Source organism: Acomys minous, assembly GCF_964271855.1.
Source record: "Acomys minous genome assembly, chromosome: 4".
Classification (NCBI taxonomy): Eukaryota; Metazoa; Chordata; class Mammalia; order Rodentia; family Muridae; genus Acomys; species Acomys minous.
This window is the reverse complement of record NC_140486.1, coordinates 63,136,693-63,425,050: the sequence shown is the minus strand read 5'-3', so window position 1 is coordinate 63,425,050 and position 288,358 is coordinate 63,136,693. Positions and strand designations below refer to the sequence as shown.

At 44.5% G+C, this 288,358-nt stretch overlaps 4 protein-coding genes, 1 long non-coding RNA gene and 2 pseudogenes across 15 annotated transcripts in view; 5 read left to right on the top strand and 2 right to left on the bottom strand.

Annotated features, from left to right (window-relative positions):
- RNF138 (ring finger protein 138) overlaps positions 1–17,936 on the top strand; it is a 32,983-nt gene extending 15,047 nt beyond the window's left edge. For 3 of the 4 annotated variants that reach the window (XM_084779115.1, XM_084779113.1, XM_084779116.1), the window contains 4 exons: positions 8,908–8,964; positions 11,088–11,199; positions 14,006–14,113; positions 15,752–17,936. In XM_084779115.1, coding sequence (XP_084635241.1) covers positions 8,908–8,964; positions 11,088–11,199; positions 14,006–14,113; positions 15,752–15,820 — 346 coding nt within the window. In that variant the 3' untranslated portion in view covers positions 15,821–17,936. The remainder of the gene's footprint in view (positions 1–8,907; positions 8,965–11,087; positions 11,200–14,005; positions 14,114–15,751) is intronic. The other variant, XM_084779114.1, reaches the window with a different exon arrangement.
- A 2,218-nt stretch (positions 17,937–20,154) lies between these two features.
- Positions 20,155–35,946, top strand: LOC311596266 (myosin light polypeptide 6-like; the record flags this gene model as incomplete). Its single annotated transcript, XM_084779532.1, has 3 exons — positions 20,155–20,164; positions 20,854–20,994; positions 35,621–35,946. The coding sequence occupies 3 exons, from the start codon at positions 20,155–20,157 to the stop codon at positions 35,944–35,946; spliced, it is 477 nt and encodes a 158-aa protein (XP_084635658.1).
- Positions 35,947–49,974: 14,028 nt separating this feature from the next.
- On the top strand, positions 49,975–75,279 carry MEP1B (meprin A subunit beta). Its single transcript, XM_084779630.1, has 15 exons — positions 49,975–50,119; positions 52,987–53,005; positions 53,590–53,640; positions 54,647–54,687; positions 57,291–57,369; positions 59,887–60,004; positions 61,411–61,589; positions 62,729–62,947; positions 63,560–63,712; positions 65,255–65,470; positions 67,932–68,375; positions 69,677–69,856; positions 70,907–71,036; positions 72,032–72,236; positions 75,105–75,279. The coding sequence occupies exons 1-15, from the start codon at positions 50,057–50,059 to the stop codon at positions 75,117–75,119; spliced, it is 2,112 nt and encodes a 703-aa protein (XP_084635756.1). The 5' UTR covers positions 49,975–50,056; the 3' UTR covers positions 75,120–75,279.
- Positions 75,280–79,327: 4,048 nt separating this feature from the next.
- On the top strand, positions 79,328–80,270 carry LOC311596265 (required for excision 1-B domain-containing protein-like; annotated as a pseudogene). The gene is made up of 2 exons: positions 79,328–79,359; positions 79,671–80,270. The product of its transcript is annotated as a required for excision 1-B domain-containing protein-like (transcript).
- A 28,367-nt stretch (positions 80,271–108,637) lies between these two features.
- GAREM1 (GRB2 associated regulator of MAPK1 subtype 1) lies at positions 108,638–285,352 on the bottom strand. Of its 6 annotated transcripts, none has more exons than XM_084780630.1 (6): positions 285,032–285,352; positions 223,980–224,120; positions 150,555–150,685; positions 130,577–131,746; positions 111,194–111,360; positions 108,638–109,654 (listed from the first exon to the last, which is right to left on the bottom strand). In XM_084780630.1, exons 3-6 carry the CDS (start codon positions 150,579–150,581, stop codon positions 108,751–108,753), a joined length of 2,268 nt encoding a protein of 755 aa, XP_084636756.1. In that variant the 5' UTR covers positions 150,582–150,685; positions 223,980–224,120; positions 285,032–285,352; the 3' UTR covers positions 108,638–108,750. The 6 variants fall into 6 exon arrangements, with proteins under 6 accessions (XP_084636756.1, XP_084636753.1, XP_084636754.1 ...); XM_084780627.1 differs by lacking the exon at positions 285,032–285,352 and adding an exon at positions 284,458–284,941; XM_084780628.1 differs by lacking the exon at positions 285,032–285,352 and adding an exon at positions 284,458–284,940 and having other exon boundaries at positions 108,638–109,651.
- Positions 185,590–193,178, bottom strand: LOC311595755 (AP-3 complex subunit sigma-1-like; annotated as a pseudogene). The gene is made up of 4 exons: positions 193,171–193,178; positions 193,084–193,115; positions 189,148–189,215; positions 185,590–187,100 (listed from the first exon to the last, which is right to left on the bottom strand). The product of its transcript is annotated as an AP-3 complex subunit sigma-1-like (transcript).
- LOC311596800 lies at positions 284,921–287,089 on the top strand. The gene is made up of 4 exons (XR_014778984.1): positions 284,921–285,058; positions 285,348–285,513; positions 286,450–286,532; positions 287,018–287,089. It is a non-coding gene; the product is annotated as an uncharacterized lncRNA (long non-coding RNA).
- The last annotated feature ends 1,269 nt before the right edge of the window (positions 287,090–288,358 follow it).

Below are 288,358 nucleotides of genomic sequence, written 5' to 3'. Positions count from 1 at the left end.
TCTTGAGTTCTTTATATATTTTGGATATTAGACCTTTGTCAGATGTAGGGTTGGTGAAGATCTTTTCCCAGTCTGTAAGCTGTCACTTTGTTCTGTTGACAGTGTCTCCTGCCTTGTAGAAGCTTCTCAGCCTCATGAGGTCCCATTTATTGATTGTTGACTTTAAGGCCTGGGCTGTTGGTGTTCTGTTCAGGAAGTTGTCTCCTGTGCCAATGTGCCAGGCTTTTCCCCACTTTTTCTTCCAACAGATTTAGTGTCTCTGGTTTTATGTTGTGGTCTTTACTCCATTTAGACTTGAGTTTTGTGCATGGTAATAAATATGGATCTAATTGCATTTTTCTACATGTAGACATCCAGTTAGACCAGCATCATTTGTTGAAGATGCTATCCTTTTTCCATTGACTAGATTTGGCTTCTTCAGCAAAAATCAAGTGACCATATGTGTGTGGATTCATTTCTGGGTCTTCGATTCGATTCCATTGATCAACCAGCCTATTGTTGTGCCAGTATCATGCTGTTTTAATTACTGTTGCTCTATAGTACAGCTTGAGATCAAGTATGGAAATTCCTCCAGAGGATCTTTTATTGTACAGGATTGTTTTAGCTATTCGGGGTTTTTTGTTGTTCCATATGAAGTTCAGAATTGATCTTTCAATGTCTTTAAAAAATTGTGTAGGTATTTTGATAGGGATTGCATTGAATCTGTAAATTGCTTTTGGTAAGATGGCCATTTTTACTATGTTAATTCTCTCAATCCATGAAGAAGAGAGATCTTTCCATCTTCTGATGTCATCTTCAATCTCTTTCTTCAGAGATTTGAAATTTTTTTCAAATTTGTTCAAAAAACAAGTCCTTTACTTGCTTGGTTAGAGTTACCCCTAGATATTTTACATTGCTTGTGGCTATCGTGAAGGGTGTAGTTTCCCTAATTTCTTCCTCTGCACAGTTGTCATTTGTATATAGGAAGGCTGCTGACTTTTTGAGTTAATTTTGTATCCAGCCATTTTGCTGTAGGAGTTCTCTGGTGGAATTTTGGGGGTCACTTATATATACTATCATATCATCTGCAAACAGGGATAATTTGACTTCTTCCTTTCCCATTTGGATCCCCTTGATCTCCTTTTGTTGTCTTACTGCTCTGGCTAGAACTTCCAGTACTTATATTGAAGAGATATGGAAAGAGTGGGCAGCCTTGCCTGGTCCCTGATTTTAGAGGAAGTTCCTTGAGTATCTCTCCATTTAATTTGATTTTGGCTATTGGCTTGCCGTATATAGTCTTTATTATGTTGAGGTATGTGCCTTTTATCCCTGATCTCTCCAAAACTTTAAACATGAATGGGTATTGGATTTTTTCAATTGTTGTTTCTGCATCTAAGGAGATGATCATGTGTTTTTTTTTTTTTTTTCCCCTTTCAGTTTGTTTATATGGTGGATTACATTGATGGATTTCTGTATATTAAACTATCCCTGCATGCCTGGTATGAAGACTGCCTGGTCATGGTGAATGATATCTTTGATATGTTCTTGTATTCGTCTTGTGAGAATTTTATTGATTATTTTTGCATCAATGTTCATAAGAGAAATTGGTCTGAAATTCTCTTTTTTTGTTGGGTCTTTGTGAAGTTTAGGTATCAAAGTGACAGTGGCTTCATAGAATGAATTTGGAATGTTTCATCCATTTCTATCTTTTGGAGTAGCTTGAAGAGTATCGGTGTTAGCTCTTCTTTGAAGGTCTAGTAGAATTCTGCACTGAAACCATCTGGCCCTGGGCTTTTTGTGGTTGGGAGACTATCAATGATTGCTTCTATTTCTGTAGGGGGAATGGGACTATTTAGTTGGTTTATCTGTTCTTGATTCAATTTTGGCAAGTGGAATTGATCAAAAAATTGTTCATTTCCCTTAGATTTTCAAATTTTGTGGCATATATGCCTTTAAAGTAGGATCTTATGATTCTTTGTATTTCTTCAGTGTCTGTTGTTATGTCTCCCTTTTCATTTCTGATTTTGTTGATTTCAATACTGTCTCTCTGCCTTTTAGTTAGTTTGGCTAACGGTTTGTCTATCTTGTTGATTTTCTCAAAGAACCAGCTCCTAGTTTTGTTGATTCTTTGGATTGTTCTCTTTGTTTCTAATTTCTTGATTTCAGCCCTGAGTTTGATTATTTCCAGACATTTACTCCTCTTGGGTGTTTCTGTTTTTTATTCCAGAGCTTCCAGATGTGTCATTAAGTTGCTTATGTGGGATGTTTCCAATTTCTTTATAAAGGCACTTAGTGCTATGAATTTTCTCTTAGCACTGCTTTCAATGTGTCTCACAAATTTGGGTATGTTGTTCCTTCATTTTCATTGATTTTCAGAAAGTCCTCAATTTTTCTTTCTTTATTTCTTCTCTGACCCAAGTGTCATTAAGAAGAGAGTTGTTTAGTTTCCATGTGTGTGTAGGCTTTTTGTTATTTCTGTTGTTGAAGTCCAGCCTTAGGCCATGGTGATCTGATAGGATACAAGGTATTATTTCAATCTTCTTGTATCTGTTGATCTGATAGGATACAAGGTATTATTTCAATCTTCTTGTATCTGTTGATCTGATAGGATACAAGGTATTATTTCAATCTTCTTGTATCTGTTGAGGCTCGCTTTGTGATCTGAGCCTAGGACCCAAAGCCCTGAGGCTCTACTTAACACTACCTCAAATTGATACTGAAGCTGCAGAGCACCAGCACCTACCTACTCTGGCTAACCCAGTGAGGAGCCCAGGCTGTGGAGCAAAGTCTTCAGGAGCCAAAACCAGGACACCTACCTGTCCCAGGGAAAAGTTCCCTGACCACCACAGGCAAAGGCCCATGACCTATAATCACTCACCAACAAACTGCACTCAACGACCAGTGAAGCTCTCCAGAAGCTACCTCCCAACATCAGACACAGCAAGATGACTAAAGGCCAGTGTAGAAACATGAATACCAAACCCCCCAAAATATGACATCTCCACATCCCAGCTATCCCAAGGAAAGCAACCTGGAGAACTCAAGCACAATTGAAATACAAGAAAATGACTTCAAATCCTTAGTAATGAAGATGATAATGGAGGAAACAAATAAAATCCACAAACAAATGCAGGAATACACAGCCAAACAGGTAGAAGACATAAAAGAGGCCTGTAGAGAGGCACTGGAAGGAATTTAGGAAAATACAATCAGATGAAGGAAATCAGTAAAACAGTTCAGGATCTGAATATGAAAATGGAAACAATGATAAAGACACAGACAGAAGAAAAGCGGGAAAGAGAAAGCTTAGAGAAGAAAGCAAGCAACACAGAGGTCAGCTTCCCTAACAGAATCCAAGAGATGGAGGAACAAATCTTGGGAATAGAAGATACAATTGTGTAAGTCTTGAAGCAACCATCAAAGAAAATGCTAAATCTGAAAAATTCCTGACACAAAACATCCAAAAAATTAAGGACACCATGAAAAGATGAAACCTGAGGATAATAGGCATTGAGGAAATAGAAGATGCCCAACTCCAAGGCCCAGAAAACATTTCCAGCAAAATCGTAGAAGAAAATTTCCCCAATTTAAGATGTTTATAAACATCCAAGAGGCCTACAGAACACAAAATAGAGTAGACCAGAAAAGAAAAACTTCCTGTGACATAATAATCAAAACACAAAATATACAGAACAACAACAACAAAATATTAAAAGTAGCAAGAGAAAAGTGCCAAGTAACATATAATAGTAAATCTGTCAGAGTCATACCCGACTTCTCAGCAGAGACCATAAAAGCCAGAAGGGCCTGGACAGAGATCCTGCAAACCCTAAGAGACCACAGATGCCAGGTCAGACTACTATACCCAGCGAAACTATCAATAACCATTGATGGAGAAAACAAGATATTCCATGACAAACTCAAATTCAATCAGTACCTATCAACAAATCTGGCTTTACAGAAATTACTAGAAGGAAAACTCCACCCCAAAGGGACAAGCTACAACCAAAACTACACAGGTAATAGATAACTACACCACGGCAAAAACACAACCACACAAACTGTCTCCTGTATCCAACATCAAAATTAAGGGACTTAACAGTCACTGGTCATTCTTATTTCATCCTTTCGTATGTGTGCATGTGTATGTGTGTTCTGGTGGTGCTGGTGGTAGGAGCAGAGGCCAGTGTCAGAAATCTTCAGTTGCTTTTTTTGTTTTGCCTTTTTTTCTTCTTTTTTTCTTTTTTCTTTTTTGGTTTTTCAAGGCAAGCTTTAGCTATTCTGGACTCTGTAGACCAGGGTGGCCTGAACTGACAGACATCTGCCTGCCTCTACCTCCATGATTGCTGGGATTAAAGGTGTTCACCACCATGCCCGCTTTCCATTGTCATTTTTTAGATAGTTTTTCATTGTACCTGGAGCTCTCTGATACCAAGACAGTCCAGGGATTCGTTTGTGTATGACTTCGCAGCATTAGCTTATAGGAGTGCTTTACTGTGCGTTTGTCTTTACATGAATGTTCAGGATGTAAACTCACAGGCTCATGCTTATACAGTAGGTACTTTGAACACTGGGCCATCGCCCCAGATCTATCCTTACTATTTTAGAAGATATTTAACTTGTTAACAATGAAATCTTAGCTGAGTATAATATCACTCAGCTGTGATTCAGAAGACTAAAGCAAGAGAATTGCCATGAGTTTAAGGTTAGTCAAAGCTATATGATGAGTTCTAGGCCAACTTTATGTATGTCTTGCCTCTAACCAAAAGTAAGTGAATGACTACAATAAAATGAAAACTATAGAGATATGCTAGGTGATCCCTGCTACTCAGGAGACTAAAGGGGGAGAATCACAAATTCATTGCCAGCCTGGACTTTTTTTTTTCTAAGACAAGGTTTCTCTATGTAACCTTGTCTGTCCTGGACTTGATATGTAGACCAGGCTGGCCTCAAACTCACTGTGATCTGCCTGCCTCAGCCTCCTGGGTGCTGGGATTAAAGGCTTGCACCACGCCTGCCCCTGCCTGGACTTTCAAGGCCAGACAAATCAATTTTTGCAAGACCTTGAACCAAGTGCTATGGGATAGGGCTGGGCTATAGTGTGATGCCCTATAGTAGCTTTCCAGTCCCCCAGAGATGAGTGAATTAACAAAAGAACACACACTTGTTTGCATGCACACTAAGTCTGAAGTTAAGATTCCAGCTGTTATTTCATAGTTGTTTGACTTTATCAAGAAACTGTGCCTTAGTTTTCTCATCTCTTTGTTTGTTTGTTTGTTTTTTTTGGTTTTTCGAGACAGGGTTTCTTTGTGTAGGCTTGGCTGTCCTGGACTCACTTTGTAGACCAGGCTGGCCTCGAACTCACAGCGATCCGCCTGCCTCTGCCTCCCGAGTGCTGGGATTAAAGGCGTGCGCCACCACACCCAGCCTTAGTTTTCTCATCTCTTTAAAGGTAGGGTTGAAAGTTAATGTTAGTGTAGGTTAGATTAAGTTGTATAATTTTTACATGGTGTTCACACCTTCGTCACCATCCTTTATAAGTGGTACTGTTTTTCCTTAGCACCCAGCCTACACCTTGCCAGCTCAGCTGGAAGACTTTTCTTTGTTTTTTCTAGACAAGGTTTCTCTGTGTTAGATCTGGCTGTCCTAACTTGCTTTGTATTCAAGCTCAGATCCATCTGCCTCTGCCTCCTAAAAGCTGGGACTAAAGGTGTGTATGACCATGACCAGCAAAATTTTGATTTATTTTTATGTGTGTTGATACGATGTTTTCCTGCATGTATGTCTGTGTGAGTGTGTCAGATAGACCCCCTGGAACTGGAGTTATAGGTAGGTGTGAGCTGCCATGTGGATGCTGGGAATTGAACCTAGGTCCTCTAGAAGAACCATAATATGTCTGTATTTTTAAAGAAATCAAAATTCTTACTGCATCTCTTTCCCCATTCTGACGACAGTTGCCACAGGATATCTTGAGGCCCTTCCTGCTAACTGCCCACTTACTAGTTTTTTCTTTTTAGATGTTTTGTTTGTTTTCAACACAGGGTTTCTCTGTGTAGCCTTGGCTGTCCTAGAACTTAATCTGTAGACCAGACTGACTTTGAACTCATAAAGATCCACCTGCCTCTGCCTCCTGAGTGTTGGGATCAAAGGCATACACCATCACTGCCTGGTACAACTAGTGCTTTTAACCATTTCAGCTGGTAGACTTTTAATTCTTTTACTTTCTATTATTTATTTGTGTGTGTATGTATGTGTGTGTTAGCTAGAATGATTCATCAATCTATCAGATAGATAGATTAAAGATAGATATGATAGTTCTCCAGACTTGGTTCTCTGTTGTCACCTTGTGGGATCTGAGGATCAAAGTCTGGTTTCAGGCCTGTTTGGAAAGCTTTGAATTGATTTTTTCTTTTTTGCTACTCTGAAATATTTCCTGACCTAGAATTTCTTTCTGTCGGTAGAATTGTAGTTTATATTCCAGTTAAACCCTTTAAACTTTATTTATTTACTGCTAAATCTTATTTGGAGTATATATGTGGCTTAATGAATTTTCAGTATGGACATGGGCAGAGTTTTAAATGGTTATTTTGCTTTTTTTGGGGCATGGGGTGGGATGTTATGGTGTTTAGATATTAGGCAGGGACCCAGTGATTTACATATTGTAGATAGGAACTGTGCCAATGAGCAACAGCCTCAGACCTTAGTTTTTTTGAGACAGGATCTTGCCATGTGGCTTAGGTAGTTGTTTTTTTCTTTGTTTTTTGTTTTGATTTTGTTTTCAGATAGGGTTTCTCTGTGTAACAGAATCCTGGCTGCTCTGGACTCACTCTGTAGACCAGGCTGGTGTCAAATTCAGCACTGTGCCTACCGCTGCCTCCTGAATGCTGGGATTAAAGGCGTGCGGCACCATGCCTGGGTCTGCCTTAGGTACTTTTGAGCCAGCTTGGAACTGATGAGTTGGCTTCTGAGTACTGGGATTGTAGGTATCATGATGCCTGGCAAGATAAATTTTGCGGGCTGGGGGTGGTCACTTCTTGTTCTTCAGAGGACCTGTATTTTGATTTGAAACACCTGTGCCATTTATCTGTACACACCACACAACCATCAGTAATTCCAGCTCTGTGGGGAACTGATGTCTCTGGCCTCTGAGGTCACCTGTTCTCTCACACATTTCATATAATGAAATCTAAAAGAAAAAAGGAAAAAGGTGTTCCCCCACACTGGAAGTAGGCTTGTGACTGGAAAAGAAGCCCCAAAGCCTGCAAGTACTTATTTTTGTAACCTTCACAACATTGATGCAATTCTATTGTATGTTAGTTACAGCTCCTAAATGGAACACCCTATCTACTATTGCATATGACACTGACTTTCTGGCATAGAGTACAAGTAGCTATTGTCAGGATAGTCAGTGTATTAGAGAAGTGTGCTAATGAAGCCTAGTTTGTTGTATTCCTAACTTTCTTAAGTAATGAGCATTAACGAAGTTCAAATATTTTGTGAAACCTACTCTACTTTGGAAGCCACGGTCTTCGACAATATCCTAGATAAATGACAATAGTTCACAAATATTTTAGTTTGCCCCAGGGTTCAAAAATTTAACAAGGAGAGCTGGAGAGATGGCTTAGTAGTTAAGAGCATTGGCTGCACTTCTATAGGACCTAGGTTTGAATCTTGGTACCTACATGGGGCTCCCAACCATTTATAACTTCAGATACAGTGGACACCACACCCTTTCTTGGCCTCTGCAGGTACTGCATAGACTTACATGTACAGGCAAAACACCCATACCCGTTAAGAAAGATTAACAGGGGCCAAGTATGTGTCTATAATGCAGGATTTGGGAGGATAAAGCAGGAGAATCAGGAGTTTGAAGCCAGCCTGCTCAACATTTCTAGGCCTTCTCCTAGCCCTCACTTCCCCTTATCACCTCCAAAAGAACATTACTGGTTAAGGAAAAAAATAGTTTTTAAAGATTTATTTATTTACTTACTTATTTATGTGCACCTGCATGACAGAAGAGGGCTGGGCACCAGATCTCATTATACATGGTTGTGAGCCACCATGTTATTGCTGGGAATTGAACTCAGGACCTTTGGAAGGACAGTGCTCTTAACCTTTGAGCCATCTCTCCAGCCTCCAAGGAAAAAGATTTTATGTAACTAAAATTCTGTTTTCAAATTTATGCTTTCATACATGAATATTATAAAAGTTTGCTTTTGAGATAGGGGTCTCATGGGCTGGAAAGATGGCTTAGCCGTTAAAGGCTAGGCTCACAACCAAAAATATAATAGATAGGGTCTCACTATGCAGTAGTGGCTGACTTGGAATTCTTTTTGTAGCCCAGATTGGCCTAAAATGCACACAGATACACCTGTCTCTGTTTCTGCCTCTCAAAGAGTGGGATTAAAGGTGTGAGTCATCAATGCTTGGCTGCTTTTGCTTGTTTTGTTTGTTTTTTGATATACAGTCCAGGCTGGCCTCAAACCTATGATCTTCCTGCCTCAGTCTTCTGAGTGGTGTGATTATAAGTGTGTGCCACTCTGTCCTGCTGTAATCATCTATTTTAAAAGGCGTAAATGAATGAGAACTTAAACAGTCTTACTTGATTTAGAAAGCAGTGCCAAGAATATTTAGTATTTCAGACTTTTTAAAAAATGGGATGTTTTTCCTGCATGTGTACCTGATGTATACCTGGTGCCTACAGAGACCAAAAGGGGTATCAGATCCTCTGAAACTGGAGTTAGATATGGCTGTGTGCTGGGACCAGAACCTGGATCCTCTGCAAGAGCAGAAAGTTTTGTTAACTGTTGCGCCATCTCTCCAGCCCCTGAAGTTCAGGCTGGTAATCTTGATTAAACAGTTCCCATTAATGAAGCCCTGATGTGTTTTATTATGTGAAGTATTAATTCTTTCTCCCTTGTGCTTAAGTAATAGGAGTGAAACATCTACATCTGATAATACAGAAACTTACCAAGAGAATACAAGGTAAATTCTTAAAAATTCTACGTTAGTAAATAATATTGAGTAATATAACAGATGATTATTATTTGTGGTAGTAAGAGTTTAACTTAGGGTTTGAAAATGCATTATGCAGTGAGCAGTCACTATATATCATTGAGCTATAACTCTTATTCATGATAGATTTTTCTTTTCTCTGAGACATTTTTGCTGTATAGATTTGCCTGGCCTTAAATTCATGAGCCTCTTGCCTAAGACTTTAGAGAACTTGGAGTTGAAGGCATGTAGCTTCATTCTTTTTCTTTCTTTCTTTCTTTTTTTAAAGATTTATTTATTTATTAAGTACATCTGCATGCCAGAAGAGGGCACCCGATCTCATAGGTGACTGTGAGCTACCATGTGGTTGCTGGGAATTGAACTCAGGACCTTTGGAAGAACAAGCAGTGCTCTTAACCTTTGAGCCATCTATCTATCCCAGCATGTAGGTTCTAACATAGACTAGTTATTAGATTTTTATTTAAAAATATTTTTTATTCATTTTGATGATTTTTGTATGTGTACATACACACACATACATGCATGCCACATTACACACATATGGATATCTAGAGGATAGCTTGCAGCAGGCGTTGTTTTTCTCCTTCCATCATCCTGGGGACTAAACTCAGGTTGTCAGACTAGGTGGCAGGTGCCCTTTGCTGCTGAGTCATCTCTACAGCCCAGTTACTGTATTTTTAAAACAAACATTTATTCAGTTAAGTCACTAACTGTAGTGCTAGAAGTTAATGCTTCAGAAGTAAACAGGGCTTAAATAGCTGTTGCTCTCAAGAACATGTAAGAGCTTATATATTTTCCTGGTCAGATCTCCATGCATGACTCAGGCCAAGGTGTCAATATTGAACTGTCCCTTGCTTGACATTTGGAGGTATTAAAACCCAGTGATGCTTGACTTGAGATTGTTTTGAAGTACTTCATCTTAGGATTTCTATTGTTATGATAAAACACCATGACAAATGCAACTTACAGAAGATAAAGCTTATTTAGGGCTTATATCTCTAGAGGATTAGAGTCTGTTCTGGTGGAGCGAGGCAGCTGGAGCCTCTCTCATTTTGACACACGAAGAGGAAGCAGAAAATGGTGTGTCCAGCGACATACTTCCAACAGGGCAATGTTTGCTGATCCTTCCAAACAGTTCTAACAAATGAGGACCTAGTATTTAAATATATGCGCCTTTGGGACCATTGTTAGTCAAACCACTACATTTTTACTATTAGTGTCTTTTTGCTTTTTGCATGGATTTTGTGTTAGGTTCTTTTTTTTAGATTTATTTATTATGTATACAATGTTCTGTGCACACACCAGAAGAGGGCACCAGATTTTATTATAGATGGTTATAAGCCACCATGTGGTTGCTGGGAATTAAATCAGGACCTTTGGGAGAGCAGCTAGTGCTTTCAACCTCTGAGCCATCTCTCCAGCCCCTAGTGTTAGGTTCTTAATCTAGGGCTAGATTAAAGTTAGAATTAGGTGGAAATCCTTTTTAAATTACATTATTCATTTTGTGTGTTTTGGGAAGGGAGTGAAGCACATCCCACTGTGCACTTTGTTCAGATCAGATAACTTCTGTCCCTTCACTTGTTACGCTGTCTCACTGGCCCATGGAGTCTGTAAAGTTTTAAGTTTCTACATAGAAGCTTTCCAAAACATAAATTATAGGATTGTTAGAAACTTGAATGGACACATAGTGACTTGGTATCACATGAATGATTGATTACACTTAACTTTGGACCTTGTTTTGTAAATTTCGTTTGGAGATGGGTTTTATTAGATAGGTGATGCTGATTTTGAACTCAGGATGTTTCTGCTTCAGCCTCAGTACTGAGAATTACAGGCATGAACTATTAGATGTAGTTTTTCCTCCCCTTGGGGCTAGGAAAAAATGGACTGAAATGATAAGCACTATGATATAAAATGAGATGATAGGAGATTCTACTCTGAATCACTTGTTGAATAATCTAATAACTACAACTGTTTAAATAATGAGTACACAATAATGAGTATACAGCAATTGGTCAAAAAACAGGAGCACCTTTTTGTTGTTGTTGATGATGGTTTTGAATTTCACATGCTGCATTTGAATTGTTTTGCAGTTCTTCTGGGCATCCCACCTTTAAGTGTCCCTTATGTCAAGAGTCAAATTTCACCAGACAGCGTTTATTGGATCACTGTAATAGTAACCACCTATTTCAGATAGTTCCTGTGGTGAGTACCTATATTCAAAAGAATCTTTTGCTTAAAGCATGTGGTTCTCTATATTCCTCTTTGTGTATGTATTTCTTATTTAAATTTGGATTTAAATAATATGGTGGATTTTTGCTAATAAATGATAGATGATTGTAATGTAAAAATGAGATTTAAAATTTGATTATCTCCTGAAATCAAGATAGTTATTGTGGAGTAGTATAGACTAGTCTAGGAAAGAATGGAGGTGAGTAAGGGGCCATTGCTGCATAGTGGCGGAGCCTAATTCTGTTGGGCTCTTTGTTTAGGTGGATTCAGAGGGCTGGATCTAGTGAATCTCCTGCAGAAGACAATACGTATATATGAGTATAAATTGGGCTAGGCATGGTAGCACATGCATTTAATCCCAGCACTGGGGAGATAGGTAGGTGGATCTCTTGAGTTTGAGACCAGCCTGATCTCCAGACAGTTCACCAGGTCAGCCAGAGCTTTGTCTCAAAACTAAAGAGTAAAACAAGTAGATATTTTTAATTGCATCCTTGAAGAATCTTTTATATGAATGGGTAAAACAAGGAGAAGTGTCATGCTTTATTTTTATTTTGATGTATATTTGTCTTTTTTGGTTTTGTTTTTTGAGATAGGATTTCTCTATGTTATCTTGGCTGTTCTAGACTCACTTTGTAGTCCATGCTGGCCTCAAACTCACAGCGACCCGTCTGCCTCTCCCTCCCGAGTGCTGGGATTAAAGGTGTGCGCCACCACGCCCTGCTATATATTTGTCTTTTTGATGTAACTTTTAAGGTAAATATATGTAGGTTACAGGTTCTAACATTGTGTTAAGTGATTTTTAACTTTAGATAAATGATTCTTTAGACAATGGAGAGGAGATACTAAGCTGGAATGTATTTCTTTCATCTCCTTTTCCTTACTCCTGTGCTGTGTGGGGGCTTGAACCCAAGGCTCAGCACTTGCTCCACAGCATCCTGCCACTAAAATACATCTCCACCCTATTACAATTTTTTCTGATAAATTGTGATGGGGTCTCACTTAACTGCCCAGGCAGAACTTGTATTTGTGTTCTTTCTGCCTCAGCATCAGGAGGAGGTAGTTCTATAAACATATAGACATAATAACAGGGAAAGGTTCATTGATTAACATTTGGATTTAAGTTGTTAATACAGTATATTTTTGCTAGTAATCAATGACTGGTGCAGAATGAGACATTAAAAATTATTATTGCCTCATATAAAGGAAGATGATTATCGTGAGGTAATGTAAACCAGTCTACAATAGGATTTAGGACCTCTGGGTTTGCACTGCCTCAACTAGATTCTTCAAAAAATGAGGAGTAAAATGTGTTAATAACATTTAAGTCATTCCTGATTTTAGCAAATATAGTAGAAAAATGTGTAAAAAAAAAGTGTCTGAGTAACTCTGGAGGATTTCTTTCAATTCCTACAACCATTCATTAGAAGGGCTTAAATAAACAGATAAAGTATCAAAGAGGCTTATGGGAAATCTTCATACTTAAGACACCATGCTTAGTTTTATATTTAATGCCATTCAAGGCATTACTTTTAAAAGTCACTTTTAAAAATGTACTTCATAGCCGGGCATGGTGATGCGCGCTTTTAATCCCAGCAGAGGCAGAGGCAGAGGCAGGTGGATTGCTGTAAGTTTGAGGCCAGCCTGCTCTACAAAGCGAGTCCAGGACAGCCAGGGCTACAGAGAAACCCTGTCTTGAAGAAAAACAAAAAAGAAAAAAAAAATGTATTTCATTATAACTTTGAGGATACACTTTAAACTTTCTAACTTCATTTTCCTTTTACATATAAATGAAATCAAGCTATAATTCTGTAATGGCTATTAATTAGATCAAATGAGATTATGTGTTAACATGTTTTGGTTAGTTACTGAAAACTCATTACGTTGATGTTAGTACAGGCTATATGTGGTGTTTCTGTTTAAATAGTTGTATAAGTAGATATAAGCAATAGAATATTCCATGGCCTCTTTTACTATATTATATTAGTGTCATTTATCTATGGTAATTTTCTTGGGAAATGATCTAGTCATGGGATTTGGCTTTTAGGAATGATTTCAATAGCTGTGCATTCCCAGGACTTGGGAGGCTTAGGCAGAAGGAGCATATAAATTCAAGGCCAGCCTGGGCTACATTGTGAGAACCTGTCTAAATCTCTGTAAAGCAAAGATTGCTTTTTGTTTCAGTCGTACCGTAGAGACACTGTAGGTTTGAGTCCAGATCACAGTATTAAAGCAAATATTGATGTGAGGGCTAGGCATAGTGGTGAACACCTTTAATCTCAACACTTGGGAGGTAGAGGCAGGAGGATCTCAGTGAGTTTGAGGCCAGCTTTGTCTATATAGCAAACTCCAGTATAGCCAGGACTACATTAGAGAGACCCTGTGTCAAAAAGATAAAAAGAAAAAAAAAAAGAGAATTGAACTATACCTTTTCTGATTTTCAGTGCATATAAAAATTTTATTTAGACTACATATACTGTGTCTGTTAAGTATGCAATAGTAGTATGTGTAAAGTGTGTACATTATCTGAGTTAAATGCTTCATTGCTAAAGAGTGTTAATGATCATTTGAACTGTTAGGACAATGATGACAAATAGACTTGTTTGACACTGGGTTGGCACAAATTCAGTTTTTAAAGAAATGTAATATATGCAAAATGCAGCAAAGTGAAGCATAATAAAGTATACCTGATGTTTGCAGTAACATGAGCTAGTATTTTAATGCTCTCAATAATTATATAATGTTCATTATTTTTCTACTTAAAACAATCTGTTTCTCATAGACATGTCCTATTTGTGTGTCTCTTCCTTGGGGAGATCCTAGCCAGATTACTAGAAATTTCGTTAGTCATCTAAATCAAAGACATCAGTTTGATTATGGAGAATTTGTGGTAAGTGAGTTCTTCAAGATTAAGAAAGTTAAATTAACCTTTTCAATCTGGATTTGAGTTTTCAGGCAAGTTGTGGAATCAGACTGCTTGGATAAAGAGCAAGTTCCTGTATTGTTAAGCTTTGTGGAAATTCTGGGAATTGAATTTATTTATATTAGATAATCACTGGAAAAAAATGAAAGTTTAAGTAAAAATTATCTAGAATTGAGAGAAATTATACCAGCTTGAGAAGTAAAACTGGTATAACCTGTGTGAGAGGATATGATATAGAGTAAGTAAGCTGTTAGCACATGAGACAGAATAACAACCAAACCAAAGGAACCCAGCACAACCCAGACTGTCCACTCAGGAAGGGCAGCAAGGGCCTCAGACCCAAATGGATCAATCTCTACTTTTCATAGTCATGATAATTTTCGTGTTATTAATTGTAAAGTTATACTTTATTTAGCTTGTGTATAGTTAAGGTCTTATTTGCTATGTGATTAATTCCAATAAAGAATAGCTGGCGCTTGTTTTCTTGTTCAAGTAAACACCAGGTGTGCATAATTTTCATTTTTATGGAATTTGTAATTTCACAGTACTATTTCAGAATACTTTAAATGTTTGTAAAATTTACATGTGCTGCTTTAGTGATTTTAGGAAGTAGTTGTATATTACTATTAAGCTTCCATTTTAAGGGCAGTTACTGTCTAAGGGCTATTTGGAAGAGCAAAATTTTTTTTGCCATAGAAAACAATTTCATTTGTCAAGTTGAAGTCTTGCTATCTTTTAAAGCTAATCCATTTGACAAAAAATTGAGAGCAAATAGAGTTTTTTTTAAAGATAGAGTCAGTTTTGTTATTGCTGTTGTTTGCTGGTGGGTTTGTTTTGGTGCTGAGGGTTAGTTAGTCTCAGGCACTCTGTATTCTGAACAGCCAGCCTGCACCTAGTTACTAAGCCCAAGTCATAAAGATGAGTGAGTTATGGATACTTAGTTCCATGCTGTGGTTAAGAAGCTGTTATTCAAGCCTGGTGTGGTGGCACATGCCTGTAATCCCAGCATTTGGGAGGCAGAGGCAGGCAGATCTTTGTTCAAGGCCAGCCTGGTGTACATACAAAGCTAGTTCCAGGACAGTCAGGGCTACACACAGAGAAATACTGTCTCAAAAAACAAACAAAAAAGCTGTTATTCAGCTATGAATTTGGTAAATGTTTATCTTTCTTAAATTAGTTTCCCTTGAAAATTTAGAAGTCTTTCTAGAAATGATACAAATTTATCATACCATTAGTTTTATTTATAATTTCGGTTAATGTAAAGTGTCCTCTGCTGAGCAGAGAAGTTATTAGTTATTACTAAATAATTACAGCTGAACTTATTTTGAATGTTTATGTGTTAAAACCTCATGTTTTGTTACATTAATTTTTGAGATGGAGCACTGTTTTAAACTACTGGACTCAAGGTATCCTCTTGCCTCGGGTACCTGAGTGGCTGAGAATATGGCACATACCGTGGTGCTCAGCCTAATCTCGTATTTTAAAGTATATTATACATAAACTCCTTGTATGCAAATGTATATGAAGATGTATAATACATTAGATAATATTGAATAATTGATTATTTTCCTGTTGACATGTTACTTTTTTTTTTTTTTTTTTAAGAATCTTCAGCTGGATGAGGAAACCCAATATCAAACTGCTGTGGAAGAGTCTTTTCAAGTGAACATCTGATGTGCATAGACATCTCTGCATCCTTGTACCTACAAGTGCCATCATTAAGGAGAAGACAACATGAAGTCACCGTTTCAGTAATTTGCTGTGCATATTAATAAAAATAATAATCCAGTCTACTGTATTAGGCTTTTAATTGAAAGTAAAGATGGGCCACCTTAACCCTATTCTCTAGGGAGTTACTTTAGCACGGAAAGGGTTGTTTGCCGCTTTGGTGATGAAAACGGAATCTATGTTGTCTTTTCTTCTTGTATTACATATTCTGAATGTTTCATTGTTTTTAATATTTGATGCAGTTCCTTCTATTTAGTACAGAGATAACAGTAGCAAATTCTGAAAGATGTGATTCCTATAAAACTAATGAACCTGAGCCATTTGTCAGAGCTGCAGAATGGAAACTTGAAGTGCTAAGTGGGATCATCCAAAGGGATTTTGTAAAGTTTAGATTCTCGCTGAGGAATTCAACAATAAGAAAATTGTATTTATATAATGTTTAGTATTTTTGAAGGTTAGTGAGATTTCCTTTATAATTTTGACTTTGAAAGCATACTGTACAAATGTTTGTTCCTTTGCCATTAGAACATATCAAGAGAAGAGAAAAAAAGCTTTCTTTGGTGGTTAGTTTGTTATTCCAATCTAGCTTGAGTAATTTGTAAGCCTAAAATAAGTTGTACGACAGTTCTTTGTAGTCAGTATTTCTCACTAGCTGATGAAACTTTTCAGTCAGTGATGATATATTATACTTAAATTAGTTTTTTAAAAATCCAAAGTTGAAGATGTATGTGGATATGTACATACACTTTTGCATGTATATATACACATATATATCTTTGCCTAGAGTTTGTCAGGTTATGTATAGAATTTCTATTAAGAGTTTTAATAATGGACAAGCAATATAGGATTGAAGTATTTATCTCATTTGTTTAAAATTTTGTATGTTACCAAATTTTTTAAACAGTAATCCAAATACTAAGTGGTACAGCTGGCTGTTTTTATTACACCTAAACAGTTTGCTACATGGTGCTCACTTGCTATTTTTTGAAAATAATGCATAGGTGATGTAGTGAGAGCGATTTCACCAGCTACGTTTCACTACATTTTAGTTAAAGCCAAGTTTGTTTTTAATCTTTGGTGTAAAGTATTGTAGAGGAGGCCAAGTCACAGAGTAAAGGGTGAAGAGTGAATTCCTGACATTCCATGCTAATACACTGTTATGCTTTCTTTAAAAATAACTAAATGCAAAAGAAAATCTCTGAAGTAGTTTGCTGCTAATATATACATATATTGTAAAAAAGGTATATTTTGATTTTCTTAATACCCTTGTTGACTTTTCTACAATGAGCATTTTTTAACTTGATTTAATAAAAATGTTACTTTTGGATGTGCAGTTTTGTAAAAACCTTTTTCAGTTAAACAGTAATGACTTTATTTATGTTCAGTAATACAAACACATAAGCCATACATCTTAATGCCTTTTTTTCTGTCGTTTCTTGAGCGTGATGTTTACTGTGTTCTCTAGCACTTTGAGTTGACATACAGGAGTGTGATTCTAGGAACATTTGTATAATGAACTCTTTAAAAGGAGAGTTCTGTCCATAGTTCTTCCAATTTCAAGCAATAACTTTGATACTTTTAAAGTTTAATTTAGCCAGTGTGTTCATAAACAATCCTGGGATGTGTAAACTTCTTTAAAGGGAAACTTGTGCTGGAGGCAGGCCATTTTGAAATCCTGTTTTGAAGTCTTGTGGATGAGTTAAATATTAATATATTAATAGCTTTTTCATAAGAGTTTTTTGGGGTTGGGTTGTTTGTTTGCTTTTCTCTGGGAACATCTGACTGTGCAAAAAAAAAAAAAAACTTAAGATTCCTCCTTTTATCAGTGTATTAGGAACAGGGATAGACTTTACAATTTAATTCATAGGGGGAAAAAGCCCTAAATAGTGTTGTTTGTAGGTATCAGGATAAAGGAGAGAAGCTGTAGCAATAGGCTGCTGCATCAGTTTCACAGTGCCAGTTAGGAAAGCCATTTCTCCTTAAATTTTAGTTTATGTTGTTAAACACAGTGTTATTTGAGATGTATTGCTTTATTTTTCCAATTAAAAATGGTTTTCTCCTACTTCTGTGTCTTAATTAAAATTTGTCTTAAGATAGACATTTTTAGGTCTCACAAGACCCTGCAAAACATGCAAGAGATTTCTTACGATTTTTCACTTGAAAAAGTTGACAGGCTGTCAGTGCTGACAGTACTGTACATTAGATTGAACTGTATATGATTTTGTTTTTATGTATTTCCAATGCTAAACATCTGCATAAAGTTGTTTCATAAAGTGTCTGTACAACAAGATAATTCGAGTCCTCTTAGCAGTCAAGCAAAAAGCTAACTGGTTGACCTTTAATGTGGAGAAGTCAGCTGTAGACAAGATAGGGCTCTAAGAATATTTTGCATATGTGGTGTCATCTCTGCTGGGTTGCTTGGTAAGTATCAATGTTTTCACTGAACCATTTTTCTATAGGAATTGTAGGTCTTATATTCAAATAGATTCCCATCAAAGGGATACTATTGTAGCTTATTTAGCAAAGATGTGCCCTAGAAAATACCCAAATACATCCACGTGCAGTAGATAGTGGAGGTGTATATATTGCATGATGCCACGTATCTTGTAGTTTCAGTTCTACAGTACAGAGTTGGGGAAAACAAAATGGAGACAAAGCATAAGAGTTTTTAGTTTTTTGAGACAGGGTTTCTCTGTGTAGCCTTGGCTGTCCTGGACTTGCTTTGTAGACCAGGCTGGCCTCGAACTTAGTGATCCGACTGCCTCTGCCTCCCCAGTGCTGGGACTACAGGTGTGCGCCACCAGGCCTGGCCAGAGTTTTTATTGAGAGTTGGGAGGGGGGGGGGCTTAACAATTAAGAGTACTTGCTCTTGTAGGGGACTTGGGTTTGGTTTCTGGTACTCAGGTGGTTCACAACCATTTGTAACTCCAGCTCCAGGGTATCTGTTCATGTTACACATACATGCAGGCAAAACACTCACACTACTTAAAAGACATCATATATTAGAGAATAAAAGGGATAGAGGTCAGGGAGAAGGCCCTGCAGCTGAGTACAACGCACTTGCTGACAAAGCTTGGCAAGTAGAGTTCTATGCCTGGAACCACATGGTAGAAGGAGAGAGCAGACTTCCACAAGGTTGTCCCGTGACCTCCACAGTACTGTGGCATGCAAGCACCCCATACATAGCCAAGTACAAGAGCCTTGTGGAAAGGGAGTTTCCAGCCCTTCACACCAACAGCATGCACTTGTCATAGGCTTGAGAGAGACTAGCCATCACACTGTCCTCACTAGTAAAAGGTAAGTATGCATTCCATTCCTGCTCAGATACCAAACTGCATGCAGTACAAGATTGCAGAATGTTTCTGGAGGCTGAAGCACATAGTCTATTAGGTTATGCTTCCAGCCCCTGTGCAAAGGATCCTTAAGAATATGGTGGTGAGTTCTGAGGCATGGGGTTGCTGTAGGATCAAGAACAGCCTAAACTATGTAATTAGAGCCTATCTTAATCCTTCCTCTCCCTGAATGTATCAGACTTGTTTTCTGGGCATAGTGGTGCATGTCTAATCCAGTGCTAGGGAGATAGGGACTATCCTGTCCTCAAGAGCCTATCTTTAAAAACTTGTCAGCACTTGGAAAGTAGAGGCAGGAAGTTGGAGGCTAGTCTAGTTTTTAAAAACTTTATGCATGCTTGCTTGTGCATCTGGACAGATGGTTCCAGAGGATCAGGGTTTAATTCCTAGCACCCATGTGTCTGCTAAACAACCACCTTTCAGGGGAAAAAAATCAGTAATTTTAAAATGGAAGGACTGTATTAGAGCCAATGTTGGCGTGGGCCTGCAATCCCAGCACTTGGGAGGGAGAGGCAGGCGGATCGCTGTGTGTTGCAGGTCAGCCAAGGTTTTCTCGAAAAACCAAAGAGAAAGAGACAAGAGTGAGAGCGTCAATGCTGGGTAGTGCAGTTCTGCCACTGGTCAAGCTTTAACTCAGAAAACCTTTATGGGTCAATATAAGATTTAAAAAATTCAGTTTTGTAGGCTTTTGTGTATCTGCATGTAGACACGTGACCATGAGTGCAGATGCTTGAGGTGGCCAAGTGGACCTGGAATTACAGTTGGTTGTGAGTTGCCATGTGGGTGCTGGAAATTGAACCTGGAACATCTGCAAGAGCAGCAAGTTCTCGTAACCATTGAGCCATCATTCCAGCCCCAATATTTAAAAATTTTACACTTCTCTTAAAAATATCTTTAAATCATGTATGTGGGGAGGGTAGTAATGTCCACATGAGTGCAGGTACCTGGAGAAGCCAGAAGAAGTCATCAAATGTCACTAGAACTGGAGTTACAAGGTTCTGAGCCATGTGGTGTGGATGCTAAGAATGAAACTTGGACCTCTTGGAAGAACAGCAAGTGCTCTTAGCCACTGAATCATCTCCCTAGCCCCAGGACAAGATTTTTGTTTAGAAAGAAAAAGAAAGAAAGAAAAGAAAGAAAAGGTTGTTGAAATAGTATGGCTATTTGGATTTGTGGAACATGGGACAGACTTCCAGAATTTTTTTTGTGTGTGTGTGTGTGTGTGTGTGTGTGCGCGCGCATGCGCCCGCGCGCTCCTCTCCCTGAAGACCTACCCCATGCCCATTGTTGGCTTGTTGCCCTTCTGGTTTGAGCCTCAGCCTGGATGTTTCTAAAGACATCACTCAACTCACCCTTTCGTAGAGGCATAAGTATTTTCCTCCAGGTCCCCTTTATGATCATAACTGTCACATGGTCTCATATGAGATTGGCTCACAGTAGCTGCTCAGTAAGTGTACATGAAAAGGAGCTGAAATTGCCTATGGAATTATACGTCTTTCAAATATAAATATCAAGGCAATTGGGAAGTTGTAAGTACTGTGCACTCCTTGACATGGTTTTGAAGGTCTTAGGGAACTTGCTTTCTTAAAAGATACGAAGTGCTGTACCCCATTTTCATGACTCTTGCAGGAACACTAGTGGTGCTGCAGAAGGAAGCATCTATTTCAACTGTCCTCCTGTTGGATCCTACATTTCAAGGAGTGAAGGAGCAGCAGCATGTAGAAGTGAAAGGAAACAGCCGACTGAAGCCCAGCTTCCCAGTTCAGCCTGGTTGGAACATACACATGGGAGCCACTAGATGGCAGCGTAGAACTACGACATGGCAGGCCATTCAAAGACCCAGCAGTTTAGAATCTGTCCAGAGTCAGTGGAGAATGGAGCAAAGACTTGGGTACTTGCTGCACCAATCTCTCATCTTGTTTTCACTGTGGAATAGTACAGTACCATACGCACAGTACACCCAAAGCCTCACTCGCTGCACGCTTACCTGGTATGCTTTTACAGGCTAGTTAACCTACTTTTCACCTAGGATAGTTGCTATCAAATTTCAGAGCTGTTTATAATAGTGTGGTTTTGGAGATATAGCTGTAATTCATAACAATATATACCCCATTGATAGGCCAGGGAACCAGTGCTTTCCATCATGACCTCACACAGGAGCTCAATAGATGTTGGCTGCCTGGATTGAAGGGAAATGGAGAGAAGCTGGCTGAAAATGGGAAAGGTGGAACAACACATTGTGGGGAAAGGGAAGGGAAAGGAGCATGCCTGCATCCTGTCCTGTCCTCAGAGCTACACCAAACTCATGGTCTTTTTGCCAGCTTTTTTACAATATCTGTTTATCTGTATGAAAGACACTGGTTTCATTAAGGCTGGCCACAACCTTTCTATGTAGCCAAGAATGGCCTAGTGCTCTTGATCAGATCCTTCTGCCTCTGCTTCCCCAGTGCTGGGACCACAGGTGTGAACTTGCAGGCTTTAGTCAGTAGATAGACAAATCTCCAACTATACATCCCACTTGAATGGCAAATATAAACACTGTGAGGTCTCAGAAGGAGGAAGGGGCCGGCGCTGGCTGAGGCTGTGGTGGGAGAAGCTTAGACAACAGGAAGGAGATGTGTGCCTGGTACCTGCGGCCAGGAGACAGATTAAGGAAGAGAGTGAACACATCAGATGTTCAAGGGGGTGTAGAGGGAGGTTAGGAAATGCTGAAAGTGCAATCAAGACTCCTAGGAGACAGGTCCAAAAAGTGTGTTTCCTTTACCTTAGCAGAAAAGGTCTTTGATTGAGGCAGTGACTTGGGTAGTATAAACTTTGGAAAAGCATCAAAAGTATTTTTACCTTTAAAAAAAAGAGCTAGCATTTCTCTTTTAATTTTTTGCTTTATTTAACCACTTTACAGACTGATCCCAGCCTTCTCCTCTCCTCCCAGTCCCACTCTCATGCTCCCCTCCCCCCAGGCCCCTTCTCCTTTTTCTCAGAGAAGGGTAGACTTCCAAGGGGTACCAATCAACCCTGGCATCTCAAGTAGAGGCAGGACTAAGTGTCCTCTCCCATTGAGGCCTGATCAGGTAGCCCAGCTAGGGGGAAAGGGACTTAAAGGCAGGCAACAGAGTCAGAAACAAGCCCTACTTTCATTGTTAGAGGACCTACATGTGGACCAAGCTACACATCTGCTACATATGTGTAGGGAACCTACGTCCTGTCCATGAATGCTATTTGGTTGGTGGCTCAGTCTCTGTGAGCCCCCATGGGCCTAGCTTAGTTGATTCTGTTGGGTTTTTTGTTTGTTTGTTTGTTTGTTTTCAAGACAGGGTTTCTTTGCGTAGACTTGGCTATCCTAGACACTCTTTGTAGATCAGGCTGGCCTCAAATTCAGTGTGATCTACCTGTCTCTGCCTCCTGAGTGCTGAGATTAAAGGCGTGTACCACCATGCCTGGCTCTGTTGGCCTTCTTGTGGAGTTCATGTCTCCTCCAAGTTCCTCTATCCTTCCCCCAGCTCTTCCACAAGAGTTCCACCTAATGTTTGGCCATGGGTCTCAGCATCTGTTTCAATCTGCTACTGTGTGGAGCCTCTCAGAGGGCAACTCTGCTAGGCTCCTGTCTGCAAACGCAGCAGAGTATCATTAATCGTATCGGGTTGGCTCTCCCCCATGGGGTGGGTCTCAAGTTGGACCAGTCATTGGTTGGCCATTCTGCTCCATCTTTATCTCTGCACATCTTGTAGGTAGGGTAAAATTTGGATTGAAGATTTTGTGGGTGGGTTGATGTCTCCTCCTCTCTACCGGGAGTACCACCTGGCTATGTAAGGTGGCAACTTCAGGCTCCATATCCCCCGCTACTAGGAGTCTCAGTGAGGGTCACTCTTATAGACTCCTGGAAGTTTCCTTTGTACAAGAGATGCCCCCCCACCAATTTCTGTTCTTCTTCCTGGTCCTTCCCACCCTCACCTCTACTCTCCCTAACCTGATCTCCACCCCCATTACTCTCCCCCCATCCCACCCAGTTCTCTGCCTCCATCTACTTCAGATGTCTATTTTATTTCCTCTTCTGAGTGAAATTCAAGCATCCTCCCTTGTTCCCTCCTTGTTACTTGTGGATTATAGCATGGTTATCCTGTACTTTATGGCTAATATCCACATATAAGTAAGTACATACCATGTGTGTCTTTCTGGGTCTGGGTTACCTCACTCAGAATGATCTTTTCTAGTTCCATCCATTTGCTCTACCGTACAACAAGGACACTTATACAACCTTGTTCATAGCAGCTTTATTCATAATAGAAACTGGAAACAACATAGATGTCCCTCAGCCAAAGAATGGATAAAGAAACTGTGGTACATTTGCACAATTGAATGCTATTCAGCTATTAAAAACAAGGAAATAGGGGGCTGGAGAGATGGCTCAGTGGTTAAAGCACTGACTGCTCTTCACGAGGTCCTGAGTTCAATTCCCAGCAACCATATGGTGGCTCACAACCATCTATAATGTGATCTAATGGCCTCTTCTGGCATGCAGGTGTACATGCAGATACAACAAACAAACAAACAAACAAACTCTTTACAAAAAACCAAGGAAATAATGCAATTTGCAGGCAAATGGATGGAACTAGAAAAGATCATCCGGAGCGAGGTAACCCAGATCCAGAAAGACACACATGGTATGTACTTACTTATATGTAGATATTTGCCATAAAATACAGGATAATCATACTATAATCCATAAACCTGAAGCTAAGTAACAAGGAGGGCCCAAGGGAGGGTGCTTAAATCTCACTGAGACGGGGAAATTGAATAGACGTCAGAAGTGGATGAAGAGAGGGAACTGGGTGGGAGAGGGTGTGGAGAGGGGAATGAGGGTGGGGATCAGATGTAGGGTGAGCATGGGTGGGATGTAAGAGGGCTGGGAGAGAGGTGGGAAACCAAGGTGGGAGGGCATCTCTGAGACAAGTTGGAGACCTGGGACAGGGTAAGTTCCTTGGAGGATTTAGGTGTGGCTCTTGCTGTGGGGACATGGAAACTGAAGTGGCCACTTCTTAGCCAGGCAGGACTTCCAGTGGTGGGAGGGGAACATCAGTTCATCCACAAAACCTTTGACCCAAAATTACCCTGCCTACAAGACATGCAGGGATAAAGATGGAACATAGTTTGATGGAATGGCCAACCAATGAGTGGCTCAACCTGAGACCCAACCCATACGAAAGAGCCAACGTCTGACACTATTAACGACACTCTGCTATGATTGCAGACAGGAGCCTAAGCATAGCTGTCCTCTGAGAGGCTCCACCCACCAGCAGATTGAAACAGATGCTGAGTTCCACAGCCAAACATTAGGCAGATCTTGGGGATCTTTGTGAAAAAGTGAGGGAAAGGACAGAAGGTCCCAAAAGGGGCAAGAACTCCTCAAGACGACCAACATAGTCAACTAACCTAGACCCATGGGGGCTCACAGAGACTGAACCACCGACCAAAGAGCATGCATGGACTGGACGTAGGCCCTTGACACATATGTACCTGATGGGCAGCTTGGTCTTCCATGTGGGTTCCTAGAAAATGGAGCAAGGATTGTCTTTGACATGGACTCTGTTGCCTGCTTTTGGATCACTTTCTCTTAACTGGGCTACCTTGTATGGTCTTAGTGGAAGAGGATGTGTGTAGTCCTGATCTGCCCTGATGTCCAGGGGTGGCTTTGTATGGGGGGAGAGGGCACAGGGGGAAGAGAATGGAGGGGGCTGCAATCCGGATGTAAAATGAATAAATAAATACATTTAATAAAAAGTTTTTAAAAAATTCATAAGCCAGGCATGTGGCACATGCCTGTAACCCCAGCACTCAGGAGGCTGAGGTGGGATGATTGTAAGTTCAAGGCAAGTGTGGGCTACACAGACTTTGTCTAATTAAAAAAAAAAAGGACAAAACTCTTAGCCCATTAGTCAATTGCCCATTAACTGAAGAAGTGATGCAGAAAACCTGGCCTGGCTGTATAAAGTAAGGTTTTTGGCAATAAAAAGAAATGAAGTATTAGTATACCCAACAATGTGGATGTGTGCTGAAAACACGATAATGGAAGTAACTCAAATACAAGATAGCACATATTACATGATTCCATTTATACAAAATGCTTACAGTAGGAACCATGGAGCCAGACAGGCTCTCTAGGGCTGGGAACATTGTGAAGAAATGGAATGTTGATAGCTAAATGCTATAGGGTTTTGGGAGGATGGGTTATGAAAATTCTAAAATGTTTTTGGGCTGTGGTCACAAAATTGTGAATAGCTGGGCGTGATGGCACACATCTTTAATCTCAGCTCTTGGGAGGCAGAGGAAGGTGGATCACTGTGACTTTGAGACCATCCTGTCTACAAAGTGAGTCCAGGACAGCTAAGGCTACACAGAGAGACCCTGTCTTGAACCCCCCCCCCCAAAGTGAGTATACTGAGTCATTGTACATTTCACACTTAGAGTAATTATATGGTGTATAAATTATATCATCTAATAATCATGAAAAAAAAAAACCCTCACCTGCCATGGTTATCATGGTACTAAAAAGGACTTCAAGATATCACTAAACGCAGTTTAAGCAGATTCAGTTCATCTGACTAATGACAACTAAATTGTTAAGGACTTTTGTATGTGTTGGCAGCCCCGAGTGAAGGCACTTGGCTCCTGGAAGTCAGGAGTGGTCTTTGGGGGAGGTGATGCTTAAGCCAAGAGGCAACAGCTGTAGAGGTAGCATGGAGGGATTAAAGGATGGAGATTGAGGGATGGTTTTTGCAAGAAGGCCTCAAGTGCCACAATGCATGGACTTGGCTTCCAGGCTGCTTTGTTAGCTGCTTTTCTCATCATTGTGACAAACTGCTGACAAAATCAACTTAGTGAAGGATGGGTTCCTTTTGTCTCATGGTTTCATGGGATACAGTCAGTCATGGCAAAACAAAATATAGCAGTGTAAGTGTATGGCCTGTAAGTGTGTGGTCACATTGTATCTACGATCAAGTAGAGAACTGAATGCTCATCTTGCTTTCTACTTTATTTCCATTTTTATTCAATCTGAGGTACCAGCAAGTGAGATACCGGCCTACATTCAGGGCAAGTCCTCTTGGCTCAGTCCTCAGTGGAAACAATCCCACAGGCATGCCCAAAGGTGTGTCTCCTAGGTGATTCACAGGGAAGATGAACCATCACACCATTTACATGATAACGTAACCTTACTCTGTCTAAATTGAACCCCCATTTCCTTCCACTCCACCCAAACCATGCTTTCTTCAGCTTTTCAAATTCAGCTAATAATAATTCAGTGCTCTAAAATCACTCCTCACCTTTGATTTCTCCTTTTTGCTCACATATCATGCTCTGTCCAAGCCCCATTGACTCCACTTATTCCCAGGATCTTCCTTGCACCAAGGGAGCATGGTTACTCCCTTGGAGGGAACCAGCTCCCCTGCAGATTTTTTTTTTTTTTACACACATTTCCATTTGTGGATCTTTGAGTGAAGTTTCCAATACAGCATCCGGAACAATCCCAATGAAACTTGTCGTTTCTTGTTCAAGATCATCCAGTGGCTCGTTACCGCACTGAGTAGAGCTGAAGTCTTGCCAGTGTCCTCTGCTCACCCTATGTCGGCCCCTTCTGTTATCTTATTTGCCCTCCACAGCCACGTGTCATCTTTACCATTCTTTGAGCAGTGCTCTTGATGGGGCCATCACGTGCTCTTCCTTCTATTCAGAACTCTCTTGCTATAAAGTCCCCAGTGCGTGTACGCCAACTTCCCCTTCAATATTCAAATGCCAGCTTTGTTGTTGATGTTTACAAGGACAGAGTTTAATAAAAATATTTTTTCCCAGGCATGGTGGCACACAATCCCAGGACTTGGGAAGCAAGAGGCAGGGGGATCTCTGTGAGTTCGAAGCCAGCCTGGTCTACACAGAGAAATTCTGTCTTGAAAAACAAAAACAAAAACAAAGTAAGTATAGGGCTATTGACCGGAAGTTATCACAGAGGAAACAACTAAAAGAACCAGTCATCATCCCTGGCCCTGGGGTAGCGAAGAGGAGAGGCTAGGATACTTAAAACCGAAGCAAATTTGAAAGGGCTGTAGTTGGTGCTGGTGTCTCTGAAGGGGCATGGGCAAGCCCCGAGAGAAACTGCAAACTGGATTTAGCCACTACAGAGGACTGAACTGCTACCGCTGAGAGAGATGTCTCAGAGGTTAAGAGCACTGTCTGTTCTTCCAAAGGTCCTGAGTTCAATTCCCAGAAACCACGTGGTGGCTCACAACCATCTATAATGAGATCTGGTGCCGTCTTCTGGCCTGTAGGCACACATATAGGCAGAATACTGTATAAATAATAATAATAAAAATCTTTAAAAAAAAAAAAAAGACAAAGCTACATTTATGCAGTCCAGCATAGCCCAGCTCACTGTGTAGCCAAGGATGACCTTGAACTTTTGATGATCCTGCTGCCACCTCCCCAACTCTCCAGCTCCTGGTGTGGGCTACCATGGCTGGCTAAAATGTTTTCTTTTCTTTTTTTTTTTTTTTCTGTCTTTAATCCTTTGACTTTTTTTTTCTTCTTTTTGTTTTTTGTTTTTTTTGTTTTTTGTTTTTTAATACATTTTTATTAATTTATACATATTACATCTCAGTTGTTAGCCCATCCTATGTATCCTCCCATTCCTCCCTTCCTCCCACTTCCCCCCTACTCCCCTCCCCTCCCCTAAGTCTGTGTCTGAGGGGGACCTCCTCCCCCTGAATATGCTCATACGGTATCAAGTCTCTCCTTGGTGACCTCTTATCTTTCCTCTGAGTGCCACCAGGCATCTCCGTCCAAGGGACTTGTTCAAATATGGGGCACCAGAGTTTGTGTGAAAGTTAGATCTCCTTCTCCACTCAACAGTGGAGAATGTCCATCGGCTAGTCCGGGTAGGGGTTCAAGGTTTTTACTGCCTATTTTTTCCTTGGCTGTTACCACAGTTTGCAGAGGGCCCCAGGGCCCAGACTCGCCTGTAGTTTTCCAGGACCCACTGGATCCTTCCATTTCCTCTTTCTCCCAGGCTTCTCACACCTAATGGTAAATGTTTCCTTGACCATCCTGTTGAAAATTAATTGTAGACTCCAGGTGCTGCTTATTCCCTTGCTTAACCATGGTGGATCTGAGCTCAGCTAGATGTACATTGTCCACACTCTCGAGTGCCAAGGTCACACGGGCACAGAATCTACTGCTGAGCCACAGAAGGCAGAAGTGAGAGGGCATCACTCCTTTTCATACAAAAGGCCCAACCAAACAGGGCGGAACATGGCAGTGTGACTACATATGTCACCTTACCTGTGGGCTCACTTCTCGCTTCTCAGATCACCTGGTTGGTGTTTGGTAGTGGCTGGACCCACAACTACTCCAGCTGTAACTGACCCCTCCCATAGTGTGTTGGCATCCTGGGCCAGGGTGCACTTGGCTCTGTGATGGAGGAGGATGGGGGTGGGGCTGGGGAGGGCTTCACCTTTGAGGTTACTTACCTGTCCTAAATATGGGGGCTTGAAGACTGGGCATCACAGTGTTTCACCCAGTCCTTTCAGTCTTCAGCTTAGCTGAGTTGTTTCTCAGATGGGAGGTTTCCCAGGCCTGGGGGGTGGGGGTGGGCAGACATACCGGTGCAGAGTCTACAGAGCCGAGAAGCTGTTAAGAACTTCCGTGAATGAGGAGCCAGAGCACTGGCTAAATCGTGGGCTATGTTCAGCCCTCAAATAGCCATTTGTCGACTACCTGTGTTTGTGATAACGCCTTCCTGACTTTTAGCTAAATCATTTCAGAATATAAAAAGAACTCCAGCTTCCACCAAACCAAAGGCTAAGATAGTCATCAGATGACATCGAGGCCCAGAGCAGAGACCACCTGCTTTGCTGTAACCCACCTTCCTGGGGTTTCCACATGAAGAGACTTAGGCAGCTCAAACATGGCTGGCAGGCCTTGCCCTTCTCCCTGTTCCCTGTGCCTTGCTGAAAACTGATAGATTACATTCCTAAGGCTAGCCACCAAGGTCTGGTGCCTTATTTGGCCACTTCCTCCTCCCAGGCTGACTGCCAAGGTCCACCTATAGAGTATTGAAGTGCAGCAATCAAAGCCCCCTTTGGCTCACCTAATTAACATGCCCAATTAAAAATTAACCACCTCACCCTAACACGGGGTTTCCTCTTTTGCCTTTATAGACCACCGTTTTCCTGTGTCTCCTCTCTATCCAGAGGCAGTCCTTTGTCCCTTCTGGGACAACATCCCTGTTCTCTCTACGCTGTTCTCTTTTTCTCCCTTGTTTCGGTCTCCTCTTTGTTTCTTATTCCTTGCCCTCTGTTTCTCTGGGGCAAATTAATCTCCTTTGTGCTGAGATCTTGGTCTTGGGGGGCTCTGCACCACCAATGTAATTTTTTTTTTTTTGGTTTTTCGAGACAGAGTCTCTCTGTGTTAGCCTGGGCTGTCCTGGACTCACTTTGTAGACCAGGCTGGCCTCGAACTCACAGCGATCCACCTGCCTCTGCCTCCCGAGTGCTGGGATTAAAGGCGTGTGCCACCACACCCGGCCTACCAATGTATTTTTAAGGTATCTTGATTTATGACTGTCTTTGTTCTGTTACTTTAAGGACTTCCTGACACAGTTACCATGATGGAACCAGTGTTCCTGGGTCATGATCATTCCTATTTGGCTCCAGAATAAGTTCTTTCTTACTCCCCTGAGGTGAGAGCTACATGTTTGCACCAACAGTTCCACTCTACTCCCGTAATCTCTCCTCTGAGGGCACCTTTCTCTCTCTCTCTCTCTCTCTCTCTCTCTCTCTCTCTCTCTCTCTCTCTCTCTCTCACACACACACACACACACACACACACACACACACACACACAATTAGAAAAAGAAATTGATGTTAGAGTGTCATCTGATCTTTCCCTCCCCACTTTTCTATATTCTTCCCAGGCCTTCTCTCTTCCCCTCCTCCCGTCTTACCAGTTCTAGTGTGCCCAGCATTCGTCCAACCAGGCCCGCCTGCGAGTAGCCAGTGGAGCCTTGAATTCACCAGTAGGCCATTCACCCTTGTGCTTAGCACACTTGTGATCCAACTGACTCTCAATAGTGCTAACATCTGGGAACTAAGTCTTTGACACACACCCGGGGCCATATTCTGTCTCATCCACACCAGAGGCAATTCACTAATGCTACATAGAGAGAAATGTGAGAGCAAGGTGGGAGCCAGCTGGGAACAGGCAAGTGGAGGGCATACAGGCACAGCCATTTGTCCCTTCATAGGAACTTGTCACTGTGAGAGGTGACAAGGGTGAATTTGTTTGGAGTTGTTAAGGAATAAACTAACAGTACACACACACACACACACACACACACACACACACACACACAGAGGAGGACACAGAAGAATCCTAACTTGTAGAAGGCAAGGTGTTTTTCACCAAAGGGTCTGTGGTCTGGGCAGTAAAGTTTCAGCCAACCTACTATTGTGGGGTGTCCCAGAGAAGGCTTCTCCGACATGAGTTTAAGCCAGTAGAGAGTCTTGTAGTAGCCAGCTGGCAACTACATTGGGTTTTCAGGATCCCAGTATAGCAGCAAGCCTTTCTCAGGGTGAACTTTTTAGCACTCCCCCCCTCCGCTAAACACACACACACACACACACACACACACACTCCAAAACAAAATAAAAAATGAAACATATCCTGGGTTGATATATGGGTTGGTTGCAGTTAACAAGAACAGTTAGCCAAAAGCAGATCTACAGAAGCCAAAAATCAATGTTTGTTCATCTAGAGATTGTCCCATAACTATGGACTTTGATGGACTTTTTATGGGTCTTTGTTCTTATTATGGAAGGTGGTGTTATCTATAAACAAGCCACTGAGTTTACTTACTGGCTTACATTCATGTTTGAGCAGTCTTCTCTGGTGCACACTCCACAACATTCTGGAGGTCCCGCAGAGATTCCCCAGACTTGAAACACTAGGATCTCAGAGCCCCTTGGAGTGAGGAAGAGTGTGTGCTGTTCAGGGGGCTTCTAGGGCGAGTATGACTTGAGATGTTCCAGGTCCCCAGGACTCCCTTTGATCATCCACTGCCTAGCAATGCTTCAGAGGACTCTGACACCTCCACTCCAAAAGGAAACAGTAAAAAGTTGCCTGGTTTGTCACCTCCGGATACGTCTGGTTAATGTGTCTTCTGTTTGGGCATGTAAGAGAGATGAGACATGGCCTTTCATTAAGTGTCTAGGATCTGTGTGAGATGCCATTGGATTCTACCTGCCTGTTTCAGGTGTATGAATATTTGGTGGCCACTCCTGGTTGTCTTTAGTATGTGTCTTTCTAGGTCTCTCTCCCTCTCTCTCTGTCTCTGTCTGTCTGTCTGTCTGTCTGTCTGTCTGTCTCTGTCTCTCTGTCTCTCTCTCTGTGTTTCTGTCAGTTCTGTTTTCTTGTATTGACCAGTGGCTTTCTCTGGTGTGAGATGCCTTCTTACTTACAAACTGTGCCTCTTGTTGGGGACTTGAATCCTTTCGGCTCTGCCAGGTTGCCCAGAGAAGCCTAAAAAACCTCTGCCTGTCCCACTCCGGAGCACTTGCTTATATTGTTGATAGACTCTTGCTCATGGTCCAGGTAGGTCCAGGTCCCAGTGTGGAGGTGAGGGTGAGGCAACAGAAGAGTTAATTCTAGTCAAGATCTTATACTCACAGACTCCATGCCATTGAGGCCCTCCTCCAAGGAACAGTGACTATCTAATGCCTCTGTGACCTAGTACCAACCCTTATTCCTGGACCACCCTTGAGTCTGGTTTGATAAGCCCACCATCATCAATCCTGTTACCCTCTTGCCTTCTGAGGACCCGCAAGTGCTCATCCATGACTGTCAGGAGACGAAAGAAGAAACCAGATAAGTGGGAGATATAGTAGTTCCTTTAGCCGAAACAATATGGGCCCAAACCAGGTACATCAGCCTAGAGAACAGAATAGACCCATCTGAGACATCTGGCTCTCAGATGGGAGAAAGTAAAGTCCACCGCACACAGACCACCAGTCTGCATGCTTTTACTATTGCACAAGTTCACGGTAGGTATGAGCAATAGAGACAGAGGGCTTCTTCCCACTGGGGAAACAAATATTAAAAACATGGAGAAAATCTTGGCTCCCCTAGAGTCTAGTTGGCTTCCCCTGTGATCTTCTGTCTTCCACTGCTGCTCCACTTTGAGGACATAAAAATGATGAACCCAGTGAAGGAAGAGGTGAGTTGGGTACTGACTTGACTGCCTCTCAGATAGCCCTAAGACCAGAGGAGCCTGTCGATATTCTGAGGACACGCCCTGAGACTCTGTGGTAAAGAAGAAATGGACAGCTCAAATCCACAGGTTGACAGAGGACACCAGAGGGAAAGATCATTCTCCTGGAAACAACTGGCAGGACTTTGGTAACTTGTCACCAGGCTACTAATCTGGGGTCCACAAAACTTTCTGAGTTGCTCACACCAAGGTATGTTCTACCTAGACTGGTCAGCTTAGCATGGGATGTCTCAGCCAGATACCAGGTTTGTGCTCAAGTGAATCCAAAACAGAGACCAACACCCCAGTGAACTGGCTTCACTGGGAAAACTGGCTTCACCAAGATTCAGTCTGTTGGGGGAGGATAAAAATACCTGTTAGTTTTTGATAGATACCCTTTCTGGGAGGACTGACAACTGCTCAAATGGTAGTTAAAAAACTTCTCCAGGAGCAGGCCCCCTGATTTGCTGTGCCCCTCCCTCCAGCAATGGGGTCTGACAATGCCTGGCTTTCATAGCCAAGACCTCTCAATAAATAGCTATGGCTTCAGAGCTTTAGCCATAGATTGAAAACTTCATTGTGCATATAGATCTTAGAGTTCTAGGCAGGTAGGAAGAGTGAACTGGATTTTAAAAAAAGCAACAAATAAGACTCTTATTAGAGTTCAATGAAGGGTGGATAGGCCTCCTTCCTTTTTGGGACGAGTGGATTTACTCCCTATGAGATTATGTTTGAAAGACCTCCCCCCACTGCTTACCTGGCTCAGAGAACTGTAGCTGGCAAAACTCACTAGTCATTTCTTTCTCAAGGCATCACAGATCCTACAGTCCTCCATAAAGACTATTTATTGTACTATTTGTGAGACTTAGCTGACCTCTGAGTCCACCACCAGCTTCCCCTTGTTTGAGTAAGGTGCTACTGTTGGGTCACACCGGTAGCCAAAGGGGCAGAGGAACCAACTTGTAAAATACCCTACATGGTGATTCTCTCCATTTTTATGGCCATGAAGGTAGCTGACATTAAATCATTGGTCCAGCACACCCAGGCCAAGACAGCAGAAGCCACAGACGCTGCTGAATATGGATTACTTCTGGACTATGGACTCGTTGAAATTAATGTTTCATTGGGCTCCAGGCCTTTCCAGTCCCTTCTCCTCTGCCTCTTCCCGAGTTTTGCCCTATGGTTATGAACGTAAAAGGTCAGGGTTCAATCCCCACCACCCTCAGGCCTGGACCCGGGTACTGAGAAAGCAGATACAGGGAAGGGATTAGCTAGTGTGACTCCAGACCAGGAACCCATATTCCATCCCGACCTTCACTCACTCATGTCCACTTTAAGTGTCTCGTTGTATTAGAGAAAGGAAAGATGTGGGAGTTTATCTCTTGAGATAGGGACACCGAGTTTACAACTCTACGCATGTCCTGCAATTGAGTCCTCTAGTTGCCAGGAACAAGGGCATTTCCATTACAAAAATTGGGGTTGTGCAAAACTGAGACTTCCTGGAAAAATTCTTTTGAGAAACATAAGAGAACCTGGGAAATCAGACTTTCTGCCACAGGAAGGCACCCTATGGATAGATTTGAACCATCTCTTGGGGTCCCCAGAACTAACAAAGATCTCCTACCCATGCCAAGGCCCCAACCAACTCTCCCCTCCAGAGCACTAAACACACCTGGGGCCAGAGTCCCACCTTCCGCATCCTGCTCTTGAATCGGCCCACCACTTAGTTAATCAATCCTAGCCAGAGACCAGCCAGGATCACTCTTCATGCTTAGACTTCCAGTCCCCATACTACACAGGGATAGGAAGAGGCCAGACTCAGCCATTGACTGACAGAACTCACCATGACTGGGCGGAGCCTAATGAACGTTAAAGGACTTACAGTGTAACATCCATACCCCTAGCCTAGGCTTTCCCCCTTATTCTGTGGCCTGCTATTTTGCCTTGCAGGTTAATTTGTCTGGACAGTAGCAATATTACTGGCCCTCTGAGACTACCTAATGGGCACGTTATTAGGGGATTAACTAAAAGTGCCTCTTCAAATGCCTTCCAAACTGTGAACCCCCCTTTATGCTCCTTAGTACACACTCTCCCTGGGCATGCTTATATAAATGGACTCCGGACTACTTAAAAAAAAAAAAGAGCTGTTCCTGTCTTCATCTCACTCATGGTTGGACCTGACAACAGCCATAGACACATTAGCCTTTATCATGGGAGATAAAAACTTTAAAAACTAAGTAGGCAGGTTGATCAGGACCTAGAGGTATGAAACGTGTCCATTTCCGAATTGACAGGACAGTTGGATTCCTTCACAGAAACGGTCCTATAGAATCAGAGAGACTTAAACTTACTTCTCATGAGATAAGGGAGGCTATGCATGGCTTTGGAAAGGACCTGTTAATTGATAAGGAATAATTAGAGAAAATCTTTCCACGGTTGGGCAAAACCTCAAAAAGAGAAAGAGACAAAGACATAATCAGATCGTTGGTGCAAGCCTATGCTCTCTTGATCTCCTTGGCCACTCTGCTATTGGCACTAGCTGGGCCTTTAATTTCTCGCCCCAACTAATTAGTGGTGGGGCCCTGCATCTTAAACTATTTAGACAATTATGTAAAGGAGGAGTCACAATTTGACTCATTTACTAAGAGAAGTGGGGATTGTAACAGGGCTATAGTCCTTAGCACAACCGACTCCATAATGGAAGTACCATTCAGGCCATAAAACTCAGCACGTAGACAACACCACCTGCTAAAACAAAAACAAAGACCATATCCATCAAAGTCCATAGTTCTGGGAAAGTCTAGGCATGTAATCACCTTGCCTTTTGGCTTCTGTAGTTCTGCATCTCCTAACTGTTTTCATTAATTGAAGCGTGTCAGCCCAGAACAGAACATGGCTTCTTTGCTCAACAGCTCTCTCTGAGGAAGGCTCAGAGTTAGACTGGGATCAAACACTCAGTGTAGTTGCCTCTTGGCTAATCAATACTTGCTATTGGGCCATGACTGCAGGAAAAGGTCTCACAGAGCTGAGCAGCCAAGATGTGTGATTTTACCAAGGCCCAGACCACAGAATTCAAGGAGGCTTTCCAGCTCTTTGACTGAACAGGTGATGGCAAAGTCCTGTACAGCCAATGTGGGGATGTGATTAGGGCCCTGGGCCAGAACCCTACCATTGTCGAGGTGTTCAAGGTCCTGGGGAACCCTAAGAGTGATGAGACGAATGTGATGGGTCTGGACTTCGAGCACTTCCTGCCGATGCAGCGGACTGTAGCCAAGAGCAAGGACCAGGGAACTCATGAGGATTGTGTTGAAGGCCTTTGTGTGTTTGACAATGAAGGGAATGGAACCGTCATGGGGGCGGAAATCAGTCATGTCACACTGGGTGAGAAGATGACAGAAGAGGAAGTAGAGATGCTGGTGGCTGGGCCGTGAAGAGCTTGCCCGGATGGTGCTGAATGGCATTTCCACATGCCAAGCCTATGCCGGATCCTGTGCCTGTGCCGGAGCCAGAGCCGGAGCCTGAGCCTGAGCTGGAGCCTGAGCCGGAGTCTGTGCCGGAGCTTGAGCCTGAGCCGGAGTCTGTGCCGGAGCTTGAGCCTGAGCCTGAGCTGGAGGCTGAGTCGGAGCCTGAGCCAGAGTCTGAGCTAGAGCGGAGCCGGAGCCGGAGCCGGGGCCGGAGCCGGAGCCGGAGCCGGAGCCGGAGCCGGAGCCGGAGCCGGAGCCGGAGCCGGAGCCTGAGCCTGTGCCTTGCCCAGTGTGAGATTTCTGTGTGGCCCCAGAGGCTCCCTTATCACAGCACCTTGCCCATCTGATCTCTTTTGGATGATGTTTGCCTTCACCAAATGAAACTTGCTCTTTTCCCTGAAAAAAATAAAAAGTCTGAGCAGTCTTCTTTGGTTGACACCCCGCAACAGGTTTTGCTTTTGGTAAGGGTATTTTATCACAACAGCCAAAAGGAAACTATTATCCCAGGATGGCTGTGAACGCAGTCCTGCAGACTCACAGTCACAGTGTTAAAACATCCTGCATTTTTGAAGACCTGATTCACTCCTTAATTTCTATTCCTATCTCACACCTTCTCAGCTATTTTTAAAAAATCATGACATTCCCATATTATGCAAGTATAGCTTTCCCCTCATAAAATATTTGATGTGTTTTCTTAATTCTGATTTTGGGACTATTTGGCGACAATTAAAAAAAATCTGTTCTGTCTCTCTTCATATGTGTGTTTACCTGCAATTGCCTGCAAAGTGAGAAAAAAAACCTCTGATTGTGGAGTTTTTTCAAGTGCAAAAATATTTGTGAATATTAAATTTGGCAACAGATGAGCGTGGCATATAATTTTTAGTACAAATTTAATTAGACATTTATTGACTTCACATCTGTACCTTAAAGCTAGCCAGGCCTAGGTCTATGTTAAGTATGTTTGCAGACACCATGCTCTGGGCTCTTCGGTCGTGGGCCCTCCTTCTATGGTCCCTCATGGATAAGGCAGCTTGTCCACAGTCCTCTGACTTGATGGATTGGCTGCTCTCTGGAGCTGTCAAGCAAATGCTTCCTCTCCCTTTGTGAAAATTCAGGGCAGCGTCCATCCAAGAAAGATAGTATGGTGGGAGGAGGCAGCTTCCTCCCCAGCATTCTCGGGCCATGGACTTCTTCGTGAGTCTACAAAATGCAAGTGGAAAGTAAACTGGGAAGATTGACCAAAGGGCCCAGTGTTTAAAAGTACTTGCTGCTCTTCCAGAAGACACAGAGCGAGCGCCTGGCGCCTACGTGGCGGCTCAAAACTATCTGTAATTCTATTTTAGCGGCCTGACACCTTGTTCTGTCCTCTGTGGGCACTGCATGAATATAGTGCACGCACGTACATATGGGCAGGCAAAACACCCAGACACATAAAATAAGGAACAATATATGTAACTTTCAAAAATTGCATTTATTTATTATTTATTTGTGTGTTGATGGGCTCCCATGTGCAACATATCATGTGTGTGGAGGTCAGAGAACAACTTGTGGCAGTCAGTTCTGTCCTTCCAACATGTGGGCCCCAGGATCGAACGCAGATTGTTAGGCTTGGCAGGAAGTGTCTTTACCTTGCTGAGCCACTTCACCAGCCCCAGACTTCATAATTTTGATTCCTACTCAGAATAATTTTGTCATTGTTGTTGTTGTTTGAGACAGGGTTTCTCTGTGTAACTCTGACTATCCTGGGACTTACTCTGTGGACCAGGCTGGCCTGAAACTCAGAGATCTGCCTTCCTCTGCTTCCTGAGTGCTGGGATTAAAGGTGTGTACAACCACTACCCAGCTTAGAATAATATTTAAAATACACAAAATAAAGAGGAAATGAACTATAATAAAATTTTTTTAAAAGAATAAAGCATTGATAGTAATGGACTGTATGTCTTGGGTTATTTATTTTGAGATACAGTGTTGTTCTATGCACCAGGCTAGTTTAAAGTTCACCATGTAGCCCAGAGCATCCTCAAAGAACTGGCAATTCTTCTGCTGTAACTTCTCAAATGCTGTTATTAAAGATGTGAGCTGCCATTCCCAGTTATTATATTATTATTATTATTATTATTATTATTATTATTATTATTATTATTATTACTATTGTGTGTTGTAGTTATTATTATCATTGGTTTTTCGCGACAGGGTTTCTCTGTGTGTAGCCCTGGCTGTCCTGGACTCACTTTGTAGACCAGGCTGGCCTGAAACTCACAGAGCTCCTCCTGCCTTTGCCTCCCAGTGCTGGGCATAAAGGTGTGTGCCACTGCACCCGGCTTCATTATTAATGTATTTAATTATGGTAGGATCTAGCTATAGGCCTAGTAACTACTGTCATGTCAAAGTAGCAGTGAATGTAAACATTGCCAACAGGCACTGTGACCTGATAGGGTTTTTGTTTTTGTTTGCTTTGTTTTGAGGCAGAATTTCTCTGTGTAGCACAGGCTGGCCTAGAATTAGCAATTTAGGTCCAGCTACCCTGGAACTCATCAGCCTTCTGATCCTGCCTCTCAAGTACTTTCTATAATTACAGGTCTGTAAGCCACCAGGCCTGGTTTGTTATTTCAGCTGATGAGAAAGTAACAAACACACACACACACAGCCTGGTGCTGGTGGTGCACACCTTTAATCCCAGCACTTGGGAGGCAAAGGCAGGCAGATCTCTGTGAGTTCAAGGCCAGCCTGGTCTACAAAGTGTGTTCCAGGACACCCAGGGCTACACACAGAGAAACCCTGTCTCAAAACACACACACACACACACACACACACACAAACACACACACACATACACACAGTGACCACTATATGGCTTTCCCTCTTTTCACAATGAGGGGAAAAAAGAGCTACATTTTACCAATAGGTAAATACAATTAGTGCATAGCTTCTACTTCACAGAATCTAGGAATTCCATGTGTGGATGTAGACAGAATCAAAGGGGGACCAGTGATGGACGCCTGGACATCAGGAATTATTATGACATAGGGTTTCAGATACCACGTGACTCTAGGCTCTGCAGCTGTTGATTGACTCTGAAGCTGATCTGGCCGCCTCAGTCCCAGCGCCATGCCTTTCACTGACAGTGTGTTTGAGAATGTCCTAGTGATTTCCAGTCTCTCACTAATGTTGAGTTGAGGCCTGCTCCTTTTGGATAGCATAACTTTAGATGTTTTCATTTCAGGCCCACCAGCCACATCATCCCAGCTCACTGCTGATGTAAAAGAGTCTCTGTACAAGGTCAGGTTGACCATAAACTATGTTTATGTTCAATGAGAAACTCTGTGGCCTTGTTCCCAGAAATTCCACGCCCCAACCATAGTCCAGCTGCCCGCGATGGGCAGGCACACTTTCAAGATCAGTTAGAACGTCATGTTAGCAAAATAACCTGAGTCAGAGATGACCACCCTGTTCCACCATCGGCCCCCTGTATGAGCCGATTGTGTTTTTCACCCTTAAATATGCAATACAACTCCCCCTTAGGGTTGAAGTTCTGATCCTGAACTGGCCACTTCCCTGAGCTCGGAAAATAAAGCTTCCAATTTTAGCTTGTGTCTGAAGTGAGTTTTCTTGGCTTCTACCCAGAACCCAACAACTAAGAGCCCAAACATGGGGCTGAGAAATAGCTCAGTGGGTAAAGTATTTGCTAAACAAGTTTGAAGATCTGAGATCAGGTCCCCAGAACACACACAGAGCCAGATGCAGTAGTGCACATGCAACCCCAGGGTTCCAAGACAGGAGAATGCCTGGAGCTGGTGAGCCAGCTAGCCTGGCATATGAAGCTTCAACAAAAAGACCTTGCTGTAAACAACATGCAAGGCATGAAAAAATTCTGTGGTCATTTGACCTCCTCATGCACAATGTGACATACATGCTATCCTCACACATATGCATACATACACATGGATGAGCATAGTGCTCTCTCTCTCTCTCTCTCTCTCTCTCTCTCTCTCTCTCTCTCTCACACACACACACACACACACACACACAGATTTTTTTGTTTCTTTGGCTTTTATTTTTCAAGACAGGGATTCTCTGTGTAGCCTTGACTGTCCTGGACTCCCTTTGTAGACCAGACTGGCCTCGAACCCACAGAGATCTACTTGCCTCTGCCTTCCGAGGGCTGGGATTAAAGATGTGCTCCATCACACCTGGCCATACAGAGATCTTTTTTAAAAAGATAAAATAAACAATCACAAATCTAGTGCCTGTCAGGTGCATCCCTGTAAATCCAGCACACAAGAGTCTGAGGTAAGAAAGTTGTTCTGAGTCTGAGCTGGGCCTAGCCTACAAAAGGACTGCCAGGCTATCCCTGGCCTGTTGGTAAGGTTAGTTCATGGAAGGAAGCAGCCATGTTTGAAAGTAATATCTAATTGAGTGACAGACAAAATGACGAATCAGAGAGCGATTTGACAGAAAGAGTCAGAGATACGGTTCCCCCAACTCACCTGAGGAAAACACAGGAAAGAGAGATGACTTGAGAGAGCAGTAGAAAGTGTTGCGGGAGGCAGTTTTACTGGGAGAATTTTACAGAGACAGGTTGCAGAGAGAATAAGCCAGACACAGGTGAAGACAGAATGAGCCAGAGAATGAGAAGGAGCCAGAAGATTAGAACAGACTACCAGACTTAGTTTGAGGCCAAGCAAAGAAATTCGGTCAGAAGCTGAGAGAAGCCAGTTTGAATCAGTCAGCTTGGATAGGAGTTTGGATCAGAACAGCTGAGTTGACCAGCCAGCCAGAGTTCAGAAAGAACTAGAAAGGGTAAGACTCCAAGAGGACAGTTACACCAGGCAAATAAACGTTACTTTTACATGGTGGAGTCTGGATGAGTGCCTCATTAATTAGAACATTCATATTCTCAGTTGGGTTTGGTGGTTCAATCCCCACAGTCCAGCACTTGGGAGGCTGAGGTGGGAGGACCAGAAGTTCCAGGCCTGTGCAGTCTACAGAATAGGTTCGGAGAACTTGCCTAAAGAACTTAAAAGCAACTGACCTAAACAACAACAACAAAACCTCCAGCCACCCACAATATTATAAAACACTTTTTCTTTTCCAAATACAGTTTTCTTTGAGGTCATATTTTCCTCATGCTCTTAATTTGTGACATCTGCCAGCGAGTTGGATGTGCCAGCAGATGTGACAATCCATACTAAACCAGACATGGAATTTGTAAAACAGTAAAACATTCTTGCAATTATTTTTGGTCTTGGACATGTATTTTGTCATCAGAATGTTATTTATATTAACATAGAATGTCATTTGTTATAATTTCTTTTCTTTCTTTCTTTCTTTCTTTCTTTCTTTCTTTCTTTCTTTCTTCTGAGACATGCTCTCACATGGCCTGGGTTGGTCTCCAGTTCATTAAGCATCTGAGGACCCTGAGCTGCCAACCTTCTGACCCACCTATCTCCATCTCCTTGCTGGCAGGGCTGCAGATGTGATCTTTATTTTCTCGTGCTAATTTCTTGTTTTGTTCTAAATGTTTACCTTCAATATATATATATAAAATCTGTTCTTGGATGTTTTTTTTTCTTTCTTTTCAATAATTTCTGTGGTTGAGGCGATCTAGGTGAGTTCCTATGAGTTAAGAGTAAAGACACAGCGTTGCTGCTTCTTCCAAGCGCCTCCTCAGGCTGCCATCCAGCTTCTTTGTGTCAGCAGAGCGGCTGCTGTAAGACAGTGCCCTTGATCTCTCAACTGTACAAACATACTCTAGTTTCCGGCTTCATCTCCCTACATGACATAACACGGTTGCCGAGTGCAGCCCTGTTTTCTCCCTGTGTGGCGCTGTTGTAATGCCACTTACACATACTTGGGAATGTGTTTGTCGCTCCAGCACAGCTTCTTAAACTGTTTATCTAGAGACCTATTTGTGCCTGAGAAAATTTTACATGGTCCTGGCTGGATATGTACATGAAATAAGCATACAAATTAAACATTCACCGATAGTAAGCAATGAATTATTTAAAGCTGTCTCTAGCCACTCAGCCTTGCAATCCTAGATACCTGGGAGGCTGAGGTGGGAAGATCACAGATTCTGGGCCAGTCTGTACTACACTGTAAACTGAGACCAGCTTGGGAAACTTGATGAGATCCTCAGTTCAAAGAAAAAGGTGAAGAGACCAGGGGATGGCCTCAGTAGTAGACTGCTTGCCTAGCATGCATGAGGCCCTGGGTTGAATCTCCATTACCACAAAAAAATATTTTTGGAAAACTGGTACACATAAACTTTTACCATTTATTGGCGACTAAAGCAAATTTGCATGCTAATGAGACGGATGTATTTGTTTGAATAACACAACCCAATCTAAAGGCATAATGGTTTGATACTTATCCACTGAGGATTAACAGTAGGAAAATATTTAAAATATTTTCCATAATCAAACCTTATTGTTTTTACATGGGTTAAAAAAAACTTAATACATACAAGAAAAACATGGAAGTTCATAATGAAGCCAGGATTGGTCGGAGAGCAAAGGTTTTTGCTGTTGAGCTCGATGATCTGAGTTTGCTCTCCGGGCTCTACATGGTAGGAAGAGATAACCAGCTCCTGGAAGTTGTCCATTAACCTCTACATACAGTTAAAAAGTAATGGACACTAGTTGTAAATCTGCACTGAGGCATTCTGGCAGTTCTCTAGGGTGACCTGAGCAGTGCAAAGTGCTTGTACTGTGTGTTCACAGTGCAGCCTGCAGTGAAAACACAATGTGGTACAGATAATTCCAGAGTCGTTACACACCTGACTTTGAAATAATTTTGGTCTTTGCATGCTTAGAAACCTTTTACTGTTGCTAATCTTTTGAGTTCCTAGGTGGATATTGTTACCTCTGGACACCAGAGTTTGTGGAAATAGCAAGGCCTCTATCCACCAGCACAAAGGCAGGGGTGGGGGAAGACTGGGGATGGGGGAGGGGTGGGCACTGAGGCCCTAATCTGGACTGAGACTCAAAAAAAAGCATTTGAGGCTTGAAAAACAGCTCTTACTTCCACCCTAGCCCCAGAACTTCCAGATGTCACAAAACTCATCTGGTTTTCCATGAAACAAAAGACAAAAGGAGTTGTAACCCAAACTGTAGGGCAGTGGAAATGCCCTGATATACCTGTCCAACCAACTGGACCATGTAGCCACAGGATGGCCCACTATCTAAGAGCTGTTGGCAGCTACGATGGTTTAGTAAAAGAAAACAAACAAACTCTGGGTCAAGAACTTACACTCATGGCGCCCCATGGCACGCTTGAGGCCGTCCTCTGAGAAACAGCAGAATGCTGACTAATGACTGTGCAACCCTGGACCACGCCTTATTCCTGGCCCACCCTCGAGTCCGGTTTGCCTGATGACACTGGTGCTTATCCATGACAGTCACGAGATGAAAAATAAAACCTGGGGCTGGGTGGTGGTGGCATACGCCTTTAATCCCAGCACTCGGGAGGCGGAGGCAGGTGGATCGCTGTGAGTTCAAGGCCAGCCTGGTCTACAAAGTGAGTCCAGGACAGCCAAGGTTACACAGAGAAACCCTGTCTCAAAAACAACAACTAAACAAAACAACAACAAAAAATAAAACCTGGTATTTGGGAGCTACAGTAGTTACTGTAACTAAATGATTTGAGCCTAAGCTGGGTACCTCAGCCCAGAAAGCAGAGCTGCTTGATGTGACCCAGTTTCTCAGATGGGAAAAAGGAAAGCCCACCACCATATTCATTGAGCATCAGTTGGCATGCTTTTACTACTGGGTGTGTCCATTGTATGATCTACAGAGAAAGAGAGCTACTTACTGCTGAGGAAAAAAAAAGACATTAAAATATCTTGGCCCTCCCCTACAAACTGCTTCCCCTACAAGCTGCTGTCTTTCACTGCTGAGCTTCTGACTTGATGTTGGACAAAGGGCCCCAAGGCCAGTGGAGCCTATTGAGAGTCTGACGATGTACCACAACCTGGGACTGCTTGAGACTCCATGGTAAAGAAGAAATGGACAGCTCACACCCACAGGTTGATGGAGGACACCGGAGAGAAAGGTCATCCTCTCCAAATCAACTGGTAGGTCTCTGGTAACTAACCTTTACCAAGAGCTCACAAAACTTTGAATTGCTCAGACCAAGGTATGTTCTACCTAGACCAGAGAGCCTAGTGTGGCAAGTCTCAGCCAGATGCCAGGTTTGTGCTCAAGTGAATGCAAAACAGAGAGTCCTTCCTCAGGACTGTGTCCAAGTGAGAGACCAGCACCCAAGTGAACTCGGGAGGCTGGCTTTACGAAGTTCTGGTTGGTGGGGGGGGGGGGGCCGGGATAAAAAGTACCGGTGAGTTTTCAAAGACACCCTTTCTGGGAGGATAGACTGAGGCTGCTCAAATAGTATCTAAAAAGCTTCTCCAGGAACAGACCCCTGATTTGTTTCCTCCTTACCAATGAGGCCAGACAGTGGTCCAGGCTTCACAGCCAAAACCTCTTAACTAATAGCTAAAGTTTTAGACTTTAGATTAAAGATTTTATTGTGCATATAGACCTCAGCGTTATGTCCAGGCTTAAAAAAATAAACAAGACATTATAAAAACTTTAACAAAACTCTCATTAGCATCTATCAAAGGGTGGGTGTGCCCACTTCCTTCACTTTGCCTAGGCCTGCTGCACCCCACAGAGGGAGGAATTTACTCCTATATGTTTCAAAACCGCCCCCACTGCTTCACAGGCTCAGAGACCTGTAGTTGGCAAAAACATCTAACCATTCCTTCAAGTTACTACAGATCTTCCAATTTTCTGTACAGGCTATTCATTAAACTATCTGAGAGGCCAAGCCAACCTCTGAATCCACCACCAGTCTAGTGATACAGTGTGGGTCAAGTGAACAGCCAAAGGGCATTGCAAGTAACCTGCAATGGACACTCCAAGGCAGTTCTCCCCTCCTGCAGCAGCGAAGGTAGCTGGCATCATGCCACGGACCCCCCACACCCAGGTGAGGAATGTGGAGGCCACAGATGCTGCTGCCAAATGGGCTGTTTCTAGACTATAAATCTGTTAAAGTTTCATTGGGCCATGGGCCCTTCCACTTGCTGGCCTTCTACCTCCTCCAGAGTCTTGCGTTTTTCTCTATGGGTATGAATACAGGTTCATGGTCTAAGCCCCAGTGCTCTCGAGCCTGGACTGGAAACTGAGAAAGATGGTATAGGGACAGTGTTAGCTAGTGTGACTACTGACCAGTGATGATTATTCTGTCTTGACATTTGCTCATTGATGCCCACTTTAAGTGTCTGGTTGTATGGGAAAAACAACACATAAAAATTTATGTTTTGAAATAAGATTACAGGATTTACAATTCTATGCCTGCCCTGCACCTGGGCCCCCTGGTTGCCAGAAACAAGAGAGTTTCTATTGCAAAAATTGGGGTTATAAAACTAAGGTTTTCTGAAAAAATCCTTTAAAATATTCTGGCCTTTGAAAAACAGAAAGAAAGAAAGTAAGAAACAAACAAACAAACAAACAAAAACCCAAAACCACAAAACCTAGAGAATCAGACTTTATGCCACAGGAAAGGACCTTGGGGATAGAGTTAATTATTCCTGCCTGAATCAGCCAGTTTTGCTGGTTAAGGTTAGACACCTGCTGGCTCCTATGCTGTCAGGATAGGAAATAACCAGCTGCCAGCCCATTATTACAGCTAGCTAATAAGGACTTGTTATTGATTTACGCCCATGTCCGAACAGTCTTCTCTGGTGAGTATCTCACAATACCTGCCTCAAAGAAATAAACCAGGCTGGGCGTGGTGGCTCACGCCTTTAATCCCAGCACTCGGGAGGCAGAGGCAGGTGGATTGCTGTGAATTCAAGGCCAGCCTGGTCTACAAAGTGAGTCCAGGACAGGACAGCCAGGGCTACACAAAGAAACTCTGTCTCGAAAAAAAAAATTGATAAAGGGGGACACCTGATGGCCTTCCTGGGATCCTGTGAGCAGAGGCACACACACCCTCCCCTTCACATGTGCACACATAGACATACAAACAAACAAACAAACAAACAAGCAAACGTTTTACCAAAAACCAGGAATGGGGCTGCAGAGCTGGCTCAGTGGTTAAGACACCGGTTCAATCTCAGCACCCACATGGTAACTAACAACTGTCTGCAACTCCAGTTTCAGGGACCTGCCACCCTCTTCTTGTCTCTGTGAGGGACACATGTGGTGCAAAGACATCCATGCAAGAAAATACTCATACATATAAAATTAAGAGCATTGCTTCTTCCATACATTTGCAAGCTTGAACTGCAGGGGTGTTCACCTGAATTTGGCTTTAAAGGAATCAACTTCTATTTTTAAAAAAGCATATATTCTATTACTTAAAAGATTATGTGTGTTTGTATGTTTATGTGTGGAATTTGTTCATGTGAGCGAGTGCATGTGCTGGTGGAGTTCAGAATCTGTCATCTGAGCCTCTGGAGCTGAAGTTGCAGGCAGAATTAAGTTGGGATCTGAACTCTGGTCATCTGCAAGAACAGTGAATGATTTTAACCACTGAGCAGCCTTTTCAGCCCCCAAATCTCTCTAGCAGTCCTGTGAAGTACACATACAACCAACGAAGAAGCAGGTTCCACTGCTACGTGTTTCCCGCCCCTCCCCCCCCCCCCCCCAGTGTCACCAATCCCACTCTAGATTGGAGAAGTTCACAGTAACAAGACACCAGCTGAGCTAGACTGTCCCCTGGGAATCCTGTTGTGGTGGTTGGAGGAAGCTGTGACCTGGCCTGATAGAGGCATGGATCATTTGTGTCACACTATCCCTTGTGGGCTGGCTGCCAGCCCTATGTGAGTCCCGCACAGGTCATCTGTGGAGGGATAGAATTTTCCCCTCTCAGCCTCGGGCTGCTGACTTGATGAGCTACTCCTAGTCCTTGGATGTTTTCTGAGCATCAAAGATAGAGGCCCTTAAAGGAAGAAGAATTTCTCCAGTTACCTTGTCTGGAGGCTCTGGCCTGGCAGTCCAGCTTGCTGAGCCCTGCTTTCTATAGATTTTGGATGAGTTCGCCTCTGTAATCACGTGACGCTGACTCCTCAAAATCCATCTCTCTCTGGGTATTTATGCATCCTGGTGCTTTCTCCTTTTTTGGACCACCTTGCGTAGTTAGTAACAAATCACAATTCTGAGAACTGTGGTACAAGATGCCTACCTAAGCATCTTGGGACTTTGGAAAATCTCCATGAATCAACATCAAGCAGTGTGGTTGGTCAGTGGGGGCCTGAGTCTTATGAGCACTTTGATTTTTCTAGTTGGTTTTGCATTTGTGTTCTCAATGTCGGGACTTCTATATTCACCCATAACTGTTCTTTCCTTTTCCCCTACATTCATGTAGTTAAAGTACATGTGTGTGTGTGTGTATGTATCTGTATACACATACACACACAAACACACAAAACACACACACACACACACACACACACACACACATATATATATATATATAGAGAGAGAGAGAGAGAGGGAGGGAGGGAGGGAGGGAGGGAGAGAGAGAGAGAGAGAGAGAGAGAGAGAGAGAGAGAGAGAGAGAGAGAGGGAGAGTCCCAATACGTTCAGGAGTACTTACAAGATTTCATGAAGAGCTGATGTCATGGCTTGCTGTCTTTGTTTTCAGTTGGGGACAGGGTCATGCATCCCAGGTTGACCTTGAGTTCCCTGTGCAGTAGAGTGTGACCTGGAATTTCTGACCCTTCGCTTCTATCTGAGTTCAGGGATTACAGGCGTATACCACGGCTCTCATTTTATGCAGTGCTGGGGCCTGAGCCCAGGGCTTCGCATGTGCTAAGCAAATATTCTGCCAGCTGAGCTAGATACACACCCCCACAATCTGCACATTCTTGAGGGAGAATCGGGTCGAGGAAACTGCATCGTGAGAACCCCGTGGATTTTGGGTCCCCTTGTTGCACCTCTACACTGGTTCCTGCAGAATCCTTTCTGCCCCCATGGCCTTGCAAAAGTGAGGTCTACAAGGATACAGGACACTGTTCCACGGATGCTTCGTGAATCACATTTTTGAGAGAAACAGTTGTCCTGCTGGCTCCAGGGGATCTCCCGGCGATCTGTAAATGTTGTGATGCTAACACTAGGTCTCTAGTTGATGGTGTTGCCTATGGGGAAGCAAAGAGTGTAGTTGGACCAGTAAGCAGAGGCACATAAAGCTTCAAATGCCAGGATGGAGTGTCTAAAGGCTCCCAGGGACAGGATGTACATGGTGGCATTGGGAGGTAAGCTGGACTCCTTCCCACATGTCATACTCCTGCAGTAGAGTCTCACTGAAACCCCAGGAGAGAACACCATCCATTCAGTGGAGGCAGAGTGCGGCGTCTGCGCTTGCGTTCAGCTGTGCCTCACTGACTTTCGATAAGACTCCTACTCAGACTTGGGCTGCACGCTGTAATTAGCGCAGAAAACAGACTCCCCTGTCCCAGGCCGAGGAACGGATGCTTCCTGCTCTTTCTGTTTCTCTTCTACTACCACATGATGGCTGTCTGTCCTGATACATACAGTGCAGTTAGGTGTTTCTGGCCCACGTGGCAGCTGGAAAGCCAGATGTTCACAATTTGGTCTTACTCATTAAAGGGTCTAATTTTTCTTTCCTTTTCTTCTAAAAGAAGCTTAGTTTATTTCTATGTATACGACTGTTTGCCAGCAATATATGACCGCGCATCACATGTGTACTTGGTGCCTGCAGAGGCCAGAAGAGGGCACCCTTACAGACCATTGTGATTTGCCATGCGAGTCGTGAGAACAGCTTCTGGGTCTTTTGAAGAGGAGCCGGTGCTCTTAACTTCTTTCCAGCCCCCTCACTTTACGACTCTTTTCTTTTTCTTTTTTCACTATTTTTATTAATTCATTCATATTACATTTCACTAGTTATCTTGTCTCTTCCCATTCCTCCCTCCCTCCTGTTTTCCCCCTACTCCCCTCCCCTATGACTGTGACTGAGGGGGACCTCCTCCTCCTGTATATGCTCATAGGGTATCAAGTCTCTTCTTGGTAGCCTGCTGTCCTTCCTCTGAGTGCCACCAGGCCCTCCCTCAAAGGGACATGGTCAAATATGGGGCACCAGAGTTCATGTGAAAGTCAGTCCCCACTCTCCACTCAACTGTGGAGAATGTCCTGTCCATTGGCTAGATCTGGGTAGGGGTTCAATGTTTACTGCATGTATAGTCCTTGGCTGATGCCATAGTTTGAACAGGATGACTCTTTTCTTTAAGAGTCATTATTATTTTCATGGAGGTGGTAGAAATTTCACTGTAGCCACTGCAGGGGAAATTGTTTGTGTGTGTGTGTTGTTGGGGCTCATATTTGGGGCCTTGTACATGTTTAGTCCAGGGCTCTGCTGCTGAAGCATACCTCCAATGCCAAATAAATGATTTTGCGTCCAAGCTTAAAGTCCAGATGTGTTTGCAGGGCTACATACGGTCCCTGCTGCCATCTCCTCAGTCATCCTGGGACAATTGTTCCTCCAGGTGTCGTCCTATGTAGTCTTGCTATGGGAACATCCTTATTTCCATGTGTGTGACACTTCAGGGTGGGTACCTTCTCTGACACGTATGTATCACTTTTGGCCTCACAGGAACTATTCTCACCCTTCCGAACACCCGCTTGCTTTTGTATTGTGGCTCCTCGTGGCTCTAACCAGGACACAGACTCTTTGATTTGGGATTTAATGAACTATCACTAGAGTCTCAGGAAGACTGAGAGGCTGAACCGTGTGTATGTGTGTGTGTGTGTGTGTGTGTGCTTCTTTTTGCTCAAGTGATATTTAGAAAACTTGGGAACAGTATGTGTACAATAGGGAATATATCTCAGTGACAAGCTTTAGCAATTCAATGCTGGCACAGGAAAGGTGGGGGGGAGAGGTGTGTGAGTGACACTGGACTTTACCTCCTTGATTGGAAGTTCTCACAGCAGCAAGATGACTTGGGAGATGGATCATTAACATTAAGATCAAAGGCCGGACGTTATGATGTTTAGCTTTTAAAAGTCAGCACGGCCATGACTGCTATAGCTTGCAACTTTCAGCGGGGAGCCACAGTATGGATGCCTGGCACCAGTCCTTGTTCCTGGTTTTTGCCACATTTCTCCTGGTTTCTGGCTTGGTAAGAAAACAATTGGAAAAATTGGGGGCCATTGATATCAATTACCAAGTGATAATTGTTTGCTCATGTTTTGTCTTGCATATTTCAAAACATTGATCTTAAAGGAACATTTCCTTGCCGTGGGCAGGGGCCAGCAGGATATTGGGTTTAAGAGGTCACTCTGCCAGAGAGGTCCAGAGATTGTGACAGAAAATTACATTTTCTCTCTGCTTTACTGTTGTGTGACAGGTTTTCTTTTGATAAGACAGTGAATGTGAGTTTTGAAAGCCATTTTTATTGTCAAGTAACAAACTAGTTGCTACTAGAGTAACTTGACAGGGGGGAAGACTGACAAATGGCAGAGGCCATGTCCATGTTTGCAAAGTCTAACAATACAGAATTTCTCCTCTGCCTCTCTGTCAGTCTAAACTAATCTGCCAGCAGTGCCCGGTAGATTGCATGCCAAGCTAATTCAAGGTCTTACATGAAATTTCTAATGGCAGAGGAAACCCTTTAGTTGGATTATATAAAATATAATATAATATAATATAATATAATATAATATAATAATATAATATACATTATGTTGAGCTGATGGTGTACAGATAAGGACCAGAGAATTACAGGGTTACAGGGTGAAGTGCTGTATCACACATGTGTCACTGTGGTTCAGAGAATCTACCTGTAAATCTCTTTCTGCAGATGCGATGGGGTCATCTATGAATGTGTGCTGTGCATTTTACTGTATGAGAAAACCAGGATGCTTGCTGTCAGAATGGCAGTAGCTATCTGACCAGTTCATCCCCATGTCTTGTTAACCATTTCAGATTCAGTATGCCAGCTCGTGTGAATGCAATTGTACTTTACACATGTGTAATGCAGCATTGCATGTTTATAGCATGTTTTGGCGTGGTATCATATAACTCATGGTACTCGTCCTAATCAGGTGGTGACCACGTCACAGAGATCACTTAAGATCCAGGACGGTTAACTAAATTGCCTTAAGTTGGAAAACTCAGGCATGACTCACAGGGACTGTCTTCCAGTTCCACTGACTTCCTCCTAGATTATGTTAATTAAGAAATCTCTCAGGGGGGCCTGGGGTGGGCCTTCAGTAAGGTGCTTGGCACTGCAGACATGAGGAATTGAGCTTGAGTTCCAGAACACAGGAAAAGACAGGTATGTTGGCATGTGCTTGGGATGCTGGTGCTGCCTTGGGAGTCAGGACACAGGGTCCCTTGAGGCTGGTGGCTCAGCCATCCTAGCTTAGTTGGTGAGCCCTGGATCCCAGTGGGAGATTTGGTGTCAAAATAAAGTAGCTGGCCCTTGATGAATGACACCTGCAGCTGATGTCTGGCCTCCATGATCACCACCTGCCCTGCCCCACCCCCCACCTCCGCTACCCACAAAATACATTTCTGATGTTGATTTTGTTTTTTCCCCTCATTGGGCATGTGAATCAGTAATTTGTGTACTATTTATTTGAAAAATATATGTATTTAAGCCAGGTGGTGATGCCAGTGGATGACTTTAGTCCCAGGACTCAGGAGGCAAAGGCAGAGGCAGGTGGATTTCTGAGTTTGAGGCCAGCCTGGTCTACAGGGGAGCTAGGGCTACACAGAGAGAGCTTGTCTCAAAAACAAACAAACAAAAAACACACACAAAAAAGTGTGTGTGTGTGTGTTTGTGTGTGTGTGTGTGTGTGTGTGTGTGTGTGTGTGTGTGTTTTAAAATCTCAGAATCTACTCATCGGTATTTTGCTTAGATATTTGGTATTGTTTTTGAAAGTAGAGTCCTGGGAGAGACACGGAAGTAAACATGATTATAGTGAGGTGTTAGGTAGTTTCTGTTATTAATTGGGAATAAAGTTTTAGCTTTTTCAAACATTGCCCCATGTATAAAGAGCGCTGCCATGAGGGCTGGAGCATCTTTCAAGCTTTGAAGATGATTTTTTTTTTGGTCTCTACCTTTAAACTCATTGAACAGGAAGTTTCAGTTTCTATATATAATTATATATAGTAATTATAATGCCATATAGGCTCCAGCTTGCTTGTCTAGGACGTGCAGAGAAAGTATTGTGTCTTATTAATAAGAAGGACTGTCTGGCTTACCTTAGAACCAGTGCAGCTCATGGCTGTCATCCCAGCACTTGGGAGGCCGATGTGGGTGCAGTAAGTTCAAGGTTAGCCTAGACTACAGAGTGACTTCCAGCTTCAACTAGAGAGGCTCTGCATTCAAAAATAAGTACAGAGCTGGGCGTGGTGGCACATGCCTTTAATCCCAGTAGTTGGGAGGCAGAGGCAGGCGGATTACTGTGAGTTCAAGGCCAGCCTGATCTGCAGAGCGAGTCCAAGACAGCCAAGGCTACACAGAGAAACCCTGTCTCAAACAAACAAACAAACAAACAAACAAACAAAAAACCAAAAAGAAAAAAGAAAAATAAAGTACAAATTTGGGGCCAGTGAGATGGCTCACCAGGTGACTTGGCACCTGCCACCAGCTTGATGTTCTGAGTCCAAGCCTAGGGACTGACAGGTACAGAGAAAGAACTGACTACCATAAGTTGCCCTCTGTCCAACACACACACACACACACACACACACACACACACACACACACACACACACCACACATTACACATACCATACACATCATACACACAAACATACACCACCACACACACACACCACAATACTACATACACAACACACACACACACACCCCTCACATAACACACACACACACCCTACACACCACATAAATATAATAATTACTTTAAAAATGAATATCAAAGAATTCCAAAATTGGAGCCAAAAATGAGATTTATACCATGAGCATTGCAATAATACCTTTTTTTTTTTTTTTTTTTTTATGTGTTTGCTTCCCAGCCAACTCCAGAAAAGTTTGGTGAGTCTATTTGGAGTTTTGCTCTAGATTGCAGTGCAAGAAAGTTGTGTGGTAAAGCAAAGGAGCAGATGCATGGAGGGTGTACAGTCGCCAAGCGGACGTCATGACTCAGATGGGCAGTCCAAGCAGCGGTGTGATGAACTCTGATCAAACGCTGGCTGTTTTGATTCAGCAGGGAGCCCGCCATTGTCCAGGACCCAGCTGCCCATCAGAAAAATAGACTTACAAGAAAGGCCAGTGCAGTGGCTTTCTGGGTGGAGCAAGTTTAGACATTCATTTCCCATTTAGTCACTAAGTCGCACTTCCCAAGCTTTGTTACTGATACACAGAGTGACCAATGTCTTCTTCCTAAAGTCTATCTGACACTCAAGGAATGTGCGAAGGACAGTGCGCATGTTCAAAAGTCCTCTGTCTAGTCCCCAAGCTGGCTCACAGGAGGGTCTCAATCAACTGGAGTCCCAATCAATTAATCAATATAAGCTAAGTGAGAATCTGAGGCAAAAATTTGTGTCTTCCTGATTTGTGTGATTAATGAGATTTGTTTCCCACTCATGAACATAATGTTCTGTTTTTTGTTATTTCAGTTAAAGATATAGATGGAGGAATTGACCAAGACATATTTGATATCAATGAAGGTTTGTGGATTTTTCTTCATCCTTTTTTATCATCATTTATTGTTGTTGTTGTTGTTGTTATTATTATTATTATTATTATTATTATTATTATTATTATTATTATTATTATTATATGTGTGTGTGTGTGTGTCTGTGTGTGTGAAACAAGTCAGAGGACAACTTCTGGGAGTGTGTTCTCTTTCTCCACCATATGGATTCCCAGAGATCAAACTCAGGTTGCCAAGGCTTGGTGGCAGGCATATTTTCCTGGCTGAACTATAATTCAGGGCCCCTTTAATTGTTATCTTTTTAATCACCATGTTTTACTTATATATGATAATGGCTATCATATGGCATTTTCATGCATGCATGTAGCGTGTTTGATCGTATCCATCCATTATCCCCTCAAACCCCCTCTAGTTTCCCTAAAGTCCCAATCTCCATTTTCTTTCTTTTTTTAAATTTTATTTTAATTTATTCATATTACATCTCAATGGTTATCCCCTCCCTTGTATCCTCCCATTCCTCCCTCCCTCCCATTTTCCCCTTGCTCCCCTTCCCTATGCCTGCAATTGAGAGCGACTTCCTCCCCCTGTATATGCTCAGAGGGTATCAAGTCTCTTCTTGGTAACCTGCTATCCTTCCTCTGAGTGCCACCAGGTCTCCACATTCAGGGGACATGGTCAAATACGAGGCACCAGAGTACGTCCAATCTCCATTTTCTTGTCATCTAGTCACATCTTTACCTTCAGGCTTTGTTTACTTTTTCCTCTTGTGGACTGATGAGCTTCATTAGGGTTCCTTACAAAGCTCGGGTGAGGGCTCATTGGCAAGAGCACAGGCAACTTAATGGCAGCTACATCACTGAAGAAAATGTCTCTCCCACCCCAAGCAAACATTAACCTCCCCATAGATCCCTAGGGGTGTGGTGTGGTCAGCTCCTCTCATTGGAATTTTCAGAACATCCTCTACCATGCGGCACAGAAAGATGATGCAATGACATACATTATCTCACTTTTTCTCTTAGATTTGGGACTGGACCTTTTTGAGGGAGACATCAAACTTGGGGTGAGTTGCACTGATGCTTGCGTGATGAACCATGGAGGTCGACTGTGAGCAGCTGAGGCTCACGGTATTGAGGTACCGTTTAAAGGTGCAGTGGCCCGGCGGCACTCAGTGAGCATGCCGCCCAGGAAGGATTCGTGCATAGCTCTATCTTCATTCTCTGTTGCTTAGGTTTCTGTCTGGACAAATCTACTCTCACTTAACACATGTGTGGTGCTCTGATTGATTTTCATTATTGCTGCAGTAAGGAGAATTTTTGTTTGAAAACAGAACTTCACTGACTTCATCTAGTTGAAGTAAAATAAAACTGAATTTTAAAATATCTCCAGTGACAGACTTTTTGTTATAAGAAATTATTATTATTATTATTATTATTATTATTATTATTATTATTATTATTATTATATTGTTTTATTTTCCCGTGAAATAAGCTCTAAATAGTGATGTTAAGGAAGGGTTCTCCCAAATAATTTTTTAGAGTGTTGATTCTGATCTAGCCACACAGATGAACACATATGTAGGTGTATACGTGCATTAGGAGGGTTTAAAAGTTCAGTATCTTACTGGACATGGCGTTCTGTCACACGTCTTTAATCCCAACATTTGGGAGGCAGAGGCAGGTGGATCTCTGAGTTTGAAGCCAGCTTGGTCTACATGATAAGTCCCAGTGCAGCCAGGGATACACAATGGCAACACCCTGTCTCAAAAATCAGAACAGAACAAAACAAAACAAAAAACCCAACCAAACAAACTAAAGTCAGTGACTTAAGCAGTTTTTAAAAAGCAAATCAAGAGATATGTATTTTTGTGTGAGCCCCAGATTTTTAAGAATTTAAGAACTTACTATCCTTTTCTAGATGATGGAGTCAAACAGAGATGCTTGATAATGTATTTATAATGGTTATGTTTTAGAAGTTTATGTAAACTTAGAAAATAGACTAATGAACAAGGTCATTCGTAACTGTGCCCTTGGACATAGACGTTACTCAGTATTCTTCTCTGCAAACGTCTACTACTTCCCCTAACACACTGTGAGATCCCGCCCTTCCCCCTACACATTGGAGAGGCACCTCTCAAATCCTCCTGGAAGAGACAGAGCTATGGCTGATGCTCAGACCTGTAATCCCACTGAAGCAAGAGAACCACAGGTTCAAAGCCAGCCTGGGCTACACAGCAAGGAGCCATCTCAAGATAAAATGTCAGAGAGAAGCCGAGGATACAGTATACTAGGAGGCCGTTGTGTGGGTTTGATATTGATAGTACAAAAAGAAGGGGAGAGGGGGGAGCATAAAAGGAAGAGGTGAAGGGGGGAAGGGAAAGAAAGCGAAGTGGGGGGAGAGGAAAAAGAAGAAAGGGAAGAGGAAAAGAGAGGAAGAGAAGAGAAACCCAGAGGGATGGAGGAAAGAGAGCAGAGGGTGAAGGGGAGAGAGAAGAGAAAAGGAGGAGTAAAGGGAAAGGGTGAAGGGAAGAGGGGAGGGGTGGAGGGGGAGAGGGTACGAGGGTAGGGAAGGAGAGAAGAAAGGGAAGTAGGGGAGGAAGCGGCCATCTCGAGGCTTCCTCCTGGTCCTGGCCCCTTTTTCCTCTCTGCTTCTCCATCTCACCTGGGCCAGAGCTTCTGCAACGAGGACTGCAAGTGGGCAATGCTCGTCCTGCCTTGCCTCCCCCCCCCACCCCCCCACCCCAAGCCCAGGCTCCATTTGCACACTGCATGTAAATGTCTACAAGACAGTGCAGATCTAAGTGCCTTCCGACGCTCCTGGCTGGAACCCTCCCCTAGAGCCTTCCTCTCCATCTGCCCGTCGTTGCCTAGCTTATTTCATCTCAAAGACAAACACAACTTCAGGAGTCCCCTTTGCTCCTAGTCTAGGCCCATCCTCTCCGAGTCCATCGCTGAACCCTGCCACCCCCTCTCTCTCTGACAGTCCTAGGTCCCTCAGTTTCCCCAGACATCATAATTCAAGCCCTGTCATTGGTTCCTTGTAGGTTTGTAATAGCCTTCCGGGTTGTCCTTCTGTTCCAAATAATGCATTTCCTTCTCCCTAATCTTGTCCGCCCTGAAACCCATTTCCTGTAGCAAAGTCATCCTTTAAATAGGTGCCTGTAGGCTGAGGAGCTGACTGAGAAGATGAGGCAGCTGCTGTAGTAAGTGTGAGGACCTTGCTGCACTTACTACAAGCATTCTGTATGTGTGGGAGGCTGCATGAGTTTACGTGTGCTACATGGATGCGGTAGGCATACAGCAGTTGTAAGCTGCTGATGTGGGTGCTGGGAACTGAACCTAGATCATCTTTAAGAGCTGCAATCTGTCTTAACGGTGAAGGTGTCGACAGCTCCTTCTTATGTGTTCTTAATATCTCAACATCTACCAGTATTTGTAGTATAGTTTCCAACAATCTTCTATTCTGAGTATCATTTTTTTCTTTAACTTTGTGTTAATATAGTAATTAGTTATTTCTGTCTGTAAACTTTATTCAATTATGGTAAACATTCAGACACGTGCCCAGTTGGCTTGAGCTATCAGGAAGAACTGTAAATATACTTATTTCCAGATTGATTATTGATGAGCTTTGTCCAGCTTGCTTGTCTGATCCTTTTATTTTTGACAGGCACAAGGGAAGAATTCCATCATTGGAGACAACTATAGATGGCCACATACCATTCCGTATGTTCTAGAAGACAGCTTGGGTTAGTACACACTTTGGAGTCTCCACAGCTACTGTGTGTTCCTGACATGATAGAATTAACATCTACCAGAATGGCCGCGTGTGGTGTTAAGGCTTTTTGTTGTTCCTCTGTGTGCCTAGGTACATTGACTTTAAAAAATAAGTAACATTTCAGACTGAATATCTGTTGGGTTTTGACCAACATAAGATTAATGCAGTCATCCTCAGTGGGGGACTTACTTTATGAAGAATGCTAAGGATATAAAGATTAGGGAAATACTCTTGGCCTTAATAAGGTTTGTTCTAGGTTTTATTGATATTTTAAATCCATGGTATCTCTCTTTCCCTCCCTCTCCCTCCCCTGCTGCTGTGCCTCCTGTGGGCATGAGCACAGTGTCTGTGGTACTCACGGAGGAGCATTATGCCAGTCACAGTCAGTGTGTGCCACCTGACAGGGCACTGGGATCTTAAGTTGGGTCGTCTGGAAGAGTAGTATGTACTCTCAACCACTAAGCCATCTCTCCATCACCAATACTCTTAATTTTAAAGCTGCATCACCCATGTTTAGGTATTTATTTTTTCTTGAAAAGCTGACAGAAGAATCCAAGGCCTTGGGTATGCTAGGCTGACGAGTACCACCAGTCACTCCCAGACTGTAAAGGACTTCTTCTTCTTCTTCTTCTTCTTCTTCTTCTTCTTCTTCTTCTTCTTCTTCTTCTTCTTCTTCTTCTTCTTCTTCTCTCCTCCTCCTCCTCCTCCTCCTCCTCCTCTTCCTCCTCCTCCTCCTCCTCCTCCTCCTTCTTCTTTTCAAAACAGGGTTTCTCTGTGTTAGCCTTGGCTGTCCTGGACTCCTTTTGTAGACCAGGCTGGCCTCGAACTCACAGTGATCGACCTGCCTCTGCCTCCTGAGTGCTGGGATTAAAAGGTATGTGTCACCATGCCCGGCCTAGGACTTCTTTTTTTTTTTTTAAAGACTCATTTTTATTACTTTTAGTTATGTGTATGTGTGCATGCATGGTGAGTGAATAACACATGTGTATAGTGCCTGCAGAGGCCAGAAGAGACATTGGATCCCCTGGGCTGTTGTGACCACTGCACATAGGTTCTGGGAACTAAATTCCAATCCTCTAGAAGAGCAGTGCAAGAGCTTAGCCACTGAGCCACATCCTCAGCCCTAGCCCCAGTGCAGGATGTAAATATGAGTAAAACCCACAAGACAACCAGTCAAACAAATTTATAGAAGATGGCGTTGCTTGCTAAATTTTTATTTTGCCAATTCCAGACGTTAACAGGAGTCCACTATCTTTTATCTTTTCAGGAAATAAATAATTCTTAGTTTAGTATTAAATTATTAAAAAGTCAGAAGAAGGCTGGGGAGATGGCAAACATGAGGATAAGAATTTAGATCTTCAGAGAGCACGTCCGTGCTGTGGGAAGGAATCTGGCTGTAATTCTCTCCTCCCTGGAGATAACGAGCCCCAGAGCAAGCTGGCCAGAGAGACCAGCCATGTGGGAAAGCTCTGAGTTTGAGTGAGAGACCTTCCCTTAATGACAAAGGTAGAAAAGCAATGGAGGGTGAGTCCTGATATCATCGGCAGACTTCACATGCCGTGCACATATGTGTATGTGCATTCATACAAGTGTGACCAAATGCATGCAAGCACACACATACACACAAACACACATGTGCACACATGTGTACATACACATGCATGCATACACCATATACTTGTGATGCATGCACATGTACACGCGTGCACACGTGTACATCATGTAAAACACATGGGAATGTGTACAGCCCTTGCACATCACACACATCATGGTACTCCATGACACTGGCTCTTAGTGAATGACCAAGAAGAAGGTATCAAGTGAGGGGGTAGCCAAGGTGCAGCTCAGCCTTGGGGAACAGCTGTTATGAAAACATGACAGGTTAAGAATTCAGCATAGAGTCTCCCACTCAAACAAACAGATTTTAAAAAATATTTGTAACTATGGTATTTTAATTTTTCTGTTTCTTTCACTTTATTGCATTTCTCTGTTATATTTTTAAATTTCATTATTCATTTGGATATGTGCGTGTGGGAGTCAACTCATCTCTCTACCACATGGGTCCTCTGTTACTCCACTGTTTGCTGAGATCCTGGGATTTTTCAGGAACTTTCTCCACCATTGAGATGCCAAGGATTGCTCACAGGATCCAGGTCAAGCTTCCTACAAATGACCCGAAGTTAGCCAGGGCCTGTGGTAGCAAAGACACATGGTAAATGGACAGCTTAACTTGGTAGTGGTCTCTACAGTTTGTGACACTTCTACACACGTTCTGTTTGGTTGTCATAACTCATCAATGTGGAGTGGAAATTCTTCTCTCAAAGCTTTACTAAGAGGCCCTATTTATAGCCTGCTCTAAGACAGTCATGTGATGGTCTTGGCATCCTGTCTTATTTTAAGGACATATTAGGCTGTCTCGAGAAAACTCTACATAAATTAGAAAAGAAAAGAAGCAGAGATCTAAATGTACACTTTTGTCTTCTGTCAGACCTGAATGCTAAAGGAGTTATCCTCAATGCATTTGAGCGCTATCGCCTTAAAACGTGCATTGACTTCAAACCTTGGTCTGGAGAAGCCAACTATATATCAGTGTTCAAGGGCAGCGGGTAAGTTCAAGGGTTGTTCTGCTAAGGCACTGAGGAGACTATTGTTCCCCAGAGCGTTACATCACAGCAATCGTCCAAGGTCTTGCTTGACCTGTGGGTGGGGCCACAGCTTTCTTTGTTATTTGTGCAGAGAATGACCTTTAGACCTGGGTTCTCTGGCCCATAAAATGATGTTTTCATGATACTAGAGGGCCTGCCTAGTATATTTAAGCCCCTGGGTTAGGTCCCCAGTACTATAAAAAGGAAAGAGTGTGAGGACCAAGGAGGAGAAGCGGGAAGAGGAAGGGGGAGAAAGAAACAAAGGAAGGAAGGAAGGAAGGAAAGAAGGAGAGAGGGAGAGAGGAGGGAAGGAAAGAGGGAGGGAGAGAGGGGGAAGGAGTGAAGGAAGGAACGAAGGAAGGAGGGAGGGAGGGAAGGAAGGAAGGAGAGAGGGAGGAGGGAAGGAAGGAAGGAAGAGCCAGCCAACCTGGTGTTAAGGAGATGGCTCAGTTGCCCAAATCCTTGCTGCATAAACATGAAGACCACCTGAGTTCACATCCCCAGCACCATGTGGAAAAAAAAAACGTGTGAGACACCATTCCATTCTGGGGAGATAGAGACAAATTCTTGGACTTCACTGGCCAGCCAGCCTAATTGCTGAGCTTCAGGCTGTGAAGACCCTTTCTCAAAAGGTAAGGTGGAGGGCAACTGAGGAAGACACTCTGTTTGGCCTCCACAGGTATGCACACCTACATGAGCATGTATACCCAGATACACATATGCTAAAATAAATAAGTGAATAGAAAATGTTTCCATACACACAACCAGACTACCAGTGTCAACATATTGTAAGCAACCTTATAAGTTTCATCTCATTTACAAATAAACACTCTTTATTCTCTCTTCAGGTAAAATGTACTGTAAGTTGTGTGTGAATTCACTCTGACAGAGTCTTTTTACTTGAGAGGTAGCAGTGTCCTTGACACGAACACAGTGACCCTGAGTGATTACTGGTCCTGTGGAACCTTGTTTTATAATTGAGCTCTCACAGAGGAACCACGCTCTGTTCCCAGCATCCACAGTGGGTGGCTCACAACTACCCACGGTTCCAATTCCAAGGGCTTCCACTCCCTCCTGATCCCCGAGGGTATCCAGACTGACACACACTCATATCCAGACACACATACACAGAGATAAACAGGACAGAACAACCATCTAAAGAAGGTTGCATTCCTGGGGATGAGCATAGATGGCTTGTCCCTATGCAGTGCACGGTGCTGAGGTAAACTCTAAAACAGTCTGCACTCTGTGAGGTCTTCTTGTCCTCCCAAACAGCAAGGGAGGCCATATGCAGGTAAACAAGCAGGCCTCTGTCCTGTGACCTCTGCATTTCTCATGCAAACATCCTTGTCCCTGGTCTGCATCAGGTGCTGGTCCTCAGTGGGAAACATGCGCGCTGGGAAGCAAGAGTTGTCCATCGGGGAAAACTGTGACAGAATTGCGACGGTTCAACACGAGTTCCTCCATGCCCTGGGATTCTGGCATGAGCAGTCACGTGCTGACCGGGATGATTATGTCACTATAGTTTGGAATAGAATTCAGTCAGGTATGTTTCTCTTCCTTCCTTAGTTACAGGTCAAATTTCTAAGCAGGAAAATACCAATACCAGCCTGGCAATGGGTGTCGGTACTGTGGAGAGTGGATACACTTCATCGTATTTACAAATTCATCTCATATCAAGTTGTAACCAGTTGTCCAAGAACAGGAAGCTGAGCGGCCTGGCATCTTCTCTACGTACACTCAATTTAATGTTTTAAGATGATGATCTTTGGAGCTTATTGTGACTCAAACATATCATTTTAAATATGTTTATATTTGCTATATGCACATCGATCACTTCATTTAAAATAAATCCAATTAGCATGCCTGTCACCCCACTCAGCATATTTTATGAGAAGATACTTTGTTAATAAGACACTAACTTATTTACAATTTTTAAATATAAGGCACATTGAGAACTATAGTTATTGTGATTTAAATGCATCTGCAAATATTACAGTAACCTTGGAGTCCTCAGCTATGTTTGTCTTTTCTTCCTTTCTTTTTTCTTTTCTTCTCTTCTCTTCTCTCTCTCTCTCTCTCTCTCTCTCTCTCTCTCTCTCTGTGTTTCCTTTTTTCTTTTTCGGGTTTTCAAGACAGGTTCTTCTGTTTAGCTTTGGTGCCCTGGAACTCCTTGGTAGACCAGACTGGCCTTGAACTCACAGAGATCTGTCTGCCTCTGCCTCCTGAGTGCTGGGATTAAAGGTGTGCGGCACCACGTTCTGCCTATGTCCATCTTTTCTAATGACTCTTGTCCTTGTTATCAGTGTAGGGTCCCATCTTAGCACACTCCCCAAAGTTGTGCTTCTCACCTGATCTGCCGGAGCACTTGCCGCCTTCATCGTTGCTGGGTGGTGACTGAGTGCTTCCACACGGCTTCGCATTACTCCCACACCCCTCCCCATTAGCACTTGGTAGAACCGTAGACGTTTGGCTGTACGGGAAGTGCAGATGTGTTAGTTTGACTGTTGCTATCATAGTTGTGCATGATGTCAGGTTCAAAGACAGTAGATAACATGTACAAAGTCTGCTCTATTACATTTTGTATTTCTATGTTAACAGTGTTTAACAAGCTCAGCTTAGTTTTATGAGCATAAACTAATCAAAGTTTGTTTGTTTGTTTGTTTTATAAAAAAATATGTTCAGGAAGAGAACACAATTTCAACATCTACAATGACAGTGTGTCTGATTCCCTGAATGTCCCCTATGACTACACATCCGTAATGCACTACAGTAAAACTGCTTTTCAGAATGGAACAGAGCCTACCATCGTCACGAGAATTTCAGACTTTGAGGATGTGATTGGCCAACGGATGGACTTCAGTGACTATGACCTGTCAAAGCTGAACCAGCTGTACAACTGCTGTATGTGACGACCCTTGAAATAACCTTATTTCCCTCTGCTTTGCTGGAAAAAGGATGCTCTACATACTTTTGGGTTTTCTGAGATTACAAAAGTTAGATTTAAAAAAAAAAAAAGGCAGAATAGCATTCAGGTCCCAATCTACGAACCACTTTCAGCATCTTTCTTCGTAAAAAGTTTGTCCTTGAGATTTAGTATAACAGTCTGAATCCTTGCAAGCATGCACCCCATGTACATTTTTGAGGTTTTAACTCATATGTAGATTTTTGAGATTCAGTGTCTTCACATCTCTTTTAAGCTAGAATGAAATGTGTAGATGTACTGTAAATGGGACAAGATAACCTTTGCTGTGGCACAGAGGTTTGACTAGCAGGAGAACTATTGACTCAGGTCTCTACAAATAGATGAAAAAAAAGGGTGGGGGTGATGCGGACTTTACATTCATATGCACGAGACTATTGGGCTCTGCAGACACACAAAGTGTCTTCCAGTTGACAGGTCGCACAGCCAGTTCCCTCCGGAGTAATGTTCCTCATGGTTCTGCGATCACTTTCATCAGTCAGGTCACTGTGTGGTGGGAGTATTCACACCTTTTCCCTTCTTTGGTTTTGTAGCTTCTTCCTTGAGTTTTATGGACTCCTGTGATTTTGAGCTGGAAAATATTTGTGGCATGATCCAAAGAGCAGGCGACAGTGCTGACTGGGAGCGGGTTTCCCGGGTTCTCGAGGGTCCTGACAACGATCACTCCAATATGGGCCAGTGCAGAGGTAACAGGCTTTGTTTTAAGTGTAAGCATGAGGTGCTCTTAACCCCTGAGCCGTCTCTCCGTCCCCTCTATCAGGACTATTAGTGATAATTCATTCAGTTTTTCCAAAGGAATGAGCCTTACGCACGGTAAAGGGGTGCCAAGCCTCTGCTTTTGTTCACCCAGAATGCTTTTCTTTCTACAAATTGTAGCTGGGTTCTGAGAGGACTCCATCTGTGTGTGCACAGAGTGGAGCAGGAACCTTCTGGAAGGAGTCTTCTTTGAGGGTAGGAGAACAACAATTCTTTTCTAGCACTTCACAGACTGTAGGAGACTCTCGTAAGCATGGCTGGGGCTCAGTCACTCAGCTCTGGAATCATAGCTGTATGTGATTCTATGTTCTAGGTACCAAAACACCTACAGTGGAGACAGGAAGCTCTGCCCTAGGGGTTTTCCTTTTCTTTCTTGCCATGGACCACCTCAGTCAGGAATAGGTCCTTAGGAGTTCTTGAAGTGTCAGTGGGCAAAGATAGGCAAGTGACACTCAGATTCAAACACTACCTCTGGGTTTGTCTCTGTTTGTCACTTGCCTATATTCGTCCAGCGACACTTCGAGAACTCCCATTCCCAAGAACCTATACCCGACGGAGATGGTCTGTGGCACTTTCTGATTTTGGAAGATAATATAAGAGAAAGGATGCCTACCTATGTTTCATTCCTGAACTACCTGGCTGTAGAATGGGATGGTGATGATGATGATGCCCATCATCATCATCATCATCATCATCATCATCATCATCATCATCATTGATTTTTTCAGACAGGTGAGTCCTGGACTCTCTTTGTAGACCAGGTTGGCCTCAGACTCACAGAGATCTGCCTGTCTCTGCTTCCTGAGTGCTGGGTTGCAGGGGTGTACCACTGCACCTTGCTTGTAGAACTGTATTTTAATGCTCAGTATAATGTCATGCTTGGTTTGTTTTCTGTGGCTATATCTGATTACCTGAGTCTGGATACTTAATTTTTTTTGAGACAGGGTCTCTCTGTGCAGCCTTGGCTGTCCTAGACTCACTTTGTAGACCAGGCTGGCCTTGAACTCACAGCTATCTGCCTGCCTCTGGGATTAAAGGCGTGTGCCACCATGCTCAACTGGATACTTAATTTTTTAAAAATACCGCTTTCTATGGTTCTGACCACTGCCACTTGGAAGTTTAAGAGCATGGTGCCCGGTGTCTGCTTGCCATCTGGTGAGGAACATTCTGCTCTATCATAGGGCAAAGGTCATCACCTGGTCACACAGAGCATTCTGCTGGCGCAAGTCTCTTCTACTCAGGAAGCCATAAACACTTAGGTGACTTCATGTTACCCTAGTCACCTCCAAAGGTCATACTTCCAAATGCTACCAACATAAATAGTTGAAAGTTGTCTCAATTGCATGAACCTTGTGGGGCCATAGCCAGATGATAACATCTGCATATGGTGGGACGTAAGCAAATACTACAGGAAATAGGCATATGCTCAGGGTTAGAAATCCTAAAATTCTTACTTTCTGTTCTCTGAACAGACTCAGGCTTCTTCATGCATTTCAACACAAGTGCTAGGAATGAGGGCGACACGGCGGTGCTGGAGAGTAGGACTCTGTACCCCAAGAGAGGCTTTCAGTGCCTGGAGTTTTATCTGTACAACAGCGGAAGTGCAAATGACCTGCTGAAAGTCTACACCCGGGAGTACGATGCGGGCAACCCGGATGGTGTTTTAACCCTTCAGAGAGAGATTAAAGGTACAGTGTCCACATTTCTTATAGTTTGGACTCAGGGCGAGGCATTTGAGCAGGGGCCGATGACACGTGACTTCCAAGTAGAACTTGATCTGTCTTGCTTGACAAGGAAGTTAAAATGAGGGTTCTTTATGTGATACTTAGAAAACACATCCAGTTCCTGGAACTGTGGCCTTCGGTTCTTCACATGTAATAAGAATATACTGTGAATTACGGGCAACATGGGGAGGGTTGATGGCTAAAAGAAACTGAACTATGGGATGGCTGAAGAAAGGACTGGCTTCAGGGAGGACCTGGCCTGTCCCTGAAGAAATACTGTTGGGGACCTCTCATTTTATCTCACCATGACCCAGCCTTACCAAAGTGCCATTCAAAAATAGAAAAAAAGAACTCTACTTAACTTCCAGCTTAAAAATATAAATCCCTGTGAAGGCCTCTGCTGTGCTATGTAGTACATGTCACTGTGGGAGCTATTTTGATGGGAAGGGGGTGTCCACATTTCACATCAACCACGTGTTGGAGAGATGGGTCAGCTGATCACATGTTAAAGCGGAAGGGACGTGGGATTTTAGTTACTTTCCTCATTATTATGACAAAACATCTGACAAAGGCAGCTAAGGAAGGCAGGCTTTATTGTGGACCACCGTGTGAGTGCACAATCCAACATGGCAGGGAAGGCATGACTGCAAGAGTGTGAGGCAGCTGCTCACTGCATCTCTGGCCAGGAAGCAGTGAGACCAGCACTGGTGGCCATCGTTTTCTCCTTTTACCAAAGTCTGAGAGCCGGGCCTGTGTAATGACGCTGCCCACATGTAGGGCAGGTCATTCCATTTCAGTTGACCTAATGTAGAAAGTCTCTCACAGACGTGCACAGGAGCTGGTCACCATGGTGACTCTAAATCGAGTTGGCACTAATTATTAACCACAATCAGAGCAAACAGACTACATTTTCTGTTGTTTACATTGACCCCTTAGTTTAATGACAAAAACAAATACTACATTGTGAATTCACACTACCTTATATGTCAAGGCACCTCTCAGTCAGGAAAGCATCTGGGATATAGATGCTGCTTGTGTTTGTGAACATCTATGAGGTTTTTAATATCACAAAGAATATGCATGAATTGTGCATATATATTCTCTATGAAATTATATAAGATAGATATTAAAACTATATATCTTACTTTTTTTGAGACAGAGTTTCTCTGTGTAGCCTTAGCTGTCCTGGAACTACTCTGTAGATCATGCTGGCCTTGAACTCACAGAGATCCACTTGTCTCTGCCTCCCAGAGTTCTGGGATTACAGGTGTGTGCCATAGAGCTCAGCTTTATTTATCTTACTTTTGTTAGTATACATATATATATATATATATATATATATATATATGCAGATATTAAGGTATGTACATGTCATTGTCTGGGTTTGGAATGGAGATCTGTCCCATTAGCAGCCTGTGGGTCTATCACTGAAAGTTAGTAACATAAGACTCTTAGGAACCTGCTTATCAGCGCTTCTGGACTTTCATGGGTAGGAACGACAACAATGAAGTCAAGCTTTCAAATGTAGACGGAAGGTTTCTGTTCAGTCCGTAATCTATCCACGGACAGCAGCGTTTTCTGTAATCTGAACATCTGTGACTTATTTCCAGGCAATTTTAATTCTCACTAAATGTTGATATAGTTAAGTGTCCAGCTGGTGTGTGTTAACTGATAGTTTGACCTGATTTCCCCCCTGTTGTCATGGGGGCTCTTGAAGATTTTTCACATACTGTTTCTTACTGGAGTAGGGGTATCTGGCAGTTTGACGGTTTCACTTCTCAGCTTTCCTCTCACCAAAGGCACTATATGACTGAAAAGGAGATTCATCCTCTAATTTCTTGCTTAAACGATCGGAAAAAGTCTCTCATATACAATGATCTAGATATGCAGGACAGGAAAGAAATGGACGGTAGGAAAGAGGGGTCACCATCACCAAGTCAGTGCTTTTCACCCCAAGTCACTAGATGTGAGCAGGATGTGGTGTCCCTGGATTCTAGATTCCTGTTTAATACTGCTGAAATTCGGCTGAAATTTAGGTATTTCAGCTAAGTTAAAAGTACAGTAAAGAAGCCTTTGTCTGAGTATCAGCAACTCACAGGTGTTACTACTGAGCTCAACGGTTAACCGACACGGGGTGCCAGGTAACTCGTAGGCAGACATGTAGCACTCAGGAATTGGGTCCTTTTCCATCTAAGAGGAAAGAGTGAGCCACCCGGGAAGCTGGTGTGTAAACATTAAATATCCCAGGGAACGGTCTAACCTCATCCACATCCTTAAGTCAACGATCTTGGGATAAGGAAGTGAAAAAACCACCCTCCCCATCTCTAGGAATCAGCAGCCTTGAAGGTTAGAACTCTAACAGTGACCAAGTCACCACAGGAGTCACAGTCCTTCCTCTCCTTTGAAACAATGACTCTTTCTGCAGAAATACCCACTGGGAGCTGGCAACTGTACTACGTAACGCTGCAAGTGACTAAGAAATTTCGACTGGTATTTGAAGGACTCAGAGGCCCTGGTGCATCGTCGGGTGGCCTGTCTCTCGATGACATCAACCTCTCAGAAACAAGGTGTCCTCACCATATCTGGCACATACAGAATTTCACACAGCTCCTTGGCAGCCAGAATCCAGACGCACACAGTCCTCCATTTTATTCTCCTAAAGGTTACGCTTATCAGATTTACCTGAATCTAAATTCCTCGACGAATGTAGGAATTTATTTCCACCTGATCTCTGGCGCCAATGACGATCAGTTACAGTGGCCGTGTCCTTGGCAGCAAGTCACAATTACACTCTTGGATCAAAATCCCGACATCCGACAGCGTATGTCCAACCAGAGGAGCATAACCACAGACCCAACAATGAGAGATGGTTTGTGGCTTCTTTTCTTTAAGGCGAAGGGACATGATCGTTGTTGAAGGAGGGATGGTTGGTTTGGGGTGAGAGATTGCGCAGTTGGTTACTTAGGGAATATTCAACCTCAACGTGGAGATTTTCAGCTTCAGGGAAAGGATTCAGTTGTGGAAGACACAGTCCCCACGTGAAGACTGTTAGAAATGTCAGCAAGGACTGGGACTCTGGGGACAAACCGTCCCTGATTCTGAGTATTGCTTAAGGAGTTTTGGGTGTAGAGGCTGGCGTGCTTCTGTACAAAGCCCCAAGATTTGCTTCTCTCAGCTCTGTGATCTTGATAAAAAAACAAAAACAAAAAACAAAACATTCTTGAAGCCCCACTGTCCTTGCATGTTACACCACAGGAGGGACAACAGTCCCACAGATTTATTAGAGAATGAGGCGATGTCGATATAGAAGGCTGTGGGGAGGAAGAGTCCCTCTGATGCTGAGTTTCTTTCACCCGTGCTGACTTGGTCACACTGTTGGTGCACTGGAGAACAATTCAGCTCTTAAGATGAGAACCTTCAGTCAGAATGGAGATGCTGGGGCCTTGGTGGCAACAGCATGGTGTGCACAGTGACATCGCGCCAATGCTTCTTGGGGGGGGGGGCGGTTACTGACAGAGAGACAGCATTCCAAGTCTCAAAAAGAATCGTCACAATTACGCTTGGAATTACAACAATCTTTTGTCCTTGGGAAGGGAATAGATGGAAAAATAGAGTGATGGGAGGTTGAATGTCACCAAATGAATTTTATAAATGACAAGGACGAATCAAAGTGACATAGGGGGAAAAATATCAACTGAGTCTGATAGCGAAGGGTCAGAAACTGAAGGGTTTAAGCTTTTAGAATTTTTCATTCTTTTCCAACACGTTCCTCTGGATGGCATTGAGATGCCGCTTAGTTCAGTTCATGAGATAAATTGCTCTTTGCTAATAGTAAAATCTCTCAGCAGCCCACTGCTTTGACTCAGTTTGAAGGCCCGACTGCAAGTTTAGAAGGCCCTGGAGGCACCATTCTACGAGGGTGTGCACAGCTGTGCTCTCCACTTATTGTCAGGGCTTGGGCCTCACTGGCGAGCGAGCTCATTTCCTGTGGGGCAGTGTGAGGGAGCAAGCTCCAGCGACTTGCCTGGGAGTACATCATAGCTCAACAGCACCAACTAACTCTCTTCAGCTTTATCCTGGTTGTGCCTCACAGACACTGTTCATCCCGGCCACTGAAAGCTACTATGATGCTAAACCCAGCAGTACATTAATGTAAATTGCTTTTTTCAGATAATGGAAACTATTTTTGGGACAGGCCTTCCATTGTGGGAGAGGTGGCTGTTTTCCCTAATGGAACTCAGTTTAACAGAACCAGAGGTTATGGAACCAGTGTCTTCATAACCCACAAGAGGATGAAGAGCAGAGAGTTCATAAGAGGAGATGATGTCTACATCCTACTGACAGTCGAAGGTACCCACACAATCATTTTATATGAGCATGCTCCTTGTGCCGGCCATGGTTGTTTGCTGTGTTCTTCTGCCTTTGGTTTTTAGAGATGTTATAGGATGTGGGAGCAGATGGGCAAGAATGGGATTAAAAAAAAATATATGACTGATTAGAAATGTGAAACTAATTTAATTAGAAACATAAGAAGTTCCAGTATTAAGCATTTATTTACCACATTATGGAATAACAGTGAAAATCTTTGGGCTGGAAATCTTTGCATCTTACTTCCTCACACAGGAAACACAGGGCCCTGGGCAGGAGCTCAGTGGGTAGGTCCCCCGAGCTTCAACTGCCAGACAAGCATAGTGGCTGTCACCCTAGCTCCCTCTCTGTGGGGTGTGTGTGTGTGTGTGTGTGTGTGTGTGTGTGCACGAGCAAACCAGTGGACAACTCTGCCTTAGGCACCATTGTTTTGTTTTTTTAGTAATTTATTTATTTTTACTTTTTAAAATGTACATTGATGTTTTCACTGCATGTCTGTCTGTGTGAGGGTGTTGAATCCCCTGGAACTAGGGTTATAGACAGGTGCGAGCTGCCATGTGGGTGCTGGGAATTGAACCCGGGTTCTCTGGAAGAATAGCCAGGGCTCTTAAACATTGAGCCATCTCTCCAGCCCCCTTTGAGACTCCATCTCTGACTTTTACCTGGTAGGCTAGGCTGGCTGACCTCTGAGCCCGTTATCCGCCATTATTACCACTTCAGTGCGGAGACTATAAGCATGAACCACCTCATATGGCTTTAAAAACAACAACAACAACAACAACAACAACAACAACAACAACAACAACAACCAACCAAACACAAACGCGTGGGTTCTGGAGAGAGAAGCCAAGTCCTCGCCAACAGCCATCTCTCCACCTTTGCCTGAGACTTATTTGATTGCCCACAAGTGCTGCAGGGCCATGCATCAAGACTCCATACCTTTCTCACAGGGCTGAGCTCCGATGTTATCTGTGTCCAACGACAATTAATGCTATAGCTGATTTCCACCATGCGTTCCCCTTCCCTCTGCAGACATATCTCACCTCAATTCTACGTCACCTGTCCCGGACGCCATCCCCACCTCTGTCCATAATGCCTGCTCAGAGGTTGAATGTCAGAACGGCGGTATCTGCATTGTCCATGAAGACAGAGCTGAGTGCAGGTGAGGGTTCACGTGGCAGGTTCCACTGTCTCACTCTCCCGTTAGATTTGTTTTTGTCCTTTTGGAAGTTAGATGCTGATAATTTACATGGATGACATTGATCCGTGTCCTAATTAGGGTTTCTAGTGCTGCAATGAAATACCGTGACCAAAAGCAAGTTGGGGAGCAAAGGGTTTATGTGACTTACATTTCACCCCATAGCCCATCAATGAAAGGAAGTCAGGACAGGAATCAAACAGGGCAGGAACTTGGAGGCAGGAGCTGATGCAGAGGCCACGGAGGGGTGCTGCTTACTTGCTCCCCATGGCTTGCTTGCTCTGCCTGATTTCTTATAGAACTCAGGACCTCCAACCCAAGGATGGCACCGCTCACAATGGACTGGGCCCTCCCACATTAGTAACTAATTAGGAAAATGCCCTACAGACTTGGCCTATGGCTCAATCTTAAGGAGGCTTTTTCTTAATGGAAGTTTCTTCCTCTCTATTGGCTGCAGCTTGTGTCACACTGACATAAAACTATCAGGCAGTTATTCTTTTGAACTTCACCTGGGACTTGGGCTAGCCACCCTTTGTGAAGAAACAGTGCAGTACAGTCTAATTGCCTGAATTACATATCTTATTACATTATGTATCTTTTTGAACCTCAGGGCCATCTTGTCCCTTGACTCTGCCGTTCCTCATTTTCTAGATGAATATGCTGAAATGCTGACTCCTTAGGTAAAGGGGCGGAGCTCACCGTCGTGAACCTGACACCCTCAGTTGCTTTTCTTATGGCTCCCCCAGCTGTTGTTTCAGTATCAGATTAATTGTAATATCTCCCACCCCCTTCCAACTTCCCTGCCTCACCTGATGCTAGTTTCAGATGCTCAGGAAGTCTAGGGTCAAATAGTTATGTATGTCAGTGACTGCCAGTGTTCAAATATACTAGATGTGACCGAGCCCTCTAATGACAAGGCTCACAGTCACCCATAAATGGCACCGTATCTCTTCATGTAGGTGTCCTGCAGGAGAAGACTGGTGGTACGTGGGCACAAGGTGTGAGGAGAGAGGGTCCACCCGAGACACCATTGTCATCGCTGTTTCTTCCACTGTCACGGTGTTTGCCGTGATGTTAATCATCACGCTCGTCAGTGTCTACTGCACCCGGAGGAAATACCGGAAGAAGGCTGGTTCAAATACGGCAGCCATGAGTCTAGAAAATGTAAGTCAAGTGTACAGTTTGGTTATTCAAGCCTTATTATGGAGCCCCATTAAAGAGAGCTGGGCTATTTTTACACACAGCTTCAGTTTTCACTTTTTTTTTTGTTAACTGATTTGATACTATTTGTACTCGTGTTATCACCACCGTTATCTGAACTTGTCGTCTGGAGAGGCTTCTTAGAGGGGCGTTTCTTGGGAGCCGTATCCGGTTGTTCATGCTTTTCTGGGATGAACCTCACGGCTGAACCACGCCTTCTTAGCAAAGGGGGAAGGGCCTATAAATGTCTTTGTTCTGAGGGTTCTGGGGTGTCAGGGCTCAGGAACTGGGTAGAAGTACGTTTGGGAAAGTGTCTCCCTTAAAAAAGGTTCCAGTGGGCTGGGTGCGATGGTGCACACCTTTAATCCCAGCACTTGGGAGGCAGAGGCAGGTGGATCGCTGTGAGTTCGAGGCCAGCCTGGTCTACTGAGTGCAGGAAGTTTCTTGGGGAGTGCTTTGGGGGAGCACCTGTGATAAAGTGAGTTTCCAGTCCAGCTGGAAACAATAAGTCTGGGCTTCGGTGCAGGTGCAGCTGGGCTCCGGCTGTCCTCCAAGAAGCATGAGGGAGGGAAGGGCCACTGTGTATACTCCCCACACGAATGGCCACTGCATGAGGACAGGGCCCAGGGAGTGGCATAAAACTGCCTAGGCAGCAGCTTTTGAGGGAGGATGCTTCTCAAGCTTCTATGTTGAATAGTAGGGTTGAGCAGGCACCCCAGACTCATTAGAGACGCCAGAGTGAGAGTGCAGAGCGGCACAGGCCAGTCTTACAAAAGAGCTCAGAGCAAAGGTGTCACAGGGAAACACTGAAGCGAGAACCTGAGCCATCCAGCTCTGCTTCATTCAGACCAGAGTATCTGGATCTGGCTAGTGAGATGAATGGGGAAAGAGCTCAGTGGAGGCGCACGCCTTTAATCCCAGCAGTCGGGAGGCAGAGGCAGGTGGATCAGTTGCCGAGAGTTCGAGATCAGCCTGGTCTACAAAGCGAGTCCAGGACAGCCAAGATAACATAGAGAAACACTGTCTCGAAAACAAAACAAAATAAAACCAAAAACCAAAAACAAACAAACAAACAAACAAAAAACCCAAAAAACATTTCAACGAGCTAAAACAGGAGTGTATTTTCTTAAGAAGAGCTGTTACTGTGCTTTTAAGGCTCTGTGGACCCCTGCTGTCAAGACACTATGTATACAACTCTCAACTTGCATCACTGTAACAACGATTCCGCCTCTTATTTAAGACTTCTGTTTGTAAGATGAGTTGGAAGATAGACAGTGATGCTGACGCAAAGGGTTCTATTCTTATTTAGTATTATTGCTGGCCAGGGTCTGTGTCTGCCCTTGGGGTGTCCAGGCACTGTTGCTCACCAGGCTGGACTGGAAGGAAGGAAGCTTTGCCAGGCGGGTGGGTTATGCAGGACCTTGGTTGGTGGTGTGTGCTGGAGAGACAGCCTTCTCCAAGAAGGTGTTCAGTGAACTAGCTCTCTTTTCTTAGGGGGAATAAGGGCTACATAAGCCTTGGACAGGGGATCGGGGTTTTCTGGGTGAATGTTCATTATTGGCTGAGGTGCTGGGAATGCTTCATGGGCATGGAGAGGAATTTCGGGTGCCAGCTGGACATGTCTTTATAAGGAAATAGGAAGTTTAAACCTGAAACCTGGCCACCATGACTACCTCAAGGGTGGCAGAAGTGGGAGCTGCAGGGCTGTGTGCACCAGAACATACAGGCCTAGAACATGGAGGGAGCAGTCCTTCCTCCTGCTGGTCTCAAGATGAGATTTTTGGGGTTTGGACACATCTCAACCTCACCGTTGCTTTAGGCTGGTTCCCATGGTTGCACAGGTCACACGCCCCATATACTATTCCATTTCTTCAACTTCAGGAAGATTTGTAATGCCATCATCCAGCATCAGATTCCATCACATATTTAAAAAGTACATAAACTGGGCGTGGTACCCCATACTTTTAATCCCAGCACTTGGAAGGCAGAGGCAGGAGGACATGATTTACATGGCGGTGCCAGGACTTTTTAGAGATCCTGTCTCAAAATGTAAAAAAAAAAAAAAAGGCAAGTGAATGAAATGTATAGAAGTTGCTTTTTTTTTTTTTTAACAGTTTATTTTTTGAGTCAAATAACAGTGATAGAGCAGCTGATGTGCACCCTGATGCACTACTTGTTCAATGCTGTGCCCGTGGGCCTGGTCCCCACAATCAGGAAGGATGCACAGACATGAGTTCAGGGAGGGCAGAGCGTGGTGAGGTGGGAGAACCAGCAATATAGGTGCATGTGACTGTGAGGAGCCCTTCCCTGGATACTGGACCGAGTAAGAGATTGTAAGGGCTTTAAATGAGTCAGTACATATCAGAAGTAATGAAAGAAACATGATACAAAGAGGTAAGGCTAAGTCAATATTGGGGGAACGCTAACCAGCATACCAGGGACACACACCGCCATGATGTCACCGCCGTGATGTCACGGCGCAGCTCGGAGTCATTAAGTACATTGTCAGGTGTGAGGAGCCCACCACATTTTCCTTCATCTTTGCATTTCTTCAGCACGTTCAGAGATAACAAATCTTGCGGATCCAGTGCAGATCTGAAACTGTAGTGCTCACCCTCTGAGCCCTCATGTTGCTTTGCATCTGAGAAGCTCAAGTCACAAAGGCTGGAACATCTCCCTGAGGACAGAGCAGGCGCTGCATGCCAGCTGGGAAGGGTGTCACGCACAGCGATGGGGACTTCGTTCGAAAACCAGACTGTTGCCTTGTGACCTATTGAAGTGGCAGCCTTTACATTTAGGAATTATGTCATCCCTTGTCCTTTCTCCTTTCAGCAACATGCTTTTTGAATATTAACTCCAGCCAGCCAGCCAGCCAGTGAAGTGGAAAGGCTCTTCAGCATGGAAGAATATTTCCCCCAAGCTGCATAACATCCACAACATTCCAAGCCAGATCATCGCTGTAAATAACTGAATGTATAATAAATCATTATTTTGGTAAAAGTCAAAATGGTGCTCTCTCTCTCTCTCTCTCTCTCTCTCTCTCTCTCTCTCTCTCTCTCTCTCTCTCTCTCTCCTCTGCTTCTCTCAGCAGTTCAGGCTCTTCTATTTTATATCCAATACTTTCTATGTCTAATACTTTCAGTAAAAGGGAGCTTTTCAGGTTATTGCTCCTTCCCTTCAGGGACACTGTTAGATCGCAGAGCCATTACCCAGAATTGCCACAGAAAATATACTGTGGGAGGGGCAGAGTCTCCGCTGCTGCAGTATTGTCCCGTCCCAAGGTAGGGAGTGACGGTGGGATGCTTTGGGGGCTTCCCACGTATGGTCTTCCAAACTGGCTCCTTTCTTATTTTCTCCAGTGGTCTCTGGGGTACTTGAACCTGCATTCCTTGGGAAAACTTTTAACCCCAAATTTGGGGGCAGAGGAACCTTAGGAGCTTTGGCATTTTAAACATTACCAAGGACCCCCCAAAAATTTTTGTTTGTAAGTGTTCCACTGATAAACATTGGCAGTTAGAAGAACTCACAGTGAGAGCATTTTAAACTGTTTTTGTTACTTATTAAGAAGGACAGAGGATGGAGGGATGGCTCAGTGGTTGGTTGGTTGGTTGCTGTTCTGCCTGAAGACTTGGGTTGGGTTTTCAGTACCCCATTGGGAGGCATACAACTCTAGGAGATCTGACACCCTCTTCAGGCCTTCATGGGTACCTACGTGCATATGGAACAAACACGCAGATGACAACACACACACACACACACACACACACACACACACACAAGAATTAAAAAAAAAAGAAGAGTAAGTTCTAGGCCTGGGTGTGGTGGCACACAGCTTTAATACCAGCACTTAGGAGGCAAAGGCAGGCAGATCACTGTGAGTTTTGTTGCATATTGCTTTAGAAAGGCATTTCCCTCCAGCTAGGCATGGGATCAGATCTAAGACCTCACACAGGGCAGGCCAGTTCTCTGCTGGACTGCCTCTCCAGCCCTTCATTCCATTTGATTTGTATATTTGTGCTGAGTGTGTGGGGCATGGCTAAGATCCCAGCACTTTGGAGGCAAAGGCATGATGATCTGGTTTAGTAGAGAGGTCTAGCTAGGGCACATGGGGCTACATAGTGAGACCTTGTTTCAACGACCAACCAACCAACCACCATCACCACCGTCATCACCATCACCACCACCACCACCATTATCACCACCAGGGTTTTCAAAACCTTTAGATAAAGTCCTATTCCTACCTCTCCCCCATTAAATAGGTCATGCTTCGGGCTGGAAGTTGTAAGACCTCTGCCTGGGCCTAAGCTGCACATAGTTTTAATGTTGTGTGTGAGCAGTGACTATTATTCATTTTAAGGAGTCAGGTTTAGGTAGCTTTCTCACAGGATGCAGATGAGGTCCAGGTTGTGTCTAAGTTCTTTGTCCCAGCCTCACTTGCACACACTTGAGTGTATTCCTCTGCATTCAAGTTGTCTGTTCTGTTTTGTGGGTATATGTGTTGCCTGGTCCTCTGCAATACAAGATTCCAAGTCTTGATTATTGCATAATAGTGATTGCTATATGCCCTGTCAATATCATATAGTCTTGGATACAGTATTTGTATGGTGGCTATACAGTGGGCTTTAAAACAGAGTAGATGAATTTTTCTCACTTTTATTTATTTATTTATTTTTATTTTTTTGGTTTTTCAAGACAGGGTTTCTCTGTGTAGCCTTGGCTGTCCTGGACTCACTCTGTAGACCAGGCTGGCCTTGAACTCACAGAGATCCGTCTGCCTCTGCTTCCCGAGTGCTGGGATTAAAGGCATGCACCACCACGCCCAGCCTCACTTTTATTTTTTAAAGTGGTTTTGATTACATTCATTCATTTTCTTCTAGATATATTTTAGGTAATGTAGTCTGTAACTGAAAAAAAATCTTCCTGGGATTTTGACAATAATTGTGTGAAATCTTATTATAAATGTTGGGAAAACTGGCTTTTCTTCTTTTTTTGTCTTTTAATCTATGGTCACAGTGTATCTCTCTATCCTGAGAATATTTTTTAATCCCTTTTTCATGCTTACTATGTCCTGGCATAGAGGTTCTGAACATGTTTTATTATATCTACACCTCTGTGCCTCTTTTAGTTGGGGCAATAATAAATTATGTGAGATTTTACCTTTTTATGTGGTCATTACTGGTGTGTACAGAGAGCACTGACTTTTGTATGTTGATCTTGTGTGCAGTGACCTTGCTATACAATCATGCCATCTGCAATGAGGGCACTGCATGACTGAAATCCCCTCTGATGCTTTGAATATAGCAGCAGAAGTGGACACTGCCGCCTTGCTCCAGTCTTAGGAGAAGCTCTCGTCTTCCACCATTTGCCCTGATGCCATCTATTTCTGAAGTTCTCTTCAACAAGCTGAGGATGGTCCCCTCCACATTTTTTATTTTCTTTTTTTAAGATTTCTGTGCAGGTGTATGTGCCTGTGTGAGTTTATGTGCAGTGTGTGTGTGTGTGTGTGTGTGTGTGTGTGTGTGCGCGTGCAGGTGGCTGCAGAGGCCAGAGGAGAGCATAGAACTCTCTGGAACCTGAGTTACAGGTGGCCGTGAGCACCTGATGTGGGTGCTAGGAATTAAACAGTGGTCCTCTGGGAGAGCAATTCCATCTCTCGAGCCCCTGAGTAGTTTTTTTAAAAATCACAAATGGATATGGAGTCTTGTTGATTTCTGTTATTGCATCTGTCTGTATGATCCGAAGACTTTTGTCTTCAGTTTGCCAATACTTTGGACTAAGTTGATGGATTATGAATGTCAATCACCTTTGTATCCCTGGGGGGGGGGGAACTGCATTTAGTTATGGCTTATGATTCTTTTTACATATTGCCGAATTCTATTTGCTTTTGTTTTGTTATAGACTTTTGCACCCATATTCACCAGTGATATTAGACTATAGTTTTCTTTGTCTATGTTTTTGGGCCATCTGTATTTAGCTGTGACATCCAGGGATGTGCTCCCTCCTCTTGATGAGATTATATAGAATACAGAGTTATATAGTTCTACATAGAATTGCTTTCACATTTTAATTTAAAACGTAATTTGTGTAGGTGCAGATTGTATGTTGAGCACACCCCACTTCTCCAGTCCCAGGGCCCATATGCCCTCCCTTCTCTCTCGTAGTTTTAAAATGGCAGGATGAGCACATGGGCCCAGTCTTTCTTTTTTTGGCAAGCTTTAATCTTGTAGGCTTAATTTTCACAAGTTAGAGAGTCAGATGATCTGTTTCACAAGTTTTTCAAAGAATTGGTGAATTTCTCTTAAGTTATCAGTTTTATATGGTTTTCTTTTGTCTGTTTGCCTTTGGTACACACACACACACACACACACACACACACACACACAGGTCTTGAAATTGCTCTGTAGCTGAGGATGGCCTGGAGCTCCCGTTCCTCCTGCCACACTTCTTTTTTTTTTTTTCCAATGGGGCATTAAATTTTTTAAAATTAATTTGTTCATATTACATCTTGATTGTTAGCCCTTCCCCTGTTTCCCTATATATGCTCTAAGAATATCGAGTCTCTTCTTGGTAACTTGCTATCCTTTCTCTGAGTGCAGCCAGGCCTCCCCATCCGGGGGATGTGGTCAGAAAAGGGGCACCAGAGTTCATGTGAGAGTCAGATCTCACTCTCCACTCACCGGTGGAGAATATCATGTGCGTCGACTAGGTCTTGGTAGGGGTTCGAAGTTTACTGCCTATATTCTCCTTGGCTGGTGCCTTAGTTTGAGGAGGACCCCAGGACCCAGATCCGCCTGTCATAAAGTTCTTCTTGTAGGTTTCCCGGCCTTTTGGCTAAGATCAAGTGTAGTATCTGTTCTCTGCCACACTTCTTTAAGTCCTGAGTTACTAATGTGCACTGTGCCCACCTCTCTCCCTCTCCCTCCCCACCCTGTGTGTGTGTGTGTGTGTGTGTGTGTGTGTGTGTGTGTGCGCGCGTGCGTGCGAGTGCCGCACCCAGGACAAAGGAGTGAGTACACACATTCAGAAGATGGCATTCATGCATACCTTACAGCTACATGGGGTCCATGGTTTCATTATCCGTTGGACGGTGAGAATCTTAGCAGTCTTGGATTTGGTTTTGTAGTGGTTTCCAATGGTTTGCGCAGCCGCACTGCATGATCATTGGGAAACAGTTCTAACATATGAGACCACCAGTCTCACATGGTTTTCATTAAAACGAGGGGCAAGTGGAGCCATCTCAGCTTGTTGTGACCCAGTATTGCTTGCCACAGCAGGAGACTTTCATTTGACTCTTCCCACATGTGACTATTCACAGCACAGCCCTAGGTGATGGTTGACTGACTCACTGCCTCCCTAGTAGGTAGAATTTAAGAATTTCAGAGCTCATGCTCACCACAGTGGTGGAGGTGCCGGCTGCTGCACTGCGGAGCCGGCCGGATCCAGCCGGATCCAGCAGCTGCAGAATGAATGCGCGCAGGCCTTCTGCTGCCTGGACCAAGCTCACCGCCACTACCCTGCTCAGTGATGACTTCCCCCGTTACCGGAGTGTGGTGCACGAGGTAACCCAGGCCTTCGCCGCTGCCTCGAGGGAGGTACTGGCGGTGGAAGAGGAACTGGTGGGGCCTCGCGAGCAGCCGGTGCTCACCAGCCATGTCCGCAGCCTGCAGGAGCTGTTTCAGACGTGCTTGGCCACTGTGGCGCTGCTGCAGGTGATGAGGACGCCAGGAACAGGCGTCTGAACAGGAGGACCCTGACAAGTTGCGCCAGCTGAAAATGAAGGTAGTTAAAACCATGGGAGCCATCAGCGAGGTTCTGCAGGAACTCAGGTTTGATGCCGTATCTGCCGAGTGAGGGCGGCTCCCCAGGGACCAGAGGAAGATGGGAAAAGAGGCCCATGGCTTCCAGACCAGCCCTGACCGCCAGCTGGCTGAGGTCGTGCCCCGCTGGGCTGCCCTCCAATGTGCCTCACGCAATAAAGAATTCTCCCTCAAAAAAAAATTTTTTTTTTCAGAACAGAGGCCAGGTCCTTTCAACGGCAGTGGCCTTGGCAATCTAAGAAAGCAGATTATCATAATCTCTGCAAGCACCAGGCAACTCAGAAGAGGGAATGGAAGTGTGTGTTGTTCAAATATCTTAATACAACAGGATTCTGGCAAACTCTGACTGAGATATATGCCTATGCTTTTTGTGGTACCATTCATTTCTATTGGTTTTGACTGATATGAGGCAGAGAGTGTTTCTGTTTGAATATGAAACGTCTTCTGTCTTAGTTACTGTGACTATGGCTGCGACAAAACACCATGGCCAGAAACAAGTTGGGAGGAAAGGGGTTACTTGGCTTCTGCTTCCACATTCATCATTGAAGAAGTCAGGACAGGAACTCAAGCAGGGCAGGAACCTGGAGGCAGGAGCTGACACAGAGGCCATGGAGGGGTGCTGCTTACTAGCTTGCTCCTCATGGCTTGCTTAGCCTGCTTTCTTACAAAACTCTGGACCACTAGCCTAGAGTGGTCCCTCGCACGGTGGCCTGGACCCTCCAACATCAATCACTAATCAAGAAAATGCCCTCCAGCCTTGCCTACAGCCTGATCTTATGGAGACAGTTTCTCAATTGAGGCTCCTTCCTCTCCGATGATTCTGTTGGTGTTAAGTTGACATAAAAGTAGCCAGCACATCCTCCCATAGGCTCATGTATTTAAACACTTGGTTCCCCAGCTGGTGACAGTGTTTTGGAAGGCATGGGAGCTTTAGGAGATGCCTCACTGCTGGTGGGGGTTGGGCTGTGGTTCTACAGCCTTGGTCTACTTCCTGTGTCCTTTGCGTTCCTGACTGCAGATGCATGTGGCCTGACACCTCATGCTTACCTTGCCATGCTTCTTCTGCCACAGTGAACGCCATCTCTTCAAAGTTCACACTGGAAAAATAAATCCTTTTTCCCTTATGTTGCTTCTCACCAGATATTTGATCATAGCAGCAGCAGCAGCAACAACAACAACAACAGTAGCTAATATTCCAGGTAAAGTGACACTGCCCTGTGGGTATGGCATAATCTCAGTTTTCAATTAGGAGTTTTCAGTTAGCTTTAAGATGATAAGATCCCACATTATTTAAAATTAGATACTTCATGAATACGTTCTATAGTACGCTATTTCAAACCACACCACGTTTCCCAGGCCAACTCATTCTGTGGCGGTAAGATGTTCCGTGGGGATCACACACACTGCCACTCCCTCTGCTGTCGCCTCTCACCTGCACAAACCAAGCCAACCTGTTTTTGTAAGTACTAGCAAGAGACAGAGTACTGTTTAACCCAGGCTTGAGGTGAGCCTAAAGTTCTTGTATCTGTTCTAATAATAACACCGCCCCATGGGTCCTGTAAAAAACGGGGTCCATTCAGATGACCTGTTTCCCAAGCCAGGCTTAAATAAGACTGTGGAATGTGGACGGAGGACAGACAGACATTGATATCTTGAATTTTAACATAAAATTAAATTTTATCATCTAAGTCTAGCCAGACTGGCATGCCATTAGGTTAAGCACACACACACACACACACACACACACACACACACACACACACACACCATGAACTCTTGAGGAGACGTATCACACAGGGAACAGGCGGGACTTGCTAGCAGGAGAGCTTTGGATTGCAGGAGGTTGTCCTTAGAACTTTTAGCTGATGGGCAAAACCTGTCTTAGAAAGAGCTAACTAACCACTGGCCACTTAAACAGCCATGAGCTTACTCCACAGCATCTTGGGAGGCGGATAGTGCATTATTTGTGGGGATCTAGCAGAGCATTTCTAGGGAGCTAATGGTTCTGTTGGGGTGGGAGGTGGTGGGGGTGGCGGCACTGTGCCTGCTTAGGCTATTTGAGGAATCCTACCATCTAATCTTTGATCTTTTTTTGTTGTAGGTTGTAGCGTCATGTGTGTATAGTGTCCCAGGCAGGGTAGACCACCCCACTGACAGTCAGCCTTGTCTTAGGGGTGGGCCCTTTTTACCTGTCCTTTCAGTATAACTTACATAAGTATGACTTACATAAAGATCTTCGTGATGGTCAGTTGTGAAGTGGAGCCAAACCAGGAAAATGGGAAGCAATGCCATGATCTGGCACCTAGGAAGAGAAGTGATGCACCTGCCTGGCCATCTGGTGGAGACTGCAGAGGCGACCTCCGATGGGGCATTTGCTTTGATAATGGGCTTATGTGAACTGCTGATTGGAGGACTAGGCCTTGGACCTAGGGCTTTCTTTGTTTCTGCTTCTAACTACTGTTTGTAGAATGTCATCATGTGAGCACAGTAGCTGTCATCTTCATTTTAATAGGAGCTCCTACCTGCAGAGACCTCCAAGGCTGGCCTTCTTGGCTGTAGGCGGTCCCTCAAAGAAGAAGTGGGTGGAGAGGGTCAATGGGCCTGTACTTGTGACTCACAGGCTCCCTCCTGCACCTGCCCACTGTTTGCATATAATCTCGTCCTGTTTCCATTCGGCCTTGAGGCTTCTGGAGGCGATAAAGAACAGCAACTACGGAAGATTAGCTGAAGTAGGGGCTCCAGCTATGGGGAAATTGTCATGAGTGCTAAGATCAGACTTACCAGTGGTGTGGACAGTACAGGGTACCCCCAAAGGCTTATAGATACCCCGCTTCATGCTCTGTAAGTAAGCCTTTCCATGAATGTAAGAAAACACTTATTGGCTTCCCAGGCAGGGCTGTGGTAGACCTGGACTTTGGTTTGTCGTTGGTTCCCTATAAAGAAGTGGTAGACGTTTGCTTTTGTCTCCCCAGAGAGAGTCCTCATAGCAATCTTTGACTTCCTTAAAACCTAAGTTGAACATTAATGCTATAAAATCAGCAAGGCTCTCTTAGCTGGCGTCTGGCTACTTTGTGGATTCTTTTTTTTTTCTTCCATCCTTCTTCACTCCTCTTCTTCAACCCTTTCAACCCCCTAACACTAGGGAGAAGAGAAAAACTGATGGGGAGGGAGAGGCGGTGGCGACATTGTTAGACTACTTCCTGCTGAGTTCCTTGGGGCAAGTTTGATCTTTGCCATCAGGCTATCTAATTTCTTCTTGTTGTTTCTTTGCATACAACTGCTTGACTAATCACAACCGACAGTAACCAGCAACATCCAAACGGCCAACCAGCCCCCCAATCAGGGATCTAGCATGTATATGTTCTGAAAAGTCCCCAGAATTCCAACCATCACATGCTCTCAGAAACTACCTGCAGCTGGCAAAGCCATGTCCCTGCTAAAGCATGAGACTAATCACAGTCAGCTACTGTGGACGATCTAAAGCAGCCCCATATTCCACACCTGGGATTAAAACAAAAACATATTCTCATAACTAAATTTCTCCCAGCTAAACTTCCTGAATGCTGGGTTTATGCACTTGTGTCAACATGGCAACCTTCCAGGCTCGCTTTCTCCCCATGGGGGCCCCATACTTTCTGTGGTTTTTAAAAAAGATTAATTTATTTATTATGTATATGTTTCCCTGCCTGCGTGCACGCCTGCAGGCCAGAAGACAACATCAGATCACATTATAGATGGTTGTGAGCCACCATGTGGTTGCTAAGAATTGAACTCAGGCCCTCTGGAGGAGCAGTCAGTGCTCTTAACCTCTGAGCCATCTCTCCAGCTCCTATTTCTGTGTTTTTAAAGAAACCAAAATTCGCACTACACCCCTGCCCCATTCTGATGACAATTCCCACAGGACATCTTGTGTGCTACCTTCCCACTCACACAGCACTCTGAGGGCTCAGGAACTCCAGAGTCTTACATGGGTAGAAGAGAAAGAGTGAGAAGGGGGCAACATTTCACTTATTAATTTTTCTCTTTTTAGATTTCGTTGGTTTTCAAGACAGGGTTCCCCTCTGTGGCCTTGGCTGTCCTGAACTTTGCAGACCAGGCTGGCCTGGAACTCGCAGAGATCTGCCTGCCTCTGCCTCCCGAATGCTGGCATGTGGCACCATGCCTGGCTCTTTTAGATGTTTTATGTGACTAAATTTGTTACACATTTCCAATAGCTACGCTTTGGGCATCTAATCTGCAAAGATGAGTTATTGTAGAGAAATCTTTTTTTTTTTCATCCTTTACCAAATCTATATTCAAGTGTGTACAGATTAGGTAATGTACTGAGCTAGCTGGCTAGCTACCAGTTTGTTAAAAAAAAAAAACAAAACAACAAAGTCTTGCTACAACCCAGGTTGGCCTCAAACTCCCCATCTTGCTGTCTCTGACTCCCAAGTTCCTCCACTGCGGCTGCCTGCTGTCTGAAAACAAGTGCTTCCTTTTTTCTGGTATTTCAAGTATGGCGTGTTCTTTTGGAGTTTAGTCTATTGATTATGCAAAAGTATTTAACATCTGACCATTTTCTGATGGTTGTAGATCAAACAGATAGCACTCATTTTGGGTGTCCCTCCAGGAGGGACCTTCTCCTTAGGTCCCTGGTGGCCCCTCCCCAAAAGTAACTTAGGGGGCCTTCGCCTGAATGACAGAGTCTTGGTAAACACCGAAGAAGCCAGGATGGGGCAAGAAGCAGGAACACTAGCTAGAATTTGGAGGAGAACTTGTATAGACCACTGTGAACTGTTCCATGAACCGGAAGGGATCCATCCCTGTAGATACTTCAATTTTATCCCCCACAAGATCTAGTTCAGACCACCGATCACCAGAACCTTAAAATAATAACTTCATGCTGCTCCGGAAGCTTTTAATTTTACATAGTCTTAGAAAACTCAAGGGCAACGGACAGGGTCATTACCAGGGACCCCGTAGACCATGCATGAGAAGGTTGTCTCTGCAGCTCACCAGAATATCGTAACTGGTTATCACCTCTGAAAGCTCCCGGGACAGTATTGCAGCAAGCAGGAAACAGATACTTAACACCAGCAAAGAAGAACCACCTCTGCTCAGACACTCCACCAGTCCAAGGCGATCAGCCACTTTCTATGCGTATGAGTTCATGGAGGTCAGAAGAGGGTGTTGGAGTCCCTAGAAGCAGAGCTAGGGATGGTTACAAGCCTCTGTGTGGGTGCTGGGAGTACAACCTAGGTCCTCTGAAGAAGAAGTCGATGCCTTAAACGATGGAGCCGTCACCCCAGTCTCCTAGATCAACTATTTTCTAATTGGTGCTGTTTGGAGACTTACCCAGGCTGGCCTCTAACTAAGGGCAATCCTGCTGCCTCAGCTGCTTGGGTTACAGGAGTGTGCCCCTGGTTCATCTTCCAACTCCCTCCTCTCCTCTCTTCCTAAACAAGGTCTTGCTATGTCCTATGCAAACTTTGCACGTGGAATTTCTCCCAGCTAAACTTCCTGAATGCTGGGTTTATGCACTTGTGTCAACATGGCAACCTTCCAGGCTCGCTTTCTCCCCATGGGGGCCCCACACTTTCTTGGGGGGATTAACTAGAACTTTAAGAAGCTTTCTGGGCAAGTACTCTTACACTGACTTACACTGGCTGTTTTCTCTTCTTTATCTCCCTCTGAATGGCTTCTTTAGGTCAAAGCTGCCTCTGCATAATTCTCTTCTTGGGTTGCGACTTCTTTGGTCATTTTGTGGTAATGGCATAGGCAGGTTTGAGGAAGCCAGGGCATACTGAAGACTGAAGGCCCTGACAGCAGGAATGCTTGAATGAACTAATTCCTTCCAAATCCCGTGACTGGAGACATTTATAAACTATGATATGTCAACCCACAGCATGCAGCCCACAAGAGAAAGGAACATGGCTCTCCAGGATTCTTCTGTGAAGGCCACTCCCCCAGGTGTTATAGGAGGCTTTTATCTCCCAGCTAGTGACAACCGGCCCTGGGATTTGACAGGGGCTTTTAGAATCAGTCTGTTCCTTTAGCCACTGCTACCTGGCAGAGCCATGAGAAATGAGGGGGAAATTGTAGCTGACTTTACGGAACGTGCCATTGCAGCTGGTTAGTCACAGCCATTCTGATGAGACCCAGAGAGGCGAGAAGGGAATGCGGAACAGTGCAATTAAAGTGAACTCTGGATTGTAAAATTTAGAAGCCTTTGGACCATAGATGAAGAATTTACAAGTTTGCATAAGTAGATGTCACTTTATGGACTGCAGATCTGAACTCTGGGAAGGCTGGAGCCACAGGTGATTAAGGAAGCAGAAATAGCCGTGCCATGGGGTCCTGTCCTCTGCTCTCTCTCTTCTTGCCCCTCCCTGTCAAACTGACTCCATCTCTGAGGCAGGGCTGTGGCTGTTGGTGGGACTGGACCAAAGTCCTAACAGCTCTGCCACAAACAGGATCTGGTTCTTTTTCCTGTTTGACACGGTGTAGGGAAAGATTTGCTTGTCCTGGCTTTGGTTATGTGCACGTGTGAAAAGGAGTATCCTGCTGTGATTGGTACAGCTTGGCTCACATACAAACCCTAGCCATCAAGAAGGGGGATGATCACGATGCCTTTGGAAAAATCACTATGGACGTACGTACTGTTCTGTGTGTTCTTGAGATGCTTTTTTAAATGATATTTTAGGAGCTAGCTCAGTCAATAAAATACTTGCTGGACATGTGTAGAGGAACGTTAATCCAGAACGTGGCTGTTCTGGCAAGAGACTACATCCAAAGACCTTCTAGGTCTGTGTGATCCAGCTGGAATGCAAACATGCCTTTAATCCAGGAGACAGAGGCAAACAGATCTGAGTTCGAGGCCAGCCTGGTATAGAGCAGGTATCAGGTAAAGAAAAGGTTAGATTCAGGCGTGGTGGTATATGCCTTTAATCCCGAATGAAGGTAACGTTAGTTTGTAGAAAGAAATGTCCATGTTTGAAAGTGATGTCTAATTGAGTGGCAGAAAAGGTGACGAATCTGAGGAGATCTGACAGAATAGGAGATGCCTAACTCTCACAAAATGAAAGAGGAAAAGGAAGCTACTTAAGAGGCAGTTTTACAGAGAGAGGAAGCAGTTTTTCCAGGACAGTAATAGAGAGATGGGTTGCAGAGAGAGAACGCAGGTAAAGATGGAACAAGCCAGAAAATGAGAAGCAGCCAGATTAGAACAGATTGCTGAGTCAGTCTGAGAACAAGTGGAGCAATTCTGGCCCTGGAGAGAAGCCAGATTAAATAAGGCAGATGGGAGAAGAGTTTAAACCAGAACAGCTGAGTTGAACCAGTCAGCCCAGAGCTCAGAAAGAACAAGGAAGGGCAAGCTCATTAAGCACTAAGCCTCAGAGCTTGAAAACATTCTAAGTCTAGGTTAGACTGTACGGAGGCTAGAAGCTTCCAGGACTAGGCCTAGGTTAGCAGAAGGAGGCAGTGAGCCTCCCAGACGGCAGTTGAGCCAGGAGAATAAAAGGTACGTTTATAGGCATGTGCAAGGACTCCACATACAGTGCATACAGTAAAAAGCAACAGGAGGTTTGGATGGCTCAGTGGTTAAGAACTCTTGCTGCTCTTCCATAGGACCGGAGTTCGGTTCCCAACACCCGAGTCCAGCCACTTACAATTGCCTGTAACTCCAGTGGGCCTGCACCTGACACAGATTCCCACAGTGATAACACAAAGTAGAAGCTGGCAAGTTGACAGTCACCCAGAGGACTCAAGCATCAGCTACGAAATCATAAGTGCGCACATGCTTACATTAAATTTCTCTCTGTTGTGTCTGAACTATTTTAGAGAGTAATGAAACCAAAACATTACTACGCCGAGTTAAAAGAGGGTGGATTGGCTGAGGTGTGTGCTCCTTGTTCACAAGTTATGGGTGAGTAAGAGACAAAAGAGAAGTGTGCTGCCACCTGAGGAGGGAGGCAGTGGGTGCTGGCGACCCTGCTCTGGCAGTGTCTGCCCCTGGGTCTGAACTCCACATGCTTGGGGGCTGTGTTCTCAGCCTCGCAGGAGTCTTTTTCTCTCCGTACACCTGTCTAGGCTCGCAGGTGTCTCTTTCTCTCAGTACACCTGTCTAGGCTCGCAGGTGTCTGTTTCTCTCGGTACACTTGTTAGGCTCGCAGGTGTCTCTTTCTCTCGGTACACCTGTCTAGGCTCGCAGGTGTCTCTTTCTCTCAGTACACCTGTCTAGGCTCGCAGGTGTCTCTTTCTCTCGGTACACCTGTCTAGGCTCGCAGGTGTCGCTTTCTCTCAGTACACCTGTCTAGGCTCGCAGGTGTCTCTTTCTCTCGGTACATACGTCTAAGGTGCAGAACATTGTTTCCTAATACATTGAGCTAAAAGCTGGCATTAGCTCAGCGTTGGACTGTAGGCTTTGGTCACATAGGGGCTGAAGGGACTGTGTGTGCATGTGCCACAGAGTGTGTGGAGAGATGAGAGGGTATCCTCAAGTTTTGGTTCTTGCCTTTCACCTTGGTTGAGACAGGATCTTTTGCTTTCAGCTGTATACACCAGGGTAGCTGTGTGCCTCTCCACCCTCCCCACCCCAGCTCCTGGGCCCCACTGTCTCTGCTTCCCATGCCACTCTAGGAGCTCTGTGATCACAGGAGCACACTGATGTTTTACATGGGTTCTGGGGACCCAAGCTCATGCTCGGATGGCAAGTCCTTTACCTACCGAGCCACCTCCCCAGCCCAAGGGTTAGGCTCAAGTTATATGCTCCAGCCCAATGACCTTGAACTCTTGACCCTCTGCCCCTACCCGCCAAATGCTGAGATTGCAGGTGTGCCCATCGTGCCCCATCTATGTGTGCTGGGCCACAAGTGTGTTACCAAGTGAGACACATCCTTTCCCCTCAAAGCGGTGCTTTCTTATCTTGTGTTTGTTTTTAATTCCCTGTGAGTCTAAGGCAGATGGAATGGAATGTGGCCAAGGGAGCTGTCAAGGTTTTGTGTGTGTGTGTGTGTGTGTGTGTGTGTGTGTGTGTGTGTGTGTGTGTGCAGTATCTGACATTTTCATATATGTATAATTCACTCTGCATTATCCTCTCTTCTTGCCCTTGCTTTTCCTGATCCTCTTCTCCACCAGTCTTCCTGCTACTTCCATGTCTTTTTTGTGTGTTTAGCTGGTTTAATTAGGGTTGCCTGTGTGAGTGTGGGTGCGAGGCTATTTACTGACCTGTGGGCAACTTACAGGTGGTTACGCCACTGGAGAAAGCGAGCCCATCCCACCAGCAGCTATAGCTTCTGAGAGCCTCTTAGGAATGCTGGGACCCCATGAACTGTCTGTCCCTCACCCATGATGGATGGTTGAGAGGGTATCTTGCGCAGGTCACCTTGGTGGTTGGGGAAGTTTCTTACTGGGATCTGGGGCTCACCCAGATTAGGCGAGGCTGCAGATCCCAGGAATCCTGTCTCTGCCTCCCCAGCTCTGGGATTAGGAATACAGGCTCTCATGCCTGGTTTTGTTTATTTTCAGTGTTGGTGAGGTGGACTGAACTTTATGCTTTATGGCTTCTATGCTTGCACGGCAAGCACTTTGCCAACTGGGTAATCTCCCCAACCTTTCCTTAGCCATTTCTTATCTTTATCGTTTTTTGCCAGAAGCCTAATCTCTCTTTTCAGGGCAGTAAACTCAAGGCCAGTGACATGGCTCAGTGGGTAAAAGCTCTTGCCACCAAGACTTACCCAAGACTCTGTGAGGAGAGAACTGACTCATGCAAGTTGTCCTCTGACCTCTAAATCGGTGCTCCGACACATACACACACACACACACACACACACACACACACACACACACACACACACGAGAATAAATGTAAAAAAGAAACAACAGAAAGAAGGCCTTTGATAGTCTTTAGAAAGAGCCTGTAAAAATACAAGCTTCTAGTGTCCTTAGAAATAAACCTTTACCTAAAACTTACATTTCTTCCTTTTGTCCCAACCCACGTGTCAGTCTGCTTGGCCTTCCTGGATTCCCATGGCTCACCTTACTCCCTTCTCAGCTTATTAGTCCTTGTCGCTTATTCATCCATCCTTTCCGTTCAGCTGCATGGAAGTCTGGCTTAGTTGTGAAATGGCTGGCCATTCCTCTGGTTCCCATGCGGCCCAACGTGAGCAGCCTGCAGCCCTCTGGCTAGTTATTTGAATTCCAGCTGGGATTTCTCTCCAGCACTAGCAGTGGGTGCTCCTGTTTGAGGGCTCAGGGCAACAGGTAAACAGGGATCAGCACAGATGGAGCAGCCTTGGGGGTTCCCTAAGGTACCTTGGGCAGCAACAGTGGCCAGTGCTCTTCTTGAACCCAAATGCCATTTTTCTGACCTCAGTTCCACGTCGACTGAAGGAAAACAAGGTGAAGGGGGACATCTGCCTTTTCGTATCCTAAGGCAGAGGGTGTGGCTCAGTGGCAGAGGATGTGGCTCAGTGGCAGAGGATGGATGTGGCTCAGTGGCAGAGGATGGATGTGGCTCAGTGGCAGAGGATGGATGTGGCTCAGTGGCAGAGGACTTGCCCAGCACGTACAAGGCCCTGGCTCCCATCCCCAGCATCTCAATGAGAAAGTAGGAATCCCAGCATGATGGTGCATGTCTGTAATACCAGCACTTGAGAAAGATGAGGCAGGAGGGTTGCTGCGAGTTTGAGGCCTGACTGGGCACTAAAAAGTCTGTTGGTCAGTGTTCCATGGCTGTGAAGAGACACTATGACCCCAGCAACTTTTTAAAAAAAATTTATTTATTAGGTATATGGTACTCTGCTTGCATGTTCATCTGCACAGAAGAGGGCACCAGATCTCATTGTGGATGGTTGTGAGCCACCATGTGGTTGCTGGGAATTGAACTCAGGACCTCTGGAAGAGCAGTCAGTGCTCTTAGCCTCTGAGCCATCTCTCCAGCCCCCCCCCCCCACAACTATTATATATATAAAAAAGCATTTAGCTGGACGGTGGTGGCACACGCCTTTACTCCTAGCACTTAGGAGGCAGAGGCAGGCCAACTTCTGAGTTCAAGGCCAGCCTGGTCTACAGAGCAATCAGAGCTACACAGAGAAACCCTGTCTCAAAAACCAACCAACCAACCAAACAAACAAATAAACCTCAAACAAACAAACAAACAAACAAGAAACGAAATAAAGCATTTAATGGGCTGGCTTAGAGGTTCAGAGGTGCAGTCCATTATCACCATGCCTGGAACATGGCAGTGCGCAGGTAGACATGTTTCTGCAGGAGCTGAGAGTTCTACATCCAGATCTGCAGGCAGCAGGAAGAGAGACGGACACTGGACCTGGGGACACCTAGTGACACACTTCCGCCAACAAGGGCACACTTCCTACTCCTTTCAAATAGTGCCACTTCCTGGTGACCCAGCATCCAAATCTATGAGGCTCTGGTCACCACAAGAGTACCCAGTCAGGGATACACTGCAGGCCCCTGACTCACAAAGGCATGAAGCCAAAAATAAGCAAAAAAATGAAGTTATTTGTAGAAAACCATTCAAGAACACACGGAGAGATGTGAGGTTTTAGTTTTCTTTCTTTCTTTCTTTCTTTCTTTTTTTTTTAAATTCATGTTTGAATTTGTGATGCCCACGACCTCTTCACCCCTCTCCCCACCACTACCAGGCTCTCCAGGGTTGGTTTGCGTTTACAGAACTGAACTGATATCCAACAGAAGGTGTGGTAAACAAAACAACAAAACAAAAATAAAACAAAACATGTTACAAAGAATGACTTTTTAGAAAGAAGACTTAAAGAAAGAAGAAAGAGACAGCATCTCATTTGAATTCTTAATTATGATTATCAGGTTGTTGACCTAAATGATACTCAGGGAATATGGCTTTGTGGACAGAGAACGTCTGAGCCCAAACGTGGTGACCTGAGTTCAGTACTTGGGACCCACGCAATGGAGTGAGTGAGCTAACTCCCACAGGCTGTCCTATCTGTGTGTGCTGTGGAAGCTAGCACTCCATCCAGATCCATACCCACCCCATAACTCCATACACACTATTTTTTTTTCCGAGACAGGGTTTCTTTACGTAGCCTTAGCTGTCCTGGACTCACTTTGTACACCAGGCTGGCCTTGAACTCACAGCGATCTGCCTGCCTCTGCCTCCTGAGTACTGGGATGAAAGGCATGCACTACTACACTCAGCTGTTATAATTTTTTAATGTAAGAAAAACTTAAAAAAAAAAAAAAGCACGGCCTCCTTTCCAGTACTTTCCGTTCCTGCCTTTCGTTAGCATTCTGCTTTTGCTTCCGTCTTGACCCGTGAGCCATTCTGGTGTGTTGAATCCTGTACCTGTCAATCCCCACTTTGCCTCCTGTGAGCCCCTTGAGGACAAGCTGATACCAAAAACCACCCCCCAAAGAGAAGAAGATACAGTTCATTGTGTCCCTTGGCCTTGAACACAAATTCAGGACCCAAATTCCACCCTCCAACCAGGTAACAGATCCATGATGTGTTTATAGTAACAAGAGCCCAGGGAGCCATAGATAGGGACACCTTTCAAGGATGCTGGCAGAAACATCAGGCACTGAGTGGGTCCCAGCAACGCTGGGCAGGCTCTGCCCTGGGTCTCGGATGCCATCAGGAGACATTCTTAGCCTTGGGTTGGTGAAAGCTAGGCATCTTTGTATAGTCCAAGAGGATTCACCTAACAGTCACAAGGATGTTAGGTCACACAGAGGGGGGAATGAATGGCTGTTTAGGAGGCAGCAGAAGGCTAGAAAAATATTGGTTCCCAACCTGTAACAATCCAGTTGTTTACAGTCACAGGTTTTAATCTGTCAATCAGCTTGTAGAAGGCTCAGTGCAGACGTGCCTCTTTGACCCAGGGAAGGTCAGTCCACAGCGCTTCTCACTTCCTGTTCTGTTGGTGATGGGTGGTACTGGCGTGCAGTAAGTATTTCCTTCCTGAGTGTTTGGCGACTGCATTTGATTTGTTTCCACAATTAAGTAGAATTAATCACGTGTGTGTTTGGTTTTTTTTTTTTAATCCTTCCCCCAACCCACCAGAGCACCCACCGTCGAGGGCTAAGTTAATGGTAGGTAGAGATTCAACAGTTACAAGTTCTTGGATGAAAGTGCCCAAGTCTTCGCTGAAGGAACCTATGCTGGAGGGCAAGTATAAAGACTGGACATAACCCCAGTTAGAAAAAGATTCTGACCATAATTCAGGCTGTTGGAATTTTCAGTAGATCAATAGTTGGATTTGGTGTGAGATAATGGTGGGAGCAAAGAACCAACTGTAGGAAGTTGGGGTACCTGGTTGATGTACTGGACATAATATATTTGTGCAAAAGGTCAAGTGATGTCCTTACAGATAAAAGACATCTCCAATAAAAAGCAAGCCTGTCTATATACCAGAAAATGATGACACAGTAATTGTGCTCGTTTGGCCTTTTGTTTTCCTGCTAATATTACATCATGGGACCACACAAGCGTGATGAGGATGGGACAATAAAAATAAGTTATCAATGCACTATTAACTCAGCGTGCTCTTACCTATTAATAAGACATTGATGTTTCCTCTTAAGCGTGTCCCATTGAGAAGCACTTTCTCATTACCTCTGAGCGGCATACACAAAATGGCTTTTTTAATATACTCATGTCTGTGGATGCTTGGTGCTAAAGACTTGCTTAAATGGTCAAAGATATCCTATTTAAGAAACAGGAAACACTTACATTGCACATTATCAACATTAGGATAGAATCTCATTATCCATTAGCTGGTATTTGTGCGATTTACAACTTGCTTTAGATTGAGTTTTGCAGACTCTCATGATCTTTGCCACATCATCAGCTGAACACGTAGGTGTGATGTCTTTGCTCATCAGCTTGATATTACTAGCCAGGATTATAGTGGGGGAAGTCTTTAAGAGATGCTTCTAATTAACTGTTAAATAAACGCGTGGGCGACGTTATCTTCATAACCAGGAAGCTACTTGGAAATTGTCTTGCATAAAACGGAATGAGTTAAATTTTTTCTTTTTGTCTTTGTTAACCTTTGCCAGTCTCCCTTCAGTCTTAGGCAGAACACTCTACGATATGTTGCTTTTAGACTTGAGTTCTCTTAAAAGTTTTCAAAGAAAAAAACTAGAAAGAGGAAGTCTCTGAAATGGCCTTTGGGGATTAGAGATGTGGCAAGCAACTATGGCGTTCTTTCTATTTTGAGGTAGACTAGGAGAATGCAACTTCTTGTTCACATAGACAGAGAAGAAAGCCTGATAGGGGGAACCTTTCAAGCCATAAAAAGTAAATCACATTATAATTTAGAGAGAATTATATATTAAGTTGAAACTTTTTTGGTATGTTTTGAATGAGAAAAGACAAATAAAGACCAAAAAAAAAAAAAAAAAAAAAAAAAAAAGCCAGACTTGGGCGGCTATCTTGTGTCTTTTTGAAAGCTGACATCATTCCATTGAATTGAAAACTAATTTTAAGCTTCAGTTTGGGGTACAAAATAAAATTTTAAAGTAAGTAAGTAAGTACAGGTATTTCAACAGATTTAGTATTTCATAAACATTAATTTTCCTTACCAAAGAACAAACAAACAAACAAACAAAAACAACAAAAAACACTGAGAGAAGGATTAAATTTCAAAAGCAGATTTAAAAAAATTTTTTATTTTATTAATTTATTCATATTACATCTCAATGGTTATCCCATCCCTTGTGTCCTACCATTCCTCCCTCCCTCCCATTTTCAAAAGCAGAATTTAAAATACACTTAAATCCACCAACTTAAGACAAAGATATTTGCTGACTATTGCCTGGGGGGGTGGGGGGGGGGGACGGACAGGCTGGGCCAGTCTTGGGGCTCCAGGGATGATGGCAACATGACTTGCCATCTGTGAGAAGATGGAATGCTTAGCCCTGCTGTTTGTGGAAGGGATGGTCCTGTGGTGCTGATGGGAGGGTGACACTGATGACAGCCTCATAAGGCATTCTGTGATGGGGGCCAGGAGGAAGAGGCTGTTGTAAGGGTGGAAGAAAAAAAGGAGGAACTTGCTACATTAAGATCCAGCAGGGCTGGAGAGCTGGCTCAACAGTTAAGGGCGCCTGCTGCTCTTCCAGAGGACCTGGGTTTGGTCCCCAGAGTCCAGTCCCAGGTCCAGTGCCTCTGTAAGTCCTCACTTGTACATGCCACCCTCATGCACACAAGTAAAAGTAAAAAATGAATATATTTTAAAGCTCCACCAAGGCAATCATTTACCCACTTAGCCACTCACCCACCAAGCAACCAGAGGCTGTTGAATTGTCACCAAGGGCAGAGTGAGGCGTTAGTTGTGGAGGAGGCACAAAGACCAGTTAGATCGATCTTTGGCCTCAGAATCTAAAGGCCAGCTCAATCTTCCCAGGGGAAAGATCAGTGCTGATGTCACATTAACTTTCTGGCAATGACAGTAACAGTGTCCCTTTCCTCACCTTTGTTTTTCCATCCCCCCTTTCAAGGACATGAAATCTTGCTTTTTGTTTCCTGAAGGCTGGTGAAGGCCAGTGTTCTCAGAGATGCTGCTTTCTTATCATTCCTTCACATGGAGAAAGAGGCTAGGTAGCTCTCTGAGGTATCCTTTTTCTTTTAAAGAATTTTATTTTATTTTTTATTTTTTGCAATCGTGTGTGTGGCAGTGTGGAGGTGAGAGGAGTTATGCATGTGAGTGCAGGTGCTAGTGGAGGCCAGAAGAGGGCGTTGCACCTTCTGGAGTTGGAGCCACATGAAGTTGTAAACAGCCTGATGTGGGTTCTAGGAACTGAACTTTGGTCCTCTGGAAGAGCGGTGTGATCTCTTAACGGATGCGCCATCTCTTCAGCCCCAGGATGTCTTTCTATAAATGCTTTAATCCTGTTTATAGGGGTTCCATCCTAAACACTTCCCCAAAGCCGATCTGCTAATACTGTGACATTGGAGGTTCAGTTTGGACACCTGAGCTGGGGTAGTGGTGATGGCAGGAGGGACCAACATAAGTACGCACTGTCATTTGCCACACAACTCATATTCTTTCCCCCTCTAATGCCCAGGAACCACGGGAATGTTGCCATAAAGCTGAAATTTTACTTCTCTCATGTTGAATCAGAAAAAGGGAGGGAAAGCTTGTGAGACTCACAGGCATGTGAGGCCAGGGGAGGATCCGACACATGCTTTCACACATCAGCTGCCACAGAGGGCCAGCGCCATCCAAGCATGGCTTCCCCAACAGTGCTGGAGTTGGTCCATTCCTCTGCATCCCCCAGGAGCACTTCATCCAGTGTCTGTCACATCTCTGCGTGAATTACTCTTAGCCTGCAGCATCCACATGTAGCCTGCTTTCTGTTCGTTTTTCCACTCTCCATTCGTGGTGATCCTCCACGCTCATGTGAGCTAGGCATGACCATGGAAGAGCTCCACTGAATGGACCATTTTTTTCAGTGTTCTTTGTCACTACACTCTACTGCTGGATGGGCTAGGAAGCTACGCTCTGCTCTCTTCCATCTCCAGGACTTTGGGAATCCTGTGCCATTTCCTGAACCTTCTCCTCCTTCCCTGCATCTTCCTAATTCCTACTTACCACAGAGGTTTAGAAGCTGCTTCTTTCAAGACACAGTGAAGCGTTCTTCAAGATACAAGCTACTTCAAGACACAGTGAAGCTTTCTATCTCGGGGTTCTCTGACGGCCTTGCACATACCCACTCATGGAAGCATAGACATGGGATTTGGGGGTCACAGAGACTTGGATTTAGATCCAGGTATGGTGGTTTGAATGAAATGGCCTCCCAGGCTCATAGGGACTGGCACTATTGGGAAGCATGGCCTTGGGGTAGGTGTGGCCTTCTTGGAGGAAGTGTGTCATTGGGGGGTGGGCTTTGTCCTTTTAGATGCTCAAGCCAGGCCCAGTGTCACGTCTCTTCCTGCTGCTTGCTGATAGAAATGTAGAACTCTAAGCTGCCTCTCCACTACCATGTCTGCCTGCATGCTTTGGCATCTGTCTCTGGGCTGGAAACTTGATACATTCTCAGTATTTACTGAAGGATAGATAGAAGGAATATTTAAGTTAGTCCTCTGGCCACCATCTCCCCCATTTCTAAGTTGGTTTAATTCTATTTCAAAACAGAGTAAGGTCTTATTTTTGAACTAAGTGGCATGTTAGGAGTGTCCCCAGTGTCGGCCCATTTAGGTGAACTGGGGCCTAGCTGGGGGGCTCTGTTTTGGAAGGTTGTGGAATCGTTAGAAAGTGGGGGCTCCTGGAGGAAGTGGGTCACTGAGGGCTGAGTGTTGAGGCTTTCTGGTTTTTCTCCACTTCCTGTTGTTCTGTTGTTTGTTTCCTGTTCTGGCAAGATGGAGTCACACCACCAGTACAGTCCTTCTACCATGAAGCTGCCTGTGGCCTCACCTCCCGTCCATGGCCAACTGCACCCCTCAAATGTAACCCCCCTTTAAGCTGCTTCTTGTCAGGTGTTTGGTCACAGCAGGAAGAAAAGTAGCTATTGCAGCTGTTAGAAATAGTTGTTGTCACCCCCATTTTAGGGCCACAAATGTAGCACCAAACCTACACACATTATAAGGTGTAAACTCCTGGTCCAAGTTAAAGACTCAGGATTAAATTATTGTCCCCAAGAAGTAAATCCTCCTGTAGTGCAGGATGGCTTTGTGGAATTGGCTCTGTCCTTCCACTTTTACTTGGGTTCTAGGGACTAAGTCAGTTTTTCAGGCTTGCGTGACAAATGGCTTTACTCACTGAGCCATCTTGCTGGCCCTATGATAAACACCTTAAAATTTCACCTATTTACTTATTTATGATTATGGACTGAACTTAGAGCTCTAGGCATGCTAAGCACACTGTACCATTGATCTATGTTTTCAGCCAGTAAAACGTGTGTTTTAAAGTAATAATTAAACTGTAGTACATACCAAAGCAAACAACAGGCTTTTGATCAAGTCTTATGTAGTCCATGTAATTGTATGTGTGATATTTTTATGTGACTGGCATGCAGCAGGACCTGTGTATAGCAGTGTCATCATGAACACAGGAGTCATGTTTGAGTTACAACAACTCTGACATCACTTGGCCAAAGGAACTTTTGGGTTCCATGATAATGCTGTGAGACCAACTTTATATGCACTCCTTCATTGACCAAAGGACTGCTGCATATCATGTGAGTGTATGTAGGAACAATGCTAGACACTTTCCCCAAACTGCCCCCCTCCCACAAGGTCTGCTCAGTTATTTGTTCCTCTTAAAGACTTATTTTTGCCCAGACTCAGACCTAGAAGTAAAAGCTCTCACCAAGGCCAACCAACGTGTCATGGCGATCCGTTCCTTGGCGTTTCTTTCTTTAGCTTACTTCATTCTCTCAGCCAAAAGTTTAGCACATTCTTCAGCTGCCTCCTTGTTTCTCTTTGTGGCTTCTTTCTTCAGAGCAATAACCACGTCGAGAACCGCTAACACCAGCATCCACAGTGCATCCACCAACAGACATCTGCTTCCTCTCCCCAGTTTGCCTTGGTCTATAACACAGATGCCTTACTCAACAGCAGGTGTACTCTGCCATGGGTCAAGACACCTGACTTTGAAAGACTCAAAGGGTATATACTCACTTATATCTGCATACTAGCCCAAGGGGCACGTCCCATGAAAGTCTTCACTTACCAGGAAACTGGGACAGAGGGGAGGACATCCTATTGGGACTCTAGATGAGAGAAGCATGGGAGAATAGCAAAGTAGAAGGATCCAGAGGGTCCTAGAAACCTACAGGTAGAACATTATGATAGGCAGATTTGGGCCAAGGGGTCCTGCTCAAACTAAGGCACCAGCCAAGGACAATACAGGCGGTAAACTTTAAACCCCTACCCAGATCTAGCCAATGGTCAGGACATTCTCCACAGTAGAGTGGAGAGTGTGGTATGACTTTCACACGTATTCTAGTGCCTCATATTTGACCATGTCCCCTGGAGGGGGAGATCAGAGAAGGACAGCAGGTTACCAAGAAGAGACTTGATACCCTATGAGCATATACAGGGGGAGGTAATCCCCCTCAGGAACAGTCATAGGGGAGGGGAATAGGGGGAAAATGGGAGGGAGGGAAGAATGGGAGGATGCAAGGGATGGGATATCCACTGAGATGTAACAAGAATAAATTAATAAAAAAAAAAAAAAGACACCTGACTTCATGGGAAAACCTTGTCTGTTGTTCCCAGCACTGTTTCAGACCACACAACCCTTCCACTCTTCACCTAGGGCATTGGCAACTACTTCTGTGGCTGTGCACTTCTCACAGAAAGTATGGGTTTACATTCACCATCCACTTCAATGTGTTGCTGACAGCCGGTAGCTGGGAGAGAGGTATTTAGCTTCATCTCAACATGACTTGACTGACTAGGAGGCACCCATAAGGAAGAGCCCAAATTTATCTGTGAATGAACTCACACAATTGCCTACCAGCTGGCAGGACTCTTTCTATCTGCCTCCGAGCACCACGTTTCTCCAGTGCTGTTAGTCTCATAATGCACACGAGTTGCTAAAAATGGGGGTGGAGGATGTTTTAAAGTATCATAACTAGAAAGCTGGAGGTACAAGGAGAGCAAAAAAGGAACTCAAGGAAAGGAGAAATTTGGAGGAAGTGGGAGTAAAAGATGTAAGACATCCCAAAGAAAGAAGAGCCAGAGACGGGAGACGCTCACGAGTGGCAGGGTGATCAGCTAGCATACACAAGGCAGCAGTCCCCGCCTCCATCTCTAGGAGAAGGCAGGCTGCCTAAGATCTGTTTTAGTGACCAGTGAGTGGGCAGAGCAACTGAGCTAGTTTGGGCAATAAGGATGGTCCACAGCCTACTAGACTGAGTCTCTAGCAACAACTGTTCACTTCTCCCTCACCATCCTCCAAACATTAAATCATGCCCTCTACAGTCTTTAAGTGTCACCCCCCCAACCCTCTCAAGAGTCATGCCTTTGCTGGAAGTGGTTGGATCCCGAAGGCACAGACAGGATTTTTGGGTGGTGGACAGTCACTGGGCATGTGACTCAGAGGCAAACATCTTGCGCCTGGCCCTTCCCATCTCTGCTTCCTGGCTGTCCTGAGGTGAGCAGCTGTGCTCATACAGCCTTCCACTGCAATAGGGCAGAAAGCAGTGCAGTCAGCCAAGCATGGACCAAAACTCAGAAATGGAATCAATCCAGTTCTTCTTTTTCCTTTTAAATGTTTTTCTCTCAGGCATTTGTCCCCAAAACAAACAAACAAACAAAAACAAACAACCAACATCAACAACAACAAACCCTGGATCAATTCGATTCCTAACAGCAAGTTACCATCAGGAGGGGTGATGTTGGTGGGTGGAAGATGGGATCTCTAGATGTGCTGGGTATTGGCAACAGCTTAAACAGTAGATAGATTATGGGTAGGTGGATAGACAGACAGACAGACAGGTAGATAGGTAGGTAGGTAGATAGAGCACACACCTGTCAAAGAAGCTGCCAGGGTTGCTCATAGTAATGTCTTTCCCTCAAGCTTTTGCTCTGGCAATATTCCTGAGAGCTCACTCAATAACAAGCCATTCATTTTCCTCCCCCTTATTTCATTAGCAAAAAGGCAACTCGCTGTGCCTGTCTTCCAAACGATGGGTTATCATGACTAACTGAGCTGCAGGTGGATCATGGTTCTTCCCGTGTGGCCCTGGCAGTGGTATGATGCGGAAGACTGCCTTTCTCCATGTAGAACAGATAACACCTACATTTTCCCATCACCCGGGATGTGAATACAAGGGAATCTTACTTCTGAACAACATGCTCCAGGGAGCTGGTGTTTCCAGACCGGATGGTGGGGACAAGAACTGAAGTGCTGTTCTCACCTAAGGAACAGGAGGAATAAAAAATGAAGCCGCTGAGCTGAGGAGGAGTGTGGTATGAAACGACCTGCGTCATAGTTTATCTCCATGCGGGGCCAGATGAACACGTGCGACACTGGGCTGACAACTCACATACTATAAAGCTGTGTGAACAGCTAGAAGCAGGAGGCAAGGCCGAGGGCCGTCTACTGCGGGGATGGGACCTGCTGCTCTGGAGCCAGCTGCAGTAAGAGAGCCCAAGGTGTGAGGTGAAAAGTCCTTCTGGGGTTCAGATTTCAGATAAGGGGTTCCCAAATGGTTCCTTCCTCCAGTTGATCAGTGTCACCACTCAGGAGGAATGTGTGCGCACACACATACTATATACCATATGCAATAATAATAAACGATAAATAAAAAGAATGCAATTGCTTCCTATGTAAATTCACCTACATGGCTGAATATCTACAAATTCCAAAGGAAAACAGGGTACTTCTCCAGGCCTGGTGCAGTCCTGTAGTCCCACGGACCCAGAGTGGAAAGGATCTTAGTGTTCAGAGTCTGTGACAGAGTTAGCTTTTGTCACCCTGACACACCCGAGGAAGACGCAGCTGAGGAACTGCTGACGTGCCCCCAAACTTGCTTGTGGAAGTGCCTTTTAATCGTTAATTGATGAAGGCAGGCCCAGCCCACTGACTGTGGGCAACTGAGCAAGGCAGCAAGCAGTGTTCCTCCCTATCTCTGCCTCAGTTCCTGCTCCAGGACCCGGCCTTGGCTTGCATGGATGATGGACTTGTCACCTGTAAGCCAAATAACTGCTTTTCTCCTGGAGTTGGTCTTGGTCAGCGTTTATCCCAGCGGCAGAATTCTAACTAGGGCAGCAGAGGTGACGTGAAAGAGAAACTCGGCGGCCCACAGGGTGAGCCGCAGTTTTCTCAGAGCAGTTGGGATCCTTCCACGATCTCCGTTCCCGGGCTGTCAAAGTTCGAAACAACTGGGTGAGCAGGACTGTGGGAAGATTCACTTGTTATGCCATCTGAAGAGAGAAATAAAGATAGCAATCTAAACTACGGAAAACCAAACGGCTGGTAGCCTACCAGATTTACAAGAAATCACCTCCGTCCCTCCATAAGAGCTGCTTTAGTTTTTTTTTTTTTTTTTAAATCAAGAAGAGCTTTCTTTATTTATAGTTGTCCCCATTGTGTGGGCATACACATGTGAGTGTAGCTAGTAGAGGCCAAAAGAGGGCGTTAGATCCCCGGGGTAAGAAGTAGCAGGCCCTACGACAAATCAGCTTTGTGCTTTGAGACGACCCCCATGCCCCTTCAAGTGGATGCGTGACTTGAAACACTACACAGTGCCCTGCTTCCTAATTCCTTGTTTTCACTTCCATAACTTCAGGACCCCGGTGCTGTTAGTGGGAGAATGTAAAAAGGTGATCGATGGAGGAGGCCTGAAAACTGTCCTTGGTTTGTCATTAAAATCTATCAGGAACTGGCAGGTGCCATCCTGGGGCAGTCATGGACGGAAGAGCCTGCCATCTAGTGGCAATATTTGGTATTACAGTTTCTCTCTGACCGTTCCCTTCATAAGCTGTTTCTAGCAGATAGCTCGGATTCAGCCGAACGCAGTGTATGTACAGGTTATCTGAAAAGGCTTTACATTTTTATGGGACACCTGTCTTATTTAGTATCTTTACTGAGCCATCGTGTTGGACGAAGGAGCAGACGTGCTCAGAGCCTCTTTAAAGAGAACGATTTTTGACTTAACATGTATTGTTTGACACGTTGTGTGTGCCTGTGGAAGCCAGTAGAGGGCGGCGAGTACCCTGGAGCTAGCTAGTGTTGCATGTGGAGTGAGTTTGTGACGTGGGCACTAGGCACTCAACTCAGGTTGTCTGGAACAGTAGCAAGCACTTTTATTCACCCAGCCACCTCAGCAGTTTCTGTTCTCTCTCTCTCTCTCTCTCTCTCTCTCTCTCTCTCTCTCTCCCCTCCTGTCTGCCCTTCCTTCTTTCCTCTCTCCCTCCCTCCTTTCTCTCTCTCTTTCTCTTCCTCCTTCCTTTCTTTGGACACATGGTTTTGGTGTACATTACAGGCTGGTGTTGAAACCACAAAAATCCTCCTGCCTCAGCTTCTCAAGTGCTGCGACCACAGGTGTGTACCACCAAGCTCAGCTAGTTCCTGTGCTTCTAGCAGGAGGCATCAATCAACTGGGGAGATCAGTGAGGGTGTTGTACACATACATCGCAAAGCCATTCACTCACGTATGGAAGTTAGCAGTTGGGGAAACTAGGAGACCGTTGGGACTACAAGTTTTAATTACATCTTTCATTTTATTATGGCCCCCTCACCCCCTCCCGTGTTCTCTGGAGGGACTGACACAGTGTGAGCCTTATTTCTATGAACTTAAGAGAGTGCATCTCCAAAGTCCCCTTTAAAAGCCCAATGGTGCCATGTCTCCCAAACCACTGCCATTTGCAGGACACAGACCTGTGTTATAGATCCCCACTGCCTCTGGCCTGCGAACACTCATAGCTTAAACATCCTACCATATTGACTGTCTTTCAATTGCCTGCCATCTTTTGAAGCTCGTATTTGTGGCCACCTGTGGAACACATCGCTCCTGCTTCATTTTTACATCCACCACTAAGGCAAAGTCACTGGCATAAATTGTAGGGAAAATGCACTAAGAAAATTCTCATTGCATTTATCAGCAGTTGCGGTAGAAACTCATCCTGGCATCACCAACAAAGTTGTGTCTCTCTCGTACAGTCTGCTCTGTATCTTGCAGTGGGAGTATCACTGATGTCATTCATTTGACCTTGAGTTTGGTTCCCTAAGACTGAGCCAAGGGCCTCAAGCATGCTCAACCCACACTCTCCCACTGAGCTTTATCCCCCGGACCTCATCTGACCTCATCATCCTGTTAGCCTGTGACTGATGTCTCAGTTTTCAGGTCGCGGTGACCGGCCACCACCGGGAATGCAATGGCATGTTTGCTCAAGAATTCTCTGACTTTGAAGACTCGGGCAGCTAAGGAACAGGCAGCTCACAAGGGGTGGATGCACACAGGCTGCTCGCTCACCACAGAGGAGCATAACCAACGCAGCTGGGGATGCGTCATCATCTCCACAGCACAGGGACAAGTTATCCAAGCCAAGAAGGGGCTGAGGTGAGCAGGTGTCATACGGAGCAAAGTTAGAATGGATCCCGTACTTAATGTTTTCAGCAGATAATATGTTTTCTAACCCCAGCTACATTGGAGTCAAAGGATGTGTGATTCTAATAACTTAGTTTTAAATTTCTTAGCGACACCCAGTTTGAGAAGTGTCCCAGGATGCCTATGGTAGGCATTCTTAGGACCCCGGGCATAAGCTCTGGACATTTCAGTCAGGCATATGGTTCTTCTAGCGCCTGGCTCTGCAATCCAGGGGCGCAGACAGTCACCTCTGTGTAACAGGGGAGTGGGACTGAGGGCTTCTGAGATGGTGGGATGGGTGACCCAGGCTTGCTTCTGAGAGAGAGAGATAAGACGCTGGGAAGTGATTTCATTGGGACGTGGAGAACAAGAACAACTGTGCATTTGCCTTCTTTACCTTTAGGCCACACAGGCACTGGGTCCTCTTTGAATGTCATGGGGTTGCCTGGCTACCGGCTTCCATGAACCACAGCTTTTGTCTTGTACCTCTTAATTCAGAATGGGGTTTGCAACAACAGGAATCCCTTTCTAGTTCCCCAAGCCTGAGGGGCTGGAGGATGAGGCCTTTCAAAGGTCGGTACTAGGTCTGACTCATTCAGGAAAAACTGCAGGAACAACCTTGAACACTTTTTTATTTATAGACATCTCAGAACCATTTAAATCAACAGACAATGGATTTTTTTTTCTTTTAGACATAATATACTGCATTTATCTTGAGGTACACATTGGGCCCATTAAATAATGCTCTGGGAAGCAACACAACTAACTGCTGATGTGAGGCTAGCAACCTGCTGCTCTTCCCAGCCAAGAAGCTGTACTTCCAGCTTACTCTAAGAAGACTTCCAAATTCTTAGAAAATACAAATTCCATTTAAGTGAAGCAAAACTCCCCAAGTTCTTGAGTTTCATTTTATTTTTTATTTTTAGTCTAAGCTTAAAGAATATTCCAAATGGAATATAGTAAGAAAACAGGAGGACGGGCTCTAGCTAGGGAACTGTCCACGCCCTAACTTACAGGAGACTGTAAACCGAGGGGGGCTCACCATCATCTGCTAAGCTCTGGTACAAAACGCCTGGCGTTGGAGGTGGACAGAGGTGCATGACTACAGACGACGCTTGCACCTAGCTTGAAACACAGTCACGTTTACTTGTTTCTGGCTATTAAAATGAGGCAAGAGTGTAAAAACAAGACTTCTTGAAAACTCAGAAATGTGACTTGACATGATACGGCCACAAGAACTTGGCATCACCAACCCACAGGATAATGAAGGTCCCATTTCCACCGCATGCTACCTGGGCCGTGGATTCTTCTTGCCTTAGCAGCTTTCAGATTTCTAGCAAAGACGGAAGTTTATATGGTAGACAAGTTTCTCAAAACCTCGTGTGTCCACCAACAGATACACCTATTTTTTTTTTTTTGGTAGACTGCAACTCAAGTTTACTGAGTTCTTTGGAGAACTATTTGTTTCCCAGCTTGTTATTTGGGGGTATGTACTTACAGAGGTTAGGCACGAGGCTTAGTGATTTATTACACAAAGCACTAGGAAAATGAAGGGTTCTCCATCTATCCACCCCCACCCCTTGAGCTCCCCAAGGAAGCATACGGACGATGCGCGGGTGGCTTCGCAACGCGAGCGGAGGTTGTTTGTGTGTGTGTGTCCGATCTGCTGGAATGGACAGTCACAGTTCCCATAAGGCTGTGGCCTTTCTGCAGGACAAGAATAAACACTGCAATTTAGCTGAACGGGCAGCTTGACACAACTTCATACATCTGAGCGGCGAGTGTGGGCTGAGAGAGAGGGTATTTGCGGACATTTCACAGTTCATAAAAAACGTGCGCAGTTCAACTTAAAGACAGAACTTGCAGGCGTTCGGAAGATCCTGTGAAGGGCCTGGCGGGTGAATGTTTGCGTTTTTCTCTCTGAATTGACTTCGGGTTTTACATTTTAGCTGTTCAGCTAGGCTTACTGCTGGCGCGTTCTGTTCTGCTAGGAGAGGGGGCAGGAAGATGATTTTGGCCAGGAGTTGGGGGTTCCTCCCAAAGCTCCTGTTCGGAGAGCACTTCTCCACAGGGACACGCTCACTCAGCCCGCTGGAGGGGATCTGCCACAACAGGAGCGATGGGCTTGAGGTGACTGGTTGGAAGCAGTTCTGCTGTGGGAAGCAGAAGGCAAGGGCGGTTTCTACTTTCTGCTCTTCGTACCCTGTCTCACTTCTCTCTGGCTTATGAATCCCGAGTCTAGTCAGGATCTTCCATACACAGTCAGCTCAGAAGTGGCAACTATACTTATCTGTGGCTTTTAGAAATGCCAGTAGTGATTATCGTTAAAAAAAAAAAAATTCCAAGTGGGTAAAAGAAAATAGGAGGCGGTGACCGACAGATGCATTTTTCCCCTTGTGATGTATTCCAAGTGTTAGTATCTTGCGGTGCTTCTTGGTATGTCTTAGAGGACCTGTCCTTGCTTCCATCTGTGGGCTCCTACAGATGGGACGCATGTCACTCTCCATGCTCCGGGAGGGCAGGGTTAGGTCTTTTCTCAGCCTTGGGTCTGACATACAGCAGGTGCTCCCAAGGCCAATCCTTGCTCTAAGGGAGGCTCTAGGACTCCAATCAAAATACGTACTTGCCATGGCAAGCTATCTTTATTCTCAAGGGAAGGGAATTTTTCTTAGGACAGGTTAGGCTTTTAAGGAGTTAGTTCCCCTCACGGAGGGCCTCTTTCTGAAGCAGACTTCTCGTGAGTCTTGGGTGCGAGAGGGTAGGGCGGAAGCGGCAGCCTCATCAGCGACTCCTGACGCACTCCAGTTTGCCCATTCTGTGGAGGATTCCTTTTGCTTGCAGTGTAGTATTTACATTTGGGATGCATATTAGGGAGGGATAAAAGCTGTTCCGTCCTATTAGTGAGACCAGAGATGAGAGATGAGACTGGGTATCAGTTCACCGTAACTCTAGATCACAAGATGGAATTAACTAGCTCTCCAAAATAATGACACGCTTCATGTGGCTGCAAACCCTGAACTGTGGGGGTCTTGCCTTTAACAGTTATTTCTCATTTTTTTTTTTGGTGGACAGGAAGACATGATAAAATATGGTCATGCCTTCAGGATATACTGAGTCCTGGTGGCCAAACAATCTCACCCGAGGAGCCTGGGTATGTGCATCTTGCTAACAGGATGTCTGCCAACTTAGCGTCTGGGGAGAGACTCGGCGACTGTTTGGAGGGTACATTGCTCAGAAAAGATTGGAACTCTTTAAGGCTATATGCCTTCAAACAGTCAGGAGCAAGGGAGTGATGGGATAGCCTGGGGGTATTTATTCGCATTTAGCAAAATTCTGGACATGTCCTGGAATTCTAAGAATAACAGTATGATGATTACAATAATAGTTACTATTATTATTATTATTATTTTTTTCTTTAAGAGTAGAAAGAAGAGGTCTATGGAATTAGCAAGTGCTCCTCATGGTATTTTAGGAATCGGTGTAGAGATATGGTATACACACTAGAGAGGTGGTCTGCCTGAGCCATGAGGGTTCCTAACACACGCGGCATGCTGACAAGACCTCACCTGTGAGGGAAAATGCCTTTCAGATCTCTCTTTGGGGCACATGGGAGGAAAGGGTGTGGTTCCTAAGCAGCTGCCATTTCCCCAAATGCCAGCTCGGATATGCAAGAACCAGCCCTCCCACAGGCTTAAAAACCACATTAAACTCATCAACAGACTTTTTCCTGATTGCTTCTGAGTTGTCAGGGATGGAGCCTAGGAGGCCGAGCGTCAAAGTTCAGCTTCCAAGACTCCTTGGAAACATTCCGCCGACTGTTCATGAGAGAATCCACTCAGCTAAAGGCCTGGAAACCTCAGTGAATATTAACAAGTGGAAAGATGGGATCTAAAATACCAGATTAAGAATTACATTAAAACATATCTGCGTGTACTGCATACACACATGCACACACACGCTCTTCTTCTTTTCATCCCCCCACCCCTCTGCCCAATACAACTAGCAGCAGTTACAGATCAAATGGATTGGTCATGATTTACGTCATCAGATATCCTCCATTGAAACATGATTTTGATCCATCCAAAATGATTTTTGGAAAAATGCCTTTTGATTAAAAAAAAAAAAAACTCCACCAAGCATAGAACGGTAAGGTGTCATTTCACACCACCAACACAGTCAGGCATAAGAGCAAAACAACCGTCATGAAGCGAAGGGAGCTGCAGGCTACAATCAGCTGGCCACCGCCGACTCCCCGAGGAAGCAAACTGCTCACAAGTGTTAGCGTCCTTCGGCTTTGGCTCTTTTGTAATAAATACCATGCCTTTGAGAAGACCTACTCGGGTAAGAGCGAGTTCTCTGGATATGACTTTAGTTCTTTTTAGCAGCTGTTGAACGTTGAGTGACGTACAAGGCACACCTCTAAGTGTTCTGTATAGCATCTTTATTGATGTACAAAATAGCCTGTTCACCATTCAGAAACGGAATCTGCATAGTAAGACTTTCTCTTATCTCTATTTACAGAGAAGGTTTCTTTTTTTGTCTTTTTTTTTTTTTTAGTGCAAAAAAAAATCTGTGTCCTAGCCCACCCTTTCTAGCACACGTCTTGCCGCTCTGTGTCCTGCCCGCTGGGGCCTTTTTGCCTATATCTTGGGCCTCCAGCCATTAATAAACTGCATTATTTTCTTCACCTGCAGTTTGCTTAGTTTAAAATCCTCTGAGAGGATTTCTTCTGTTAACTGAACAAGCAAATTCCCATCGATCTTTTCAGTGACAAAGAAGGCTATGACGTCTTCAGACAAACCAATGAACCGTAAGGACTTGGACACTTCCTCTATGGAGAGTCCTGATAGGTCGGCGGGAGGCTGCCACGGGGAACCGTCCCCACAGGACCTGGGGGCCAACTGGAGGTGGAGCGGAGATGAGAAAGGGTAAGAGACGGAGAAGATGTCCTGCATGCCCTTTTTGACAAAATACTGGTCCTCGGAGAGGTCCAACGACCCTGCCGTGGGGTCCTCCTCAGCACCGTCAATTTTCAGAGGCAAGGGAGATGCTTCAGGGGTGGCTTTCTGCTCTGCTGGCTTTGGGGCCCTTGGGGGTAAGGCAGGGCAGGAGACGCTCTGCTTGGTCACGCCTGCTGCAAGGGAGTTGTCCTTGGAGTTCTCCAGGGAGTAGCTGGCGGACTTGGGGCAACTGGAGATAGCGCTGCTGCTGAACTCGGCAGAGGCCGTGCTGGGCGGGCTGCTCGGGAGCTCGAAGCAGCCATCGGCATCAAAAGGGTCTGGGCAGTTTCTCTTTGGTGTGCCAGGTGTCTTCTGTCTGGGGTAGCTGTAGCTCCTGCTTGGATCGAGTAGAAAGTCACTCCTTGTCTGCTTCTCCGCTGCTCCCGAGTAATGGTTGGGCCACGAGAGGCGCGAGGCCAGAGCTTCGGCAGAAGGACTTCCAAACGGGGATGTGGGGTCGGCAGAGTCACTGTTCACTCGGTTGCATGGGTAGCAGGAAACAGGGGCGCTGTCAGGAGGACTTGTGTCACTTTGAGGGATGCTGCTTAAAAAGCAAACAAACACAGAAAAGGCCATTAGTCAAAAATAATATAACCCTAGCCCTTGGGAGGTAGACTTCTGTGAGTTTCAGGCCAGCCTGGTCGACATAGTGAGACCCTGTCTACAAAGTCAAACCCCAAGCCTTTCCTTATTATTATCCAGATTCTTTTATTTTCTTTCTTTCTTTCTTTTTTTTTAAAAAGATTTATTTATGTATATGAGTATACTGTCTTCATGCACACCAGTAGAGGGCATCAGATCCTATTACAGATGGTTGTGAGCTACCAAAGTGGTTGTTAGGAATTGAACTCAGGACCTTTGGAAGAGCAGACAGTGCTCTTAACTGCTGAGCCATCTTTCCAGCCCCGCAGAGATAATTTCTAAGGGGAAATATATATATATATACACACACACATACACACACACACACACACACACATACATACATACATACATACATATATACATACATATATGTATCTTAAATTCATATTATTTCTAAGGAGAAATATATATAGATAAAAGTAATATATGTACATACATAAATATGTATATATGTATATTTGAGCTAGTAAGAAACCATGCTTTGGGCTTACACTGAAAAATAACGTCTGCAGTGGACAAGGGTCAGAGACAGAGTGGTGACAGGCAGCTCATATGTGCATGAAGAAACAATGATGTAGCCTTCAACACTGTCTATAACTCTGAGTCGTCCTCAGTGTCTGTCAGGAAGAAATGCTTCCAATGAAACCTTGGCCTCGGTTTGTCAACAGTAGAGTTATATACCTAGCATAAGAACTTTAATGTCCAGAGGACAAAAACAAAACAAAACAAAACAAAACAAAACAAAATGCCTGCAAAGACTTCACACTTCAAGGGCACAGGCTAGGGTGCTTTCATCCTGGGGCTGCCGTATTTTCACATCACAAGACTGACAGTGGAACCAGACTATGCCGAAAGGTGGGAGGACAGGGTGATAGGGCACAGGCAGGCCGTCATCTCAGGAAATGGCAGAAGAAATGGGCCCTTCATTTTGCAGAACTTAAGTGTTTTCTGAGAGACATGGGGCTGTTCTGCTTCTTTAGGCAAAGGACAGTTAGGTTACCTGGAGACAGAGTTCCTTAAAATGATTCACTTTTGTCAACAGTGAAGCAGGCTGTGTCTCAGAAGAGCTCAGCGTTGTGCAGAGACCCAGGCAGGAGGGTCTTTGTAGCCACAGCCAAGAAGGGATCCCTGTGGGGTTCAAGTTCCGAGCAGGGGGGCTGGGGAGAAGCCTCTGAGTTTGAGGTCTTTGGTAGAACATGCTTGTGTCAGAGGCGAAAAGAGCCGGAGCTGGCTTTTGAGAAGCAATTGCAGCCCACACCACTGCTTCTAAGAGGAGGAGCCTTTCTTGGCTCCTTGAGGCATTTTTCTAGCTCTTCTATGCAAGGTCAAAATGAGCACGGGCCCAGTGATGATCTTCCTATACAATTATGTGTAAAAAGGCCCTGCTGCTGGGCGTTGAAGAGGCTGGGTGCCCTGGGTTCCGATGGGAGGAACTTACATGTTATGCAGCCCTGAGGAATAGTAGGACAGGGTGGGGCTGGGGGAGCGAGTCTGCGGCCGGACAGGTTTGACTGTGCGAGGAGGGACGGACGGACTTGTGGACAGAGGCTTTGCGCTCCGGGGTGGAACAGGTGGGGCGTTCAGGAGTCGGCATTCTTCCCTGACCTGGTGCGGAAAAAGAACACTCCAGGTTAGTAACGTACTGACACGACTAAGGCAGGGGGTACCCCCACGTACCCCCACGACTGGGGGATGGGGGTGGGGAGGTGAGGCTGAGATTGGAGAACACAGCTCCAGCTTGCAGGTTGGTATTTGTAGTATTAAATAAAGTACTGAACAGTAAAAATAGTGTGTGAGCAAGACACACACACACACACACACACACACACACACACACACACACCTACCACAAACTGCTGCTGGGAACAGATTGATCTGGAAGGAAGCTGTGTGGTAAAGGTCAGCTTCTGTGGAGCCATAGCAAGGCATGGGAATACAACAAGCTTCAGAGATGCAAGGACGCATGGAGCAGACGTGGGGTGGGGGGGGCAGTGAGGGTGTCAGCTATGACAGGCTCCGCCTGTCCCATTTCCTGAATGCAATCCAATTTGGCCCAAACTTTTGGAAACGTGGTCTTTAGCTGATTTTGTGTGTGCACGCACATGCTCGGATGTGCATGGGCTCCTGTGAGCTGTTCCACGGCGCCTGTTCGGAGGTCAGAGGGCAGTTATGGGAGTCACTTTTCTGCTTTGGCCACGTGGTCCTGGAGGTTAAGAGAGGGCCTTCTGCAGGGTGAGAGCTCTGCTGGCACTTGTCTGGTGTCCCTCAAAGCCAGTGTGTGTGGATTAACAGCGACCTTGTTCAGATACATATTTGAACTTTGGAGATGTGGGCTGGGGCCTGAGAGTTGGCATTTCCTATCTCTTTATTATGACGCTGAATGCAGGGTGCTGTATAAGCCGGGCAGATATTCTGGCTCCTGAGTAGATGGCCAGCCCTTTCAGAAGTTGTTCTTTGAAGCCAGACAAGGTGGTGTGTGTCTGTAACAGCAGCACGCAGAAGGCTAAAGCAGGAGGAAGGTCATGAGTCTCAGGCTAGCCTGGGCTAAATAGTAAGGGCCTATGTCAAGCAGGCTTCCTGCTAATTTTTCTTTTTCTTTTCTTTCTTTCTGGGTAGCTGGGATCACAGACAGGAGTTACGATGTATGGCTGAGTCTGCGTTTCTTACAAGCTCCAAGGTGAATGTTATGCCATGGGTCCAGGGACCACACAGTTGGAGAGGAAGCGCTCCGATTCCAAAGGAGAACTTTTACTGATAAAAAGCTAGCCTGGTCAGATGACCTCCACTCATCTCCACATTGGAGGTGATCTGGGTGACCCAGGATGCCCCGGGGCTTCAGCAGGTGACTGTCCTGACCCAAGCTGGCTATCCAGCCCCAGTAGCTTTCCCCCATACCATCTTTTCCCTGAGGTCACAATTTGGCTTGCCCTTCTCCATGTTAGGCAGCAGGGGGCACTTGATGCCTGGTTGTCTAGTCCACCCCAGCTGTGGTGGCCTATTTGGGACTCTATTAAAAACGCTGAGTTCCCCTTATTGGTAGCCTGCTATCCTTCCTCTGAGTGCCACCAAGTCTCCCCCTCCAGGGGTCATGGTCAAATATGAGGCACTAGAATACGTGTGAAAGTCATACCCCACTCTCCACTCTACTGTGGAGAGTGTCCTGATCATTGGCTAGATCTGGGTAGGGGTTTAAAGTTTACGGCCTGTATTGTCCTTGGCTGGTGCCTTAGTTTAAGCGGGACCCCTTGGCCCAAATCTGCCTATCATAATGTTCTACTTGTAGGTTTCTAGGACCCTCTGTATCCTTCTACTTTGCTATTCTCCAATGCTTCTCTCATCTAGAGTCCCAATAGGATGTCCTCCCCTCTGTCCCAGTTTCCTGGTAAGTGAAGGCTTTTGTGGGAGGGAGGGAAGAATGGGAGGATACAAGGGATGAGATAACCACTGAGATGTAACAAGAATAAATTAATAAAAAAATACAAGCAATTTTAAGATTGTTTTCAAAGAAAATTGCAAAAATGATTGTTAATGGACAACAACTAACCTGAAGAAGAACTAGGTTTAATGAATGCATGAAACAGAACTCAACATATGCATAAAAGATATTCAAAAACAACAACAACAACAAAAACGCTGAGTTCTAGTATCTGTCCCAATTCCCTACTGGGTTGAGTCCCTCAGCTGGACTCAGGGCGAAAAGCTGCGAGTTGTATGGAAGAGTTGGGGGCTATGGGGGGGGGGTTACGACAGGGGAAGGGGAGGTTGTCAGGAGCTCCACAAGGAGACTATGAAGACTGGCGGATCCAGACCCAGGGTGACCTGCACAAACTGATGCACCAACTAAGGACATTCATTGCAGGCAGAGGACCTAGACCCCCTGCTCAGATCTAGTCACATGAGGAAGGGACAAGGGACTGGGCGGGGGGGGGGGGGGGTACTGCCTGTGACATGAACTCTGGTGCCTGGTACCTGGGATTTGATCACTGCCCCTTGGTGGGGAGGCCTTGTGGGAACACAGTGGAAGGGAACGCAGGCTACCCAAGATGAGACCTGATAGGCTTTGGTCAGATGGTGGGGGAGAGGACTCCCTTCCCCCATCAGAGGTCTAGGGGAGGGGAACAGAGCGGAAAAGGGAGGGAGGGTGGGAATGGGAAGATCAGAATGAGGGGATTACAGTGGGGATGTAATGTGAATAAATTATAATAATAAAAACATACAAAATTTAAAAAAAATGCTGAGTTCTGTGCTATCCCCACCCATTTTCAGGCTGTGTTCCCTGCATTTCTCTCACTCTTTTCCTCAACACCTTGTTGTAGAGACAACAGAGGAGCAAGTGCCTACCAGCTTTGGTGATGAGGATGCTGAAGATGAAATGAACAGGCATATTTGATACATGCACAGACTTCCTTCACTGACTACATATTGGGCCTCCAACTGGAATCCCAGGCCTGATTCACTTGCCAAAGAAAATCAGCCAGAAAAGGAAGCCATATGCTCATGACCAGTGCCTTGACCTTGATCTAAGTGAGACGGAAGTAATCTTATTTTTTAAAAAATCTTTTATGTAGCCCACGCTGGCCTTTGAACTTGGTATGCAGTGTGTGTGTGTGTGTGTGTGTGTGTGTGTGTGTGTGTGTGTGTGTGACCTTGAATCCGTCTGCCTTCACCTCCCAAACGCTGGGATTACAGGTATGCCCTACCACACCCATTGGGAGTGACTTAAAGAGCATCATTCCCTGTATTTCGCAGGAGCCCAAGGATCTCCAGCCCTGGCACCGAGTTGGGAAGGAGAGGGCACATCATTCAGGCAGCTCTGCGAGTTACAGCTAAACACTTGGGCAGGAGCCTCCCTCCTGACCGGCTAGAGCGAGCTTTCCGTTTTGGAGCCTTTGAAACAGAGAGGCTCTCTTTGCATCAGATACAGAGCGCTACAGAAAACCACAGCTGGTCACAGTGCAGAGAACGACCGACCACATAGGGGGTGCATCGCAAGGGATACAGCAACACCGCAACTCCTGCACCTAAGGCTCATGCCTCACGACATAGTTGGGAAGAGGCAGTGGGAAGAGTCTGCTGTGAGATTTTCTCCTAGAAATGGCAGGGAAGCTACCCCATGATACCACAACAATATGGCTGCCTATAGAAGACCTGAGCAAGGACACCAGCAACAGACAGGCTAAAGTGAGGGGGCGGATATTATGGGGTCCTGCCTTTATACAAAGGACTCCAGGCACCTGGGGGTGGGAGTATTCTTTCCCCGGGGAGAAGCCCCCTAATTGATTATCTGGTATTGGGTCAGCTCAGAGGTCATGGTCACACGCAAGCAACATGAGAAGTAACCAGCAGGGTGCATTTATATATTTATGCATCTTTATATATTTGTGATAATAATAACTATAGACAAAGAGGCCATGAATTTGAGAGGGAATGGGAGGTTTGGAAGAAGAAAAAGGAATAGAGAGAAACAATTACACTTTTACTTTTTATTACATTTATTTTATTTACTTGTGTTTTGCCTTCGTGTATATGCTTGGTACCTGTAAAAGTAGGAAGAGGGCATCGAATCCCCTGGAACTCGAGTTATGGATGGCTCTGAACCACTATGTGGGTACTGGGAATCGAACCTGGGTCTTCTTCAAGAGCAGTGAGTGCTCTTAACCTCTGATCTTTCTCTTCAGCCCCATACTTATATTTTAATAAAAAATGTAATGTAAAAATTAAAAGGTGGGCCACGTGTGGTGATATACATTTCGATTCCAGTATTTGAAGGTAGAAGCAGGTGGATTGCTGTGAGTTTGGTTACACAGCGATTTCCAGGCTAGCTAGGGCCACATAGTGAGACCACGTGTCAACACTCCCCCTATAAAACAGGAGGCAGTGGTGGGTAACTACAGAAAGACAACCCATAAACAGTTGGAGCCTTCTTTTCTTAAGAGTTGAGTGGTTAACGTTTTAATTTTTAAAATAAATTATTTTTTCTCAATATGAGAATTAAGTGGAGGTGAAGAAAAAAGAGACCAGTGACGAATTCACTTTAGAGTATCCTACATCTTAGAATCATTAGGTATGATGCTTCATTAGGAATGCGTCAATGGCAGTGTGCTGAGATGCCCAGTACAATGCGCATCTCACCTAAAAAAAACCCTTAATATTGGAACTCAAAAGAGCAGCCACATGCAGCTGAATGTGACCTGAGGGTGTCTCCTCTTCCTGTTCTTATGGCCAAAGGCACCTGGGGCTGTCTGGACAGCATCTTCACAGCTAGGAGTCCAGAAGGGCTTCTCACAGATAGGGTGGAGGTGGCCAGTGAAAAGAAGCATTTGTGGATGTCAGGTCCTGGTATGTGTGGGGGACGCTGCAGTTAACAGTATTTACAGCTAAACCTCAAAATGAAATGTGAGACACAGGCGGCGGTGGGGCCCTCCACAGGGCTCCCGAAAGGAGTCTGGGTCTGATTCAGTTTAACATGAAAAGAACAAGCTTCCTTAAAATGTCCTTTGGAAAAATGGTAGTATTAAAAGCTACAACTCATCCTCCACAGGGATTGCAAGCATCTTTCTGCAGAGAGAGGGAGAGCATGAGGGTCTTGTTGTCGCAGGCGGGCGGGAAGGGCAGTCCTTGGTGGCTGGTAAGCCGCAGCCCCACAGCGCTGTGGCTGGGCACTTTCAATTTGGGTTGCAGCTGTGGCTTCTCTGATGGTCTTATTTCACGGCATATTATGGGAAGGATTACACGCTTTGGTGGGATGTGCACATTCTGGCACCTGGAAGTTATAAATAGTGAGGGTTGGTTGTGCCTCTTATTTCTCTTCTCACCTCGTACGGTCTCTCACGCCAGTGGTCATCCTACTCTTCTCGGCTTCTTGATTTGATTCAAGCCAAGATATTTATATGTGAGAAGAAGGTACTTGTGTTGTAAAATGAATTTTATCTGACGATAGAAGGCAACTGACGGGGTAGGATGGGTCAAGCAGCCTATTTCCTGCTTTCTCTCACATTCAATTTCAGTTTTAGGTGCTCCATGTCTAGCCCATTCCTTCTGGAAGTCTCTGCATGTGGCTTTCATTGTGTTCTTGCCCAGTGGATGGAGGACAGCCTTGTCTGGACTTCCACTGCAGCCTTTGCAGACTAGCTTTGACCCATCATCTCCCTTCTGTCCCCTCCACCCTGCTGTTCCTCCTCCTCCACAACAGTGGGTCTGATTGGTAGATCCACTGCAGCTCAAAGCTCCTGCGCTTTCCTACCTCTCCTATGGTTTAGTTCCTTGTGGCTTCATCTGTTACCTGACTGTTCCCACTGCCTAGTCCTAAAGGCCACATGTCCTCCTAAAGGCCACATGTCCTGTCTAGGCACCAGGATGGATCACTGGTTCTGAACTAGCCTACCACGCACTCTGTTATAGCTATTTACCATCCATGCATTGTTAATCAGATCAAGAGTGAAATGGAATGGACCAATGTCACTGCCAGTACTCTCCAGTGCATACAGAGCTTTGGCATCTGTCTCGTCTGTCAGGAAGATGTCACACAGAACTTCAGGTGAGACTTAACTGATCAACAGGTTAGTTTTTTTTTTTTTCAAAGTAAAAACATACGTAACAAAAAACGCACTACTTTAAAATTTAAACCATGCATATCTTTTATATTCTAATGTGGAAATTCGTATCGTTAAGTCATGTGGGCTGGGCATAAGTTTCTGTGGCGCCTGGCATGTAGAGCACCATACCTTCACCACCATACTTGATATAGAGTGAATTGGGGTGAAAAGGCAGTGACTAAATTCTTCTACTCACATAGTTTGAATTGTTAGCATTCGCCCTCCCAGCAATCCCTATTTCCAAGTAAGCATGTAATACACCATTCTGTGCCGGGTAGGAGAGGGTGGCCTGGCTTATTTTCAGTATTTGAAGCTGGACTTCAACTGGCAACAGGGAACAAACACTGCCCTTGGGCTACCTGAGGGACAACACTCTGTTTTAAGGTGAATGTGGCCATCCATCAGGTTGTGGGTGACTTTTGCCCATCTGTAGGCAATGTCTGGATGTTCAGAGAGGCTCCTAGCACCAGCCTCCTACTGTTTAAGAAAAAGCCAGAGGACACAATATGGATCCAGGCGACAGTGTGAGAGCTGGCTCCTGTTTACACCCGGAGCCTTGCCACCTTCATTTCCAGTCTTTCCTCCTCTGACATCTCAGTATCTTACCAAATATATGTCACGAATAGTATTGTGTCACTAGTTCTTGATATTTACCTAGATGACGGCTAGGGCTAAATATAGAGTTAATTTAGAGGAAGGTGGAGATAGTGAGCTGTTCTTTCAGAGCCTATGTGTCACTGGGAGCTATATTCAGTTACCTGCCATCCAACCCAAGGAAAACATCTAATCATGAGAATTCGAAGAAAATTGTAACAGGTGCCTATCCTGGGTGTTAACAGATAGGACACAGGGCCGTCTATCCTCACAGTTTCTGAGTCTAATGACTCTTTCCCCACATATTGCTAACTTCATTTTTCTATTTAGAAGTTCAAATACATGTACAGTATCTATCATTGCCGTTGGGTTGAGTATAAAAAAATATGTAACTCCCAGAGTTAGTTGTGAGGAAGGGAAACAAATACAAGTAAGATAAAAATTGGTAAGTGTATCAACTGAAGTTTGTGCAGAGGTTTGTGGGAACACTATGAATTTATTCAAGATGGCAGGGGAATACATTCATAGGAGGCTTTAGTGAGGAAGTCTTGGAGAGGCAGGATTAATAGTGTGATAAAGGCTTAGAAGGCATGATGCTAGGTACCTGGTGCATGTAACATCCACATCTAACATCTGGCAAGCACAGTGATGCTCTGGTCCAGGAGGGTGGATGATGAGACAGACATCATCAGAATGGCTAAGATCAAAATTCAAGCGACACTACATGCTGGCGAGGATGTGGGGAGAGAGGAACACTCCTTCATTGCTGGTGGGAATGCAAACTAGTACAGCCACTTTGGAAATCTATCTGGTGCTATCTCAGAAAAATGGGAATAGGGCTTCCTCAAGACCCAGCTATTCCACTCCTTGGAATATACCCAGAAGATGCTCCAGCACACAACAAGAAAATTTGCTCAACCATGTTCATAGCAGCCTTATTCATAATAGCCAGATCATGGAAACAGCCTAAGTGTCCCTCAATAGAAGAATGGATAAAGAAGCTGTGGTACATATACACTATGAATATTACTCAGCTATTAAAAACAAGGAATTCGTGAAATTTGTGGATAAATGGATTGAGCTAGAAATGATCATGAGTGAGTTAACCCAGAAGCAAAAAGACTCAAATAGTATATACTCACTTATATCTGCATATTAGCCCAAGGGGCATGTCCCACGAAAGCCTTCACTTACCAGGAAACTGGGACAGAGGGGAGGACATCCTATTAGGACTCTAGATGAGAGAAGCATGGGAGAAAGGCAAAGTAGAAGGATCCAGAGGGTCCTAGAAACCTACAAGTAGAATATTATGATAGGCAGATTTGGGCCCAGGGGTCCCGCTCAAACTAAGGCACCAGCCAAGGACAATACAGGTGGTAAACTTTGAACCCCTACCGAGATCTAGCCAATGGACAGAACATTCTCCACAGTAGAGTGGAGAGTGGGATATGACTTTCTCACATACTCTGGTGCCTCACCTTTGACTATGTCCCCTGGAGGGGGAGACCTGGTGGCACTCAGAGGAAGGACAGCAGGTTACCAAGAAGAGACTTGATACCCTATGAGCATATACAGGGGGAGGTAATCCCCCTCAGGAACAGTCATAGGGGAGGGGAATAAGGGGAAAAGAGGAGGGAGCGAAGAATGGGAGGATACAAGGGATGGGATAACCATTGAGATGTAACAAGAATAAATTAATAAAGGAAAAAAAAGTGGAAAAAAATACCATGAATTAGAGACTGAAACTCAGAAGCAGAGGGCTGGGAGAAACCATGGCATTCAAGGCTGAAAATACTGCTTGGGCTAGACTCTGTACTCACTGATGGATGCTCAAGTTCTGCTGGCACTGAGATACCACATGAGAAGTGAAGAAGGCTCCGCCCTCAAGGGAAGGACAGAAGAGGAGAGAAGCAAGTGACTGCACTGTACCATCCACAGAGAAGAATCATGGAAAGATGGAATGAGGAAAGCCAAGAGAGGAAGACGGCAGATAGAGGATGCAGTGTGAAGACGTAGAAGTACCCCAGTGAGAAGATAAGGCTACCAGGAAGCCATGAGAATGTGGAAGCAAGGCCACCATATGGGCGGTCAGTGGTCATTGGCCAGCTTAGCAAATGAGGCTTGAGTGCTGTGAAACGCACACAAGGTGGATTTCAACGAGTGGAAGCCAGAAGGAGAGGACATAGTGGAGTCAACGAAATACACCACTTGCTTCTGGTGACGGACAGAAAGGAAGATGTGGGCGACACTTATTAGAAAGGGGCTCTGGATGGGAGGAAGGATAGTTTTTCTTTTTGAATGGAAAGAAACTTGAGAAATGTGCCTGGGCATGTCACATGCACCCGTGGGAATGTAGAACTTTTCCTAAGAGGATGCACGGGAGAATGAGCACATATGCTCACTGCTGTCTGCCTCTGCCATGCCACGGTGGCCACATCACACTAGAGAAACAATGCATGCTAACTTACGCCCAATCAGCTAGTGTGCGGATAAAAGGCACCTACAGAGTGGAGGGCTCCAAGTTTTGTGTAAATGCAGTCATGAGGAAGGAAGTCAGACACTACTTCAATCGCTGGGCTGAAATCAAGTGCATTATGGGATGGGCCTATTTCCTTGACTTCTCATGATGGCTTGGAAGGTTAAGCTTGATCTCCTGCCTCTCAGGAATGGGTGTTTAGTCCTCTCTGCCTTTCAAAACTGCCGCTGCTGCAGCTCTGTTTATCTGAGAATATCTACCCAAGAACAGGAGAAAGGACCAAGCATTTGGGAGGAAATGGGGGACATTTTTCTTTCCTTGAAATATTCACGTTAAAAATAACTTGTGAGAATTTAATTGAACAAAGTAGGTTCCTGCATGGTTGGAAAATATAGATGTTTATGCAACAAAAACTGAAGTCTTACATATAATTGCGTTATTTTATACATGGTATGAAAGTTTTTTTTCTCCTACTCCATATTTCTAGGATTAAAAGATTATGAAACAACCTGGTGATAGTGCAGGTCTTTAATCCCAGTACCTGGGAGGCAGAGGCAAGAGGATCTCTGTGAGTTTTAGGCCAGCCTGGTCTACAGAATTAGTTCCAGGACAGCCAAAGCTACACAGAGAAACCCTGTCTCGAAAAAACAAACACAACAGCAACAAAACAAAACAAAAAACCCAAAGATAAAAAGTCACCCCGATTGTCTATGGGTGTGCGTATGTGTGAGACTTTGGTTGGATGACATTTCTTAGGAAGCCTTTGTTTTTTGACACTCTGTAACTCCCTGCTCTTATTCTGGGATAGAAATAATACTCCTTTGCTAACTGACCAATGGGATAGCTTAAGAAAACAAATCATGTCAGCATGTTGCAGTCTTTGCCTACCATCCTTTACATATGCTTTGGGGGGAAAAACTCAATTTCATAGCAGTGGCTGCTCAGCCCTTAAGAGGAGAGAGTGATCTTGAGACAACTGCTGATGGTCGCTCCTCCTCATGGGAGTTGGCTCCTCCCCTTCCCAACCTGGCATCATAAAGATGGCTCCTCTACCGTCAACCTTAGTAAGAACTTACTACTCTGACAATGAACGGGCTTTACTCCTTGTTTGACCTTCTAAGGTCCCCTCCTGCCCTATAGGCCCTGAGTATGCTGATGAAGTATCTTCCAACACCCCTGGCCTGGCCAATGGTACAGGGCCACACAAGCCTTGCCCTAGAGACCCTGGCTGCCTCCCCAGGGGCATAAGTACGCCCTTCCCCCTCAATAAACTGAACCAGTTCTCTGAAACTGTTCCCAGGTGTGTTCATTGCCAGCACAGTCATCGACTGAGACCCTGCACTGCACTCACCCGCACCAGGGTTAAGCTTCCCTCCCTCCTGTCCAGCTTGGTGCACAACTCCCAGGGGGAAGTCACAGGGTGCTATAAATCTACCACACGCAGGTGCCCAGGTGCGGTGGTGATGGGGGTGGGGATGGGGGAGGGGAGGATGGTCACAATCTGTTGCAAAGATAACCTGCCTGGATCTGGGAAGGATCACCAAGGAGACTCTTGATTCCTCTCCTGGGTCTGTGTCTTTTGTTTCCATACTGACAACAATTCAGAAAATAAAAATGTTAGCAGTGAGGGTGATCTAGGATTGGACTCACCTTCATCCTAAGTGTCTTTCTCTAAAAGAGCCAAATTCAGCACAATGCTGGCGATCCAAAGAAAGGAGTTTTGTAACTCTGCTGCCTTGAACTTTGCAACCTTGCCTTCCCTGCGTGCTCGCTGGCCTGTATTTTACATTTCTTCCCACACTCCCTCTACCAGATAACCAAATCATTACGGCCTTAAGACATCTTATTTATAAAGAGGCTTTTATACAGAGAGTTCACAACCCTGTCACGTAGCCATAAGTGGGTATTTTAGACAGACAGAAGTGCAACTTTCATCATATCGAAGTGCAATGAATGAATTTCCACTGGATAACTACTGAAGGCCAGCTCACAGTCTACACCCCAATGGGGTGCCTTATTATTTTCCTTCATCTCATTGTATATTGATAATGAGGACCTAAGACCTACTGGGAGACCTACTGGGAAAAGGTCTGCAATATTCAAGCCCCAGGCAAGAGGGAGCTGCAGTCGCTCAGCTGGAGGTAAGAAGGGCAAATGGCTCTGAAAAGAAGCTTTGTTTAGGATTTAGGGTGCCACTGGGGTCTAGGATAAAGACTTTCCTGAGAAAGGAGTCTTACATATGACATATATCATTGCATTGCACGCAACCTTCTTGTCAGTGTGACTTTCCACAGTGGCACTTGAATGCATGTCTGAAACAAGACTTACCCACTACAGTATTATAATTATCTTTATTAGCAGTCACTGACAGTTGCAGTGGACATAGGAGGAAAAAAAGTGTCTTGGCTTAGAAAATTTCATTTAAAAACAACCTACCTGAAATGGAAGGCAATTAGCTTTAGAATTACCAAAACAACATACTAATTTAGTCGTCATTTCAATTAATGAATGAAAGCCCAGGTATGGCTTGCTTACAAAGTAGTCCTCAAAAGTTGTAATTAAAATGAATTAAGTGCCAAATGTTCTAGGGGACCTCATTAATTAGTGGAATCTTGAATGGAGGCTATTGTAGAACAGTTAGCGTGATGCAAATTATTACTTCCATGCATTGTTTTTTTCCTGGCTGGAGACTGAAAACCAGGGCCTCCTGTACACTAGGCAAGCATTTCAGTACTGAGCTGTAAGATCACCAAGCTCACCATTACGTTTTAATGACATCAACACATCTGGTGTCTTTAAGAAAATCTGCCTTTTAATGCCTTGTCTAATATTAACATACTTTAAAAATTAAAAAACGTAGTATTGTTTGTGTGTGAGTGTGGGTGCACACCCACCACAGAGAGCATGAGGAAGTCGCAGGGACACTTATGAGCGAGTCGGTTCTCTCTTCCTACCATGAGCTCTGGGAACTGACCTCAGGTTGCTGGCTTGCATGGGAAGCACTGCCAGTCCTCTCACTGGCCCCTATAGCTCATAAAGGGGAAAGAAGACAAAGATAAAATGAGAGAATTGAGGTTGAATTATTTTTCATGATCACTTTAGGTTACAAACTAACATGTTTATAGTGCTTTCTTAACCTGGGTAGTTATGAGTACATCCTAATTCTGTTGGAGGCGGGGAGGTTGGTGGTGGCCCGTGTGATAAGGTTGCACCAAGGGAAAGGAGATTACACCTCAGCTTTGGGACAGCTATGCAGGTGGGGCTGGGAGTATGAGTCCTCGAAACTTGTTCACAGGCACACTTCTTACAAGCACCTGCAAGCTCTTCATACCCCTTAATTTCCCCTTGAAATGACATTTGCTCCTGGGATCCTCAGAGTACCAAGCAAAAGTGCGCAACTTACTATCTGGTTTATGATAGCGCATAATTTATGATGACTCTGTTGCCGAGTAATTACGGTAGACACCCTGGGAAGTAGGCATTCTCATAGGCAGGTTAAAATACCGCTCTATTTTTAGATCTAATGTGTTCTTGCGTGAGGGGGAGCACCTCCTGTGGACGCTGACCTGCCTTTCTGGATTTGGCTGTGGAGGTGCACATGTGCACATCCGGCCTCCTGACCCTTCAGAGGGGCTTTACTTCCTCTTTCTGCCCATTGGTCAAGGAAGGATGGGGCAGGGCATAGAACCTCAGCTTTCAACTCAGCTTTAAGTCTCTCACTGCAGTCCTTAGGAGCTTTGTTAGTCCTGCCCTCTAACGATGAGTGACTTCATTCTCATCCTTTAGCTCAGCCCTCATATGCTGCCAACTGCAGCTGCGGGGGCCGCCAGCCCGTCTGAGATGTTAGCATCACTTTCTATCTGGCTGCAAGCAGGAGTCCATCCCACGTACAATTACCGCTACTCTTTACGTTGGATGTTTACTAAGTGCTCAGGAGCCGTGCCAAGCTCTTTGTATAACACAATAACACAGTGAAGAACTTATCACTCCCCTGGGGACGGACTCAGGGAGGCTTGATAGTTCCCCCAAGTGAGAGGATGCTGGTCCATGTGGGGCTCTCAGGCACGACTACTTCTATCTCATGGTGTGGAGATCAGTGGTAGTCTGAGTTCCCCTGGAGGGGAAAGGACTTTGTCAAGTCCCTCCTGCAATGAGGCCCCGTCAAGCCAGCTCTCAATCCATCATCGTTGTGGTGGGCTTATCAGTGATGGGCTGCCCACCTTCATGATGAGAGACCCCACTCTTCATCCTACAGCTCAGTCCTCACACCTTGTCTCTTAGCAGCTGCGAGAGCATCCTGTCTCTCAGAAAGGCTGACAGATTCACAGATGCTGCAGTAAAACTGGGTGAGATCAGTGGCTTCAATCCAGAGCTCATTTTGAGTTTTCCTTTCACCAGTGTTACAGATTGGGCAGTGCCAGCAACCAGCTAAGGGTGACTGTACAGATGGAAGATACTGGTCCAAGACAGGATGCTGCCGCCCAAATGGCTTTAGAAGGGTGAGATCCAGAGATGCCACTGGTTGCTTCCACGCTAGGGACTGAATGAGGCTTCGTGCATGCTAGGTAAGCTCTCTGCCTCCAAGTGTCACACCCCCAGTCTTATCCTATGCTTCACTGGTACTTTTTTCACTTGAAATTTTGCTATCTTCTTCTAAAAATTTTTATGCTATGTATTCACCATGCCTAGCACATGCAATAGCACTACATAAGGTCACTTTCATATAAGTGCATACTGTATTCTGAGCATATACTCTTTATCTCTCTCATTCTTTTTTTTTTCCACTCTTGGTAGTCTTCTTGGTCCCCTTAAATAGTTCCACTTATACTTTCATTACACACACACACACACACACACACACACACTCACACACACACACACACACACATACACTTTTATGATTTATAAAAAAAAACCCTGGGAACCTCAAATATCAGAAAACATGCTGTTTTTTATGAGACCAGGTAATTCCCTTAATATAATGTCCAGTTATAGCAATTTTTCCTGCAAATGACATCTTTGTTCTTCATAGCTGTGCAGATTTCCAGTGCATACAGACAGCACACTTTCCTTCTCTTCCCTTCCACTGTTGGACACCTGGGCTGTTCCTGTGACCTGGCTTCTGTCAACAGTGCTATGGTAAACACTGATGTACAGGGCTCTCTGTGATATATTGACTCAGACTCCTTCGGGTAAACACCAGGCCCTGCGCTTGTGAGAGAAACTAGGTGTGGGAGGGGGCCGGGGAAGGAAGGCACAGGCAGACAGAGACAGAGGAGTTCTTGAAGACTGTCATTTGTCAAGTGTCTGGGTAAATGTTTTAGAAATATTAGGGGATTGGAGCATGGCTCAGCGGTTAAGAGTACTGGCTGCTCTTCCGGAGGACCAAAGTTCAATTCCAAGATAGCACATGGCGGCTCACAGCTGGCTGCAATTCCAGTTCTAGGTGATCTGCTATCCTCACACAGAAATGAATCAAGTCAAAACAGCAATGTACAAAAAATAAAATTAAATAAATTATTAAAAAAATTAGCCAGTAGCCAGAAATAAAAACAAAGAATAGAGGCCCACAATGCTATGAAATGAAGAATGAGTTCATTATAAACATATGGATCTACATAACAGGAACTGCCAGGTTACCATGGTGCAGAAATTCTTGCAAAATTTACAAAAAATTGCATTTATTTATTTAATACATGTGTGTGCACACACGTAAGAACACACATGCCATGATGAGAGTGTGAGGGTCAGATGACTCACAGGTATTGGTTATCCTGCCCTACCATGTGGGACTCAGCTCTGGAGCTCAGTTGTCCAGCTTGGTGGCAACACCTCTTGCCTGCTCTCCTTGAAAACTTTGAAAGTGACAAGGGCTTGCTAGTGAGCTTGGGCTCTGCTGCAATAAGGGACAAAAGTGGCAGAGTCCCTTCTCCCCTAGACACCTCCACTTTGCTTTCCCTCCGAGACACTTCTGTCAGGAGTGCTCTCTTATGCCACTGAGGTGAATTGCAACATGTTAAAAAAAAAAAACAAAAACCCTGAGAACTTGTCAGATCTGATCAGGCAGCAAACTGTCTATGTCATCTTCTCATTTGGGAAGGGAAGCTGATAACCTGCGCTCCTGGTATACTCGGGTAATGAATTTTACTCTTTCTCAAGTCCCTGATGGGGTTGAAGACCAGATAGTTTAGTTTTACAATTAAGCTTAGTTGTTTTGGGGTTAAGATGTTTTTAGGTCTAGATAAAGGTTTTTAGGTTGATAGGGATGAGATATTAATTTATATTCAGAACTTTAGACGCACTAAGATAGGAAAGATGTTTTCTTCAAGGCTGCCAAATACAAATAGCCAAAGCACTATGAATGTAACATTTATATCATTCCTGATTGCTTCATGGTTCTTCTTGCTGTTGGTAGTTTATTGTACATATGTGTAATAATATAAATGTGTATGTAAACAAAGAAAAAAACCCTGAGAAGCCATCTTTACAGAGGCAATATGATTATGGTATAATTCTAGGCAGCCATGCCTGCTTCCTTTCTGGGGCACACACTCTTTTTTTGACCATTCTGTCATCCTAGCAGTTCCCAGTGGGGACAGTCAACTTTCTAGATAAGTGTTCTACTGGCTTTGGCTATGGTTTGAATGAGACGTGTCTCCTGCAGAACATGTGTTTGCACATTTGGTTCCCAGCTGGCAGAGCTGTTGTGGGATGTGATGGAACCCTCAGGAGGCGGGGCTTAGTTGGAAAACGTTGACAATTGGAGGTGGGCCCTTCCTGCCACTCTGCTTCTCTATGTCAGTGATTGGGTGGGAAGGATGCCAGGCACAGGCCATCACTCTTCCAACACTCCTAACTACCCAAGGCAGAACTGTGATTTAGTTCTATGGGAACACTTGAATTTATATCCCATTAAAGCTCCTGTTTGAAAATTATAAGCTGAAGCCACATCTAACCGTCATGACATTCTCTGGTCCCCCCCCCACACACTAAAAATGGAAAATTCATTTCATGGTTACAGAACTAATAAAAAATGGCTTCATTTAAAATATCCAGCTCTTCCTTTGAGAGTAAATGGTTTTCAGGTGTTTATAGCACGTCCTTTGTGTTTATAGTGTCTTATAACTCTGGGCAGGCTGAGAGGAGTCTCTTATGTCATGAGAAACTACTGCGTAGACTGAGGCCGAGGTCTTTCTCTGTGGCATTTGCTTTTAGTTTCAAATTTAAGTCTGATGTTTTTCTTTTAGAACCAAGGTCAAGATGGGATGACAGCAGAGTCATTTTCTTTTTAAAATTATTGTAAATACCATTAAGTTAAAATGTTTTGCCTAAAATATGCTGTTAAGTATTATGCAAATGACTTAACAGATTGATGAAACAAAAACTGCAGTTTAAAAATGGTGTGCATGAACAAAAAATATCTTGTTAGCTACCCTGTTTACAAATTCTGAGTGGCCTCAGATCAGTCACATTACAAGGAACTTTGAGAAAAGTCAGTCACAGCAGCCACTAATATCACAATGCAATCTTGCAAAGACCCACTCAACCTCACAGATGGCATCTCAGGCTCCTCTCCAGGAATATTTGTGAGAAGCATGTGTAGGTCAGGTATGAAGAAATCCTGAGATAACCAAAGTTGATCACAAGAAACACATGATATTTGGGGAAATACGCTGAAACATAAAACAAAACAAAACAATAGTAACATTTCCTTCCCTCCAAAAAGCAAAAACAAACAAACAAACCCGATTCTCAGTCTTCTATAGTAGGACCCAGTCATACTCATGATGGGATGTCCTAATACTGACATTCACGTTCATCTCTTACCAGCCACCAAAGAGCAACAACAATAAAAACCAAGCGATGGTAAGTTTCCACTCCCCTAGATCTGGTTGCGTAAGTGAACCTAGGTATGATCATCTCCACCAGTCAATCAGCAAACACAAGAGCCACTGAAAGCCAGGCGGGTCAAAGTTCAATAGGAAAGACTCAGGGGGTGTCCCTGAGAAAGATCAAGGTCGCGCATGACGTCACATCAAACACACTGCTGAGTTCTGACATCACTAAGGGTACCTAGAGCTTGCCAGGAAGGGTGCCCTGCACTTGTTACTTATTTGCTTTTTGAACACCCTTAGGGAACCTTGGACATGAATATAAATAAGGTCTAGGGACCTCAAGTCATCAAGAATTCTGCAAACTGTCTAGGATCTCTTATTGAGTACAGCTGTTTCTCTGCACCTGTGCCTGAAGGTCCCTGGAAGGTTCTGTAGGAAGCAAAGCACAGTCTAGTTCTATAGGATCTGGGAAGCCAAAGGGGTGGGGTCCTCTCTTGGGAAACCTTTGTAGTAGCAAGGGCCCCCATCCCTCCATTTGTGATAGCCAATCAGACGCCTGGAATGATCTACTGCCAGTACTCGGGCTGTCCAGATCTTGGTTCCAGCCTTTTGGACTGCCCTTTATGCATTCTACGCAGCCTCTCCAGGCAACTCCACAGAACAGTGTGCTTAGGCCATCCCAGGAGCCACATCCTTACTCTTGGGATGCCCCTCCCCCAATCTCTCTCTGCTTTTTAATTCAAGCACATTCTCCGGCCTCATTTAAAATGCCAGTATCTCCATTAAAGCTCCTCTCAGTCACCCTCCACTAGGAGTTTCTCTGTTCTCTGAATTGCCACACATACTGCCTGTCTCTTCTACTGTTCCTCATCTCTTAGCCTGGGCATCTCTTTTCGTTTGTTACCTTCTACACAGAACTGAATGATCCCAGGTCCACAGTCCTGGTCTTCCTGATGTCTGACTTCTAGCGGCTGTCCCATAATGTCATAGGTTTCAAAGTAGACTCTTTACAGCTCTAGGGTCTCAGTGAGGTGCCCAAAAGTCCAGATAGTGGGGATGGGTGTGGGAGGGGTGCAAGTAAAGTCTGCCTCTTCATTGCATTTCTCTTGTTTTTGAAAATATTTAACAAAATATTATTCTATTTTTTATTTTTCTGTGTGAAAGCAATTGTGTGTGTATGTGTGCAATCGTGTGTCTGTGCCCATGTAGGCCCAATGGGTATTGGGTTCCCTGGAGCTGGAGTTACAGACAGTTGTGAGCTGCCTGACACTGGTGCTGGGAACTGAATTCGGGTCCTCTGCAAGAGCCCAAACATTTTTAATCTCTGAGCTTTCTCTCCTGTAAAAATAAATTCTGCTACAGATAGAAACAAACAAACAAACAAACAAACAGTGTAAAGATGGTAACTGGTGCCTCTGTGACTCTCAAGACAGAAATAGACGCAAAAGTCAGAGTGAACACTGAAGGTACAGAATGCCTCTCCACCAAAGATGGCAGTGAGAAGAAAGGTCCTTTCTGTTTGTGCGGACTTTTTATTTTTGCGGGGATGCTGGGCCACATGCATGCCAAGAATGGGCACCGGGGCTAAAGTTACAACCCCAGTCCCTGTACCAATGTGTTTACACTAAAACTTGACAGACACCTCATCAAGCTCCGAGTTACGGTCTGCAGAGAGATAACTACGTGGCACTTGGTTCTGAGGCCACCCCCATGCTCGGGTCTCAGTATAGTTTGAGGGATGCAGGAGAGTTACTGGAGATGCTGAGGCCTCGCTGGCCCTGCTTCCTAACTCAAGCACAGAGGACGCAGTTCCTTCACTAAAGCACTGGTCTCTGCCCTGTTTTGCAGGCCAACAGTGCACTTTCTCTTGCTTCCTCTTCTCCTCTCTCCACCCCTACTTTGTCAGTAAATACTGCTGGTTGAGCTACAAACCATTTTCTGAAGCTCATTCCTTTTGGCCCCCCATCACTGCTGCAGCTTAGACACTGTCATTTCGACCTCTGTCATGACTGCTCCTTCCCTGGCCACCTCCTGACCCCCGCCTCTTCCCTGTAATTTGTTTTCTAGGCAATAGCAAATCAAGCTTAAAGATCACTGCCCGTTAGAAGCTCTCACAGGTTCTCACGCAATGAAGTACAACTCTCACTTGCCAACTGAAATAACTGGGCTAGCATCCACTCTTCACTCCAGATTACGCACCCTTATTCATTCTGATAATCTTTAATTGGGAAGTGTTTTTGCTTTTTAAGAAAATAAACGAGTCTCTGACTGGGCAGAGACAAGAAACACTGGCACACCATTCGCACACAGGAGTGACTTACAGCTTCAGATTTGGGAGGCACTGGAGGTGGAGGTAGGGTGATTTCTGAAGACTTCATTGTGGTTCCCGGGGTTGCAGGAGCAGGAAGAGAAGTTGTACATTTGGATCGCGTGGAGCCTCTCAAGGGGTCACACCTGCTCTTCTCACTGAGCGACCGAGTGAGAGGCTGGCGGCTCGCCTTGCCGTCCTCCAACCACAGCTCTTCATAGGGAACTTCTGACTTCCCAGGGATGCCGGCCGACTCATCATTAGCTTCCGGGAAAAGGTAGTCGCTCCCACTGTCACCAGAGTCTTGATAGGGAAGGATGTCATGAGGAAACGGGGCCCACTCTCCCCCAAGGTCCCTGCAGCCATGGAGGTTCACCTCGCTGTTGCCATGGAGATTGTTGCCATAGACACAGACCGAGAGGCGGTGGAAGGACTGGGTGAGCTCGTCGCGGGCATAGCTGAGGGAATTGGGTAAATGGTTGTGGCCGGAGCAACGGCCCTTTTTGGGGCTCTTGCAGTCTTCATTCCAGTCCGTTTTCACATCGCGGACAGCCCGTGAATACTCATCGATGTCAAACTGCTCTTGGCAGATGCCCAGCCAGTGGTGGACCAGGGCTTCTGGCCACGCCTCTCCCTTCACCAGGTGCTCCGGGAGGCTGAACTTGGGGACAGTCAAGTGCAAAGGGAAATGCATGGGGAGGATCTTGTTGTTGCGCAGCACACAGCAAACCACCACGGTCTTGGTCTGGATGTTCACAAACTTGTAGCGGTGTCCCTCGCGGATGAAGTGCAGGTCATAGGGGTTTCTGGGCGGCGGACTGGGCACGGTCACATTGACGGGGAGCCTAGTCTTCTCCACGATGTTTCGGATGGTGTGTTCCCCTTCCTGCATCTGGAGCTCCAGGGGACTTCGGGTGCTAAACCTGCCCTTGCACTGGAATGGAAGGCTGATACTCTCGTTGGTCCGGTGGTTCATGCAAATGAGGCACGGCATTTTGCCTTTCCCGAGCTTGCTGATGGAATTGAGTTTCCCAATCTTTTTGAAGATGGTGTTGAGCCGAGACTTCTCCTTGAAGGTCTTTGCATAAAGGATCTCCGCCTGGCCCATCAGGGTGAGTTCATCCCCAGTGCACAGGGTGATGTTGTACACTTCTGTGTCTTCGTTACCGTCACCTGACGCAACCTATGACACGATAAACCGAATCACACGTTAGTGAAGACAAACACACGCATGTGCGTGAGCGCTGGGCTTCCCTTTAACTCTGAATGTGAAGGATCCACTTTTATTCATGTGGCTAACAAAAGCCAGCTCTACTTGTCACATATACTTTGCCTTGGAGAGGAGCGCTGGTGAACGGTGCAGAAAGATTTCTCGTTTTAAAATAATGGTTTATTCTTTGACAGTTTCACACATGTCTATAATGTATTTTTATCAGAATCACCTCCGTTTTCCTCTCGCAGTCCCCCTCACTCTCTATAGAACCCTTCTCTCCCAATATGCTCCCTTCTACTTTTTTCATCTTTTTAATTTTTTGAATAACATACTGAGTTAATTGGGCTTGCTTGCGTGTGAATGAGTTGTGGGGTCATTTACTGGGTCATGGATGACTTACCTACCAGTGGTCACCAGACCCCTCCCTTAGCAGCCATGGACTATTGATAGCTCCTTAGCCAAAGGGAAAAAAAACCTTTCATATAAGACAATATTAATTTATACTTTTAGTTTATTTATTTTTTAAATTTTCATCTTTATGAGATACAGCCTCACATAATTGGGGCTGGCCTCAAACTCACCAGGTAGCTGACGCCAGCTGCTACTGTCTCCCAAGTGCCAGGGTTAGGTGTGGGCTTTTACACTGGATTACTAAAACAGGTTTAACCCTATAAACACAGAGACCTACTTGGTGGATAATTAGTTTAGAGTAGTAAGATTATCCTTTTGACATTATAAATAATGTTTTCATAAACACTGAAGAATTTTTCTTTTTGCTATTTAAATTTTTATTCAAGTTTTGCCGTTTTAAATAAATTCCTAATTAATAAATTTTTAAATATTGGAACTGAAATAAAAGATTTAAAATATGTGTGTGGTGCTACATATTGAACCTGATCATTGAGGAAGCCAGTCAAGTCATCTACCACCGAACTATACATCAAGCCTCTAAAATGCTTTATTCCTCTATTTAAAAATGATTATGCAAAGTATTCGTGTTCACTGGTGGAAATATAAAATATAAAAATAACATGAACCTATATTACTTCCCTACTTCCCTACTGCATATCATGTCAAAATCTTATATAAATAAAAAAAACCAAAATGGCTTGTGTCAGTTATTTCAGATATGTAAATCCACACTCTCACTGGAGTTTTCAACTGTAAGCCCTCCCCTGCCCCTGTATAAACTTCCCCAATAATATTATTCTCGTGTACCTATTACACAAAGATGGGCTTTACTTTGTTTTGACCACTTCCTTTTTGTTAAGAAAAACGAGTTTTTCCAACATTTAGCAATTATAAATAGTGCTGCAATGAAAGTTTTGACAGTCCAGTGATTTCCACCGAAGCAGCAGCAGACGCAGAGCAGCGGGCACACAGCTCTGTGCACCTGTGACGCCACTGTTGCTTCTTATCCATCTGTACGCATCCCTCACTAACCCGAAGACAAAGCTGCATCCTTAATTTCTGAGTTCCTGTCCTGTGTTAAAGCTCTGACTATTAGTGAGCAGATGCAGGGGTACTAACTTAGTTCTTTGGGTTCCTCCAAGCTACTCTTTTTACATAAAATGAATGGCTTTTATGCTATATAGCTTTTGACTTGTTCCTTGATTGTAATTTTGTAGCTTCTCTAAATTCTTTCTTTCTTTTTTAAAAAGTAAAAATACAGACAGTATTTCCAGAATTATCTTTTGTGATTTATTCTGGGTTGCTATACTCCTAGCTGAGAAGACAGAGATCAACGGTTTTATTTTATTTTTAAAAGTTTTTATTTATTTATTTTTTATTAACTTATTCAGATTACAACTCAATTGTTCTCCCATCCCTTGTATCCTTCCATTCCTCCTACCCTCCTACCCCCACCCTATTCCCCTCCCTTAGGTCCATGTCCCAGGGGGATCTCCTCCCCCACTTTACGGTTGCAGGCTAACAAGTCTTATCTTGGTAGTCTGCCTATTCTTTCTTTGAGTGCCACCAGGAGACTGACGGTTTTAAACCAGGGTGATTTTACAACCCTCCCAGGAGATATGTGGCACTTTCTGGAGACATTTTGGTTGCCATGACGAGGAGATCTATTTTTTATATCTCTGGGTACAGTCCAGGCTGCTGCTGAGAATGAACAATGCACAGGGCAGCCTGTTGTCCCGCCCCCAGACGAGACTATTCAGTCCAAAATTTCAGTTGCACTCAAGTTGGGAGTTGCTGGTGTAACGACCAACATGGCCGCCCAGCACATGGGTGGCTTTACCTACTACTACATGTATTTAACTGAGTTCTCTTTAGGTAAGAGAAAGATCTACCTCTACATTTAAAATCAATGTAGTGGTTAGTATACTTCCTAAGTACTACCCCATTTGTAGTTGGTCTGAAGTGCCATCTTTCACATGTATTAAAGGTTTATGTATACATTTCTATTTTGAGGACATACATCATAGTACTCTGTCCCATCATAGTTATACTGTTTAACTTTCTGTATCTTTCTAATCACCAACTATATTTAATAACAAATCTCATGTTATTCTGACTAAAAATCCCCACTGAGGCTGTCAATTAACCAACCCATTTTCCTAGATCAAGAGAGTAGTACTTATTTCAGTAGTTATGGTGCTGGTGTGGTGTGGTGTGGTGTGCGTGTGTGTGTGCATGTGTGTGTTTGTGCATGTGAGCACGTGCAACTTTCCTTTAAATGTTTATGTTTATACCCATAGATCAGTGTTGCTGTCAGCCTTGGCCAGGGAAGCTTCTGGTTGTTCTGAGAACAAGTTACCGTTAAGTGCTCAGCCTTAAATGGGGTATCTACATCACTTCATCCAATGCTCCAGAACACTGCAGAAGAATGAGGGGGAAAGACTGTAAGAACCAGAGGGTGGGGAGGCCGTAACCTGGTTCTTATATCCATGAGCAAACAGTAACAGTGACTACCTGCACGAGACCTGTTCAACACGGGGCCCATCGCCTTGCCATCAGGGATGAGGGTGGCCTTATCCTCCTCTGAGAAGCAGTGAGAAGGCTGCAGGGGGACAGGGGGTTAAAGGCCTCAGTGGTGAAGCCAGTGGCGAGCCGCCTTTGCTCAAGTACATAACATCACCTGTGCTCATTAAAATGAAGTAGACCACGCCGAGCAAGGTAGAATGGGGGCGTGTCACAAAGGAAGAGTACAGGGGGAGGGAGACAAGAAAGGAGAGTGGGGAGATATCATCAAAGTATATTATATATGTATGTGTGTGTGTGTGTGTGTGTGTGTGTGTGTGTGTGTGTGTGAGATTACTAGTGCGACAAGAAAATGGACCATGAGTACTCAGGGAGTTCACTCTAGCCAACTGGAAGCCAGTGTAAACCCGCCCCAGCTGCTCTGGCCTGCAGAGGCCACTGTGGCTTTTCTAGGGGACAAGTCAGGCGGCTGTTTCACTTGTCACGCCACACACCAGTGATCCTAGAAGATATGACTTCTACTGTGATAGCGGGTCCAGATGCCCACACCCACGTCTGCCTGCAGAGGGTGCCTAAGCAGACTGGCGTGACCGTGCAAAAATGTTGTGGTTAGCGAAGAGGAGGCTGTGTACACGTGTGACTGGATGTATAAACAGCCCTCCTCTCAGTCTCCGGGGGTCAGCTAAGGAGACCTCTCTTCTACACTGCCTCCCCATCCCCCACAGGCCTTGTGTTTCCCTCTAGATCTCAACAAGTGCTTTGGGAGGTTTCACTGCTTACTGTGGTCCTTTATCGTGGGTGGACAAGACGAAGTTTCTGATAGAATAAACAGAAAACTCTTGGGCCTGTAGTCCCAGACAACAGATAGGAAGAGACTGCAATCACCTGAGAACAGGGCCAAGACGGCAAGAAGCTAAGGAAGGCGAGCGCTAAAAAGGCAGAGGAACTGTACAAAACAACTGGCCCCAGCAGCTGGAAACGCTCTAGCTAGTGGCTGTAAGTTGAGTAGCAGGAGTGGGGGCTGCCAGGGCTCCTAGCATTAGCTGCTGGGTGCGGGTCTGCTGCCGCTCAAAACTCGAAAGTGGCTTACACCAGGAGAGACGCAGGTTGCCTATTTGTGATGTCCACCCAAACAGAGCAGAAGAACCCTCTGCTGATTGATAGGACGAGTCCACTGAGGTTAAGTGAAATAGCTGAGAGGATGCATTTCAGCCAGGGCTTATATAGAACCTTTTGTGCTTAAATATGTTTATCTCTTCTGCTTATTCATTTACTTATTGTTTTTAGAAAAGAAGAAACAAGGGAAAAAACAGTAAAATGAGTTACTTTTTAGGATGTGTGTGGACATACACACACACTTCTTATATTCCAAAGCCAGCGTCCATGAGGAACCAGGACACTCTGAAGAAATAACCCCATCCAGGGCAGAGCAGGAGAGGTACAGCCTTCATGAGCATGGCACATTGTTTTGCCAAGAAAACAGACAGCTCGTATGATGATGATCAGGAGGACACAGGAGATGGCCCAACTTAGTTCCCACTGACAAAATCTGGGACATAAATATAACATGACAAATTACAATCTACTCAATAGAATAGGACCACATTCATACTGACAGCAAAATTCACAAAGAAATGAAGACAAAGGAATGGTGAAAAGCCAACAAATGTGGAGGAACGGTGAAATGGAGAGCTCCTGTTTTGCTCTTGCCACCTCTCAGTCATTTACAGGTGCTGAACGCAGAGAAGTTTAAATAACGAGCAAGTCATCGAAGGGGCTACTGCCAGGTTTCTCCAGTGGTGTAGCTACTGGTGAGCTGCCCAGAAGCCAGGAAATAACCCCTCATGCATGCTTAGGCAAGCAACCGTGATTAAGAGCAGTGGGCCTTTAGCAAAACTACAAGAAACGGAAACAGGAGGACACCTGTTAGGAGGTTGAAGGGGTGCAGAGGGTGTGGGAGGAGGTGAAGGAGAACAAAGGCACCAGGATATGGGAAAAATACCTAAATAAAAATACCTAAAAAATAGGTCATCTGTATGGCCTTAAAGAGTTTCCTCTAGAACCGTAGTTCTCAACCTGTGGGGTCGTGACCAGCTTGACAAACCTCTGTCTCCAAAAAAATATTTACATTACGATTCATAATGGTATCAAAATTACAGTTATGGAGTAGCAACAAAAATAATGCTATGGTTGGGTCAGCACAAAAAACAGGAAAAGCATCACCGCATTAGGATGGTTGAGAACCACTGCTCTAGGATGGCTGTGAGTGCTAGGAGGACAAACTGAATAATACACGGAAGAGGCTGGAGCAATGCTGATGGAATGATCAGACTTAATAACGCCCAAGAGATGAGCACCAATTCTGTACTCCAAGATGCTTCTGGCTTAATATCCCGAGCTATCACTGGACTCTAGTCATGAGCTATCCGACACACCCAAACCGAGAATTAGTCTGCCTCCTCTCCCCACTGTCTCTACGCCAGGGTACCAAACCAGGCAGGTGCTCTCCCACTGATCTATGCCTCAGTCACTCACCTGAAAAACAAAGAAGCCGGAAGGACTGTTGTAATGAACAATAAAGAGAAATTAAAAAGTAATGGCAACAAAGTTTTTAACGTATGCTGCAGGCATGCATTTTGTTGCTACTTTCTGCATCTTACTAAGTAGAAACTTACAGAATTGTTATTTTTTTTAAAACGATTTTTAAAAAATCCATGTGTGTCTATATGTAGATGTGTGCACACATGCATGGATGTGTCTGCAGAGGCCAGAAGAGGGTGTTGCAAGAGTTACATGGAGGAGTTACAGTCCCTGATGTGCTGGGATCCTGGCACACACAGTTGCGCCATCTCTCCAGCCCCTACCTTGAGTTCGCCCTCCAGTGGATGCTCTAGGAGTTAGGAGATTCTATCTTAGACAAATGATGAAAAAAAGGATCTCCAACTTTTCCATTTCCACCTGTTCTTTCTAATGGCATGGTGGGAGGAGCGAGTATTTTCACACTGCTGGGGTTTTACATGGCTCCTGTCAGCCCTCAGTATAAAACTAGGAGAAACACAGTGGCCTGAGGCAGTCTTTACCCACATGTGTAACTAACTTTCCAACTTTGGTTTTCTAAAAATTTCTACAAAGAAATTAATTTTTAAATCAATTGCTATTTCAGTATCCAGTAAAATGGTCAGGGTTTTTATATTTATATTTTATTTTATTTTTATTTCAATACACTTTTATGATTCCAGCAGTAAATTTCTAAATTCTAAAATGACCACATGATTGGAATAATATATATATGTATATATGTTTATGGTGCACCTATTATGATACTGTGTGATTTTCTTCAATAGTATTTGCTTTATGGTTTATAGACCTCAGTCACAGGGAAGAACGGCCTGAAGTTTTATTAATCTGTCTCTATCAGCTCTCAATATCAGGCTTAGTGTTTATCACAACTGAACTTTTTCTTGGCAATAAAAAGTGTCTGCCTGAAGTGATCGATGAGGTTCACACTGCTTCCTGACCAACAAATGCCAGTGTGCATATAGAAAAACTAGGCAGAGACATCTCTGTAAGTAACCTGTTATCATTACAAGTCGTCTCTATGTAATATTAATCTCTGGAATAAGCAATTTGTTGTTCAGCATTAGTGCCATAAAAAACAAACAACTCTTGTGTTTCCATGGCAGAGCGGATTTTTCCAGAGGAGTCATTGTAAACACCTGATGCCAACACAATCTTAGCTTAATGGTGCTTTGTGCGGGGGTTTAAGGTCCATTTTGGGTGACTCACAGAAATAGTGTTAATTTTTTTTTCCTTTTTCTTTTTGGTTTTTCAAGACAGGGTTTCTCTGTGTAGTCTTGACTGTCCTGGACTTGCTTTGTAGACCAGGCTGGTGTGTTAATGTTTTAAAGACTTGTATCTCACTGTTTTCTTTCAGCCAGTGTTTACCTGCTCTAAGTGGCTTCTCAGTTTCTGTGATGGAGTAGGAACATTGGTTTGAAATAATTTCTGACTGTGCCACACCTGTGCTCATGTTGTGACGCCCATGGGTACACATGCATGTGTGGAGACCAGAGGTCAACCTTAGGGGTTGCTTCTTAGGAGACCCTCCCCAACCCCTTTCTGTAGACAGGAACTCTTATTGGTACTTGAGGCTCAGCAAGTAGACTGTAGGGTGGCTGGCCAGCCAGGCCCAGGTGTCCCTGTGGGTCTGTCTCCTCAGAGTTTAGAGTAGAGCATGTGCCATCACTCCCGGCTTCTGACCTGAGTGCTAGGCACTGAGCTCAGTTTCTCATGCTTGCATGGCACGCACGTGACTCGCTGACCCACCTCTCCAGCCCCAGCTTTTTTTTCTACGGGATCGGTAGCGTCAGGGCTTTGGTCATCTTATTTTCTTGACCTTGGTCTCAGGAATCCTCCACTGTTCGCTGGAGCCTTTAAGGTGTATCTGTGGCTTTTAACTTCACCTCGCACCTAGTGAAGCTTATAACCATGTATGCAGATCAAAGGTCAGCAAATTACTGCTCATGGTGGAACTCCAGGCCACCGTCTGATTTTATGAGGACACTGTCTCACCCATCCATTCATGTCTAGTTCAGGCTGCTTTCTCTCGACAAAGGCAGCATCGAGTGTTTGCAAGCAACTATATGACCCATCAACTCTACAATATGTACCATGTGCTTTTCCACAAAAATCCTGCCAGTCATGGAAGGGACCATGGCCTTTGGAATGCGACTGGTACAATGCTATTAGTTAACATAGCCATGAAACCACATGCTGAGTCTCAACATTGCCTGAAACAGTAGGGGGCTGTAGACAAACTGTATAACATTTTAGCACCCCCCTTTCATCCGTATTCACTCTGCTGGATAAATGGACAAACATGGATGACTGCCCACAGGTTTTGGCATGGGGAGGGACTCAGTAAGCAAAGGCAGCGCTCTTCCAAGAACACCTGACTTATTCTCTACCCCATTTGCATTTATATCCCTGCGTGTGTTTTCACACTGGGAAGGCAGGCGGCTTCACCCACTACTGTTTCCAAGCCTGAGCCACTATCTTAGCATTATCCTCCCCCTCCCCCCCCCCCCCACACACTGAAGACAGCTCGCTTTTATCGAATGCGTTAACTTGGAATAAAACTTAGTATCACAATAGAACCTGGTGCATCATTACAGACGTAGCCCAAAGGAAATGAGTCAAAATTTCCTGATTTAGAGGAGAGCGGTCTGTGAGGCTCTCGGCTCAATCACCACACTTCCTTCTGAGTGTAATCTTGTTGGAAACTCGGGGGTTCTGAAGACGTGGCGCTCATGATTTTGCGTCTGTTTCTCTTCCACTTGTGCAACACACCTTCAGTTAGCATTAGGAGACTCAGTCGTGCCCCTCAAACATGAAGAAAAAAAAACAAACCACTGTTCCTCTCTAGTGTCTCCCCCCCCACTGCAATGCTGAGGACTGAACCCAGTACTCTGCCCACACGAGGCAAGTACCCTGCTATGGAACCAAGCCCAATCCTGTAAATATATATGATTCTTCCTATGCAATTAAATTGTTGTTTCTACTTTTCTCTAACATACCTGTATAAACATGCACTTTCCAGAATGAAGAAATTATAGGTCATGTGAAATACCATCCATGAACTGCACTAAAGAGGATGTCAGCCAGCTTCCCAGACATGGAGCAGACAGGATGTGCATGGTTGAACACAGCAAACTTTCCGCAGGAAATGTCACTATCTGGGCACACTCGACATTTCTGCCTACACAGTGTCTGTGTGCTCAGTAAATCAGCCCTTCTTCTACATATAAAACACATAATGTACATGAGCACAGGCTGCAGAGCTGTGCCTCCAATCCTGATGTCGTCATTAATGCTGGCAAACAGCCCTGCATACGTTATGATTCAAACAGCCTGACCAATTCTGTGGTCACCGTCAGGGCAGATGTGGGATCTCACAGAGAAATGCTCGTCCCCTGGCTGCTGAGCCCAGCAGTCCTTGTAGGTTTCCGTGCATGTGATTTATTTGCCTAATTTCTTTCCTTTCAATTTTTTTTTCCTTAACTGCAAGAGAAACAACGTGTTCTGTCTAAGTGCTTCGGTATGTGAGCCTGGTTAGCGTTCCCAGCTTCAATGTTTCCTGAGAGGAAGTAATTCAAAGTGTGTTATCTAAACAACTCTAATAGGTCTAATCCAGGAAACGACCAGGCTTTTACTGCTCATAATGCCACTCAGAATTAATACCCCCAAGACGCTCTAAGCCACTGATGTAAAACTTTGGATGTGTGTGCACCCAGGCACATATGTGTTCATATTCTCTCTCTCTCTCTCTCTCTCTCTCTCTCTCTCTCTCCCTCCCTCCCCCCTCTCCCTCCCTCCTCCATCTCTCTCTGTCCCTCTCTCCCTCCCTCTCTCCCTCCCCACCTCTCCCTCCCTCCCTCCCCACCTCTCTCTCCCTCCCTCTCCCTCTCTCTGGCCCCAGTAAGCAATGTGTCTCTAATAACCAAACAGTGCAACAGAGATGCCAAGACAACAGCACTAGAAGAAAGTCAATTTAACTTGCAGTTTCTTAATGAAGATTTAAGTTCATAGTGACAGTGGAAATGGGGTTCTTTGAAGTTAACTTTATTTCTTCACTTTAATAAAGTTGTTGTTGTAAAAGTTGTTGCTGTAAAAAATATCCAGTTCTCAATAACATAGATATATGTCGATTAAATACACAATGACTGATATCCCAAATATAACTGACTTCTGGGAAAATGGAAAAAACTAGCGCTTTAAGAGTTGAGATAAATGTTGACTGTGTGTGTATGTGTGTGTATATGTGTGTGTATGTGTGTGTTAAAACAGGGAATAGGCAGGGATGGCAAGCACAGTGGCACTGACTTGGTGGTGGTGGCATAGCATGGCATGGCAGACAGCTTGCCAACTGCTGGTTTCTCAGCAGAGCTTACAAAGCCTCAGCAAACAAAAAAGCATTGAGTGGTCTTCAAACACTACGACCACGAAGCCCACATCGTTGCCAGTGTAGCATCCTCCACAGGCCTTGGCATCTGACTCATTCTAAGAAAACCATATGATTTTTAAAAACCAGATTTATTCGTTACCTTACGATTTCCCCTCTCTCCCTGACAAAGCTTACACTGCATGCGTAGCCACTAGCCTTTTCTAACCTTTGTGTCATGGGGCCAAGAACAAGCCTGTGTGCCGGGGAGTCTCTCAGTGACCAGCAGACAGGTGTGTCACTCTGTGAGGTCTGGGAGAAAAGTTGGCTCAGTGGTCTTCTGAGCTAGTCAAAGCCCTATCTGACATGGTTCCCAACTCCAGCCCAGCAGATCAGACATGGCGAGAAAGCCCAGGGGAGGGAGAACTAAGGCAGCTGTTCTAACAGACACAAGGGTGTGCGTGACGAAGACAGGACCATAAGATACTGAGTTATCAGGATAGAGTGGCTCCTGAAGGCAAAAATTATATCTCAACAGAGTGTCAACAGGTTTTAGAACAGGAGATGAAGGTAGGTTTAAATTTTCCTCAAACATTTTATTTAAATAGCAGAAAAGGCTATGTAGTCATTTTGGAAAGCACTTTGCTCAGTTCACAGCTACCCTGAATGTTGGTTGGCTCGGTTTACCCAGGTTCTAAGATTCTGGAGCAAAATGTCGGAGCAAATCGGCCCTAGTCTATTTTGAACAATCCCAGGAATAGTCCTCACATTGACATTATTAGATGCTTAAAACACATGGTGGTCACGTCTCTGAATTATCAAGCCAGAAACCTGGAGTGTCATTTTAAACTAGTAACAGTGGGTAGCACTAAACTATACTCCCCAGACAAAACAAAGTGACAACCAGGCTATCCCTTAAACTCTCTAGGTAGGCAGGGATGACCCGACCTCGGCCTGGGTATCCGTGCTGTCTCTAAACTGGCTGGGATTGCAGGTGTGTACTGCATGTGTAGCCTATTTACATTTAAAAAAGAAAATGGGTCAACTGTACAGGTTATTGGGACAGCGAAAGAATGCTGAGATTACAATCGCGCATCCTACCTCAAGCACACAGGGAACATGGCAGAGCCTAAGGGCAGCTGCGCTGGGCTAGGAGACCTGGAATCCATTCTAGACTTTACTGGGTGAGTCACTGAGGTCAGCTAAGGTGTCTGCTTCTTAGTTTTTCTTTCTAAAGGAAACAAGACTAGGTGATGTCTAAAGGCCCCTCCGGATCTAAAATCAATGGTTACAAAGGCCCAAACTCGTCTTGTTGGATTGTTTACAACATTATAATATTAAATTTTTGAGCATATTTATCAGTATTAAGAAATTATGTTAATTCGTATGAGTCTTACGCCTAGACAATTTATCATTCAGAATTAAGAGAAAAGGAAAGAACTCCATCCATGACAGCATCGATAAGTCTGGACATTATGCTAAGCCAAATAAGCTAGACAAAGAAAGATAAATATTGCATGTTCCCACTTTTATGTGGGAAATAAAATCAAATAGTAGCAGGGGACAAAATGAGTCATTCCCATTGTAATATGAGCAAAAACTATTTACCCATTGTTCCAATAGCCTGCGCAGTTGATCCATTTTCTTTTTTAATGAGGGGATGGGGATTTCCCAGAACGGGTCAGTTTTAGTGAGGGTGGAGGATGCTGAGCTATTGGTCAAAGCTGGATATGAGGAAAGGCTACAAATGTGAGGTGATGGATGCTAGGCGGCTTGGTTTGATCATTATATGCCTATCACTTCACACTTCTTACAATCACATCTAGCACAACTTGTACATTATAAAAAACTATTATTGTTACCATTCCAAAAAATAGAAATCCCGAGGTCCTTATCCTCACACTCTGTTGCTTGGCAATAACACCTGTCCTGGCTAGTTTGTCATCGACACAGGTTATGGAGGGACTCTCAACTGAGAAAATGTCTTCACAAGATATGCCTGTAGGCAAGTCTGTAGTACATTTTCTTTGACTCCTGATTGATATGAGAGGGCCCAGCTTCCCTTACTGTAGGCAGTACCACTCTTGGGCTGGTGGTCCTAGATGGTATAAGAAAGCAGGCTGAGCAAGCCATGTGGAGTAAGCCAGTAGGCAGCACTCCTCCATGGCTCCTGCCTCTAGGTTTCTGCCTTGAATCCCTGGATGTTGGACTACAAGCTGTAAGATGAAATAAACACTCTCCTTCCCCTCCCGTTTTCTTTAATCTATCCCATAGCAGCCATCCTGGTCTTCTATCTCTCACAGCCTTTCTGCCCCTTCTTCCATGATGTTCCTGAGCATTAGGTGTAGGGATCATGTTGTAGATTTACCAACTGGTGCCGGACATCCCTTGCTCACTTATTCTCTGATTTTTGACCTCTATGGATCTCTGTAGTAGCTTCTGTCTGCTCAAAGAAAAAGAAAGGTTTCTTTGATGAGGGAGGAGAGCTATATTTATCTACTGATATAAATTTAAAGAATACAGTTAAAAACCTATTCTGAATTTGGAGTACTGTAGTGTAGGTTTCTCCCTTAGGGTCTATGACCTTTCTAGCCATGGGTACTTAGCGAAGTTTAAAGAATGAAGCACACATTCCCTCCATCCCACTGAGTGAGACTTAAGTTCATTTAGACAACTGTTAGTTATCCCCCAAGATATGCATGCCTTTATCACACCACTGTGACTATCTTGCCTTTGGTCGCTGTTTATGGTTCCCAGGCTTTGCAGCTTGTAGGACTATTGGTTACTTCTTTGCTTGGCAGCTGGCATAGCTCAAGTTGTTTCTGGTCATGGTGTTTTGTCACAGTAATAGAAACCCTAACTAAGACAGCTTTGATGTGGCAAGTCCTAAACATAATAATCAGAGGGTCCTTCTATGAAGTCTGGGCAAGTAGAGGCGGTGACTGTCCACATCTGACCAACACTTCACACGTCTGAGTGAGTTTCCTCTCTTGAGACAATGCACACTTGTTGTTTTGCCTCTGGGGAATTGTCTGTTGAGACAGCTGAAAGCTGATCTCACAGACTGGGCCTGAGAGCAGCATGACAGCACCCGGTCTAGAGCAGTAGTGCCCCCTTTATACCCAATGGCAGTAACTTTACAGCTTTTGGGGGCAGCAGTGAAGACAGGATGATCGCGGAGATCCAATGCCAAGCCAAAGCCGACTTTCTCCCCACCCCTCTCGCTCTAGTTGCTACAATAATGACAGAACGTGAATTAGAACCTAATTGGTTAGTCATTATTTTGATGGCAAGAATGCATGTGTGGGAAAATTTCTCATCAGCACCGGGCTGCGTTTGAAAGGCTGAAGACATTTCAAATAACTCACGAGCTATTAGCGTAATGTCCCCTAAAGATATTGGAATAAAGGGGCAATTTTGAATCAGTGACAAAATCTAGCTTCTCTATATGGAGTGCTTAATGAAGACAATGGTTAGGAAGTATTAAATAAAGTGGAAGTGAAAGACTGTGTGGGGGGAATTCTTTTAAAACGAGAAACAATTTAGTATGATTGAATGTTCTGCACCAGGCACTGGCAGGTTTTTCCTTATGGGATGTGGGAGGCACAGGTCGCTTCTCACTGCTGCTGGGGAGAAGGAAGCCACTGCCAACATGTGAACAGACAGGGCATGCTCCACGCAGCAGTACGGAAGCTAATGGCCTGTCCACAGTCTGTGGGTCACTAACTACCACACCAAATACTTAAAAAGGGCTGGACCGCATGGCTTCCCTTAATTCTCACAATGCATCTGTCTACGGTGGAATCTCACTACCATTGTGCAGGTGCAGATACGGCGCTCTGAGGTTATGGAATGTGCCTATCATTGGCTGTTTAAAAAGAGATTTATTTTTATTTTTAGGTGTGTGTGAGTCTGTGTGTTTGTGTGTCTGTGCGTGCACACACACGCACACAGAAATAAAAGTAAAATTTTTCATTACGGAAAACAAAGACTGAAGAATAAAGGGAAAACTGTGATGAGGGCAGGAGGGGGAGTGCCATTCCTTTTGTTTTGGGGACAGGCGGACCTACTTACTATGTAACTGAGGAGAATCTTGAACTTCTGATTCTCCTGCCTCCACCTCTCATGTGCTGGGATGCACGACCATGTTAGGTTTTGGATGGTACAGGTGCTCATCTGTCCTGCCAGCCTGGCTCTGAGGACACTGGTAAGTTTATTGCTGTGGTGATGTAAGCGAATGCAAGACAAGTTACAGCATATAAATGCAAGTGTATTTGGAGCAGCAGAGGGAGGGACAGAGAGAGAGAGGGAGGGAAAGAAAGACACACACAGAGAGGAGGAAAAGAAGAGGAGAGACGCAGAAAGAGAGAGAGAGGAGATAAAAGAGAAAGGACCCCAAAATGTCCGGAGTACACAGTGTGGGGGGAGACCCTGCTCCTGGGCTGGAAAGTTCAGGGTAGAGGGCAGGGTATGCCAGCCATGCCCTTCAGCAGGTAGGGACCCAGGGACGCTGGGAGAAGCCCAAGACACACCACCTTGTTGCGGGCTCATTTCTGAACGCTGTGGTGCTCCCTGATCTCCAGGCTATATGGCTTCTGCTATTTAGAATGGACACTCTTCATTGTTGTGCACTGTGGACCCTCATGAGCAATCCTAGCCTCTCCACACTGAGTGCCAGGAACCTCTTCCATCCATAATCACAACAAAATTATGCATCGACACTGCCAGTGTGTCCCAGGAACAAAATCACCCACCACTGAGAATGGCTGTTTCAGGTTAATACAACTATACCCAGGGTTTCAAACTATACTCTCCAGAGGTGAGGGGCCAGACATGAATTCCCCAGGTTCAACCTTCCTCCAAGCCGGCTACATACACCACACTTGTACTTGGAGTTGGGATACACATTTGTTTACTTATTATTTTCCTCTCCTACTAGGCTGTCTCCATGAAGACAGACACCTGCACACCCATTGAGGACAGTCCTGGACAGACAGTAGGAGTTGAAAACACATTTGTTAGTTAACCCATTAAATACTGCATAGAAATCCTTTTTTTTTCTTTTTCTTTTCGCAAATCACCAGCGATGAGGCAATCAGGTTAATAATCTTAATAACCTTAAATGTATCAAGGCATCTTTTAAAGACAGGTTTTCTTTATTAATTTTAGGCTAGCAGAAATGCTTGGTGAGTGCATTAGCACACTGATAGCCCTGTACCTAGGCAGCTGAGGTAGGAGGATTGCTGTGAGCTCAAGGCCAGCCTGAACTGTATCATAAGTCCCTGCAGAAAGTCTAAAATGAAACAAAGACACTTCCTTTTTTAAGTAAGTGTTGATAGCTTTGACATTATCCACTGCACTTAATTAAACTTGTACTGTAGTCTTCAATAAAAGGCAGAACAAGTGTTGCTATTACTATGATTCATTATTTTTGCAATGTTGAGGAGTGAACTTAGAGCCTAAATATGCTAAAGTAGGAACTCTACTACTAGCTGGGCAGTGGTGGGGAATGCCTTTAATCACAACTCAGGTGGATTCCTGAGCTTGAGGCAGCCTGGTCTACAAAGGCAGTTCAAGGAACCCTGTATCAAACAAACAAACAAACAAACAAAACCCCTCTACCACTGAGCATTATTTCCAACCCTGAATTGCTATTATGTTAATGTATTTGATATTACTTCAAATTATTACAATTCATTTCAGTTTTGACTCAATAAACATGCATACTTATGCATGCATGTAAATATGTATGTCTTTTGACAATTACAAAGCCAATTCGTCATGACTTTATAACCACAACAATCTCAATAGTGTATCCTACTGGCCTAATTTATGGCATTCTTTTTCTTTTTCTATCTTCATGTGTGTATGCCCAAGCAGAAATACAAGCATGCACAGGTGCATGTGGGGGCCTGAGTTTGATGTCAAGAATCACCCATGACCATCGCTCTACCTGTTCCCTGAGCCAGGAGCTCTCATCAAACCCCGAGCTCACTGATGTGGCTAGTCTTGCTCATCAGCTGCTGGGGATCAACTGTCTCTGCTTTCTAAGGCTGGAATCTCAGGTGGGCTGTCCCAGGGGATGTAATAGGCAAACACGGCTTTCTTTACCTCCTCGGTCTGCACACAGCACCAATATCATGTCTACTTTTAGTTAAAGACCATGATCCCCAGCATGGAACTCCAGTCTGTGTAGCACCCAGTCGACACTCCTCCAACTGGCCTCAGTTCACTCACTTGGGTGTGCATTCACAAAGCGCACAAAGTTCTGTGTGCTTCATTTTACAAATCTCCCAAGGTTTCTCTACCAATGGTTCTTTGAATAGAAGTGAACATTTCATTGAGTGATGCAAACTGGATGCGAGGTCTCCTAAAACCCTGTAAGGATTAAATAACTACGTTATCAAATACTGACGCTTGCTCAAAACTCAATCCAAATCCACTCATCTCTGGCTGCTCTAAGCTCACATTTCATACGCTAGTCTGTGCCCTCAGACGTGTAAGCAGCATCTCTATCACACACATTCTTTTTGGTGTTGTGTATATTTATACATGTTCATGCTTTGTGTGTGTGTGTGTAAGAGGTCAATGCTGACTATCTTGCTCTAATACCCTCAACCTTATTATTATTATTATTTTCACCTGGAAGTCACCCATTGGCTGGGGTGGCTGCCAGTAAGCCCCGAGACTTCCTGTCTGCCTCTCCAGCTCTGGGATTCCAGGCAGGGGCACTGTGCAGCTTTTATACAGGTTCTGGGGATTGAACTTGGGTCCCTGTGTATTCATAGCAAGTACATTTCTGACTTAGCCATCTCCCCAGCCCATATTTAATGGCTTACCACAAAAATTTTAAAAAGCTTCTAGAGAGGCATCTTTAAAAATACTGTACACCAGGTGGGGTATGGTGGCACATGCTGTTAATGCCAGGCAGGTGTATCTCTGTGAGTATGAAGCCAGCCTGAACTACATAGTAAATTCCAGGTTACGTAGGGGAACACTGTGAGACCCTGTCTCAAAACATTTTACATGAACAACATGTGACCAAAATTAGAATGTTAATGTTAAAAATCCTAAAAAAAAATTTATGCCTGACAAGTTACCACTTAGGAGATAAAATACTTTTATAGAAGAATCTAAAAATGTTAGTTTGACTCAGTTTTTCATTTAGCTAATTGTAAACAGAAGTTTTAAGTGGAAAGTTAAGACTTACTAAAACACACAGGAAGTCATGTTCACCTTCCTAGGGCAGTTGAGTGGCAGCACTGAACTGGTGTGCTTGGAGCCCCAGTTTGATTCCTAACTCCCCAAAACTTCAAAAACAAAACTAACCACCCAACCACCATCACCCCTAGATTTAATATTCTATGAATTAGTTAATCTTAGTAAGTTTAAAAATAGAGAATATGCTCTCATCAAGATGGAAGTGAAGGTTTGCTATCTTGATGGCTTATACACTAGAATACTGGAGGAATTAAAAAACCAGACTTTTATATATAAATAAAACATAGATTTTACACCACAGACTCTCACTACTTCTTTTAGTGAAACTACAGAAAGCAGACCACGGTGGCTGTCTTCAGAGTGGGGGACGAACGGTGTGCCCTAGCCATCGTCAGAGGCAGAACCACCTGTTTGCTTGGGAGCTGCCTGATCCTATGTTTCCTGCGTGATGCAGAGACACCGATGCTGTCCTAGGATGACACCTCATGCAGTGTGCTGTGCAGAGAGAACGCATTTCTAAGAAACAAGTATGTTGATTCCTAACTTTTGCCCTGTTCATTGAATCTAACTTAGTTGGACTTCCTGTTTAAAAGAGGGTAAACAGGAAATCCTGTCAACGTGGACACTTTATAAGGTGTTTGAGAGTGACTGTGGGTGTTGATGACAAAATGGAACAGGTGTGTGAATGGTACAACTGGATCCACATGTGGGTCTCCTAGTGAGTCTCCTAGTGAGCCAGAGGAGGTGCTCATATGTGGATGTACAATGTCCCTTTGAGAACGCAAGATGAAGGAAGTGTGGCCAACACTGGGCTGTGCCTGGGCAGGATTCTGAACATCAAATATCTCTGTGCACTGAACCAGTAAGTCCACAGAGAACGGATATGTGTTGGTCTCTGTGCAGGCACTGGAAGAGGGCTTGCGAGCTCTCTCCTTCCTGATTGACTTCTTTTTTAAAAAATGAAATGTTTAAATTTTTGGTACATCACAGGCCCTATTGCTTCTAAGAGTGGAAACCCCAGCTTATCAGAGTCTCTGGTGACATAGTTGTTACAGATCAGAGGATGAAGAACAAGGTAAATTTATCTTTTATTTGCTTAGGAGTTGTGGTGCTTCATCTTGACTGTGAGCACGACAGGGTAGGAATCGGCCAGGGGACAAGACTCTGGCCTTGTCAGCGGGGAACTTTCTAGGTTGGAGTAACGGGAGCTAATCCATGGATGGAAGAAAGGGAGCTGAGCAGCTGGAGTCATCACGCTCTCTGCCTTCTGACTGGGATGTAATCAGGCCAGCTGCCTTGAGCTCCTGCCGCCGTGACTTCCCCACTCTGACGGGACTGTCCCCTTAAACTGTGAGCCAAAACAAATCCCTCTTTTCTTAAAGAGTTTTTTCTTGGCATTTGACTCCTTGGCATTTGTCTCGGCCTCGAGAAAAACAAATAATATAGAGATCTCGCTTCTGAAATTAACAGTTTCAAGTTCAAGAATAAAGACTGTGGTGATAAAGTGTGTTGCTAGGAGTCAGGTGGGCTGTACCACCTATGGTGTTTCAGATGCTAACAGTCACCCACTGAGAGGACAGATAGAATGTTCCTAGGAGGCATGGCACACACCTAGTGTGTTATATTATACATTTGAACGTTACAGTGTCTCAATGAGGGGTAAATATCTGGTTCTAGAGCTACCTTCACGTTGAATGTGATTTCCTCCATGACGTACACACGTTCGGGAAAAGCTTTGGCCACTTCCTCCACGCTGTTGAAATACTGCACCGGCTCCTTTATATCCCGGTCTTGTTCCAGCAGCTTGAATTGTCCTAAAACACACGATAAGCAGAAGAGATGTGAACTGTTTATGCTGGACAGCTGTCACCGTGGCGACAACATCCTCTCCCTTTCTGCTTCTCTGTGTAGATTGCTATTCATTATCATGTTAAAAAGGGGCGATCCCACCGAAGGTTTCGCTAAACTAGGATCTTCACACCTTTTGAAAAATCACATGAAAATAAAAACAAACTGCATTTTATCTTTTTCCTGTTCAGATTCAGGGTTTATTATCAGGGCTCTAAAATGACAGCAAACGGATGCCTGTGTGTCAGTAGACCTCCAAGGAAAAACAGTCGGCTATAAACAGTTGCTTTTTTTTTTTTTAATCGTACCCATTATTTTCTAAAACTAAAGCCCTGTGCCATGGCAGAACTAATTTTTTGATGTTAGTACTTAAACTAGAATAAAATTAGGGCTGGGGTGTGGCTCAGAGACATCTGACATACATGACAAAGAGGAACTGGCCACTCCAGACAAGGCATGGGCAGCCAGCTACATCTGCAGCTGGGGCAGCTGAAGGTTCTTAAGTGCCTACTGGGAACTATGACGCAATGTGACTCTGAGAGACATTAACTCACCACTGAGGTGCTTGGCTGAGAATTAAAACTGAAGGCAGGGAGCACAACCTCGTTTTCTTCCAGGCAAGGTCAGGCACACAGGGGCTGGCACAAAGTGGGCAGAGGTTTAGGTTCAGATTCTGCCACGGCGGTGGGATTGCCAGTGGGTATGAGAATCGAGAAGCGAGGCAGGAAGCAGGAGGCAGGAGGCAGGAGGCAGGAGGCAGGAGGCAGGAGGCAGGAGGCAGGAGGCAGGAGTCCCTGACATGCCAGGGAGCAAGTCCAGGCTCATTCACGGACCTTTCGGTTAGGAAAGGTACCAACAATCTTGGGTGGGAAGGGCAGGGAAGGTGTAGTGGGGTCAATGGCTCTGATGGGGACGGAGTTTGACTCTGGAGGGAATAAGGTCAAAAGCCACATAGAAGAGCAGCCTACTTAAAAAACAAAAACAACAAAAAAGCATCACTCAGATGCTCTAGATAAGCTCAAAATTACTTTTCAGGAGCCTGCCCAGCCAAGGAATGGATGGGATATAACTTGAAAACATCTTTCAAGCTGAGACAGTCTCTCTGTGTAACGAGTGAGGGGCCAAAACAATTGCTCATGGGAGTTAAAATGTATGCTCACTTGACTGTGACAACAACTCACATCTGACAGAGACTTTGGAAATCTACCAATATTCCCACTCCCCTGTGGTGGTGACTTCTAGTTTGTAATGTATCACATGAATAAGACATTATAGATTTGGATACTTTTCTACTAGCCAGGCTAATAAGAAGGAAAAGGTGAAGTCAATTTTAACAGTAGATTTCATTTAAGTCAATAGACCTAGAGTGAATAAAAACATCATAAAGTTATTTCATGCTTTCTTCATACATATATGCGTGTGTGTGTGTGTGTGTGTGTGTGTGTGTGTGTGTGTGTGTGTGTATGCACTTGTGCCCATACTTGCACTGAGTCCAGAAGACATCTTGGGTGTGTTCTGGTACCATCCACATTGTTTGAGAGAGGATCTCTCACTGTGACCTGGGGTTCACCAAGTAGGTCGGCCTGCCTGGCCTGCAAGACCCTGTCTCTGCTTTCCAGCCCTTGCAAGCGCATGCCATTCTATTCAGCCCTTTTATGTGGGTTCTGGGGACTGAATTTAGGGCCTCCAAGCGCTTCACCAACTGAGCCATCTCTCTAGCCCTTGCATTAAATCTCTCAAATCTAACAATGTATTTTTTATATATTGACAAAGTAGACTATTTTGGCTCATGAAATAAAGAGGTTTACAGTTAACATTCTCTCTCTCTCTGTGTCTCTCTCTCTCTCTCTTTCTCTCTCTGTCTCTCTGTCTCTCTCTCGCTGTATGTGTGTGTGTGTGTCTTCCTTCCACCCCAGCCTGTCACAGTACCTAATATTATGTGTTCTCTAAGGGCTGTGTGTACATGTTTCTGGGGATTGAACCTGGGGCCTCCTGTATTGGCAGGTGCTCTACACTGGAGTGCTATCTGGTCCTTTGCACTCCAGGCATGAGACACACACCTAGCTCTCAGTGTCTTCGTGTAACTTCCTCTGTCTACTTCTCTACCAACACGGCTCTTGTTCTCAGGCATCTGCGACTCACCCTTCTATGGTTGTGTATGATTGTGTATGATCGATCTGCTCAAGTATAAGTTAGCGTGTAAGCACCACAGCAAAGCCTGTGCTTGCCACCTCATTGCTCAGGACGGCCAGAAATGCACATGTGTGGAGTGCTGGGACCCGACACTTAGATGTGAGAGAGAAACAAAGACAGCAGCAGCCAAACGTCACATAGCTTTTAAACATCTGAACATACTATATGTCAGAAAATATCGTTTTCATTTTAGAATGCTTTTTGGGTCTTTTTCTAAGATTTTTTTTAAAAAAATATTTTTACTTTAGTCTTCACTTTTGTTTTGTTTTGTTTTGTTTGTTTTTGTTTTTGTTTTTCGAGACAGAGTTTCTCTGTGTAGCCTTGGCTGTCCTAGACTCACTTTGTAGACCAGGCTGGCCTCGAACTCACAGCGATCCGCCTGCTTCTGCCTCCCAAGCGCTGGGATTAAAGGCGTGCACCACCACCGCCCAGCTCTTTTTCTAAGATCTTGATTTTCATGTTTGTCTGTGTATATTTTAACTGCCCTCCCGTGATAGGATAGCTAACATCAATTATAGCTCTTATATTCTCCAAATGACTTCAAAATCTGAATTACTAAAATCTTACATGTGCCCCTTTTTCTTATTTGGTGTTATTTTGAGACAGAGTCTTGCTGTGTAGCTTAGTCTGGCCCAGTGATCCTTTTGCCTCTGTGTCCCGAGTGTAAGGATCAAATGTCTTCTTCATGGGCTGAGTCACAGTATGTATGTGACTTCCCATTGCAGGCGTTGGCGCACTTTTTGGTAAATACATTAGGTTTCACTAGCTAAGTAGCCCCTGGTGACAAAGTGCAAAAGTAGCCACAGAAAATGGACCATGAAGGAGAGCAGCTGGGATCCCATTAGACTACATTTACAAAAGCAGGCAGAAGGTCAGACGTGGGTGGTCCCAGGGCCACAGTGTGCTGACGTCTGTCCTACTGGGCGTAGTAGAGAGCACAGACCAGGACAGTTGAAAAATAAGACATTGGAAGTGAAAATGACCAGCTCTCTTATTCATCATTACTGGCCAGTCACACCAAGGTCTCTTGGGAGATCCTGAAACCATGTCCTATGTGCCAGCATCCCAGCACGGCAGTTTTCCTTTTAAACGGGTATCTAAAATCAACATCCTGAGCTGCAGAAGTGGGCGTGTACTGGGGGTGATGATGTCAGTGACCTGCCACAGGAATGCCCCCACTCTCTGCCTGTGCTTCATGAGACCTGAGTTCTGCGGTCCTTACTCGGCTTCTGCTTTTTTGTAAGTGAGATGATGGTTTCTGGCTAGCTGGCCTGATACACACTGGGGAAGGTGCTAGGCTAGGTCACTGCTGCAGCCTCTGTGACGCTGTGGCCTCAAACCTGGAACTTGTTGGAGCCCAACCCAGCAGACTGGCTGAGTTAAGAGCCAGAAGTAAAGCCAATTTATATAACACATATTCCCACGACCCCCACACAGGGGAACTAATTCTCTAACAGACCATTTCATGAATAACACAGCCTTTGTGCCACCAAATAAAAACATGTGGAGGCTGTGGAAACATCTGTTCCGAAATGTTACTGTCAAGCTCTGTTCTTGGAGACAGAGGAAGCTGCATTGTCTTTCAACAGCTTTGATGATCTCATAAAACGTCTCATTGTGAGACCAGGTCCATCTGTGGTACCTGAAACTCCCAGGAACCAACCCAACACAAAGGCCATGCTCACTGACAAGAGTTTAAATGACTCTAAGATGATGTTTAGAAACCAAGGACTCATGCGTTTTTTTGCCCCCATGGGTTGTTTCTAAAACTCTATTTCATAATTAACATGTTGACTAGAAATAAGTGTCATTTAGAAAACAGTCATGTTTTGACATGTCCCTCAGGGCAGATACACTGGATGAACTTCACAATGCATACTATATTAAGCATAGCTGAGAGGCCCCAAGCCTTCCCCCTGTCATCTAAGTTTTAGCATCTATATAATACCAAGGGGCTATCCTATAACAACTGTCTTCTCCTTACAGGGGAAGGTTGTGCCAGACGTGGAGAAGCGAAGCAAACCGTGCTCCGTAAGGGGAGGGAGCAACAGCGCTAAGCTGACACAGAGAGAGTGGGAGGGAGTACAGTGCAAGTCTGTCAAGCTTGCCACTGGCTGGAAGTTAGGGTGCAACCATCAGCTGGAATTCTTTCTGTGCCAGTGAGGACAGGACTCCATGGGATTCAGGCATAAAACTACAGCTGGATCAGCGACGTAGTTTAAATGGCTCACATATCTGAACCTTTGAACCACTGGACCACGTCCACAGGTGAAGAAATGAGTCATTCCTAACAAACGAAGTGATCAAATGCCACTTTCTAATAAGGAGGTCTGGGCAGGAATTTGTACGTACAGTCAAGCTGTCACTAGTGAGGCCCTGCTGTCTATCTGCACCTATGTGCAGGTTGGAGCCTCTCTAGGACTGGGATGAGGAGCAGGAATGCCGGGAGAAGACACACACCTGTTACTGTCAAGAGCAGCAGCTAACCCAGTCTGCTTCTGCCAACGGTGGGAGTTCACTTACTTGCATCCTTCACCAAGTCCAAGAAGTGCCTGATGCAGCCCAGCTACGTGCCTATTGCCGCTCTTCCCCAAATACAGAGCAGCATTCCATATAGACAGTTCATCACTGCGCACAAGCTGCCTTGCTCTTTGGAAGCACGGCACAGAATCTGATTACGACATATGCCGTTCCTGACTTCAACAGCTTCCTTCTGACGGGCTTCGGACTTATTCCAGTATTCCGTAGCCACAGTGATGACAGTCGGTGTTCTTGTATTGAAGGTTCTGAGTATTGAGCCCAAGTACACGAGTGGGAAATGCCTAAATGAGGACTTGCTGGGCCAGAGCGCAAGTGCATTTTAATTCATCAGCCTGTCAAATAAAGTACAAGTTTGTGCCCACTCACACTTCCACCAACCTCATGGTTTGCCTCACAGTTTACTGGAACACCTTTAAAAATCATTCTCAGTCAAGTATCTCTCTGAGATTTGAATTGTATTTTTATTATAAAAGATAAGACAATTACTTCTAAGTGATTACTACTTCATATCTTGGGGATTTAAACATTAATTTTCTTATTACCAATTTTGAAATCTGTACTAACCGTAAACATACTTTTAGTTAGGGAGATGGCTCAGACTATGAGCTGTAAGTGCACAAACAGGAAGACCTGTCCTGCAAGCCCGGAGTCTGGATAAGTGGGTAGCGCACCAGTGTGTGCCTACAATCTCGAGGCTGCGAAGGAGAGACAGGAGTGTCCTTGGGCTCACTGGCCATGCAAGCCTCGGCGAACCAGAGAGCTCTAAGGGCACTGTGAGACCTCGGCTTAACAACAAGGTAGAGAGTGATTGGCAGAGACAGTGTCGACCTCCGGCCTCCACATGCCCATGCACGTTTGTGTGCCTGTACACGTGTGCATGCACAAACATGCAGACATGCACACACTACACAGACACAAGTAAAATGAAAACAAGCTTGAAATGTTACAAGATGGCTTTTCCTATTCAAACTTGGATTCTCTGTATCAGTTTGAACTAGTTCCTAGAGCTACGGTTTGAGGGTAAAGGAATGAAGTTCTTGCAATCAAAGACAAAGACAGATATCGAAAGGCCCACATCACTGCCAAGAGCAGGAATTAAAACAATGCAGAAAGAAATCACTAGTCAAAAGACAACTATTCCACAAAAAAAAAAAGACATGAGACAAAACTAGATTATTGTAAGTAATTTACAGATATTTCTACTTATGCTTCTGTCATATAAAACAAATCAGTCTATCATTTGTCCACCCTGATACTCCATCTTTGAATGAACCTAGATTTACCTGGATTTAAAGTTGCATAGTTACTGTATAATTCTGGGGTAGATGTTTCAAACAATCAAGCTAGTCTATACTCTAAAAATGACTCCCCCCATTTTTTTCAAAGAGGGAAAATTATATTTTTCACGGTACCTAATTGGTCTTTTGTTTCTTCAGAATTACTAGAAAATGTCTAGGGGAAATGTCCCACTAAAAGGATGGGTCTAACATGACCTTACAGTTGAACGTGGCTGCTTACTGCTCATAGGGAATCTTTATCCCTCTTCCACTGAATTCAGGCGCCTCCAGCTCTCTCAGGTGCCTGCAGTCTTTCTGTCCTCAGCACTCCTTGTGTCTACTCTGCCTTCTACACCCTGTTCTAATGGTTTTACGGCTTCAAATTCTAGTCTCATCCCCATCCTTCCCCTTCTGTCACTGCATTTCGCACCTTAAAACACACTCGAAGCTAAATCCATCTCACTTGAGAGCCAGAACATCCTATAAACACCACCCAACGAACGACAACACTAACGTCAGCTCTCTGACCCATAAGTGCCCTTCATGACTCGCTCGGCTCTAATCTGAAGGTTAGAATGTGCCTGATGGCAACACAGAGAACGAATTAGAGCCACACAGCATATGAGCGGTATGTTATGAGACCCCATCAGCTTTGAGAAGACAGAACGGAGAGAAGAGGGCCGGACCTCTGGATCAGAGGCATCTCAAGACACCTCTGTATGGTCAGCCTGCTCTCCCACCCAGTCATCCCTTTCAACAGGCCAGGGATGGGCGGGATTGAACTGGCAAGGGGACACTGAAGCCTGTGGAGATTAAAGAATCTGCTTTGGTCTGGGTGAGTCAGGAGTAAATCCGGGATTGTAGCTGTGTTCTGACCTGAATCTGTTTTTGCTAGGATGCTCTTGATGCAGCAGCAGCTCCCAAGGATGAGAGTGGCAGGACGAGGCGCCCCACCTCCTGGGGAAGGACATAAAGGTCGCTAGCAGCAGGAGGGGTCGTTAACATTAATTTACTCAATAAATTCGTCTTTGATAACATTTGAGAGTCTACTCAGATCGTCTCATTTAGTCCCCAAAGTGACCGGAGCTTGGGTAAAGGCTAAACCATACTTCATTTAAGTACGCTACAGGGCAACTGAGGCACAGAAAGCCCATGGTGTAACTGGGATGGACTCCTTTCTGTGAAAGCCAAACCCAGCCACCCATTTATAATATCTAGCACAGTGGCTGGCGCGGGCTGGCAGCACCTGTCTCTACTACAGGGCAAAACATATAGTAAAACTGCAGGTTCCAATATATCAAAATCAATTTTAGTTGAGGTAGGTTCTTGAAAAAAGGTAAATATAATGAAATGACCTATTATCTACATAAAAATAAAGAGTAGCCAATATAAAAGTGTCTCACTGTCAGTTTTAATTTAAAATTTAATTTTAAGTTGGATTATATTAAAAGTAAAGGGGAAAACAAAGGTAGTAGAAAATTAAGAGAAGACAAGAGACTGGGAATGAGAAAGACAGAGAAACATTAAGAAGTGAAAACAGGATTTAGAAATCAACACAAGAAAAAGGCATATGTATAGATATACACAACTTCCACCTAGGTGAAGGAAAGGCACATCACACAAGCACAGACAGACAAACATGGGCATGTACCACACAGGCAGGGGTTAAATCTGCACGGCCCCTGACAGGCAAAAATGAACACTTGAGTGTGGAGGCTACGTGGAAGGCTAGGTATCGGTGTGACACACGCTTTTCCTCCACGCCGTATGGAAGTGTTTAAAAAGGAAGCAGAAAGCCAGAGCCATGGCCGAAGAGCAAGGGTGGTGGGGAACACACAAGGATTTCAGTATGCCATCATTTTTTTCCTCTATTGAAACATGAGCCCTTCTGGCTCGCTCTCTCTTCCCCAGCCCAACAGTAAACTCCCACACACTGGTGGGACCACAGAGGAGAGACACTGAGACAAGCAGCTGTTCATGCTGTGGTCCTCACTAAGGGGAAAATGCCCGATTATAGGAGATCTAGTTTTTAAACTCTGTGCCAAAACTGGAGTGGCTAAAAGTCCACGTGAAGAAACACGATGGGTCGCAGAAACACTGCACAGCAGACACTTCATGGGCTCCGCCCACTCACACACAGCAACAACGCAGTAGCCACCTACTGTACAGGTCCTATGCTGTGTGCCTGGAAAGAGAAGGACACATTCCCACCAGACTCCTTAGATAGACATAGCAAAGCACTCCAACTCTGAAAAGCCAATGGAGGGAAGTTAAATTCCTATTACTGTGTGAGAGATGCCAATTTGAAAAGGTGTGTGGTATATGATTCCAACCATATGAGATTCTGAAAAGGCCACCCTGTGCACAGGGCGTAACAGTGATCTGTGGCTGCAGGTGTGGGGAAGGGACTTCAGAAGCCAAGCAGTGAAATCACCCTGCATGACGGAATGGTGGTACTGGCGTCACCATCTTTCCAAGCACACAGGGTATCCACACCACCAAGGGAAGGCCCACATGAAACCATGAACTCTAGGTAATATGTGCCAAGGCAGGCTCATCAATTATGACAACTACTCCATTGTGGTGTGGACTGCTGGTAACAGGGGAGGGTATGTGCATGTCGGGGCAGAGGACTATGGGAAATATCTCCCTAATTGCTCTATTAAAAAGAAAATCACCACAAGCCAGGTCCATCAAGTACTTCATTTGCTAGGGTGGAGATGGGGGTGGGGGGGGCACCATTGGTCAGGCACGAGCTGCTCTCTTTGCTCAGCACAGGATTGGTTTCTGACTAACACCATGACTGTTCATCTCTGCACCGCAGTCCGTGTGGGGGCTTCTGCAGTCAAAGCTGGGCCTCTTCTCCCACAGTGGAATTCTGCTTAAGTCATAACTTTCTAGACACATCTGCTCCCTAGTTTCATAACACAGGTCAGAAATACCTGACGTTAGATTTATTTGGCTGCCTAGAAATATAGACGGAGCTCAGCAGAGTGACATGAGCTAAGAGCTCAATGAATGCACTCATCAGTTCGGGGTCAAAGGGCTAACAAGATCTACGTGTTACTGTGGGCGTGGTGGCGCACGCCTTTAATCCCAGCACTCGGAAGGCAGAGGTAGGCAGATCTCTGTGAGTTCGAGGCCAGCCTGGTCTACAAAGTGAGTCCAGGACAGCCAAGGCTACACAGAGAAACCCTGTCTTGGGGGGCAGGGGGGAATCTACATGTTATCAGTGGAAACAGGGTAACCATGCTGTTATTCTAACCTTTCTTATGATGCAACAAAGGTCATAGCTCTTGATTCTGGAGAAATTCCTGCAGAATACAAGACACCAAGGGACCTGTGAACTTGACACAGATAAAGACATGACACAGTTGGCTATTAGGTAGATAGAGAAGAGGAGAGAGAGAGAGAGAGAGAGAGAGAGAGAGAGAGAGAGAGAGAGAGAGAGACAGACAGACAGACAGACAGACAGACAGACAGACAGACAGACTGACTAACACAAGGCACCCCAAGTGTGATCTGTTTTGGTGACTGGCTCCCAATTAAACCCTGCCCACCTGGTGAAGAACAATTCCAACCCAATGTCTCATGCTCAGAGTGTATTTGTGACCTCAGTGACTGTGGACTAGGGTCCTACTCTGATTAACAATCAATCACAGTTGTGGGAGGAAAAAAAAAAAAAACCAAAGCCCTTAGAAACCAGGAAGATGAAAAGGCCCTAAGTTACCGAAAACCTCTTCATTCTTGGCAAATAGTTTTCTTTTCATTAAGAAGTGGAGACCCAGCTGCTCTGCCAGTTGCGGCTCCAATTTCTTTAAAGTGCTTAGTTAAGCAGCATGCTTCTGAGCAGGGCACACATACCTTCCTCCTCCTCCTCCTCCTCCCAAGCAGCAAGTGGTTTCCCTCCCTCCTCTGCTTTAGTCTACGCTGATGAAATGCTCTCGTTCTTGCTCCAATACTTCACTTTTCCTCCAAGTGCCTCCACTTTTGTTCTGCAAAGAAGTAGCTCACTGGGCATTCTCTGGTGCCATTCAGGTTGACCCTGTTCCATGTTAAACAGGCTGTACTTCGTGTGGAGGACAGGGCTCCGTAAAATACGCTGTCCAAGGAGGGCAGTTATGTAAACAGGGCTGCTGGCAGGCTGTCTAATGGGATCAACAAGGCCGGGGAGAAAGGCGCTTTTAGAGAGGACCGAATCTGAACAGATGCATTCGAAGTAAAAATACTCTTGTTCCATTCAGTCCCCCCCAACCCCAGCCCTCCTCCCCCCAACCCCAGCCCTCCTCCCCCCAACCCCAGCCCTCCTCTTCCCAACCCCAGCCCTCCTCCCCCCACTTCCCTTCCTGGTTTTACTGTGTTCTCCAGGCTGGCATTGGAACTTAATGCCACAGCCTCCTGAGTGCTAGGGCTATAAGTGAGCATCACCACACCTGAGGATACTCTTGCTTCTAGTGTAAGGTCAGGCTTTTAACAAGCAGAAATCACTCCACGGAAAATTTTAGAAGATTAATAACGAGCTAATCGGCCACTGTAATTTCTGATATCAAAAGGGATCAACTTTTTTTTTCCATTTTGAGCTTTTAATTTTTTATTTTTTTAAAAAGAAATATAAAAAACATTTAAAGTATTTGGGATATTTCAGAAGGCTACCTTCAGAATTCCTAATATTTAAGAGGTTATAATGAAAAATCAAGTGTAAATTAACATATAAAGTATGTTGTTTACAACAAAGCATAGAAAATCAGCCAATAATCAGTCCCTGGAGACACAATGTATTATCAGTTACCCTTGGTGGGTAGACTCCAAAGGAGCACATAAAATGGAATTACTTGTTATTCTGATGGTGATGATGGTCTTAAAGTTTCATAATATGCAGAAAGTGATCTGATTGTAAATGGAAATTATGGCTAATTGTGTGTAAATTAGATGAGACAGATGGCCTGTATCAGGTAATTGGTGGCTGGAACACATGGTCACTGTTCATACTGTGGTGCACTAGGGCCAGTCAAAATGTATATAGAACGTTTACTACTCTATAGTGATGACAGGTCATAATCAAGAAAAAGTGCTGATTTAAGAAAATGAGAAGGAAGCCGGGCGTGGTGGCACATGCCTTTAATTCAGCACTCGGGAGGCAGAGGTAGACAGCCAGGACTACAAGAGAAACCCTGTCTCAAAAAACAAAAACCCAAAACAAAACAATCAAAAGGGGGCTGGAGAGAGCTCAGCAGCTAAGAGCTGCTGTTCTTACTGAGCGTGTGGTATGATTCTCAGCATCCAGATCCGACAGCAACAACCAGGGGGTGCAGCCCATCTCTGGCCTCTGGGATACCACATTCATGTGATGTGCATACATGCAAGTAGGCACACACACCTCTCTCTCTCTCTCTCTCTCTCTCAATGTATTGTTCTTACTAATTACTGGGACAGTTTTATTTTTCTAGACTTCTGGTCAGGTCAGTGTTCATGAATATTTCTGTGGAATAAATAAATTTCCATTTAGGGAGATGAAAAAAAATCAGTATATGATAAAGACGTTGCCACAACCAACTAGAGAAGACTTACTCTTTGGTATTGGTAAAACTGGATCATTGTAAGGAGAAAAATCAAACTGGACTTCCAAAGAAACTATATGTCAAAACAATAATTTTACCAAAAGGAAGGATTTTTACACTGTGGGAAAAGTTGATGAGCAGGTGATAGAAAAGACAAAACTTCTGAAAGGAGAAGAACACTGGGAAAATCATCCAGAAGGTACCACCACCTGTATGACGATGTCTGATGAACACCACTAGGGATTTACTTAAGGATGTCACTCAAATCATTCATAGGAATGTAAAGCCAAGCCAAGTAACCCAACACATACAAAGCAAGAGCAACTGTTGCACACCTAGTAGGACCGCACAGTTTTAATTTCCTAATGTAGGTAAGAATTCTTTTTTCTTTTCTTTCCTCTCTCTGTCTCCTTTTTTTCTTTTTTCTTTTTTGAGATAGGATCTTATGTAGCCCAGGCTGGCCTCAAAGTTGCTATTTTGCTGAGGATGTCCCAGGACTTCTGGTCCTCTCACCTGAGTACTGAGAAGACAGGGGTGATGCACCATGTCGGGTTTTAGGCAGTGCAAGGGAGTCGAACCGAGGACTCCATGCATGCTAGGCAGGAAGGAGCTCTGCCCACTGAGTTGCGTCCCTAGCCCATCAGGGAAGGAGTCTTGTTAACCATGGAGAGAACAGAGGGAGGCAGCAGCTCCAAAGCACGATCTGCCGGCTAACTCTCCATAGTTCTAACACGCAGCAACTCTACTCCTGTGTGCAACTGCCAACTGCATTTACACAGGCGCGTGAGGGAGAGGCTATAGGGGCGCTCACTACAGCATCGTTTTGTTCATCCTTGGGCGGCCACAGGGTACAAACACACCACAAAAATAGGATTTGAGGCAAGGCTGGAACTCGCTGAATGAAAAAGAAAAGAAATATGAGATTTAAAACACTACCTAATTTGCATAAAGCACTGACATTTGTGGGCTGGGGAGACTACTCAGTGAGCTTGAGCATGTGACAAGCACAGGAATTTAGATCCCAGCGTACATGGAGAAGCCTAGGTATGACTGGCAGATCCTTACCTCAGGACTGTGCTGGGCTGGGGGTTGCAGGCGCTAGGGAGGATTAGTGAAGCTTGCTGGCCAGGTAGCAGCTGGCTGAAAACGCCAGGCTTTCTGAGAGATCCTGTCTCAAGGGAGGATGATGGAGAAGGTGGCCTCTGTGTATGAACACACACACACACACACACACACACACACACACACACACACACACACACTCACACACGCACGTCACATACAGCAGGCACCTATACCACACCTAAAAATATGCACACAGAAATCGCCGAAGCTTTACAAAAGCACTTGCGAGGAAACACGGCACAATAAACACTCTTAAACAGCTGCCTATGGGTGGGTGAGATGAGAATGAGCGATCACAATAAAATGGAATAAAATAAAATCTTCCCACGCGCTCTTATTTGTGGAAAGAATTAAGGCTGTTTTTCCAAAATGAGCATTTGAGATAGAAGGCAAGAGGGCTGAAGCCAGCAGGGAACGCTTCAGTGTCTTATAGGTAGAGCCCTCCCTGGGTTTGAGGGCAAATTGAAGTGTTCTTTTTGGAATCAGCTCTATTGCTTGTTGCTAGTGTTCCCTTCAAAACTTGGCACAGGCCCCCAGGGCCAGCTTCTGAAAGGACTGTCCCCAGGTCACAGAGCCTAAGCAAAAGTGTAGCCTACAGAATTCAGGGGTTGTGAAGAACCTAACATCTTTCTTTACAGACCATAAACTCCTATGCACATCAAGATGAAAGATAAAGAAGAAGATAAAAACTGAACTGACTTCCAGCAATTGGTCTGAATGTCCATTCCACGTTTAGATATAGCAATGGATGTGGCCCAAGCTGTAGTGGATGAGCAGGCTATATGAAGTAAGAAAATAATGCAATGGGTAAATTCTAAGGGAGCTATGTAAGCTCACACTTGTTAAATGTTAAATTTTACCCAAATCCCTGGATATCCTTTAAAAGTGGACTTCTGGGACTCCATCCAGCCACCCACATTTGATTCAGGTGTTGGGTAGCAGGAGACACTGGGCAGTCCTACCAAGTGATGCTGATACTGCATAGCTGGCCCATCCTTGAGACCTTCCAGAGGAGGGACACGTCACAATGGCACTGAGAGAGGAGACAAAGGCTGGAGGGGGGCTGGCCTTGCAGAGCTAGAGGAGGTGGAAGGCCAATTTTAGGGGAGATTTTTTTTTTCTTTCGATGATTAAAAACTGAGATGCTGAAATAACAAAATAGAAACGTATGGAAAAGGAGGGAGGAGGGAGGAGGGGAGGAGAGAGATGAGACTAAGCAGAACCCCGTGAGTGGGAAGGACAAACGGCAGGGACAGGCTGTCTACAGGGCTTGGTGACAGAGGTCTATCTGAAGGAGGGCCTGCAATACATCTACCGATCTGCTGCAGACTGCTGCCCCAAAGGTCCTGTCAATTTGCTGGGCACATCGCCTAGCTGCCACATGTGCTCACAGTCCCTCACATAGCGGGGCTGGGGAGACAGCACAGCTGAGTGTCCTGATGATGAGGGCATCTGCTAGCAACCTCTCAGAAGCCCTATCATAGGCTCCTTGCACACTGACCTGTAACGCTGGTTGTGCAAAGCACTTCTTCAGGTTGTACATGGGAGGTGGAGCTGGGCTGGATCCCAGACACTGCTCAGCAAACCTGTGTATCACAAGTACTCACTAAGGAGTGCAACTGTGCAAAACTTTTGAGCAGAGGAGGTCCGAGCACAGCAGTCTTCCTGGTACCTTCTGTACTTTGAAAACCTAGTGGGAAAGCCCACTGAGCCTTAATATTCTCACTCCTTCTCTAGGCAGAGCTGAACATGGGCGCCAAATGCATCAAGGCTTACCGTTTTGAAAAGAAAGGAGAAAAGAGAAGACTCGAGATCCCCAGCAGAAACTGGCCAAGGGATTCGGCCCACCGGGTAATCTAGATTATAGCAGGAAGAGGGAAAGAGCAGTGCCTGCAAAGATCCTGGCTCCTGCACAGAAGCCTGGGCCCTCCTGTTACTGTCTGTGCTGACCAGTTTTATGTTAACTTGACACAACCTAGAGTCATGTGAAGGAGGGGACGGCACCTGTATGCATCTATAAGATAGGGCTGTAGGCAAGCCTGTAGGGCATTTTCTTAATCAGAGATAGATGTGGGAGGGCCCAGCCCATTATGGGGGGGGATACATCCTTGGGCTGGTGGTCCTAGGCTCCATGAGAGAGCAAGTTGAGCAAACCGTGAGAAGCAAACCAGTAAAGAGCGCTGTTTCCTGGCTTCTGCATCAACCGCTGACTCCAGCTTCCTGCCAGGCTTGAGTTCTCTCTCGTCTTGCCTTCTCTCAATGGACTGTGATCAGGGATACATAAACTAAATAAAACCTTCCCTCCCCAAGTTGCTTTTGGTCATGATGTTTATCACAGCAATATAAACTCAAACGAAGACAGCATCTGGTGGGAGTCTGTGAGGACCACATAGGGTAAGCCTATAGTGGGGAAGAGTGCAGTTCTCAGCACGGAGCCCTTCACAGATGGAACTTACATCACCCACCTCCGTTTTAACCAGCAACACACTTCTATTGATTAATGACAAACTTCAACTAATCAAACTATACTGTATAAAGGCCTTTTGTAAAAAAATGTATTCATTTCCTGATAATAAATAAACAGATCTGTATAATTAAAAAATCCAGGACAGTGACAAATAACAAAATAAGAAGAAAATAGATCCTGGGCCCCAAATCCAATAACGAAACCAAAGAACAAAGTTAAAGGTCCTTTCAGATTTCCCTTGCTAGGGAGTTAAGTTTTCTATAGATAATTCCTTCTTAAATTCTCACAACTAGATTCTAAACATAAAGCCTTTACCAAGAGGTCTCACTGCAGGTCCCTAGTGGCCGGGTGTGCTTCCCAAATCCACCTGGGCTCTTTGTTTTCTGAACACACACTGCAGTGAGGAAAGTATGAGTGATTAATATGGTGGCCTAGCACATAGGCAGCAGTGACAATGACAGCTACAGAAGAGGAGGGCAGAGGAGAGAATTCACACCTCCTAGGCTGACAGTGACATTTGTGTTTTGAAGCTGCTGTTCCCCCCACCCCACCCCCAAGCCTTGGACACTATCTTGGGCCTTATCTCTGGTGTAAATAACAAGACAGGGGCAGCCGTGGCTGGGTAGACTCAGACCAGTGCCCAGGCTGCATCTGTAGAGGGCACAGCAAGGGCTACTTGGGCCCTATCGAAGTGTGAAAGGCACTGCCACTAGGACCACCTAGGGAGTGCTCAGAGGATGTGTCAGGGCTGGACTCAGCAGAGATGCCATGAACCACACTGGGCAGAGCAAGTAAGACCACTGTGAGATCCCAGTTGGAAAGAGGCAGGTGTCTGCAGAAGGGGAGACTGCACCGGAAACCCACACTAAGTATAACTACGCCAACCGCTTCTGCTTCCCAAGCGAAATTAGTCCCACCCTCATCAGAAAAGTCTGTAAGCTAGGGCCTTAGCAGGCTTAGGTCACAGCTCATGAGGGACACACGTCCCAGGTGAATCTATCTGATGGGGGATGAGCAAGTTTCGAGGTATATTTAGAGCCTCCTGGGAACAGCTTTGAGACACACAACACCCGGAGATGTCAAAATCATTATTTTTGTGGAAATAAAATCTACTGTCAAGGTTTTATTTACCAAGACTTTTCACCTTAGAGGAAAAGAAACACAGAAGCGCAAGAGCTCTGTCACAGCCCCACATTGGGGAGGTGTGGGAGGCTGGGAGAGCAAGAGCCAGGGTGGGGGCTGGGAGAGCAAGGGCTAGGATATTTTTCCACTGCAATGAGGAGAGGCTGAGTAGAGTAGAATATTTTCTCTCCAGAGTAGTAGTGTTCCACTCAGGAAGAGGACAAGGCACAAGTAAGAGATAAGAAAGGATGGGCAATCTTGAGGGAACAGGTGTCCCTTTGCCTCTGTTGGTGTGCAGGTTTCTTACTGATGCTGAACTGGACAGAAATGATGAACAGAGAATGTTATCCCCGTGGGTCCATTACCTCTCTGCCATTGCTCAGCGAAAATCCTGTGATTCTATCCACTTCTCTCCTCTTGGTGAACAGGTTTGGGTAGGAGAACCATGGGCACTCTCTGGGGGGTTGGACAAAAATATCACGGACATCTGCCAGAGCGGGGGTCTGGTACCATCCTACCACTGCCAGGGAATGCCTACTCAGAGCCGGAGCTGTAGGAGGGCTCTCTGTGCCCACTCCTTCCTTCCTTCTCTCAAATATAGCCACCTCCCTCCCTTGCCAATCTTCAGATGGGCACAATGATTAATGACCCAGGCCAAAACTTAATTTCCTGTCCAGCAGTCCAAGGCTGATTTTCAATAAAAGGACTCACTCAACACAAGTATTTCCTCTCCACAGCTCCTATTCTTCCCTTCAATCGTGGGCATTCTTCTCCCTCCGTGTGAAAGCAGAATCAATTTTCGAACCTCCATTTGGTGAATATTCCAAGAATCACTGAACGCTAAATCTGGAAGGGACCTCAAAGGCAGGGTGACTGGGCCTCCTCTCTCCCTGCGATTCAGACGGGACCGAGGCTGGAGGCTGTGACTCACACCGCCCCGTGGGCTCACGGTCCAGTGAAGAGACAAGTACAACTGTTAAAGGACACAGCTTGGGTTCCTCACTGGGCTCATTATGGAGTTACCTTTAATGAAACAGTCAATTTTAAACTGGGAACTAATCACCATGCCAGAACGTTTTTGTAATTACAGGCTCAGGCCAAACACAACCAAAAACAAGTGTCAGGAAACCCCTTCAGATCCCACAACACACTTACTATGTCTGATTACCCCTGGACTCCTTAAACACCCAGAGCAGATGTAACGAACTGTCTTGATTTGAACTGCATGTATCTGTCTCTTGTATTTATTTCTCAGAAACGCCTGATAAATAAGTAACTCCATTGCTCTCTGTGGAATTAATTCTGAAAAGCAGAGGTTCCTAACGAGATGCTAATCACTGCATAACAGAATACCTTCTTTAGATGCATGACTTCCCCTAGACAAGTCCAGTTACAACTCAGGAAATGCTTTCTGTGTCAATGCCTAAGTGATCTGAAATTCACAAGTACAGTGTGCAGATGACAAGCAGCGGCCTGGGCTGATGCTGGCTTGAGGGGCTGGCAGAGTGCACACAGAAGCAGCAGAGGGGTTTGTGGGCAGTGGGATAGGGTATCACTGCCGGGGCATAGACAGGAAGCTAAGAGATTTTCGTGTAGGTAGGTCCAGCTGCCCTCATTAGCTGAGTGCTCTTCCCCAAGTACCTGGTTCTTTTTGACTATGTCTGAGTGTGCGCGCGTGCATGCATCTTTCTTATGTGTACATGTGTGGATCTGGTGCTGAGGTCAGAAGATGATCAGGGGTCTTGCTCTATCACTCTGCCTTATTTCCTTGGACCCTGAGTTAGGCTGGCAGGCAGCAAGCTCCACTCACCCACCCTCCTATATCTTTCCACCTATAGTGCTAAGGTTACAGGTGTATGTGTGTGTGTGTGTGTGTGTGTGTGTGTGTGTGTGTGTGTGTGTGTGTGTGTGTGTCCATGACTGATTTTTTGTGTCTGGGCATTTGAACTCTTCTGCTTGGGCAGCAAAAACTCTCACCAACTGAGTCATCTCCCCAGCCTGAGACACTTTCGTTACCTGTAAATGAGCAGTAATTAAGGCTTATTGAGATGTTACTATTAAAAACTAATTGAAGAGCATGTATGAACGCACCTACAATATGGCATGCTGTAACTACTTACTGAGTTTAGGTTTCACAATTGTGTTTTCTTTCTGGGTGAAACATCACAATTGCTATAAAATACAAGTGCAGGGGTTTATGTTATTTTATTATTAAAGTAGATTCATAGTGGCTAACAGGTGCCAACAACTACAATTCACCTCAGCTGTGACCTGTTTTCCACCCCAGTGTTACAATGGACTGGCGGCAAAATACGGATCATAGACAGTCTGGGAACCAAATACCGGGACTCAACCATGCAGCAAACCTGTGGCCTAGTGTCCTGGTGACTCTTTCTGTTGCTGTGGTAAAATGCCCTGGCAAAGGCCACTTAAAGGAGAAAGGGTTTACTTTGGTTCATGGTTGGTGGCGCCATCCCTGATGGTAGGGGCAGCCAGCACAGCAGGAACTGGTCATTCCACACCCACTGTCAAGAAGCACAGTCACCTCCCAGGACCACAGACAGGAAGTGGCTTCACCCACAATTAAGATTAAATCTTCCCACAACCGTTAAGGCAATCAGGAAAATCCTCCACAGGTCTGGCTTGTCTATCAGGTAATTCCAGCTGCTGTCAAGTTGACAATTGATTTGAACCATAACAACTGCCAAAATCACAGGCCTTGGCCAGGTGGGCTCCAGTACCCAGGGACAAGGACAGAATTATATCTTCTTCATCTGTGCGGTGAGATCTGTTTTATTGATTTCATAGGCTATGATTAATTAATGTTACACACACACACACACACACACACACACACACACACACACACACACACCAGGTAGCAAAAATTCAGACTCAGGGCAAGTAAATAAAATTTTTAAATGTTCAAAATTCTGCAGTGCAGGATCTCCAGGGAAATGTGCTCTTTTTTTTTTTTCCATTTATTTCATAAGACAGCAATGCCATCAGTTCTTATTCATACTGAGATTTGCTGTGAAAATACAATGGAGAAATGTAGGTAAGGGCCAGTCTATAAATTAGTAGTATGAGTGAGAACATCTACATTAAATAAAAAAATATGCACTGTATGCTGGTATTGTGCTGGGGACATCAATCACTGTAAAAATTTACATACATTTGATGGCTTGGTCTATAGTTTAGGAAGTTTGAAAAAGTACCAGAAGTAAGGCTCAAAAAGCAAACAGAGTTTCCTGTGAAAGACTAAATGGAACTTTGGCTAGAGACTTAAAACTTCACCCACATGAGCAGGAATAGATCAGAATGGATCTGAATAGATCAGAATAATCCTTTTTGGAATTATGTATACATGCAAGTGGGAGCCATCAAGATACAGTCTGGAACACGACAGTGCTTGTGTACAGGGTTGAGGGTGGTAAGAGAACTCTGTGGTCCTGTGTGCCATTACCCGGCTTATGCACTTAGGAGTGAGAAGGCTGTCAGTCTCGCTGCTGCCCAGCTCCATTAGGGACATAAAAGGGCAAGCTAAGCCTCCATGGCGTTTGAGGTCCAGATGATCTAGTGCAGAAAGTCAAAAAATTCTTGACCACACTTAATATGATAATGAGTGAGGATATGAGCCTTTAAGATAGCCAAGAGCTGGAAAGCCAGAAGAGGGGTCCAAAGGCTACAGAATGTCCAGAAGGACAGTACGTTCTACGGAAAACTCAATTTGCGTGCTCTAAGCTCTCCTGGCCTCAAATTAGTGGGTGGCTTGTCCAGTCATCGCCCCCGAGAACTCAGCAAGCCTGCCACTTGTAACTTGGATAGCATGTCTACCTCTGCTGGCTTTCAGACACAGTATTTTGAATTTCCTTGGTTGAATGCAAAACACATTAGCTAACTAACCACACAAGCTGGAAGAAGCATACCACGGACTCAAAGCTGGCAGACAGGATGACTGAAAACAGTCTTAAAGGTCATGGGGTGGAGGCAGGCTGACCTGGAGAATTCAGGAGGCGCTTTATGTAGTTTCCAGACTTACTCATCCACAGCAGCCACTGAGAACACAGAACTAGAAAGGAAAGTCAAAGTGGTCTACAACTTCCTATGTAGCCCAGCCTAGGCCGGGCTCGAACTCAGGATCCTGCTGCCTCTGCAGTCTTCATACACCTTGGAGCTGTTCCCATTGCTCTATTTCTGTTGTCTGAGTTCTGATCCGAAACAATTTTCCACTTAATTATAGTCTGGCTCTGTTTTCCACTCATCCACAGCACTGGTACTAACATAACAACTCTAAAATGTATCCTATTGCTCTAAGCTTGCCCTGGCGGGAATCCTTGCTGGGCTCCTCAGAACTCTGGATACAATTCAGACTCCCTGTTCTAGAGAATTGTTTGTCTGATTGTCTTTGTCTCTGCAGCAGACTCCCCGAGGGCAGTCTCTTTGGAATCTCCGATCTCTTAATACACACTAATTGAAGCGAGGAATAAATAATTGAATAATATATACTTAGAAATGCCTGCTGGATAAATGAAGCAAGCGCTGTGTGAACAAAAGCTTAGGTTACAGTAGCAGAGAAAGGGGGATGCCTACCCTTAGCCATACTATGCCCACCAGCCCACCCAGCAGGCAGCTTACTCTGCCCATCACTGGATTGTTTTCCCATGCTCCCTCTGCCCTAAGTTAATCGGCATATTTTGTTACTTGTAGATGTAACTGGAGCTTGGCCAGGGGAGTATTTATTCAAAGCCTTGAAGCAGCAGGCTCACTGTGCCCAGGTTTAGCATCTAACTCCTTAATCTCTGAGTCAAAGGGTGCTTTGGTGGTTCAGGGGTGGAATTTTTGCCTCTCTAATCTCTGAGTCACGTCACTCTGCGAATACTGCTACTTACTTCACCAATGTCTACACTTCCAGACCACATGACCCAAGTTCTGATGTTTACTCTGACTTTTCTATTTTTTTTTTCTCCTTCGAGACAGAGTTTCTCTGTGTAGCCCTGGCTATCCAGGACTCACTTTGTAGACCAATTTGGTCTTGAACTGACAGAGATCTGTCTGCCTCTGTCTCCCTGAGTGCTGGTCTTACAGGTGTGCCATATTATGAAATATTTGACCAGGTGTTCTATCTAGGGCTGGGGATGCAGCTCAGTTGGCATAATGCTTCCCTAGCATGTTCAAGGCCCTGGGTTCAATCCTCACCACTATATAAATTTGGGTGTGGCAGTAAAAGCCTGTAATCCTTGCCATTGGGAGGTGAGTAGGAGGATCAGAGGCCCAGGGTCAGTGTCAGCTACACAGCGGGTGATGATAGTACACCACTTAGAAAATACCCCAACATAGCAAAAAGTGATACAAACAGAAGGCAGGCCAGGTGGAGACCGAGGCACTACTTTGGAAGGTCTTTACAAGTGATTTCTGAAAAAGCCACAGAGTACTTTCAAGGAAAAAGAGATCCCCTGCTTCTTAGCTCAAAATAGGTCCCAGATCATACTTGGTGAAACACATTAACATTCTCCTAGCACGCGATTACAGTAACTTCTTGGGAAACACTAGTGTCATTCTGAGCACCATCTTAGTCCATCTGAGTAGCTGGAATGCACATGGAAGAGCCAATGAGTTGCCTTCCCTAGGCTCCATACATGGAAGAGCCAATGAGTTGCCTTCCCTAGGCTCCATCTTTTCTGTGGCTGTACCCGTGTTCCTCCCACTGGAAGCTTCTCATGTCACCCCCTCCACCCCACCCCTGATGGCTCACTGGCAATCAAGTTTGCTTTGTTGCTGCCAAGGTTGAGATCTCCAGGTGACTGCAAGCATCCTGTTCACATCCAACCTGGAAGGATGCCATAGGAAATGCCCACCTGAACAGGCATTCACATCACCCTCGTATCATAGTCTCGGACTTGTGTTGCTTTGCCATCTAGTCCTCAACAGTCAACACTTGGATCTGGCATCTTTCTAGACCCAGATACTTAGACTGAATTGTTAAAACTAGGTCTTACCAACTTCCTGAATAGAACACCAACAGCCCAGGCCTTAAGGCCAACAAATAATAAATGGGACCTCATGAGGCTGAGAAGCTTCTGTAAGGCAGGAGACACTGTCAACAGAACAAAGTGACAGCCCAAAGACTGGGAAAAGATCTTCACCAACCCTACATTTGACAAAGGTCTAATACCCAAAATATATAAAGAACTCAAGAAATTAAACACTACCAAACCAAATAACCCAATTGAGAAATGGGGCTCAGAACTAAACAGACAATTCTCAACAGAGGACTATCAAATGGCTGAGAAACACTTAAAGAAATGCTCAACCTCCTTAGTCATCAGAGAAATGCAAATCAAAACGACACTAAGATTCCACCTTACACCCATCAGAAAGGCTAAGATCAAAAATTCAAGTGACACCACATGCTGGCGAGGATGTGGGGAGAGAGGAACACTCCTTTATTGCTAGTGGGAATGCAAACTAGTACATCCAATTTGGAAATCTATCTGGCGTTTTCTCAGAAAGCTGGGAATAGGGCTTCCTCAAGACCCAGGTATTCCACTCCTTGGAATATACCCAGAAAATGCTCTACCACACAACAGGTACATATGCTCAACCATGTCCAGCTGTCTTATTCATAAGATCCAGAACATGGAAACAGCCTAAGTGTCCCTCAGTAGAAGAATGGATAAAGAAACTGTGGTACATTTACACTATGGAATACTACTCAGCTATTAAAAACAAGGTATTTCCGAAATTTGTGGACAAATGGATTGAACTAGAAATTATCATAATGAGTGAGTTCACCCAGAAGCAAAAAGAGTTAAATGGTATATACTCACTTATATTGAGACACTAGCCCAAAGGGCATGTCCCATGAAAGTCTTCAAGTATCAGGAAAGTGGGTCAGAGGGGAGGACATCCTATTGGGACTCTAGGTGAGAAAAGCATGGGAGAATGGGGAAATAGAAGGATCCAGAGGGTCCTAGAAACCTACAAAAATAACATTATGACGCGCAGATCTGGATCCAGGGGTCCTGCTCAAACGAGGGCACCAGCCAAGGACAATAAATGCAGTAAACTTTGAACCTCTACCCAGATCTAGCCAATGGACAGGACATTCTCCACCAGTGAGTGGAGAGTGGGGTCTGACTTTCATGCGAACTCTGGTGCCCCATTTTTGACGATGTCCCCTTGATGGGGAGGCCTGGTGGCACTCAGAGGAAGGGTAGCAGGCTACCAAGAAGAGATTCGATACCCTATGAACATATACAGGGGGAGGAGGTCCTCCTCAGTCACAGACATAGGGGAGGGGAGTAGGGGGAAAGCGGGAGGGAGGGAGGAATGGGAGGATACAAGGGATGGGCTAACAATTGAGATATAATATGAATAAATTAATAAAATATTAAAAACCTCCCCCCAAAAAACTAGGTCTTACTGGCCCTGTCCTTAAAAATTGAGCACCTTCGAAAGCTTCTCAAAATGGTTGGTAATGCTGACCAATGATATCATTTCTGTTTAGGCTTGGCAAAAATATCTACTGACCTGCTGGGAGCCTGTTTAGACACAGGCTGGAGCTTGCAGAGATCTAGGTAATGCATTGATGTCTGGATTTTTATGGAACAGAACAGATTATACAGAGGGAAATTATCAATGGTTATATCCAATAGTACAAAGTCAACGGCTCACCATGCTGAGTCTACAGTGACCTGATACATTTAAAAGAACCCAATTATTTGAATAATCCATTGGAATTAAATCATATAGGTGAAATGTTATGCTTAAAGTTTCTAGTTTAATAAGCTTGTCAAAAGAAAACACTGCCAAATGATAAAACATATGCATACACTTAATAGGTACATAAAATGTACACATTTTGATGCTGCAGGGTCAGGTCAGAAAGCCAATGAGTAGCCCATGATAAAACTGTCGATAATCTATGAGCAAGCTAGACAATCATAATGTCTCAACAGAGCAGGTCTTCATAGAGGGCACTAAGTTCTGGGTTGTCCAGGAGATACATTAACCGAAGACCACAAAAAGGGCTGTCCATGCACTATGTGATATCAGTGTTAGGATCCCACTGAGAACAGTGACTCACAGGCCACCACTGCTGAAATCTAAGCCAGCTTGTCATCTTGAGAGAGAGGGGGCGGGGAGAACATAGTGAGGTGATTACCAGATATCATTCAATGAAAATTACATAGGATAAAAAAATTGATGACATAGAAGAAGCTAAAAGGGAAAATTAACTCCATTGTGTCTTCACCAAGCCCTTCAAGTAGACTGAAAAACAGAAATACAGTGCAAGTTGGAGGTGTCTTCAAGCCACAGTCATGATAAGGTGAAACTAATTTGGCCATATTAGCAACAAGCACAGGAAATGCCCACTTCTGCTGAATTCTGTCCAGACAAGTAAATGTTTATTTGACTCTCAGGATGAAAGGGCTGGTGATGAGTTTCTGGCTGAAGATCACATCACCAATTTGATAAAAATGACACAAGGGACAACTTGACCTAGGTTTGAGTTCTGAAAGTTGATCCTACTGTTGATGGCAGGACAGGGTCCTGCAGCCAATACAGATGGCCTTCAGTGTAGCATCTAATCATCTCCATTGCCCACAATTGGATGTGCCTTCCTTTCAGACAGAGCCTACACTTTGGGTTGGTTTTGTTAACTCTGACTTGAGCTTAAGCCTCCAAGTTCCCACAGATACTGTCATGTTTAACAAAAAATGACAGCAACATCATTTTCATCGTCATACAGCCCAATTGAAGACAGCTGGAAAAGAACCATAATTTCACAAAGTGATACTTTTAAATATAACAAGTACACAAAAATGTTTCAGTAAATCTTTATATAAAAATATTGGCCTTTACTGGTTTAACTCTACCAGTACAAAGAGGCTAACCGGTCCATTCAAATAGGAATTTTCTTACACATTTGATAAATGTCTCCTTAATAGACAGTAAATTTTTCTTAGAAACTGATAGAGATTATCAGAGGTAAATTACAATGTAAAAAAGTTCCTGCACCATGGCTAATGGCTCTCTTGTTTCAGGATACATACAATTGTATGCTTCTAGTACAACGCAAGGGTCTGGGCTCTGTTCTGGTGGGACAAGAAAAGAGGGCTCATTGTTCCATTCATTTTTAAATATATCAATGTTTTGGAAATTAAAAAATTAAAACTATTACTCCTTGGTATATGAGACACTGAAAAGTGGAGAGGTGCAGGATCTTGGGTTTTGGAGACTTAAGAGATTGTGATTTAAAAACTCTTAACAAGGTTCTCAAAAAGTAGGTAGTAAAAGCTACAGGTCTGCAAAGAACTTTCTGCAAAAGAGAAGAGTGGATCTCCAGGGCTAAGAAGAAGGAAGAGGCAAGCTAGCTGGTTCAATCTAACCTTCAGTCTCTGCTTTGTTCATACTGCATTTCTGCTTGGAAACGGAATCTCCAGGCGTCTGCACATAAACCTGCCACAGAACTCTTGACTTATGAAGCATGTCACGCACAGTGTGATCTCACGTGATCACACAATGGCAGAAGAGCAAATGATTCTGAAGACAGTCAAGGACAAAGTGGAATAAAAGAACACTGTCTTAGCAACAAGAGCATTAGAAAGAAAGAAAGGAAAAGAAAACCACTAGTCAAGAAAAGTGATGTTCTGTAGCCAAGGGAATCAACCCATGCGCTTGGTGATGAGGACTGGGCACGCCCTCGGGCTCATGCTGGAGACTGTAATTTGGCACATGAAAGCAAACACAGAACAGTGTCCTTTAAGATGGCGACCCATGAGAACCGTGTTGGAGTTGGGCAAGAGAGGATGATCAATGAGGATACTCCTCGGCAGTGGGAGCACAATCTTTCTTTAGGAAATGGTGTAAGGTACATGATACCAACACCGATGGTAGATGTGCCAAAGACTTGCCAACCAACAAAACCTTTGTGTATTTTGTGCACTCAGTAGAGGTCAGAGAAGAGAGCATAACGGAGTCACAACAGTGGTCCCTTGGCAAACACAACAGCTGGCTCTACCATAGCACGCCAGCATGGAGCAGTGGACAGGTCTGTTGTTCTTTTACTCCAACTAATTTAAAGCTTACTGGTTCCCTGGCAGAGCACACCTAAGCAACCGATGGAAGCCATCATCCTAAGGAATCCTAAGACATTTTGAGGAAGGTAGGATCCAGATTCCTGGCACTCAGGTACCTCGCTGGCTCTGGCAACTTCCCTGGAATTCTAGACAATGCAGGTAGGTGTTCTCAGTCAGAGATGGAATGTTGATCGAATCCTCCTTGCTAATTTGGAAACTGCTTCTAGAATCTGCAATTATTCCTTAAAATAGGATTTTAAAAATCTCTGTCTTCAACTAGACTTTAATTTGCCTAGCTTAACTTGTTTTGAAATTTCTATAAAAAGCCACAAAGGAACACTCTAAAAATTACCAAAAGGATACATTTACCATGAGCAGTAAGAGGAGGATTAAACATAAAAATTCACAATGGTTTAAATTTATGAATTGGAATCTTGTCAAAAGTCATTACACTGTTCAATGAGAACAGAGGACAAAAGGCAAGGTTTCTGTCTGACTGACATTGTCTTAGTGTCTGGGCTAGCTTCTGCCTCAAGAAGTTCCATTATTTTAAATGAATCAAAACTTAAGGATTAAAGGAAAACTATTTACAACCCTCCTTTGCCTAAGAGAAATGGAAGGCAGGCAATACACAAAGTGATTCTCTGCCATCAAGGACCAATTTAAAAAGTAACAGTCAGGAAAAGTCTTGTTCTTCTTCCTTCTGTGTAAGTATATAATTTCCTTTTCAAATAAGAGAACATAAAAATTAAATATACTTACAGTATAAGTATACACTGGCATTTCATTTTTAAGGTTAATCAGGCCATTAGTGTGCATTAACTAACAAGTTTAAGCAAACAATATTTATTGGGCATTTACAAAGAATTCTGAGGATGAACTCAGTTCACAGAATCTGCAATGTTTAGCACAGTTTAACTCATTTGTCCTATCCACAAGCACTCAGAGACCTAAAGCTTACCTGTAAAATTTTAGCCAGACTCCATGTTCTATAGGGGCCATGTCAGAGTTAGAATTACACACAGTGTTTCTAATTACATGGGCTAATTAGTTCAGACGTAACAGATGTGAAAAAGACTGGAAAAAGACTAGAAAAAACAGCGTTGTTTTCTAAAAGCCCGTAAAATTGAGCTTACACACATTTCAACCACGGGTTTTACAACAAGCATGAGGCATCTGTTGAGCAGGGTAAGGTGTGGTCCAGGGTTCAATAGCCCCTTCCAGCCACAGCCATCTCTATGAACAGTTTTCAGTAGCTATCCAGGTTTGAAAGATATTTATGGTTTACAGGTCAAAATTGTTAACTGACTAGAAATATTACCTAGTGGCTATCAATGAGCTGGGCAAGAACCAAGAAATGCTGGAAGCTGTGTGAGAATTCTATAGACTGAGGACAATATTCCATGATAGAAATTACTTTCCCCCATTAAGTATATGCCATTGCTATTTGGGATGAAAAAAAAAATAAAGTACATGAAAATCTATTATCAGTGTGGATATATAATGTAAATACTTGCTGAGTGAGAGAATATTGAACTTAAAAATGTCCAACTTAGTACACTAAATAAAGGGTCACTGGCTTCAAAGCTTGATAAACTGCTGGTGATTATTGGTCAACAAAAGAAGATAGTGTCATGTGGGTTTGTAAATCATCAAGTTGTTTTAAAAAAAAAATTGGATCCCTGATTTTGAAAGGTAGCACATAAAGGGCAGGCACACAAACAGGTCACGCTTTTCTAATCCAACCCTGGGTCTCCAGTGAGCTCTAAAAGGACATTTGCTCAAGTCAGAGAATGTGGAGTGAGCGCAGCATGAGAAATGTGAACATTCCTGGTCAACTGACATCATCATGACAACGCTGGCAGGGCTCCAAGGGGCCAAAGCAGACGGAGCCTTGCGATTGAAGTGGGAGAAAGAAGCCTGGGTCTTCTGATTTACACCTTGGCAACAAACAGATGCGTGCAAGGGACACTTTCCATGTGCAGATACTGCAAGTGTGCGTGTGTTGGGGAGGAATTGAGAAGAGGAAGAAAGAAGACCAATAAAATAGTTAAATAACACTCTTACCCAACACAAGGAGGCATAAAAATCTATTTATGAAAGCAACAGGACTACTTTATAGTTAGGAAAGTAAGAAATTAAAACACAACTCTAATAGAAGCATCATTACACTGATTAGAAATTTGGCAAACATTAATATATGTACTTTAAAAATATATTCAAGAAGAACACAGTATAGGCAATGAACAACATACTTTATAAATGTTTGTGAATTTTGAGTAATATAAAACAGCTTCAAAATTAAAGATAAAATTATATTTTCAAGACAAAACATACTCAAGAGTCTTTTCACATATTTAATCTGGTCCCAAAGATAATTAAATTAGGTAGAAATAAGTATGAGCATCTCTATTTAAACTCATGGTATTTCTGATTGCACCTGCAAGCTACCTCATAGTATTTCACACTGAAGAAAAGACCCTTTCTCCCTGGGACATATGGAAAGTGCATTTAGATGCAGTTTAAAAAGTAGCTAAGTGAAACTCCTATTGATTGAGAACTGCTTTAAAGAGTCTTTTCTTGGATGATAAATTGAAGTTTTCATTCCTACTTCATGTGATAAAATGAAAAGAGTTACTGAGACATCAAAGTGCAAACTGCAGAAGCAAACTGAACAGCAATCTTCTGCCCTCAGAACACACATATGAAATCCAAATGCCCTATGTTTTTCATTTCTGTTTCGCATTAAATTTTATGGCCCATCAGGAATGTAGAGAATGGTGCTTTTAAAAAAAGTCAACTTACGAGACAAGTTTCTACCTTTTGGTAAGGATGCCATGATTTCTTTCGTACTGTGGCTGTGTTTAATACTAGGAAATACAGGCAAATATGGGGGCGGGGGAGGGGATCAGCAATTTCTCTAGGAAACCTGTACCTTAAACTAATTTCAGTATTCTGGTTAAACTTCTGATCTTTCTGTCTTTTTCATGTCGACAGATATGTATCCCATCACCAGGCTTTAAAAGAGTAAAGTAATTAATGATGCATGTTGAACTAGGAAGTAATTTTCATCCATTTGAGTTAAACTAGAAAAGAAGACTGTTCCATATGAAATGTGTTCGAGTGTCTTAGTCATGCGTCCTTTTAAGTCGTAATTATATATTCGCTTTCTTGGCTCTCCAATAGTTTTAAAAGGTTATCTTTAGATTTATTACTCACTAATCTGACTCAAGCTTACCAGTGGAGGAGGCTGATGTAAAACTACTGATGAAAGCAGAACAGCAACTATGGTAACAGCTCAGCTCCTGTGTAACCCAGAAATGCCACACGGTCCACAAAGAGCACTGGAGGGCACCTTTAATGGCCCGCAGGACAGCGACAGCGTTGGAGAGCTGGCTCAGTGGTTAAGGGCCCCACATGACGGGGGTTTCACACAGCTCAGCCAAATTTGCCAGCACACGCAGGCAGAGCCAATGGCCAAACTCTGCCAAGACAGAGTAAGCAAGTCCTCAATAGTTCCTGCCTCACAAATATGTCTGTCAGATACATTGGGCCAGAAGGCTGAAGATGATGCTCCAATGTTAGAAAGAGTTTTGGGTGACTGATCGGGCAGCAAACTATCTCTGTCATTTTCTCATTTTGGAAGCTGCTAACCTGTACTTCCTGTCTACTCAGGTAATTAATTTTATTCCTCCTCAAGTCTCTGATGGGGTTAAAGACCAGATAGGTTAGTTTTACAATTAAGCTTGGTTGTTTAGAGGCTAAGATGTTTTTAGGTCTAGATAGATGTTTTAAGTTGATAAAGATGAGATATGATAGATATTGATTTACATTCAGAATTTTAGATACACCAAGATAGGAAAGATATTTTCTTTAAGGCTGCCAAATACAAATAGCCCAAACACTATGGGTATAACATTTATATAATTCCCGATTGTTTCATGGTTCTTCTTGCTGTAGGCAGTTTATTGTATATATGTGCAATAATATAAATGTGTATATAAACAAAGAAAAAATAATTTTAAAAATTGGAAAAAAAAACCAATCCAGACCAAGACAAGTGTGCAGAAAATGACTTGAAGATAGTGTTAACTATCTAACACCCTGCTGCAAATATTCAAAGTAACACCCTGAATAGTGAAAACATAAGTATCTCTGGCACCACAGTCCATCTCTCCCTCCGTCTCCCTACATGGACAGAAACCACACACACACACACACACACACACACACACACACACACACACACACATATACACACACACACACACACATACACACACACACACACACACACACACACATACACACACACACTCTCAAATTTTGCTCGTCACAACTTAATTTAATCTCTGAAAAGGTGGATTGAAATATTAGTTTCCACACTAAGAAGAAATGCCCGTGGAAAGGATCTTCCTGTCCTCCATGGAGGTGCACAGCTACTGATATGCAGACTTAAGGAATTAAATATGCTAAATAAATGCTTTCTACAAAAATTCACTGTGCCCAAACTTAAATGGAGGAGTCACAGAAATTAAAATGATTACAAAGTGCTTTTAGAATTTCAAATTCTCAAGGCCTCTTTCCCCCACCTCCAACTGCAAACAAAGTTCTCAGCAGCTGTGAGGCACACAGCCTTATTAGAAGGGGGCAGACACGCATGGCAGAAGTGTGGTATTCTCAGAGTTCGCTTCTTAGCCAGTTGCTTTAAAACTTTAGCACTTTCCCAGGGGCACAGAGTTACAGGCAAGGATTAAATTGCAAGATTAGCACAAAAGCCCTGATTGGATGCATAGTGCCAAGTGCCTTCACAACAGAACACTGGGAACTGTACCCCCGCTAAGTCCAGTCGGGGTAAGTCCCCTGTTACGCCCCAGAGGGAATCTTTTCACTGCTAGTGTCAATTGGAGGCTCATGGGTGGCGTGGACCACAAGAGGGACTGGAGGTGACCTCTAGAAAGGACAGTGTCAGGAGGCCAGGGGCCGAGCCAGGGAGTTAGGGGTAAAGAGGTGATGGGGAGCACTGTGGGGAGAAGGTGAGGCACAGCTAAAATAGAGGAGATGCACAGGAGATGTTCCAGGCCCATCTGGATCAGAAGGAGCATCCTAACCATGGCCGTGGGACACAGCCATTCTCACCAACTCCCTGCTGCGGTTGCCACTAAGATGCAGGTAAGTGGTACACACAGAACATGGAGGCACCTAAACATAACAAGCCCATACGTCTTCCAACTATGAGTATCCCAATTGCCACTAGACGGCCGGAGAATGGAATTGTCCATTAAAATTATTAGTGCCCACTAACCGTACACACTAATGTGTTTCACAGTGACATTTCACACAAGCATATCTTGTGGTTTGTACCCTTTTTCCTCATCCCGTGCTTCCCGTCTTACACCTTTTCTTTGATGAGAGAATATTGAGTTCTTACAGAGGTCAGGTGTCAATGTTTTAACAAGACAATGAGAATCTGGGTGCACAACCTTTTATCACTGACATTTATTCTACTTGTTACATTAATATCTTTAAATGTTCCTATTGTAAGAAATGTGCCAAAAATTCTGATCAGATGATAATGTAGCCAGAAACATTCATTTCCACCGAGTGTCTTCTGAGAGCCCACTGTAGGCTGCTTCCTTCACCAGCTTACTCCTCAGTGACAGTTCCTCCATGTAAAAGAGGTGTCTAGCTTTGCAATTACTATTGACTGCTGTGCTAGCTTTTCTGCTTAGAGTGTAACCAATGTTTGTGTGTATGCACGATACATGCACGTACACGTGAGCATGAGAGGGTGTGCATATGGAGGCCAGAGACATGTGTCTGGTGTCTGCGATCACTTTGCGCCTTACTTTTCCAGATGGAGCACCCCCTCCACCCAGCAGTGCTTTGAAGCAGATGCTGAGACTCACGGCCAAACACTGGGTGATGTGGAGGGAGCATTGTGGAAAGGTGGGAGGAAGGAGGAAAGGACCTGGACGTGACAGGAGCTCCACAAGAAGACCAGCAGAACCAACTAACCTGGGCACAGAGGGGCCTGCTGAGACTGAAGCACCAAGTAAGGTCAATACATGACTAGACTTAGGCCTCTTACATGGATGTAAGCCTCTTACACAGATGTAGCTGGTGGGCAGCTCAGGCTTCATGTGGGACTTGTAGTAACGGGAACAGCAGTGGGGTTTCAGTTGTGCACCTTCTGCATGGTGTTGGGGACCTGAACTCAGGTCCTCACGCTTGCACAGTAAGCACTTTATCAACTGAGGTATTTCTCCAGGCCCACAGGCAATCCTGACATGGATTTTTGTTCCCAGCTTTTTGATCACTTCCCCCTGGAGGGACTACCTTGCCAGGCCACAGGGGAAGAGGACATACTAAGTCCTGATGTAACTTGAAGAGCTGGGATGACGGGAAGGGGGGCTCCCCTTTTCTGAGGAATAGGGGAGGGAGGATGGGGGAGAGAGAGGGAGGGAGGTACTGGGAGGAGAGGAGGGATCGAGCTAAGACCAGGATGTAAAGTGAATAAACAAGTAAAGAGGGAGTAAAAAAGAGAGCCTCTCACTGAACCACGTTTCGGGAGGAAAACCTCGCCACTGAGCCTCAGGGGTCTTCCTGTCTTTGCCCCAGTGGTGGGGTTTCAGTTGTGCACTACTGTACTGCACCTTCCACATAGGTGTTGGGGACCTGAACTCGGGTACTCACGCTTGTGCAGTAAGCACTTTATCAACTGAGCTATTTCTCCAGCCCTACAGGCAACCTCTCTCATCTGCGCCCAAGTGCTAGTGTTGGAAGACTGGTGTGTCACACCTCAAGTCCCCGAGTTACTCACACAGAGCATTTTTTTTTTCCCATTTGATTAGGACCTTTTCTGACCAAAGGCTTTGACTTCTGAGCTGCAAGGCAAAAGCACATTGACATAGTAGAAACATTTACGTGAAGATCAAGAGTGAAGAGACAAGATGAGTCAGAAAGGGAAAACAGCTTTAACCCACTAAATCACAGCGCCTGTGCCAAGTGGCTTCCATAGCACTTTCTGGGGCAATTCTATGCACGTGGAATCACCAGCTAAGAAACTCGGACGGAACCTTACGACTCAGAATCGATGGGAGGCTGGAAAACACTCCAATGGCGACAGGAAGTGAGGTGGTGAATTCTCAAAGTCAAGAAAAGCAAGGTACCTTTCTTTTGGAAGGACCTGAGAGTCTTTTATGAGTAAGTTGATTAACTAGAACATATAAGTATGAATATAACACGTCCACTTGGCTGATGTTGGGAAGCTAAACTCATGAATACTGGCCAAGCCAAAAGAAGCACAGATGACATATACAAATCATTCTAAACTGACACATTTGTTAGCAGTACAAAGTGGAGGCAAAAGTGAAAAAAAGTAACTTAGTATCAGAGTTTGCAGCCTGTCCACATTTGTTTCCTATTGTCTATGTTGAAATCTCACATGAATGGCAGATGAACTACTTAACACTATAAGAAAGACAAAATTAGAGAATAAAAAAAAAAAAGAAAGATTTACTTTCATTTCTTGTACGTGTGTATGTCTTTGTGAGTGAGTGTTTTATGTGTGGGTGCCCACAGAGGCCAGAAGAAGGCACTGGATTCCCGTGGACCTGGCGTTACAGGCAGTTATGAGCCACTGGAAACCAAACTTGGGTCCTTTGGAAGAGCAGGAAGTGCTCTTAACTGCTGAGCCATCTCTCCAGCCCTGAGAGATTGGGTATCATGGTCATACACAATGGGATATACGAAGGCTGTGAGAAAGAAGTGGAGATGGAAGATGAGGAAGGGCGAGAGAGAGAGAGAGAGAGAGAGAGAGAGAGAGAGAGAGAGAGAGAGAGAGAGAGAGAGAGAGAGAGAGAGAGAGAGTGAGTCAGCATACGCACAAGACAGCCCAGTGTCCCCCTCCCCCTGACTGGCAGAACAGCCACTAGTCCTTTTGACACCCCATCCAGTGTCTTCCTCCAATCCCCAATATTCCTCCCCCCTCTTCAACTTTCACACCACGTACACTGCACAAGCCCCTATCCCCCCAAAGATCCCCTCCGTGCTCTCCTTCTTATGACCCCTTCCAGCTTCCGGGGCTCTGCAGACACTCCAGATTAAACAGCGGTCTTCCTCTTTGCTGACTTTCTTTTTACTCAGTGAATGTTTGACTGTTTTGTGAGAAACCAGAAAAGCAAATCATGCTGGAAAGCAGAGGGAGTGACAGAAGCAACTGTGGTACCTGCCTGATGATCAGTTAAGACATCACTGTGTCAGGGACTTGGTTTTAGAAAATTGCACGTGAAAATTTGTTGTTACAATGACAAAAACGGGGTGTGAGATACAGAATGAAGAAATTTAATAGAAGTCTGTTTTGTGATCATTATTAATAAGGAAGACCTCATGTTTAATTACAGTATCTTTTTATCAAAATTTTTAGTAGATGAACAATTTTACAAATCTGCAATTCTTTTAAAAATCCAAACAAAGTAGTATTACCAAGAACCCCAATTTTGGATAATGAAATTTTCTTTTGTGACAAGATTTTGTAAGTACAGCTATTTTGTGTGTATTTCCGTTTATGAGAATCACTTAGAAACTTTACTTCAAGGTGTCAAGAATGGAAAGTAAAGTGTCAAAACACTAGCTTTATGCTCATGTATTTTAGTTACTAACAGTATAGTGAGATGAAATCGAACAAACACAACAGAATTTTCTTTCCTTTCATCTCCCTTCATCTCTCATGAGGGGACGGAACCAAAGGCCTACTCAGATATGCTCCCAGCCATAGTTCACTTTCTTCTTTTGAAACAGTAAATAGAAATTACTGATTTTATCTCACCATTTGTAAATACAGGAGGAGGAAGGACCTTTTCCTCCTTTGTTTTGACATTTAAAAACAGAAAGAACATAAAGGAGTGTGTTGGGTGGAGGATATTCTATGAACAAAATGGGGGATTTTTAAGCCAACCTTAAAGGTTACGAGGCTACCGAGGTGAATACTATTTAGGTCAATACAATCACTGGAAAGTAAAGAACATTTGGTCCAGTGGAACAGGAAAATTCCATGTACACTCATCTCAGAAAGCTTATTTGGGGCCATTAATGTCCACGAGTGCTCTTTGTCGCCATGAGCAACACTCCTGCGACCACGGCTAAGTGCCTGCACCGGGTCACGCTTACCTTCGGCAGGGACCTTGCCGCTCTGGACAGGCACTTACTCTTTCGTTCAGGATTTCAAAGGAAATAGCTGTCATCTCAGGCAGCTGAACATCTGGCTTCTTGGTTTGTTTTAAGAAGCAAAATCGGGAGAAGACGAGTGACCATGAAACAGGCCAGGTTAGCGATTTTCCCCTGTTTTTACAATTATATGTGGGTTGTTTTTTTTTTTTTTTTTTTTACTGTGTCTGATGGCCATTCTTTACAGCGGATACAGCAGGGCTGGAGCTTCCACTAAGCCAGCCTCAGATTTCTCCATTTTATTCTGTGCATCAATCTGTGTAACAATCGCACTCACACTGGTCTCTAATACCATCCCCCCCCCCATTTCTGCAAGAATATTGTAAACCTTGTCTACATGGAATACTAAGTCCAGCTCACAGACATTTTCAAAACATTTGTCTAACGTTTCCACAAATACTTGTATTAGATCTAAAATGCCAAGTTCACTTTCTGAGGAATCCACACAGAAGACAAAATAGAGTGTTGCATAACGTCTATAAATCAGTTTGTTGTCAGATCCTCCAATTAATAGCCCTCCTTCTAGGAAATTACAAACATTCTCGTCTCGTTTAGACAGTCTCCCTGATGATTTGCTGTTGTGTATCTTCACTATAGGGCTGACAGAACTTGGAGAGCCACAGCTTCCCATGATTGTGGAAGATGAGGATGGCCTTGATCACCGGGTGGGCCGGGCCGACTGATCGGGCACTGGGGTCAGGGTGGGGGGGGTGCCGGGGGAGGGATGGGTGAGTGAGCCTCACCTCCGGGAGCTTGCTGCCCTTTGAGTGTTCAATCTTATAACTCTACAGAGTAAAACCACCCAGAATAAAAGAAGCATAATCACCCAAGTTTTACTGCTATGGTTTTTTAGGGTTTTCTTTTCTTTTTCTTTCTCCCCCCCCCCCCTTTGGTTTTTCGAGACAAAGTTTCTCTGTGTAGCCTTGGCTGTCCTGGACTAATATTGTAGACCAGGCTGGCCTTGAACTTATAGCGATCCGCCTGCCTCTGCCTCCTGAGTGCTGGGATTAAAGGCGTGCACTACCACTGTCCGGCTGATTTTTTTAGTTTTTTAAAATCACAAATAATTCATAAGCACATGCTACTGATTCTTGGAACAAATTTTTCTATTTTTTTCCTACTTACTGAACAGCTTGTTATTCTTCTCCTCTGTCTACTAATGCTTGCTTAAAGCCTTTGGATATGTAACTATGTATGACATCTGCTCCTCCCACCACTGAGAACTTGCTACCCAGCAGGTTTGACATGAGGGTCTTCCCTGCCACTGACCTCCTGACATGGTACAATCAAGCCAACTGGGATGTGCTAGACAGAAAGCTCTTGTTCCAAGTCACACAATGAACAATAGCAGAAGCAGATTTGAACTTACAAGGTTGTGACATCTACTTCCTAAGAGAAACATTTTTATAACGAATTGAAGATCCAAACCGAAACGTTCTGCTCTACCAACAACTTCCCACTGCACATATGGTATTTTTTGCAGCAATGCATGTGAGAGAAATTGGTCTAAACTTAAAAATGTCTGAACTATTTTTTAAATTAGCATATAAAGCATAAGGTTTCATTTTGGCATTGTCCAATATAATTTGTGTTTGTTTATTCTCGTCCCTTGGTTCTTCCTCATCTCTGTATCCTTCCAGGTCCAACTGGGCTAACATGTCATGCCATATGTGTTCTATCGCCCTCCCTTTTCTAGTTTCATGACCTACAACCACACTAACATACACACACACACCCATCTATAAGCATTAAGACTATAGTTTTATAATGGAATTTCTCGTGGTGTTTTTGGTCCTGGCAGCATAGCCCAGTGTGATCCCACTACAATCTTCCCATGCTGAGGAGGGACCTGTGCTTCTGGGAGGTCTTCCCTAATTTTTTGTTACCATCCGTCTTGATTTTGTTGCCTGTAATTCTTTCCCCTTAGGTATCACTCAGTTTACAAGTTACTCCCACAAACAGATCTGTCCTGGACACAACATCTTTTTACTCCAACTGCTGAAGCCTCATGACACCTTGAACTTGGCACTTAAAGCCTTTATCTCTATGAGTGGCTGCATTTCCTTACTGCCTGTACTGTGAGCTTTATGATGGCAGAGACCCATCTCACCTTCCTCTCCCCTGGATCCCTGTGTTTTGCTCAGGGAATGTGACCTGAATGGCCATCAAGAGCCATTACGGACAGAAAGAAGGAGCCTTGCACTGCCCCATTAGCTTGCCCTAGTGCTCTATGGCACTGCGTTGTAGTTTTCATCCTCTACAAAATGGCTTTCTCTAAAACTCAGAGGAAATAAAGTCCTCAATCTAAGGCACGCATCCTCCTCTACAAAACAGAGCTATCTTCTGCACATTGCAGCCTTAAGCAATTTCAGCGAGTAAGTCATGGCTATAAATAAAATAGCAAGTGAAACAGTGGGACACGTGCATCCAAGTGAGTAGCACCGTTCAGACACACTGTTCTGTGGGCAACAGGCAACGGTCTTTGCGTTACCATTAATGCTTTAACACTTAGAAGGGTCCTTTAAAATGAACTCACTGACCAGAGCAGAAACCTTGCCCTCCTTTCCTTAGGCCATTGTTTCTACCTGCTGTTGGCTGAGTCCTTCCCAAGACTCCCCCAGCTGACCACAGAGATGGCATGTTATCGCACCCCTATGTAGAGACCTTTGACAGTCTGGATGTGGAGTGCTAAGGCTCTCACAGGAAAGGCCAAGGTCCCTTCTGCTCATCCCAGGAGAGAGTGGAGGGAGGCCCTTTCTGAGGAGCACTTCAGGCTTGCATGCTTTTTTGTCCAGGACACCTTGTGGTGCGCAACCACAGAATCAAACCTACCTGAAGGGGGCACTGCTCCCCACAGGAAGTCCAAGGAGTCTCAGGGGCAGCATTTCGGTCCTGAATCCCTGTTTGGAGGCAGGTGCCCTGACAGCCGGGTTTTCTAAGCTAGGCATCAATTGGAGCTTCCTCTTCCCCCTGGCCAGGAGCTGCAAGTTGAGCTTCCTCGACTTCAGGAACAGAATTTCATTTAGTATGTAGTTCATAGGTGAAAATAACCCCTTTCTATGCCAAATTTCTCCTTTAAAAAGAAGATGGCATCGACCCACATAAAATATTGGAACAGCTATCCTGGGTGTTCCACAATGTGTTGCTTCCAAATTACCTCAGGAAGAATGTCAACTTACTTCAATCACTGTGGTCTTATCACTGTCTGCCTGCAGAAGCAACAGGCTACGAGAAGGTCAGTGTTAGGGGAGGGAGTGGCAATCTCTTTCAGGGTAGATTCAAAACAATGTGTCTGCTAGCAGCAGGCCCAGAGGCCCAAGCCACTCCCTTGTCTGTAAATGTCTGAGATTGTATGGGAACAGCAATGGCGTAGTATTAAAACCTCTGTGAACTATATTCTGCCTCCCTCCTACTGGGTCACCCGCAGGCTGTGACAAAGCGGTGTGTAGTGCTTTTTATTAAAACAAAACAAAAAAATTTGCCTTCTGCTTTACTGTTTAACCAAACACACATTCTCACAGCTGTAATAATTAGATGATGTTTGTGTTAGTCAGCTTTCTGCTACTATAACAAATACCGTAGCTAATGAACTTATAAGGAGACAAGGTTTATTTTTGGCTTTCACACTTGAAGGGTCTAGTCCATAATTAGTTGGTTCTTGCTGCTCTGGGCCTTGGCAAAGGAGTACACGGGTTGGGGGGAGGGGAGAGTGGTCAGGGATCAAGAGACAGTTCCACAGTCCTTTTTAAGGGCATTTCCCAATGACACAAAGGCCTCCCCCTAAGCACTAAATGTAACAACCACCAACACCCGCATTGCCACCCTAGGGACTCCATCTTCAATAGCTGTGCTTTGGAGGGCGCTTATGATTCCTATTGTAGGGGGTTAAGGCTTATAATTTTAAAAAGAAAAAGAGCAGCCCCTCCACGACTCCTAGCTGATTCTTGCTTCCAAGAGACAAATATTGTTTACTTTGGTTTCAGCTGTAATTCCCCGCCCCGCCCCCGTGTTTCTGGACATCACTCACACACACACACACACACACACACACACACCCCTGGGGAGGGGGCACAAAACAAGCCAAGCAGATCTCTCTGAGACCAACCTGGTCTACAATATAGCATTCCAGGCCAGTCAGCGCTACATGGTGAAACCCTGCCTTAAGACAAAAACAAAAACAAAAACAAAAACAACCTATTGATTTTCTGTTACACAATGGTATACTCTGGCATGTGCACTCATGTGGACTCTATTCTCTCCTCCCATGATCCTCCTGGTATGAGTCTATGAGTATTGTAGTTGGGATGTGATCTGTCTCCACTGGCTCGCGTATTAACATCTGGTCCCCAGCTGGTGGGGCTATTTTGGGAGATGGTAGAGACATTATGAGGCGGCACCAATGGAGGAAGTGGGGTCTGGAGAGAGTATTATTGAATGTAACACCTGGTCCTGGGATCCCTTCCTGGTTCTGGGCATCCTGGCTGCCCAGAGTTGAGCAGTCCTACTTTAACCACACCATCCCCATTATGAAAAGCCGAGAGCTATGAAGCATTGGGCAAAATTAACATTTCTCCCCTAACACTCTGGCCGTGGTTATGTAAAGTCTAAGACAGCAAACTGTTACCAAGATGCTGCTGTGACTAAACCTATTTGTCTCACAAGCTGTTGGAAATGATTAGTGGGAGGAATTCGGAAGCGTTTGGAGAAGTGGGCTAGGGAAAGCCTGGAATACTGCAAGCAGAGCTGGCTTCAGGGTTGATGTCGGTGGGAGTGCCAGAGACCAGACACTACAGGAATGCAGATAGGGAAGGGCAGGCTCACAAGGTCCAAACAGGATAAGGACCCTACAGGAAGTGGTACCAGAGGCCGTTTAGGCTACACTGTGGCAAAGACTTTGCCTGTACTATTATGTCCGCGTCCTGAGACCCTGAGGAGGCTGAATTTAGACTCAATAGCCATCAGCTTTAGAGGCCCAGAGGCAGACTAACGGCTGAAACAAATGTGCTCACTGCCTGGTGCCAAGCCCATCCCTATGCTGAGCACTTGTGGAAACTTTGGAGATAGGTCTAACTTGATGAATTGCCTCTGAAGGCTATCCCTGATCCCTGAGGTCCTCCCTCCCACTCTGCTTCCTGTCCATCAGAAGATGAGAAAGTTCTATCACAAGCTCCCTCAGACATGATGTCCTCTGCAGTGGACCAACAAACCACACACAGTGACAGAGCACCATGGGACAGACAGTCCAGGCAAACTTTCTTCTCTACTGTGTCAGGTCACAGATTCAGACCAAGTAACAAAGACGGTTTGGGGACTGTGAGTAATGACACTAGGTGTTTGTACCAAACAATTTCCAACAGAGCCAAAGGGACTCTTGCCTAGGCGACGGCCAGTCCTGTGAGTGACCGACTGACTTGCTTTCACAGGAGTCTATGCATGGAACTACTACTAATTCTTGTTACCCTAAAGCACAAAAGCCTCTCAAAATGGTTCAGCACACTGTGGGAGCTCCCCGGCTTTCTCCATGTCTCCCCACCTTCATTCCTAACATGTGAGTGCAGGTTTGGTCCTCCCCCGCCCCTCATTTTATACACATCCTTCTGAAATTGCTGGGAAAGTTCAATGAAACAAGCAATTGGCTATTTCTTTTTTAAAAATTTTCTGCAATGTTTTAGGTCTTTTTTTAAAAATATATTTTATTAATTTATTCATATTACATCTCAATTATTAGCCCATCCCTTGTATCCTCCCATTCCTCCCTCCCTCCCGTTTTCCCCTTGCTCCCCTTCCCTATGACTGTGACTGAGAGGGACCTCCTCCCCCTGTATATGCTCATAGGGTATCAAGTCTCTTCTTGGTAGCCTGCTGTCCTTCCTCTGAGTGCCATCAGGCTTCCCCATCCAGGGGACATGGTCAAATATGAGGCACCAGAGTTCGTGTGTTTCTATATTCCAACCGCTTCAAAATTTTTTTCTGATTTTGTTTGGTAAGTATTTTCTACTTCTAAAAGACTTCAAGGACTGGGGACCCCACCCCCATCCTGTATGTTGCTGCTCCTCAGGCTGTTTTTCCCAAGCGTGTGGCTTGCTCTTATCATTACGCTGCAGACCTCGCTCACAGGCCTCATACTGTCCACGTTCACATTTATAAGGTCTGGGAACACAGAAGGACTTGACGGTTGGTGGGTTAGCTGCAGGGTGGTGAGGTACCAGCCTAAAGTTTCATTAGTGGACCCGAACAACTGTCTTCTGATCCTTTTAAGGCTGAAGCTGTCACCCCTCCAGCCTCCCAGAAAAGATGCCCTCTGCCTTGAGTCATTTTGGGTGGTCAATAAACACCCCAAAGCCAACCATTTGGCTTCCAGAGAATTACTATTTTCAGCACTGGCAAACTAATAGGAAGTGGAATTAAACATACTACTACGAGACAGATTTTTACATCGGTATTTTGTGATTTCCCAACACTGTAGCCAATTACTTTAGAAAGGGCTGCAAACTGTTTCCATCTCTTAGGAGAGTTTATAAAGTGCACTGTTTACTTCATGTAGAATCAACACCAGGAGGTTAACCTAATAGGGAGACAGGAAGTACAATCTGTTTACTTTGAATAGATCCAATCTAATAATTAATTAATCTTTATATCTGTATAGAACTCCATTTCTAGGTATGATCATGTACCTGTAGCATTTAAAACATAATTTTCAAGAAATCACACACACACACACACACACACACACACACACACACACACACACACACACCCTTTCATTACCTTCAACACCACTAGAAACTATGGTGGTGGATCTGGCATGAAGAGGAGCACAGAAGCACTCTGGTCAGGTGTAGAAAATGCCAGTACTTGGCCATGCGGCTTGGTCTTCAGATCTCCCACACCAGCTATTCTGGTGCCTACAGGGCTGTGTTTTATTCACTGGTCTGGTAACCAGCACCCTTTTCCATTCTCGTTCGTGCACTCCTGATTACCAAGACAGCCAATCCCTTCACTGCTGCTTCTCCCAGAACCACCCCAAGCCCTCCCACCTTTGTGTCTTCCTTTTAAATAACCCACTAAGTCAAATCTGTGCTGCCCATATGTTTGTGCTCTTCAGCAGAAGCCATCAGTCATCAATAGCTGCCCTGTTAGGAGTGAAGGCTCCTGCTAGGATGCTGACTGGCTTGATCTTGCTTGGGTCTCGGGTAGGCAAGCCTAGCCGCTACACGTTCATGAGGGTAGGCAAGCCTAGCCGCTACACGTTCATGAGGGTAGGCAAGCCTAGCCGCTACACGTTCATGAGGGTAGGCAAGCCTAGCCGCTACACGTTCATGAGGGTGGGCAAGCCTAGCCGCTACACGTTCATGAGGGTGGGCAAGCCTAGCCGCTACACGATCATGAGGGTGGGCAAGCCTAGCCGCTACACGTTCATGAGGGTGGGCAAGCCTAGCCGCTACATGTTCATGAGGGTAGTGGTCCCGTCATGTCCAAAAGATACAGCTTCATGCTGGGACTCCCTGACCTCTGGCTGTTATAATCCTTCCACTCCCTTTTCCAAGATGTTTTCTGAGCCTTGGGGTGAGAAAATAGGCTAGAGAGGTCCCATTTGTGGCAGAGCGCTCCACTGACACTATCGGCACTTTCATCAGTTGTGAGTTTCTGTGTTAATTTCCATCCACTGTACAAAGAAAGTTCACTGATGACATTTGAGAGCTGCACTTACCTCTGAGTATAGAGATATAAATTTAGAGGACAGATCAATTTATGTCTATTTAGGAGAAGAGTAGTAGTCGTTCTGTGAACTCCATGAATAATTGGTAGGATTTACAGTGCCAGGCATGCTTCCTCCTAGCCTTAATTACAATCAGAAAGTATCTGGTTACCACTATAACATTGGTGCCACCATTGCACCCTGGGGAATCTTGCCATACTGGTCATTATGTGGTTCACAGAAAGATAAGAATGCTGATGACTTTCTCCCTAGAAGCCTACACAGCGCTTTCTAGTAGGTACTATGAAAGCTAACAATGACAGATCTTGACTGTCAACTTGACTGGACTAATACGTGCCTAGGGGATTAGTAAAGTATAACTCTGTGGTGTCTGTAATGCTTCTTAGAGGGCTTTGATCCAATGGACGGATTCATCCCTTGAAGGATTCATGATCTGATGTTACTACTGTGAAGTGAAGAAAGGCAGAAAATGGGCTTCCATGGGGGAAGCTGGTCACCGAGTGTATGCTCTTGGGTGCTGTATCTTGCTCTGTTTTCTCCCTGCTTCTTTCACCCTGCTCCCTTCTTGCTGGACAGATGTCCCTATAACTGTGAAACTTACCGCCAAGTTACAAGCAGCAATTATGGCTTACTCAACTAAGCACACTTAAATACTTCTTCCCTTACATTGTTTGTGTTATTTGGTCACTATGATAATCAAAGTAACTAACAAAGGTACTTAAATGTGTTGTCTGGAACAAATAATTTCCTTTCATTGTTATTTTTCCATTGAGATAGGGTCTTGCACTGTAGCCCAGGGTAGCCTTAAACTTCTTGTACAGCCCAGATTAGCTTCAAATTTCAGCTCTTTGTGATTCAGCTCCTGAGTTCTGGGACTACAGGCATGGACCACCATGCTTAGCCTAGAAGAAGTCCTTTATATGCATTTTTAAAGAACTTTTAATAAAATTTTACCATGTTAATAATTTACCAAATTTATAAACCGAATACATTTTAAGTTATATTTTTCTTCAGTTGTTACATATATACATATATACATGTGTTCTCAGCTTTCTAAATACCAGTAAGGGCATGAAAAAGAGATTAATAAGGAGCCAAGAAAACCTCAATAAGGGAATGAATGAGAGACAAATATATAGAGATTTAACCAAACGATGGCTAAGCTGGTGTTTGCTGAGACATGGCCCCCGACACTGTGCAAGGCCTTGGTGATAATATAACCAAGTATTTACACTCCATCTGCCCTTCCAGTTTTGGTGTCAAAAAAGTAAAGTTCACAATATTTTACTTATTAAAACAAGAGTGCATATAAATGAGGAAATGGGATGTTTATTAGACACGCACATACTTTAAAATAGTAATATTCCTCTATTTATACACTTCATTGTAAAACTGTAATATTCAGTTCTACAATAGATTATTTGGCACTGTCTAGCTAAGATGTCTCTTCCAAGAAATCTTATGTCAACCAAGTCAATTAGGTAATGACTAAATTCCTATACTTTCCTGTTTGTATCCATTTATCAAGTTTGTTTAATGAGATAAACTAATAGCAGCTGGTAAGTAGTTTTGCCAGTAGGGGAAGATTAGTGCCAAGTCCAAATTGATTCCTGTTTTAACAAAAGCAGAATTATACCTGAAAAACTGAGGTCTACCACAGTTTCTTCAGTGCTTAAAATGATTTCCTATTTCTTGGGGAAATTAATGAACTATATGCTATACTTTTAAAACATTAGTTATTTTAAGGAAATTAAAAACAATTGCCTAGGCAAAGCTGTCACTGTGCCTCCACTCCTTTACAAAGGCGGGGGCTTCATTTGGTCTCACCTCCTTACTCTTCCTTTATAAAGTGAATATGGACTCACAGTCCAATACATAACTGCACAATTAAGTCAGAGTATTAACGACCATCTGAACATTGCTTAGAGTAGGTAAAACTGCAATAAATAACATTTCTTTGGCACTTTTCTGACTCCGTCCTAGTGTCTTTAGTAGGTGTTCCTTCTGACCTGCCATGAAGACCTGTTCTGTTTTCATCCAGGACAGACACCCTTAGAAGTTGCTATGTGCTTTAGGTAGATCACAGGAGGTCAGATCTGCGTGTGGATTACCCACGTAAGCTACCGTTCTCTACTTTCTCTGTTCAAACTTTGGCACCAACAACTGTTCTGTAGGATTGTATACTATGACTTTTAATTTCTTACTTTACTAATGTCTTACAGTGAGTGTGATGGGTAGAGAGGGGCAGGTTGGGGAAAGGAAAAAAAGTGTCTTTCCAGCTTGTTCAGCGATTGAGGCAGGTACTGGAAGCAGAGTCCTGTAAAAACACATCGCCACCGTGATCATCCTCATCACCATCACCACCAAATCAAAGACGGGTGAGGGTCCGCACAGCGGGCACACGAAGAGATGACTCTCCAGATGGCATCTCAGACATGTGGGAGGAATATGCACATTTTCTGAGGTCTGAGTGTGCCTGCCTTCAGGGGAGGGAAAATGCCAATTGAATAGTTTTGAATATAGATCGTATTCCCTCAAAAAAGTCCCGGTTCCCCCAACACCTCTCTCCTTTCCCACCTAGCCCATGCTTCTTGCCTGGCCACAGAATTCTCCCTAGGAACTGGCAGGAACATCGTCCCATAATTCTTCCAGGTCTACCTGGTCTGGCCGCATCTCACAGCACTCTGCCTTCCTTCTACTCTGCTTCTTATTGGCTTATACTGTCAGAGCATGCCCGCTCCTTCCTTCCGGGGACGCTTGTGATTTCCTTGTGTCCCAGGACTACTCCAAGGCTTGCCATGAAGAGTACTCAGCAAGTGCTATATCAGCTAATTCTACAGTAGGGGCAACTCTACGGGAGGGCTTGGAAACAGAAAGATCTTTCAGCAGGGTACACTTATGTGCAACGGGGAAACTTCCCTTGTACTGGGATCCAGCCACTGAAAATCCAAGGAGTTGGTAGACCAGAACGCTACAACAGTTCACTCTTCAGGAAAATCTGACCACCACATAATAATATGAGATTAACTCTGGTTAAAATCATTAACTATAATTTAGTGTGAGAGTTATACATGGTTATGTAACACAGGAGTGATTTTAAATTACGCTTGGTTTCCGGCTAGCTGGGAGGTCTACATACTAAAACTGGGTTGGCAAACTTGCAGCTGTTGAGAAAGTGCTGCAAATATTCTGGGAAAACCAGTGATGGAATGTAGGTTCTCATTAACAATGCCTTTGTCGTCAATAGGTGAAACACTGGTTGATAAACAAATAAGGTCAGGACTTTGGCATGGAATGCTAGACAAATAAAAAAAAAATACTTGAAATAACAATAGTTTTCTTAGTTATTTAGATGAGGACTGATTGATGGCAGGCTACATGACCTAAGACAAGGTACAAATACAGACTCCTAATTTCTACTCAGTCCCTCCCAAGCCCCCAAACCATCATCTGGCAGCACTCATGGCTTCAAGTCTTAAGCTTATGAATCTAATTTTACAACTGTTTCATGTCAAACACTAACTCTAACAAAATCAGATGGGACAGTTTAATGTTCTAAGATACATCTGTGAGTCCTTCAAGTTTCTGCAAAGCTCTAGAAGTAGTTCCCTACCTATAAAGCTGATAAATTACTGTTTCCATACAGTATTTTATTTATTTATCTATTTATTTAATGGTCTGTCTGTCTGTCTATCTATCTATCTATCTATCTATCTATCTATCTATCTATCTATCTATCTATCTATCTATTTACTTGGTTTTGTGAGCTAAGTGTTTTTCTGTGTAGCCCTGGTTGTCTGGGAACTCACTCTGTAGACCAGGCTGGCCTCAAACTCCTAGAGATCCACCTGCTTCTGCCCCACAAGTGCTCGGATTAAAGGCGTGCGCCACCGCCACCCAGCTCCAAACAGTATTTTTAAAATATTGTTTAAAGGCAAGGCATGGTATCCATGTTCATCTAATACCACTTCTTTTGAGACTGGGGGCAGAGTCAAGAGGGATATAGTTCTAGGCTAGTCTACATACACAGTGAGTTCCAAGCCAGCCCGGCTTACACAGTGAGAGCCTCCTCCATACCAACTACATGTGTGCTATACAGCTAAGACAGTCTTTAATATAAACCCACAGTAACAAACATGTTAAGACTTTAAGCCAAAGCCAAAGAATCAAACTAAGCCTTACTATTCCCCCAATACAATTAGTTGAAGACATCCAGGTATAACTCAAGTTCCATTAATTTACAGAGGATATACTCCTTTGGAAAGTCTCTCTCTTCTTCCACCATGTGGACTTTGGGGCTTAACTTCAGAGGTTGTTGGCTTTGATCCTCGGCATCTTTACTACCTAAGCCACCTTGAAGTCCTTTTCTCGTTCATATATTCTTTTTACTTCCTCACATACACACAATATGAACATGGCTGTTTAATGGGATCTGTATTTGGATTAAGAATCTGGGTCAGGTGGTGGCGGGATAAGACTTTACTCCCAGCACTTGGGAGGCAAATGGCAAGTGGATCTGTGAGAGAGAGAGAGAGAGACAGAGAGAGAGAGAGAGAGAGAGAGAGAGAGAGAGAGAGAGAGAGAGAGGGGTCCAGGACAGCCAGGCCTACACAGAGAAACCTTGTCTTGGAAACCCCTGAAATAGAACCCGTAAGACACAGTGTTCTGTAAAATAAAATGCCTGACATTTATTTTAACACAGCTAAGAAGAAAATCCTCTTGTGAGACAAACAGAAAATGCAATCCCTGTCATTTTAGAAGGTGGATGGCAGTCTGCACTTGATCTGAACAATAAACCAGTTTTACTGGCCCCAGAAGGCCCTGTCAGAACAGCTCCAGCCTCCAATCATCACCTTTACTGCTGTGATAGTGCTACACGTCAATTTGACAGGAGCTAGAATCATAGCATGCAGAGCTCCAGGCACACCTGAGAGGAAATGCGTAAATGAAAGCTGGCCTCTGAAAACGTCTGTGGAGACTGTCTCGATGATGCTAGCTGATGTTGTAAGCCCCATCATGACTGTGGGCAGAACCACACCTTGGGCAGGGATCTTGGACCGCAGGAAACATACAAAGTGAGCCAAACGCCAGCTCTTACTTGGTCTTTGCTTTGCAATTGTGAGCACATTGCAAGCAAATGGGGGCAAGCTCCTGCCCTTTTGGCTTTCCTGCCATGATGGCCGTGCCCTTGAACTGTGAGGCGGAATAAACCTTTTCACACTTGAGCTGCTTCTATCAGGGTATTTTGTCACAACGGGAAAAGAAACAAAGACAACCGCTGTTCCCTGTGATAAGATGAACGTGTTCTGACCAGTGCATGATGTTAACATTATGGAGACAGAGCAGGGAGAGTGGGAGAAAGCTAGTTCTAAGTGCGGGGTCCCAGTTCAGAGCTCAAGTGCTTCATCCAAAGATGTGGAACTACCCTCCACACCAAGAATCTAGATGGGAATCCAAATGACCTCACGTCTTTCCCCTAGAGTTTTTAAAAAATATATTTTATTAATTTATTCTCCCCTAGAATTTTGAGCAGAGATAGAAACTGGCTCTGCAGAGTGTTTTGGAGCCAGAGCTGATTATAATAATATCTTAGCCCAGGTCTTATCAGCAATGCCATTGATTTAAAAATGTACTGTTGTATCAGACCCAGATCCACTGACAGACATTGGAGGAACAAGAGATATTCTTACAGGTCCTCGTGGCTCCATCCTCACACAGCTCAGGCACTGCCAGGGAACAGGGCCATCGTAATGAGACCATGAATGCTAGGGACGCATCAGAAGGGGCTTCCGTAAGTCCAGGTGGAGAAGTCAGTGTGGCCAAAGGGAGGATGTAACGATGACATGGTCAACACAGGGGACTTTCACAGAGTGCTGCGGATACACAAGCAGAACGAGATGGGAAGCACACAGCTTAGACATCCGCTTGGCCGGGTGGTCTGTGAGAGTCAGGGCAGGGCAGGGCATTTGTGAAGATGCAGGGCAGGAAGGTTTTAAGTACTGAGCATCTCTGACTATTTTCTGGGTGGTACAATTTGGGGGGGATGAAGCTGGAGGCAGTCAAAAGGCTGTGGTAAATGAAACATGCAATGAGTTTGAATGAGAGCAGCAAAAAAAAAATTTTTTTAAGGCACATTTGATATGCAGAGAAGATAGAATCCCAGGGACCTTTCGTCACAGGATGTGAAGGATGAAGGTGTGGGAAGGCTCCCAGTTTTCCGGCCTGGGTGGTGATGCCACCAAACAGGATACAAGAAGAAGAGCAGGTTTAGGGCGGGCAGGAAGTGTGGAGGGAGCTGAACTGAAGTGACATTCCTTCGGACACAGCTCAGAAAGGAAGGAGGCCAAGATGGCATTCAAGGTGACACCAAGCCACAAAGGCAGCGACTCTATGCGTGAGGAAGCTTGGAGGGGGAGAGAGAGTGTAAGGTGATGTGCTGGGAGCTCAAGAAGCCCACGAAGGTCAGTGAGAGGGCCGTGAACGAAAGAGGACTGAAAATGCCGTTCACACTAGGGTGGGCTAATGACCTTAGAGAAAACTGATGCGGGGAGGGCTGAGTTAGACCCCCATGATTGGTGACGCCAAGGAGAGGCGAGAGGTAGACGGGTGCTCAGTCAAAGAGCTGTTAAATAGACGAATAGGGGAAAGGCGGGCATACGGTTGTGCTATGAAATCATTTGACAACTTACTGTCTCCACATAACCAACCTCACATTCTGGTGGCCGCCTTTTGTTCCTTCTCGTGTGGTTTTATTGTGCACACACACATACGATATAGGCAAAAGGCACTTATTGTGAGCAAGAATGCCATGTTCTAATACAGGAAATTATATCTCTACATCTCAGTCTCCTTTTAGGTTATCAGCATCATAGCCACACACAAAAAGGAAATACTATTTCTTATCATCAAAACCTGACCTTCTACATAACACGCACCACCCCTTGACAAAACAGGTATGTTTCTTACTTCTGAGAGGTACAAGGTACAATGCTCACCTTAGGAGAAAGACACACCTCGTCCCTCTGAGTTTCAGAGTAGAGAGAGCCATTAACCACTGGGAACGCTTCCAAAGGTTTGAAGGAGCTCGGGGTGCTACACCCGGAAGGCAAAGGACATCTGAGAGAGAGGGTGCTAACACACACCCAAAGGGGTGACACCTAGTGAGTCACCGGAGAGGGAGTCCCACCCTGTGAAGCTTCCACACCTGCCTTCTGTCTCACCACCACAAAGGCAGCGACACACATGGCTCTCTTCAGAGCAGTGCTGCAATGTCAAAGGAGCTGGGCGGACTGGTTAAACTGGTCCTGCCAGCCGAATGGCCACCAGACTTGGCTTGGGTTTTCGCTCTCCCAGGAAATGGGGCCAGAGGTCAGAACTGTGCCATGGAAAAGTGGTTCTCAGAGATTTCTGAAGAAGCAAACTGGAGCAGGGACCACTATTGTAGAAAACTGCATGCTCACTACTTATTTATTTATTTACCTATTTACTCGGGGCCTCACCTAGCCTAGGCTGGCCTTGAACTTCTTGCCTGAACTTCTTGAGTCCTAGGATAATGGGTCTGAGCCTATCCTGGGTACGGGCGAACACAAGTGCTTCCTAGGCGGCTTCATTTTGGCTATAGCTTCCTCACCCTCTTCCTTAGTCTCAGCACTCTTAGGCCACTTTCCGCTCCACAGACTTCATCAGAGCGGACGCCAGAAGGAGCATGGAGACAGTGCTCCGCTGTGCCGCACTCTCTCCACTCTGGACAGATTGAGAAGATTGTTGTGACTCCTCTACTGCCTCAAATAAATCTGCCTTTGACTTTTTAACTACAGAGCAAAATGCCAGGTAGTAAACAAGCTCGCCGGGAAGACGTTAAGAAAGCTACTGTATCAACCTGGGAGGCAACTGCTTTCTGATTATACCGTGGAAATTAGGTCTCTTCTGGGCAAGTGATGAAATGGAGTTCCATACACAGGCAGAACCGGGCTCCATGTGGCAAGAGGGACTTCGTTCTGCCACTGTGGTCTGAGTGCCCACATGGCATCCCCACACACTGATAGGTTGACATCCAATCCTTAATGTGACCGGAAGTGGAGCTTTGGGTGGCAATTATGCTTTTTGAGGGTGCAGCTCTTGTAACAGAGACTAGTGCTTGCTTTTAAAGAGACCCCAGAGGAAGTTTCACCTCTCCATTAAGGGAAGACACGGGTGACGGTGTGCTTGATGTGGCACCCATGTTACTCTGCCTTCTTCTGGATCTAGGCCTTCCCAACACCACAACTCTGTAACATTTTAATGTTTGCATGGACTCAGAGCCACCGGGAACAACAACAGCAGGCAGGCAGCTGCTGGAAACATGGAGCTCCAACTTCTCAGTGGTTTGCAAAGGGATGATTGACTGGGCTTATGGGTTAGAATACTTCCTGCTCATCCGGGCTTTCCCAAGAAATGGCAGAACCCTCCCTCCCTCAATGGTCATGATCCCTCCTACTCACACTTTCAGAGTGGAACAGTCTAGAACACAGAGGATTTCTTATAAAAGGTAATAGCCTATTTAAAGCTAATGTTTATTCTGAGTAAATCAGTTTTTAAAATATGAATTTTTCTCTTCTTTGCATTTCCCCAAGATGCTAGCCAAAAATAGTGGCATGTTAATTTCCTCATGCTTTCATGGATACCTTTACAAACAAAGCCATTTGAAGACAAGAATCTGAAGGTTCTAAGTAGAACAGCTGCCCCACAATGCACTCCAGTTGCCCGTAACTGTTGCCATGAGAAAGATTACTATAGTTGGTATTATGTGCCATCTAGGTTTTTCAGCCCCCAGACAGGGGGAACCTCCCATCACCCACTTGATGGCATATTAAACTTACTGCCAGTGGTGTCAATCACGGAGTGTCTCTTTGAATCAGTCCTGAGTGAATGTGGGCCTAATGTATAAACATGTATTTATGTGCATGCATGCACACATGTGTTTATGGAGACTAGAGATCAAACTCATGTGCTCTCCTTTTGTCATTTACTTTTTTAAGTCTCTTAATTGACCTGGAGCTTACAATTCTGTCTGGGCTAATGGCGTCCGTGGGTCCCAGGAATCTACTCAATTCCATCTCCTTAGCACTGGGGTCACAGAGGGTGCTACCACGTGTGTGCGCATGTGTATATGCATGTGTGTGTGTGTGCGCGTGTGTGTGTGTGTGCGTGTGTATGTGCGCGCGCGCGTGTGTGTGCGTGTGTGTGTGTGTGTGTGTGTGGGGTGGGTGTGTTTCCATGAGTTCTGGGGATCCAATAGGTCTTTATGCTTGAATGACAAGCACTTTACCGACTGAGCTAGTAGAAGGTGTAATAAAACTATGGGCAAATATTTCGGGCAAGCCAAACATAGTAGCTCACTTAAAACACTAGCACTGGGGAGGCTGAAATAGAAAGATATTTGGGTTTGAGGTTAGCCTGATCTACATGGTAAGACTTTATTAATTTCTTTTTCAAAATCAACACATAGCATTCCATGTAAGAGGGTGTCAATATTGTGTTTCTTGTTGACAGTCCACACCTAGATTTCCTTCTTCCAGTGCATGGATGGGTCCTTGAAGCCTGAGGTGTGATTCCAGCAGCTTTTCTAAACAACAGAGTTGTGACCTGCTAGTCCTCCTGTGTGAGAAGTGGCTGAGCATCCAACGAAGACCATAAACCCCTATGCACACTGCACACTTCCTGTGTTTCATGTGTGGTCATCAAGGACACGCGGGACACCCAAACAAGAGTGACACTGTGTGAAGGTAAGGGAAGGCACGGGGTCGTAAACGCTGTCTCTGGGCAGACGGCTTTCTCCACTGCGCGCCATCCTCTGCGAGTGCAATTTCTTGCTCAGGATATTAATCAGAGTACTTCCTCTAATTTGCTCGTTGGTTTTCTAGATTAAGTCTGTGTTTGTGGATGAGTGCATGAAGTCCTTATAGTCCTTGCTGGTGACCTTATCCTGGGTGACACAGGCCCCTAGGATGATGTTTGAGTACTAACTTAAACCACACTGAGAGCAATCAAGTGTTTGAGATGACGCTACATCCTTTCTTGGATTCAGATGAGGCAATACAGCTCCAACACAAACAGCACTCGCAGCGTTTGCTTTAAGCAGCACTCTAGAGACACAGGCTCATGAAGATGATAAGGGAAAAGGAGTAATATGAAAAGTAAGAGGAAAACGGTAAATGATAATGGAAATAAAACTGCTCTGAGGAGCACGTGCTTTTGAGGGAAGCTTGGCTTGCTGGGTAATATAAACAGTGATTTAATGACTGCTCATGTTTCCAGATATAAAGGAACCTACTATGTACCCTGTACACTGAACACAGTGTGGAAAGGAATTCTGGTCTAAATGAAATATGCCTAGGAGCTTACAAAAAAGTTGCAGACACACATGGTGGACATTTTACACCATACTGTGCCAGACACAGCTCCAATAAAGTGTTTTGTGATTCAGAAGTAAATTCTTCCAACTGGGAGGACTGAAGGCATTTAGGGTGACAAAGATCAGATGCCATTTCTTTTAGGCACTAAAGATACCCACCTACCTGTTCTAAAAGGTGCTAAGTGTATGCCGAAATCTAGACCCACTGAAAGCAGTGCTTTATAAGAGACCGGTCCTGATTTACAAGGCTCCTACTACCAATACATTTACTATTCTAAGTACTTGACAAAGCTTCATTGTGACGCAGATTTAGGAAAGAAAGCAGTAGTTTTGAAGTTGTAGAGTTGGAAGTGTAAATTGCAGTGGCAGAGACTAGGATCTGGAAAATTTCCATACCACTACCCTGAATATCCCCCCAAAGAACAGCACATCCAGCAGGGAGGTACTGGCCACGGAGACCGGCTTTTACAAGCCATCCTTGACACACCAAGCTCATGAGAAGCAGGAGATACTCCTGGCTCAGCTCCAGCAATCTACGTGAGCAAGACATGGCGATTTCCCCCAACTCACAGGAAGGAGCTCATGAAAAGACCCACGGAGCCAGGGGTTTGTGTGCATTGAAATGCCACGCTGAAATCTCTTAACTATGTCCACTGCCTGCGTGCCATCTGCAAATCAAAGTGCATTTCAAAAGGTAGCTGAGGTCACTCAAAAGGTGCTTAGTGTAGTCCGCTTTGCTCCTAAGTGTCATCTGATCCTCAGACAAGCGGATGAGCCCCGCGTTGTCATGCTCATTTTATAAATGGTGCAAGTGAGGCACAGGGAGGCCGTCCACTATGTAGAAAAGCTGCAGGCCATGAAGCTCCCTGGCACCGCCCTTTTCATAGAATTCTTACAATAGCTGAAGACTTACTGGGGCACAGAAGGACACCATGAGAGTGGGGCCCTTTCAAGCTGCAAGGAAGGCACACAGTGGGGTCTTCAGCAGGAGTCGCTGAGCTGACTGAGCTGGTTCCTGTCACCTGGACGCCTCGGCCAGAGTCACTTTCAAGCTGTCAGCCAGAGGAACTACCTTTCTTAATGGTTCTTGGCTGGCCAAGCTCAGTACAGCTAGGAGTGCTGCTCCTAAACCCAGATCGTGACGATCGTGACACTGTAGCACTACTGGCCGGGGTGGCACAGTGTGTGCAGATGGTTTCCAGGTACCTGAGTGCCACTGTCTCTCTCAGGCATGCCCAACCCGTGGCCCATAGGACACCTGCAGCCTGAAATGAAAATGACTAAAACCCAACACAGAATTATAACCTTACTTAACACATTATGAGGGTATTTCTGATTGATTAGTTCATTCTCTCCCGCCCCCCTCTCCACCTATGTGCACACACCAACGTCCATGTGTGACGGTTAGAAGACAATGTGTGGCATTTGGCTATCTCCTTGCATCCTATGTGTTCTTGAGACTGAATTCAGGTTGTGAGACTTGGTAGCAGGCACCTTTACTTACTGAGCCACCTCGCTAGCTGCATTATGAGGTGTGTGTGTGTGTGTGTGTGTGTGTGTGTGTGTGTGTGTATGATCTTCTTGTGTGACTCAACTGTGTGCTTCTTAAGTGTGTAAGCTCTGTAGGCCACAATGCATGTCACAGTGTCAAAAGGTTGAACAGCTCTTTGTAGAAACAAACTTGGGGGCCACCACATGGGAACCTGTCGGAGCCACAAGATAACAGATAATTTCCAAATGGCTTCTGTGATGGGTAAAGTGCATCATCTGATCTCCCTTTTTGCACCTCAGAAGACACTCTGTCTGTTCTATGCCAGTGCGTGTAAGAGGAGAGCAACAGAGGGGATAGGAGTTAGAAACGCCAGGAGCCACATTTTCCCTTCTAGCTCTCCATCCTGTGCGCAGCTCTCTACCCCAGGTCAGTGCATAACTTAGGAGCATGAGGAGGCCTTTCTGTCAGATACTTTGCCCTGAGAGGTGAAAGAGCTCTCATTGATGATCCTCTCTGTGGACACTGGCTGACAAGAGGGTAAAAGGTGAGCTGGAGAAGAAGAAGGAAGAATTACAGCCTCCACTGACACCCTCTCAGCCCTCCCCATGATTCATATAACCCAGCCTGCTCTGAAGAGGCTGGGCAGCCTCTCCAAACTCCTGAGGCTGAGGAACAAAGGAGTGTATTATCTGTTACTTCCACTTGCACAATCTGTTAGTCAAAGGGTGTCCTCACCTGCTGCGCAGAACCAACATCGTGAGGATGAGCTCACTCTTACAGGACAAAGACCAAGCTGCGGGGTTCGTGAGAACTCTGAGACTTAGCTGCTGCGGCAGGGTTCAGGTTGGATGTACAGGCTCCATAGCTAGTTGGTTCTGAGTTTGAACCTCAACTTTACCTCCATACCCTGGAGGACCAGGAACTGAGCTTCCATAGCTAGCAAACCACAGCTACTGTACTAAATGAGATGGTCCAGCCACCACACGGTAGACACTCCCTGAGTGCTCAACAGGGGACTTAACTGTCACCACGGCCAACTGGTGCTCCACTCCCTAGAGCTACTGCCTAGCATCCAGTAGGTATCTAATCTTCTGCCCAGGACCTGAAGAGATCCGCAGACCTGCAGCAGTCCTGTTTCAATGCCATCCCTCTTTCCTAGGTCAGACTCTCGATGCAGTCGCCTGAACTAAAGAAGGAAAACAAACCACTTGTTGAAGTGGTTGGAGAAGGATGAAGAACCAGCAGTCAAAACAAAATGAAATTATATATCTGTAAGGCGTACGGGGAGCCGGGAGGAGGGAGGAGGGGATTGTAGTTTCCTACGGACACATGTTAAACACTTCACATCGCGTTTACAGACTCATGTGGTAGGTGGCTCCTACACTCTGAAACAGGTAGCTCTGGTTTTCGGTCTTTTCATTCTTTGAAAAGCTAGGCATTTATGGGCAAGCCCCCCCCCCCACTACCGCCACCCCCACTTTTGGTAAATAAAGGAAGGAGCCTTAAGGCCAAAAGTTGAGGACAGTTTGCTGGGTGGTAAACAAGGCTTTGCAGCGGAAGTGATTGCTCCACCACAGCCCCCTGAATTTTTCTGCCGTGACACGCTTGGCTGCTGTCAGTAGAAGTCCGAGTGTATGGAAAGTAACATGATTCACAATCTGTTAAACTAGGTTGCTCTCTCCCCCCACAGCCCTGGGCTGGGTAACAACTGGTTGTTTTAGAAATCAACTCTGACATTGATTTTCCAGACTGCTTGACAGTCTGCATCTGCACAGTGAGGAATTTTGATGTGCAGGAGAGTATAAAATGAACGACGAAGGTGGTGATGGTGACAACAAGGACGATCTGGGGCACTGTTGATGATGGTGGCTAGGGCATCCTAGGCTGCAGCAGCTGCCCCATGCATGGGAGGACTATAGGACGTCGGCAGTATCTCTGACTTTTGCCACCAGAGAATAGTAGCTGCCTTCCTCTAGTGACAACAAGAGAACATGGGTGTAGACATCAGCAGATGTTCCCAGGGTGGGAAGGTAGATGTAACTTTAAATCTGGTTGACGACTGCTGGTCTATGTTAAACTAAGGAGACAATCATTCTTTCCTTAAAGAAAGAGTAATAGTGTCATTAAGAACTGTGGAATAGGGTGAAAGAGGGAGGGAGGGGGAGAGGGAAGATACAAGTGAGATATAACCTGAATACATTACTTATATAAAAAATTTAAAAAAGAAAAGTAGGAGGAAGGGTAAAAGAACAAGGAGGAAACAGGAGCTCCACAGGAAGATCAGAGCCAGTTACCCAGTGCCTAGAGGGGCTTTCTGAGAATGAAACATCACCAAGGACCATGCATGGACTGGTCCTAGGCCCCTTACCAAGACAGAGCCAATGGTCAGCTCCATGCGGGGTTCCCTAGTAAGGGGAGCAGGGGCCTTCTCGGACATGAACTCCTTTGCCAGCTTTTTGATCACTTCCCCTTGGCGGGGCTGCCTTGCCAGACCACAGGGAAAGAGAACACGCTCGATCCTGATGCAACTTGATTAGCTCGGGTGGATTGAAAGTGGGGTTGCCCTTCTGTGATGATTAGGGGAGGGTGACTGGGGAGAGGGAGGGAGGCTGGGTAGGACTGGGAGGTGAGGAGGGATAGGGCTATGACCAGGATGTATAGTGAATGAATGAATGAATGAATGAATGAATGAATGAATAAATAAATAAATAAATAAATAAAGTAATATATTAGGGGAAAAATATCTTTGACAAGTGCACACCTATAATCCCAGCACTCAGGGAGGCAGAGGGAGCTGGATTGCTATGAGTTTGAGGCCAGCCAAGACTATACAGAGAAACTCTGTGTCGAAAAAACAAACAAACAAACAAATAAACAAACAAACAAGGAACTCTGAAAAATAACACATTTTTTTGTGTGTGCATGTTCAGGTCTGTGTGTGTGTGTATATGTGTGTGTGTGTATGTGTGTGTGTGTGTGTGTCTGTGCAGGCTGGAGTAAAATCCTGGCTGTTGTTCAATGTTCAGATACCACCCACACATTGGTTTTTGAAACAGGATCTCTCATTAGCTTGGTGCTTGTCAAGTAGGTTCCACAGGCTGACCATAAGCGGCAGGGTTTGAGCCACTCTGGCTCCTCAGCACTAGGGCTGCAAGTGTGAATCATCACACCTGTTCGTTTTGTTTTACTTTTATCATGGGATCTGGGGATCTAATTCAGGTCTGTGTTCTTCAGAGCCCTGGACAGATAGTCTGAGTATAGAAAGTCATAGTAAGCTGACCTACATTAAATATTCTCCTTCATGGGGAAACTTGTTTAATCATTGCATTGAAATGATTCATCATTGTCCTAGATTTTGAGACATAGAATGAAGAATTCCTATAGGATGCAGTTAAGAAGCAAGCACTAATCTAGGTCAAACTATCACATTTTTATAGGTTGATCTTCAGAGGGTGAGAGTTTTACACACACACACACTTTTCCCCTTCATCATCTGATCCTTCACTGAAAGCAAACTTTTCTATGGAAAAGTCTTAGCTGCCACACACAGAACCCAAGAGGGAGAAGCTAAGTGTGCGATTTCCAGACTCTAGTATCTGAGATCATGAGAAACTTGGACTAGAAGGTCTCTGGTTTCTCAGAGATTCACAGTGTTTTAAAACAAAATCTACTGTATGACTTAAGACTTAATAACATTTAATATTACTAGAACTATCCTATTACAAGATTTTAATCCCATTTAATGACGTTATTGAAAGATTTCATCTTGTTGCCAAAAATTTCTCACATTTATTTATTTACACACGTGTATGTATGTGAATGTGTGGGCGTGCAATACCATGGAATGTGTGTGGGGAGGTCAGAGGACAACTCGTGGGAGTCAGTTTTCTCTTTCAACCAAGTGAGTCCCAGGTACCAAACTCAGCTTGTCAGGCAAGTACTTTTATTTACTGAGCCATCTTGCTGGCCTAGCAACCTCTATTTTAAGCCAAAAAGCTTTAAGTAACAAAGACAATGTCATAGACATAGAAATGACAAAGACATAAATTAAAGCCATTGTGAAAAGGTACATAGTAAACAAGTATGTGTGCTTGGTAGGAAGGAGGAGGGGGGGAGAGGGAGGGAAGGAGACAGAGGGATGGAGGGAGAGGGATGGAGGGAGGGAGGGAGAGGGATGGAGGGAGGGAGGGAGAGGCTGACTACTCTCCTTAAAACTTAGGTAACTATCAAGACATGAACTCTGGTGCCCCATATTTGACCACCTCCCCTTGGTGGGGAGGCCTAATGGCACTCAAAGAAAGAATAAGCAGGCTACCAAGATGAGACTTGATAGCCTATGACCACATAGTGGGGGAGGAGGTCCCCCTCAGTCATAGACCTAGGGGAGGGGAATAAGGTGAAAGCGGGAGGGAGGGAGGAACAGAGGATACAAGTGATGGGATAACAATTGAGTTGTGATCTGAATAAATTAATAAAATAAAATTAAAAAAAGAATACTATTTTACAAAGACTCCTAGGTGCTTCTTAAAATTATTTGACAGCTGTCTACAAATGAAAACCCATATCAGGGAGAAAGGTGGCACACAACATCAAAACAACATCAGTACCACTAGCAAGAAGGGGCTCTGGGCACCACATTCTTAGAAAACTATTGGCCTTTTGCCTCTGTTATAACCCACACACATTAAATACTCATACTGATGTTTATTTTCTAAATGTAAAATGGAATTAGGATAACAAATAAAGTCTAGCATCTGGTGGTAAACAAAACAAAACTTAGGGTAAATGGCCAGGTGGTGGTGGTGCACGCCTTTAATCCCACTACTTGGGAGGCAGAGGCAGGTGGATCACTGTGAATTCGAGGCCAGCCTGGTCTACAAAAGTGAGTCCACTTGACAGTCAAGGCTACACAAAGAAACCCTGTCTTGAAAAAAAAAAAAAAGACAACAAAGCAAAAAACTCAGGCAAATGTTTCCTTAGACTTATCGTCCTCTCCCACATCCTTATTGCTTACATCCGGCTATCGGCTCTCAGCTCCATTCCCCACCCCACCTCTCTAGGGCTTGATTAACTCTCCTTAGGTTTACTTTAATAACTTCCTATCTCCCATTATGGTAGCCTTGTCCACTCCTGACCCGTCTCACTCACCTGGAGACAGTGGGAGCTTGCTCTCCACTGTCTTCCTAAGAGCCCATTTCTGTCCAGGGTGCAGAAACTACACTTCCTACTGATCTGCCTGGAGCCCAAACCCTAGCATGTGCTCCAAGCAGCTTCCTAACCTTACCTACAAGTACCCCCTCCCCTCTGTCTTACAGAGCACAGGTCTTATCTTCCTCGTTCTTACATTCCAAAGCTTTGGTCTAGAGTGGCTCTTCTGCTTGTGCTTGCTGAAGGCCCTCACCTCCCACTCCTAGAATAAGGCGCTACTCCTTATTCAATGGTTTAACCAAAGTTGCTTTGCAGCCCCAGCACAGCACTCCTGAGCACCCCTGCCTGTCGGTTCAGTGTCGAATTGCCTCTGCCTGTTTCACGGCATCTTTGGAAAGGGGTTGATAGAAGGCCTGTCTCTGAAAGGTGAACCATCTCTATTTGGTTAAACTAATTCAGAACCCTTACACTACCCAGGAATGTGCTAGATGCTCAGAAGACCATGCAATGTGTATACATAGAGACAGGAGCCTTTAGAGAGTAAGCTGGGCATAGTGGTGCACACTTTACAACCTCTAGGAGGCAGAGGCAGGTGGAGCTCTGTGAGTTCAAGGCCGGGCTGTGTAGTGAGAGCCTGTCTCAAACAAACAAAGGCACAAACTGCTACAGGGATTCTGAAAAAGAGGAGGAAGAAAGATGCTGCCCCAGCGTGTGGAAGACTGGGAAGAGGGTACTTGAGGACAACAGTGCTTGGGGGAGGACTGTGGTCAGACAGTGGCTGGGATGTGTGCATCCTCTACACAAGAAACAGAAGACAGCAAGACATGACAAAATCTGTATGAGCAATGCCAGCTTGGGGTGTGTGTGTGTGTGTGTGTGTGTGTGTGTGTGTGTGTGTGTGTGTGTGTGTGTGTGTCAGAGTCAGCAGTAGATGAGTTCGTACTCACATGAGAGACAACACTGGAAAAGTCTGGCCAGCAGTTAAGATAACCAGAGAGAAAGTAACCTGACGTTTACATCGAACACCCACTGAGAAGGAAAGTAGGGTTTCTGGAGCAGGTGACATATCAGGTGGCTTGTGGGGGCACTGAGGAAGCAGCACAAACAAGACTAAGCCCGTGGGAACGTTGGGGGCAGGGGGCAAGGCAGAGTGGAGGTGGGCCTGGAATTCTTACAGAGTGTCTGGTTACAGAGAGAAGCTGAGGTGGTGAAATGCCGTGAAGGGTTGCTAGAAGCAACGCTTGCGTCCAAGGGTGCAAACTCTTGGCTGAAGGACTAGACCAGTTCACTTGTCTATGTCCTTCTGTGTTTTTGTTTCTGGACGTTTTTTAAGGTCTGTAGATAAAAACTCCACGTTTGTTTTGCTTGCCTGACACTCCCTCATTGGCTTGAGTCACTATGAGGGTCAGAGCCCAGGATGCTCTGTAAGCGGGTCCTGACAAGCTGGAGGCACTGCGTCACACACCCCTCCTGAAAACGAATACGGCAGTGTCTGAGTCATCTCCCCTCTTGCATCACATGGCAGAAGTGAGCGTGCTACGCTTGCTTTGTTGTTGTTCTGTGTCTACTGACAACTACCAGAAGGGTCAGTCTTCAGAGAGAGCCAGCGCTCAGCTTCCTGGGTGGTGAGTCATAAAGCAATAATCCCAAGAAACTGCATCGAGGGACTCCAGGAAGTTTTACTAGCACTGTAATTGGTTTGGAAGTTCTGTTTTCTACAAAGAGAAAAAAAAGCTCGGATTTATTCCTAGGAGCTAAAAGGGAACCTTTGAAAAGATCAGAGGTACAAATCCAACGTGGAAATCAAATTACGAAGTGAGATGCGCATGTTCCCGCCCGGGCTATAAACACTCCATTAACAGCGTGGTCACAGGCAGCTTTTCAAACTTTCCGCCCATGTTGATCACATTATCTCATAGGTTACATTATAGACTGGAACTGGGCTCAGCTCCTTCCAGCACCAAATGTCCACTGAGTACCTAAACACAAGTAAAAGACACTGAGAGCAACAGCTTAGGAGTTTGGAGCCCCACATGTGATCCCCTGTCCTGAGCTCCACATGTCACCCCTGTTCTGAACCACACATGTGACCCTTGCCCTGAGCCCCATGTCACCCCTGCCCTGAGCCCCACATGTCACTCCTGTCCTGAACCACACATGTGACCCCTGCCCTGAGCCCCACATGTCACCCGTCCTGAGCCCATATATTACCCCTATCCTGAGCCCCACATTCTATCCCTGTCCTGAACCCCACATGTCACCCCTGTTCTCAATCTCACATGTCACCCTTGTCCTGAACCCCACATGTGACCCCTGTCCTGAATCCCACATGTGACCCCTGTCCTGAACCCCATATATGACCGCTGTCCTGAGCCCATATGTCATCCCTATCCTGAGCCCCACATTCTATCCCTGTCCTGAACCCCACATGTCACCCCTGTCCTGAACCACACATGTCACCCCTGTCCTGAACCCCTATATGATGCCTCCCCTGAGCTCCACATGCTATTCCTGTCCTGAACCCCACATGTCACCCTTGTCCTCAACCTCACATGTCACCCTTGTCCTGAACCCCACATGTCACCCTTGTCCTGAACCCCACATGTGACCCCTGTCCTGAACCCCATATATGACCCTTGTCCTGAGCCCCATAGGTCACCCCTGTCCTGAACCCCACATGTCATCCTTATTCTGAACCCCACATGCTTCTTCTGCTTTGTGTTAGAAGTGATTTTCTTTTGATCCTAGATACAGCAGACAACTCACAGGGTGTATAAGACTAAACAAGCTGAAATGGGAAAACAGCAACTAAAAGATTTTTATAGTTTTTATGAAAGATATTTTATTAGTATTTATAGAACCATCAAGAAAACTCACATTGTATGATGCCAAATAATTATGAATATATTGGCGAATAGCCTCTTTCCATATCTTCCATTAGAAACATTTTATATATCTATATTAAAATCACATTTGTCTCTTAATAATCCTATCTTAAAAAATAAGGATAATTCCTATCGTAATCAAGACAGCAACATCACATCTAACAAATTCAGTAAAACATAATGTCGTCACATTCCCTGGGTCATTGTTACTGCTGCTGAGGAGCAGGCACTGAAGCCAGGCTCCAGCCCCAGGGCACCCTGCGTTATTATCTGAAGCAGTGAGTTGTTTACTCATGCTGAAGTTGAACCAAGGATTGGTGGCAACCTTCAACTTATTCTTTCAGGAAAGTAGCTGTTTACGTAATGTTTCACTCTGGCTCTGAGTTGAGTTTGAACATCTATCTGACCACATGTAAGTAAAACGGGGTGAGGAGAGTGTCTGGAGGTACCTCAGCAGTGGGCTTTGGCGTGCTGGTGTTTAAACTAAAGACTGAGAGAAGAGACAGGAGCAGCTTTTATTAACCCTTGCTTCTCCTCTCTCTGTCTCTCTCTGTCTCTGTCTCTGTCTCTGTCTCTGTCTCTGTCTCTGTCTCTGTCTCTCTCTCTCTCTCTCTCTCTCTCTCTCTCTCTCTCTCTCTCTCTCTCTCTCCTCCTCCTCCTCCTCCTCCTCTCATTTTCCCTTTAGGCCAGGACACAGAAACTGCGACCTGCACTTTCCCAGGGAGGGTCATAACTCCCTCTTCTACAGTGCCACACAGAAGCCCTGTGAGGAAGTCAAAGCTTCCCCACGCCCTTGCTTCTCCATGGAGGAGCTAACCACAGTCCCCTGCATTGTGTGACCCTCACTTTAGCAGGAGCCCTGCCTCCTCTTGGGAAGAAGGCAGACCCCCCCCCCCCCCAGAAATGCCAAGAGCTAAGACAGATATACCTTGCAAGGTCTTCTTCCTAGTCCCTGCCCTTTATGACAGTTACATCCACCCCAAATGCATCCATGCAAGTGGACAGTCTTCCCATCTGTTGTATCTTCAGTTTGAAGACTATAGGGTCATGGAAAACTAGAGAAAAGAAAGCTGTTGACTCTTCTCTTGTCAACCTGGCTCTGGTTAGGAGTGTCCTCATGACTCTGAGGTGTGCGGAACGGAACCTTTTCTGCTGGCGACTGCATTACTTAGCTTCTTTCTCTCTCTTGAATTATCCCACTTAGCCCAGACAGTCTTCAGATTGCATTATTTTTTGAAAACGGAATAGTGAAAGCGTTTCATGCCTATGCTGTCTTGTTTCCCTTTAAAGCAAAAGTCTTGATGAAAACCGTTGGTCCTCACTTGATGCCTTCACTGCCCACTTGCTGCTAACTCCATGACCATTTAGCTTCCCTCTCTCATTCCTCAAGAATCCTACGCTGAGGATCCCCCGTTTCCTCAGCTGCTATGCAGAGCAGCAGATCTTGTTCCAGGCCTCCAGCAATGGCCAAGCCTCCAAGCATAGCAAGAGTCCACTGCACTGGCCTCGCTGTTCTAGAAGCTCTCCTTGGTAATTATGCAGAGATTGGGCTTATGGCTGCTAATGACAGTGAAAAGGTAAACATGGGCATTGTTATCTACTTACTTTTCTTCTGGAATCTGAACACCGCTTGAGCCTTCAGGGAGCCAACGTACTAGCTACTTCTAACAGGCCTGTTTTCTAGGATGGATAGATAGCACTGTTCACCCAGAAAGTACCTTCTAGAACTTTGCAAGAGAGCATAGTGAGAAGGCCTGGAGCCACATATTCTAGCTTCCAATCATACTTATTGGCCGTGTAACATCACCAGGGACTAAACATCCCAGGATTTCATTTGCAGTTTTTGCACAATGCAAATAAGGAGCGAGCAGACCTTAGCAGGCTTGTTGTCAGTGTCCTGTGAAGCAATAAAAGGCTGAGTCAGCAGCCTAGAAAATGACTAACTAACACAGCTTACTTGTTAACTGTAGCCAAGCACCTCCATCATGGATGCTGCTTGCCTGTTTCATGTCTAATAATTATAACGGCCAGGCTGGCTGGAAGAAGTGTTTCTTGGCCCATTATGGCAGTTCTCAGGACTTTTAAAAGGAAAGTTTGTTATTTTCCACTTTTATCACAGCTTTCCCCTCATGACAGAGAAAGTATACAAAATGTGGCTCAACTCTAGTGGTTACTTTTGTGAACTGATGATTCATGATAATTAAACTTGGAACTCAGAGGGATGAAATTACTTGTTTCAACATTTCCTTTGTTCAGCAGTTATGATTCAAGGTTCTATTAGATAGCACACTATTATGCTTTTGTCATGAGCTAGGCACTGCACATGTCACATAAAAAAAAAAAAACAACAGTCACTGCCATGTAAACCCAAGTGCTTTGCTGAATAAGGGCTGTGAAGACCTGGTAAGCAGGTCTACCAGACGTGTGTACAGCCATCCTTTCTTCCTAGGCAGGGAGTAGCTCAGAGAGAAGGCCCTGAGATCATCCTAGCTTGTTAGAGATTGACCGGATTTGCAGGAGGGTGGGAATTTAAAAATAGAAGCCAACGCGGCTGGAGTTTATCTCAGATGCTTATGTCCCAGGAGCAATCTGTTATCCACGATGCTAGCAAGTGGTTCATAGAGGGATTTTAAATTCTCATGAACACTAAGAACTGCTTTACCTACCAACGTGGTGGAGCACAGGCAGGGAGGCATCTCACATTCAATCCCTTTCTCCTCTGCCGTTCTGTCCCCTCCCCTCTGCTCTTCTTCCCTGTCTACACTGGGATAGAAGCTATGGCCTCACGAATGCTTAAAAAGCGCTGTACTGCCGAGCGATACCCCCAGCCTTCTATTTACTTTGCTCTTTGAGATAGTCTCACAGGGTAGAACAGGCTGGCCTTGAACTTAGCCTGCACTCCGATCTGGCCTTGAGTTTGTAATGTTTCCACTTCTGCCTACCCCGCTGAATAGCTGGGATTACAGGCCTTGCCCACCAGAGCCAGGCTCCCCTCCTTGGTTTCTCAAAGCCGTGACTTAGTATGCTTTTGTTCTGTTCTGGTGGCTGTTGGTGTTTAGAGACAGGGTCTCACTATGCGGTTCAGGCTGACCTGGAAGTTGCTATATGTGACCGGGTTGACCTTGAACTCATGAACTTTTTACTCAACCTCCCCTATGCTAGAGTTACGGACATGGGCTGGTAGTTTCCTTTAGCTTCTCTTGAGAGGTGAGCAAGAAGAATCCCTTGCTTCAAAGGCCTCATGTGCTGAGGCCTCTACAAAGTTAGATATGTAGGCTAGGTGTGGGGCACACTCAGGAGGCAGAGGCAGGTGAGTCTCCATGAGATCAAGGCCAGCCTGGTCTACATAGTGAGTTCCAGGACAGCTGGGGCTATGGAGAGAGAACCTGCCTCAAAAAATAAACAAAACAAAACAGTTAGATCTACGATAATCTCCACAACATGGCCTCAGGAAATCTTCATTACACAGGGTCTTAAAACATGAGAAGATAAACACAATTTCAGATGTTATGACATCGCTAGGTCTTTGTGTCACCCTAAGTTTGTATTCAATTAACAAAAAAACAGATGTTGAATTATGAATACTAAATTATATTTAAGGTCCTGTGTGGGGTGGGTAACACAAATGAGAAGTATTTTTGAGGCAGTAATTTGAGTCTGTTGGACTAATGACTCTGAGCTACAAAGACAAAACGCATTTGGTAAATAGGCATATAAACTGTGAAATGAAAATCATTCATCCTTGGGAACCTTTGCTGGAATTAAGTTGTAGGAAGGCATCTGCATGCTTTTAAGGGCAGATGTTTTCAGTCGGAAAAGTGCGGGTGGACAAGGTGTAAGGAGGTGGGGCACACAGGGTGACTGAGTCGGTCTGCACTCTGATCAGCTCTTTCCAGGGCGCTTCGTGTTGCACGTTTCCTAGGAAACCTCTGCCCCAGGTAGTGATGGGAAAGAAGAAGGTTAAGATAAAGTTTATCTGTGACGCCTTTCGCACACACTCAGATGAACGCAGCTGCCTCCTTTCTGAACATGATCAATCTTTCAGAGCTCTTTCTCTCCCGTTAGCAAAACACACAGTGCTGACTGCACACATTCTCAGAACTGACTGTTATACCAGAAGAAGTCTTCCCGTGTCCGAAGCATGTTGAGCCATCACAGAAGCCGGCACAAGGAGTGTCTTACGGTTGCCATGTCAGAGTGCAGACTTCAGGGCACTTTTGGCTCCTTTCACTGCTGTATGTAATTGTTTCTTTTCATATGAGGAATTTCATGAAAATCTCTGACACAAACTATGGAAGGATTCAGACGTGGGACTTCTTAACAATGTTGAGTTTGGAAGCAGACTTGGTGACATATGACCTGTAATCCCAGGCAGAGGCAGGAGGATCTCAACTCACAAGCCAGCCTGGGCTATACAGTTAGACTCAGTTTCAAAATGTAATCAGAAAAACAAAACAAAACAAAACAAAAAACACCTTAAAGTTTCACCACTTTCTTGGATATGTGTGGCTGCCCAGGCTGGGTACTGCCCAAGCCTATCGGTCTCCATTTACAAAGATCACAAAGTGGTCTTCAGTCAATTCCTTCATTCAGTCAGTAGTCTACCGACTGAAGGAATGCCTGCTGCCAGAAAGCAGGGCCTGCTGGCCAGAAACACAGCGAGCACACTGCCCAGACATGGGGCCAACAGGTGGAGCGTTACTGTAAGAACACTAATTCGTACGTCCATGCTAGTCACCAGAGGCAGGTAAAGAAATGGGCAAGGAGGAGCAGCATCTCCTTACAGTAGGATGAACAGCTCAGGTGGAATCACCAATTCCCAACACTCCACAGTAGACACTGCACTAGACGGACATGGCCAATGGCTACACAAATGGTGAAGTGGACAGGCAGGAAGATTCAGAGAAGGAACAGGATAGTCAGAGGGTCTGGAAGTTTCCTCTTCTAAATTTCCTAGCAATGGCTCGCTCTATCTATCTATCTATCTATCTATCTATCTATCTATCTATCCATTCATCCATCATCTGTCAATCTATCTATCCATCTATCTATAAACATAGATACAGCAAAGAAGTCAGACAACTTAATTCCATGATTAAAGCTGGTATGATTAATAACAGGAAGATGGTCACTGGCTCCCTGCAGAACCCATGATTGCATAGTTAGTGACCTGGTGCAAAGAGCATACGTAGAGTCTGACTAGGAAGTAGCAATCTGTAACCCTTACACATGTCCACAGCATACTGCACAGAGGCAGCCAAGGAACAGTACCAGATGAAAGCAAGCTGAGGAGACTTGACCATGAATCTAAGTGAGCTGATGCTGTCCTGGATAGGGAAAATGCACTAAAGGACACTAGTGGGACAAGTGACCACACTTGGATATGGGCTGTAGGTTAAAGTGTCAAGTGCCCAGAATTGTCCAACTGTATACCAGTTACATTAAATGGAGGCTATCGTTGTCCTTAGAAATTCATGGTGAAGCATTAGGAAACGTGTGCTATCTATTCCCACATATTCAAAGTAAAGATGCCTATATGTCTATATGCACATTTTGGCAGAGGAAGAATGGTCAAACCAAATGGGGAAGAATGATGTGAAAACAAGACCAAAATGGGTCAAACTGAGTACCTGATATAAGGATGAGGCCTCAAGACGAAGTTTAGAAGAAACTGTATCTGCAAACTCTCAAAACATGGTTGCCAGGAAAAGGCCAGCAATAATGACAACACCAGCTCATGTGTCAATGTGGATGGGGAAAATTCCACCTGGTCTCAGCCCCAGATGAAGAGCTACAGGTGGCAATAGCTGCCTAGAGAGACACTCAATCTCTTCCAGGAACAAGCTCCCACCAAGGTTGTCAGATCTCAAGAGGTCAGCTCTACATGTGTGGACATATAAACAATGCAAAATGGACTCTGGGGCTGAACACTTACATGTGCACATGCGCGCACACACAGAGATTCCTATGTTTATACATGTAACGGTAACTACAGGTAGGAGCATGAGTTTGGGAGGGGTACCTGGAGGGGCTGGAGGGGGAGGACGGGACAGGAGTGATGTGGATGCAGAGCTCGTGTATGACGTTCTCAAAACAAACAAAAGTATTTTTAAACAGCAAAACTAAGCAGACAGTGGCACACTCACACACAGTCCAGTGAAACCAAACCACGCACACCGGCCACAGCAACTCTGAGGGGTGTAAGTGCTCATCTGGCTTCAGTGACCAGAAAGAGAATTCACCTTTGACAAGTCCAAGACAGGAGCTAGAAACTCAGTAACATTTTGTGGGAAAACTGTGGTGATCCTGCCCGCTAATGTTTGTGGAGGGCTCAGAAAGCGCTAATCAGTCTGAAAGGCGTTTTGCTTGCATCGCCTCCTGGCTTTTCGGAGAGCAATACTCTATCCATGTCAAGACGCTAGGATCCGTCCAAACAATACAGAGAACGAGGAACTGGCAGAAATCAAACAAGGATGGTCATGGAGCTGATGGGCTTTGCCATTGCTGTGGTGCTAAAGTTGTTTGCGGAGTCCTTACTAAGCTTCCTGCAGGAATGAACGATGACCCTGACTTAGACAGACTCCTGAAGCTAATAACCAGTAGAAAATGCATGCTTGAGTGAGTGGATCCTCTATTGGTTCCAGCCAGAGCTTGAATAAGCAAGAACAATGAAGTGACAGTGTTTGCTCCCACACTGCAATGTGATGCCTTCTTCCAAGGGCTGAACTTTCTAATAAATCTCTTCCTGGAATGAAGCTCCAGGCCACCGGGAGCCAAGCACGGTGGTATGCATATAGCTCCAGGTATTTGCATAGGCTGAGACAGGAGGGGCTTGGGCCCCTGAGTTTGAGATAAGCCTGGGAAATGGTGAAACTCTGCTTGAAAAACTAAGAAAACAGTTAATAAACATGCCACCAGAATCACCAGAGTGATCGTTTCAAAAATAATAAACCTCAGTTTTATAATGCATCCAAACAAACTGCCTCTTGCTCACCTGCTAGCCTAGAGGATTGGCGGGGGAGGGGCAAACCCTAGAAAACTGCTAAAATTTGTTTTTTTAAACCTTTTTTTTTTCCCTTTGCAGTACTGAGGCTTAAGGTCAGGGCTGTACACAATTGAGACAAACTTTACAAGAGGCAATGGAGCCAGCCCTTTGCCTATACACTCGGAAATGCAAAATGCCTTAGAGCTGTCAAAAGGCATGAACCCCCTCAACCCCCCCCCCCAAATCCGTAATATCTATCTGGACCTCAAAGCTGCTCCTTAAGCTTCCTCCTGAAGCAATCTGAGGAAAACAGCTCAGAAAACCGAGACTTATGCTCATCACCAGCCACCTGTTCCTTGTCTAATGATGAATGGCTTCATAAAGCACTTGGCCTCTAAAACTTCAGGTTTCTCTTTCTTCAATTTGTTTTCTATACGTTAATGTAAAGTGGCATGACTTTAGTGCCCCCCACTCCTTAATTTGGCCTTGGCAGCTCTAGTTCATTAAAGACAATCTGTATCTTTATAGGGCCATCCCATTGCTGGCTTCATCATTCCTCATACAGAGAGTGTGTGTCTGAACAGGCTGTACCTTTTTTTCCCAGTAAAAGATGGATGGATTATTAGTATAAAAGCACAAGCTCAAAATTCTAGTGTCTGTTGCTGTTTAGGGGGTGAAGTCTTATCACTTGGCACTGGATGTCCTTCCCCAACTTTAACTGTATTTTTTTCAGCCATGGAGAAACCTTAAAAATCCTGATGCTCATCTTATGTGACCATTTAGACCTAAGCAACCGTTAAAACTCACTGAAGTAGAATCTGTGCAGCTAGGTCACAGCCACCTGTCTTTCCAGAACCACCTAAAGTCTACTGTGTAGCCAAGACTGTGGTTTCTGGACAGTGAAACATGCAAAGAAGTTTATCCATTGTAGACTGATAGAAACGATGGTCAAAAGAGACTTGATACCCTATGATCATATAGAGGGGGAGGTAATCCCCCTCAGGAACAGTCATAGGGGAGGGGAATAAGGGGAAATTGGGAGGGAGGGAAGAATGGGAGGATACAAGGGATGGGATAACCATTGAGATGTAACAAGAATAAATTAATAAAGGAGGAAAAAAAAAAAAAGAAATGATGGTCAATATCTATCTTTCTTTTCTCTTTTGAGACAGGGTTTCTCTGTAGCCCTGGCTGTCTGGATCTCTCTCTGTAGACTAGTTGGCCTCAAACTCGGAGATTCACCTGCCTCTGCCTCCTGAATGCTGGGATTAAAGGAGTGCGCCATCACTGCCGAGCAAGAGATGTTTACCACCTATGTTATTGTTAAGGGATGTACAATCCAACTGGTCAGCGAAGGAAGGTGTATGGGAGCACAGACAGTGGCACCGGGATGAAGAGTGACGGTATGTGCCAAGTGAATGTGACATGCAGCAATCGGACCCAGAGCCAGTCTGTGACAGAAGAGGGTCGTACCCAGAGCCAGTCTATGACAGAAGAGGGCTGTCCCCACCAGAGAAGCCACACAGTTGAGGGAGGCAACTCCAGCAGGGTGGGTGGAGCCTATGGAAAACAGGGAGGGAACTAACTGAGCTATAGCAGAAAGTCCTCCTTAGAGTAAAAAGGTTGGAGCAGCAGGCTAGAGAAATCTACATGCACAAGACAGGCAGAAAGGGGTCTCCACTGAGGTTGAGGAAATGGCCCATCGAAAGCAGTCCTCTGGAAAGACTGGGTTGCAGAGATATTCCCCATGTTTTGTAGAAACTTCTAAAACTCAAATCAGCAGAACACAACTCAGGTAATAACATGCATGATGACAATGTATTTTTTAGTTTTCTATAAAGAGAGAAACCAGAGTTTAGCTTGCTGAAAAGAAAGAAGACTTTGCTCTTGGAGGGAAGTCTGGTCTATCTAGAGGGCTTATGAAACTCGCTGCTCCTTTGAGCCCTGCTCCAGTTGCCTGACTCCTGAGCTGATAAACACAGCACCTTCCGCTTTTCCCAAAAAGCAGTTAGTATAATCATAACGGAAACAGTTTTAGGCCACAACAATTCTTTTTCCTATAGTATGTTTTGAAAGGGCTTTTTCTTTTCTTTTTAAGTTTAGTGAGCAGCTGAAGAATTCTAAGAATGAGAAAGGCACCCAAAGCATTTATTTATTCACTAATACTGACAGAACAAATGCCACTTGCTACTATTTGTTACTATTGTACCAAGATTCTGTTTTCAAATAAATAACCTGCCAGGCATTGTAGACAAGTCTGTCAAAGCCAAAACAGCAGTCCAGGTCTGCACAGTCTATAATTACTTGGCTAAAATATCCTGCTAGAACGTCAAGAAAAGTTGAAGAACAGATTAAGAAGTTAATAACCTTATATAACGAGCTGTAAAGGCAGAAGATAGTGAATGGTGACATGTTTGGTTTTTAAAAACTCACTTACGAGCTACCCGGACTGAAAGTTTATTGACGCAAATACATCAATCACAAGGTCAGTTCTGACCACAGAGTTCACTCCACAGAACATGACATCCCTGAACTGGACGGAGCTCAACGTAAGGTGACAAGGTGGCCACCACCCACATTTAACCAGAGCAACAAGGTCACGTCCCTGCTACACTCAGAAAGACAAACTGAGAGGAGTGGCAGGCCCAGGTATCTGAACTTCTAAGCAGATACTTTTAAAATCAGGGTGCACTGTCCACTTGTGGGATGGCACCTTGTGGTGCTGCTACGTCCGAGTCATTCACAAAAATGACGTTCACGTTGTACAAGACTGTGGAGCTCAGGGACGGGCTACACATAGCGATCTGACTTCAAGACCACAGAGGTCTGTTCACCTTACGAATATCCAGCTTCATTAACTACAATTACCTATGACAAAAATAGAGCTATCAGAGATAACAAAATAACTACACGGAAGTGTTTAATTCTTTGAAGTCAGCTTGCTCTCTCGTTAACAGGCAATTCTCAGTTCCTGTTGCAAAGACAGAAAGAAAACCAGCTCTCCAAGTCCCCTCCTCTCTGTTTGTCTCGTCCAGTCTTACCTGCATAATGTACAGGGATCTCTATCTTTGGCCCAATGACATAGTGACCTTCTTCCAGGCTGTGGGCAGTGATGGTGGTCCACTGACGGCACGAATGGATCAGCAGGTAGTCATTTTCCCGCAGCCCTTCCACGCACTCTCCTAGAAAATATAATTTCGTAGGAGAAAATTGGAATTCGTATCCGTTTACTCCACACCCTACAGTGAAATTTCCTTAGTTTAAACATGTATGGCTTTGGGGAGATGGTTAGCCTGGAAAGGTGCACTGGAGACTGAGGCAGAGGCAGGAGGGTCCCTCATGCTAACGGGCCAGTCTAGCCAATCAGCAGGCTCCAGGTTCAGTGAAAGATCTTGTCTCATAAAATATGGTGGTGCTATGGGTTTCCCTGGAGGCCATGATAGTCTAGACCACAAGGATTTAGGGGTTAGTCGTCCCCAGCTCCACAATAACAACAACAACCTGTTTAACTTATGGGGAAAAGGTGGCATTATCCCCTAGTGCCCTCACCTTTATTTATGAACAGTTGATGACACAGTTTAAATTCCTTGGGTTGGAAAAAAAAAAAGGAGGAAAGAAATAAAGCAAAAAGGCTTTTCTATTCCAAGTTGAAAATTATACATAGGGTTCCATACAGACGCTTCCATTAATTGGCAATATGGCATCACATACATCATCATGCCTACATAGCTATGGCTTAATGACAAACCCTACTCAGTGTCTAGAGCAGTCACCACTCAGATGATGTTTATGTCACTTCATGTAGTAAGAAGACATTGCTAAGAAGCCATTGCTCCTTCCCAGGTAAAGAAAACTAATCCAAAATGATGTGATGTGTCCAAACTCACAGGCTTAATCAGCAGAAAAGAGAGACTCAGATGTGGACAAGAAGGATGCCAAAGCTTAGCTCTTAAGCACTACAATAAAACCATCAAAAGTAAACCTCAGTTGAAGGCATCTTGACACTAAATACGTATACTTCCTTTTACGTTCCATGTGTGCCTCCGCCAGTTCTCTCTGGCTTGCCACCAACCCTCCCAATCAATTAAGCGTAATGAAGCTTTATAATAGCCAGATGAAATTATTTCTCATTTTAATAGTCTCTGAAGTACCTCTTTAGCCTCCTGAAATGCTGAAAAACTATTTCAAAAGGGAAATCCACTTTCTGAAATGTAAAAGATGTTTTTCAGATGCCGACAAAATCCATCCCATTAGTTCTGGGTTAGCCATTTTAAACTCCCAGTGAAAATATCTGCAGAGGTTAATTCCTTATAGGGAAGACAGTCTTCCTCATTTTTTGTGTTAACTTTACTACAGTAATTAAGAGTTATGTTAGTGATGAAATTGTATGTTTTGCAATGGAGTTTGCAGACCTCTCTAAAATGAAGAGATTTCGTACTTTACCAGCCATTAATGAAGACAGTAATGCCTGCTTGGTTGTCCCAACCATAACCAGTTAACTGACTTCTAAACCAATACCATGATGATCTTTGAAGCAGTCTTAATGAAAGCATATTTTATCTCTGGGGGTAGAAAAGAGATTTAAAAGCTTTATTTAGAGGGTGGGAATGACCTGGAGATAGTGTTCGTTAGCAGATGGGAAGGTCTGAGTCATGCACACTCCCTGCACCTCATGCTCGGGAGGACTAGGCTATTTCATAATAACGTCTCCCGGGGGACTCATCAACCCTTTGCACTTCTCAGGCATATTACACCAGGAAGGAAGGCTCTAGAAGCTCCACTCCAGGGGAGACATTAAGCAGTACCTACCACAGCAGCCCCCGGAAGGGCCAAGCACGCGGCGGGTGCATTCCACAGACCTGCTCTCCAGCCGCACTGCGTCACCTCCACTGTGTGGTCTCGAGCACGACCTCTGCTTCTCCCCAGCAAGACGGGTAACACAACCCCTGCCTCCCAGGGAACACAGAGGGACGGAGCAGAGGGCATCGTGGCCAGGTCTGATCTATTACGAGTGATCCCAGAACTTCAACCATTAACTTTATAGTATGCTTTTTTTATGTGTGCGCCTAAATGTTAGCTCAACATTGTAATTTTAGATCATGCTGTTCTTTAATAGGCTGGGAATGACCTTCAGAGCAGTCAAGGGGTTGGTTTGGAGCTGTGCAGCTAGTAAGTGGGCGACTTGTATTTTGGAGACGGCATTTCTTCCTGATCTTCTGCCACAACTTTGGCCTTTACTTGGAAAACCACCGGCACTAACCCAGACCCAGGGCGAAGCTGACCTGGGGCTTCCAGTTTCATTCATGTACTCAACCATCACAACAGGCATGCTTCTAGCATTTGGGACCCATACAGCAGGGAACAACAGCAACAAAAAGTCCTTCGTATCCAGCAGGGAGGCGACGGACAATACCCACAAGAACAGCGAATAATTTCATTATCAGTGAATTATTTGAGAGGCGCTATGGGAAAGGCACACACACCTTATTAAAAGGTTCATGAGAGTACTAGAAAGGGGCCATGAATGTCTGAGGGGGCAGTCTGCATGCTTTTTAAGTGTCAAAATATCCCTTACTCATTTGTCCTACAAACCTTTCTTCTATCATTTACTTTCTTATTTGTGTGTGTACATATGTTGGTGCACATGTGCCACCATGCCCGGACCTACTACTTGATTTGTACTGCTTTTTTATTTCTGTGAGCAGGCAATGGAGGAGTTGGTAGAAATCTAAAAAAGACGTGGTTCTGTCATTTAAGAAGCCCACAGTTTGCCCATGTGTAATTTCGTGGGGGGGAACACAAGACTCTTGCTGTATGAAAGAGATAAGCAATCTAGGCTGGGCCTGGACCTTCAGCAGACATGAAGAAAGTGTTAAGAGGAGAACAGGGCATCCCTGTGATGGACAGCTGGGCTTGGAGGAGACGGGAGCCTTCCCGGAGCCCGGAAATGAACAGCAGCATGTCAGCAACATGAATCTGGAGACACTGCAGAAGATGAAGAGGAAAGGAGGAAACAGAGCCCCGAGGCCCACATGGGAATCTCAGGGGGAGGGCGCACTGCCACTCAGCGACAAAACAAAAATGCTATTTTCTGCAAGTGAATTGTATCATAAAGAGTGTTTTAATTTTATTCCACAGTGGGCTCTAAAGTGGCACCAACAAACAACTGCAGTCAAGTTCATCAAAATGAAAAGCTAATGTGCAGCCCTGCAGTTTGCTGGTGCAGTGAACATGAGCAAGAGGCTCGGAATGACTTTTGGAGCCATAAAGTAGCAAGGAAGCAAGGCCTATTTCTGAGCTTATGTCGTATTTCATTTTTTTAAACAACTGATCTGTGTGCCTGCTTTAGGCAAAGTCAGTTCCACAAAAGTTGTCTGGAAATAAAAGAACACAATAACTTAAAATATCCCAGGGTAGGTCACTAATAAAGAAGTGGAATTACATGAATTCATAAAGCAAACATCTTTGTGTGACATAGCTACCCTGGTGCTTCACGACTATGTATAATGTACTAAAATTTAGCTCAAGGTTGTAGTACTAAGAAGCACAAAGGAAGTGGGTGCTCTATTCTACAATATGCAAACATCATCCTGCAAGAGCTCTGCAGCTAACATGCTTCTGGGACACACTTCGTTTGCTTGCACTGACCTTGTTCCCCTAAAAGCAATCCATACCCTCCTGTTAAGATATCCACACTTTTCATTTAACACTAGGTAACTTCAAAGTCAGTCTGCTTTAAAATAAGGTCCAATTTCAAAATCCAAAATAATGGTTTATGATCTGGACATGCAGAAATGCGTAGCTTTCCCCTCTGCCTATTGGCTTATGGTACAGAACGGTCTACCAAATCACCTTTTTCTCACCTCTACTCAGCACTCCCCTTTCATCAGCCATTACAGAAGCAGTAAAGGCACAGCTGTAGCCTGCCCCCCTTCTTTCTCATTTATAAGCCTGCATCTTTCTCTAGGACGCCCTCAGCTACACAGCTTATGGCATCAGTTGCACATTTCCACGTGGGGCCCCTGGTCTAGGTTATTTTCCACACCTTTCTGAAAGGATGCCCCTCTGCTGGCCATTCATCATATACCATGCAGCCATCCTGTGATGCCGACAGAGAGTCACTATGTTCGAGGTCCTTGCAGCACAGTAGTGAATGAACCAAACAGACAGAGTGACCTTCTGGGCCTTCTAGCTTATGTTTTCCTTTTCTAACTTATTTACATATTCCTACGGTCAGGACCACCTAACAGTGTAGTATCCTACTGTCCCACTCCCATCTCTTCAGATGTTCCTATTCATCTCTTGGCCCAGCAGCCCAAAGGCTCTGCAGCCTTATGTCCCTGCTCTACATTAGCCTCCCGAAGGGCTCTTTTTTGTTCAAATATTTGCTCCACTCCTGTCTTCACCTGCACTCTTCTCTTTATAGTCTCACGTCTATACTCCACGTCTCACCCTATTGTTCTTAAAAACCTGCTCAAATGCCACCCACATGAGTGTCTCTCCATCTTGGGCCTAATCCTACCTAAATGCTAAACACAATCTCAATGATTTAAGTCACAGTCATTTTGCCTTGCTTATAGTCTATGCTGGAATTGTCAGGTGGTTTCTTTTAGAGCTAAGAGGTCACCTTTTAAATGTATGTGCATAAGTATGCAGATAAAATTTTAATAAAAACATTTAAAAAGTTTATCCCACCGGGTCATGGTGACAGTTCCTTTCAGCACCTGGAAGCCTCAGGCAGGAGGATTCTAAGTTCCAGGTCAGCCTTGGCTACAGAGTGAGTTTAAAGGCAGCCTGGGCTACATAGCTAGCCACAGTCTCAAGCACAAAAATGACATGCTCATGCATTTGTCAGGTTTCAGAAACATGGGTTTAGGGGTTAAGGAGAATAGACATTCAGGACTATAAACAAACCCTTCTTCAAGGCAGCGTATCTCCACAGACCCCACAGAAGGCAAACACAGCAGGCCACACTCACAGCCTTGGGCTTCACTGGGCTCTTAAATAGTCCAATACCGAGCTCCGTGTTGGATTATAACTTATCATGTGCCTTATAGCTACTTTAGCTTTGCACATCAGTACAGCTGAGTATATCTGAATTACAGCACAGGCATCTTTTGGTCTGTATGGATTACGCAGATGGTTCTGAACCCCTCAGTTATGCAGCACTACCCACGGGACAACACAAGGATGGCAAATGCTCCTTTTAGTTTTAAACAGGAAAGTGAGGTACAGATCGAATATTTTAATTCATCTCTAGTAAAAAAGAAGTCTCATAATAAAATCTGAAATTTGAAATGTGCTAAAATATAGTATTTTTTTTTTTTAGTGCTACCATGATGTCACAAGTGGAAAATTCCACACATGACCTCACATGAACTAAAAATACTGCACAGTTCCTTCCAGGCTGGGACACAAGGTGCATGTAAGATGGAAATGGGTCCAGTATTTAGACTTAGGTCCTGAGATGTAGCTGTAAATATCACACAATCTGAGAAAAACAAAACAAAACAAAACCAAACCAAAAAAATAACAACTCCGTAATAAGTGGGCTTGGATGACTAAATGCTTCTTACTACTAAATCTGTCAGCTCATGACTAGCACATTTTCTCATTATTACTGTTAGGATAAAGCCAAAGAATAAGGCAGACATGCCCATGTTGGATTTGTTTGGGGCATGTTCCTGTCATACAGAACATATCCTGCGTTAACAGAACAGAGACAAGACCAAACACACGTGATTTTAATAATTCCCTCAATTGTGAGAATTGTGTGACTGTGGCAAGTATATATTTAAATTTATTAACAAATTCACATTTTCTTTGTTCCTGGTGCCTTATTTCATACCAGAGCTAACGGCCAGTCAGGCACTGTTGTTCCACAAACTGCTTTGACTCCTTCCAACTCCCAGAATACCTGGCTTTGCGTAGCAAATACAGAACCGTACACGCAGAGCCATTTTCTTTTTCTAAGTTTGCTTTTATTCCTGGATGACTTAGTTTGGTCTCGGCACCTCTAGCAGAACTCTGACTATGACGGACACACACATACTTGTTGACAGATTAATAACGCCACAACTGAAATAATCTGATCTGCTAATGCTTTTGCAATGAGACTCAATCAATGAAAAGCTGGCCCTTGTGTCTGGTTAAATATCAACTATGGGCAAATGAATCTCTTCTCCAACTTTCTTGTTGATTCTCATTAAAGTCTAATTTAATAGTTGTGAACTGTCCTATTTTTCCAACATCCAAAGGGGAGCTGGCTAAATGACAGCAATGTATTTGATGTTTCTCACTCTATCGAATAAAAGCTGTGACGTTACTTTAACTGTGTGTAAACTTGATGCTACAGTCTTTTCCATGTGGAAGGGAGTAAATGAATTCTCTATATTTCTCTTACAACTTAAAAATAAAAACACCTTTGATGTCAGGGGTGGAACAGCAAATATGTTAGCTCTGCTTCCCAGGCATATAAAGGAGCATAGTGCCTCACTGTCTTGGCAGTTAGCCTCGTCGCATTTCTGAGTTCTAGCCAAAGGTGTGTGAGCAAAAAAAAAAAACCGACACTGACTTCTTCCTGCCCTAGCCACACCCATGAAAGCGGTTCACAAGCTCTATGAGAAATATTCATTTTCAGGAGCATCTGGAACAAACCAAAGATAGGGCAGTGCCAGCAGTCTGGGCAAACTAGCTGTTTGAACACACACACACACACACACACACTCTCACACGGCCTGAGAAACATTACCACAGAGGCAGCTCCAGTGTTCCCTTTCAACAACAGTTAGCCTTCCTAACGCAACATGTCTATCATCACAACATCCCAGTAACCAAAAAGGCTTGTTTCCAGAGGTTTCTCTAAGCAGTCTGCATAAATTTAAACTTCTCGGCCCTTTGAGAAGGTAGTTTAGAGGCAGCTCCTTCACTCGACTGATTTCATCCTATAGAATAAGGAATATAATTCAATGTGATGCAATTAGCACCCTTGAACATTTTCAGTGAATGAGGTCTTAGCTGTCCCACTGTCTTCCAGCTTGAAAACTGTAGAATGTACCTTCGATATGTTTGTCCCAAACAACCGTATAAACCACGTGATAAAAGGTTATGAGTGTGGAAGGAGAAGAAGTCATGTGACAGCAACTGTACCGGGAGAGTACAGCCATCAGAAAACTAAAAACTGAAATGTTGCCTATGATGAAAAGGTAGTAAGGGGCTCCAAAGAAAGGGAGGGGAATTCTCAAAGAAATACCTAGCTAGTAGGGAACCATTTAAAGGGAAAAATTATAAAGCCACCAGGAAGGATGTGGTCACAGGAAATCACTGGAGTACAGGTAATAATCCAAACTTAATGGGAACTGAAGATACCACAGCCCAAGGAGCAAAAGAAGAGACCGCCCTCAGCCTAATGGCTGAGTTATAAGAATGAAGAGGCGGGAACTGACATCAGCATCACTCAGACACAGAAGTGATGTCTGGGGCTGCTTGGTAAGAGCTTGGGAATGCATCAACCGAGTCAAGAGGATTGTTTTTGAAAAGCTTTGGGGACAGATATCATATGTGAATGAAACAAAGCAGTGTCCTAAGCCTGGACAAACACAGTCAGGCTTTAGAATCGTCTAGTAAAAGTCACGAGTACTAACTATCCTATGCTCCCCAATGATCCTCCAAGGACATGCGAGTTCTTACATTTCTATACCCACAGAGAGCACTCTTGACCTTCAACACTGTAGCCTGGTTCTAGCATTGTCATTTTGTGCACAGTGGCCTCTGGGGGGAAAGTAACAGGCAGAGTCAACAACACTGCCCTTTGGCCTTAGTGGACATCCTGCTGTAATCATTTCCGAAAATGAGCAGCGGTCTGATTGTCCCTTGTGTGTGATGAGAGGACCCTGCAGCCCAGAGGGACACAATTCTGACCCCAGGCTGTATGCTCACTGTCATCATTTGGAGACCAGTGAGAACGCTCATCATTCCCCGCCTCTGGCCAATGAGGTCAGGGATGTGTGAGTGGGGTCCTTGGACCAGCAGGCTCTAAAATCTTCCCTGCGTGCTAATGTGCAATCCAGGTTTTGAAAGGGCCCTGGAGAGACCATATCCTAGTGGGTGGCTCAGTTCTTGAGTTCACATATATCTGAGATACAAGTTTCTTACCACATACATAAGCTATAAATAAATATGTTTCATTGTGTAGAGTCTTTCACTTTCTTGATAGTGTGCTCTGAAGTGCAACAATTTTTAGTTCAAATGACGTCAAGTGTACTATTTCTTTTGTTATTTGTGCTTCCACAGTCAAACATTGTCTAACGCAAGGTCAAGAAGAGCCACGGCTGTGCTTCCACAGCTTTGTCTTTTACATTTAGGCCTACAACTCATGTTAAATGTTGTGTGTGTCACAGGTGGGGTCCAAAAGCACTACTGTGTATGTGGCTACTCAGAAGCCCGACCATTTCGACTTTTGCGGAGGTGATCCTTTCTTCACAAACTCCTCATGCTCATTGTCACACCCAGCTCTGCATCTATGGAAGGCTTTGTTTCCAGTCTTTCCACACCATCCAACTGCTTCATTTATGCTAATATTATACCGTCTCAATTACTGTGGTTTTATTGTAAGTTTTGAAAACAGGAAATTGAGTTTGACAACTTCGTTCTTTTTCAAGATTGTCTGGGTTTTTCTGTGTACCTTTTATCTATTTTAATTGTCAATTTCTGAAGAAGAAGAAGGAGGAGGAGGAGAAGGAGAAGGAGAAGGAGAAGGAAAAGAAGAAGAAGAAGAAGAAGAAGAAGAAGAAGAAGAAGAAGAAGAAGAAGAAGAAGAAGAAGAAGAAGAAGAAGAAGAAGAAGAAAGCAAGCTGTGAATTTGGTAACTGTTTAGTCTATGGATCAATATGGAGATTGCTACTTTAGGAACACTAATCTTTCCAGTCTATGAACAAGTTATGCCTTTCTATTTGTTTTGGTCTTATTCAAAAATGTACACTTTCCAGTGTACAAGTCCTATAATGCTTTTGCTAGATGTGTGAATGGGCAATACACTCTTTCTGACAGCATTGCAAGGAAAATGATTTTGCAGTGCCTACTCCTAACACACAGATGTACAGTTAATTGTTGTATGTTGATCTTATATTTAGCAACTTTGCTGAATTTGCTTCCTAATTCTTTGTAAACATTACATATTCTTTAGAAATTTCCATTTATAAGCACAGGTTATCTGTGAACAGAAGTTTTACTTCCCCATTCTAATGTGGACACTATTTTTTTCTTCAGTGTCTCTAGCTAGAATCTCTAATAAAACACTAACAGTATGTGACCACCAAGACCCTTTATGGCGACATTTTGCTTTTTGCTTTTTTCTTCTTTCCGAGAGATGTAATTTGATATGCTTCCTGGATGAGATCACTGCCATCTCACCTCATCTCAGGCTCCAAGGAGAACTCAGGACTAGAATTCAGCCCAGGGCAGGGGCAAACAGAAGAAACCTGGGCCACAAAACACCATGAAAAATACAGACATCTTTTCCAAGGTGAGCACTAACAGGGGCATTTACAGTGATGCACAGTGACATCCCAGGTAAGCTCTACAGAAAGGTAAGGCCGCTCCACACCAAATCTCATTTGACTGCGACTAAGAGTAAACATAGGGGATCTGTTCAGTTCCTCCTGTGAATTTCACTTTGGCCATGAACCTGCGGCACACAACGTCTAGCTTCGTGCAAAGCTTGGGAGATCCCTGTTTCTGGAGGATGTGCAAGAATTCAAAGAGAAGAAGGAGAGTCTATGGTGATATGTTAACCAAATCAGGAAGGTTCCCCTGCCTCCCTGGTCCCAGAACCGACATTTTGATTAAATATGCATATGCTGTCATGGCATGCTGACTAGTTAAAGAGTGAGTTCTTGTTCCTTTGCCCATCAAAAGCATCACATGTTTAGGAAGGTAAGACAATATATATATATATATATATGCACTTCAATGAAAAGAATCTTGGGTATAAAGTCACCAATATTCACATAAAATAAGTCTAAAGAGAAATGAAGCACCCAGCTCTCACTCAACCCTAAGCCTCCTAAGGAAACCTGAGAACTTGCCCACTGCTCTCTCCTGCACTACACAAGCAACAGGAAACCCACATCACCCAGAGTCCTGCTTTCAGATGAATACTTTATTCAAAGGCCTAGAGATTCTAATCTTGAATTTAAGCTAGTAAAAGCACTTTGTTTTCAAATTTTATTCTTTACTCTAAGAGAAGAAGGAAAAGGAGATTAATTTGGTGAAAGCATTAGCTAGCAATGTGCTCAGTGAGCTTCCTAGTGAAACCTAAGCAAGAAGGAATGCATGAAACAAAGGAGAAAAGAAAGATCAGGCATCTACTGTTTCCTCTTTAAATAAATCCTCAGAGAAAGGAATCCTTTTCCAACAGCAGAATTACCAATTACCAGGATACCTAACTCTCTCCGTATGAAACAGTAGTGTGCCTACTTAAGTCAAACCCCATACGCTATACTCTAAAATAGCAAGCTGTGCTAATGTTTTAAAGATAAGAATTCTACAGAAAGGAAGTTTTAGAAAACAGCAGGTAAGCAGGTGTGAGTCTCATATTTCTACAACACTTAAAACCATGAGGCAGCATAGTGCGCAGTGAGTAGTATGGGGTACTCTGGGGAAAGGCGCAGATTCACAGGAGAAAGGTATTTGATGAAAAGTCCACCACACTACAGCACAGCCAGATCTGCTTCAGGAAGCCTGATAGGCCCGCTCTGCCACCCCGTCCACCTTGGGTTGGATACTATCAATAAGATCACGCTTTCAGCGTAAATGGTCTGCATCTATAACAGAGGCTCTCAACATGTGGGCCGTGATCCCTTTAGGGTGGTCAAACAACCCTTTCACAGGAGTAACATATCAGCTAGCGTGCATTTCAGGTATTTCTACTAGGATTGATAATAGTAGCAAAATTACAGTTATGAAATGGCAATGAAAATAATTTTATGGTTGGAGGTCACCACAACATGAAGAATATTAGTAAAAGGTTGCAGCATTAGGAAGGCTGAGAACCACTGCTCTATAGCAGTGTAAGAAGATGCTCACACCACAAATGGTACACAGAAACTGAGACCCACAAGTACAGGCAGGTGTCACCCCACACTCCACAGGCATCAAAGGCACATTCCTAGAGTTTTTCCCTCCAACTCTGATAATTACGAAAATATGACGACTCCATGTGGTACATGGGAGGCATCTCAGAAATAGCCAGGGGCTTTTACAGATAGCTTGAGCTTAAGTGACTGTTACTTGTTTTCTATGTGTCTGTGAGTGTGGTGCATACACATAAGCACGTCTGAGGGCACACGTGAGTACAAGTGTGTATGCATGTGTGCATGTTCATGTGGAAGTCCTGGGCTGATGTGAGGAGACTCTTCCTCCACTGCTCTCCTTATTAACCGAGGCAACGTCTCTCAGCAGAACAACAGAACTGAGAGAGCTCACCATCCTTGTTAAGCCGTCTCTCCAGTCCTAAATTGTAGCTTTGTTATTAATACGTGACTGTGGGCAATGCCTTACCGTCTCGGAGCCGTGCTACGGAGGTCAGCATGACTGACTAATAGCAAAGACACACGAGTCCCCATCTAGCACTACATGGACAGGAGGCTCCAGGAAGATTGGTGGTGTTTTCTTTCTCAGCTCTCTCCCTGATGACTGGCTCAGTACATTCTGGGGATTCCTTGTCCACTGAGAAAGAGCACTGCTAAGGTGCAGTGAGCACATTTTTGTTTCACGTTACCAAAACGGTGATTTGCTGCCAGTGTAAAAACCCAACAATTGTAGTGTACACATGTGTGTGCCCTTGTGTATGGGGGACAAAGGTTGGCACTAGGTGTCGTCCTTGATTCCTCTCCACTTACTGAGCCTGGAGCTCACCGGTTGGCAAACTAGTTAGCTGGCCAGTGACCTCAGGGGCCCCACTCTCTCACCCCCATCCCCCACCCCACATCCGGGGTTACAGACTACACCTGTGCCCAGCTTTTACATGTGTTCATTCAGGTCCACATACTTTCCAGGCAGGCACTTAACTGATGGAGCCATCTCCCTACCCCCCTAACAATTTCATTTCAAATGGATAAACTGAGTCACAGCTTAAATTTCAGAGATGTCCAATGTTGTTTTGTTTCAGCTTTGGCTAAATGTCTCTTGAACTTCATTACATGACAAATAACTTGAGACACAAATTAATAAAATTTTAAAACAAAGCTCACCGCATAGAACTTACATGAGAGGAACAGTCTTATGAAAATGTTTAAACTACATATTTGACAGCTTTAAAATGTTACTCATGAGCTGGCCACAGTGGCGCATGCCTATAATCCCAGCACTTGGGAGGCAGAGGCAGATGGGTCACTGTGAATTTGAGGCCAGCCTGGTCTACAAAGTGAGTCTAAGACAGCCAGGTCTTTAAAAAAAAAAAAAGTTGCTCACATTTTGAAAACCAAAACCTAGCATTAGAAACCAAACCAAACAAAATATAAAGAAGCAAAGCCTCATGCATATTTAAAGAAACATAGGTCGATGTTGAAGTTAATGCTTCCAGTATCAATGCACAAATCTAATGAATTTTACTTTTTAAAAATTTTTTTTGAAATTTTTATTTATTTATTTTTATTATAATGTAGATGCCATGTAGCAGAGGAAGAGTTTCATTTCCTGCTGCACTGCTCTTGCTGACAGCAGCTTTATGACACTCTACACGTGGGGCTGCCACATACTCACAGCTGACAAACTGAAATGCAAAGAGCACCATCTACTAAACCAGGGAAACAGGCAAACACTTTAAAAGCCACATCAAACTTTATAGACAGACAAAGGTCACAAGGAAATAAAGGGAGACAGGAAGTACATGGTATTCCCAGGTGAGGTGCCACTTCTCAAACCACAACCGGAAAATGAAACAGAAACAACAAGATTTCTTTATAAATATCCAAAACCAAAACTAGGCAACAGGGACACCAAAAAGAAAGCTGTGGGATGGCTTGGTGGGTGAAGATATGAGAGGCACGTGCTGTGCAAGGCTAGCAAGCTCAGTGTGATGCCCGGAACACATGTGGAGGCATAAGGAGAATCAACTCCACAACAGTGGTCTCTGACATGGCTTCCACGTGATGAGACATGCAAGTCCCTGTATATCATGCACAATACAGTAACAAACAAAAGATCTTTAAGTTTACAAGTATTAAACTATATGACTGGACAATGTCAGTTGAGTTGGTACTATGGTTAGTTATATTTCCTAACCGACTTTATTGCTTGTAAATTATCGATACAATTTTCTGTGGTCAAAGGTACCAAGGAAAAAGTAATTTTGACACTTAGTCCTAAAGGGTGACTTTCTGAACTTCCGATCTGAAACACAGACTAACTGGCTTGAGGTGAGGCAAGACACACTGTGGGGTGCTTAAGTACCCTGGTACAGATCTGCCTTAAAAAAAAAAAGTCTGTTTGAATAATTGAAAGTATGTCAGCAACTATGGATAGAAAGAAGTTGCTACTTAGAAAGTTTAAACATGATAAATTTAAATAGTATTGTAAAAGATTTCTCAGACATGGGCAACTATGAAGAGATAGCTTCAGGCTCAGTAAATGTGCTGCTGCCACCCCACGCCACCAAACCTCACTGAGCTCCTTTGTTATCTTGTCCAAGAACGTTCTAGTTTTGCTCAAAACTGAGCCACTGTTATGGTTTGGCTGTTACATGAGTCTCAAAAAATGACATTGTGAGGTGAAGGCTTGGTCCCCAGCTGGAGGTGCTAGCGAGGGGTGGCTGGGCCGTGAGTGTGCTAACTTCGTGCGACATTAACCTCTCGATGAGTGCATGGCTGAAGGGGCTACCTGGAGGCGGACACTAGACGGAAGGTACCATGGTGCCCTTTGCTTCTTCCTGTGGTCTCTCTCTGCTCCCTGGCCATCACGAGGTGAGCATCCTCCTTGGCCATACGTGCTTACTGTCACCTGACTGAAACCATGCGCCCCCAACAAGCCTTTCCTCTTCTAAGTTGCTTGCTCAGGCATTCTGTCAGGGAAACAAAAGGCTGACTGGAAGAGCAGTGGACATAGGGACACTTAGAGAGCCAAGCACAGATAAATCTATCAGGATGAGACTGTGTTGGCTGGCTACATTCTCATCCTGATCTGTAGGGCTGACATCCTTGTTTTCTGGCTACAGGTCAGAGATTGCTCCCCAGCCAAAGGCCAGTCTCAAGGCCTTGTCTGCGGCCCTCTCCCTCTCTCAGTAGCACAGCCCTCTCATACTCTCAATACCTCTGACTTCCTGTCTGTGACCTGCTAGAGAAAGAACAGCCTGATTTTGAAAGGGCATTTGACCAGGCCAGTGCACTTGGCCTAGCCGTCCCTCAGTGCACTGGGTGTCTCTGTTCTCCTAGAGTTCCTAGGTTGATGGATTTGAGGAGACAGTCATGCAATAAAATGGAGCCCTCAGAAATAAGATGAACATCTTTATAAAAGGAGCCCCAGAAAGCTCTCTTGTTCTTTTCGTACCACCTGAGGATTCAAAGAGAGGTCAGCAAACTGCACTGAGAGGCCTTCCTGCCCTGCCCTGCCATACTGGCGGCCTGCTTTCAGATTCCCAGCCTCCAGAGCAATGAGATGTGAGTTCCCACTAACATAAGCCACCTAGTCTATGGCATTTTGTTATACCAGCCCAAACTAAGACACTCCTTAACTTAAAACAAAAGGCCGGGAGACACTACTTACTTTAGAGTAAATTAATTAATGATCCTAATTATATCTATGCAATCCCATTTGATACACGCACACATACACACACAGAATATGTTGTATGTAATAACATAGTACTATCATACAAAGGGACAAAGAGCAAGGGACCATCTGAGAAATCTGCCTACCATGGATGCTAATTCATGAGGGAAGTTAGTTTTTCATGGCAGATGTAGAATTTAACTTGAGTATTATGGGCACAGCTTTATGTTTACAAGGTAATTTTCAAAGTGACTCCATGCATACAAATCAATCAAAATCAATTAATGCTTTGAGTCATGATGATCTAAGAACTTTGTTCCTTTGCCTGAGGTGAGAGGAAAAATGAGGGTGACAGCTTCATTAGCATTGCAGCCAGGCCAACAGGACGTGCCTTACTCCAACTCTGGAGACAGACACAATCCTGACATCAGATAAATCTAATTGAGACATGAGTGCAGCCAAAACCAATTAGTTTATGCTTAAGAATAAAACCTGAAGTGATTTTCAACCATTTCACTTGGCTTTTTAAAGCTAATCGTGCATAACTGTCAAAGTTCTAAACAGTTGGTGAATTACTACTGTGCACACTATGTTTAGGCCGCAAGACTTCCTTGCTTTGCTTTGTTTTTGGCTCTAGCTTTCAACCCCAGCCAGGAAGAGGGAAGACACAGGAGCAGTGCCTGGGGTCGGGGAGAGTGGAGGATACTGGGCTCAGAGGATGTTTAAATCCTCAAAGTGCCAGGCACTGACACGGGTGGAAACGAACACTGTCAATGTGCACACACCTCTGTCTTTTGGATCTATCAAATACCTGACCTACTTCAAGGAACTAACTATTCCTTGGAATCTAGAGTCTAGACTCTTAACCGCCACCCCGGGGGAAGGGTGCAGATGTCTGGTAGTGGCATTTACCTATCACCACACCATACACCTTCTGGGTGAGGAAAGAGCATGAAGAACCCTTTCAGTGGTTGGGAAGACGGCTCCGTACAGTGCTTGATCGGGCAAGCATGAGTAGCTAAGATCAACCCCATGAGACTACGTTTTTAGCTGTGAAAAGTTGCATGTGTTTGTAAGCCCAGCACTGGGGAGGTGGAGACAGGGTATTCCTGGGGCACACTGGCCAGCCAGACCAGCAAATTTAGCAAGCTCCACCCTAAAGAGAGGTCTGTCTGAAAAACAACTGTAGGGGCTGGAGGGATGGTTCATCCTAGTGCCAATTCTAAGAAATCACAGAAAAGCCATGTGGGCATGGAGGCCCGTCTGTATTTCCAGCACTCAGGAGGCAGAGACAGGCTGGCTAGCCATATTGATGAGTTCTGGGTTCTATTAAGAGACCTTAAGTCAAAGAATGACTGAGGAAGACTCCTCAGCCAGTGGTTTCCACACACATACATGCTCACCTCAGCACACACATACAATATCCAAGGTAGGTTATACATGCATGTGCATGCACCCACATGCAGGCAAATCCACGTGTACATCCTCCCCATTTCCATTTAACTAGTGAAGGGTACCATCTAAAGCTGGATATAGGAGGGCCATACAAAACTTAATTGGTTTCATAAACATGAATGTTTAGTGATGTGATGTGCAGCTGTCTCTATGACAGTCTTACTACCACGGGGCTTCTTAAACTGTTCCCATTTTCCTTTCCAACATTCATTTTATTGTACACACACACACACACACACACACAGAGAGAGAGAGAGAGAGAGAGAGAGAGAGAGAGAGAGAGAGAGAGAGAGAAAGAACCCAAAGCCTTAGGCATGCTAGGCCAACATTTAGAGCTATACACTCATTCTACCCATTTAAGAGAACTTCTCACAAATACTTCTGAGGAGATATACAAAAAAGCATACAGTACAACTGTACCCAGGGTCATCCTAAGGCATTATTCATGAAAGAACTCCTGGGTCCACATTTATGACACCATTGGCTGTTTTGTCAGCAAGTGCATTTAAAGCTACACACGTGTCCAACCTGTTCACTTCAGGAAGAAACATCACACTCTGGGCTTCAGTTTATTCCCCTATAGAATACAGATGCTCAGGATACAGGGCCCACGGGTTTGTATAACACATGGCTTGTATACACAAAGGCACAGGCAGTTTAAGCCAGCATAACTTATCTTTATTCTTACTATGTCTCACCTCCTATCCCTTGTCCTTGTCTTTGCTCTTGACATCTGCCTACCTTCCAACCATTTCACTGCTCCTGGAATCTTCTACATGCAGACTGGTGTGTTATTATTACCCTGCTTGGAAAGCCTTGATCATGTCTTTTCTCTCTTCAGGATAAAATTGTCTTAACTCTATGAGGTGCAATATGAAATGCCCCCATGACCCACCTCCAGCCATGGTAAGGGTCTAGAATCTAGCTAGACTGAGAGTACAGATACTGGCAAAGGCTAGTAAAGCCTTCCCCCCATTCCCCCACCTTGTATCCCCCACCCCCACCCCCGACTACCCTTACCCCCCACCTCTACCTTGCCCCCTCCTCCCAGTCTTGTTAGCTGAGGAGGAGTGATACTTCTCAAGGTAATGCTATGGCCTGGGAAGTCTTCAACTTGCCAAGCAAGAAATTCCAGGTTCTCCTCTCTCAGCTCCATGGGGGATCTGCTCTTCCTTATCTCCTAAAGCCCCTAGTCCACTCCTAGGCCACGCCCACGCCAGGTCCAAGCTACTTCCTGCTGACAGAAAGGTCAGTGTGAAGCTGGCTAAAGGCTAGGAGCTTGTCGTCATGAAGAGAAGCTGGCTGCAAGTCAGTCCCAGTCTGACTTGACTGTAACAGCAGCATGGACAGAGAAGCCTGATGGGTCTTGAGCACGCTCTTCTTCGCTGGACGTGGCCTTTCCCGCTGGTGAAGAGATCAAGGCGGGAGGTGCAAAGCTAACTTGGAGTCACAGAGCTGAGGGTAGCTGACACTCCTCTCGCCTTTGCTTTACTTGGTAACAACAGTGACCAGCAGGGAGAAGAGAGAAGCCGGCTTTTGGATGAGCACAATGCATGGCCTCGTCTGGGCTGTGGAAGGCTTGTGCTCCTGGAAACTGTGCTAAGCAAATAGATTTTAACTGGCTTCAATCTCCAGTGAAAACATAGTTTATTATCTGTCATTTCCATACACACACACACACACACACACACACACACACGAATGAAAGCTGGTCCTCAAACATTTCAAAGGATTAAGTATGAAAATATCTCGTGAGGCCCTAGCAGGTACAAGCCCTTCGATCCTACAGGTGGGACCATTTCCTTTTCTTGGCAAGCATCATTCCCCCAGAGTCCTTCTAACTGTAGTAGCAACTCATATATGGGGGCCTGACGTCCACACTAAGCTGAGAACATAAGTCTCAGCAGCCCAAGTGCCTGGTATCAACGTTTACTGTATGTCTGTCGCTTTCTAGGCACCATTTTCCATCCCTTAAGTACAGGAGCAGAGCTTCCTGTTACCTGGTATGACACAGAATACAATTTGGTGGGAGAAAGTTTTGCCAGGAGCAAAAGGGTTTTGTTGCTACACATTAAAATGGTTATGAGTTTCTGGCTTGTGACAAGCTGGAAGAAACAAACATCTAGGCTGATCATACAAATTTGAGAGGAACAGTAGCAATTAAATGTGGATTCAGAGAATTTTAGAGCTGAAGTGTTTTTGTGTGATAATTGAGCAAATGTTCACAAACTTCTCTGATTTGTGACACCAGCAAGACCAGAACTCAGCTTCCTGCTTCTCAGGTGCAACCTAAGCCACACCCCGACCCTGCATGCCACACCCTCCCCCTCCCTCATCTCCCATCTCCTCCCCCACCTCCCACCCCCTCCCCCTCCTCAGAGAATTGACTTGTTTATTCCAAAAGCTAACGAGGTGCTCAGATTACACACACACCTACATAGTTCATTTAAACTGCAGCTCTTAAAGCTGTTACAGGTAAAGCCCAAGCTAGGACAGGGGCTGGTCTTCCTGCTGAGTGGAAGGCCTAGCCTGACTTTGAGTGTGTGCTCAGGAGTAGTTACTCAGGAGGCCCAGGACGGGGTCTCCTAATCAGACATGTGAGAGTACTCTTTCATAATCTGCCCTGGGGATTAAGGACCAAGGATGGCAAATGTGTTGAATGAATCATAAAGGCCACATAGGTGCTGGCCTGTGAGGAAATGAAGTGTAAGACAGATACTAGCTTACCCTGCGCTTGCCCTTTAGCGGGAGACTAACCACTAGGTGATGACTGTCCTGCTTTCCTCTTTTTCTTACTTCAGCACTTACCTTGCTCAAGAGAGTTACATCAGTGCCAAAGGAGGGTTTGTGGATTTTGACTGTGTATCAATTCTCCTTTCCCTCAGTCTCTGTTATCAGTGTGTGCAATCACAAGTCATCATTGCAGTGTGACATGAATGCTGCTTACATACTTAGAGACACAGTGAACCGCACACACAGAAGCTTAACGTGTGTTGGGAAAGTTCAGAGCATCTCAGGTACAAGGAGCATCATCTAAATCTTATCTTTTATCCAAAGGAGACACAAGGAAGACCTCTAACTCAAGGAATTCCCCCTACCCCAAGTTAGAGTAGTTTTCTATTTCATCCTGTATTGTTTCCTATTTGGCACCTGACTATATATTACAGACTGGCCATGAAAAAATAGAAGCAGCTTTCAACACGCCACAGGAGGCTTTTCATATGCTAAAGAGCTATGATGAAGATAAATGCTTGCCTTGTGACACTGAAATAGAGCACAAAAGTATTTCACAGTTATTTCCCCTCTCAACACCAAATGCCTCTGACCTTCATAAGGCAAGGATATGCACTGACACAGGAATATAGGAACACAATTTAATTTTCTCATGGGCTGCATCTCAAGGAGCCCAGAGTTACTTATTCTTAGACCTCAGATAAGATACTAGGATACCAGTCAAAGATAAAGGAAAGGAAACACCCAGGGGCGTGTCCCTGGGTGCAGTCAGGACTTCGAGAGATTGGTTAACATAAAGCAACTTACCAGCATCTGACACACTTCAAGCCAGAAAGGAGAAAGACTGGATTCTAGAACAGAACTAACTCTACTGAGAGTGCATATGTTAAGAACCAGATGAAAGCATCCGCTTTCCACAGTGAGTTCCGTAGGATCTTTAAAGACGAGCTTTAAGTACAGACTTTCTGACGCTATCAACGTACATATAAACAGACCTTGTAAACATCAAACGTTTTTGCCCACTTTCCTTTGTCAAACATCCTCCTAACAGTCTCTTACTTCAGCATGTTGTCAAACAGCACTGATGGGGCACTATTCTCAGTCACCAAACAGAACAGGCCCTTGTTCGCTGCTGTAATTTGGCACGGGCAACGTCCACAGAGGCCAGCCTTCCGAAGGGTATATCAGAGCAGTTCTAAAGAAAGATCACAACAGCAAGGCACAAGAAAAAAAGGCACTTAAAATTCTGTACCATTCTCAATTTAGTGTTTGTGACTGAGTGAAGGTCAACTCCATGATCGCTCGGCTCCCTGCGCCACTATTTTTACCCCAGTGGGTTGGCAGACATTGATTAGTTACTGCTCGGTTGTGTCTTCCATCCAGTGTGCAGAGTATATTCCCTATAAAGTCAGCTTTTAAACTCTGGTTAACTGAACAGCGCTTGTTTAAGAAATCAATTTTTTTCCCCATATACGGTAGGTGGTAGGAAACACGATTTCTTAGCACATTTGTTTGGAGACTTACCAACCAAGAAACTGTGCATACTTCCTAAGGAAGGTGATTCTGTTTGCAAATGCAATTTGCTATTCTTTCAGATAAACAGGGATTCTAAGTCCATCCATAAACTCTCAGGGGAAACTCTGCCTCCATAGTCTGCTAAACCACTAGGTCAAAGAACTTCTCGTTTCACGGCCACAAGAATTCATTTTCTGCTCTTCACTACCTAATGATTTGGGACAAAAAGTGGGGAATTAGAGAAAAGCAGACATTAATGCTCATGAAAGAACCGCAACGTGGTAGCCTATAACTGTAATCTCAGCACTCAAGAGTGAGATAGGAGGATTATAGTGCGCTGGTGGACAGCAGACTACACGGTAAGTTCCAGGGGAGCCACCCAGGACTATGTGGGAAGAGCCTATATCACAAATGCAAGAAGAAAAAAAAAGGGGGGGGGAGGAAGAAGTGAGAGAAAAAACAAGTGCTGATTTGTGGCCAAGTGAAAGTCAACAAATACTCAGTGATGCAAACAGCGCACTGCCTACCTCAGGACTCAGATGCCAGTCAGTTTAAGCCTCCATGCCTCTCTCTTTGCAACAGGCTCTCCGAGTGAGCACTCAGTGAGCAAGCACTTTCTCAGGAGTCTCTTTTATGGGTGGTCCCTTTAGCTTCTCTTGAACTAATGATTCATGGCTCCTGTGGGCCTTAGCAGCATTCATTCATGACTTCTATCACCTTTCATGGACCATTACTATTTTCCCTTTTAATTCTTAAGTCCAAGGAAAAAGTAAAATGCCTTGACCGACAGATAGAGCAAGGTTACTGAAATAATAAGTTTTTATTATTATTATTAAAATACAAGTTCCAGGATCTAAGGCAAAAGGAACACAAGATAGTTACTTCTGGTTTTGTATTTGGGTGGTACTGGGGATTGAACGCAGGAACCTATCCATACATACATGCTAGAAGCAAGTGTCCTACCACGGAGTTATGCTCAGCAAGACACCAGTTCTGGATTCTGACTCAGCTTCTGTATACTATACCTAGATTTATTTTTTCAATTTCCATTCACTACTTCATGTCTCCAAATATATCACTACTATTCTTTATTCTATAGCAATTATCTTTTTAATTCCACTTAGAGTGCTCACAGTCTCATCCACTCAACTGGTTTATCACCCGAGTGGTTGATACCAATTTCATCTGTGGACTCATAAACGTGTTATTATTCTCATTACCCCAATGTGCCCCTGGAGCTTCTGGGAGCACCAGGACAGGAAAGTCACATATACTTGCACTGCAAAGCTTTCGAGGACACTGCAAAGTAAGCAAGGCAGACGCTTTTCACTGGTGAAGCTATGGTATGCAAGAAACACATATATGTAAGCTAAGCACGGTTGCAATCATATGCTATGCAGCAATGAATTATTTTTCAAGAACGAGCCTAACTTGTTTTCAAAGGTCAACAGTTATATAAACTCCTGCTCCAAGTTAATATGTGAGGAAAAACCCAGGTTCCAAGAGATGAAATAACTAGCCCCAAACCGCCCTGTTAATGAATGGCTGGGCTGGAGAGAAAGCCAGGGCACCTGCTTCATTTGACTTGATGTGGAGAGCTCAGTTCTGAGACGCAGAACTGTGGCTATGGTCTGGAAACAAGGGATTGTATTATTACATCCCGTCACATCTCCCAAATTAAAATCAGACTTATGCAGATAAGTGGTCCTCTGCATTTAAGTTTAAGCATCTGTACTTGGATAGAAAATCTGGTCTTAAATTTACTTTGACAATTCAAATGACTCATAAACATTTCCAGTTTTCCTTCCAACCATAAAAAATGTGACCTTTCAAAAAAAAATGCCACATCATTTGTGGATATATTAAAGCTATACTTTGTAAAATTGAAAATTAAAGTCTTTTAGGTCTGAAAAGTTCCAATGCAACAGGAGGAATGAGGAGAGGAGAGGGCTAGCAGTTTAAGTGTAATTGTGTGCAAGATCGTGACCACACGTGGAAGTGTGCCGTACGGAGGTCTAACGACGATGATAGCTTGAATAGTGGGAAATGGAGTCGCAGCTTTAAAATATACAAAGCTATTGGAAATGTTGCCATCTCTGAGGGACAGAGCAACAAACACCCGGACAAAACCATTAAAACAGTTTGGCTGCTTCAGAGCGAAAATGATTGAAAATATGAACTTGTAAGTTTGATGAATTTTGTAAGGCTCCAGAAGGCAGCGTGTCAGGAAAGGTTTTTAACTAAAATAAGGCGGTGAACTTGAACATGAGCTGGATGGCTTTTGGAGAGTCCTGTGTACTTCAATCCCACTACCACCTTCTCATCCCAGGGGAGGGACTTGAGCTACAACCTGGAACACAAGGTACCTCAGCTTCGCAGATACAACTGGTGGCCCAGGAATGGATCTGCAACCCTAAAGGAGAACCCTGACCATCCTCAGACTTCCAGTCCATTCTAGATGGGTCTAACCGCTAGATGCTCGAAGCCAAAGACAGCCAGGAATCCAGGCCAACAGGAAATTGCAAACTTATCTGAAACATTATGAGACTTCTTTTTTCCTTCTCTCCTTCCTTCCTTTCCTCCCTCCCTCCCTCCCTTTTCCCTCCCTCCCTGTGGTAACACCATTGCTCATTCCCAAGCCTGTGTTTTAGAGATGATAAGAGCCTGATGTAATGTCAAAGGCCAGTCCTGACTTTGTTACTTTCATCCGTGCCCTTAAGTTCCCAGACAGTTCTGTATTTTTCCCTTTTCTGATGAAGCAGCCCAAGTTTGTTTTGCAGTTTGCCAAGGTCCTAGCAAATGTTTGGGTCTTGAGACGCATTTAATACAATACATCTTATGCGTCTCTGAATACTGCCTCCACATACCCAGAACAGACACCTTGGAATGAAGATGGGAGGCTGGGCCGATGACTCAGTTGGTAGGAGAGAAATAACTGCTATAGCCTGTCCTGAGCTCCACAAGACACAGGACTCCTAAACATGCACACAAATGGCCGACTCAAAGGATGGATGAACAAAGCAAACACAACTCTAAGGTGAAGATGGTGAGGACACTTTCCTGTTCTTAGTGATAGGGGTGGGGAGGAAGGGAAGCTGGCCAGTTTAGAGTTGCCAATATGCGGCCTGGCCTCACTTTCACCTTGTGCATCTACATATACAAGGAATGTCATTTAAGCTGTTTCATTGTCAGACTTCTTTCATATTAGTTATAATCAGCTTAGTAAAAGATCACACTGTTCCATGCTGGCTACTGGAAATTTACTCCTTATTTCCTAGTCCTTGTAGAACTAACTTTCATCATGTTGGAGCCAGTGACCTACCTCTTGGGATTCTGTGTATCATGAAGACTGATGTCAACAGTTCTTAAATGACTTCAGCACCCTGGTCAATGATGCCAGTCTCTCAATGCCATTAGGAACGGACCCTACCCACTTCCAACAAAGCAAGTGCTGCTCCCGCTGCAGCCACCTTCACCTCAAAGCCCTCCTGAGTTCGGGATGCTGCCATGAGATTTTTGAACCCCACAGCATGGTACTTCAACTTCTAAAAGTGAATTCATGCTGTGAGGACAGGAAGTGAGGAGAGCCAGCCGGTTTCAGTTCATAGGCCACGTTTCCGGCTTAGCTCTTTGATAATATTTTAATCTATGGTGATCAAGGGCGCTTGACTTCCCTAGTGAAAAGCAGTGATCCAAGTGTGGGGAACTTTATTCTAAGGGGATGGCCTTTCTTTCCAGCTCGCTCCTTCCTGCTACAGAAGAACTGCGTGTGCTCCTATGTGAACTGCTCATGGTCTACACTGCGCCTGTAAGATAGCAGACAAGAATAACCAAGAGGAAGCAAACACTTGAGCTCTCTCTCTGCACATCAAGCTTAGTTGAATGGAAGCAAAGAAGAATGGAGATGCTCTGTCTTAGACAGTCCGGTAACATGAAACCAAAGACATGCCACACCAACAATCCGGTTTTTGCTGTTTTCATCTGAATTCTGAAACACGATCCTTGTCACATGAATTTTTTTAAAAGGCTTGTCCTTTTTACTTATCAAGAAAATAACACATCAGATTTCATGACACAACTACCAGTCACAACCAAGAATGCTGCTCCTATGCTAATACCCCAGAACTTTCCTGAGAACAGAAAACAGCTCTGCTCTGCAGAGTCCAAGTGAGTCAGTGAGCAAAAGAAATGGTTGACACTGAAGGATAACTTTGCATTCTGTCAGATACAAGAAAGGGATCGAAGACAGAGCTGGCATGCTGATATTTGGGGTGTCCTGAAGATGTTAAATCCAATCTTTAAGATTCTGTCTTACAAATGAATGGCTTACAGAAATACACCAAAGGGGACGAAAGGAACTGACTACAACAGTTACAGTGAAATTTGTTTCTGACTTGATGGTGCAGTGGTAACAAGAAAGACTTACACAAAAAGTGCTGTATTTTGATTATTTTATTTGTTCTCACAGGGATAGTAGGTTCAAAAAGTCTATGTTTACTAGAGTTGATGGAATATGTGAATATGGAAAGCCAAAGGGTCTCAGTATGTTTAGGATGCTAAGGAAAAGCATGGCCTTTGCAGCCGTCATTGGGAGTGAGGACTGGACCCAGTACAGTCTCCCTTGTGTACCAGGGCATCTAGTTATAACGCCTGGACAGAATGCAGAAGGCGGCATTCCCAGGACACTTGAGATTCAACAGCAGTAGGTTGGTCTGTGTGATGGTGGTGGGGCTTCACAGCTGACCAGGTTCCCAAAACTTCAAACAGTAATATTCCTCCTGATGGAGGGAACGTTGGTTCCAACACCATAGGACAAATGACCATTGCTCCCCTCTGGGGGTGGAAGGAGGTGGGGGAGGGGGAGGGGGGAGGGGATGGTGCATATTGCTCCCCTCCATGGGGAGGGGACAGTGTGTGGAGCTATCTCTTGTCCTCTTGCTTGGCTATGGATGCGGACGCAATTGTGGAAACTATATTAGAGAGGGAAAATGAACATCTTTAACATTTTAGCCTGAAAACTGAAAAAAGAATTCTAGAAAGTCAGGAATATCAGGGATATCAGACATCAGAGAGCTGCTTCCATAAAGTGTACACAACCCTGGATTCTGACCTTAGGCAATTTCTAAGACAGTTCAAGAACTGATTTAGAGTACAGTCTACTAACAAGGACCAAGATTGTCTACAGTGTAGTACACACAGTTCAGAGCTGATACAGACGAAAAATCAAATATATCTAAAGATAAATGAACAGGAAATTTCTAATATGAGCAACAGAAAGAAAAAAATGGAACAACAACAACAACAACAAAAAAAAACAAGTCTCTAGGTATGATAATATCAACAGATACGACATTAGTGCTATCACAGCCGAGGACAGGAGAAATAGTGGGATAGTAAAAGAAATTGAGGAACAACTAGAAATGCCTGCAATCTAGTAAAAGACAGAGTCAAAACTCTTAAGTAGAAAAGGCCAGCTTAATGCAATCCAAGCAATGATATCCCACAGTCAAATACTGCACACAGAGGGACAACACCCAAGGGCAACTTGATCAAGGTGACACGCTACCTATAGGGAAATCATGACTCAGATGATGCTCTCATCAGGAATCATCCAGGCCAGAGAGGAGCCTTCTCTACGCTGTGAAAACAGACGTGTCCACCAGCAAGTCTATATCCTGCAAAAGCATCCTTGAAAAATGAAGTTGAACCTGGGCATTCTAGGATGAAGAAGATGAAGGAGGGAGTTTATCAAGCGGCAGATCCACTCCAGAGGAGGCAGCAGCGGGAGCTGGGCTACGAGAAGGAAGCCTGGAAGACTGGAAAGCTGCGCAAGGGACTGGGGCTTGCAGGCTGGAGGGCTTGGTGGATAAAGGCTAAAAGAATACCAAGGAAATTCCGAAAAGTCAATCGTATTTCTATATATTAGCAATGAACAATCAGAAACCAATTTCAATAATATCATTGATAATACTTAAAAGATAGTTGAGTATACACTTAGCAAAAAGTGCAGAAAGCATGCTGGGAAGAAGCAATAGAAAAGCAAAGAAGTGAAGAGGCATAGCATGTTCACGGACTGGGAAAATCGGGAATTCACTAATAGTTAAAATAATGATTTGTCTTGATATGATTTGTGCTTGATACAACTGCAATTGCCATATGTGCAGCTTGAATTTGGAGAACCCATACTCCCTAACTTTAGGAATGAAAAAAAAAAATGGAAAGGAAAAAAAGATGATAAACTTCAGAGTGACAGTCAGAACTTAAGACTGTGTAAAATGTGACAGCATTCAAAACCAGGTTCTTGGCTGCAGCAAGCCTCACTGTTCTTACTCCAGTAACGAAACGGCCGAGGCAGCTCATGTCAGGCACAGCTTCTGTTACTCTAATCTGCTTCCTTCTTAGAGGTACTGGAGTGCATGGCCCTATCCACACTGCTAGTTTCTCCTGAATTGTAGTTTTAAATGAAAACAGAAAAGTCAAAGTACAGTTTAAGAAGAATGCTGGGTTCTGACTTGACATTTCAGATTTGAAATTGATCAACTCAAGCAAGAGAAATTTCTTTATTTTTCATGTACCTATAGCTGAGGGGATACCAAAAGAGTAGAGATTTACAAAGTGTGTGTGTGTGTGTGTGTGTGTGTGTGTGTGTGATGTGTGTGTGGATGCACATACACACACAGGCACTCTCATATGACAGGCACTCCCCTCCTGCACACATGTGCATGTATACATGTGGAGATTAGATGACAACTTCTGGGGGTCGGTTTTTCTCTTCTTCTACCATGTTGATTTCTGGGGACCAAGCTTGAGTCAGCAGGCTTGGCAGCAGGTACCTTAAATGCAAGGCCACCTCGCCAACCCACTGGCAGAGATGTTTGAGAGAGAAACTATTTTAATGCTCAGTGTGGTGGCTTGTGACAGAAATCCCAGCACTTGGGGTATGTAGACAGAGAGATTGCCACATGCTTGAGGCTAGCCTAGGCTTTACAGTAAGTTATAGGCCAGCCTAGGCTACAGGGTGAAGCTCTGCCCCACCAAACCAAAACCCCAAAACCAAACTAAATCAAACCAAAACACAACACAACAAAACCAAGAGCACCCTTAATTATAGTTGTACATGCTCACCCAGGATTCATCTTTCAATCTAATGCAATATAAAACTTTCTTTTTTAGGCTATTGTGAAATAACTGTACCATCATCACATGGGCCAGTGCCCAGCCGACCATGGACACAGAGCAACCCTTGAATATAATGTGGTGGATAGAAACATGTTTTTGTTTGGATCCCAAGTGTGGGATGGGAAAGAGACTTGTGAGAGAGCAGGTGATGTTTATCCACTAGAAGACAAAACGTCTCATGGGGGGGCTTGGTTTTTGCCAGCTGAAACACATCTTGGTACAGACTCTGAGAGGAGATAGATATGAGCCCAAAACAAACGGTGGGGCTTTTGGGGTCTTGGTATTGTTTGACTGTTCATCGCTCCACTTCTAGATGCTCCTAGAGAGAACCACTCCAGAGAACACTTCAGGGCTCCGGGTTCTGGCTGCTGTTCCAGGTTCCCGCAGCAACTTTGGTGGAATTGCTGGTCTGCAGAAACCCTGCTGACTACGCCAGGGGAATCGCTCACAGGAACTGAGTCCAAAAAGGTCTACTTCTCCTGTTCCCATTAACCTCTTTTCTCTCCTATCTAGAGTAGGTGGGTTGGAAGGGAGGTGTAAGAATTAAAGAACCCCAAATGAAGGAGCCAAAGCCTTCAACACAGGGATTGAGTGATGTAACACAGCATGTAATTCTTCATTTCATATATGGATTTTAATCATTAAAATGGCAGAAGCGACAGTGGGGCAACCAACCAACCAGTCAGCGTGTTATAATGAGAATAGTAGCAGATAGAGGCAGGGAACTTGTGTTAGCTATTTTCTACAGTCACCTAGCAGGGACCATGTCTGAGGAGCTGGCTTACTGCCTCCTGCTGCCCTTCTGCCACAGGACAGGAGCAACATGGGGGCCTCTCAATGCTTCTCCCAGCTGCCAGGGGTCGGCAAGCCCACGGATAAAACTGTGACTGAAACTAGTTCTACGATAAAGTGGAAAGGTTACAAGGCAACCTAGGGCCTACAGGTGGTGGAGGGGTTCTCTCATGCACTCTAGGGTCTGCAACCTCCTGGCTGATCAGAGAAGCCAATGGGGACCAGCATTCTTGGGGGGCAGGCGGACCTCAAGGGGCTAAAAACATCAAAGAAGAGATTACACAAGCACTAGCATACTGCCAGGTAGACTGTCCTTTAGAAGGTTAACCTGAGCACAGATTTAACCACGGACAGCACACCAAGAGGGGCTTAAATACAAGGAAACGGGAGGGGTCCCATGCTAGAGAGTCATACTGCCTCGGCTGCTCCTTCTAAAATTCTCAGGGGCAAAGTTGGCAGTGGACAGTCTGGAGAATGACTCTGACTCGTGTTCTCTCCACTCCTCAGTGAGGCACCCCAAGCTGACCCCAAAGCAGTGTTGATGACCTCTGGTTCCACTTAGAAAAACTTAAACTGATCTCTTTAACAGATGAGGCCTACAGAGAAGGGTCGATGGGTAAGAGTGCTGGCTGCTCTTCCAGAGGATCTGAGATCGATTCCCAGTACCCACACCATGATGGTACAATCATCTGTAAATCCAATCCCAGGAGATCCCTCTTCTGTCTTCCAATGGCACTAGGGTACACATGTGGTACATAGACATACATGCAGGCAAAACATCCATACACATAAAATAGAATTAAAAAAAAAAAAAAAAGAAACAGACTAACACCCCAAAAGACAAAAAGGAAAAAAAAAATTAAAAAGGAACCAAGTGATATCCATCCAATAGTTGGGTCAGGGCAGTGACAGCTCTCCCATCTTTCCAAACACTGCAGTGTCCAGGAGAAAAGGTGTCGGGCCTTCATCCCAGGAGCTCCTGCTAACCTACAAGTTTACAAAGGAATCTATCTTTACTTTTGTCTAGGAACAAATACCCTACTGTTGACTCTGGGTTTCTTTATCTGCAAAGTGAAATTTCTACTATCTTCAAAGATTGCTTTCAGGATAACAATGTCAGCCTCTCCAGGTAGTAAATCTGGAGGCAAGGCTCCGAGGCTAAGGCTGGACATGTGATGCTACCTCCACAAGATCCTACCTCCTGCTCCCCCGCGCTCCCCCTCCCCCTATCTATGTGGCAGACACCAAACTGAGATGTGAAAGCTTGCCAGGCCCTGGAAACTCTAAAGCCCATTTTTTTTTTTGGCCTTATCATTGCCACTTTTGATATTTAGTAAGAAGACTTAGAGAAAAGAGTTCTTTCCCAGAGGAATACAAAGGAGGGAGAAAAGCCCATAAAATCCAGAATTGCATGAGAATAAGAACCATGACTTTAGGCAAAGGCTGAGAGCAGGTAAGCAGGCAATTGGCTCACAGAAGAGAGCTGCAAGCAGGCAGCTAAATAGGGAGAAACTTCCCACACATGCAGGGGTCAGCTGACTTCTGATGGAGTACTTCGTCCTACAGCCTTTACTCCAGTCCTATAAAACCGCTCCAACTGGGAGGCCAGTGGATTTACAACTCTACAGACTGTCCTCAGTCCCAGTCCTTTCTTGAGCAGAAGACATCGAGGAAGCAGGTGAAATGCTTTAGCTGCAGAAGAAACTTAGCAGCTAAGAGACAGATCTACTTTAAAAAATTACTTATTTATTATAATTTGTTCATATTCCACCCTGATTGCTATGCCCTCGCTCTTCCACTTCCCACCCTCCCTCCCTGTTCTGCCCTTTCCTCTCCTAGACCTCTGTTAGGAGGAGGGTGCCCAGAGGCCTCCTCCCTGACCATCTGATCACACTCTAGCAGGTCCTACTTTTTAAAAGGGGTTTATTTTGAGTAAGAACAGTAGAGGTTGGTTGCTGACACAGCTAAGCAAGGGCAGAGCCGGGTGCTGGAGTCTTAGCAACTACCATTGCCAATTGGTACCTCCCTGTGGTCTCCACCACCCCGTCAGACTCCAGTATCACACACACAGATAGCGTGCATAGGGAACGTACTAGATAAACAAAAGTCTAAGTTCTGCCTTCCGCTTTCTAGTCTTCATTCCCCCCATGGGATTTCAGGGTTGGGCGCCTCCAGCAGGAAGGATACTCTACTTTAGAACACTCCCCTGTGGGGAGCAGACAGCGCCCCTAAGAGAATGCGTGTTGTTGACATGGGCACAGCATGTCAAGGACCCATGGAATGGCAAAGCCAGTGAAACAGGCTCGGAAGCAGCAAAGCCTTACTCTGGTCAGTGTGAGAATGTTGGCATGGGTACAAACAGCAGCAACTGCAGCTCCCTGCTCCAGCAGGACTGCAACAGGAGACTGCTCCCCTACAGAGACTGCCTACCAGGACCAAGGCATGCTGGGCAAGGCCCACGGGATTCGGGATTCAGGTGCTTAGGCTCCTCCACTAGGCAGACAGGCTCTGAGTCTGGCCCCTGGGCTGGAGGGCTGCTTCCCCTGTAGCTTCTGTGTAACTCTCTTCTCTGCTGGCTGACCTCCCCTCTCATGCTGTGTTTTCTCCTTCCTGACACTTCCAGTTATTATTTGTTTACTAATTGATTGGACACAAGAGGCACTTGCCAGCATAAGCAGCATCTTAAAGTTCTATAGTTATTAACTATGAAATTTAAGAACCCCTGAGGTGGACACTAGGATGCTTACTGTCTGAAGTCCTGAGACGTGAAGTGCTTGCGCTCACACGGCTTCGCACGGCTCTTAGAGCTTGGGGCACCTCTCTACACCATGGTATTGTGGCTTCTGAACCCACAGTTAATGATGTTTCTTAGTTCACAGTCTCATGAGTCGCACAGTGTTCCATTATCATGACCCATAGTGAGCAAGGGTGAGGCTACCAACAGTGGGTCCAGGAAGCACACTGAGAAGCCCCGTATTAAAGATGAAGTGAAGAACCTTGGACCTTGGATTTCCTTCCTTCTCGTAATATTACACTAAGAAGTTTTTATTCTGAGATGGCTCTCTCAGATTGGGATGAATGTTACAGTCACCGCTGGCCAGGCGGCAGTCGTGATGTGTCTGTGTTTATGAAGCCACTGGAAAGGGAGTCAGTAGACAAAAGTCCTGGAGGCAGCATCAGCATTCCCAAGAAATGCTTTATCAGCAGTGCCCTTGTTGGCAGGGAGGACCATATGTGTGGGAAAACATGGGCATTGACAGCCGAACAGAAAAGTCAGCTCTGAACAGAAAGCAGTCTTAGAGATGCCTTTTTTCAATGCAGTCTTATTTACATGGGCCCAAGAGTAAAAGGTTATCTGAAACAACTCAAATAGACAATTTAACAAGTATAAAGTAGAACTGTACGTGAGAAACGCACTGTTAGACTCCATCTGGCAACACACACACACACACACACACACACACACACACACACACACACACACACACACGATGTCTTACCATTAATGCTTTCTTAATAAAAGTTAATAAGAATACAAATTAATAAAATCTAGAACCTCACCTGAAAACCAGAAGCTTGTATTTCTAAAACTTAGGAGACATTACAACTATACAGTTCATGTGTTTTCTTTCAAAGGAAAACAAAAAACAAAAAAACAGACCCTATAACAGTTTCAATGTGAATTGTCCCCAGGTCTCTGAGCCCTCGGTCCCCAGCTGGAGGCGCTGTTTAGGAAACTTGTGGCATTGAACCAAGGAACACAGGGCTTAGCTGGCAGCTGCTGGCCACTAACAATAAGCCTTAAGGGTCACAGCAGAAACTGATTTCCGATTGTCTCTGTTACCTGTTTGGCATCGCAGACTGGTCCATTCCACTCAACATCCCTTCCCTGCCGAGATGGCCCAGCTCCCCTGAACCAAGGGTGTTTACACTAATTGTCACACTGTATTCTGTGACACCCTTACTCCATTAGGTTTCCTCTTCCAGGGATTTTGTTACAGTAACTAATGTAGATTTCTGATGCCCAGCCAGTGTCTTGGGAGGGTATACATGTAAAGAGATGGAAAACAGCAGCTAGTTTGGCTTAGAATTGTTTTTTCACAATTCATTGGAGAATCTGGGTTGTGTGTAGATCGACGGCTTAAATGCAATGACCACTTCTAGCACACTCCTCCGAAAAAAAGGAAGATAAGCACAAGAGCTACCTCAGAAAGCACCTTTGTTCAGTGGATGGTACTCAATAAATATGAGTCAGTCCTGGTGGTCAACAGTGGCGAAGACAGAGTTTGACATGAGCAGCCGAGGAGAGCTGCCCACATCCTCCAGCTCAGGGCCTGAGCTTCCTGGCTGTGCTCGCTGCTGAATGTCTGCTCACCCAGACACAACATCTTTCAAACACACAGAAGCCTTCCCTTGTGTCCAGAAACAAAAGCGGGCCTGCTCTGGTTTTATCCCCCTGCTTTTCTTTGGTCCTCAGTGCCCGGTATAAAAGGGCTCCTTCTTCGGCCACAAGCCAACCCACTCAGCAATCTCCCCACACACAGCCCACCCTCTCCATCCCTCACAGAAAGAGAAGTGCTGCTAAAGTCATCTGCAGAAACAATGTGCCGATATTTTTGCTTGCATTCCAAAATATAGCAAACTTCCTGTCCATGGTGCAGCTGATGGAGCCCGGGAAGGTCACCAGCAGACACTTGAAGCAATTCACAACCAGCCCCAGGATGGAAGTCCCCCCCGTTGTGAAAGCTGCTTCTGTCACAGCCAAGGTGCAAATTGTCTTTTCTTTTTTTCCAGAAGCCTCTCAGTGCCAGTCAACACCAAATTACTGTGCTGCTTTGCCAAAAAAAAAAAAAAAAAAAAAAAAAAAAAACCCAAAAACAAACAAACAAACAAAAAACAAAAGCAAAAACCAAAAAAAACCTATCACTGATCTTGTGAAAATAAAAATTACACCGAAAATGTTATTCTTTTTAACACCGCTAAGTAAATGATATAAATTTATAGTCTCTATAATGTCTACTGTCCTTTATAGCGCCATGATGACATATGTAGCAAATAATTCTCAATTTCCCTATTTAGTGCTGTGAAGTATACAGCTCCATTATTTAGGCTGAAGTAAATTTCAAACCCCTGAAAAGCTAAGGTTAGCCAAAGAATGTAATGCTCCAACAGGAAGCAGCGCATGAGACTTCAGCAGAGAACTTCCATCTTGGCTTTCCACTCACCGCGCAGTGTTCCAGCAAGAAGAGGCTCCTGTGAGACACAGGGCACACACATCTTCAGAGCCTGACATCCACAAATGGAAGGCGTGCTGTGTGCCGGACTTAGCACAGCAAAGAACAAGCAAACGGCAGCAGGTGACTTGCCAGATAACTGGAGGGGAGTAGGCTTGCAAGTTACAGAAACTGAACTTGGAAAGCATGCTAATTCCCAGCTTTTACAGACAGGACAGTGCTAGGGTTTCCAAGTCACCTGCAGGTCCCCTTGGCCCCTGCCCTCTGCTCAGGGGCTTTGTTCATTGTTAGACAAGAAGCGAGGGGAAGAGAGATGCTTTCAATGAAAGGTCCCAAACAAGTGTTCTCAGAAAATGAAGAGATTGTTCTAGAACAGAGACCAACTGTTCAGGTTAACAGAGCAAGGGCATTCAGAGGCATAATGCATTGCTACTGTAGAAGAAAAAATATGTTCTTCAACTCACAACAGTACTGAGCTTAAAGACTTGAAATTACTAACTATGTCATTAAGGAGGCTCCTCTCAAGAGCGAAAGGTGAGTGAAAGGTTTCCTTAAAACTTTCCATCAGATTTAAGGAGACTAGAACAGCAGAAATAATTTAAAGATAAGACTGCTGGACAATGCAGACAGTTCATTACTAAGCAGTAATGCATATGAAAATTAACGCAATAAAGTTCCAAATGTAACTATAAACTCTAAAAGGAGAGTCCCTGAGCAAAACTCAGTGACCTAGGATGTTCCAATGTTTTCTCATACTTGACACCCAAAGGGTGGGGAAAGCAAAAACTAGCCATGTTCACCTTAGGCAGTATTTAACCCTTAGTGTCTTTTGTGCGTCTAACGCTATCATCAGCAAAGTGAGAAGCTAGCCTATACAGTGGGAAGAAACATGCGCACGGCGTTTAGCCGACAAAGGCTTACACTCAGACCACACATAGACTTAGCAGTTCTGCATGAGTAAGAGCCCAGCTTAAGAGCAAACAAGTCAAGGAAGCATTGAAAGAAGATGCCCCATCAGTAACAGGCACACAAGGTATCTAACACCCTTGGTTATCAGGGAAACATACATCAATGCCACTGTGAGACACAGCACACCTGTCGGGATGGCTGCAGCAACGGAGACAGATACTCAGAATGGGGAAATTGGGATTGCCATACACCATCGTCAGGAGTGAAAAAGGATGCAGACGTGGTGGGAAACTTTCTGCTAGTTGTTCAATGACTCGTCATAGAACTGCTGTATGACTCAGCAATTCCTAAATGTGGATCCAAGAGAAATGAAAGCAGATGTTCACACAGTAACTTACATACAAATACTCACATCAGATGACAGCCGAAACTAAAAACAACCCAATGTCCATCAACTAGTCAGTGTGTGTGATTCGGCCGGCGGAACTCTGGCCTAGGTTTCTACATGCCCTCTACCTGCCTGGAGTGCTGGCATAGTACAAGGCCTAGAAGTGATCCTGCAGTCCCAGCAACACCCCACTGCATATTTGGGAACAGAAAGAAATACAATATTCCACTCTGGGTTGGGTGGTCATTTTGTGAGGACAATCATCAGGAAAGCAAGAGATGCCCGATGAACCACAGCATCCCCAGCAGTCCCCACATCCAGTAGTACCAGGTCCCATCCCAGCCTTTCCAAACGGCCCAGACACATAAGCCAGCTGGAGAGGAAGGCTCATCTCCCTCTCCCTAGCTCAGCTGTTCCCCCCAAATGCCATATTGAACGCACATGTTCTTAGGGCACTAATACTGACAGGTTTGACTTTCAAAGATTAGGAGAAGGTTACATAAAGCAAAGAGGTATTTATTTAATAGCGCGAGAGAAGAACAGCAGGTCCTTGTCAGCTGGTTAACTCCTATATGTCTTTCAAGGCTCAAATCAGACAACACTTCCTCCTGAGGGGACGTGCGCCCTGCCTCCCATCCCATCCCTGGATCTGCGTGGATCTGTTGCTAGTCTGAGATAACAGAGAGGGTCTATGGACCGCAGAGGTAGATGGGAGAAAAATGGCCACCAGGAGGCACTCCCCCTGGATTGGCACCAACAGCTCAGGCCCACTTCATTCTTCATCTCTCTCTAGCCCACCACAGGGCTTCTCTGGATAGCTCCGTGGGGAGAAGGGCAGCTCACATAATACGGTGACTGGGTGCAGATGAGACAATCTGGAGTTAGTGGGTGAGTTGTGGAGTGAATCCGAGGCGCACAGCTTTCATTCAGGGACACACATACACACACACACACACACACACACACACACACACACACACACACACACAGAAGCCAACAGGTCATCAGACCCCTCTGAGTCTTTCTCATGAACAGAAGAGAATCTATTCATTATGTGGCAAAGCAATAGTCTATGAGCACAACAGCACACTGGGAAAGTGCAGCAGCCATCAGCTACCCAAGTGAAGGTGTGTGTTCCTCCAGGGCACATGCCCCATGTCAGCAGGAGACAGGCAGCCCAAGAGAAGAAAATGGATGGGAAAGTCTTGTCAAAATTATGGCATATGGTAATATCTAGAATTCATGAATTAGTAATTTCTTGCCTTTGAATAAGACTAGAAATCTAATAAAAGACGATGACGTCAACCTGATTGGCTGAAGGTTAAGACTTCCAGATTAAACAGCCAAACTGTGTGTGTAAAATGTCCCTTGTTTTGTAGGACTCTAAAGTGAATCATCATACTGTTGGTGACAGATTATGTCCACAGTCTAAAACATGTGAAATACCTAGTAAATCCCAAACCAATAACCCAGAACCAAGCCATATGGTATTAACTTAAACTCATCTATCAAAGATGTTCCATGAGGTAATAACAGGATAAAATTAGACTCACATTATTTCAGCAGCAGAGCCAGGTTACACCGGAAATATAAACACAGTTGTGTTGTTCGTTTTCACGTTATGTTAATTCTGTCTCTGCAACCTGACAAATATGCAGCCACTCTCTCCACTATAAACAGGATGCCTACGTATTGTCCAATCCAGGACACTATTTTTTGCATGTGTCTATGAGGTATGTAAGCATGTTCACATGCACAAGCATATGCCTGTGTGTGTTGTGTTCACCTGACTTTCCCTCGGTTGCTCTCTACTATATTGAGGTAGGTGCTCTTGGTGAACCTGGAGCTCACCAATTCTGGGAGGTTAGGAAGCCATCTTGGCCCTGAGTGCTGGGATTGCGCATGCCTGTCACATTTTTCTAGCTTCTACCTGGGAGACTGAGACTTCATTTCACCAGTGTTTCATCTGCTGAGTCATTCTCCAGCCTCACCAGGGTGTTTCTGAGAGGGAAAGAGAACACTCTAAACAATCCCACTGGCACCAGAGATACAAACTGGGATATCCTGGACAAAATGAGATGCTGAACCGTTCTAGGAAAGGAGGTAAGGTCAGAAGCTTCTTGACTTTCCAGGTTCTCACAGTGACTAGGGAGGATGAGGGTTGAAATCCACATCTGACTGGTTCAGAATAACAACCTCCCAAACAAACAGAAATGGACAAAGTCGGTGCACAAAGCAGCAGCAGGTTTCCTCTGTGTCCCACTTTGCTGTCATGTGGAGCCAGCAACATGGCCTGTGTGAGGCTTCCTAGGCTGCTGGTCATTGCTCCACTGACACTATCCTCAAAGCTCCTGCAATTCTTCTGAGGATTCTAGGTACAAAAGTAGGGATTAAATTCCCAAGCCACTGAGATAATGAAATTGTGGGTGTGTACAGCACACAGCAGCCTAGCCCTGGTGAGTGTTCCTAAGCACTGTCCTGACCCCATCTTCTCAGGGCTCAATCGGCACAGCTGTAAACAGCCCTGGCTGCACTGTGTGCACAGAGCACACCAGTTACAGGCAACTCTGCAGCTTTTAACTGTATCTTCACCCACAATGCCGCCGCCATCACCTGGTTTACACTCAGCAAGCAGTGAACAGGTTTCTGATCCTTTATACCAACTCCACTAAATCGTCCTCCAAGGCTTTCGACAAAGACTCTGAATGAGAACATCTGCTGCCAAATTTAAGAATTTCTTTTCATGTTGGAATTTAATACAGACAGCCTTAATAAAGATCAGCGTTCTGCGCCGCATCACACATTCAGCTAAATTCTCTAGCTTCAGATTTTCCTTTTGTGTCTTTAAAAGCCTATTAATCGAAGGCACTCATCGAATAAACGTGTGATCCACAACCCTATGGTATAGCCTCAGTCACCCCAGACTGTAAGGAAATTTCCTCGGCTTTATTGACAAGTAAGTCTTTAAAGTTGGCAAATACACTCCTCCTTCCCTCCCTTGTCTCCTTCCCACCTCTCTCCTCCCCTCCCTCTGCTAGGAAGGAAATCCGATGGCCTTATGCATGCTCCCAAATGGAGTGTCTCCCACTGAGCCTCCCAAGCCCTGTCCCCCACAGGTGCAGCAGTGCTAGCATATCAACACAGCTTTTTCCTACACCAATGGACTCATGACAAAGGGAAAAAATGATGAATGACTACCTTTCAAGACGGCTATAGATTCAGGTGTTCTTCAATCATCCAAATCTACTACAACAGTTAAAAAAAAAAAGGAACTCCAGTAGTAAATACAAAGTATTACATTTTAATATTTCCTGAAGGTGGGGCTGTGCATTTCTTTGTCCCCTCCACTTGACTTATACATTCCAAGCATGTTCTCAACTGATTTCTACAGTTTTCAATCACATTAATAAAAACAGAGATGACTCAAGGAATTGCACAATTTGCTGCGTCAAATGGGGTGACTCTGGCTCTACGATTCTGCGCTCCATGGTGTTACACTAAATAATTGAGTTTGTCTCGTCTAGGTATCCCATGAGAGGGTATGTGAAAACCTGGTCTGTAAAATTATACCACTTCACAAATAGATAATAGCAACACAGATAATAAGGGACTGCAATACTGTACTCCTGAATGGGCATCTTTCAGGACCTCTTTTGTTCCATACCCCTCATATACTAAGTGAATACACACGAGACTCATATACAATCCTGTCGGCCTTGCAACCAAGCAGACATGCGACCACCATCCATATCAACGAACACTAAAGTTACGTGGCTAAGAACAAATGACTTCAGATGAGGGATGGTCAACTTCTTTCAAGTGAGTGGTTGGTAAAGGTTTTAAGCTTGGTGGACTCCATCACTGGATTATATAAGCTCTGTTCATTGCTGCTATAGTGCAAAAGCAACTGTAGAAAGCATGGGTACAAGTGGCTGTCTTCTGGCAAACGTGAGCCTAGGTACCCCAGGTGCTAATCTCAGACAACCTCGCTGCTGTTCGGTAGGGGAATACTTAAGGAACTTGTGGTCAGACTGGGGTGAATTGGTTCCAGCTATCCCCAACCCTGAGAAGCCTTCATTAGCACTCCTGTCACAGGGCTCTGCTAATACCACTCAACACAACATGCATTCGGTAAAGGCACTATTCAGTGAGCGCTATCTAATAAAGACTTCACTGCAAAATAACCAAGTGAAAATAGATAAGGTAAGCCTTTCCATTCTTGGGAGCATCTACTGGGTGGCGATTTAGCCCATCATGAGGTTCTGTCCATGTCCCTCAGAGTCAAAGCACTCTAGCCTAGGGTCTGAGTCCTTGATTTCAGATAGGAGTGTAAGTCTATCCATGAACACTCTTAAACTGGGTGAGGAATTCTATGTCCACCTGCTGCTTTCTTACAGCTTTAAAAAGCTGGTCAAGAATCACCACTAATGTTGTGATGACGTAGATGTGTTTGGGACAGGAAGAATTTGCTCCTGACTGAAACTAGAAGGCATGTGTGATCACACGCGTGTTTGGGACAGGTTCTTGTCACTCCTGCTGGTACCAGCCTGTCTCTGCTCGATTGGCACAGTGTTTGCTATTTCATTTTGTGATATAAAGCACACTGTCCCCCAGTGAGAGAAGGGATCTGACTACAAGTCTGAGCTATGACACATGAAACTAGAGGGAAGGGCTCAGTGGAAAGACTGAGTTTCTCCAAGTCCCATCCCTTGGTAAGTGAAGGATATTACTGTACATATGGGTTTATGTACACACACACACACACAGACACACACACACACACACACACACACACACACACACACACACACACAGACTGTTGGGGACAATTTGGGAATGTGTGTTTTAGGAGCCAAGAATGAAAATGAAAACTATTATTCCTGTTACACGCCACCTTCCACCTCTTCGTTATTTTGCTGTTGGGTGCTACCGTCCAGCCCTTCCTGCTGGGAGGGACAGGGTGGGAGGATACTGGATCCTCAGTGTTCACTTCCGTTCCTGTCCTCTGCAAAGAGTTCTATGGGATCCTTGTGGTACTCTCCATCAGTTACTGAGACCGGACCTATTTTTGGTCCTTTAGCCTAGAGAGGGTTCAACATTTCAACAAGACAATAAACAACAAACTGTCTTATTTTGCACAGTGCAGCACGAACAGGGAGGGATGCTGGCCAGCGTGAGAACTGGGAGAGGCAGGCTGGAGCTGTGTTTGGGTTCTCAAAGTGCCTCCAGCCACAGACTTCACTTTCCAGCTACACGACCTTCCGCAAGTTACTCCCTGTGTCAGGGCTGGTCTAAGAAGTTACTGAGATCATGTATACAAACGGAACCATGGCCAGCACCATAGTCAGTCCTTAATAAATAAACGTGAATTGTAAGTACTACACAGGTGTGAACACCAGTGCCTTAGCCATCTTGGAGAAAACACAACTGTTTGGTTTCACAGTTTTCTGTGCTGGTGTCAAGAACATAAAAGTGCGTGTTCTTAAGCTAGTGGCAGCTTTTTAATAATGTAAATACATTAATTAGCACTCAATTAACATCTCAGTATCAGGATTTCTGATACTGTGGGTCAATCCTGAGAACAGGAATTAGAGCCTTGCTGGTGGGAGAATTTACCACCAGCCCTATCAGTAAACATTGGAGGTCAGGGAGGTCACATGTCAGCAGTGTCAGGGACAAGGTCAGGGAACTGCCCCTATTCTCTGCTTCTTTGAACTGGAGTAAACTGATACACTGGGCACCAAGCATCAAAAGTGAATTGTTTGTGTTCATCCCGTTCATGAAGAATCACAAATGAAGTGTAGGAAAATATTAACACTGAGATTAAGTTTAAATTATATGTAATGGAGATAAATGAAGATGATGTTATTTCTTCCTCATTGGTAAGGTATGTTGATCCATTCTAAAGTAAGACTGGACTGAAGCCAAATTTGTATTTTTTATAATATCTATTCTGCTTCCAGTTGCCTTCTTGGTAGATGACTGTAGTAACTATGAGCTTCATTGTGTAGTATTTAACCACTGATTTTCCTTTTTTGTGTTCATGTGAATCCTTTGGTGGAGGTGCCTTTTTCCATGGGTGTTTAGTTATTCAATCTTTAATGTATATAATACATATGTGCATGCACAGAAGGTAAAAGCTAGCTTCCTACTTACACTTTTCTCAATCACTCAAAGTATAGTGCTATAAAAAAGTGTAAAGTTGATGAAACATTAATTGTTTCACTCGGAATACTCATTTTTACCATTCCTGCTATCACACTGCTTAAAGGCTCCCATTAAAAAGATAATGATGGGTTGGCGGATGTAGTTCAGTTGGGAGAGTGCTGGTCTAACCTACAGGAAGCCCTGCACTCAACTCCTGATACCACATTAACCAGGATCAGGAGCTCAAGGTCACTCTCAGCCACACAGTGAGTGAGTGAGTTTTAGGCTAGCCTGGGCTACATGATATGTGAGAACTTGTCTCAAAAAATAAAAAGGAGGCATGCCATAGGGCCAGGCCTGTTTCTTCATTTTTCTGATAAATACACAGTTTTGAAGGAAGAAGAGTTAATTTGGTGAAAGTAATTAATTACATATGTGCACACAAAAAGTTTTAAACGTGAATACTGTAGTGTAGACCCCTTCTGGAGGTCAGGAAGGCAAACATGTAAGAACCTTTTGAGAGAACGGAGAATGGGAAATGCAAGTCTTATGTCTGAACCTCAGCCAATGGGGAAAACTGCTATTAACTACCTCCCTTTGCCAGTAATTGAAGCTATAAAAAGAACATCATTACAGCAAGGATAAGCCTATCTCGCTGTCTGAGGCAGAGACAGGGAAAAAAAAAAAAGTGAAGGCATTCTAATTTTCTGAGTACTCAGCAATCTTGGTATCAATCAACATATAACTGACCTTGTGTTCCAACTTACAGTAGCTACCCTTCGCAGCGCATCATCTTTCTGCTGGGGTGAAAAAGCTGGCTGGGATCCTACTGCAAAACCTAAAAGCACCTTTTAAATCACTACATGCCAGTCAGCAATTTGAGTCTCCAAAAGCCACAATCTGTTTAAGTGATTCATTCAACCCTATGGCAACCATTAGATAAAATTTCAAGTTATAGCCAGCTGCTACAAAACAGAGGATTCTGGGGTTAGAGCATTGGTGGCCACAGCTTACTAACCCTGGACTGAGCTGGCTCTCTTCACACCTGCCCAGTGTTATTTGTTGGTGTGTTCACTTGACTCATGACTACTGCTACTCATCTCCTATCACTGTTTCTCCGGCCCTGGACTTTCAAGATGCAAACTCTCCACTGCTTATGTGTAGCTTCCCTAAAACTTGTCTGCACGGCTGCAGGTAATTGTGCTGTCTTCCCTATCTCCCACCACAGCAGACACTAGAGTCTTTTTTGACACATGACTCTTGAGAGTTAAGTGCGGCCAGAGAATCAGCCACTAACAGTGACATGTAACAGGGACACGAGGTACATCACTTCCAGGCACAGGCTTTAAGGGCCCCAAGTGAGATGTGCTTATTCAATCTCCTGCTTCAACGATGGGGACACACAGTTAATGGCGATGCCAACCTGAGACCTACAGTGAGAGGAGGGATGGAGGAGGCCAGGGAGTAGTCAGTCTGTGAGGAGTACATAAACCTGTGCTCTTTTGTCCGCTTAATTTTTACTCAATTATTTGAAGAGCTGGGGACTGAATTCTGAGTGGCACAAGCTACCATGCGCCTCACTTTTCTCTTGTACCCGCAGCCGAACCTTTCCTGTTTGAAAACACTGACCTTTCTGTCTGCTGCTAGTGCTCACCAGCAGCCTACTTTTTGACTTTTTGACATGTGGTCATCTTTAATACAGCACTGGCACCAAAGCCAGTAACCTTGGGTCTTGTTTTCGCTTCCTACTTCCCCACTCACATCCAAGCACTCATCCGACAAGACTCACCTGCAGGCCGGTGCCACTGACCTTCTGCACACCTCTCCACATGTGGTTGGGACTAATGGCCACTTTTCTCGATTATATAATCCTATGGCTTCCAAATAGTCTTTCTCATCACTGGCCTTTTATGGTTCTAAATGATTTTCCAAGATGATGAAAATGGTCTTCATGAAAATTAAATCTAGATAGCTCCTGCACTCCCAGCCCTTCTAAGTTTGCCAACTACATTCAGAAGCTTGTTTCTGAGCTGCGCGGCTTGCCTAGCTTTTATCAGAAGGATCAGTGCATTATTTGTGATTTTGACACTGAAGCTCATCGAAGTTAGGGACTCCAATGCGCCCACTGTCACTTGTGTTCTGGAAGGGAGCCTGGCACGAACGGCTGCTCATGCAGCCACAGGTGAGATCCAAACTTCTGTACGCTGGCTCTTCAAAATCTGTTTCCAACTTGTCTGTGGGGCCTTGCTTCCTACTTCCTCTCTCACATGCCTGGGCTTTGGCTGCTCTGAACCTCGGTCAGGAATACAATTCTGCCTGTTCTAAACAGGGCAGAATTCTAGGCATACTTCGATGACTAGCTCACCGGTCAAATGGTGCTTTCTGAAAAATCCCTGGCAAAATTAACTGACCTCTGAGATGAAGCATTCCCATCTCTTTATTACAGGTTAACATTTAACCTTCTAAGAGCCACCTAGCTAGCAGGCCTGCGAGCCTCCCAGGGATGGGCTCCACATTTGTTTATCTCTGAGCTCCTAGCTCTTGGTACTGACTGTGTGTATCAGATAGCAGGCCCGTGATCCAGTTTGTAAATGAGTAGCATTGTGTAAACCACATACCAATCTCCTACTCACATATCCTATTGATGGATGTTAGGGTAAATTCTATGTGCTTCTATATTTATAACTGCTATTTTAAAAAACCTAGCATTTTACTTAACTATAGGCCAGCAAAACTTGTAGTGTGTGTGTGTGTGTGTGTGTGTATGTGTCCATGTGCATGTGTGTCCACATAGGCACAGCAGTTTTGGGGGGAGTGCTATAATAAATTAATATGAACTGGGTAGCCTAAAACAAAAGAAATTTATCCCTTCCCCATTTTAGAGGCCAAATCCAAACTTACTGAACAGGATCATATTCCTATGAAGGTTCTAATTATGTTTTCTACCTCTAATGGCACCAACCTTGACTTACATAGCTATCTCTCCCATTTCTGCCACCATGGTCACACTGCCTACTCCATCCCAGATTCCTTTCAATTCTCCTCCTTCCTCTTACAAGGATGCCTACTATGGTTTTACAGCCCAGTTGGGTGGATATCTTCATCTCATGATTGTCAATTACTTCTGCAAAGATTTTATCTATGTAAGGTAACATAAAGAGGGATTTAGATAGAGACACGTCTTTATTCAGGATGGGATGAGCATCATTCAACTACATTGTGAGTGTTTGTGTGTTATTATTATGCCACAAAAGGAGTCCTTGGGCTGGTAAGATGCTTCTGATAGGGTAGGGGGGGCGAGGGGCAGGGGGGGGGAACGCTTGTGCACAAGGCTGAGCACTTGAATTTGATCCCTGGGTCCCACAAGGTAGCAATAGAGAACCAGCTCCCAAGAGCTGTCCTCTGACCTCCCCACACTTATGTGTACACACACACACACACACACACACACACACACACACACATGATCTAACAGTTTCCCTTTTAGTCAGCTTCCTGTTACTATAAAAATACTTACTTGATATAATTAACTTATAACGTAAGGCTATACTTGTTTACACTTTTGGTGAATTTACTTCATTGGTTGCCCTGTTGCTTTGGGGCCCATGGCAAGGCAGCACATCATGGTGCAAGCGCACAGTGAATAAAATCATTCACTCTGTAGCCAGGAAGCAAAGGAGAGAAAAAGGATCCCACTCAAAGGCGCAGCACAGGGACCTGAAGTAGTTTCATTAGGCCTTACCTTTAAATTTTTCCATGACCTCCTGCCAGCACCAAGCTGAGGCCTAACTCTTTAACAGGGCCTCTGGGAGACGCCCCAGATCTACATTATAGCAGTCCCCACTAGAGACGGGTAGTTTGGGGACTAGTCCTTGGACTTCAGCTTGGATAACATCCTACCTTGTTTCAGGTGCTTGCTCTGAGCACTGAATGACTTGTGTGAAAGACATTCCACAGGATGACTATAACACATGCCATCTGGTATGTTGACATCCCAGATGTGAGATAATCATTTCACAACAACCAAGACAGAATAAACATCACTGATTAAACTATGCCACACCATTAATTATAGAGCACATTCTATTGAAAATGCACACTTTAGAATCAACGCATATGCTGATGTCCATTTTGGGATATGTTCCCACAACACATGGAAAAATGCACATAGCTTTTGATAAGATAGTATAGCTAAATCTCAATGACCTACTAGCAAAAACATCACCATTATGTTGGCTTCATCTGTCCAGTTCCTTTCCATTAAGCCAATGCATATAAACATAATCTTAGATAGAAAGTGCCTTTGAGAATTAAGTGTGAAAAGTCAGGGCCTTAGAAAGACTCTAGAATATATGCATGTTTGAACATGACTTTATGCAACACAGTACCACACACAGTGGATATATATATATACAAGGAAAAATTTCAAGTCTCTAAATCTTTTGAGCTAGAGCAGGAAGGGAGAGATTCTGGAGGCGAGATGTTTCCCTTGCCCAGAGCCTGCTAGAAGATTGTTAGGTGAAGAATGAAGTGTATGCACATGTGCACACATTATACACTCCCAACACACCTGGGGTGGAGTCATTGACTCGGACTTCTAATCTATCCAGTGGGACATCAACACTCATTCCTGTGTGACCTACGATGGGATGAAAGGTCCAAATCTCTGCTCTCGGCTTAGAAGTTCGAACCCAGATGGAAATAAAACATTTAAGTACACATTAGTCCAATTTCCTGCAGCGCGTCAGGGAACCCAGGGCTGAGGATCTGCTGAAAGTTCCAATAAGACAAATGCAATGGACAAAGCTTCAGAGAAGATTGATGTAGACCCTGTGGGTTCTGAGGCTGAGGTGAGAACCACACTCTCCTGCATCTTTTCTAAAAAGGTTTAACTCTAGCCTCTGCAAGTGAGATTAAATAGAACTAGGATGACAATGATGTAACAAAATGTGAGAAGTTTAAGTGTTTAAAAACGAATAGAGTGAGTCACTGTGGAGTCTGAAGAAAGTAAACACTTACACATTAAGAATTAATCCCAGTACTCAGGACGCAGAGGCAGGAAGATCTCTGTGAGTTCGAGGACAGCCTGGTCTACAGAGCGAGTTTCAGGACAGCCAAGGCTACACAGAAAAACCCTGTCTAGAAAAGCAACAACAACAAAAAGAGTAGTGTGCAAAAGCGTGCCCCTTGTTTGTACCAAAAATAACAGAACTGCACAATTATAGAGTCTGAAAAAGAGTACAACTTGCAAACCCCCTCTTAAATTATGATTCCTCCCCCACTCCTTTCTATTACACACACACACACACACACACACACACACACACACACACACACACACACACACACGGCAGCTTAGTAAAGAATCAAGTTAAGCAAATGCTTCCCTGGGGGAAGCCCACTGCCAAAGCATCTGGGCTCTGCTTCCAGACGGCATTTGACAAGTTCCTATCACTTCCAAAACCTCACCAGGGCAGCCCTGCTTCAAAAGGAATTTAATTTTTCTTTGCACAAACAACTATTGGGTCTCCCATGGCCAATGGATGAGAAGAACACATCAATACTAGAAAGGCAGATCTTCTATGACTTTTCTTTAGGGAATAAAGAGATTGTTTTCAGATTTCATTAACCTTTTATGTTCTTGGAACACAGCCCAGGGTAATCTCTGAAAGACAGGTGTGGCTCAAGTGTGTTTTCCTATTGTTAAAAAGCAAAATAAATTCAACAAAGATAGCTCATATCAGTGGTAAACAGGTTTTTTTTAAATAACTGGGCTCAAATAACAGCAGCCTGTAGGAAAATAGAAATCTTACATCATATACAAAAATTAATTCCAGATGGACTGAATACAATTTTGAAAATTTTAAATCTTCCTAAACAATCTAAAGGACTGTATGCACATTCTGTGTTTCTGGGTAGGTTTTCTTAATCAGGACTTAAAAAGGGGACTCGTCTATCTTTGTAAAAATTAAAATCTGTTCAGTGGAATAATGCAGAGTTAGATACAAGTGTAAATAAAAAAAAATACTAAGCAGAGGAGCGGTGAGATGGCTTAGTGGCTAAAGATGCTGCCAAACTTGACGATCTGAGTTCAATCCCCAGGTCCCTCAGGATACACAGAGAGAACAGATTCCTACAACTTGTTGTTGTCTGCCCTACACACACACACACACACACACACACACACACACACACACACACACACACAGGATTTACCAAGGAGAAATGCAAATTAATGTAGCAGTAAGACCTTATTTCACTTCCATCCATTAAGCTGGCAAGAACATCTCAGACAAAGGTTGATGTAGACTTGGGGAAATTGCATTCCCATATTTCTGTGACAGAATAAGAACTGCGATAGGCTTTTGGCCTTCATCTTATCAACCCTCATTAAGTGCACCCCACTCCACCAGCTGGGCTTTGAGCTGATGTAAGGCTACCTGACAGCCTCCCCACTCTCCGATCCCCCCACCCTGACTCCAAACTCAACCCTCTGACTGTGACATTACAGAACTCAGGAAGACAATGGTATGAGAGATAGTTGAGCAGAACAGACACACAGTAGATGATTCTGGGAAAACAGTGACACCGATGACTTACATACAGCGAGGTTTGGTGAGTTAATCACCAGGACTGCCACTCAAAAAGCGACCGAAGGTGGGTGTAGTAGTGCACACTTTAATCCTAGTACTCAGTTTTTATGAAACCATGACAGAATTTGCACATGTCTGTGTAAATGTTGACACAGGGTGAATAGAGAGCAAGTATGATGAACACACATTGATTGGATTGTTGGAATATACCACCGTGTGGTGGTTTGGATAAGAATGGCCCCCATGGTATATTTGAATGCTTAGTCACCAAAGAGTGGCACTACTTGAAGAGGTGAGAAGGATAAGGAGGCATGGCCTCGATGGAGCAAGTGTGTCACTGGGTGGTCTCCAACACCACACCTGCTTGCTACCACGCTTCCCACCATGATGATAATGGACTAAGCCTCTGCAACTGTAAGCCGGCCCCCAATTAAATGCTTTCCTTTATAAGAGTTGCCTTGAGCATGGTGTCTCTTCACAGCAATAGAACAGTGACTAAGACCTATGGGCAGGCAAGGTTTTGAGGATGGGAGGGCTTGATGCAAAGGATGAATGGTGGACTACACATGACTTCAGGTCTTAGTGCGCACATGTCTTTCCTCCCTACTGTCCAGGCTCCACCTAGCCTGGAGCTCCTTTGAGATCAGAGTATTCATCTGTACATAAGCTACTCAGATTACTATATTCCAGTTGAATCAAAGAAAAAAAGAGGGGAAGAGGGAGCAGCAGATGAGACACAGCAAGGTTGGGATGAGCTACCTCGTCCACAATGTAGTGAATCGGAGCCTTTTCCTCCGACAATAAAAAATTCTCTCTCAGCGACTGTCACCTCCACACACTGACAGATACAGCTGTTCATAGAGTCCTTCAGTGCTAGGTTGGCAGACTGAGGCAATATTTTATTTCCTGTCAACCACTGGCCTACACAGAGAGAACCGAGCCAGGCTCTTCAGACTCCCTTCTCTGAAGACTGCTTGGTGAAGACAACATTTACACAGCTGTTCTCCAGAAGACAAATAGCATCCAAGCTCTTGCATGTGCATGTCTCCATGTCTTGAACTGCCTTGTGAGTTTCTATCACTCATCCTTGAATACCAGAGCTTAGACTAATGGCGATGACACTCCGAAGCTACAACAGTCTGGCTCACCTAACTGGTCCAAACATCACTTTGGGTGTGTAGTGTTTAACAGGCAAAAAAGAACACATGTGGAGCCGGGCGGTGGTGTCACACGCCTTTAATCCCAGCACTCAGGAGGCAGAGCTCTGTGAGTTACAGGAAAGCCTGGTCTACAGAGCGAGTCTAGGACAGCCAGAGCTACACAGAGAAACCCTGTCTTGAAAAACAAAAACAAGAACCCACCCCAAAATTGATCATGACTATTTAATTACAAAAACAGAGGTAACAGCTACTTAATAACAGAAGAAAACAGAAAGAAAATTTAAAAGTGATTAACTCCTATTAGATGAGATTATCCATAAACATACCACAGAAACCAATATAAAGTTCACTGAAATTTTTGTTATTGTGATTGCAAGATCTTTGCAAAACATTTTAAATTGAACAAAAAAATCTTAGGAAATCCACATAAAATATATTGAAGCTGATTTAACAGTAACTAACAAAACCCTAAGACAAATGAAAAAAGTATGAGTTTTTAAAAAATTATCTAAATTTGCAAAAACTAAGAAATGACTGTGACAGTCAATGACTTGCAAAGTGACAGGCTTACTCATTCTGGTCTGAACAGTCCTAGATGCAATTTACCAACACGTTTGAACAATCTAAAAGCCACACTTTGGGTGGGAGCCTCAAATAACGATATGATAAGAAACTGACCAATGTAGGTACAAAGACGTTTTCAAAGACAGCACACTCAAAAGCAGTGTCTCACAACAGGAAAATGGTCCAAAAAATAATGATTTACCAGCAAGGCAGAAGCCCATTAGTCTTAATAATTTTACCTTCTAGCAATAATGAAATGCAGTGCAGCGGTGTGCACAGCTGAAGCGTGGGCAATTTGGTCCCACTTCTACATGTTCATCCTTATATTCCATGTCTGTTTAACACCAACAATTAATATGCCCTCTGAGTTTAAAGCCATTATTCACTCTGTCTGCCTTTTCTTTATTTTCCAAATTTCCTGTAATGATGAAGATAGAAAATACTATTTTAAATACTACCATCACACCTTTCTGTCTGAAGGACCAGAATAGGGGACAAGCTTCTCTGAAAAATTATACAGCTATTCCCACGAGTGTATCAAGTCAGGGAGAAAATGTAAAAAGTACGCAACAACAAGGTGAGGTGGGCTGTATAACCACCATTTCTTTTAAATACACAACTCCTTTTGGCTTCCCTTTAAGACAGCACTTTCGACTCTAATAACGGGTTTCTCGGCTGGGGCTAGAGCTGGTGGTGGACCAGCTTGCCTAACATGTGTAAGCTCTAATTATCCCGCACCCTGAGACAAACAAACAAAAACAGGCTTCTTAAATGCAAGGGAGATGTCAGGGCTGCTTTAAAGCCTTTCTGAGTAACAGGAGGTCTCTAATACTCAGTGGCCCCATCTCCTGCCATAGGGACCCTGGGGCACAGGTCAGACTTTAACTCTCTGCCTTCTGCTACTCCCACATCAAAGTGTCAAAGTCCTGACCAATGAGATGCTACGTGAAACGTGGTGAGGAACTAGGAGGAAATACCCCTTTGCCCTTCTTGCTATTTGGGACGCAGACGAAATAGTTTGGGCTCCAGCAGCCATTCCGAACCATGAGGTCATGCTCACAGTGACAACAGCTTGAAGGGGGCAGAGCAGAAAGAGAGCAACAGCGTAAGTCTTCAACTCTGGGCCTGACTCGTGATACGGGACTGAAATTAACCTTGACTCATACACAATAGCCATGATAAATGAGTTTCTGAAATTTCTGCCGAACCTATCTACCCTGGCTCCCTTTCTTTTAACTGGCCAAAACACGGGACCAAAATAAACAGGAAAAAAAATAAGGGCAGCCTCTTACTAAAGCTTTCTGTTACTTGTTATTTTTAAGTAAGTAATTTGAACCTTCTAGAGCACTTCTCTCTCACATACCCACATGTGCCTCTCTCTCAACTAATTAAGTTGCTTTTTAACTTGGGCCCAGAGCTTGATTGATTTTGTGGGACAGTGGCCCCGAGGTAAAAATGAATGCTGAAGTATTCCAAATGTGAACACCCTGAAATAGTCTGAGATGAAAGACCTGAGGGCCTAAGACTAAGGACAGAAATGACAGTGGAGTGGACATATGTTAGTTCTGTGGTTCTGGGTGTTCTCACTGGTCCACTGTGCCTACAAGAGAACAGTAATGCAAAGTGAGCACCACTCGTGGAGGAAACAGCATCTGCAAAGGTAGATGGTGACTAGTTTTCCATGGTTTTCTCGAGAAGTCCTTTACCTTTTTATGAATGGACAGCAGCCTCCACAGTAACCAGTGTTTGTAACTGCCTAAAGGGCAGTAGACACGATTAAAAGCAACAATGCAACAGAAAGGGGGTGACACTTGTTTTGAGAATGCAAACCTTATCCCCTGATAGAAAGGTAGCAAAGTTTCATCTCTAACATCTTAAAAGTCTGGTATTAAAGAAACTATCGTCTTAATAAAGAAAAAAATTCTTGCTGAACAAATTTTTTCTCTATTGAGTTAATAAAATAAACCAGCAGATACAACATATCTCAAATCATTCCAAGGATATGTACATAAGCACTGCTCAAAAGCTATTCTATTCTCTTCTATACTATGACTAGGCCTGACCCCAATAACCCATAGTGCATGCTCAGTATTACCCAGAATAACAATACTTCCACAGTGCTAAGAACTCATATTGCATTTTAAACTCAATATCATGGTATTTATTAAACAATTATTAAGCCATCAAAAGCTCAAGTGGTATTTAAATACTTCAATCTGGGTTAGCAATTAACAGAATCAATTAAAATGACTTGCCCTGTAATTGTAAGGCAATGCATCCACAGTACTGTAAAAGAGCTTGGGAGTGTTTTTCCTTCCTTTCCTACAACAGAATACTCCTTCAAGGGCATAAAAGGAAACTCATTGTCTGGGATTAAGATACTACAGTCAGTCTTGTGGCTATTCTAGGAAGAGGCAACTGTACCAAATTAGCAATTACAGTCTTGTAGCACATTTGAACCAAGTGGTTTGCTTTGCTTAGAAATAAAATTGCTAATGTTCACAGTGAGACCCTGGGCAGCTGAACTGATGACTGTCATTGGGCCTTTCTTTCCTGAAGTAAGTGATGACTAGTCTCAAAGACTCAGGCATTCTAGTGTATACACATGGGGATTGTGTGAGCAGCATAATGACATCCAAGTTTGAAAATTCAAAGGCATGTACATGCAACATGTCCAATCACCTTCATGTTAGTGTGACAGGTGGTTTATTCATCCAGCAACTTTTCATTTGCCCTGAAAACAAGTTACAATTTCTAGAAAGAATTTACTTAAAGTACTCGAACTAGCAGCCCCATGAACCATTGTCTTATTAATGATGATGGTCCATGTGCCTCTTATTGCTTGCCTAGCATGTTGATTCTGATTTATAAGCTTAATAATGCCTCAAACTGAACAAAAGTGAACTGCTATTACAGGCCCGCAGACATCTGAGGCCACACTCGGATTTGCTCATTCATTTATCACGTGCTTAGTCGTAGTTTCCTGTGTGATGGGCTGTGTGCTAGGAGCTGAGAAATAATAAATACAGCTCTAGGTATCTTTAACCTGCCGTCGGAGAGAAGACTGTTGAGGATTTCAGAGCTTAGGTACATAGGAAAGTCAGGGAGGCTTTTTATGTGGGAACATGCCACAGTGAAAGAACTAACCTCCAGAAATTTCAAACATTTTAGCAGATATTTTGCGTCATTTTCAAGAATGACAAAATATATAAACTATGAATGGGAGTTTCTTTTCATTTTGCACACAATAGCTGGTGTACTAAAGGCTGAGGGTCCTGCTAAGGCTACAGGGGAGTTTCTGAGTCTTCCAAGAGCTGTGGTTTAGTAAGTGAAAAGACAGATCCCTTAGGGAAGCCAACAAAAATAAACGAGTTTACAAGCTGGGCTACAAGAACTGGCTATTTTAGTAAGGCAGCCAATGAGAAAAAGAGACCCAAAATATTCTCTCTTCAACTGATGAGGCAGAGGATCACCAGGCAGAGCATTTTCCCAGATCCTCAATGCCAGTGTGGAAATGCATTTCATGCAAGACTTTCAAAGCAGCCATGGACTTGTAAAACAAAGACACTAAAGTAACTATGTCCACCCTCGCCTCATGGGTCTAAATCTTTATCACTGTCCACTGCCTATGACAACATCCTCTCCCATTTTGAGCTCATCACTCTTAGATATGGCTGACAATTAGAGTAAGTCAGGACTGGAAGAAAATAAAAGTATTTAGTGTGTTAGAGAAGATTAAGTGAACTTTCTCATCATTTACCTTGCATACAAAACTACCGACCACCAACAGCCAAAGCCATGTAAATATGTACTCAGATGTTTAAATGTCTCAGTTCCTTTGCTTTGGAACCACTTGGACAGACCTACCTGTGACTCTGGATTCAGTTAAAAATCCCTCCCTGAATTCCTGCTCCAGCCTCTCTCAGCCCAATCTTAGGTTTGCTCATAACACTTTCTCACTGATAAGGGCTTCCCTCCTTTTTTATAGCTTGCAGATGCCTATGACACACCTACAACTCACAGGAGGAAGCAGACTAAGCCACCTGGAGCATTTCTGGTTTTCCACTTGTCTAAGTGTAAGAACATTTCTTATCCCTGTTCCTTCTGCATGCTCAATGACACATGCCTAGAAGCATCTCTAGGCCAACCTTAAACATGTATAGATACTATTAGGCAATATACATGTAATTCACATATGCTAACACATTAATGCCCAAAATAAGCAGACGCACAAGACTGCTGGCTCCCACAAGGACCAAAGCTTTTCTCACTACTATAATTCTAATGTCTATAACACATTATTAATAGTATGAGTTTAATAAAATAATAACACAGGACCATTTATAAGACACATCAGAGGTAGGTTTATTTTTCCTCCATGAAAAACTACAAATGAATGAAATGAAGAGACCTAGCCAAGAACGTACAGCTACAAAACAGTAGAGTTCTTGACTCCAAATTCAACATCATTAAGCATCATTTTTCTTTCCCTGGGCTTGTGTATGTGCCCTCTGTGTTGTAAATAGACTGCCTGGGAGAAATGAAGCCGTAAGATAAGCATGTATATCTTCTGGGCAGTATCTATATGCTGTTAGTTACATCCATGTGTGTACACCCCACCCCACGTCAATCACAAAGCACATTTTCAGAACTTACATCAATTTCAGAGACAAAGCATGGACTTAGAAGGATCTCTGACATTTGCAAGCAGCCATCTGGAATCCCTTGGGGTTGTTCATATTTTTCCTTCTACAGTCTCCAGGTGCATAACTGATAAAGCCCAGAAAACCTTGGCACAATGCAAAACCCAGATACCCACAACCCCAACACCCCAGGCCTTAGCATCAGAATGGATTTTCCCTATAGCTAATACAACAATTAATTTTAATTGTCAGCTTGATTGGATTACCAGCACACACCTTTAATCCCAGCATCAGCACTTAGCAGGCAGAGGCAGGTGGATCTCCGTGAGTTCAAGGCCAGTCAGGTCTACAGAGTGAGTTGGACAGCTAGGGCTACAGGGCTACACAGAGAAGGGGGGGGGGGAATGCCCCCAAGTTATTACTGAGACAAACACTTGGGATGTGTATGTGAGGATTTTTCTTTCCAGAGAGAATCAACTACAGGCAGAAGACTTACTCTGATGTGGATGGAACCATACTAGGGTCTGGGATCCAGCCTGAAAACAGGGGAGACAGGAGAAAGCCAGCTGGGTGTCACAGGTTTTCTCCCTCTGCTTCCTGATCTGCAGGGATGTGAGCAAGCAGCTGCCACAAGCTCCTCCCACAGTGACTAGCGCCCCTCAGACTGTGAGCTCTAATAAACCCCTCCTTCCCTAAGTTGCTTCTTGTTGGATACTGGGCCACAGAGGTGACAAGGGGAACTAACACAATAAGGTAGGAGACTGAGCTGTTTTGTTTACCTATTTCTGACTTGCATCACTTTCATTTTTCTCCTCTCCAGCATTTTCCTGCAGCCTTGGATATCCTTTCGGAAAACAAAGCCTTAAACTCTGTTTTACTATCCTGTACCAGCATTCTTCATGCCAGGGTTTGTGTTCAAAGGCAAAGCCAACCCTTTCCAAGAATCCAGCTTCAAACCTACAGAACAATACATTTCCAATTCCCCCGCTTCTAAGGATATGTATTTAAACAGTGTTCTGCTTTGACCATGACTACGATGCAAGGGTCTCTCTCCTATTGTGACCATGCCTGTGAGGGATGGAAGCTGCTCTTGACGCACCCCTGCCAGACGGTCCTTCACCCACTAGATTCAGATGCATATTGTCTTCTCCCAGATCTCTCTAAAATACACTGGGCAGGGATACAAAGATCTCAAGGGGATAAACAACGGAAATAATGAAAGGGCTGATGCACAGTGAGGGGTGAAAGTCTCCAGTATCTGAGCAACAGTTTTTGTACTTCAAGAAATTCTGGGCTGGAGAGATGGCTCAGAAGTTAAGAGCACTGGCTGCTCTTCCAAAGGTCATGAGCTCAAATCCCAGCAACCACATGGTGGTTCACAACCATCTATAATGAAATCTGGTATCCTCTTCTGGAGTGCAGTCTTGACATGCAGACAGAACACTGTATACATAATAAATAAATAAATCTTTAACAAAAGAAAAGAAATTCTGCACGTGTTGTGGGAGGTGTCTCAGGAATGAACCCAGGGCCTCTTGCATGTGGGGTAAGCGCTCTATCACTAAACCGCACTCCCAGCCCCTAATTCTTTGTTTGGTAAAAGCGTTGGTGGATAAAGGGACTTGCCACAAAAGCTTGACAGCCTGAGTTCAAGCCCCAGAACCCACACAAGAAGGACGAAAACACAGATCCGATACCATAAAGCCGCCCTCTGAGCTCTACATACATACCATGCAAGCCCCATCACAAAGTAATAGTCATCTTTTTTAACATCTGGAATTTTTCAAATTCTAAAAGTCTTATGGTAAAAAAAAAAAAAAAAAAAAGTACAAAATGTTGTATTCCAATCTACTCTGTTTGTTTCAGTACTTGTGACAGAGTGATCAATCAAGTTATTTCAAACAGCAGGGTAGGATGAGTCAGGACATTATTTAGGGTCGGAGGACACAGAAGCATGAAGTTAAGGACATGAGGAAAAGGTGCGAAGATCTATAAGAGCCGAAGGATTTATCTGTGCCTCCTTACAATAAATACTACTGAAGGCTGGTGAAATGGCTCTGTGGCTGAAGGTACCTGCTGCCAAGTCCAATGGGCTGGGCTGGATCCCTGGAACTCAAAAGATAGAAAGGAGAGAACCAATGCCTTCGGGCTGACCTCTGACCTCCATACTCATATCATGGCACAAGCATGCATGTGCAAACACATACACACAAATGCATGTGAGAAAAATAATATCAAACACTGGAAATCAAATATAGATTCTACTAGAGCTTTTGAAAGGATAGAACAGTGTATTGTAAAATGTCAATGTTTATAATAGGTTGAGCATTCTTTGTATTTAAAACATGAAAGGTTTTAAAGCACAAGTTTAAAATGTGCTGAGGGTACACGGGTTCACATAGTTTTTAAGGAAAAGGACAGAAAGACAGGAAGGGAAGGAGGGAGGGAGGAAGGAAAGAAGGGAGGAAGGAAGGGAAGGAGGAAGGGAAGGAAGAAGGGAGGAAGGAAGGGGGAAGGGAGGAAGAGAGGGAATAAAACTCTGAATTAGATCTTTAGGACTTTTTGCAAGACACAGCAGAAGGCAGGCAGCTTCCCTCAGACCTGGTTTTGAGCGTGGACTGCTGGGGTAGAGCAGGGGTTAGCATTCTCTGTCCGCTTCCTGGTTCTGAATGAATTCACGGAATCTGATCCTAAAAACAATTTACAAGAATACAACCATTTAAAATACCTGACAGTCAGCCAATCAATAACTGGGATTGGCCTCTACTCACTATAGTTGGCCCATCAACTCTCCCAGGGAGAACAACAGGCTTTTCCTCTGGCTTCTCCAGAAAGACTTGGGGGCAAAACCTAGGAAGTCTCACCAATTTTTTTTTTTTATTATTTAGCACTCAAAGATAAATTTCTTCGTTGGAGAGCAGGCAAGATGGGTCAGTGGGTAAACACACTTGGTGTCAAGCCTGATGGCCTGAAATCCATCCCCCAGACACACATGGTTAGCAGGAAAGACTTAACTCCCAAAAGTTGTCCTCTAATATGCCCATGTACACTGTGATATGTGTGCCTGTGCAAACACACACACACACACACACACACACACACACACACAAATGAATCGACAAATTAAATGTAATTTAAAATTTTCATCATTGGACATAACAAACTGAATGCATCTAATTGGCCTGGCTCATGCAAAGAGTTGGAAAGTTCTTCATGTACTGTAGAGTTAATAGTTTTAAAATAGTGACTGCACAAAGAAGCTACAAATGTAAGCCCCAAACACCACTTATTTCCTTCTCTCTCTCCCAACTCTTTCTCCCTTCTGTAACCTCCCTTCTTCCCTTTTCAGCCCCTCCTTTGGGAAGCAAAAAGTCATCTAAATATGATGGATGACGCCAACTCTTAATTCGGTGTCTACACGGTTTTAAAAATATTGACTTTCTGGTCCTCAAGCTTTCAGAGACAGTGTGGCTATTTAGAGCAGAAGTCAGACCTACCCAATCCCACTCCCTTTTCTCAGGAGGAGGCAGCACAGCCTGCGTTAAGGGGCGGTCCTCCTAAGGGGCAGTCTTCCCTGGCACAAAGCCTGCTGGAAATCCTACTGCTCATTTTGAGTCTTGCTCAACTTGTCTGAGTCCAGGCTCCCCAAATCCTTAAAAGCAGGCCTGCTGAGGGACAAAGACAACGTGCACCATGTGGAAACATACCTGCATACAGCAGGCATCTAATGCTCAACGCTGACCAACTCCAACCACTGCCTAATGGCAGCCCCCCATCAATCTTCCACTTAGCATAATGTCAACTTGTGGCACGGTTTTTCAACTTCTTTCTGGTTTCTTTTAAAACAGCTGATTTGGAAAACAGCTACTTTTCATGTCTAGGAGGCGCGCGCGTGTGTGTGTGTGTGTGTGTGTGTGTGTGTGTGTGTGTGTGTGTGTGTGTGTGTGTGACTGTAAATCCTGAGCGTTTCCCAGTGGCACCTGAAGCTATTGCAGTAATGTCCTTAACCTGTCCTCCACACTGCAGTGACACACAGACACATAATGAATCTGTGATCTGGCTCTTTTAAAGTCTACCCAGATTAAATTGTTAGAGTAACTTGTCCCCTGCCCCCATCAGATTAGCAAGGACTTAGGAAGTAAACAAAGAGTCCTGCTATAGTGAGGATGTGGGCCCAGTGGTATTCCCACAATGACTGTGCTTGCATGAGTATAACCAACCTTTGATCCCTAGAGCAAAGACAATCGTATCCTAAGTTTTAAAGAGTCCCGTGTGCATTCAGCAAGGCAGGAATGCATTCTCAGCCCTCCCCCTCAAAAACACTGCCTATGTACGGGAATGCTCATTATCTCAGAACTTACAAATAGCAAGAGGATGAAGAAGGAGGAGAAAGAGGAGGAGGAGGAGGAGGAGGAGGAGGAAGAGGAAGGAGAAGAAACAACTTTATGTTCATCCTTCAGTGGTGGAGTAGCTATAAATACAATTTAATGTCCGTCAATAGTGGATAGGTGTTACAGCCATTCCCATAGAATATCAGGTAGCTGTTAAAATCTGTGCTAACAAAAGGAGATGGTAGCGGTCAAGGAAGGAACCGGGTATAAAAGGTGGCACTGGCTACACGTGTGAATGTGGTGCGCTGAAGTGACTCTCAAGTGGCAACCAGAAGAGGAGTTTACAGTAACGAACTACAAGTACACATGGCGATCAAATCCATGCCAGGCCTTGAAAGGACTCAGTGTGAAGACCTGCAGCCCACATCCTAATTGGAAAAGAATGTGGGGTGAGCTCAGTGCAGACTCAGGTCCTTTTAATGAATGACAGGGATAGAATAAGTGGATAATAAGACTAGGAAGTAATGTCTGAGGCCTCTCTGCACTCTGAGTTAGAGGAAACCCGCGTGAGTTTCATACCACTTGCACCGATGCTCTCTTGCCTAGCTAAGAAGTTTTGGCAGAGTTTGCAAAGATGCGGGAAGGTCTGGAAATGGAAAGGTAAAGACTCACAACCTGCCAAAGCATACAATTTTACAGAGTGGAGGAGGAAATGAAAATGCACGTGTGCACCCATGTGAGCATGTGCACGCGCGCGCACACACACACAGGTCTGCAAATACATATTAAAGCACAACACACTTTGCCAAGTAGAAATGCCTCAACATGCCATCTGTCCTCCCCTGGACTCAACAGTATTAGCATCACACACTTCATTCCTAGTTTATTCCCAGTGCTCACCACAACCATCAACGATAATCAGACAGGGACAGCAAGCATGCCAATGTATCGCAGCCTTCACAGACTTCCGTCTGTGTTCATTCTCTTTAGCATGAGATTTCCTTGGGGCATGCACACATATATATCTCCTGTGAAGCACTCTTTTACTCTAGAAAACAAGGAGTAAGGCAAGTGCCAGTGGCTGGGAGGAATAGCATCCCTCTGCTCAGACCTATTTTGATCTGGCTTGTATGTGGCCACAGCTCTGTCTACGTGCGTGCCTGCTGCCAGCCTGCCCCCCCCCCCGCATCCCCCCCCCTTACAGCAGAGCAGCAGAGCAGACTTCCTACAACCTACAGTTAATATGAAGCTAAACTCAGTGAAGTTATAGTGTTAAAAACAGACACAACTGAAACTGCCCGCTCCAGTGTCACAACTCTCAAGCCCAAAGGTGTCCCCTTGACTGCCAGTAACACATCTACCCATTTGTTTGCAGATGTCACAGTGCAGAAAAATTGTGTGTGTGTGTGTGTGTGTGTGTGTGTGTGTGTGTGTGTGTGTGTGTGTGTAGGTGGCTCTTTGTTGTTTTCTTGTGGTCAGTTTCAGGAAATACAGGCATTTCTTGGTTCAGAGCTCAGATTGCAAATCAATATGTGTTTTAGTGGCTTAAATTTTTTTTTCTAAGCTGGAAGCGCGCTAAGCTAATAATTAACCTTAAACATACCATCACTTCTGCTAAAGACATTTTCTGTACACAGCTCGTTGTTGGTATAAACAGCTGTAATAAAAGGTCTTCAAGAGACGAGGTCATTTTCATTGGGTCACCTGGGAGCCTTTCCTCTGAAATCTGCAGCTTCTTGGCGGACACAGGGAGGGCCGGTTGGAGAGAACACCCCAAACAAGATACCACCCAGAGCCCAATTATTTTCGTTAGAAAGTTGTCTAAGATTACTTCAGGGCTCCCAGATTGAGTCCAAGGTTACTAGCCGCAGGTTTTCACGATGTTGATTCTTTTAAGGTGTCTTTATTAACTGTACTGCAAGGGTTCTGATTCGCACTTCTCAGGCGGCGGCGGCTGCTGCTGGGGAGGAGTGGAGAGCAACGCGCCAGAGCTGCGGCAGCCTCGCGGGCCAACTAGACGGCCAGGGGCCAGCACTGACCCCCCTACTCACCCCCACCCCCACCCCAGGTCCCACCCTTCCTGGCACCCGCGCGCCCCGCAGGCACTCACCGCTGTCCAGCCGCGCGATCTGGGGCAGCCGGTAGGTGCTGACCAGCAGGTCGAGCGGCACGGCCACTGGGCTCCACTTCACATCCTTGAGGCTGCAGCCCAACGAGGGCGCCGGGTCCATCTTCCCCGCCTCCTCCGGGCCCCGCGCTCCGGCGCCCGCGCCACCGCTGGCTGGCGGGCGGCTCCGCACTCCCGCCGCGGGCAGCCGGGCAACGAGGCACAGCGGCGGGGACGCCGGCGCCCGGCTTCAGCGGCCACACCGAGGCATGGCTGGCGCCCCGCGCCCTCAAGCCAGGGGAGCACTGCAGACGGCCCGGCTGGCTGCGGCGGCTCCCGCTCCGCCTCCGCCTCCCTTGGCCCCGGCTCTGCAGCTGCGGCGGCCGGCCGCCCGCCTCCTCCTCCTCGGCCCCCTCCTAGCCTCCGCCTCGAGCACAGAGTGAGGAGGAGCCGCGGGTCCGAGGAACGCCATAGCAGCGCTCCCGGCACTGACTAATCAACAAGGTGCAAGGGACGCCTGCGCAGCCCGCCCCGGCACCGCCTCCGCGCCCGCCTCCCCACTGGGAGCTCCGCCTACCTGGAGCTCAGGCTCCGCCTCCCCAAAGTAGGCCTCGCCTCTTTGGCTCAGGCTCCGCCTCCACGCCACTAGCTCCACCCTCTCTGGGGCTCAGGCTTCACTTTCCTGGAACTCGGGCTCCACCTCCACTAGCTCCGCCTCCCTTCCAGTAGGCTCAGCCTTCCATACGTCCCGCCCCCTTACGACCACGCCTTCTTCTAGCTCCTCCTTCCTCCGCCAAGCCCCGCCTCACTCGCCTCATTCCCACAGGCCCCGCCTCCAATAGCCCCGCCCCTGCAGGTTCCGCCTTCCACACTTTTCCCTGCCTCCCTCCCAGGCGGCGCCGGGGATTGCGGTACCCGCTCGGCTGCGCTCCGCAAGCTTTGGCTCTCGCTCCCCCGTCCGACCGCTCGCGCGCCCTGCAGCCTCGCCTGGCGTGTCCTTTCTGGAGCCCAAGATCCAGCGCTCTTAGCAGTCCGCAGTTAGACCTCTGGCAGCTGCAGGTTGTCCTCGCTTTAGGGACCCGGGTGGGAAAAAGCCTGCTCGAGGCCCCTGTGGAGCCAGTCTTCCGTGGTGCTTCCCCCACGACCCTACAGACCTAGCTGGAAGTTTCTGTAACCAGCCTAAGTGTGGCTGGCAGGCAGGATGCAAAAGGACAGAGACACAGAAAGCTGTGGAGTGTCAGCGTCCAGGAGGCCACCCTCCTCTGATGCGCAGAGGGAAAGGGCAGAGAGAGGTTCTTTTCTGAGAATCAGAGATAAATCCCCTTTCCAAAACATGCTACCTGAACTTTTGGGCATATCACAAAATGGCACAATTAGCAATCAACCAACAGTTACTTTCCATAATAATATTGCCCACAGTTTTGAAATAGGGTTTGCTTGTTGCCAACGGAGCTCAGGTAGTAGAAGGGAGTGCAAGGTTCCAATTTTCCAGGCACACCCCTGACTTGAGTGTTCATCTCCCCCCCACCCCGCACGCACACACACACACACACACACACACACACACACACACAAAGTTAAGCTAGGAGAGACTGCTGAGTTGAACATCCACCTTCCAGGGCCCTTTACTTAAGAATATTAGCTAAATTATCTACTAAATTCTTCTGCTCAAATATTTAATTCTAAGACATGTTTATCTTTTTTAGTCATAAAGTGAAAAAAATTACACCACAGGTCCATAATGCCCTAAGATTGGCTCACATGTTTCAAAACCATACCATGCTAAGAACCAGCTATTTTTTCTAAATATCTTAATCATTTCTGAAAATAAAGCTTAGACAGAGAGAGGGAGGAAAGAAAAACGACAGAAACTATCTAAGGCTGGGCAAGGTCAGGGGTCCTTCATTTGTCCAGTAAGCAGATCCTAAATCCTTATATGCTGAGCTGATGTTCTAAAACCATCACTTTCTGTTTCTATTTCATTCTCCTTAAAAGCTTCGGGGAATATGAAAAGCAGTTCTGTCTCCCAAAAAGGACTGATGACCTATGACCTAAAGACAAGACAAAAAGTAAAAAAGGTTAATGTAATTAGATTTGTTTTTAAATCAAGAAGGGTCTTACATTAGATTTGCTCTTATTGCTGACCTGGCAGAAAAGATTTCATTTCAATCTTAAGTATTTAAGGGAAGAAGTCTTAATGAGCCAATTCCTGGTAAGTTTTCCATCCTGAAGAAATCCTTCAGAAACATATTAAGGATGACTATAAGAATAGATCTATTAAACTTCCAATATTCCAAATATGTTTTGAGAATTATTAAGCCAATACAGGATATATAAAAACACAAAAGTGGGGTGTAGAGGTGCTATTGTTTGGACCTTAAATGTTTCCCTGAAGCTCATTTGTGAGAGGATTTGGGAGAGCTACTTGGAAATGGTGCAGCCTTTAAGAGGTGGAGACGGATGAGAGGGATCTGGGTTATTGAGATGGAGTTGTGCTTACCCCACCCCCAAGGATAAACTGTGGAACCCTGGCCTCTCACTTTTCCTCTCTTTTGCTTTCTAGATACAATGAGGTGAACACTCGGCTCTGCCTCACAGAGGCCACAAAGAAAAGAATTCCGCTCATGAAGGACCAGCCCCATGGAGGTAATTCACACATTGTTTTCACTGTGCCTGTGACTGTCATTTTCACATATTCTGTCAGTACTCAAAAAATGTAAATTTTGAACACTCCTGATTTAGGATTTTAAATTAGGAGTGTTTGGCCTGTGTTATTGAAAACACTAGTGGACGGGACTGGTTTTGGAGAAGAAATGAAGAGACAAATTCAGATTGAAAGGAGGTCTTACTTAGATTTAGGAAAAACAGCACACAGTAGAGGAACAGGCCTCGAAAAGAAGACTCTGCCCCCCCAGCTCTGGAGTCCATCAAAAAAGGCACAAGGACCCTGGCAGAACTGCCCTTGATAAACCCAGGGGTGACCAGGACAGAAAATACCTGGGGACTTGTGTGGGGGACTCACCCCAGCCTCCTAACTGTGCACCGCTGTTCACAAATGCATAGTGTGTTCATTCTCTGAACTATCAGCTTTGCGAGATGAAAATGCTACATGTTTCTCTTCCCATATCACAGTGTCCTGGAGCGCAGAAGCCAGAGGCCAAGTGGAAGGGCAAAGGTCACGGCCCTTGGGTTTCTCTGGAACTTCAGGCTCTTTTTCCTTTCGGCTAAGTTCTATGTACCGAGAAGTCACTCTCTGGCTAGATTCTTGTAAACTGTCTGGGTCCCCCTTGTCCAAGGAATAAAGTAGAAAGCCCTTTGTGCAACCACATATTCCCTTAGGTGGCTGATCTGCCTCCACGACTCATTTCTGCCAGCTGCCATCCGACATCAAGTGATGGCAGTAACCATCTTGCTGTTGCATGCCTTTGTAGGCATCCTCTCAGCCTAGACTGCTTCTCTCCTTCTCTCTTCCTGGGGAACACCTCTACTAGCTCTAGCTTTCTGTATTCTACAACACATTGTCTCCTTTTCAAAAGAGAACCCTTTTCTATGAGGTCATTTGTACCCAGGAACACCCTCGTCTACTGCGCTAATTGCCTTCTGTTTTCAGGCTCGCTTTCCCAGGTAGCTGTGGGCATGGATATGCTGGATTCCTGTTGGTGTCTCTACCTCCTGCTATCGTGCTTGGTACAGGAAAAGTGATAAATGCTTGTTGAGTTGACCAATAAATAGCTCGGTTCAGCACGTTCTGTGTTACTTCAGAGGTCACCGTATTTCTTCATCCTAAGCAACCGACCAGGTGGAGATATTAGTAAGACCTTCAAGATCCAGACCCGTGTGGACAATGTTCTTTGGCATTCATCTGAGCCCGCTGCCAGTGAGACCCCCCACTCATCACAAAGTA

Bases quoted from the DNA above. Each gene is read 5' to 3' on its own strand.
- MEP1B (XM_084779630.1), top strand. From the start codon at position 50,057: ATGGATGCCTGGCACCAGTCCTTGTTCCTGGTTTTTGCCACATTTCTC. The intron at 68,376-69,676 runs GTTTGTGGCTTC...TGCTTTTTTCAG, and splicing joins AGACCCAACAATGAGAGATG to ATAATGGAAACTATTTTTGG. The intron at 71,037-72,031 runs GTGAGGGTTCAC...CTCTTCATGTAG, and splicing joins GAAGACAGAGCTGAGTGCAG to GTGTCCTGCAGGAGAAGACT.
- GAREM1 (XM_084780627.1), bottom strand. From the start codon at position 284,578: ATGGACCCGGCGCCCTCGTTGGGCTGCAGCCTCAAGGATGTGAAGTGG. The intron at 224,121-284,457 runs GTGAGTGCCTGC...TATATTTTCTAG, and splicing joins GATCGCGCGGCTGGACAGCG to GAGAGTGCGTGGAAGGGCTG. The intron at 150,686-223,979 runs GTAAGACTGGAC...CGTGTGTTTTAG, and splicing joins GATCCCTGTACATTATGCAG to GACAATTCAAGCTGCTGGAA.